Source organism: Colossoma macropomum, unplaced genomic scaffold (assembly GCF_904425465.1).
Source record: "Colossoma macropomum unplaced genomic scaffold, Colossoma_macropomum, whole genome shotgun sequence".
Lineage (NCBI taxonomy): Eukaryota > Metazoa > Chordata > Actinopteri > Characiformes > Serrasalmidae > Colossoma > Colossoma macropomum.
Genome location: NW_023494799.1, coordinates 23,420,136 through 23,708,493, shown reverse-complemented (window position 1 = coordinate 23,708,493; position 288,358 = coordinate 23,420,136). Strand labels below are relative to the sequence as shown.

At 39.5% G+C, this 288,358-nt stretch overlaps 4 protein-coding genes across 6 annotated transcripts; 3 read left to right on the top strand and 1 right to left on the bottom strand.

Annotated features, from left to right (window-relative positions):
* The first annotated feature begins 902 nt into the window (after window positions 1–902).
* abhd17c (abhydrolase domain containing 17C, depalmitoylase) lies at window positions 903–56,315 on the top strand. 2 transcript variants are annotated; one of them, XM_036586551.1, is made up of 4 exons: window positions 903–1,928; window positions 36,957–37,136; window positions 45,830–45,930; window positions 55,804–56,315. In XM_036586551.1, the coding sequence occupies exons 1-4, from the start codon at window positions 1,444–1,446 to the stop codon at window positions 55,986–55,988; spliced, it is 951 nt and encodes a 316-aa protein (XP_036442444.1). In that variant the 5' UTR covers window positions 903–1,443; the 3' UTR covers window positions 55,989–56,315. The 2 variants fall into 2 exon arrangements, with proteins under 2 accessions (XP_036442444.1, XP_036442445.1); XM_036586552.1 differs by lacking the exon at window positions 45,830–45,930.
* Window positions 56,316–81,263: 24,948 nt separating this feature from the next.
* LOC118819056 (cell migration inducing hyaluronidase 1) lies at window positions 81,264–254,664 on the top strand. Of its 2 annotated transcripts, none has more exons than XM_036586670.1 (29): window positions 81,264–81,444; window positions 164,542–164,646; window positions 171,300–171,437; window positions 172,308–172,446; window positions 172,877–173,113; window positions 173,507–173,686; window positions 180,105–180,175; window positions 180,983–181,078; window positions 182,809–182,930; window positions 185,152–185,299; window positions 195,092–195,283; window positions 215,935–216,104; window positions 221,412–221,621; window positions 227,052–227,257; window positions 232,533–232,602; window positions 234,213–234,341; window positions 235,926–236,011; window positions 237,026–237,157; window positions 238,391–238,426; window positions 239,661–239,816; window positions 242,490–242,670; window positions 244,035–244,250; window positions 244,751–244,962; window positions 246,641–246,826; window positions 247,684–247,888; window positions 248,771–248,860; window positions 249,362–249,519; window positions 250,251–250,351; window positions 253,777–253,904. In XM_036586670.1, the coding sequence occupies exons 2-29, from the start codon at window positions 164,589–164,591 to the stop codon at window positions 253,902–253,904; spliced, it is 4,053 nt and encodes a 1,350-aa protein (XP_036442563.1). In that variant the 5' UTR covers window positions 81,264–81,444; window positions 164,542–164,588. The 2 variants fall into 2 exon arrangements, with proteins under 2 accessions (XP_036442563.1, XP_036442564.1); XM_036586671.1 differs by having other exon boundaries at window positions 81,265–81,444; window positions 164,539–164,646; window positions 253,777–254,664.
* Window positions 254,665–262,589: 7,925 nt separating this feature from the next.
* On the bottom strand, window positions 262,590–278,288 carry mesd (mesoderm development LRP chaperone). Its single transcript, XM_036586617.1, has 4 exons — window positions 278,231–278,288; window positions 266,065–266,309; window positions 264,703–264,935; window positions 262,590–263,358 (listed from the first exon to the last, which is right to left on the bottom strand). The coding sequence occupies exons 1-4, from the start codon at window positions 278,271–278,273 to the stop codon at window positions 263,124–263,126; spliced, it is 756 nt and encodes a 251-aa protein (XP_036442510.1). The 5' UTR covers window positions 278,274–278,288; the 3' UTR covers window positions 262,590–263,123.
* On the top strand, window positions 270,381–273,731 carry tlnrd1 (talin rod domain containing 1). The gene is made up of 2 exons (XM_036586616.1): window positions 270,381–270,814; window positions 270,897–273,731. The coding sequence occupies exon 2, from the start codon at window positions 272,108–272,110 to the stop codon at window positions 273,170–273,172; it is 1,065 nt and encodes a 354-aa protein (XP_036442509.1). The 5' UTR covers window positions 270,381–270,814; window positions 270,897–272,107; the 3' UTR covers window positions 273,173–273,731.
* Window positions 278,289–288,358: the final 10,070 nt, after the last annotated feature.

Sequence of the window (288,358 nt, the reverse complement as noted above, 5' to 3'; positions counted from 1 at the left end):
TACTGGATGGTAACTATAACTGCTGGACTTCCTTGAGGAAAGCTTTGGAAATGGTTAATTTAACAAACAGGGTGGCACGGTGGCGCAGTGGGTAGTGCTGTCGCCTCACAGCAAGAAGGGCCTGGGTTCGATTCCCAGCCGGGCGACCAGGGTCCTTTCTGTGTGGATTGGACATGCTGAATTGCCCCTAGGTATGAATGTGTGTGGGTGTATGTCTGTCTGTTTGCCCTGCGATGGACTGGTGAGCTGTCCAGGGTGTATCTTGCCTTCCACTCAATGACAGCTGGGATAGGCTCCAGCAATCCACCATGACCCAGAAGGATATGCGGTTTAGATGGTGTGTGTTTCTCTTTAAATTGTATGTACGTTTCATGATGAATGGACTGAAAGAATTGGCCCAAAATTGCTTGGAAAAAAGTCTGGTTCCATTGACTTACATTAAAAGTAGAGTATGTTTTTTCCTTCTCCTGTAAAGTTATCATTTTGGAGATACAAGGTTTTGTTCCAACAGCAGCGTTTTGTTTATTAGTATTTATTTTAATGTTAGGGGTTTTCATAACCATTGTTTATTGAGTTGAAGAGCCATCTGTTCACTCTGATTTTTAACTTTCCTTAGAAACATACACATATACACCCACACACATACACATACAAGAGGAAAAGCCAGTTAATCAAGTTTCTCTCCATAAAGCTGGTCATAGTAATTCAAACATCTATTACTTTTCTTTGTTTCTTCAAAATGTAAGGAGTGGAAAAGTGATGGAAATTCCCTCGAGAAGACGGACAGGGTTGGCTGAGAATTTGAAAACCTCTGTTTGTGAGTAAAGAATGATTTAACACCATCATATTTAATGTTTTCACCACAGTCGTGACGTAGTCGTCTTCATCCGCTTTGACCGGAAGCTCTGAGTGTGGCGTCGGGAATGGCTGCTCACATTAAACAGCGTTAGCTAAGGCTTTAAATGAGGAAAAACACGGCATTGTTTGCTTTAATTCTCCAAACTATCGACCGGCAGCTGCTGGGAGCGCATGAGGAGGACTTAACAGATTTAGTGTGATTTACAAACCGTTGCCAACCGAGCAGGTTGATGAATGAAGCCATAAAGCGGGAGAGGGAAGCTGGGCAGCTAACTGCTAAGCGCTAGCTAACGCTATCAGTCTCAGTAACGTCTGCTCAGCCTGTTTGTTTGCGGTTTTCGTTCATTTGTTTGTGGTTTTTGTTTATTTGTTTGTTTACACGTCTACAGTCGTTCCTCTGTGACTGTATGTGCGCCGAGCTGCTCAGTTTGCTGTTGTGAACTCGTAAAGGAAAGCTAGTCAGCTGTCGTTAGCGCCGCAGCCTCGCTGTCTTGTTTATTTGTCCGTCTCTGTGCCTGAGAGTGTAACCGAGCTGCTCGGCTCCCTTTCCGTGATTATACCCGTTAGCGGCTCTCCGCGACCCCGATGCCCGAGCGCGGCCCCAGGATGAGCGGCTTCTCCCTCGGCGAGCTGTGCTGGCTCTTCTGCTGCCCGCCGTGTCCGAGCCGCATCGCGGCCAAGCTCGCCTTTCTGCCGCCCCAGCCCACCTACTCGGTGCGCGCGGCCGCGGACGGCTCATGCAGCCTACACCTCACCGAGCGCGCGGACTGGCAGTACACGCAGCGCGAGCTGGACGCCGTGGAGGTGTTCAGCACGCGCACCAGCCGGGGGAACCGCGTGGGCTGCATGTTCGTGCGTTGCGCACCGGGCAGCCGGTACACGGTGCTGTTCTCGCACGGAAACGCCGTGGACCTCGGCCAAATGTGCAGCTTCTACATCGGCCTGGGCTCGCGCATCAACTGCAACGTCTTCTCCTACGACTACTCTGGTTACGGAGTGAGCACCGGGAAGCCCAGCGAGAAGAACCTGTACGCGGACATCGAGGCGGCCTGGCAGGTCCTCAGGACGAAGTGAGTCATATCTTTATTCTGCACCCTTAAAGGTGGTTCTTCAAGGGTTCTTTAGTAGAGGAAATTCTGTTTAGAACCATGCGTCCTGTGTTCTTCAGACTGATGGAGAATGTGTTGTATATGGTTCTATAGATAACCATTTTATCCTTAAATGGCTCTTTGCATGGTGCAATTGTTCTTCAGATTGATGGAGAATGTGTTGTGTATGGTTTTATGTAGAACTATCAATTCTGTTTTGAGCCTTTTCATGCTTAAATGGTTCTTTGCATGGTCCACTTCTGTGTATTGTGTAGTTCCCCTCGCTCTCTTTTATTCATGAACAAATTACATCTGAAAACAGTATTTAAGTGTCACTAACAATGTTGTAATTCAGCGTGTACAGAACTGCAGGAACCCACAGCACTATTACCATTTCACGCTAATATTTGTCTTAGTGTAAAAGTCTGACTGGTTAGCTTTCTTCATTCTGAGGTGAAAAGTTTGCTGCCATGGTAACTAGTGTCACATATACAGAGTAGGGATGCCCACAGAGGACAAACTTAATCTCCTTGTAAACACAATTCGCTGTTTGAAACAGGAAGGTGAGCTACGGAAAACCTAAAGTGACCGGTGTTGGCCGATATTGGGGGACGGCCATCAATCTAGAGTGCAAGTCATATCACAATTGCAAAGTGTAACAGAATAATCACATCTGACATCATAGGCCCTAATGAGTTAATGGCTAGCGTTACAACACCTGCCGTCATGGCTGGATATGGAAATTCAATACTCAAATGTGTTAAGTCACCCCATTTTTGCCTGAAATATTATACCCACAGTACAATGAGCATCTTTCCCACATTAAAAAGCATAATTATTGAAAAAAACATTGGATGTTAGTTTACACACATCTATCCTGAAGACCATTCATTTGGATGAGTGAAGTGTCTTCATTTATTTACAATAAACTTAGATTACCAGTTTTTTTGTTTTGAAGTGGCTGGTAGGTGGGGTCTCTATGCTAACTGACTCAGATTTCTTTACAGTGGTGGTGATAGGAACCAGGGGTCTCACTGTCTAAAACACAAATATAGCCATTTTATTTACTATCAAAACCACTAGTGAACCCAAATATGTTTTCTGAGGTTTTATGTGTAGCAGTGATGGTAAAATAGTGAAAAGTTTTCACCTTTTACCACCCTGCGTCTACCTCCCTCGGTTCATAATCGTTATCACAGTGTTGGGATGCCATGCTTTAAATAGTTTAGGCTTTGTATTTTAATTAAGTCTTCATGATATTGTTAGGGTTGCCATATTATGCCGAGTCTTCTTACCAGTCAGTGCTATGTGCTCTGAACATTTGGGCCAATCTAAGACAAATTGTGAGTCAAGGTATTTGTGTGACCCACTAAATATGATTTTTAACCGCAATAGTGCAGGTTAGTCTTTTAAGGCATGTTCACTAATGTGCATGTCATATCACAATTGCAAAGTGTAGCAGAGTAATCACATCTGATATCATAGGCCCTAATGAGTTAATGCCTAGCATTGCAGCACCTGCCACCACGGCTGGGTATGGAAATTCAATACTTTAATGTGTTAAGTCTCCCCATTTTTGCCTGCAATATTATACCTAAAGTAAAAGGAGCACCTTTCCCGCATACTACAGTCATGATCTTAATCTCATTTGAAAGGTAACGAGCAAGTGTTTTTCATAGCCATGAGAATAACTGTATGAATAACTGACGCAGAGTAACGGAGGCTAGAACGCAGCAGGTTATTTCCGTCTCACTCATAGATCTCTAAACTGATCTCTAACTCTTGTCATGTTATCAAGGCCACATTTTGGATTATGAAGTCTCTGGAGAGCTGCGAGGCTTTGATTGTAAGGACCTACAGATTTGCTAGTGTTTGCACATTTGGTGCTTGTGTTGCGAAAGAGACAATTGTTACTGCTGTGAATAACAGATCATAAAATAGTGGCAATAAAATCCTGAGATGTCAAGCTTTCTTATGGTGTATTGCATCACTGTGTTGCTGGATGGTTTGATGTATAAACAACCAGAAGTGAATGCATTGACAGAAGTGTGCTGGTGCTGGTACAGTGATCTACATAAGGCTAATGATATCAACAGAATTACTGCCCTGTTTAAAAGACATTTAGGATCATATTTCGGGATGTTATGCTATTTCCTCTTTGTTAAGCTTTTTATGTTTATTTAAAAGCAAAATAAAATTTGTATTTTTTTTTTCTATTGTAAATGTTGAAAAGAGTTTAGGAAGCTGTATAGAGGTCAGGGTAGATCTGTATTGGTGTGGCTAACAGTGGATTCATGCTGTTTTCTGAGATGCAGGGCAGGAAGTTAAACATTAAATTACAAGAGTGCCTCTGAGAGGATGTCTAGACTGAATACTGAGCTTCATGACACTTCCAGTATGATATGAGAACAGTCCTTTTATGCCAGGTTATTGTTATTAAATAATGCGATTGTGCTACGTTTACAGATGCTTGACTGGAAGTTTTGCGGAAATGTTTTAATGTGGTGTCTTCTTCACTCCCAACATTTCTCCCATGTAAAGGGAGATTTCACAGGCTGTGCTTTTACACAGAACTCATAAAATATTCATACAACAAGATGCCTCAACCTTTCGGGACAACTAATTGCAATAAATGTCACTCTGTGGGGCATCAGAAATCTACACGCAGTGTGACTAATCCACTTCGGTTTGGTCACATAACTTTTTTTTAACAGTGCGGTTATGAAAACATAAGTTAGATTGTGTTGGATTTTGTTTGTGTTGGGTGCTAATTGTTGTCTTGGTCTCACTTAGTGATACTGTGGTGTTGCATGATGGGGAGACATTTTACTCACAGTGTTGCAGCTAAAGTTCAAACTTATGTTTATACTGAAGCAGTCTAATCCATTTTACATATTCTTACTATTTAAAGTCAGCATAAATGCATAAATCATAAAGCATTTTCATTCCATACTGCAACGTATGTGTGAGTGAAACGTGTTATCAGGGAGGGTCTTTGAACTAAGCATTTTCTCTCCGTGATATGTCGTTGGTAGGATGGTGAGATAAAACAGGAAATTATCTGGGACGTGCTCGGATACATAAGTGCTCTGTTAACTTTTAGTGGTGCCAGCATTTGAGAACTGAAATCAGTATTCAAGTATTACGTTTTATCATAGGAAGACAAAGAAAATGTACAGACCAACATTTCAGAGACATGCTGACTGTGTTTTAATAAAGCTATAAAGTGTGAAAGTTTAGGTCATATCTGCAAGCAAGTTAGATTGTGCTTATGTACGCTGCTATCAGAACAAGACCTTGTATCTCCATGCCCTTTATATTGTGTGTAAATTTCATGAGGAATGGCCCAAAAGAAACTAAAATGACTTGGAAGAAAGTGTGGTTCCATTGACTTATGTTAAAAGTAGAGTATGTTTTTTCCTTCTCCTGTAAAGTTATCATTTTGGAGATACGAGGTTTTGTTCCGAAACAGCAACATGCCAGTGATGTGGTGTGTGTTACCAAAGATGTGTCCTTAAGGATGTGACTAAAGGCAGAGCTGTAGTTGAAGTGCAGCTTTTATCGCCAAATAGACTAGACCTTTTTTCCCCCAGTTTTCTCCCCAATTTAGTCGTCTCCAATTCCACCCACTAGTTAGGACTCCCCCAATCACACAATACCACCAGCACTAGGAGGCTGAAAGCTAGCGCAGTGAAGCACCGCTGTGTCTTTGCGAATGACCACTAACGCGAGGTCATTGGACAGCTCAACGCGTTTGGAGGAAAACGCCAGTTTTGTTGTGTCAGCTAACAGGGGCAGTCGTGGTCTGGAGAACCAGCCTTGTGACTGGAAGTTTGCTGGTTCGATTCCCTGAGCCGTCAAGACATGACTGAAGTGCCCTTGAGCAAGGCACCTAACCCCCAATGGACTTTCTGGGTACCGTAGATAGGGCTGCCCCCCACCCCAGGCAGGTGTACTCACTGCCCTCTAGTGTGTGTGTGCGCGTGTCTGTTCTAGTGTGCATGTATGTGGGTGTTTCACTGCACTGATGGGTTAAATGCAGAGGTCAATGGTTTGGAATAACAGACGCCTGCGCCGTCTAGCATCGTGCTGGTTGATGGGGGCCATCCTGCCCACCCTGAGAGTGAAGCCAGTTGTGCTCTCTTGGACTCCCGGGCACAAATGGCCATAGCATCACCAGAGATTGAACTTGCGATCTGCTGATGATGGGGCCATCAAACTCAATGAGTAAAAGAGCCATGTAAGAACATCTCAACCAATCTGTGGGCCATTCATTTTTAATTAATGCTGTAACTGAACTGGCCATTGTTTATTCAAAACACACAAAAACTTCAGCAGTAAAATATAGGCACATGTAGTGGACCTTGAAATATTGCTTGAGTGCTTAAAATATTTAAAATTTAAATGTCTCCAGGAGCTCAGTTCTTTAAACCTACCTATCTGCTTGAGCTAGATACTTGACATCCTTTCTTTGCTGCAAGTTCATTAAGACTGCTGAGCTGATATGAAGTGTTTGTTTGTTAAACTGCAGCTGAAATGCAGCTAGTGTGTGGTGATGTGGTATGACTGGTAGGGAACTGTGTAGAATTGTGTAGAGCCAAAGTGTCACTGCTGTCTTATAGGTTGTTGTTGGGGTTGGAGAGTCAGAGTGCACGTAACATTGCAGGGAACTGTAGTGCAGCACATTGTGAAACAGGCCAATATTAATAGAAAATTAAAATGCTTCTGCGGGCCAGTGAGAATTGTGTCCTTGTGTTTGTCACATGGGGCTTAGATGGTTGCGCCACTCAGGAGCCCCCAGACTACAGTAATGTTAGCATTAATTCCAGAAACAGTTATAACATTCCTCTGACAAACTACCATGTTGGTACATCATCCGCTGATGGAGAGAAACACCTGTAGAAGATGACGAGTCCTCATCAGCATCCAGTGTTAGTGCTTAGCTCATTAACTCATGAGGCTCTGTTATGCTACTCATCCGACTTGAAAACCTACTGGTTTCCCTCAGCTGTTCTTCTGTTCATCTGTTTTTCTCTGTGTGATGCTAAATTCTTGTGCGACACCTGAAAATGTGAACCACAGCTCTACACTCATTTCAGCCAGAATCTGATTATTATTGGTTATTATTGTTAGAGGCGGTGCAAAAGTTGTCACATATTGATGGAAGATTTTGGGGGAATACAAGAATTTTGCCATTAATATATGATCTGAATTATGCTTAATATGACTGGCCACATAAACAATTAAACTAATTAAACCTCTGACAGTTTGTGCTTTACACACTGATCTTGACCTGGCCGGTTAATAAAGATCTGAGAATTAAATGGACCGCTGTGTTATACGAGAAGCTGCTGTAAGTTATTTTTCTAATGAAATAAAAAAGATTTTTAATCTTTAGACTGCTTACCTAATAACATTTTCTGATGTTTAGATTAATTCGATTTATAGTATTCTCATAAAGTTATTTTAAATAAAATAAACTGCAAAAATTCCTCCTTAAATACGTTATTTCCTACCCTGTTGTAAAATTCATCCCGGCCTATTATTTCATTATATAATCATTATATTTGTCACATAGCCCAAATTGCTTGTAATCTGTTACCTAAATGTGATTATGCAGCTCTTGCTGCTGTGTAACTTTAAATGCAGAGCACCAGTGCATCAAATAATCCTCAGTATGAAAATAGAATGAAAGTACGTGTGGCCTTTCCGTAATCCCAGACTGGTTGGGCTGCAAGTGGATCCCTTCCTTGAAAGCCCGTTTATCTGTTGAATAATACTCAGTAATTAATAACTCCCTTTTTAGTAGGTGCATTAGAGTGAATTAGCTTGTTAAGATTAATAGCATTTTCCATTTACGTCTTATGGCTGGGAGGATTTAGTGTGATGGTCTGTACCATTTCTTCCCAGTTTGCTCCCAATTTAACTGCTTTAAGGGCACCCATTGCTGACACAGCTTGTATAATCTCCATAGAAAAGCACTGACCAATAGAATGGGACATTCTGGAGCAACATAAGGTCACCATGCCCAATGCCAAGTGTGGGCTAGAGGGCTGTGGAGCAGTGGAACTGTGTTCTCTAGAGTGATGGAGCTCCATCCAGCACCTTTGGGATGAGTTGGAGTGATCCGGAACTGACCATCCAACATCAGTACCTGACCTTACTAACACTCTTGTGGCTGAATGCAATCAAATCCTTTCAAAAGTGTGAAGTCTTTCCAGAAGAGTAGAGGCTGTTACTGCAGTAAAGGGGGACAAACTCTGTATTAATACCGTTGATTTCAGAAGAAAGACTGGTGTCTACAAAACTTTTGGACATATAGTTGTGTTCAGAACAAAGGCTGAAAACCTTTGAGTCACATTTGAATAAATTAACTCAGGCGCTGCATTTAGCTCAAAGTAGAGTTTCATGCTAATCTGTTTTTAAGCATTACCATATCGCCACCTGACACCTTTTCAAAATCGTTTCGCTTTCTATGAAAATGTGCCAGGTTTGCTGACAGCATGTTCATTTGCTGTGAAGTTTAAGCCCACCCCTAGGAAATTGAGTTTGAGTGGATTTAGGTCTGCTCAGTCTGTTACGTTAATGATTGTTTATTAGTTCCCCTGCAGACCTATTGCACATCCAGTGACCACTGGAGCAGCATGAATTAGCCAGCTCGAGAGCTTGTAATATTTGTTGATCTTTAAATAATATATATTTATGTAATTTGTCATAGTAACAATGACTCATCATATTGCCCACCCCTATTTAGGAATATGCACACCGATCAGGCATAAGATTATGATCACCTCCTTGTTTCTACGCTCATTGTCCATTTTATCAGCTCCACTTACTATATAGGCGAACTTTGTAGTTCTACAATTACAGACTGTAGTCCATCTGTTTTTCTGCATACTTTGTTAGTTCCCTTTTACCCTGTTCTTCAGTGGTCAGGCCCCCCCATGGCCCCTCACAGAGCAGGTACTGTTTGGATGGTGGATCATTCTCAGCGCTGCAGTAACACTGATGTGGTGGTGGTGTGTTGGTGTGTGTTGTGCTGGTATGAGTGGATCAGACACAGCAGTGCTGCTGGAGTTTTTAAACACCTCAGTGTCACTGCTGGACTGAGAATAGTCCACCAACCAAAAATATCCAGCCAACAGCCTCCTGTGACCACTGATGAAGGACCAGAGGATGATTAGCTCATACTGTACAGCAAGAGATGAGCTATCGTCTCTGGCTTTACATCTACAGGGTGGACCAACAATGCAGGTGCGTCTAATAGAGTGGACAGTGAGTGGGCTCCAGCAGCACTGCTGTGTCTGATCCACCTGCACCAGCACAGCACACACTAACACACCACCACCACATCAGTGTTACTGCAGTGCTGAGAATGATCCACCGCCCAAATAATACCTGCTCTGTGAGGGTCTATGGGGGTCCTGACCACTGAAGAACAGGGTGCAAGGGGCTAACAAAGTATGCAGAGAGTAGGAAAACACTCTGTCCATGCCACATGAAACGCAGCCCCTATAGTTCTGTCCATAAACAATTTTATGTAAAGCTGTTTTATTTGAAGCTATACGATGTGCGCCAAGTGCTGAGCTGACATGCTGAGCGCACCGCTGCTAGCACTGTGCACCGAAGCTAAAATCCAGGCAGTGACGTACATGGTAGGACAACATGGTGTGTCTACAGTTTAAAATAATCAACGTGTATACTTCGCAATTCTACTCATTCAAACAGAGTAAAGTCAGCATGGATGGACTTCGGTTGCAAATGTCAGCCACCCGTGTTGCAGAAGCGGTTGCAATTGTGTGTGTTTAAAAATGGGCTAAAATCGCACAGTGTGTTCCTGCTGGGAATTAGCCATGGCAGAGTGTTCAAAGCGGGGGTGTCCAGTCTTTTTCTCAAAGGGCCGGTGTGGCTGCAGGTTTTTACTCAAAACGAGCTGGAGCACACCTGACTCCACTTGTTTAATCTAGTTTCTGTCTTCAAACTGCTGATCATGTGATCTTCTTCTGTTTTGCTGGAATGAAAACCTGCAGCCACACCGGCTCATTGTGGATAAGATTGGACACTCCTGGTTTAAAGTGACCAGCGACTTTGTGTCCGACCTCCACTGAGTGAGTAACACTTCTCTGTGTGAGCAGAGCTTCCTTCACTGGCTGTGTTTACATGCATAGATTTTTGCCAATCCGATCGAACACATCCTGATTACAGATTAAGACTGAGGTGTTTATAAGCTCACTCTACTCAACAATCTGATCCTTGATTACATGCACACTACAAGTAATCCGATCCAAAATTACACTCATGCATAAAGAACTACTTTGTGTAGACGTTACCATGACAACGAGCATCACGTGAGTCCAGTCAGAGTGAGACGAGCAGCAGTGAGCAGCGCTTGTTTTTTTTAATAACTTTAAAATGATGTTAGATTCAGGAAAACATACTTCACATGTGCTTGTTAAAGAAGGTTGAGAGGAAGACGTCGTGTTCTGAGACACATAAGCTGAATGTCTGTCCCACCGCCGTCTTTTAAAGATCAGAGCATAAACTTGGTCTCCTCTGCAGACCAGTTTCTGCTCCTGCCATGTTGAATGTTATAAGCCATCACTATGATGTGACACACATGCAGCACGTACTTACGCTTTCAGAATGGAAATGTAATCGGATACAGGCATTTACACGGTTATTATTCTTCTATTTAACAAATTATTTACAGTGTTACCCACCTCGTTCAACTGGACAAATTTTATTACGGGTAGTCAGATTGAGGTATATGGACTACATGTATATACCTCAATACACTGTATCAGCGGGTGTCAGAATGTTGGCATTGGTGGATTTTTATGAGTACGATAAAGGAGCGCGGTATTAACCTGTTACCACTGTTGGTATCGATGCTTCCCAAAAATTACGGAAAGAGAAGTGGAGAAAAAAAAACTTAGAGATTGTCTTTAATTCAAGCTGTGTTGAGTTAATGAGAATTTGCTCACTTAAATTGGGAAACATTGCTAAAAATTTATTTAAAGTCAATTCAGATTTATGTTTATTCAACCAGTCATAATTTGTTTATCAAAAAAAACAAAGTTTGTCATTTAGAATTTTTCATGTTGGGTCCCACTATTTGTCATGTTCGTGAGAATAACCTATCCAGGTTGAAGAGAACAGTGTAGCTAATAGCGCAGTGATGCTCACCTTAGGTAACCTTAACCTCGAGAGGGAGGTTTTAGAGAAAGTGTGAGATACTTATTGTGAGTGCACCCCTCCCTGCAGTTGAGTGCTTGAGTACTTTGTCCTTTTTTCTGTACAAATGACCCAAATGTACATCCCTAATGCAGTTACGGCAGTTTTTTTTGATATTTCGCCTGATTTCACGTCAGAGCGCCTGCATCCCGCAGATGTCCCTTTACGCTCTCTACTCTCTTTGAAAGCCACTTGAGCACCCACAATCCACCTTTCATTTACCCCGTGTTTGTCTAGCTCTCAGAATCGGAACTTGCAGCACTTAGAGTGTAATTACAGAGCGGAGTGCTGCAGCTCTGCTGGCAGGCTTTCCTAATTCATCCACCCGCTTCTAGTTCTTCCTTGCTGTGGGATGATCTACATGTATGGCTAATAATACGGCATGTGTGGGAGACATGGACTTAGATGGCAAATATGAGTGGCTGATACAAATTTAAATGCATGTTTCTGTTTTCCAGTATTTGGGCATTAACAATTTCATGAATACAATATACCGATCAAATAAATTCGTAAGCTGGTTGTTTTCTTCTTTAACTACTGCTGCACAAAAATCTTATTGCGGTAAAGTTTTGTTCAATAGTGATGATAAGCTTAGGGCATTAAATGTCCAAATTTTTATCATTTACAGAACTGTAGACGCTTGGAGCCTATCATGCAGCATGTAGGATGAGTTTAAAGACGAAACAGCAGCCAATCAAAACGTTCCACTGATTTTTAAAAAGTTTTCCATATCATAATGTAAACAGTCATTCGGAGTGGTTTGGTGTGAAATGCTTCATTCTAGAGATGTTGTTCACAGTGGTGGTGATAGGAACCAGACGTCCAAAGAGTTTAATGCCTCTAAAATCTCCCCCTACATATAAAAACTCATTAGACACTTGTAGGTTCACTACGACAGCGTTTTAGTGCCACTGTTAAAAAAAAATAAAAATAGTAGACTTCAAGAAAAAAGTCGCACTGTTTGGAGAAAAAAAAAGTTGCACTGTTTGGAGGAAAAAGTAGTAATATTTGGAGAATAAAGTGGGCTAACTGTAGGGGGCTGCCATAACGCGTTGGGGTCTCGGTTGCTGTACTGGCGCCGGAGCTCCACACACTTCTGTCTCTTTGTGGATCAATCATTTTGATTATCATTCTCACTGTCTGTGAAACTTCATGCCGTCTTTGAATGGCGTGGAGATGTAGCCACCGATAGCTGCGTAGACGACCCTGCCTGCGATTTTCCTCTCAGTCTGTCTGGTTATTTCTTCTAAATAAACAGTTTCCTGCACAGCCATTTGAGCCATGTCACCTGTTTCTTATACTAATAACAGTTTGGTGCTGATGTGCCAGGAGAGACAGGGAGACTGAATATTTCTTTATGGGTGAAATCGATATGAAAGTGTAACTCCACCACCTCCTCACCGCCCCTCATTTTAACACTAGGAGGTGCTGCCTTCCTTTTGCAAAGCCTTTGGCCACAATATGGCGAACTTTCCTGTTATTAATGCCACTTTGTCGTAGTTCTATGACTTTCTTTTCTTGAAACAGTACAACTTTTTTCTCGAAGTCTAATATTAACAGTGGCACCGTCTTAGGTTCCAATCGTCACCACCACTGTAAAGAAATGAGTCTATAAGTTCCTCTACAATTAACCATTTTACATCACACAACTCTGAATGATGTTTACATCTCAATGCCAAAATCTTGAAAAATCTGTCCCGTTCCCCTTTAATCACTATTGTGAAGTAATAATCTGTGCCAGTACTGTAGATAATGTTTAGTTTATCAGCCTATCTCTACCTCATTCATACTCATTTATTCGGTTTTTAAGCACTGTGTACAGTTAGTGGCCACCTTTTGATGCACTAACCTTTGTAGAAGCCATAGATCAATTTGCTTCACTTTAGTGGTATCAAATTACCAGTGAGCCGAGGGGAAAATGGAGCCAATTTCTAATAGAAAATATTGGGCCCAGTTATGCTGTCTGCTCCTCTTTGCCCACTTTTACCCTGCTAGGATGGACCCAGATGTCTCGTTTTGATCACTGACCATGGTCTCCACAAAAGAGAGCAAATTAGAGACAGATAAGGGGTGAATTGATGATGCAGTTTTCCTTTTTCATACACTTGTTTCAAAAGGAATGCACTGATTTAGGAGTTATGGGCCATCAGAACTAGTTAGTGTTACTAATACTAATTACTAGTTACTAATTAGTGTTACAGAGAAATATAACATTTATTTCTGTAGAGTTACAAATGCAGTAAAATTAATGAATTTCGATATTTTAGTGCAGCAGCCCAGCATCGTCCACTGCTGTTCTAGAGGACAAGTGTGTCATCAAATATCAGTTTGAAATATGAGTCAAACGAGACGTCTGCCCAGTGCTGATCATTTTTAAGCAGATTTTTGTCAGTGCTGATTTGATTCTGACATCATGCATCTCTATTTTCAAACGTTAATTTTTCCTGTTTTTCAGTACTGCGTTAAAATCGTCATACCCTTATAAAGCAGCCCGTTGCACTAATGTGAATGAGACACACAATTCATGTTTTGTTGGTGGGATTCATGTTGTGGAGGAGACATGCTGACCTTTACTATGCCAGATTAGTGGTGCTGCCGTGTGGTCGGCGAGTGATGCTCAGCCTATTTGATTCATATCATAGTGCAGGCATTATGACTAGGCGCAACATTTTATATTAAAAACTGGCTCCCTCTGCCCGCTGGGATTTTGATACCGCTTAACTGAAACTGATTGCTCTGGCTAGTGGGCAACAGTGCTCATTCAATGAGGGCTTCTGTCTTCAGCTCTGATGTTCTTGTACTTTTCGTAAGATGATTCAGGACACATGTTCTGATTATCGATTTTGCGCTCTGCAGTGAGGCACGATTTGCCGTGTTTTATCAGTGATGCGTGTCTGTTTCATACAAAGCAACTATCCTAATTCCTAAATGTTAAATAAGCAGTTACGTATCGACCATATAGTGAGAAGAAAACAGGCTGAGCCTGTTAATGATGTGTGGAAATTAAAATCATTTTGCTCCCTTTGAAACGAGTCGAGATGAGTTCCCAGAAAATTGATTTTACTTTGCGAGAGAGGGTGTTTTAAATTGATTGGCATCTTCAGGAGTTGTTTACCAAACTCCAAGGCGATTGGTTTTTCTAAGCCTTTTCCCAGGTGTTGCTTCTGCTTGGGACGTGGCGGATTCGAGACTATATCCCACGCCCTTCGGTGAGGGATTTCACAGTGTTTATCCTCCGCCGCTGTTCTTTGAACGCTTCAGCAGAGAACCCCGAGTTATGGGCCTGTTTACTGGGCCGTGTGTATCCATCCCTGCCGGTTAATCTCGCTCCGCAGCGGTTGCCTCTCTTATCCTTGTGCGGTCGGTGGGAGGAAGGAGTGAGCCGGGTTTAATCAGTGCGCATTCGCAGGTACGATTCGCCGGATGAGCTCGAGCCTGCGACTTACACGCTTCGCAGCTCCGACACCCCACTTCCCTATATGGGCTTAGCTTCGCATTTTAGTGCGTGTGGAAGACGTGCAGAGCTCTCTGAGGCAGGTAAAGTACAGCAAATCCTGATCAACTAGCCAGAAGCTAGTTGAATGATGACTGGAGTTCACGGGTGCATCAGTCATGAATACCCAATTTTAGTTTCTTTAGTGCCTTATCGGCTGTATTGTTTAAAAAAATAAATAAATAAAAAATTACTATTTAAATTGGCCCTGCAAAAAAGGCTTTGTTCACACAGCAGGTAAAAGTGGCCCGAATACAATCTTTTTCTTCATATGTGACGCAGAAGTGTTGCAACTTTTACATCAATCCAACTCCACAGTTGTCATACTTTCGCGCTGCTGAGATCTCAAAAACATTTGGGGTGATGTTTCTTTACAAAAAATTATTAGAGACTTATCCAAACCCCTCTGTGTTTAAAGAGATTTCAAAAGAAATAGCCGAATGCGGCCGTAGGAGAACGACTGCAGCGTCAAAGAACAGTTAAAGTCTGAAAGCAAAGAGTGATCTGTTCAGACTGATAGATCACTTTTAAAAGATATTGTGAACAGCCATACGAAAAAATCAGATATGGTGAAAAAAAAAATCAGATTTGGACCACTTTTACCTGCAGTGTGAATATAGTCTAAGACTTAATGGAATGGACTTTAAACTGACAGCTTTCTTGGTGTAAATTTTACCATTTTAGATGCTACCTGTTACTAGTATTACATGTGCTTTCGCTTTTTAATAAGAACAGTTTTTAACAGCCAAAAAAACTGTAAAAAAAAACTGAACTCTGAACAATATATAGACAAACCTGTGTTAATATTGCTTTCTAGCATAAATAGTGCTAAATGTTGAATTTCTACAAAGCTGAAGTTGGCATTTTATTTGGCAGCTTTTTGTTTTTAAAAGAGGACACACAAAGCTCAAATAAACAAACCTTACTTACTGCTGCCCTCTAAAGGTTGTTGTGAGCAGCTCAAATAATTGCAGTCAGGTCATCAAGCAGTAATTGTTATTCTTTTGCTGTTATGGACCAAGAATTGTAAGTGATGTAGTATTTTTTTTTTTTTTTAAACCAGGAAAATGGTGTCATTAGAACTGGCAAGATCTAAAACAGAATAATCAGTTTGCATAGGCAGCTTAAAGCAGTAGGACTTTTCCAAGACGCGCAGAAATAAAACACAACTCTCAGTTCAATTCAGTTTTGTCGACTGGTCTGAGTTGCAGTGGAAAACAGGAGACAATGTCATTGTCTGCTCCAGTGAAGTGTAGCCTAATTTATACCCACTCATAGACACGATTACAGGCTAGCCTTCAAGTTTGGTCTGATATAACCGTCCTAGCAAACATAATATTTCTGTCTACTCTTTCCTACCCATCCATCCCTCCCCCTGTTTCGCTGTCACACCTCCGCATTGATTTCCTGATGTCTCTGTTGTTTTCTGTCTGCCTCACTTTCCTGATCCTTTTATTTCTTTATCATCCTCTAGATTAGATCAACTTTATTGTCCTTCATAGTGGAAATACAGTGCTGTACAAAAGTTTCAGGCACCTGGGAAAATCTTTAAAAGCTGTTTGTCAGGGCAGTAAGTGTTTATTTGCTGTGAAAAACACTAATATTATCATAAATGCAAATGTACTTAAACTTTCAGATTGGGAATAATAATATACAGCAGTTTACATGGTTATTATTCGTCTGTTTAACTGGTTATTTACAGGATTACCTCATTCAGTCGGCTAGAAATTGTATTCCGAATGGCCTCAATCGGACTAGCCTATTCCGTTGCAGTTGTATACATGGACATATTCTCTCCGATTGAGCCATTAGTCAGATTAACAGATTATTAGGCTGCATGTAGACGTGGCTAGTGAAACATTTAAGAGTACAGAATGCCCTCCTGCTCCCTCTATCTTAAATAAACAGTCGATACTGCTAAACTCTTTTCTGGTAATCGTCTGTTTTTTGCCAGTAACACTGTCACCATGGCAGCATTTTCATGGCTGCCATCGATGCCTCCAGCTTCTCATCCTCATCACGAACATGTCCAGCGTCACAGTGGTTCTGCGCCCGTAGGCAGCGCAGGTGTCTTTTCTGTGCGGTGATTAGCGCTTACAGCGCTGCTGGAGTAGGAGAGATTGGGCTAATCTTAGTGTGGGTCACCTCTCATTAGACCTGCAGAGGCTACGCTGGACTTCCTGCACGACTCCAGCCACCTGCGCCTCAACCCGAGTGGAGGAGGAAGATTCTGTGCTTTCTGACTGATTCTGTAGAAAAGTCTGCAAAAGAGAATAACCTGCCCACAAACAGGAGCAGACATGGTGGGTAGCATTTTGATGAAGACACAGTGGAAGTGCCCAGATGACCCTGGCAGCACCGCTGACACACCGATGTGGCTTCTCTGTCCGCTCTGTTCTGCTCATGCTGGTTTGAGGAGTCATAAAAATGTATGAATTATTTCAGTGACAAGTTTACACATCCTTTTCCACCTTACCTCGAATGTAAGGGATAAGGCACACATCTGAGGCTTGCTTCTTTGTTTTAGCACTGGAGCTACAAAGCTAATGTAGCTAACGGATAATGTACATTTACTCTAGAGCTTAAAATATTTGTCTGAACCAGGCAGACTTGAATGCTCATGTTCGGTTTGGTTGGGTAAAGACGAGTTTTTTTTTTTTTTTAAACTTGCATTTCGCCTCTTTAGTTTTACTCCTTAAATTATTCTTTTACTTTCATTACATTCAAACAGTTTTTATTCTGGCATGCTTGAGTCACCCTCTTGCATTGTTGACAGAATTTGGCACTGAGCTCGACGAGGCCCACGTTCGTAAGAAAAATGAGAAATAAACAGTAAATTGGTGCAGGAAATTACAGTTTAGTTCAGCCAAAAGAATGTCTAATTGTTTGGCCAAAAGTATTTTCATAGGTGGGCGTTATGGCAAAAATACAGTATCATGACACTTTGCAAAGTTTTTACGATAAACTGTCAGTGTTCATTTTTCTGACCTAAGTTCTAACAAAGTAGTGCCACATAAAAAAGAAATGTATAAAATAAACACTATTGAAAACTACAAATACAATGATTGCATATACCAAACTGCACTAAATCCTATTAGACAGGACACTCTTTGTAGTCAAGCTTGCAACTGGGAAGTGTTTTAAGTGCTGACGATAGAAAAAGTATGTTGTGGCTCATTGTGATGTAATTTATCACAACAATCAATATTGTAACATAATCCTAAAATAACGTAAGCCTTATATTCAATATAAAATGTATTTTATGTGCAGTAAATCGAGTTCAATGTCTCGTTATATTAGCAGCGAACAATGTAAGAACAGCGCATATGAAAATTGACTGATGTTGTTCGAGAGCTTTGTTTGAATGAATTTGTGGGATGTAAACTTATTTTTGGACAGCTGGTTATGTTATTCTAGCATGTTGTATATATCACTGCTGTCAGAGCAAAACCTTGTGTCTCAATCATTTTTGTCGTTTTTCAGTTTAATTTGAAAGTACCTGTGGTGCTATACATTGTGTGTAAATTTCATAATGAATGGACCAACAGAAATGATTCAGAATTACTTGGGGTGGAAAAGGTCTGGTTACGTTGACTTGCAATAAAAGTAGAGTATGTTTTTTCCTTCTCATGTAAAGTCCTCATTTTGGAGATTTGAGGTTTTGTGATATATATGTAATCTAATGACTGCTGTTATAGTCTCTACACAGTAACTGATGCTGTCCTGTCAGGTTTTTTTGGCACTTTGGTTGATGTGCTGTTTTAGCCACGCTTTATTTTTGCTGTATTGAAAATTGCATCCAATTGAGACACCACTGTATCGCATCGAACAAAACTGATGTTAGTGAATGGTTATACTTCTACTTTTTAGCAGCATTAGACTTGTGTCAAAAGAAACCTATTGTATTTAGGGAAAATTGTGCAAGTTTGATTTTTCGCTAAACCATTCTTTTAAACCACCTTAAAACTGCATGACCCCTACGGCTGTGTTCTTAGGCTTAGTTCTGAATACACTCTGATCTTCTAGCTTTTCACGTGTGTAAGTGACCCATATCTGTCTTATGAACAAATCTGTGCCCTGAAATGACCCGCACATGCACATCATAAACAACACCACATGAATGGCACACATGCGTCATGAACAACTACAACAATAATGAATGAACTGGCAGTGCAAGCCTTCATTGCAGAGATCATTACCTCTAAACAGCTCTCAGCTGTTCATGATTAGACTATAAAGGACCAATGATATTAAAGGGGAATTCCACAGATTTTTCAAAATTCCTGTGTGGTTAAATGTTTAAAACAGAAACAAAGTCATTCAGAGTGGTTTGATGTGAAATGCCCCATTCTGGAGAAATATGCAGAGAATCATTCAGTGGTGGTGATGGGAACCAGACGTCTGAAGAGTCCAATGTCTCTAAAAGCTCCCTCACTGAAAGTTATTACATGAAATGGTTATGAATATGCTGCCTAAAGCCTCAGACATTGTTCTGTGATAGTTTTTGGCCTGAAATGTATTTTCTAAGCCCCATTTGTGGCACAGAGGTACATGCAGGGTATTCTAAGGCAAACTAATCCCCAAAGAAACTTAATTTTTCCTTTATTAACATTACATATAAAAATTTAGACGCATTTCTGTTCACTGGTGGTTTTGTATAGTAAATACAATGGCTGAATTTGTGTTATAGATGTCACATCCTCTGGTTCCTATCACCACCACTGTAGAGAGTCTGAGGCTCTACAAGTTTCACCATTTCACACCAAACCACTCTGAATGACTTTGAATCTCAAACATTGATTTATACCACAATTTTGAAAAATCTTCTGATTTAAGTTTAACGCTATTGCAGCGTTTACTGATATATCAGCACAGAAGTCAGGTTATACCGACTCTTGTGTAGTGTCCTGCTTTGCTTTTATCCTGTCTGGGTTCATTTTTGTCTCTTACAAAGCAATAATAGTGTCGCTTGCAGCCTTAACGGTTTGCAGTCTGCTCAGATTGACGTGACCTGTGGTCTTTACTGAAGTTCAGTAAAGATGGATGTACAGCAGCTTTAAGAGCTTGTCTTTCTGCAGTAAATCAAAGCCTCCTAAAGGTTTACATATGAAGGAGCTCTTTAAAGAGGCATGTGTGGTCAGAGGTTGTCCTCTTAAATCAAGCATTCTTGACACAGGCATGTGATGATTTTACCAGCATTCATTCACCTGCCCAAACACCACTGTGATGAAACTCGAGGCTTTTTGCTTTTTGGACTTCATAAAGGACAGCATCTAAAAGGAGGTTGAGGTTTTTTAGCTTTTTGTTTTTTTTGTTTTTTTTTTTGTCAATGTGCCAAAGGCTATTTCCACTTTCTCTGTTGTTATGATAATGTGATAACAAACCCAATAACTTGCTTTCGAAAATATTCAGTAGACATACCTTTTTGGTGAATCGGCAGTGATTAGTTGGCATGTTGCATGATGTAAGAATCTGCCTAGTGGGCACTCAGTTATATGCATTTATTGAGTTCACTCTCTATTTAATTTGCTGTCCAAATGACTTAAAAGCATCAGGAAAAGACATGAAGCATACATTTAACAGAAAATTGCACAGAACTAAATGTCTGATTTTTCAGGATTTGTGTCTGCTCTTTACCTTTATTACTTCCATTCTTTTCATGAGACTCACTTTCAGTTTCTCAAAGAAATCTGCGGACACACCTCCAAAGGTTCAGTCTTAGAAGTTGGTTGATCATTTTCTGAAGTAATCAAACACATTCAGTGATGTTGAGGTCTGGACTCTGGGGTGGTCAGTCCATTGTTCAGTTTCTTTATTTGATGTGTCTGTCTCCTTTTCTCAGTGAGGCTTCTTGACAGCTACACATCCTTTCAGACCCATAGCGCAGAGTTGTCTTCCCACAGTGGAAGGATGGACAGAAACACCTGTGGATGTTTTCAGATCTGAAGCAGCTTGATTTTCTCCTCTCTCTCAAAGATGAAAGCTTTAAGTGCTGTTTATCTGATGGGGGCAGTTTTGGTGTCTACCGGGTCTTCCAGGTGGTTGTTAGGAGTCCCATTTTTTTCATATAATTTAATTACTAATTAACTTCAGTTTTGGAAACTCCTGCTTTTTCTTTGATTTTCTCTTTCCTTATAGAAGTGGATTATCCGATCTAAGCTCATCAGAAATATCTTCTGAAAAATGAGTAACTTGCAATTAATGGTCGTTTTGACTGGACGTTAAATAAATGAAGGGTGGTCTCTGACTTCTGCACAGTACTGTGTGTATAATCATTAGTTTGTTTATTGGCTTTTGTTGTTTATTGGCCTGATAACTCGATTAACCAGTAGTTTATTGCTAATGTAGTAGAGTATAATAGAGTAATTGATAGGCTCTTGATGACCCTGAAGCCTTAACCTTTCAGTATGTAAGCTTTGTAAAAGTACTGTGAGATGCCTAAAGACTAAACTGATGGGTTAAAATTTTAAGCACACTTATTATGAAGCGGATTTGACACCTTCAGCCATGTATGTGGCTTCGTGTTTGTTTATGTGAGGGTAGCTAATGAATAGTTGGGTTAGGAATGAGTTGTAGAAAAGTTATTATCAGTCATATGGGCTTAATTAAAATGCCCTTTCCACCCGTAGTCCTGCACATTGAACCATATCTGTAAGGGGATTCATTTATTCTTGAAAAATAATTGTGTGAATTAAGAGCTGAATGTACGTGGTGCATACTACTAATCCCGCACAGCTGGAGCGACATGTTAAGAAGGATTTGGCCGGTGAAGACAAATTAACGCTTGCACTGACTTGTCAGGCTCATGCATTGTCATCGTTTTTTGATGGCACCTGCTGTCGCTGTTGGTGGCGTTGTGTTAGGACTTTCTCTGCATAGACAGCTTTTTTCCCCTCTTTCTTTCTTGAGGAAGATGTAATTTGAGGTAAAGTCCAAAGGTCAAGTGTTTACTGTGTTGGTTTACTGCTGTGGAGTCCATAAACTGTGATGGTCTTCCAATCCCCAGGCTGTGTGCTTTTGACTGCTTGAACTTTGGTGGTATTACCACTATTATAATTATTAATAATAAGAATTATAATAGAAGTGGGTAATGTATCATTCTGATCAATTTTGTGATACAGTATGCTTTTTTTGAGCAAATTGTGGCTATTGTTAGTTTTAAAGAACGCTGACTGGTTTTGGTGCAGTACAGTATGTATAATGTTGAATTATTGCTATTTTTAAACGTGACTCTGCTAGTGCATCCTGAAACTGTATTGTCATATAATATTTTTGTCATATCACCCATTTCTAAATAGTAGCATTAGTAAGATGATTGGCCAACAAAGAAGCAGCACTGTGTGCCAAGCTTGTACTATAGCACTCTGGTGACTGAGTGATCAATGTTGGTTTTTATACAGTTCTAACAAAGACATGGTTAGATGTGATGTCAGAACCCAGACAATCCAGATGAGCTGACAGTGATTGTTGATTGGCTGTAGACAAGGCGCTATGAGGTGTTGACAAATGGCTGATGAGATTGTTAGAACTGCTATATAGCAGGCTTCCTGTGACCAGATATTCTCAGTTTAAATAACTTAAGAAATATAAAATACTGGGTCTACCGTAAGCCCAGAAATACAGAATCTTAACACTGTGCCTCATGAAATCACAAATTTCTTTTCAATTCAATGTGGTGCTATTTAGAATTATAATAGGTTAATCGAATACTAATTCAAAATCACTGCAGTTGAGTCACCTCCATGAGATAAATGCATTTTCACATTCAAAGGATGGTTGAATTTATGACCTTCGTGAATGTACGTGGAGCTGTGTCTTGGGTCATCCAATCTTGAGTGGACAGTGTTAAGTACAGGCCTGAACAGGATCTGATTGCATATGCAACCAGTCAGGGATCTATATGACCACATAACATTTGTTTTGTGAACACCAGCGCGTCCTGATGTCACCAACATCCAAGCTGCGTAGCTTCTTTCTTCTCCTTTCCAGTTTGTTTATAAATTGCTTTAGCAGTTCATGCAGTCTGAACATATGTGAAAGTCTTTAGCTTGGCTTTACAAAGTGAAGCTTTCATGCAACTTTTCTTAAACCAAAATTTCACTTTAGTTGCATAATGTAAAGGGTCCTGCAACTCATTTGAAACCCAGCCTCAACAGCTGCAACAGTCTCAACTTCATGAAGCAAACGTCAACAATGCATCATGTGATCATGTCGAGTGACATACTTCAAAAAGACTAATTTCACCAGATCAGTGCACAAGAAAATGAAGCAGAAAATGTTTTTTGGGGCAGATGAAAAGGAGAAAACTCAAATACCATAAATTCAACCATTAAAACAGATACATAGATATAGAAAAAGAATGGCAGTGACAGCGGAAAAATATGTGAAGATAATACTGCTGCAAATATGTAAATACCTCCATGTGAATTACTTAATAGCAAGAATGTGTAGAGTATCAAAAACCAAGCTCCTAAGGCTATGTTCACACAGCAGGTAAAAGTGGCACAAATCCTTTTCTTCATATGTTACACAGATGAGGTTGTCTGTGTGTCAGTGTGAACAGCAAAAAACACATTGAATATGTTGCATGCAACTCACAAGTTCACTGTGTAAAGGCAGCCTGACATTTACACCAACAAAAACTCATGGCACATTTTTGTCTGACAACACAGCGAGAGGCTGACAAGAAAATATGTGTGGCGCCCTTTCTCCAGTCACGAAGTCTGATCATTAGTGGTGACCCAAGATGAATTGGAGACTCATGGAAATGCCAGGTGTAAACAACTATACGTCTTTCTGTCCGCTTGATCACAGATGTAAATACCATGTATGAACTGGACCTCAGTCTCTGTCCTGCTGACCCTGTGTTCTGCATGTTCTTGTGTTTTTGCTGCTCTAATGCTCCTGTTTTACACCATAATGGGCTTTATAATTACCCACTGATCTGAATCAGGTGTGTTAGAGCGTGGAAGACACACAAATGTGCATAGCATCTGGTCTCCAGGGCTTTGGGTTAGTAGGAAGGCTTATCCTGAGCTGTAAAATGGGCTTTTCTGTGTTGTGCTGTTTGCATGTGACACCGAATATGACAAGGGAAGTAAATATAGCAGTTCTTAGTTGAAGGAAGAAAAGAGCATAGACAAACCCAAGCCTTTTTTTTTTATATAAATATGACTAACTTTGAAGAACTATGTGCTGTTTGACGTGGTTGGTGACAGCCCCAAAAATTATTTGTTAAGTAAGTTTATTTTGAAGATTGAGTAATCATTTTTCAAAAATCCAAGAAATAAAAGTAGACTTAACTAAACAATAACAAGCAGGCAGAGCTTTTCAATACTTTCCAGTACTTCACTAGAAAAAGATAAACCTGGAAGATGTACATACCCCTATATTCATATAGTGTATATAATAAATAGCTTTTCTAATTATTTAAAATGCTGAAAGTTGAATCCTTCAGAGAATAAGTTGACAGCTAAACTTTCTGCTGGCAGTAGTTTGGTTAGATGCTCTCTGGACATTTTCACTCCCTCTTATGCTTTGCTGTTATTGTCCTGGGTCACTGAAGATGACTGGTTTGTCCATCACTCATTGCTTTTTTCTGTCCAAACAAACACATCGGAACAATTTGTACATCTGTAAAGTGTCTGAAAACAGATGCCCTAACAAAGTGCTGGAAAAAGGATATTTCTCTTTATGCTGGCAAAACCACAGCTTTCCTTTCTCCTTGCATAGACATTGATTTTTGTCCCAATTACAGTGTTTCCAGTTTTATCCTCCACTGTTAGCCAAATGTTCAATAATTTTGTTTCTGAAAGACTATTCATGAAAATGGACCACAGTGCCAGAAAAACACAAGTCATCTTATCAGCTATCCTTATGCATTAATGTGATTGGTTATTTGATGACATGTTTTCATGTGTGCTGTGTCGTTTTTGGTAATGCAGCTGGATAACGAGGTTTGCCATATGAGGGTCGTCCAGGGCGTTCGGTTGGCTGATATTGACCGTTCGTGAGAATATGCAGATAATGCAGTAATAATTACTGAGTTTTTTGGTCATGGTGTCTCTTATTTGAACTTGTAATTCCCTGATGATAAGGCAGACCTTTTAAACAGTTATGCATATGGGAGGTTAATGTGGGTCACCCACGTGTAACTGTAGCCTTGTTTACATCCGATCTGATCAGACTCTGAATGTGCAGCTAGCATAGCTAGATCAGAAAACATTCCTCTCACAAACGTTTTTACACTTGGCTTTAAAGTCCAGATATAGTCCAGATATAGGATACGTTTAAATGCCAAAAAAAATGTCAGGTGCATCATCAGCAAGCAAACTACCGAGCAGAATGAGCCTTCGCTGTGACGATAATTAACTCTGATCAGCTCTCAGCTGTTCATTATTAGAGGGAGACGAAGGCAGAAAAGGTGAGATGTGTTGCTTTTCCATCATTTACAGGCTTTAACTTCTGTTTGGGGCTGCTGCCATGGCAACGCTGAATGATGGCGCACGCGCAGTGGAAAAAAAGCACACGAATTCCAATCTGAGTGTTCACAGTAAGGTCGCATGGCCATGAATCGGATACGTATCCGATCTAGGACCACACATAAAAGTGGCTCAGGTCGGATTTGAAAAGGTCAGATTTGCTTGTCCACACAGCCCTGAAAACATCAGATTTAAATCACATTAGGGCAAAAAATCGGATTTGTGCCACTTCAGCCTGGTAATGTAGCCTCCATGACAGCAATACAGACTGAACTACTGAATATGAACCCAAAACACCTTGGCTGAAATAAAATAACATGCAAAATTAATTCAAACCTAAAGGGCTCATATCCTACATTTTTCTTGTATTTAATTTTTTCCCTTGAGGTCCACTCGTAGCAGTTGTGTGCTTTTATATACCGAAAACGGTCGTAAGTCATTTTTTACATGACCGTTTTCCAGCCTCTCTGATAATCCCTTTAATAATTAAACAGGCTGTTTTTATTACTGTCCCTATAAGACTGATGTAAGATAAATAAGCTGCGTGCTGATCGGCTGTCCTGTATTGTGCTTCATTCAGAACACAGTCTGAGCTGAACCACTTCCCAGTAATTCAGTGTAGATGGGCAGAACTAAACTATTGTAGACAGAATAGGTAGATATATGTATGCAGAAAATCAGATTTTGTCCATCTGATCAAAGCGCTTGCGTGCACTTGAGTAATCAGATAATGGGGAAACTGGGTCTACATGAATCAGGCAGTAATGAGATTTCTGCTTTGCAACCAGCCAATAAACTCACAGAAGAAGACGTGATGTAAACGTAATATAAAACTCAAATTTCATGCTGCGCCTTTTTTAAAAAAAAAACAACAAAAAAAAACAACAAAAAAAAACTGTCCACTTTACTTGAAAATATGAACATAAATCATCTAGAAGATTAAGAATATTTAAATCCTTTTTTTCATGTAGAATGTAGTTGTTTCAGCGTCGCTGAAAGTGTTTTGCTGAGTCTCCCTGCAATGTTGCTCGCTTATTTCTGGTACCACTGTCTGTTTCGCACGTGCACAAATTGAGAAATCCAAAAGAAATCAGAGTAAGAGTTTACTTGCACAGAGAAATCTGATTACTGAGCTAAAATCCAGCCTCTATCGGATTTCTTAATTGGATTTCTAGACCCTAGTCTGATCTAAGAAATTGGAGTGTGCTGTTTATATGACCATTTGAATAATCAGATAACGGCAGAAATCTGATTATGATAAGATTATTGAGTGCATGTAAATGCAGTCAATTTGTGGCAAACAGGTAAAACAGTTACAGCAACTCTAACACCTGAGGAAGAACACCAGACGAACCAGTGAATTGACCACTACTAGCTGAGTTTTACACCCCTAATATCAGCCCATATTATCGGTCATGGGAATTTTAAGCCTCTTAAATTGGATATCGACTGCACAGTTTTCATATCGGTCAAGCCCTAGTTTTGTCCTGGATTTTGTCAGATCCCATTAAAATACAGCTCAGATGCTGTCATCCAGTCATGGCCTGTCTTGTTGCTCCAAAAACACCACTCAGTCAGACTGCCATCAAACATTGCTTACATGGGATAAAAATCAACAAAATAATTCCATCCATCTTGTTCCTTCTGTTGGTTTTCCAAAGGCACCGTTTGATGTTCAGCTTGATTTGTTGTGGGACTACCTGTCCTTGAAAGATCACTGGAACATTCTGTGGCACTTCAGTAATTTACTGTGTTGTAATTTATAGATTGGAGGTTTTAACACGGTGCATGTGTTCCTATGTTAGTGTTAACAACTCTTGTGACAAGCCTTTGCTGCAGATGCGTGTGTTCTGCTTCCAAGCTCTCAGCTGGTGGCAGGTCTTGCTGGAAAGAACTTCTGCACACTTTCTTTTCTGCTTTTCAGCCTTTCCTCCATCTCCCGGAAGCCTTTTACCTTCCCTCTATTAAAGGCTGCCTGGGTGTATTTGACTAAGTGCCTCTTTAATGTGTTCTAGGCCTGTCTGAGAAATTTCTTGCTGATACAGCCCGAAATGTCAGAAGCATTTCATATAAAATGTCACGAGAAGTTCAGCAGAATCCAGGAGATTACATCTTGTTAAATGTAGGGAGGCCATAACCTTGGACTCAAGATGCATTCTCAATGAGTGCTTTGAACTTGGCTTCTCTCTTTTGGGCTTATTGCCATCTTTCAGGTGTATGAGCAGGCTTTCTGGATTGCTCTAGATCTTCAGAATTAAGCGTTCTGCTTAGAGATGACACGATATCTGGGGTTTAATATTAAACAGTAGTTGTTAACTGACAATTGTTCGACTAATACTGCGATGTTAATTTAATTGTATATAATAAAGCTATAAGCCATGACAGGCCGTGCATTACTGTGATTTTATCACAGGGAAGGGTGTTCTTAGGCACAATGTGAAGTGGAGTGCCTAAAACTCCCTAGCTGCTGATATGTGGATCATGTCTGTAGCTTAAACTGTTCTGAAGTTATGAAGACTCGAAGTCAACTTTGGGTTCTAAGTGTTAAACAAAACCATGTTCTTACATAGGCTATGTTTAATACGAGTTTTTTGTTTATTTCATAGGCACGCTGATGCCTAACCTAACTTATTTAACCTCTTATGCTAGTGGGTATATTTTGGTTTTTCCATTTGAATTCACGTGACCAAATCGTAAGGCAAATTATTCAGTAACTGCATGAAATAAATGTAATTTTTTATTTGATTTATTTTTTTGTAAAAGTTCCCCTCAGATTAACGGAAGAGTTCATAAAGTTTAAAAATTACATTACCCATCTATTTGACTGGAAAGAAGACAGTTACAGCTCTCATACAACACCCACCTTTTGAATGTAGCTTATGAAAAATGAAAGTTATGAAGAATATGATGAAGTGCGTTTTGGAACCACCGGTGGTTGCAAGGAGTTTAAAAGGATAATGACCGAAGCTGTCCATCTCTGCCTTCTCAGGTCCCATATGCATAATACTTCTTTGGCCACATTAAAGTAATTGCATTTGAGTAGCATAATGCGCTTACTCACAAGCAAGACTTTCAAATTTTACAGTTCTTCTGAAATGTAAAATCAGTATTTTGCTGAGTTGTTGGTCTGTTTTTTTTTCGTCTTGCTGTAGTAAATGATTACCCAAAAAGTGATTTCAGTATTAGAATACTGGCACCTAGGATGGTGAACAGAGTATTTGAGATCCTGTATACATCTCTGACTAGCACTGGGTATCAGACAAGTTTTGATCCTTCTTCGTAGACATCAGTGTGTTCTGAAAGCTGAGAGTGGCCTTCTTGTCTTCAAGGCTGAGGAACTAGTGCCGTTCCAAAGAACCCGTGGTAAACACTCGGTCTGTATTCATTGATAATCCAGAAGGATGTTCACTCCGAGCCACAGAGAGAGGCCTCACTTTCAGGGTAAACCTTAAGCACTGGCAACACTGTGCAGGTTTTGGCCCTAAAAGTATCTACACATGTTTGCTTTGGCAAAAAGGACTGTTTCAGAGAACAGAGACTACCGTGTGTGCCGTTCATCGCGCTGAGCCAGACGTCAACCTACTTCTCTGCTGAAAAACACTCCTCCTTAGCACATGTATGCATGTGCTGTTCCTCACATTGTTGTTTTGAAGAATATGGTAATTCATACTAGCATAGTGGTTTGCGCTACGCTGTCAATGCGCTCTAGCCTGACTTTTTTCGTGCTAGTTTGAGTTGTTCGATAAACGTTGTTTGGACAAACCATCTCTCATTGCCTGAACTGAGGCTATGGAAAACACTGCATCTTCCCCTGGCATATGTATGTGTGCATACTTTCAGTAGCTTTCCGCTCAGGAAAAACAACTTTGGGCAAATGATCTGCGCTAAACATCGGCTGTTTGCCCTTCCCCAGAGGAATGGCATTTTCCAAATTTGTTTTGTGGTCAATTCCCGATTAGCAGATGTGGAAATAGACTTTTGTTGACCGCCGCATAAGAGATTTACATCGCCGCATGCAACTGACCCCCTGCCCGTCCAGTGTCGGGCATGAAAATGGTTTCAGCGTGTTGTTTACATCAGGTCCTCATCAGAAATTGTTACAGGCTTGATAAGAATTGGATAATAGATAAAGACAGCCTCTATGTTCTCTCTCTCTCTCTCTCTCTCTCTCTCTCTCTCTCTCTCTCTCTCTCTCTCTCTCTCTCTCTCTCTCTCTCTCTCTCTCTCTCTCTGTCCTGTCTCTCCCTCTCTCTCTCATTCAGTTTGATAAAAGTTCATGTTCAGTATTGCTCTATAGTTCTGTGCAAAAGAGTGCACCTAGTTTCATAATTTGTAGACTTTTGGGAAAAGATTTAAACACAACTTCTTACATAAAAATGTTACTTTTTTGCTGCAGTATTAATTCAGTAAATCTATATACTATATCTTTTACTTTGACACCTTACTAAGTCAGTTCATAGTAACACCCCCTTTGGCAGGTATCACAGCTCATAAATGTTTTTTGTAGCTAACTAGGAGTCTTTCTATTCTTGTTTAAGGAATTTCCACCCACTCTTCATTGCAGAACGCTTCTAGTTCTCTAATCCTTGCATGCGTGGCATGTTTCAGGCATACCAACAGATTTTTTAAATGATGTTCAAAGCAGGGCCATTCCAGATGCTTAATCTTGCACTTCGTTAAGTCGTTCATGGTGAATTAAGGAGTTTTGGGTCATTGTCCTGTTGTAGAAGTCAGGATCTTTTTAGCTTTAGTTTCCTGACTGTGTCACATTTGCTAATATCTAGGCATAGTAAATTCATCCCCATACTTAACAGTTGGCAAGGTGTTCTTTTCATCAAATCCTGCTTTTTTTCCCCCTCCAAACATACCTTTGGTGATTGTGGACAGTTCACATTTAATAGTGTCAGCACATTTAATAGTGTCAGCTAAACCTTCCTGAAGGTCGTTGGCTGCCGTATGGGGGTTTTGCTTAGTCTTCCAGATCTTTTGTCGACGTACACAGATCCCCTTTACTGCCATTGCTTAATGACATTTCAGACAGTTGAAACTGAAAGATAGATGTGCTTAGATATACTTTTACGGCCTTCTCTTTCTTTGTGTACATCAGTTAGCCTTGTAGGCTAATTAGAGGAGTTTATGATTGTCAATGTATTACGCTCTGGAATTGCCTTCAGCTTACAACCCTGAATGAACATTTTTGACCAGCCTACCCAGTCCTAAAGAGCAAACTAACAAAAACAGCCTCAGAGTGGCGCTCCAGTTCCCCTCGAGAGCCTCCACTGCAACAAGAATACGTGAAAAGTATGATCATGAGTGAGAGGCTACAATTAGAGATGGAACGATCAATCGGCTATGCGTCAGTATCGGCCGATTTTCATCCCAAATACACAATATTTTTCTGACTTGAGAGCTGATCAGTGCCATAAAACAAATGAGCCATATTTAAGTATTGCTGCAGCTCTGCACGAGATTCATTGGTCACAGAACTCTGCAGTTCCTCATTGACTTGCTAGATGGAAATACAGACCTTTTGACAACAGGACTAAAGGCCAATTTGCAGTCTGATTTTTACGGACGTGAAGTTTTGAAAATGAGTACACGTGTACTAATGCTGTCTTTCATGCAGAGTCTGAAACTGATAGATGACACTCCGTTTTTATCGAAGCCTGCTTGGTTTCCTGCATTGTATGGATGAATTAAAATCAGGCTCAGTTTTCATGGTTGAAACAAGCAAACGCTGACTTAAAAAATGAAAAGGTTAAAGACAGTATACGGCAGACGAAAACTGAAAGGCTGTGAATGATGGTGAGTACGTTACAGTGACTGTATTTAACTGTAGTTTATTCACTCATTTTTGATGAGAGAAGCAAAAAGCAGAAGCAGAGCCTCGAATTCCCCCACTGACGTGTGGAAATACTTGCAGAATCGCTCATCAGGCAGCTTCAGCTAGCTTCTGTAAGAGGTGGCGGCACTCCCTGTGTTGTCTTTTTGTAGAACGGGATGTACCCAGTCTATGCACCACTTAGTTGCAGTGCTTAAAAGAAACAGTTTTCAGATTTTTAGACAGAAAAGTGCTTCGGACTTGTTGTGAAGGTCCCACTACTTTTAAAACCGTATCCGTTTTTTCGTCCAAAAAAATGTACTTGGTGTGAATAGGCCCTCGATCAGTAGTGGCTATCGGCCTATTGTGCTGAAAGGCGATTGGTGATCAGTATCAGCCCCAAAAACAGTGATGGATCCTTCTTTAGTTATGGCCATGGAGGAGTTGAGCCATTGACTCTCTGTGTGTGTGTGTGTGTGTGTGTGTGTGTGTGTGTGTGTGTGTGTGTATATATGTGTTTATATATACGTATGTGTGTGTGTGTATGTATATATATGTATGTATATATGTATGTATGTATGTATATATATGTATATATATATATATATATATATATATATATATATATATATATGTGTATGTGTGTGTGTGTATATATATATATATATATATTTTTTTTTGCACTCATTGGTTGGAACATGCAGCCACTGTTGCTCTCACTGGAGGTTGGTGATAAAGACTGGAACTCTGTGGAACTCACATGATGTTCATATTCCGGTTAATGTGAACCCTGTGTACACAAAAACAAATATAGAGGGAATAAACAAATTAGGATGACATTAGAACAGCATAGCTAATCCAGATGCACCATAGATGACCCTGGGGCAGTTTGAGGAGAATTTGTTTTCACTGTTCTGTCTCTCTGACTCTGAGATCACACCAGCACATTTTACTGCAGAAATAACAACAGAGTCCCAAAACTGTACTTACTCATCTGTTAATTGGAGGAAAATGTATGTTGCTCATGGAAGATCTTTCTCGTCTCTTCCTTTCTCTCTCTCCCAATTTTTTTCTCTTTTCTTGCTTCTCTCTCTCTCTCTTTCACACAGGTAGAAGATAGAGATCATATTTACTGTCTCTGAATGTTCTGAACAAAAGGACTTGTCCCCTGGGATCTTATAAAGAAACCGAACTTGCTCTAAAATAGTGTCTTGGCCTCTGGTGCACATTACTGCAGATAATGCCACGCTGATGTGTGGGATTTGGGGGATAAATGTTTTCCTGCTTGGGTTGTGTATGTCATTTTGCCATTTAGCAAATTCACATTTGGCTGCCTTCATTACACATTGGCTCTGTGAAGTTCATGAAGTTCAGGGTTCCATTGATGTTTTTGTGCATTGCGTGATGCTGTATTCTTCAGAACTGCTTTTCGAGCTTTGCCCAGCATTGAGTTGCCGTTCCCGCTCTCTGTCTCCAGAGAGGACTGATCATCTGTGAGCAATGTCTGAATGTCATGATTTATCGGCTGGATTAGTCACGTGTTCCTCGGTTTGTTTGTCTGGGCCATTCCCACATCCTTGATCACCTCAGTGTGTCTGGGTTTGTTTTTGTACATTTTTAGGACTACAATGTCTTGACCTTTTAGGAAACACAAAAAGACGGGGTTAACCAGCCTTTTCTGGACCAGCAAAGTGGTTATGACCTGTAACTGGCTTTTTATACAAGCTCGGTTTCATTTTTTTTAAAAACTGAAAGAAAAAAATAAACATTTCTTATTGCTTTGTGAGATCAAATTTAGCATTAGCTTTAAGAAAATGCCTATTGCATATAGATACTTGCATAAATTATGTATATAGGACATGTATTTAAGTCCCAATATGTAATGTTACAAACCTACTCACACTATGTCCCATTAAAGGGCCAATATCCTACATTTTTATTTATTTATTTTCACTGACGTCCACTTATAACATTTGTATGATTTTGTATGTACAGAAATTAGTTGTAATTCACTTTTACCTGACCGTTTTCCTTCCTCTCTTTATCGTTTAGGATTAAACAGGCTGCTTTTGTTACTGCGCCTGTAAGACTGATATATGTAAATGGGCTCTATTCTTATTTTGGCCTGTTCTGTGTTGTACCTAAGTCAAAAAGCAGTCCAGGCTAAAACACTCCTTTTAACTTTAGCATGAATGACCAGGTCAAAGCCATTATAGGCTGGATGGGTATACAACTTAGTTTACATAAATAGACTGAATTAAGTGGCAGGTGAATAGTGCGTTTTGAAACAACAAAATATTTACATGCATCAATCTCTTGTTAATATAAAAGTAAATTTAATTTTCCATCATATGGGCCATTGAAAGTATATATGAGTAGTGAGTAAACTGTGCGCTGTCCTCTAGTGGATCTAATTTAATTCTATTCTGATTTATGAACATTTTAACTGTTCTAATTCTAATTAACAGGGCATTTGCCCCCCTTTGCTGCAGTAACAGCCTCTGCTCTTCTGGGAAGGCTTTACACTAGATGTTGGGACATTGCTGTGAGAATTTGATTGAGCATTAGTGAGTTCAGGTACTGATGTTGGATGGTCAGTTCTGGATCACTCCAAATGTTAGGCTCATGAGCAGCTGCGGAGCGCTCAGTGCTTTTCTCTGGAGTTTTTACAAGCTGGGAAAAGCAGCTGAATTCACTGGAAGGACTGTCTAGATACTTTTGAACAACCCACATCCTGACAATGTACAAAAACAAACCTCTATGTTTGTGAGATCTGTCTGAGAGGGAGGGGAGGGAGAGAGAGAGACGCTGAGGTTTGAGAGACTGCCTGCATTCAGATACCTGATAAAGCTGTTGTTGTGGTTTGTTGAGTTCAGAAATTTGGACAGACTCACCAGTACATTCCATGCTGAGCGTGTGTGTATGTGTGAGTGGTTGTGGCTGTTTTGTTCCCCAGCTGGTTTCGCCTTGCATGGGGTTAGCCCTGAGTAAAGCAGAGCCAGCGCGTGGGTCAGATATCGAACACCATTCCCGCCCCGCGTGTGACCCAAGCATAAACCCGACCACCGCCGTCTGCTTGATCAGGTAGCAGTGCCACAACCTCAGCGCACAGCCTGCCAACAGGGGGGAAAAGAACACTACAGAACAGAACAGCTGAAATATAGCCTCTGCTAGGGCTGGAATTATTATTCAGCAATGCTGATACTGGGAAAAATGTCTTGTTTTATTGTCTATTGTTTTCAGCAGAGTTTGGGAGATTATATCTTCTTAAAGGTCACATAACCTTGAACTTGAGATACGTATTTGATGAGTGCTTTAAGTTCTCAGGCCAACCTTCTGTTTCACTTTGCATTAAGACAGTCATGATTGCTTGACTAAAATGGATTACTTTAAGACAACATGAATTAAAACATTACTTTTTTCACGAATCAGGAAAGATAATCATTCAATTTCAAATCTCCTGCAGTTCTATTGTACCATAATAAAAAGAGCCTGTTGGACACTGATTTAGGGATGAACTGGTATGGAAATGGTCTGAGGCCAATATCTGCTATTTTCATGCACTTATCTGCAGCTGATACAGATGTTTATAAAATGTAAATCTAGCTGGATTAGCATTACAGAAAAATATATGTAGGCTGACAAATGCAGTATAATTTATGAATTGTGGATGTTTTAGTACTGTAACCCAGCATCACCTAAATATTCTGCTCTTTCAGAGTACAAAACCTTTATCATTACATTATCTCAGTCAAATCGAATCATCTGTTGAATGCTGGATTTTTTAAGCAGATATGAATATGATTCTGTTATCATGCATCTCTGCATTTTTTATAAATGTTTTTAGCTTTAAACCCTTTACACAGTAGCCATTTCCATCTGTTTTGAAGCTCCCTCCATTGAACTAGACCTAAACATGTTTTTCTTCAGTAATGTCTATATAATATATTATTGAACTAATTTATTTCTGTTTGTAAGCAAGCAAGTCAGTAGTTAAAAGTGTATTGCATTTAAATGCTGTTATTTTGGCAGTTGTGCATAATTTTTTTTTCTATATCAAGAAAGCTGCAGTTTTGCTGACCATTTTATCTCAGCACGACCATCTTTTGTGGAGAGATGAGGACAGTTTTCACAGCAGAGGGGTCTTACCCCTCCCCTTTCATGTCTCATTGCTCGCTAGCAGCTCAACACTCATGCACAGAGAGTAAACAGTGTCCTGGTTAATCTGATAAGACAAGACAAGACTAATAAGACAAGAGAAAGATGTTGTGTATATAATTATATTAGTTAAAAATATCAGAGCTCGTTTCCATTGTGACAGAGGAATGGCCATTAGGTGCCTGCAGAAAGAGGTTAATGTAGTCTTATTAAAGACTTCCTAGGTTTTTTTAATTAAGGGCTATCTTTGAAATAATGTACATTGTTTATTTTGGTTTATATTTGTTTATTAATAATCAGAGAATTTACTTGTTAATTATTATTAATGTAATTTATGGTGACAGCCCTACTCTGAAGCTACAAAATTAATTTCTTCATGAACATCAGTGAAATCCTGAAAGCTTTAAAAGCTTGCCAATGAGGAGAGAAAATTACACAAGTACATACAGCTAAATATAGGTTGATACACTGTTAGAAATAAAGGTTCTGTGCTGGTACATGTTTCGTTCATCAAGGTACAAACCAGGTAAATGTTCCCTCAAAGGTACAACAGTGGTTTAAGGTCCAATTATGTACCTTAAATAAGTTTTTCCAGGTTAAAAGTACATATTTGTACCTTTTCATAACCTAATGTTCTAAAACAGAACAATAAAATAAAAAGCCTGGAGACGAGACGGGGAGCCAATACAACTTAGAAAATATGATTTCAATGGATTATGGTACAATTATGTTCCCTGACTAAAGGTACTGAGATGTACCATTGAGGGTACCACCCCAGTGACAGATTCGTAGCTTATATTCCTGAGAGTGTAGGGCTACAACTATTAGTCAACAAAATGACTAGTAGTCATGGCACTGATTATGAAAATTATTTTATTGCTGCCTGTATGATGTGCTGTTTCCCTAAAGTGCTCTATAATGTTTACATAATAAACACAGCAGTTCTGATGAACTGCAGTACAGTTCAGGAAGTTTAGGGGGTGATACCTATTTTTTTGTTGCAATATGAAAGAAGAAATTGCTTGTAAACCAGAATGATGCATAAGGCAAAGGGAGAGTAACTGAAGCAGATATAATATTTATATTAGTGGATTAATCTAGTATTAGTCACTAGGTTTATCAATTGTAGAAATAATCTATGATCTTTCATTTCTATTCTACTCTGCATAAAAGGTAGTGTATGTAAATGCTGTTGCCTCAAGCCCATAAAGTTACATATAAACCTACTTTTCTGTATAGTGGCCCTGAAGCAGGGGCTTTAAGATACGCGTTCATGACATTTGTTGACATTTCTTACACGTTGTATTAGAGATGGCAAAATGCCACTTTTTCTTTTCCAATACTCATAATAAAACCTTAATTATAGGCTGATACAAATCCAGTATTTTTTCTGTTAAAGGTTACAGGGCTATTTTTTAACTGAAGCACTTCTCTGAAGATGAGCATTTAAATGTTGGCCATGTATATGCTATCTATGCAATATTCCAATCCAGCATTTTCTGCTGATATCTGCCTGATACCAGTACCTGGTACCATACCCAGTACCTGCTATTGGTTTGCTGCCATCTCTACTTTCTATTGAACATAAATGGATGTCCAGGCAATTAATTAGTGGTTGGATTATTCATATTAGTCTAAGATAACCTGCCTTTGATACTGTCTTAAAATGTTGTTATTCTTTTTCAGATCAAATGAACATTTTAAAATGCTGCTTTATTGCTATCATTACTATTTCATCTGATGACATAGCAGATGGTATTACCATAGATTTACTTTCAAAGGTTAAAGAGACTTAACCATATTTTCCTCCTCTTGCTCTGCAGGTATGGCATGACCCCAGAGAATATTATCCTGTATGGGCAGAGCATTGGCACGGTGCCCACAGTGGACCTGGCCGCCCGGTATGAGTGTGCAGCGGTCATCCTGCACTCTCCCCTCATGTCTGGCCTGCGCGTGGCCTTCCCTGACACGCGCAAGACCTACTGCTTCGACGCCTTCCCCAGGTGGGTCATTCAGCCATTCAGTGAGACCACATGGAGCCCTGACCAGTACTACGCATTCAGAATTTACTTAAGAGGTTCTTCATCCTGGAGAGCCCTCTTTTACACTTTTTTGTGTTTTTGCTGCTTTAACACCCCTGATACAACTCATCAGCCCATTAACTGTTCTGTTCTGAGTTTAAGTGGTAGAGCAGGGCTGCATGTGTTGTTTGTTAAACGGAATCTTGCCACTGCAAACAATCACAATGGCTTTAACTGTGTGCTGTGAGCCACTTCACCAGTCACAGTTACAGGTGAGTGTTTCTGTGGGTGTTCTGATGAGGGTATTCACATAATGCAACGAACAAAGTTATTTTCATCAAAGTAATGCAGGCTTTAATCTGTAGCTAACCAAAAAGCATAAAAAAGGCATCTCCAAAATTGTAACTTTATGGGAGAAGGCAAAAACTATCTAACTAAATTATAAATGAATGTTAACATTGACATTTTATTCCAAGTGTCTATTGGTCCATGTATCATGAAATCTGGCTGCTGTGTGTAGTTTGTGTGTGTGTGTATATATATAAAAAAAATATGTATATATACAAAAAAAAATATATATATATATATATATATATATATATATATATATATATATATATATATATATATATATATATATATATACACACACACACACACACACATATATATATGTTTGTGTGTGTGTATTTTATAGATGCTAAGATATATAGGGCATGACTGGTTGAAAGCTGCTGATTACCCAGATTGGCTGTGATTTGAAATGCAAGTAATGGTTTCAGAACAGAATGAGCTTTTTTTTTTTATATATATATAGTATGTTATAAAACATAGTGAAGCGGTGTGGCATCCTTGAGTGGGTGAAAAATCAAATTTGTACTTGCACAAATTTGCTTTATTTATTTTATAGACCTTGTGTCAACTTTGTTCCTGGCTCATTGTGAATCTGACAGTGGAAGCAGCCATAGTTGACGTCAGCACTGCAGCAAACAAATAGATTTCCCCATTTTTCATCACCATGTACCATTCTGCACCTGTGGCCATTAAATAAGGCCTTTTCTTAATGGTGCTTCATTTTTATGTGCAGTTCTGTTGACTGCTCCTGCAAATAGCCACACACACAGTCGTGTACAGACCACCCGGCTTGTCTTCCATCAGCAGAGTTGATCACATTGCTGTTTTGTACTAGTGGATGTATGTAAAGGGCTAATTAGGAAGATTGCTGCACTGTCGGAATTAAAGGATGCTATGCACACAGGCTAAATGTGTGAAGTTGAAATGAGCATGGTTATTTCAGGATGTAAGGACATCCAAACTTATCTTAGTATATGTGTACTTATTCAGGTATTAGAATAAGGTTGTAGTATAATATAGTTTGGTTGGGAAAACGTTGGTCAACATTAGAGATATATGGAAGAAACAACCAGTCTCTTGGGATAGCAGTGGATTTTTGGCCTGGGGTTAGATTCCACCATAGCAGCCCACTAGCGGCGCTACTGTTTTGTCTTCTAGTGTCACCGTTGTGGCTCTGTCTGCCTGGTCTTTATATCAAGCCAAGAATCCACAGCTCAACAGCTGCTGCTGATAGCTTGAATGACTGTAGTATTTACTAAGCTCCAGCAGTGGCTGACTTGTAGATGTAAATATGAGTGAACAGGATACATATGTGATACAAATAACTTGAGAAATTTGGCCATTAAATATTTAGCATCATTTTTATGGGGCCAGAGATGATGCTGCGTGCCAGTGTGTATGCAGAGGGATCTACTTCTGTTCCAGCAGCCTCAACAGCTACACATGGACAGTAGAGGACAGTGACCTGCTTTACCTCTTCTCTTAGAATGGAAAGGCGATAATGTATCATTTTTTTTATGTTTATGTAAGCCATCTTTGCGTGAGACTTAAATGCTCGTCTGCTATGGCAGCTGAGAAAGCACACTTGGACAGGCTTGGTGTCGTTATAGCGGCCCATGCAGTAACGCTTTAAATTGCAGCGTGCGTTGCATTAAGAAATGCGTTGTGACACATTTTTGAACGCAACTACATGCGAAACCCCATCTGTGTAGCTCAAAGTGTTTGCGTTCGCATCCCTGCCTGAAGTATGTTTCGGGCCTTATAAACCATTGTTAACATACAGAAATGTAGTCACAGATCCATCAGTGCCCCCATACTGACCCTTGTCTACCATCGAAAGAGCCTGCAATGGACACATGAGCGCCAGAACTGGACATTGGAGCAATGGAAGAAGGTCACCCGGTCCGATGAGCCCCATTTTCCTTTAAAATCACATTGATGGCCTGGCCTCCAAATTCCCCAGTCCAATCAAGCATCTGTGGCAGGTGCTAGAACAGGGGTCGGCAAAACATAATTTTTTTTTAGCCTAAACTAGGACATTAGCACACACTGAGACATATTTACAGGCAAGATGGTAAAACGTTACTTAAATAAATTAACATATACTGTTATGGCTCCCAAGGCAGATTGATTTTTGTTGAAAGGAAGAAAAATGGCTCTTCTTAACATTTGGGTTACCAACCCCTCTGCTAGAACACGTGTTATATACAAACACACAGAACAGTTTTTACTAAAATATTTAAAGTGGAAATGTATAAATATAAGGATTTATGGACATCTGTTGAGTAGGTAAGTGTTGCATGGACTAGCCACATGCTGCAATCATATCTAGACTGCCCGGCTCTTCTTCCCCCTCTTCTATCAGCAGAATTTATTAAATTGCTGTTCTGCGCTTGTGGAGGTGTGTGTAATAGGCTAATTCAGGAACTGGCTTATACTTGCTGCACTGAGTTAAATCGCACCATACCCACAGGCTGTACGTACAAGGATGCTTTCCATACCTCTGATGCAGTCATTTCATTCTGTCAGATCTCTCATTTCATTCCGCCTGATCCGTTCTGCCTTTTGAAAGTCTTGAAATGCCAAGGAGCCTTAAAACTGTAGCTTAAATGTGGAACAATAACATCAGCACTTGCACATTTGTGTCTGCTTGAGAGAAACCAAGGTGTAAATTGGGCTGTAATGGTTTCTTTCTGCTGCTACTCATCATGTAAGGTTTGTGATTGTGAGAAGAGGGTGTAGAGCAGCTGTTCATCGTGGTCTTCTATGCTATTCCAAGCGTTGAGAGGAATCTTTGGTGAAGGTTCTTTCACATGCCAGCTCTGTCTGGGTATCACAAGTACGTAATTAACAGCTTCACTTGTGAGTATTTGGCTTGTGAGACTGCAGTGCACACACTCAGTATTGCAGCACGATGGCAGCATGTCAGGGCTGTCGGATTTTAGGGCTTAACATTGACCCGCTTCTCTGATACTGATACGGCATTACAGTTCAGATCGCCCAGGCTTTAAGCCTGGTTTGTTTGGTCTTGTTGTCAAGCATGTGCACAAAAAAGCTAGCCCACAAATAGGCCTTTGTACTTTCATCAGATTGCATTACGTTCAGTATATAAATAAACTTTACTATATAGTGAAAACAGAAGTTAACAATTAGCTAGTTGGCTAACAGTGGCAATTTACTTTGTTTTGATTGATAGGTATTGTCTCTGGTAAATAAATAAACCAATAAATTAGTGTAGTGTTATCGTTGGTGTTTTTTCAGGCCGCTTCCACAAGATTTCATACCACTCCTGCTTCCATGCGCAACTGAAATGTTTTGACCTGCTCCCACCCATGCATCCAAAATTTGACATAGTCTATTCACAAATACATTATTCTCTGCTGAAATAACACGCCAGTCATGGTCATCAGGCTTACTGTGAAGTAACTTCACCATACACCATTTATTCCCAGTCAACACAATCGACTTTTGGTATTTTACTGAGCTGAGCAGCATCATCATTTAGTTTAATTGTTACTGTTATGATTTTATATTTTTACACATATATATGGTTTTGTGATCATTATACTTTATTTAGGCTGTTCATTAATTTGCGAGATTTCATGCGTAGTTCATCCCACTCCCACCAACAGTGGGCTGGTTACTGCCCACTCCCACGCACAATACTGAAAATTAGTCCCACGTTGCAAGATGTGGTGGGTTCCTGCTGGACCCGTGGCAGTGCAGACCTCTAGTGGGTGGTTTACCAGTTCATCCAGTATAGTATCTTTATTCTACCTTTGTAATGGAAACATCAGTCCAGTTTGTTGTCAAAAGAGAGAGAGAGACAGACAGAAGGAACAGCCAGTCTCTTGGGGTTTGCCAGACCTGCTTCTGTTTTGTGTTGCGAGTCCTCCACGGGACAGTGACACTCTCGACCCTGGCAATGTGAACAACATAATATTTACCAAAATCCAGCCAAGGCTGTTATAGATGTGAGGTGAATGGGAAGCATGTATGAGACAAATGACTTTAGAAATTCAGACATAAAACAGTATTTAGCAACATTTTTGTCAGGCCTAGAAAAGCTGCTGTGTGCTTACGTGTACCGTAGGTATAGTCTGTATATTTACTTTGGTGTAGTTCTGTTTTGTACTGTTTTGCATGATAAAAATATTTTAAATTAAGTTGTTAAATGTGGTTCTTATCAAACGTAAAGGGGAAAAGAAACAAGAATGAGCTATTGTTAACCAACAAAAATAAAGCATCTAAAATAGTTTTATTGATTATAAATACACTTCCATGATATACGATGTTCAGCATGTATGAACCACTGCAACAGACAGACCAAGTTTGGCCTGCACAATATTAGGATTTATTGATTAGACTGACATTAAAACTTGGTATGAATTGGAAAATACTGTTTTTAAATAATGAATATCTGTAGATAATATGATAATTTCATGCCAGTTTATTGATTTTATCCTATACGTTGTGCTGTTTGTTGATTGCTATTGTGACATTTTAAAAAAAATGGATATCACAGAAGACTGAAGTGAGCGCTCGAACCAGTCACAACTGGTTATTGTTTTTTATCAAACAAGACACTAATGTAATCTGTACAACAAATTGTGTTGCAGCATATTGTGACTAGAATGTTAGCATGTGGTTGATGTTTTAGCTTGGGTCATATTAGCTGGAATGTAAGATCGGGATACTATAAAGCACAGCTTTTGTTTCATATTCTGTGCTTGTATGAAGTTGAATGCTGTAATGAACTGAAAATAGAAAAATCATTGTAAGGCACATTTTCAACCACTGTATTTTTGCTGTGTCGAAAGCTGTATTGAGACAACACTATCATATCATTGTGATTAATGAATTTTGGAAATTGTTGTTACACCCCTTGACACTACATATCAGTGGGATTTTTACTGACACAAATAAACATGCAAAACCTCGGTACTGCCCACTGATATTGGTCATCCTATATTTTGGTGAAGCCCTATTGTGTATAGGTTAGTTGTGTGAGGCACCTGTCTGAGTAACCAGATGATTATTTGAAATTTATTGTCCAAACAATGATGATAAATTTTTATTTCTAAGAGTTCTTTTGAGCTCCTTTTGCATGTTCATGTGGAGCTTTGTTCATTAGCGGTGTGGAGAGAGAAACAGGTGTGAAGTATATTCTCAGTGATGCTTTAAGCCGGGTGCACTTTACAGGAGATTTTATCTAATTTGAGCCCCGATTTTCCAACAAATCTTGACAAAATTTTCAAGATCAGAATGAAAATTGCTCCTCAGAGGCTCAGCTGGGCTGACAGTCGGAACACATTATCTTGTAGTTTGAGACCTTTGATGAGTCAGTATAAAGCTTTGCAAATTGCAGACAGATTGGCTGCGTGCTGCTGCTGCCATGGTGGAAGTCAGTTTGTATTCTACAGTGTTAGGCAGTCAGCGACACATCCTCTGATCTTTTCTGCAAAATAAAATCTGCTCATGTAGTGAGGGGGTTTCCATCCATTTACAAGGTGTAGATATGGATATGTGGAGGGAGAAAAAGTCGGATTTAGCTTTTTATCTGAATAAAGCTGAGGTCTAGCCTACAGCTTATTTAATACACAAATCCTGAGTTTATCAGGCTGTTTCATAAACTTTCAAACTGTGTGTAACCTTTCCTCACACAGCTAAGCTTTGTATTAGTGAAGTAAACACTATTGCAGTTCATTAAACTACCAAAAAATGCAAATACATTTATACATGTATTTTTAGAATATATTCTAATGGATATGTTGATGTTGACAATCTCCTAAAGCCTGCCATCCTTTATTGGAGTACGTTCATATGAGTAATATTTCAAAGAAATTATTGATATTTAAATGATATTATTGATATTTAAATACGTAGATAATAAAACTCACTGTCCAACTGCATGTATCGTTTCAAAGAGCATTTTAGTCCTGTTTAATTGTATTTAGTGCAGCATAGCATGTGAAACATTTGAATAAAAATCATTGTTCTCACTTCTGTTCTTCACTGTGCTCGTGCATTCAGGCTATACCAATTTATCAAACCAAAAAAAAAATAAATATCCCATATCCCACTGCGCTTGTTTTTCAGGGTGGGTTTTGAGAACTAGTACTAAAAATAATCTATCGTGATAATGCGTTTTGATATTTTTGCCAACTCTGGTGCTGGTGAATTTTATGCCTTCCATTAAGGATTCACGATAATATCAGAATGATGTCGGTATCGGCAGATACTTCCAAAGATCGGGATTTAAAATGAACATTGATAATTTGGAGACAAATGCACTTATTTTCACTTATAAATACTCAGCTGGTTTCCTGATACCTTTAATCTACAGCGAGACACTGTCAAACACTAAAAAGTCATGAAGCTCAAGTCAACATCTCATTCGCCAGTTTCTTGTTCGAATTTTCCCGTTCCACATTAAATGGTGCAGCAGTTGCATTCTGGCACCTCAGGCACCATTTAAGGTGGAACGGGAAAATTAGAACAAGACACTGGTAAATGAGAAGCTGAATTCAGCCTCGTAAAAAATTGAACATTGAGACATTTTACAAGAAATTATTTCACTTTTGCGGAAAGGTTTTCTGCCGGAGATGTGAGAAATGCGGCTATGGCAGAACTAAAGCTTATAGCAGAGCAAAGTAAGTCTATTATGTTATTAAGTTTATATTATATTTTTAGCCTATACTAGCACACTAGCTCATTAACAAATATAGACACATTTACAGCCAAGATGGTCAAATGGACATAAAATGCTGTGGCTCCCAAGGTGGTTTGATTTTTGTTGAAAGGACAAAATGGCTCTTCTTAGCATTTGGGTTGCCAATCCCTGGTTTAGAGGATGCTGGGTTACTGCGCTAAAATTATGGCACTTTATTTATTTTCCTACATACCTTATACTAGATCTGGGCAATATGGCCAAAAATGTTATCACGATAAACAAAATTCATATCGTTCGATATCGATACATACCGCGATAGTTTGAAGGCTGTTTTTTTGGTCCTGGGTGGTTAATTGCTGTTTTAAACTATCCTTTATGGTCGGAACACGACAAACCCTCGCCAAACAGAGGAACATTTCACAAATCTGTCATGGGAGAGTGGGAGAATGTATCTGGTAAGCTGTTTTTACCAGCTGAAAAAAATTTTGTAATATTTATAATTTAAGAAAGAAAACAGATTATTTTTAGCTGGTGACGAGCGCTCGGCTACCCTGTTACAAATGACATCACAGTATTCACAACACCAGCTAGCGACAGCTGGATTTCTCTGTACTATCGTAGTAGTTTAAGGGGTGAACCGCAAAATATCAACACCAGACAGAGTCCTCCTTTTAGGCACGTTTAAACTGAAAGCGGTGCTTTTGTGTCTTGTTTGATCTACAGTATCATCAATTCTCCGTGTTGTGCGAGTGACAGCGCTGCTTCAAGTTAGCCAGCTGCTAAAAACAGCTAGCCTGGAAAGATCTCTCCAATGCCTCACAGCTTCCTCAGTTTACTTTCGTTCAAATCAGGGCTGTATTTTACATGAACCCACTTCTTTCTTTCACTTTTGTTGCTCGGGAATACACTAATACTAAAAATATGTACCGCTGCTAAAGCTTGTTAGGATATGAGGAAAGAGGTGAGTTCATTTTGGTTTATTATTGAATGACTGTTTCATTTGAAGAGCCTGTACTTTAGCTCTGCTTATTTATATGATTATGGCATTTCAGTGTAGCATTACAGTAACCCTTCATGAATGAGGGCACTGCACTGTCCAGTTAAATAGCCACCCTCATGGTGCTACTTTAGGCTGCTCTCTAGGGCTGCAACTGTGTGCAGATCACAGGGCTTCCCCTCTCCTCTCAGAAACCTTTCAACCGCTAACTGATGAAAGATTTTTTCCTTCTTTCTGTGACGTGACCAACTTCCCGACACTGATAAAAATAGCCGGCTTTTCTAGGGCGCTGGACGTGGACCTTGGCAAAGTGGTTTCATTACAGCGCCATTCTTATATGATTTCCTGAACGCTCTGATTAGATTTTAGGATTTAGGATACATTGCAAAGCTGATCTGGAATACGCTTAATCACTCACATCTTGATCTATACTAGGGGTAGGAGTCAGAATTTGTGAAAGTAAAAGCTAAATCGAGGCTCTGTGGTTCAAAATCCAATTGGGGAAATTGAAGTGTTGAGGGAGAGAGGGGAAACATGCAGCATAAATAGACTAAATAAAAGTTGAGTGCATCATATAAAGTTACAGTGTAGTTCTTTCTCTTTCTGGGTATTGGAAGTCCAATACAATGCATTTCTGCTATTTTCCTTAAGGTCCAGTCACACTTGGATTTGGCAGCAAAGTTTCATCAGCAAAATGACATTTGTTTCAGTGGAATTCACAGCACTGGGCAGTTTTGCACCACAGACGTCCGGTGAGAAAAAGTTTTACAAATGCAAATTTACATGTACTATCAAACTACTGCTTTGGCTGTGTTGACCTCTGAAGGGATGACCCTTCATCTCACAGACTCTCCAAAACAAAGGAAACATTAATTTAACCAGAGACTAAGCAAAAACCTTTTACCATTTCTTCCCCACTGGCTATAAATAAACATAAAGGGAGGCTGTATCATTCGCAGTCAGTCGGGAGACTGGGAGTCGGGAGTGTTATTTTTACTTTTGTGGTTTTACTTTTTGCTTTAGACGAGTTGGCCAGGTTGCTAACTGCGGTGTGAGCTTCATGGTTAAGTCACCCCACTGCTGCCAAACCGCACCGGTTATCAGTAATTTTTTGGCATGACTTTTATATAACAGGAACAAAATACATTAACCCTTTAGAACCGGTCATCTCGCCGGCTAGACAGCATACCATGATGCTGTGTTTAGAGCATCGCTGCTCCTCAGTAGTGAGAGATACAGAGATGGTGCTAAAATGCAAGCCCAAGTTTGTCGTTGTGGGTTGTTTACTTCCTGTGTAAACCTACACCATAAATTTATAGAAAACATTTGTTTTGCCACGATGCTTGTTTAACTGTTTTGTTATATAGATTAGTCTTTGTTTGTGACATGTCATGCGATGTATATTCAGCATTTCATTGGCTCTGGATAGTGAGCCACAGCCAATCGGAGTACGTGATTCGAAGATTGAAAGTCGAGGTGGGAGTGTCCATAGGCATTACCCGGAAAACGGCTGCACAGATTGGCTTGGGTTAGGTTGCATCACTCAGAGGTTTTGACCCAATCTGTTTAAAGGGTCCAAAAGAAGACTAAAATTTTGGTTAAAGTTTGGTTATAATATGTAAACATTGCTAAAGTTTTAAAACATACCATTACTGTGTCTGTGATGTCATGAAATCCAACACATACAACACATCCATCATTTCCATATATCCACCTATTCAGCTGACAGCAGTTTAGCCCCGCCCACTCACTCTGAAGTTATAAGCAGTGTTTCAGCCCGACTTCTTTTTGAATGGAGCTCAGGGCAGGGCAGCCAATCAGAACAGAGCTCATTTCTGTTTATCAGTCTTAAAGGCACAGTAACAACAACAACAGCCTGTTTAGTTGTAAGGGATAAAGAGAGTTTAGAAAATGGTCATATAAAAATGAATCTTAATTCATCTTTTTGCTACATAAAACCACACAAATGTTATAAGTGGACCTGAGGGACAAAATAAAATATGAAACATAAAATAAGAAAAGCTAGCATAGTCTGTGCAAAGATTGTAATCTGTACCTCTCAACTTCCAATGTTTTTAAACCTGAAATAATGTAAAATATTGTTGACAGTGCTTGTGACTGGTGCTGGTCGGTACTGAGAAATATTAATATCACTGTTTCCCAAATATCACTCTCACAGTTTCACATGATATTAAAGTTTGCATTAATAAAGTAGTGACAGTTTGCAGTGTGATTCCTTAATTAATGCATAAATATTCATTAACTTGACAATAATGCTTCTTTCATGCTGGTATTTTGTGCTAAACATTACAAACATTTTTTGACATTTTAATGTTTATTGAGGTTTTATTTCAAGGTGTGTGAAGAGCCATACACAACCAGACCTACATCAAAGGGGAAACAGAGAAGAGAAAAAGACAGTAGAAATGAGAAACACATTAAAAGGTTGCCTATGGTTACAAAGGTCTATTATAATGATTTGGTATCTTTTATTCATATGAGAACTACTCCACATGTGTTTCCATGGTGGTGGAGGTCATCCATTTGTCCTACCTATTATAAGAATTTTTTTTCTCTCCCACAAAGCTGGTAAATCATTTATATTCATATAATCGTTTATAAACTGCTCTTTTAAGACAGAAGACAAATGACAGTTATACTGCTTGACAACAGATGCACTGATACTTTATGGAATAGAATGTGTACCAGTATGACGTCTCATTATTTTATCTATTTATTTATAAAATTGGCTAACCACACGCCGTCCCTAAGACATACTGAACATAAGCGTGAACAGCATAAATAATTCTTATGAACTCAACAAAATAGTACTTTAGATCTGAAGTGGTACCTGCACCATTAAGTCTTGGTTGCAGTTGCTCCTACATTAATCAGTGTGGCATTTTATATCTGACGTGTGCAACAGCGTGACCGAGATGTGTGCACAAAGTCTGTTTTTTGCTGCTTGCCGCGTGTAGCGTGCCACTAGAAAAATTCTTGTAAAAGCAAAAACTATTGTGGCCGAGAACATCCTACAAACTGCAAATAAAAACAAGCTGCAAACGCAGAAAACACTCATCAAAATGACAGTAAGGACACTGCAAATTGGTAGACACTCTGCAACTCAGAAAGCACTTTAATCCAAATGAAGACATGGCGCTACATTTCACAAACGGGCTGCAAATACAGAAAACACGCACAACTTCAGAAACTCTGATATACCAGTCATGACGCAACTTTCTGGAGGACACTCAAAGAGGAGGGAGCCATTCAGACCTTTATATTCTATGCAGCACAAACATTCACCGGTAAAAGTAAATTGAGCAGATTTTTTCGATTACTTTATCGTAATGGGAATTAGCTGTAGAGTGTAACTGTAAAAGTTTAATTAGTAACACAAGATAAACTACCACAGCACAGCTACATGTCAGATGGCAAACTAGCCAGCCAGGTTAAGCATGAACTCAGGATGTGTGTGTCCAGGTGTCTGTGGTCTTCTCTACTTCTGTCAGTGGTTTTTCCATTTGAAGAGTCTTAAGCAGTCCTAACCAGGCATTTAAGGCCTAACGAGTTAAGATCTATAGTTTATTTTTGCTATTACTATTTTTTTTTTAATTTTGAAGTTCATAAAATATAAAGTAACTGCATTAACATTTGCAGAAAAAACGTTAATAGTTGTCATCCTGGTTCCTTTGTAATACTGTGATGTACATTTGAACCCAAAACGCCCACACCTACTGTTAGTCATGATTACTACACAATTAACATGATCATTTTGCATGGAATGCAGGGCATGTTGTCACTATAACTAAACTGTGCACCTATGCTGTTTTTAAAAACAGGAAAAAAGCATTGAACTTCCCCATAATCCATATTCACAATTGGGTCAAATTAAAGTACACTTAAAACTTAAAAGGAGTGTAATATCTTGCATTTGTGTCATGCTTTGCCGGATGGTGTTTAGCACTCCAGCTGTGATCAGACGCTGAGAGCGAATCAAAAACTAGCTGACAGAATTCATTTTTCTCTCTCGCTGCCACTCTTCTCCTCTTTTATTCTCACTCTAGTTCAGACTGCACGGAAGTGAAAATTAATGATTGCTATGGACCCGCTCTCTTGTTATAGAAGTGTTTTTCACACATGCTGTCTCTCTGGTTCCGTCTCTCTTTTGGTGGATGAATAGGCCCGAGTCTTCTGCTCACTTCAGTGTCTGTGTTAGTGCCTCATTATAGTAGCTTCATTATGTTAGCCTCAGTAAGATAGTACTGGTTGTTTTAAGGTGGTGTGCAAACCTTCCATTCATTACAGAGAAGGTTTTGTGATTGGCACTGAGCTGCTTTTCAACTCAAAATAAAACCTCGAGTGCTAGAATGCACATTGTTTTGGTGCAGCTACAGGTTGGTCAGTAGGTTTAGATGTTGATTTCATTGAAGGAATAGTACAGCGAAAAAATCTAATTTGCACAATATTTCCACACTATGTATATAAATGCTAGTTGTTGGTTTTTTTTTTTTTTTTTTTAAGCTAGAAGAGACATTTTTTTTCCATGTTTTATAGATATTGTATGCCATACAGTGGCAGATCATAAGCAAGTCCAGTAGAAATAACTAAGCTACTCACACAAATAGGCACAGATAAAAGAACGTACAAACACAACATGCTGACGTTAGCTTGTTTAGTGAATGGCTGAGTCAGGGATGTTTTAGTCATGTTTCAAATTAATGTACAGCACAGAAAGCAGGCGGAGGTCCATGCAAGCGCATGTATGAGATTAATATGAAAGGCACGGCCGGTCTTTGGAGATTAGCCTTCAGCCTAGCACAGACCCCAGCTCACTTGCAACGTTTCCTCTCACACAACCTGTCGTACATCTGTAGTATATGTATGTGCTGTTTAATTTATGAAGGTTTGTCTATTATTGTGCATGCTGGATCATTTCTCAAATTTTTATGATGCGTGTTAATATTGTATTTTTAAAATAAGGTAGCAAAATATATAACCACTTCAGAACACGAGAGCAAATGCGAAAAGCCTTTTTACACAGGATGTGAAGGTTCCATACTTACTAAAGGGTTTTCCTAGGACTGGTGCTGATAGACCTAAGCAAATTATGATCTGTCAGATGGGATCGTAAATCAAATAAAAATATATATATATATATATATATGCGCATAGGCGTGTGTGCGTTTTTTATTTTCTGTATTATATGCCTTGCTTATTTTACATTTTTCAGTGATTAATTGCTAACAATTTACCATTTTTGCATCCCTTGTCCCAGTATTTGAAGTGTGAGAATAAACCGTATTTTCTCCAGCCATCGCCCCGATGCTGAGACTGGGTATCCGGTTGTAGTCATGTCTGGTTCCGTCACATGCCTGTCCCCCACAGCACACTGCTGGATTTAAGCTCAGACGCACTCTGATGGATTCTGAAACGCGAATGACATTCCACTACACCATCCCTGTCTGTGTGTGTGGAACTCCAGGCAGCTGGCTGTGGATTTCGGTTCCAGCCACTGACTCTCAGCGCCTCCGCTTTGCCAAATCCGACACTCAGAGCGGTGTGTGTGTGTGTGGTGGGGGAGTGCCGTGAATGGACAGTCAGGCTGTATGAAAGTTTAATGACTAGGCCGTCTCTGTGGATTTTTGGGCTGCAGTGTGGCGTGGTTTGGAATATTAAAACTGCATCCAGAATGGCAGGGCCAGAGAGAGGGGGAAGTCGGGAGGACTTGGCGTAAAAAGTTAAGGTCGTTTGGAAAGAAATGGGGACATTTATTCTGTTTTTGTTCTGTTGGCAAACTGCAGTCGCATGATTTGTTTCATTTTTCAAGCAGACCAGACTGGACCACCTTGGCTGAACTTTGAAAGATGTTAGCGCTGGCCGATATTGTGTACACTCAGAAAAAAAGCTGCCCAAAAAAAAGCATTCTTTGGAGCAGTGCCAATAGAAGGACCACTTTAGTTTCCCCTAAAAAAATTTCTATGGATCGCTCTGAAAGTGGGTTATTATAGCAGGGTGGGTAATTCCGCTGTCCTCCACATATCAGTCTGGGGTTTAATTTACCATCTGGCCAAGCGCACTATGAAGGACCATCTGCTGTTGCACGAGTCCTTGGGCAAGACTCCTAATGCTACGTTCACCTCCATCTGTAATGTGAGTCTGTAAGAGCAACTGTAAGTGTAAATAACCTTTTTTCTATAGGTGATGTAAGCGTAAAGAACCTTTTGCAAAGTTGAAAGAACCCCCGCATAACTCATAGGTTCTATAACCTACCAATTAAAGTTTATGTCAAAGCCACAAACCATTTTCAAGAGTATATATCAATATTGGTATTGGACATATTGAGTTTTAGTTTTGGCAGTATTGATAGTTAACAAACTCTGCTAACCACTGTATGTGTCATTTGCTGGCTGCTTGAGACTGTTTTGAAAGTGCCGTTGGTGTACAGAATAACACAGTCAAGTCAGATGAACTGCATCAGGTTTGTAAGGTATTCTTTTAGCATAGGGTAGCGTTACTCAGGAAGCATAAGTTAGGTATCTTTATTAAGGATAATTAACGACACACCCCTTGTTTCACATAATTTTAACCACAGATCACCTTTGAGAAATGCTCAGAAATGGTAAGGACACTTCAGACTATTCAGGTGAGGAAAGCAGTGGGTGCTACAACGGCGAAAAGAAAACTGGAAAAAAAAATACTGACACCTTAAATGTGCAGCCTGGTAGCATGATTACAGTGATGCTGATGAAACGCATGCTTGCCTTTACAAAATATTTCATCTTATCTTACCAGCCTGAAAAGAGAGACAGAATGGGTGCAAATATCTGAGCATACAGATATACTGGAGCCCAGTCCCAAATGCATCTTAAGCCCTGCAAGCTTCCTCAAAGTCCACACATTGATGTCCACAATGTTACTAAAACTATAAGGCAAAAGATCTGGAGGATGCTTGGTTTAAGCGTGTGCATTTGGGTTAGGATTAGGCACTGATTTGTGTGAAGTGCAGGCTCTGAGCTTTATGAGCTAATTTGCTTATCCTGCAGTATCTGAACTCAGATTATAAGCATAATGAAGCTCAATGACAAGTTAAATTATCAAACTAATGCTCTTCTATACATTTCAATATGTGAAAGAAACTCATCTTGTGTTTAAGCAGGACATATTAAACCTGGTGTGGAAAAGTGAACATTCATGATCATTAACTTGATGGTAATATGTGACACCTCGTAGAAAGGCAAGCAGAAATTAGCCTTATTTAAGATGATTTCTGATACAACAGGTAAAAAAAAGGTGAAAGTGTGTTTTATATAAATGGATTTACTCTTAAATCTTTACTTTACAGCCAGCAAGTGCCGTTTCCGCTTAGCTGTTTCAAAAGTCACTGGTAGAATGTTGCCTTTGTTGTTTTTTTTTCTTCTATAAAATTTATACATTTACAAAACCAGAAGCAAATTGGATTTTTCTGAGCAAGCAAATTAGTATCATTTGAGTGTTTTTATTTAAATTAATTTTTGTCTTTGTGGTGAGCAGACAAGTACACATTTATAAGTGTTTTATTGCTATTTTTATAACAGTTGTGCAGGATTGTTTGATTTGAAGAGAGCTGCACTTGTCTTATCTTGGTACAGTCGTCTTTGAGGAAAGTTGTGAATAGTTTTTCACAGATGGGGGATTTCATTCCTCCCTGTTCACCCCTCATTGCTCACTGGCAGTTCAACACAGTCACAACATTTCACACACAGAGAGACAACAACGTCCAATTATATCTGATAAGAGGGGAACACATTTTCATTTGATTACATTAATTAATTTTTAATTAAAAGTATTCAAGTCAGTTTCCTCTCTGCTAGTGAAATGGCCACTGGGGGTCTGCAGAAAGACGTTAATTAACATAAGGGAGGAGAGTCTCAGTCCATTTCTTATATTGCACACTCATTTGTTTGGGGGGTGGTAACGATGGTTAGATGATATGCATATTGTGACTAGAGTAATTCATCTAGTTCTGATCAACATCATGCTCACCTACAGCAGGGTTGCTCCCGAGGGGCGCTGCCAAAGCTTTACTGACCACAATAATGATTTGGACAGTTTAAAAAATAAGTGTTAACATTTAAGCAAGACTGATGTCATTTATTATTGCAAAGCAGCATATTTAAAGGACCTGTATTCTCCATTTTCTTTTATTTTTTCCTCCTGTGGTCCACTTGTAACATTTTGTTTGCTTTATGTGCCAAAAATGGTCATAATTCCTTGTTGCATGACCATTTTCCAAACTCTCTAGCCATTGTAATTAAACAGGCTTTTTGTTACAGTGCATTTAAGATTAATTGGTGTAAATGAGCTCAGTTTTGATTGACTGTCTTGTACTGTGATTCATTCAAAAAGCAGTCAGAGCTGAAACACCCCTCGGAACTTAGGTGTGAATGGGTGGAACTAAGCTGCAGTAGGTTGAATAGGTTATATGGATATATGAAAATGAGTTCTTGTGGCATCACAGAAACAGTGGGTTCAAAATGGACTGTTTATATGCAACGGCAAGGAGGTTGAAAGACATTTTACAAGAAACTCTATTTTCTTGGAAAAGTATCCTGCGAGAGAAGTGAGAAAAGCAGCTATAGCTGAGCTAAAGGTTAAAGCAAAGTAGGTCTGCATTTTTGTCATTTTGTATTTTTTAGCCTTTACTAGTATATTAGCACATGCTGACATATTTACAGCCAAGTTGGTAAAACAGACATAAAATGTTGTGGCTCCCAAGGTGGTTTCATTTTTGTTTACTTCATACTCATCTCTGTAAAATAAGCAAGTAAAGTTCAGTTTTCCATGATATGGACCTTTTAAGTTTAAGTTAATGAATAAATGGGATTTAAGGTGTAATTACTCTATAAAACCAAAAGTATCATCTGATTGCTTAATACTTTGATGTAAATCTTGATTTTGAATTTTATCAGCATCACTGAGCACTAAAAGAAGATGACTCTCAGACTTTACCCGTTCTGGATATTCAACTTTTTGAGTTTTGCCTGAATGGATGAAAGTCATATTTAGGAAGCATGTTCTGGAATTACAGTGAGTGACAGCAAGGAAGGGATGAATCACCCTCTACTGTGGGGAGGAATATAAGAGCAAAAATACATCAACGCCAAGTGGAGAGCTGACCGGGCCAGTAATGAGGTTTTAAAAGGTAAAGATGGATTAGCATAGCTGGTTTCTCACATAGAATCTGCTCTCCAGTACTGAATCTGGATGGAAAAGAGCAGAAAATAGGGTGGGAGAAAAAACGGTGAGCAAAACAGTCCTGTGTGAGAGCTAATCTGCCCCTAAATGACCTCCTGGCCCTACATATTGAAAATAAAATAAGCATGCTGTTTACGAATTTGAGTTTAATTGAGGGAATCCAGACTGAATGGTTTGTTTTAGCCGTGTGTAGACAGTGCTCTCATTCTGTCTAGAATGTAATTGCCCCATTAGACTGCTCCATACATTAATCTTTCAGCTAACCTCAGTCGGGATGCCTGCGCTTTAATGAGAATGCTAAACAATAATTAGTCATGTGGAGTGCTGGATTAATTAGAATGCCTAATTGATAAGATGCAACATGAAATACTTCGCACAGCCAGTTTCCTCAAACACCTCTAGCCTTGACAGGTGGTTCTTACAGAACACTGAGATGGTTATTTGTTGGACATTAAAGGTTCTGAACTCTTGCTTTATGCTGTGTTTGTGATCACATTGCTGATGCCTTATTATAATGTGTTTAACCAGCTGAAGCCTGGCAGCATCTCTGCTGTGGTTTGGAATGGAATAGCCATTATTCTGATTATTTTTTTGTTGTTCTTCATTGTTGTCTTCACTCTGGATACAAAATGTTTGTTATGAAGTAGGAATATTTGTCTGATTAAGGACTTTTTTTTCAGCAGTAATCTGTGAATACTAATGTGATTCTGATATTGTGCATCTCTTATTAGTATATTATTAAAGATGTCATTTGTACAGTAAGTTTGTGCCTCTGTTTCTTGTACAGCCTTAAAAAGCTATAAATAGTGGATGGGTTGTACTGACAGTAATTGTGGAACGATTTTAATCCATTATGAATCTGCAGTGTGTGTGTGGGGGTAGTTTTTACAGTCTGACAGTAATAATTGTGGAGTGTTTTTAATCCATTATGAATCTGCAGTGTGTGTAGTTTTTATAGTCTGACGGTAATAATTGTGGAGTGGTTTTAATTCAGTATGCATCTTTAAGCATTAGGATGGTTTCTGCTATTGTCTAGCTACACTACATACTTTTGTCCATTTTAATAGATAACTGTCTTAGGCTGTGTTCACGTTACCAGGCTGAAGTGGCACAAATCTGATTTTTTTTGCCTTAATGTGAGAGTTTTTTTTTTTTGTTTGTTTTTGTTTTTTTTTACTGTTCCAGAGCTCTGGGGACACACAAATTGAATCTTTTCAGATCAGATCTGAGTCACTTTAGTATGTGGTTCTAGATTGGATACATACCATGCAACATTCTATGCCAGCTAAATTTGCACAGCCAAGCCAAAAAACACTGAGACATCTTTAGTTTTAACCATATAGACATGAGTTGGTCTAATCTGGCGACTCTTTCTTCTTGTGTTCCAGCATCGACAAAGTCTCGAAGGTGGCCTCCCCAGTTCTGGTCATTCACGGCACGGAGGACGAGGTCATCGATTTCTCCCACGGTTTGGCCATCTACGAGCGCTGCCCACGCGCTGTGGAGCCGCTGTGGGTGGAGGGCGCCGGGCACAACGACATCGAGCTGTACGCTCAGTATCTGGAGAGACTGAAGCAGTTCATCTCCTTTGAGCTGGCTACCTCCTGAGCTGCACCATCAAGACCAAGGCACATGTTCTGATGAGCTTCTCTGTAACCAGGGCTGAGGAGCACCATCAAGTATTTGCACTTGCTGAGACAAAACCATCTGAACTCTTCTTCTCTTCAAGGCTCTGCGGTGGTATTATTAAAGAACGGGGCCTTTCCATCTCTACAGGGGGGAGAATGTTTTACAGTTTTGCTGATTTTGATTAACCTTGTATTCTTTTCTACCTGATGAAAATTTCAAGTTTTTTGCACCACAGACTTTATGTATTTTGTGTTTTGAATTGTTTAGCTGATTTTTTTTTTTCTCCTAAAGTTTTGTAAATACCCAACCTTGTTGGGTAAATTAATGGATGCACTTTTATCGTGCGGATGTTTTCAGGTGACCACTACTTTTATTTTTATGCTCTGATGATTTGAATTGTTTTCGTGGCATTCCGTTTAATTCTCTTCGGCTGAGAACGCTCTGAGTTTTTACAAGGCCAGTCTGTGTGCGCGGCTGTATGTCTTTGTTTGTCTGGTGAAAGAATACTGCCCAGGGAAAATACTGCTCAGTCGCAACTGAACTGGAAAAACCTGCCTTATTGAAGGAGATCCACTATGAACTGTGCAGGATTTCTGGTTCGCAGTCTGTCTGGCTCTGGAGCATGGTGCTTTGTGTTACTACATAAATCAGGGCGTTGTTTCTGCATAGACACTACACTATACCACGTCGGTTTCTTAAATAGGGTATTAAAAATGTGAAATTTTACGCTTTTTCTTTGTTTTAGCGCCAACACTATATAGCAAGCCTTACGCCCTCAATACGTTTTGCTCCACCTTTTCGGTTCTCTCTGGGTTAATGCTAGCTGCTACTCTTCGGATGAGGAAAACAAACTCAGTTATTTCTTGGGCGTGGGCTTTTCTTGGGGTTAATGCTAGCTGCTACTCTTTTTAAATGAGAAATAATCACTGTGAAACTGAACTTTGGCAAAACAACAGTAAGGTACAAAGTGAAACACTGATCGCATTGAGCCATTTCTCCAACCTTTTGCAGCTCCTTCTCCATTCCAGACATCTACTCCACCGCAAAGGACACACACCCCTGAAAACAAAGACGAAGTAGCTAGATGAAGAACAATAAGGATGCTTGAAGGGTTTACTTTTCATTTGTAGTAAGAAAGCGGCTCTGCAAATGTTAATGTATTCAGACGTTTCAGGGGTAGCACTAGACGTTAGGAGGCTAGGACATGTTTTGACTTCCTGCGTGGTAACAAAGGAACTCCATTGTTTAATTGGAGCATCTGCAATTACCGTGTGATTGTCAGCGTGATGAAGCAACTTTTGGACTGTTGATGGCATTTTTGGGCAGGTGGGGTGACTTTTTTCTGGGTTTGAATCTGTGTATTGCTGTAAGGTGAAGCAGTGGCGGTTTGTGTGTGTGTGTGCGTAAACAGGATGTCGTCTTGTTTTTTCATGTCATTGCTAAGGGTCCTGAGGGGGTCCTAAGACCCTTCTTTCAACCTCCTTGGTCTTTTTGATCGAGACTCTTTTTAAAGAATGACTGAACACACCCCTAACTGAGCCCCGTCATTGTTTTTGATACTGACGTTTTTACAATGTTTTTTCCAGTACTTATTAATATTATCTTTACACCTCTTTTACTGCTGGTTTGTAAGATAATCTGTACTGTACACACCTATCTCCTCTCTATAGATATGTAAAACAGGAAATAAATGGTATTTAGCCTTTTTAATGAGTTTGACACTGGAATCACTGAATGCAAGTATAATACAGAAAAAAGAAGAAAAACTAGTTGGTACAAACAGTGCTAGTGTAATTTTTTTTTTTTTTCCTCAGATTAAATGATAAAGCCTTAAATGTGCCGTGAGACAGATTATTACTCTCTTTATGTTGGCTGTTGCTACAGGGCAACACACTGGATGTTGTATTGCTATGTAAAGGAATAAAGGATGCATGGAATCTTAAACGTGTGTTTTTTTTGTTTTTTTTTTATTATAAAGCTTGTGATGTGTGTTTATAACCCTGATGGAGCTGGACTGGTTTTACCTGGGGGCTAAATGACCAGGGGCAACATTTTAATCCAGTATGAATCTGCAGTGTGTGTTCACACTCTGACAGTAATAACTGGATTAATTTTGTACAGTATGACCATGATAACTGTGGAGTGATTTTAATCCACTGTAAATATTCAGCATGTGTAGTTTTTAAAGTCTGACGGTAATAAATGTGAAGCGATTTTAATCCAGTATGAATTTGCAGTGCATGCTCACACTCTGACAGTAATAACTAGGTTCATTTTAATCCAGTATGAATCTGCAGTAGTGTGTTTATGCTCTGACAGTAATAACTAGATTCATTTTAATCCAGTATGAATCTGCAGTGCACACTCACACTCTGACGGCAATAACTGGATTAATTTTAATCCAGTATGAATCTGCAGCGTATGTAGTTTTTACAGTCTCACAATAATTGTGGACTGATTTTAATCCTGTATGAGTCTGCACTGTGTGTTCACACTGACGGTAATAACTAGAGTAATTTTAATCCAATATGAATCAGCAGTGTGTTCACACTCATAGTAATAAACATTCATTTCAATCCAGTATGAATCTGCAGTGTGTTTACAGTCTGACCATAATAACTGGATTCATTTTAATCCAGTATGAATTTGCAGTAGTGTGTTTATGCTCTGACAGTAATAACTAGATTCATTTTTATCCAATATGAATCTGCAGTGTGTTACAGTCTGACCCGGTGTTGACCAGAGGAGGATGGGTTCCCCTTTTGAATCTGGTTCCTCTCGAGGTTTCTTCCTCCTGTTGAGGGAGTTTTTCCTTGGCACTGTCGCCAAGGCTTGCTCACTGGGGGTGTGGACCCGGATTCTCTGTAAAGCTGCTTTGTGACAACATCTGTTGTAAAAGGCGCTATATAAATAAATTTGACTTGACCAAAATAATTGGATAAATTTTAAACCAGTATGAATCTGCAGTGTGTTCACACTCAGACAGTAATAACCAGATTCATTTTAATCCAGTATGAATCTGCAGTGTGTTCACACTCAGACAGTAATAACCAGATTCATTTTAATCCAGTATGAATCTGCAGTGTATGCTACAGTCTGACCGAAATAATTAGATTCATTTTAATCCAGTATGAATGTACAGTTTGTTCACACTCAGACAGTAATAACTAGATTCATTTTACTCCAGTATGAATCTGCACTGTGTTCACACTCTCACAGTAATAACTAGATTCATTTTAATCCAGTATGATTCTGCAGTGTGTTCACACTCTCACAGTAATAACTAGATTCATTTTAATCCAATATGAATCTGCAGTGTTTGTAGTTTTTACAGTCTGACAGTAATAACTGTCGAGCGAATTTGGAGCTCCCTCAGTAATAGTACTTTTTCAGTCCACATCATACTAGGGGAATAACAGAACCTGCTAGTAGACACAGCTGTGTGGTGTGTTATTATTTAATGTGTCCTGACATGAACAACCGGGCTATGGCCTGTTAGCCCCTGCTGTCTGTTGGGAAATGGTACAGACACTTTAATCACATCAAACCCGCATTACAAAACTTCAAGTGGTAAAACTAATCCAGCTCCAGAAATGTTAATGCCTCACCTGGAATTCAGTTGTCCATGTGCTCACTTCACATGATCCTATGTGAAAATGATGAAATGCATGTAAAGATGCTATTCCATGATTCAGGGTTTCCCACTTAGCCTTGAATCTGTTTACTGATGGTATTTCTCTGAGCCCTGTCTGTTTACATGACATCGACACCTAGTAGATGACTTGGACAATTGATTTGATATGGATCTCAGTTTAATCAAAAGGCGCCATTTGAAGTTTCACAAGGGCCTGCTCAGTCCTACATTATTTTGGTTGTACATTTTTTTCTGTTTTACTACCAAAACATACCCACTTCGACTCAGAAAGGGCTTGTTAATTAGTGGATTAGTTGGATCAGGGCTGTTGAGAGCAGGGCAAACACTAAAATGTGTGGGTGCAGGGGGTCCTCCAGGACCAGGGTTGGAAACAGCTGCCTTATAGCTTATCTACAAATGCTCAAACTGCTAACAAACAATCTGGTGGAACTTAGTTGATGATAAAAAGTGTTAGGATTAGGTTTGGAGTGAAGGTTAGTGTGAGTTTATGGTTAGAGGAAATATAAGGCAACACAATTTCTGCCTTACTTCAGATCTCAAATAGACTTGCTAATGACACTGTATGCCATACTGTTGTCTATAAACATGGGTGAAATTGAGTTTCTATTACTGTTTAGCTGCACTACATACTTCTGTCCATTTTCATAGATAACTGTCATAGGCTACGTTCACATTACCAGGCTGAAGTGGCACAAATTTTTTGCCTTAATGTGACACAGATCTGATTTGCCTGTATTTTGGAGAGAAATATATACAAATATATACAAATTAGATTATCTTTTAACCAAACTATCGTTTAAAAGATGAGCATCTACAGAGCACCTACAGTGCACAATCAAAATGTACAGATTCTCTCTTTAGTACTGCTTAACACTCCCTGTGTTTTCCCCTTTGTGTACTGAATACCACTGGTCAGTCCATCGAGCATAGTTGCAAATCACTTCTGCTACAGCCTCCTGGAAGAACCTGCTGAATGAATGTGCTGGTTGGTGGGGCACTGAGCCTTTTCCTTTAGGGGCCAGTAGAGATGTAGTCTGGCTGTGGGCCAGGAGTGCCATCGGAGTGAGGAGCCCAAGGAGCCTCATGCCAAAATCCTGCTTTACTCTACAGCTCTACATGCCTCGGAAAAGAACAGCAAGAGGAGTGAAGAAAGTCACCTTCTTTCAATGGATTTACCTGCTACATCCTCCCATGGTGCAAACACCATGAAACAGCTCTTCAGTTTTCTGTTATTATTTCTGATTCGTAGCTTATTTGAAACAACTCAAAAGTGTAGATTCTAAACTTTATATCATTACCACATTTGTAAGTAGAAGAGGAGATATTTTATTATGATTTAAATTTGATGAAAAGTTCTTGTTCACTGTACTTATTTACACTTAACATAATGATGTAGAAGTTATGTAATGTGAGTTGAATATATAGCAAAATGACAATTTCTCTAGACTTTAAAAGGCATTTTGTTTGCATTTCAGAGGCTCTAAGCTGTAATTCCACTGATTTTTTAAAAAAGGTACTGGGTTTTGATTTGAAATGCTCCATTCTAACAGCTTAGTGGCTGGCAAATTGGAAGAGTTCAATTTATATCCCAAAACCAAAGGAAGAAAAGAAGAAAGTGTGCACAAATTAGCACACATCTTCCCTAATATAACACGCCGGTGAAATTATGCTCAACATCGTGCAACGCAGATTGGAGCTTTACATTGCAAGAGAACTGCCAGATGTGCAAGTAGGATTCAGGAAAAGCTGAGAAACCAGAGATATCATTGCTGGTATATGCTGAATTATTGAAAAAGCCAAGGAGTTCAAGAAAGAAGTCAACATGTTTCATTGACCAGAGCAGGGTTTCTCAACCTGTGGTCCGTGGACCACTAGTGGGCTGCAAAGCACCCTGTAGGGACTCATAGGCCTGAACTCTGGGGAGGCGGTGGTTGGTATTGGGTAGCTAACGGCACTGTGAGTCATAAAAACATAAGTGGAAAAAAAGATTAACTTCATAATCAAGAATTGAGAAACTAACGCTTTCAAATTCTAATCTACATACATACAAATAAAAACATTACACGTCACCAGTTTGAGAAAACGCAGCCGTGGGTGCGCGATGCAGACAGTAAGTCAGAGATGAAGAAGTTTCTCAGTGTGCTTTCACACCCACCTTGTTTGGTGTGGACATATCGGACTTTTTCTTCAGTTCGCTCCGTTTTGACATCTGTGACAACTCCACCCATATTCGGGTCTGCAACAAACAGCTGAACAGGTCCAACAAAAACCACAGGTGTTGGTCCACTTCCAAGCGAACGCTGGCTGCTGGTGGGGAGCAGTCTATGACAAAACGAGGGAATTTATCAACAGAGCTCGCTTTCCTCTTCTAGTAGCATGTAAGCGCTGTACCATCAGCATAACCTGCCTGTTTTAACATCTCACTCTTTACAGACCCTCATTTGCATCTTGTTTATGCACCGCAAGTTTCTGTAAAATAAAATAATAGTGAAGATATGTGTTTGATGTTGGCTTATGGATAGGAATGTATTATTGCCAAGCATCAGGGACGTGAGGGGTTAACCTCAAACTGATGAACCTATCCTAAAGAAGCAGACGTAAAGTAAGGTTTATTATTATTGAGTGAGTGGAGTGTGGCTTGGTTATTTCAAATTAATCACAAATACCCTCAAAACTAAAGAGAAATCTCGAGACCAAAGGCAGTGGAATATTTTCAGTGAAAATGCAATGTAGCTATTGCAGCTCCAAATCACAGTCCACATCCACCTCGTACGTTTCTATTCTTTTTGCTTTTGTCCTCTTTTTTTTTACATCTCTGCAAATATATTCTTTCAACATACACTATATTGCCAAAAGTATTCACTCACCCATCCAAATCATTGAATTCAGGTGTTCCAATCACTTCCATGGCCACTGGTGTATAAAACCAAGCACCTAGGCATGCAGACCGCTTCTACAAACATTTGTGAAAGATTGGGTCGCTCTCAGGAGCTCAGTGAATTCCAGCGTGGTACCATGATAGGATGCCACCTGTGCAGCAAGTCCAGTCGTGAAATTTCCTCACTACTAAATATTCCACAGTCGACTGTCAGTGGTATTATAACAAAGTGGAAGCGATTGGGAACGACAGCAACTCAGCCACAAAGTGGTAGGCCACGTAAAATGACAGAGTGGGGTCAGCGGATGCTGAGGCTCATAGTGCGCAGAGGTCGCCAACTTTCTGCAGAGTCAGTTGCTACAGACCTCCAAACTTCACGTGGCCTTCAGATTAGCTCAAGAACAGTGTAGAGAGCTTCATGGAATGGGTTTCCATGGCCGAGCAGCTGCATCTAAACCTTACATTACCAAGCGCAATGCAAAGTGTCGAATGCAGTGGTGTAAAGCGCCACCACTGGACTCTAGAGCAGTGGAGACGTGTTCTCTGGAGTGATGAATCACACTTCTCTGTCTGGAAATCCGATGGACGAGTCTGGGTTTGGCGGTTGCCAGGAGAACGGTACTTGTCTGACTGCATTGTGCCCAGTGTAAAGTTTGGTGGAGGGGGGATTATGGTGTGGGGTTGTTTTTCAGGAGTTGGGCTCGGCCCCTTAGTTCCAGTGAAAGGAACTCTTAATGCTTCAGCAGACCAAGAGATTTTGGACAATTTCATGCTCCCAACTTTGTGGGAACAGTTTGGGGATGGCCCCTTCCTGTTCCAACATGACTGCGCACCAGTGCACAAAGCAAGGTCCATAAAGACATGGATGAGCGAGTTTGGTGTGGAAGAACTTGACTAGCCTTCACAGAGTCCTGACCTCAACCCGATAGAACACCTTTGGGTGAATTAGAGCGGAGACTGCGAGCCAGGCCTTCTTGTCCAACATCAGTGTCTGACCTCACAAATGTGCTTCTGGCAGAATGGTCAAAAATTCCTATAAACACTCTCCTAAACCTTGTGGAAAGCCTTCCCAGAAGAGTTGAAGCTGTTATAGCTGCAAAGGATGGGCCGACATCATATTAAACCCTATGGATTAAGAATGGGATGTCACTCAAGTTCATATGCGTGAGAAGGCAGACGAGCAAAAACTTTTGGCAATATAGTGTAACTGCAAATTTTGGGACCTGTGATTGACCCAAAATGGATGATCTGATCCTTTTTAGGCACTGATTCTCAGGTTTTCAGTGTCAGCACTCAAGAAAAGAAAAAGAAAATTATATTTAAAAAGTTGATTTTAGTCTTTCTGTGGGCTGCTATACTTTGTAGTTATAAACAGGTGAGCCTTGGGGTGGAAAAGGTTGAGAACCCCTGGATCAGAGCATCTCATTGTTCTCTACCCTGATCAAGCCACAGTCATGACAGAAAATCAAAAAACAGGCTCGTTCCACATTGGCAAAGGAGCAAGACAAGGCTGCCCACTAACCCTATGTATGTTAAACCTATATGCAGAACATATAATAAGAAAAGCAGGACTGGTGGACGAGAATTGAGGGAAAAAGCATCAAGAACTTTCAATATGCGGGTGATAGCAGAGAGTCTGGAAGGCCTAAAGGCCCTTATAAGGAAAGTTAAAGAACAAAGTGAAATGATGAGACTAAGGTTATAGCAACAGGAAAGACCACTCACTTTACTCCTGATGGAGAAGATGTGGAAATGGTGGACAGCTTTTGCCCACTTGGATAAAATATTAACAACTAAGGATCCAGCACTCAGGAAATATGACACAGTTCGGCACTTGGCAGAACAAGGATGATGGATCTTGGAAAGATCTTCAAATGCAACTGTTTGTCTCAACAGACAAAGTTTAGAACTGTCCAGGCTGTGATCTTCTGTGTGGTTCCTTAAAGATGTGAAAGTGAAATAGTGAGACAGGAAAAATATAGATGCCTTTGGACTTTGGTGATGGCAAAGAGTTTTGAGAAAACCTTGGGCATAAAGAAAACAAATGGATCCTTTACTGAATCAAGCCAAACAATCAATAAGCAAACTGAAGCTCTTATTTTGGACATATTCTGAGAAGAACGGGTTTACTGGAAAAGACCATAATGCTTGACAGTTGAATGTAAAAGAGGAAGAGGATGTCCATCTACAAAAAGAGGAATCATGAACCAAATATTAAGAAGTCTAAAGACCCAAACAGAAGACTGGACATTCTGGAGAAACACTATCTATATGGTCACCAGGAGTCAGAATCCCCAAAAGAAAATGTAATCATTCAGATTCACAACTATTTTACCATCATTATGTATAACACTCCGAAGGCACATGTAGGTTCACTGGTGGTTTCAGATAATGAATAAAATGCCTATATTTGGCTGGTTCCTATCACCACCACTGAAAAGAAGTCAGTCTATAAGTTTCCCTACAATGAACCATTTCACATCAAACCACGCTGAATGACTTTGCGTACATCTCAACAATCAAATAATGAAGAGCGTCTGTAAAATCAGTGGAATTCCACATTGATGTGGAAGTGTTTAAGCTGGGCGGCAGGCACTGGTTGCTGATAGAGAAGCAGTTTCTGTGTTTGTCTTTGGTGAAGATACACCCTCATTTAAAAAACAGTCATGCATACATTTCGCATATGTTGAAGTCCTCACTGGAGTAGTGATGTGTGAATTTTGAATGTGATGTGAAATTGTGCTTAGCCAGGTGTGAGCCTGTGGTTTATCCCTGGTTTATCCTTCGGGATTTTACCTACACATCATGAGCCCTAAACGCCCCTGAAAAGCATCTTGAATAGCTGAATACTCCAAAAGTCAGAGAACACAAATTAGGTGGTTTTGATCCAAACATTAACACAAAACAGATCTTCTCAGTGACCGACTTTAGGCTTTTGTTTGAATATATGGAAATGTCTGATGTCATGTGATACTCTGCAGTAAGATATAGAACATGATCACAAATAAACAAAAACGTCAATGTGATAAAAGACGACAGCCTTTACATAAACAGTACAGTCTGTATCTGTTCAAACAACTGATTAGAAGAATGAACAGTGCAGCTGCCATGTGCTTGCTGTTTTGAAGAAAGCACACCGTGTAAGGAAGCAGGCAGATTTGCACAGGAGAACGAATGACTGGGTTTGAAGCAGCATTCTCCACATTCATAGTCCAGATTGAGGTGTTTGTTGGGTCGACTTGGTCAGCCTGTTCACATATTAGACATGACTGTGTATTTATAAATGAGGTAGTTCATGAAATGTTTCCCAAATCTTGCATAGGCATGGCAACGATACTTTTTATCTTGGTTTATGGTTTCATGGACATAAATGCTACTTATACAATGTACAGTTGTACACAAAGATTGAATACCCCCTGTCAAATGACATGTTGTTGATTTTGCTGAGTGAAAATAAGTTAACACATTCTTTACAAAGAACACTGTGATTTGCTGAATTTTTAAATATATGAAAAACAAAATCAAAATTAGAAAACGTGCCATAACTTTTGCACAGGCCAAATTTTGTTTTATTTTTCCTCAATATGTTAAATTCAGCAAATAAACAGCAACTGTGGATTAAAATGTGAAGGAATATGTTCTCTGTAGAGGATGTGTTAATTTATTAAATTAACAAAGCATGTCATTTGACCAGGGGTGCCAACTCTTGCATATGACTATGTTCAAAATTTTTATTATTATTATTATTATTATTATTATTATTTCTTCTGAATTAAGGGTATTAATAGGGAGTTTGTCCCCCTTTGCTGCAGTAACAGCCTCTACTCTTCTAAGAAGGCTTTACACTAGATGTTGGAAAAACAGCCTCAGCCCATTATCCCTCCTCAGCCTAACTTTAGATTCATCATACTGTGAGATTCATCTGTGATTCATCGCTCCACAGAAAGTTTCCACTACTCCAGAGTCCAATGGCAGTGTGCTTCACACCACTTTACTGGCAATGCTTTGTCAAAGTATTCCCAAGCCCATGTGGCGATATAAATCACAGATGAAATTGGATTTACAAATGACTTTGTAAATTGCTTTCTGTTTTTATCTGCATTCCACATACTGTCAGAACTGTTTTGGAACTGTCTATAAGATTGTCAGAAAAGGTATGCATATGTGTTGAAATGCATTTTTAGCTTTTTAGCATACAGTAAGTTGCTGAGAATATAAACATTTAATAAAGGAGCAAATCTCTGGTTTCCTGTGTTGTATGTATGGAGCCTAGAAAGCAGAGTGAATTTCAAGCAGAATGACTAAAGTTTGGACACAGACCCTGAGGAGGTTGTATGCCACTTTATCCACTGTCCTAATTCCATTGGGACTGACTGCAGTTCACACACTCCACTGCACAGCCTGCCATCCACACAAAACCATCCACATCCTAACCTAATACTGCAGGAAGATGGGATGCTTACATTTCCATAAGCACTTCTTTGTCTTTGTCTCGTGTCTTTGAGAGAGCTGATAACTGAAGTGAAAATGAGTTGTCTAGACCTGATGTATCAGCTTCACTCCTGACAGTGACACCTAAACATATTGCAGTCTTTCAAGTCATTAGTATCACAAATTAACCTTAGTTGTATCTGTTAAAGGATAAGTTGTGTTTTTATCTGCAGCATGTTTGATTGCCTCAGACAATAGGTTTCCTATACATACAAAAAGAAGCCTGTTGGTTACTTGTACATTAGCTTCTATTATAGATAAGTTTCCAGTCAGCGGTTTTTCTGAAAAAACCTGTTAATTGTAATCAATCATACAGTCATATGCAAAAGTTTCAACACCCTGGTCAAATTACATGTTTTGTTGCTTTTTTAAGTGAAAATAAGTTAATAACACATCGTCTACAGAGAACACACTTAACTCTTGCATTTTTCTGCTAATTTCAGTGCACAATTTCTATTTATTTGCTGAGATTAAAATAAAACATAAAATATTTAACACAAAATAAAATGTTCCATAACTTTTGCACAGTCCACATTCTGTTTTATTTTTTCCTCAATGTGTTAAATTCAGCAAATAAACAATAACTGTTAAATGGCAGTGAGCTTTACACCACTTCAATCAACCTACATGTTCCCACTGAGCATCACATCAGTTTACATTAACACGAACCCAGAGAAGTCGGCGGCGTTGCTTGACATTGTTGAAAGAAGGCTTCCACTGGGCATAGTACAGTCTTAACTTGCATTTGTGGATGCAGAGACAGAAAAAATGTGCAAATGAGGTGTGTTCTCTGAGGCTGTGTTAACTTATTTTCACTTAGAAAATCAACAAAACATGTCTATTTGACCAGGGTGCCAAACTTTTGCATACGACCAAGGATGTAGGAGTTTGACACTGGAAGTGGGAACACATTTGCTACTATGAATCTGCCACTTAAGTCAAAGAGCTAAATATCTGCTTGAAAACAATTATGAATGGGACTCAAGATCCACATGAGAAACTATTATTTCTGTTTATTAATCTGAGAAACTGGCATTGAAAAGTAAGAAGACACCCAAAGAAGCATGTTCTCTGATGAAGCTAAAGTCAGCTTCTTATTCGCCAGCTTCTTGTTTGAACTTTCCTGTTCCACCTTAAATGGTGCAGCAGTTATTAGTGCCGGAATGTAACTGCTGCACCGTTTAAGGTGGAATGAACATTCGAACAAGAAGCTGGCGATCAGGCCGACATGTAACATTACTGTCCTATCTCACGTGTGCAACTCAGAACATGTAAAAATTACAGACAAAAGTTTGACAAATGTCTACTTTGATGACCTAATTTTCTGGCCATCGTGGTCATAAAAAAGCATAACTTCAAAGTATTTTTTCCACTTTTTATTTTTTACAAAATGAAAAATGTAACTATGACTACATCTGTGGGGCGGCACGGTGGCACAGTGGGATTCCTGGCTGGGCAACCAGGGTCCTTTCTGTGTGGAGTTTGCATGTTCTCCCTGTGTCTGGGTGGGTTTCCTCCCACAGTCCAAAGACATGCAGTCAGACCAATTGGACATGCTAAATTGCACCTAGGTGTGAATGTGTATGTCTGTCTGTCTGTCTGTTTGCCCTGCGATGGACTGGCGACCTGTCCAAGGTATAGCCTGCCTTCCGCCCAATGACAGCTGGGATAGGCTCCAGCACCCCACCCAGGATAAGCGGTTTAGATGATGTGTGTGTGTGACTACATCGAAGATATGCTTTTCCCACATCAATGTGCTTTTCTGAGCTGTAATTTCTCCTTTTCTCCTTTTCACTAAGTTTGGCGCTAGCTTCCTGAGGCTTGCTGCTATGATAACCTACGCCTGTCTCCTTTCATACAGAAACATTTTTCACAACTGCTCCTGGAGCCACTGAATTTGGTAATAAGCTCCAGGCTACTGATCCGTAGTGTGTTTCTATTTTTCAGTCTGATAGCCCACTTTCTGTTCTTTTCCATCTCTTGCTATTTGATTGGAAACTCCTACTACAGTTCAGTGATACTAACATCTTTTTTTTTTCCAATCCTCTGCTTTTCTCTTTCTCTTACTCTCATTTTTGCCCACCAATGTCAAAAAACTTGAGAAAGTTTTTTTCAACAAACTCAAAACTGTTTTGATCAGGTTTCTGACCCAAACACAGAACTGAAATACTAAAAGTATAAATAATACACAGCTGAATATTGATTCTGGTATCAGTTCTATTAGCACTGGATCTTAATGCTGCTTTTGACATCGTAGATCATAGAATACTTCTAGACAGGTTGGAAAATTAGGTAGGGCTTTCTGGAACAGTCCTTAATTGGTTCAGGCTTTATTCCGAAGGCCAGAGTTGACACATTATTGACAGCTATGAATCTGATAGGGTTACTATTAATGTGCGGAGTTCCCCAGGGCTCAGTTCTCTGCCCTCTTTTGTTCGATCTTTATATGCTACCTTTGGGTCAAATTCTACAAATTCTACCATAGTTATACAAATGACAAACAGATGCACCTGGCTGTCTTAGATGATTACAGTCTAATAATAACTCTTTCTTTTTTTTCTTTCTTGTCTCTCATTAAAAAAACGCCTAAACGTTGTATTAATGGGCCCATGTCCTATATATTTTGTATTTTATTTTAAGGTCTGCTTACAACATTTGTGTGTTTTATGTATCAAAAATAGTCATAATTCATTTTTGCATTTTCCAACTTCTTGTTATCCCCTTGTTTTCATTACTGTGCCTTTAAGACTGATATAGTTGTATGTGAAAGTATGAACACCCCTAGTAAAATTCTAATGTTTTGCTATTTTTTTAAGTGAAAACAAGACCACACCCTGTTAAAAATAAAAAGGGGAATAAGAGATGTGCCATAACGTTTGCACAGACCACATTTTGTTTTATTTTTATCCCTCGATATGTTAAATTCAGCAAATGAACAGTAATCATGCATCAAAATGTCCCGAAGTGTGTTCTTTGAAGAGGATGTTTACTTCAAGAATCAACAAAATGTGTAATTTGATCAGGGGTGCATAAACTTTTGTTTATAACTGTATATGTAAATGATCTTGTGAAAAGCAGGCCAGGCTGAAACACTCTTCGTAACTTCAATGCCAAAAAAAGGCAGGGCTAAACTGCTGTAGACTGAATATGAGGATACATGCAAATGTGTTATTTTTTGTGACATCACAAAAACAGTGAAAATCAGAACAGGCTGTTTTGGCAGCTTTTGTTTTCATAAAAGTTCTGAAGAATAAAAAAGGTATGTTGTGAAACTTTAGCAATGTATACATGTTGAAAAACATGTTAAAACTGAGGTGAGGAGAATGTGGTTGAGAATGTGGTTCCCCATGATATGCACACTTTAATGTCCTGGGTATGGCTGTTTAGGCTGTTTACGTTTCACGTACTGGAAGCTCAGTCATTCCTGCCCTATTTTATCCCTCGTGTTTTTCTGTTACTTCTTACTCGTAGCACTTTTGCAGTTTTTTTTTTTCTTGAAGTTTTTAAGCACAGTGCTAACTCATTGTGTCTCTACTTTACGAACCCATTGTGTTTGTGACCTACTGTAGGAATAATTCACTAGGAGGGGACATTTCCTCTAGTCTATCATTTGCGGTATCATTGTGTGTGGCTCTTCTGTTCCATGATCATTCAGCAGGATGAATAAGCAGAAGAACAGGACAATAGACCAGCGAAAGTCCATTCACTTGGTCAGAGGAGTTGGGGCTGCTGGTTTCTTTTGAATGTCTGAATTCCCCACATTTTTTTTCTTCTCATTGAGAGACACTTGTCTCTTTTATCCTTGCACAAAAAAATGCTCACTGTCGGTGGAGCAGCAGGGTGTGGAGAGGACTTTAAGCCCAGATTCAATTAAAAGTATTGTTTTTGCATTGAAATAGAGGTAAAAGTAGCCTAGTAAACAATTCTCAGATTCATCACTATTAGCATCTAGCACCTGGCCAAATGTATGTGGACAGCTGACCATCACACCTATATGAGCTTGTTGGACTTGCCATTCCAAACCCATGGAAATTAAGATGGAATTACCCCACCTTTGCAGCTATAACAGCCTCCACTCTTCTGGGAAGCTTTCCACAAGATTTTGGAGTGTGTCTGAGGGAATTTGTGCCCATTCAGTCAAAAGAGTGTTTGTGAGGTCTGACAATGATGTTGAATGAGAAGGCATGGCTCATGTTCCAATTCCCAAAGGTGTTTAGTGGGGTTGAGGTCAGGGCTCTGTGCAGGCCACTGAAGTTCCTCCACACCAAACCTGTCAAACCATGTCTTTATATAGCTCGCTAGTCATGCTGGAACAGGAATAAATCTTCCCCAAACTGCCACAAAGTTGGAAGCATACAATCATCTAAAATGTCTTTGTGTGCTGAAGCAATAACATCATCCTTCACTAGAACTAACCCTTCACAGTCCCAGCTCATTATCCCTCCTCTACCAAACTTTACTGTTGGCACTATGCTTTCCGGTAGGTAGCGTTCTCCTGATATCCCCCAAACTCAGATTTGTCTGTCAGACTGCCAGATAGTGAGATTCATCACTCCAGATTCAGCACTCCACAGAACATGTCTCCACTGTTCGAGAGTCCAGTGGTGATGTGCTATACACCAGCTGACACTTGGCATTGCGCATAATGATCTTAAGCTTGTGTGCAGATATTCAGCCATGGCAACCCATTTCCCAGCCCTCCCAATGCACAGGTCTTGTGCTGACATTGCTTCTAGAAGCAGTTTGGAGCTCTGTAGTGTGTGATACAAGAGAGGATTTTTACGTGCTATGCACTTCAGCACTTAGCATCTCTCTCTGTGAGTTTGCATGGTCTACTGCTTTGTGGCTGAGCTGTTATTGCCACTAGATGCTACCATTCCACAATAATGACACTTACGGTTGAGTGGGGCAGATCTTGCAGGGCAGAAATTTCACAAATTGACTTTGTGGCATCCAGTGTGTGAAATACTCCCGGTATTTGCGGGTTCCCTGGCTATTAAATCACTTGCCATAGTGATGCTACAATGGCAATAAAATGTTTGGTTTAATAATTCTTCTTTTGGACGTGCTCTTTTCTGAGATCTTACATATCTTGTCTTCTGTCTTCAGTTTGAGAAATGAGTAATAATTAATTCTTTGCATCAATCTCTTGGGAAATTCAGATTGACTAATATGCTATGGCATATTATAAAGGTTTTCAGAGGTATCCCAGGCATAGTTACAGTTGCTAGGCTACGAAGGACCACCTAGGCTATAAAGGACCACCTGCTACAGCGCCACCCTAAGGCAGACCAGTGCTTCATCTCTAGTTAGTTAAGAATGCTAAACACAGAAGTTGACCAATTGTGGATGAAGCAGCTGAACAATGTGCTTTCCCTGAATTTATATTTGAGCGTCATTTTTTTCCTAACAGACAGCATAAGGTCAAAATAAGTTCATTTTTAGGGAGCCCCCGAATTTTGATTTTGAGATATTGAGGGGGTCCAAGAGGTTAATTAAGGGTTCCCAGACCCCCCCAATACCCCCTGTATTTTGCACCTTGGTGGCATCCTATAACAGCGCCACGTTTAAAGTCACTGAGTTCTTCAGTACAACCTATTCTACTACCGGTGTTTGTCTATGGAGATTGCATGGCTATGTGCTTGATTTTATACACCTATTAGCAATGGATGTGGCTACAACACCTGAACTCAACAATTAGGAGGGGTGTCCATGTACTTGTGGCCATATAGTGTTTCAGCATAGGAACTGAAGGATGTTGCACACTGTTCATCTCTTTTTGGATTCTTTTGGTCTAAAATGAAATGCTACAACACTCCTTTATTGTCAGATAGACTTAAAAGAATAATCAATTAAAAATACTCAGAGAAGCACAAATCCAATCAGAATTCTCTTTAATTTTTCTACTCAATTTAGTTGTGTCCAGTTCCACCTGTTAGCTAGATTTCCCCCTATGCTATGAAGCTGGAAGAGTGAAGGCTAGTACATGCTTCCTCCAGGACACATGAAGCTCCACAATGTTTTTAAACTGCCTCTAATGCAACGTTATTGGACAGCTCAATTTGCTTAGACAAGAATGCTAACTGCTAATTCTTTTACATCAGCTAACAGACCAGTTGTGGGCTAGCATCCTGCTGAGGGACGGGGGGCCATCCTACCTACCCAGACACAGATGGCTAGACCTCCAGACACGGATGGCTGTGACATCACTGGGTATTGAATTATGCCCTCCTGATGATAGGACCATTGCTTAGACAGTTTTGCCTATTTTATTCAGTTGTTTTTAACATTTCTTTGAATATTATAATTGATATCTGACAGCTCTTTTGGAACTTAGCTGTGTACTTTTCTTGACAACCATCCCACCTCCCGCAAAATATCTTGAAAAAGTGGGCAGAACATGCCTCCCCCCCCAAAATTTGTACCAGTGTCATGATATTTTTGCCAAGTTTCCCACCCTTTGATGGATCACTTACATTGTTTGGGTTGTGCAAACTCTGCATAGAACCAGTTTATGCTTTATGTAACTAGAACTTGTTTATTATTATGGCTTAATCATTCAGAACTATTGTTTTCGGCGTAGTGACAATTCCAAAAAAAGAAAGAGGGTCACTAAAGAGCAAAGCAGACAATGCAACAACCACAAATTTTAAAGCACTTAGGCTATATGAAAGGTTTCTATAGTGGACTCCACCCTAACCACACAGGCTCAGTTTAAATCTCCAGTAACAGTTCAACCATTCAACCATTCAGCTCCGAGTCCGTCTCGACCCGTAGCCACAAGACCTGGTCGGTTTGGCCGATTGAACTTAGGTGTCCTTTTGTGAGGAAAGAGGAAAAAAGCATTTAGGCCTACTTACCTTACTGGCACAGCCAGCATCTCTGCTGGAATAATCTTCTTTCAGGAAAAACAATGTGCATTCCAATTTTCAACACTTTGTGTAATGAGCCCTGGGGTTACATTTCTATCTGTGATCTGAGGCTGCACACAGCCTTTTTTGCTAATTCAAATTATGCTGTTTTAGAGATGGCTCTTTTTTAGAGATCATTTGAATTGTGAAGCACGCCTGGGCAACTCTCACGTAAATAGTCAAAACCTGCCCTGCTATGATCAATGGTCATAATTTAAAAACACTGCTGAAATTTATTTTAGATGTCTGCAAATATGACTGTGTCATTCATAGCGACGACACGGTCGCTGGTGAAATGAAAGCCGCGGCACACAGCTTGAATGCCAAACGCGGCTCAGGCCGAGGCCGCCGGTAGAGGAAAGCCACTCGTTTTTATGCAAAGCGACGTTTTGGCATGCATGGCATTTCTCACAGTTAATCAACTTATTGCGTGCCATTTCCCCCAACATCCTCGTTTATTAAGTAAACACGAGCCAGCTGCTTAACTCCTGTGATAATTTCTGAAGCACAGAGCCCGGCTGGGGGATGGAGAGGAGTGGCTCCTCTGACGGGTCTGTCTGAGCACCACTGTTACCATCTCAAGTCCTGGGGAGCCACTGTGCTGCACAGGTGTGAGTATTTCGTCATCAGTTCCTTCAGGGGCAGGCAACTTAAGTAAGTAAGGATACGATCAATCCTGACATTTGGCTTTGAGAATCGATTCTTGGACAAAAATTCAGATGCCCTGGCCAACGCAGGCGTCTGTTAGCTGATGCAACAGAACTGGAAGTTAGTATCCTCCTCCAAGCGTGTTGAGCTGTGGCATCCCAGCCTTCATCCTCCCAGCTTTGTAGCGTTGTGTGATTAGGGGAAACCTAGCTAGTCGGTGGAACTGGACATAACTGAAAAACACATTACATTTATGGCATTTGGCAGATGATCGACTTGCATTTAGATCATTTTTACACAGGTAGGTAAAGGCAGTGTTAGGAGTCTTGCCCAAGGACTCTTATTGGTACACTGTTAGAAATAAAGGTTCTGTGCAGGTACATTTTTTGTTCATCAAGGTATGAACAATGTAAATGTTCCCTCAAAGGTACAACAGTGGGTTTAAGGTCCAACTGTGCACCTTAAATAAGTTTTTCCCCGAGAAAAGGTACATATTTGTACCTTTTCATAACCTATCATTTTAAAACAGAACAATAAAATAAGAAGACTGGATGCAAGATGGGGTGTGTGGAGTCAATACAACTTAGAAAATATGCTTTTATAATGGTTTATGGTACAGTTATGTTCCCTGACTAAAAGTACTGAGATGTACTCTTGAGGGTACCACCCCAGTGACAAGAGACAAGTGACAGTTTCATACCTTTATTTCTGAGAGTGTATAGTGTAGGGTACTTGCCCTGGCAGGGGATTGAACCCTGGTGTACAGTAAAGAAGTCCGAGGTGTTCCCCACTACACTATACCAACCAAAAAGCAATTTATACAAAGTGTGTAATTGTGATGCTTATTTCCTGCAGTGCTTCTGTACATGGTTTAGAATTGCAACATAATCAGTTCACTCAGATTGATACAGTGCTGGTATTCTAACGTTTTCTTTCTTCCAGCCCCAATATAGTGTTCCTACAGAGCCCTGCTGGTGACATCCCATATAAATAAAAATAATGCATAATGTAATTAATGTGTGGGAACGAGATCTTAATTCACAACTTAGTAAGGCGTGGGAATGAGATAATTAGGTCATGGCCACGACTTAGTAAGGTGTGAGAAAGAGATACTTGAGTCTTGGCCATGCATCATTATTCCGTTTCCACGCCTTACTAAATCATGGCCTTGACTTCATTTTCTTGTTCCCATGATTTACTAAGTCATGGCCATGCATTAGGATTTCATTCCCATGCCTTACTAGGTCATGGCCACGACTTAATTATCTTGCTCTGTCTTGTCACCAGTGGGGCTCCATATGTTCCCAAACAGGTTAGAACAAAATGAAAAAGGTTCATTTGGTTCCTTTTGCACAGAGCCCCGCAGGTGACATCCTGTAGAAATAAAAATAATGCAAGGCCACGACTTCGTAAGGCATGGGAACAAGACAATTAAATTGTGGCCATGACTTAGTATGGTGTGGGAACAAGATAATTGAGTCGTAGCCACGACTTAGTAAGGCATGGGAACGAGATCCTAATGCATGGCCACAACTTAGTAAGGCATGGGAACGAGATCCTAATGCGTGGCCACGACTTAGTAATGCATGATATTGTTTCTATACCTTACTAAGTCGTGGCCACCAGTTAATTATCTCATTCCCGCACCTTACTAAGTCGTGGTCGTGCATTAGGATCTCATTCCCACGCGTTAATAAGGCGTGGCCACACATTATTTTTATTTATATGGGATGTCACCAGCAGGTCTCCGTACTTTTGCATAGGCTGTATGTTGTCATTATTGGAACAAAACCTTTCTCTCCATTTTTATTATTTATTTTAAAGCAAAATAAGTTCAAATGCAATGTTGCTTGCTGTCAACAGTGTTCACAAAATCCCTCTTTAAAAGCTGTACAGTGAGCGTAAAATTATACACAGTGAAAAGACGTAAATAATGAGCAAGTGGGCTAACAGCAATTTCAATTTCTGTTTTGCAACAAACGCTTACGGATGATTGTTTTCAGTTGCATATCGTTCATTGCTGATTGCTTGAAACAAACAGTGTAAGCATTCACTTATGGCCCCTGAACCACAACGGGCATGTATTTATTTATTTTTTTAAAAGCAATAATGATCCTGGTAGAAAAAAATCATCAGACATCACTGATGGCTTTGCTTCCAAAATAAAACCTGTGCACTTTATTATCCACTGAAGCACACATAATTCATTTGTATTCATTGATTGTGTTTATTATTTATTTAGTGTATTTATTATTTATTTGTTTGCAAGAATTATTATTTTATCAAGAACACGCTCATTGTGGTTCAGGGGCCATAAGTGGCTTATTAAACCATTTGGCATTTTGCTTCTAAACAGTTAAATATTGTTTTATTGTGTTTATAAATAGAGCAATCATTAAACGTTTCTCCTGACTAATCAAGTAGTCATTCTGTCTCATTGTTGCATACAAAATAATATGTAGAGTGTGGAATTGGGGCCCCCAAATAGAATGGGGCTTAGAGCCCCCCAGTGTTCAGAAATGATCCTTGTTCCTCAAACCATTTCAGAGCTTTGCTTCTACAGTACAAGCCTTTGCATACAGCCCATGTGTCAAACACAAGGCCCGCCGACGAGATCAGGCCTGCCACACAATCCTGTCCCGCCCGCAAAAGTATTTTAATTTTCTATTAATATTAGCTCATTTCACAATGGGCTGCACTACAGTCCCCAGCATGCACTGCAACGTAGTGTGCTCCGACTCTTCTACCGCAACAACAGTCTACGGGACAGCGGTTACACCTCAATTCTACACAATTCTGCGCAATGCCACACCAGTCATATCACCAAAATACATTTCAGCCGCGGCTCAACTGACATAAACAGTTAATGTGAGCTCAGCATCTCAGAAACTGAGCCCAAGTTTTAAAGAACTTGCAGCAAAGAAAGGATGCCAGGTGTCTAGTACAAGCATTTAGGTAGGTTTAAAAGACTGAGCTCCTGGGTCATTTAGATTTTGAATATTTCAAGTGTCCATGTAATATTTCAAGGTCGTGTGATCATCCAATACCTGCTCTGGCTAATCAGTACTTCATTATGATAAATTACATGTGCTGATGGAATTTATGGAACCACCTGGAAATCTGGAACCAAATTTGTTCTTCAAAGTACCTACATAAAAGAGTTCATCAAGGGCTCTTTAGTAAAATAAATGGTTCTATTTAGAACTATGAGTTCTTTTTAGAACCTTTTCCATGCTTAAATTGTTCTTTGCATGTTGAAACGGTTGACATCGTAACAAAAGCAGTGCTATACCATATTCAAAAAGGTTCTATATAGAGTCATATGCAACGTACTCTTCACTGATCTGAAGAACAATTTCACCATGTGAAGAACCATTTAAGCCTGAAAGAGTTCTATATAGAACTCATGGTACTAAATAGAACCATGAGTTCTATTTAGAACCTTTTCCATGCTTAAATAATTCTTTGCATTGTGAAATGTTCTTCAGATTGATGGAGAATGTGTTGTACATGATTTTATATGGCACCCAATTGGTTCTTCTATTGTTACAAGCTTGACATTGTAACAATAGCAGGGCCCTTTCTGGTGCTATATAGTACCATTTTCAAAAAAGGTTCTATATAGAGTTATATGCAACACGCTCTCCATTGATCTAAAGAACAATTTCACCATGTAAAGAACCATTTAAGCATGAAATAGTTCTATGTAGAACTTATGGAACCTTTTCCATGCTTAAATAATTCTTTGCACAGTGAGATGGATCTTCAGATTGATGGAGAATGTGTTGTATATGGTTCTGTTTCTTAAGGATGAACCCTTTGGGTGCTATATAGAACCATATTCAAAAATGCTGTATATAGAACCATCTGCAACACATTCTCTACTGATCTGAAGAACATTTTCACCATGGGACCATCCATTTAAGCATAAAATAGTTCTATATAGAACTCATGGTTCTAAACAGAGCAGGTCCCTTTACTAAAGAACCCTTAACCATCTATTTTAAGTGTATAGCTTTGAAAATAAGAAGTTACTGTTACTTTTTACAGCATTTCTGTATATTTATTCTAGCATTTTATGTTGTGTTTACAAGCATGAACATACTTTTATCCAGAAAATCGTTTTAAATTATGCCTAAAAATTTTACACAGTAGTTTGTGTTGGTGTTTTCAGACCTGGCCAAACGTATTAGCTACTTAAGAAGCTCCTCCTGATGTGACATGGAGGTGTTAGAGCACTAAAATGTGCTGACGAGGGGTTCTTAGACTTGGAAACCACTGCTACCAGGTAAAGCAGTGCTAGTAAATATATCACCCCATTGCATTTTGGATGCTTACAACACTAAACAACACTGTGCCCACAGAACTTATAACTGCAGTGTAATACAATGAGAACCTGTGTGATCAACTTTATTGGCTTTCTCAGAACAGAGTAGCAGATCAGTTACAGTAGTGATAACAGCGACCTCTGCAGGCGGCGAGGGCGTACATGATGGCAGGATCATGTTATCGTGTGAGTGTTTCAGACTGAGATGCATGGCTGTAAATAATCTATAATAGTGAAACTGTTATTCCAGAGAAACACCAGTGGGGTTCCTCTAAAGAGTGCTGATGGGGGGCCGGAGAAGAAATAGAAAAAGGAAGAAGAACTAGAAGTCTTCACGGAAAGCAGCGTTTCTCGATCACTCCACCTTACATTTCACATTTTAGTGCTTTCCTGATGATGATTTGCATATTGCTTCATGAAGAGTGAGTTAGAGCATAATAATGCTTGCAGGAATTTGATTGAGAAACACATACCAACCTTTCATTAGAGGCACCTACCTTGTCACTCACCTTTTAGTTCAGTTTCTGACCAGAGAGGCGCTCTCGGCTGGATATTTTTGGGTGGTGGACCACTGTCAACTTAGCAGCGATGGCATTCACCTGAAGAAACTCCAGCTATGCTCGATACACTCATACCAGGACCAAGCTCGTCTACCATGTCAGGGTCACTGCTGTGCTGAGAATGGTCCACTACCCATCGGTCCTGTGGTGGTCACTTTCCATTGATGAATGGGGCAGAAGGAGGCAGCAACAGATACATTCTGTAACAGTATACCTACAAAGTGCACCTAAATGCTGGGTGTTTCTGATAAAATGGCCAGTGAGTGTTGGTAGAAGGTAGAGGTTTCTGATAAACTGGCCACCCCAATCATTAACACTTCACTCCAGACCTTGATAGATCCCACAATCTGGTTGTGTTTTGCTACCTGCCACACCTGTTGGATAGCATCTACAGACCAGGGTGGTCATTTGCAAAGCAGGATTTCTCAGTTTAGCCAGATAAATTAAGCCCAAAGTCAAGCCTGTCCAATAGGAAAAGAGCTGAGGGGCATTCTTCTTGGACATTGTTCATCTTTGGGCTTAAGTTATGTGGCTAACTGAGAAATCCTGTTTTAAGAAATACCTCCCCGGGCTGGGTTTCCTGAAAGCATCTTAGTGCAGCATTATTAAGTGGTAGAGTGAGCATAATATTAAACACTCTCTCTACTAGTGAAGCTTATCTTAAAGGGAAATTTAAGCACCCACCGATTTAAGCACAATTCAATGATTACGAATGGTTAAATGATTCAGACTGGTTTGGTGTGAAATGCTCCATTCTGGAGAAACTTACTGAGTCAGAGTTGTTAACAGTGGTGGTGGTAGGAACCAGACGTCCACCTCTAAAAGCTCCCTCACAGAAAGTTATTACATGAAATGGTTATGAATATGTTGCCTGATGTCTGAGACATTGTTTTAAGACGGTTTTGAGGCCTTAAACGGTACCTGAGGAAACTTTTTCAGATTTATGGCAATTTTACCATCATCAGCGTTGCATATAAGACGTGTAGGTGGTTTTAGACAGTAAATAAAGTGGCTATATTTGTGTTGTAGACATGGTGACCCCTGGTTCCTGTCACCACCACTGTAAAGTAAGTCAGTAAGTGTGTCTACAATGAACCATTTCACATCACTCCACTCTGACTTCGCTCACATCTCAATGACTAAAATTATTAAGAAATTTTACAAATTTGGTGGAATTGCCTTTTAATAGTGTGACACTTTTGATAAACTGGTTTCAGGATGATAATTTCACAAAGCAGGAATTCTCAGTTTAGCCAGAAAGCTTCCTATTGGTCAATCCACAGCTTTGGGCTTAAACTATCTAGCTAACTCAGAGAACTACCTGGTTCAGGTGAGTCAGTATGAAAACATGGAATGGCTCTGACTGGACTGGAATGACCACCTGTAGATATCCCCCTGTTTTGAAGCAGGATGTGTCATTTCTATTAGAGTAATGTCTCTGAAAGGCTTCACCACGTCATCCTCCTCTTTATTAATGCTGAGGATTGCATTAACAGAGCGCAGCGACCCGTTACTGTAAATGAAATCCAAGCAGACGCACAGCGATTCAGCCTGTTGGCTGCTGGTGGGCGTGGTCAAGGGATTTCCCCAGCCCACTCCAATCAGCGCGCAGCTCCTGAAGCAGGGCGAGCCAGTCAGCTGTCAGCAGGCGTGGCCGTTCCACTTGACCCCACCCCTCATTCCTCCACCCCTCCCACCCTTCCAGCACGCTGTAAACAGCGCTCGGGCGCTCACTATAAATACCGGCTCGTGCAGAAGCCGCTTTTGGGTTGCTTTTGCGTTTTCCTCCGCGAAGCGCACAGAGAGTTTTCCGCCTTGGTGCTGCTCTGGACTTCTTTATTCTTCTTGTTTGTGGACGTTCAGAGAGGAAGCGACACGTCCACAGGTGCGGGTCCCGCTCATCCGTTCTCGACGCGTGCACAGGACGCAGGTGAGTGTTTCTGGAAAGCAGCATTTGGTGGGTAAACACTGAGGGACGATCGTGCATGTGTAGGCAGGCTGTGCTGAGTTTGGAAGCTGTAACATTTGCATTGCTTCAAAGGCTTCAGCTGAGCGTGCGCGAGCGCGAGCGCGAGCGCGACTCATCTCCAAACGCGCAGAACATCGTGTCTCTCAGCGCGTGCATTGTCTCCAACGCGCATCCATGCGCTCGAACGCAAGGCTGTGTCCACGAGAGTGGCTCCCTTACACGGGCAAATGAAGCAAATACCCCACTGCCACCCCCACCCACCCAAACCTGCATCAGCGGAGGGCAAGATGAGGTAACCCTGGGCACTGCTGGCTAATGCTGTCACCCCTCAGCGCAGAAGGCACACAGTGTTTTGATGTGTGTAGAGGGATGGAGATGGTTTGGCCCTCCAAATTCACTCTTCACCAGATGGACCCTCCTGTGCTGTGATGCTGAAGAACATCTGTTGCTGCATGTTTCATCATGAAGCCCACAGGTAAGACCACAGTTCATCTCATTTCTCTGCGAGATTCGTGTTGTGATAGAGTTTTGTCCCACATGCATGTAGTGCTTTTTGAATCATTAACTGGCCACTTTATGAGAAACACCTGCCTTGTACTTCCACTAACTGGCCACTTTATTAGAAACACCTACCTTGTATGTCCACTACACAGGTGTACGCTCACTCACTGTAGACCATCTGTCATGCACAATTTGCCCGCTGCCCTCTACCTCATTCATCCATGGTCAGTTTCTGACCACTGAGCATTCTGCACAAGCTATTGATGAAGGGCTGGAGGATAGCAGTGCTCCAGCAAGATGGACTTTGAGGTGGGAAAGGTAAGTGTTTCTTATAAAGTGGCCAGGGAGTAAAAGCACAAGGTTGGTGTTTCTATTGAAGCAGTCAGAGGAAGTATAAGGTAGGTGTTTCTAATAAAGTGGCCATTTAATCCAAGTTTTTTTATTAAATGGCCAGTTAGAGGTCAGTTTGGGGTAGCACAAGGTTTGTGTTTCTAATAAAGTGGTCAGTTTGAGGAAGCACAAGGTGGGTGTTTCTAATAAAGTGTCCAGTTAGAGAAAGTACAACGTTGGTGTTTCTAATAAAGAGACCAGTTAGAGAAAGCACAAGCTAGGTGTTTTTAATAAAGTGACCTCTTTCTAATAAAGTGGCCAGTTAATGGAAGCACAAGGTTGGTATTTCTAATAAAGTGGCCAGTTAGGGGAAGCACAAGTTTGGTGTTTCTAATAAAGTGGCCAGTTAGGGGAAGCACAAGGTTGGTGTTTCTAATAAAGTGGCCAGTGAGTGTAGAAGAATATCAAAAATGGCCAAAAATTTAACACATATCTTCCTGAGGAACATCAGTGAGAAGCACTTTCATTATTTGGAAAGTGATGCTTACTGCGTAGTATCGGTCACTGACTGTTCAAGGTCTCCCGACTGTAAGTGGTGCTGATCTTAAGCATCACCACAGTGTGATCTGTGTGAAATGTGCGTTCACTGGTCAGGGCTTTAATCCTGCAGCTGGTCTACAACGCTGATCTCCAGCTACTGACAGCCACGAAAGAAGCTGGCTGCATGTGTGTGCTGCAGGCCGATTTGGCATGCACTGGCTTCACATGCAAAAGAATGCACTTGAACTAGCCTGTTGCATTTGGATCCTCAGCCTTTTTCGTAATCATCGCTGGAGTTGGAGGCTGGCCAGCAGCCCTCAGCTGTTTAGCTCTCTCTGTACTGGCCTGTTTCTTCTCTTACTGAAGCATGGGGATTCTCCAGCAGTGGAGAATGCCTCTGCTGTGCCTGTGGCACACTGGCGTCACTGTGCCAGCATGATAAATCAGCCAAGACATGTTGGATTGTCTGAAGTTTTGCACTGGAGCTACACAGTCAATATAACTAACTAATGGAAGTTTATTGAGCTTAAATCATCGAATCCTTGCCACAAACTGTGTTGAGTTGTGAAGCAGTCTCAACTAGACGTGCTTATGTGGTTTCTGAGACTGTTAAAATGGACAGAAGTGGCTGAAAACAGCAACAGCATCCACCCTGAAACTCTTAGCAGCAGCAGCAGCAGCGGAAGGAAAGCGCATGGCAGCCACATTGCATTGTTCGTTCAAAGCCCATTGGCATTGACTTGGGTTTTTTCTTTTCCCTCCTTTGTTTTGCCGCAGTGAAATTGCAGCGTTCTCATATTGTGGCTTGCACAAACAAGTAGTTCTTCAATCTTGTCCATCAGCCACTAAATGGCTGGTGAAATCACGGAGAGCGGCCACTCTTCAGGCGCTGGTGTCTGGAGACTCTCTCTGACCCTTCGCTGTCAATGAGTTGTTAATTAATGGCGGAGAAGCTGCGAGGCGTCTGCAGAATGAGGGTTTTTAATGAAATTAGTGACATCGTGCACTCAGTGCCCAACTTGTACTTGGTTCTGATGGGGTGCTGGAGTGCACGAGATAAGAAAGCATGTATGTATCTGCTTCAGGGGCTGTTAGAAGGATTGAGGTTCAGTGGAAGTTCACTTAAGACAGAATTCGCTATGTTTAATGCTTTTCAAAGGCCTATTCATGATCCTTATAAGGCACCTGCAGCTCATGATATTCACATGCTGATCATGCATTATGCTGGTCATTGTAAAATACAGTTGGCTAGCACTTGCTCTTAAAGCTACAAGGATTAGCTTTAAAGTTGTTAAATTTGTTAAAATTGCTGTTAAAATTGAAAGAAATAGCATTACTGAGTTAAGAGAAAACACAAAAATATGGTGAGAGCGCGCTGCTGTGAGTCACCCTGTAAAGCCCGAAATAACCATTTAAAGTCAGAGATGTCGGGTCGGGAGTTTTTCTGACTACGTCATACGTTTTTACATGTGAACGTCACACGCACTGCCTTGAAAAGAAGGTCCAGATCAATGTTTAGGTCTCAAATGATCTCAAAATCAACATTATACTGAGGAAGATATGATGACAATAGTAGATAATTCACTCACATCCTCAGAAAACACGCCTTTCACCAAAGTTTGACTGAGTTCTCTTTGAATTCTCTTTCAATCATCAGATTCATCCGCTTGGGGAAGGGGACTAAAGCACAACCCACTTTGCATGCAATTACACATTTTCACCAGAGAGATCTCCGAATCCCCAGATCTTACATAGTGTAGTCTGAGTCAGCATTCTTCCAGGGATGCACAGTACAGACAAAAATTATATCATATATTGTTACGTGTCAACATTGCTAATGATGTTGTTTTTGGATATAAAAAGACATTAATTTGTATAAACCTTTTCGGTAGCACTTCACTTAAACCCTGCTAGCCAACATTGACTTCAACATGTCATATCTGTTGACATATACTATCATGAGTTGTTTATTTTGTTCAGTAATATAACAGTGTGATGTTACCATTAATGATAACTGTCTCAACAGATGCTTTATTGTTTGATGTGTGACAGATTATGTCACATGCTAATTTCTGCTGTCTACTCTAGTTAGCAATCATGACATCTGTCATGACAGGTACCAGTAATGTAACATAAGACTCTTGTGTGAGGGAACAAAATCATAACAGTTCATCACAGCATCTGCAATGGCATATTTATAGCATGGTTATGCCTTTGCTGTGTAGCAGGGTGCTAGTAAAGTGTTACCATAGCAATGTGGACTCCTAAAACTGTATGTACTTTGTTGATAAAGAGGGGCAAAAGTAAATAGCAAAAGCTGAATCTTGGAAGAAAATAGGGCTGCGACAGTAAATGCACTGTAGCAGTGTTATTTGGCACCATTAGTCAATGCTGCTATAGCTAATTAGCCTTACTTAGCAACTGTTTTCTAGCTAAGGCTAAAGCTTTAGCCTCAAGGTTCTCGAGAGCACTCTATGTAAACAAGCATATTATGTTGTGTTTTTGGGCTGATGAAGTAAGTTACACGCTTCATACAGTTCACTGATCAGCCATAACATTATGAACACCTCCTCTTTGTCCCTTGTATTAGCTTCACTGACCATATAGGTCACTCTGTAGTTCTACAGTTACAGACTGTAGTCCATCTGTTTCTCGACATACCTTGTTCACCCTGTCCTTCAATGGTCAGGACCCCCACAGGACCCCCGCAGAGCGGTGGATCATTCTCAGCAGTGACACTGAGGTGTGTTGGTGTGTGTTGCACTGGTGCAAGTGGATCAGACGCAGCAGTGCAGCTGGAGTTTTTAAACACCTCAGTGTCACTGCTGGACTGACAATAGTGGGCAGCGTCCTGTGACCACTGATGAAGGACAGGAGGATGACCAACACAAACTGTGTACCAGCGGATGAGCTGTCATCTCTGACTTTACATCTACAAGGTGGAGCAACAAGGCAGGAGTGTCTAATAGAGTAGACAGTCAGTGGACACAGTGTTTCAAAACTCCAGCAGCACTGCTGTGTCTGATCCACTTGTGCCAGCACAACACACAATATGTGTCACTGTGTCACTGCAGTCCTGGTATTGACCCACATCCCAAATATTACCTGCTCTGTGGGGGTCCTGTGGGGGTCCTGACCATCGTAAAACAGGGTAACAAAGTATGCAGAGAAACAGATGGACTACAGTCTGTAACTGTAGAACTACAAAGTGCTCCTATATGGTAAGGAGAGGTGATAACATGGACAGAGTGTAGAAACAAGTAGGTGGTTCGCTGGCTGAGCTCTGTTCAGGTCTCAGGGCATCATGAGGGCAGGAAACTGTCTGGTCTGAGGCTGAGATGCCATCGTGGCTGAGATTCACTGGGATACAGCCGGACCTCGGGGCCAGTGGTAATTGGTTTATTGTAGGGTGGAAGGGACGTGAGCGCTGGGGTATAATCCTGCTTTTCCTGAGTGAAGGTTATTTTGGGCTGTACATTAAACACCTCTGAGCCAAAATGGCTGGCTTCAGTCTGACCTACTTACAGACAGGTGGAGGCTGACAGATGTCCTGTTACTGCAACCCCCCTTCACCACCACCCCCCCTCCACCCCGGCCCTGTCCCTGTCCCTCGCATCCGCTCACTCTCTTTTGCATGCTTGATCCCCTCATCACCTCCTCCCTTCATCCCTGCTTTATTTTTTCTTTCTTTAGATCCTTATCTGTCATAGTTGCGGGATCAGGGGGTTGATAGATGCTCTCTCTCCTCTTTCTTTCTCTTCCTCTCTCTGTCTTTCTCACTCTTCCTGACTCTTTCTTTCTTGCTTTCTCATTTTCATTTGTCTTTCTCACGTTCTCTCCCCTTTCCTCTCTCTTTGCCTCTCTCTCTTTTGTCTTTCTCTTTATCTCTCATTTCTCTTTGTCTCCTTCTCCTTTTTCTCCTTCTCTTTCATCTCTCCCACACATTTCTCCCTTTTCTTTCTATCCCTCTTTCTCTCTTTTAATTCTGTCTCCTCTCTCACTCTCTCCTTTTCCTTCTCCTTTTACTTTTTCTTTATTCTTCTTTCTCTCTCCTGTCTCTCTCCTTTCCTCTATCTGTTCTTCCCTCTCTCTCTCTCCCTCTCTCTCTCTCTCTCTCTCTCGCTCTCTCTCTCATCTCTTTTTCTCTCTCTCCTCTCTTCTGGTTTCTCCCTTGTCTCTCTTCTTTCCTCTGTCTATTCCTCCCTCTCTCTTTCTCTCTCTCCTTTTCCCGCTCTCTTCTTTTCTCTCTCTCTTCTGCCCTCTTTATAGTCCTCCCCCTCATCTCTCTCTCATCGCCTTTCTATCTCTCCTCTCTGTTTATGCTTTTCCTCCCTCTCCTTCTCTCTCTCCCTTTTTTCAGTCTTTTCTTTCCCTTCCTCCCTCTATTTCTCTTCTCTCTTTCCCCTTTTCCCGCTCTCTCTCCTCTCTCTATTTCTCTCCTTTCTCTCTTCTTTCCTCTGTCTATTCTTCCCCCCTCACCTCTTTCTCGTCGTCTCTCTGTTCATCCTTTTCCTCTCTCTCCTTCTCTCTCTCCTTTTCTTTCAATCACCCCCCCTCTGAGGTCTGCTGCAGTGGGGTTAAGTCAGGTTTGTGTGATAAAGATAGCTCGGTGTGAAGGTGATAAGCAGGTGTAATGAAAGTTAATACTGTTGTAAAGATCTTACAGCAGTGAAAACACAGAAGTACTTAGTTCTTGTGCGATTGGGCTGAATATTAATTCACCTGACAGTCAGGTGAGCTGAGTGACTCAGGAGGTTTGAATGTCCTCTGGAGGCTTCGTGTACAGCATGTAACACCAGCCTGATAAAATCATCTCTGATAATGAGTGACTCACGCCGAGCATGCAGGTTCTCATAGTTTCTCAACAGACCACATTAAACAGAGGCTGTTACATCACACAGCCACAATGTCACTCAACCTCACCTCAAAACAGTCAACACGCCACTGAAGCAAGTTGCTTGTTATTTATCAGCCACATAAGACAGAATGGACAGGTACAGTGTACTTTGTGCTCGGTGGACCGCACGGTAGATATTTACCGAAGTCCAGAGAGGCCATGAGCTGTTGCTGTGATTTTCTGGATTGTTATCTTGAGATGACAAGATAATTAACTTGTTATTTTGAGATAACAGTTTTATCATAAGATAACAAGATAAGTAACTCATTATTTCAAGATAACAACTTTTGTTATTTCAAGATAACATGATAATTAACTTGTTGTCTCAAAATAACAACCCAGAAAATTATAACTACCTCATGGCCTCTCTGGACTTCCGCAGATATTCCTCACCCTTGTTTTCTTGTTATGGAAGGCCGGAGAGGCCATGAGGTAGTTATAATTTTCTGGGTTGTTATTTTGAGATAACAAGATAAGTAACTCATTATTTCAAGATAACAAATTTGTCATCTTGAGATAACAAGATAAGTAACTTGTTATTTCAAGATAATAATTTGTTATGTTTAGATAACAAGATAAGTAACTGGTTATCTCAAAATAACAACTTTGTTATCTTGAGATCACAAGACAAATATCTCATTATCTCAAGATAACAGTTGTTATTTTGAGATAACGAGTTATTAATATTGTTATTTCAAGATAACAAAATTGCAAAATCACAAGATGATTAATTTGTTGTCTTGAGATAACAAGATAACTAACTTGTTATTTCAAGATTTTTTTCAATTTTTCTCAAAATAACAATCCAGAAAATCATACCTACCTTATGGCCACTCTGGACTTCCGAATCAACTAGATTCATTTAACAGTGCATTTTCAATGCTTGTAGTGCTTGTAGTGCCAGTAGTATTTGCCAGGGTTAATTTGGGATTTTGGATCATAAACAGGTCTTGGATCAGTCAGGTCATGTGATGGAGGTGGACCCCTCTGTTCCTTTTCAGGTCAGTTTCTTTTCCTTTTAAATGTGTAGCACCTGAAGGAGTGGCTTGTAATTCAATACATTGAGTTCAATCAATTGAAGAAATGATTGTTAACAGAGAAAGTTGTTGAAGGTTGTCATAAAATTCCTGACTAAGGCACATTCAGGGTTCCTGACCAAGTTTCATCTCCATAAAACCTAACAATTGCAGGTTTTATGGAGATGAAACTCACTCAGGAACCCTGAATGTGCTTCGTGAGACACTTCCTGTGCATTGTCACTCCTAATATTTGAACATAGCATTTGAATGAGCCTATAACTAATGTTTACAAGCCCACACTCAGGGCTGGGAGTGGCATCAGGAATGGGAAAGCCAAAGTTTGCCTGCACACCTTTTCTTAACGTTATACTTCACATTTTAAAATAGAAAAATAAAGTAAAGTCAAGACGAGGTCTATGGAGTCAATGTAACTTGTAAAACAGTGTAATGTTTTCTGATTTGGGATTTTTTTCTTAGGTAAGAACAGAATCTATACACACTCAAGAGCACAAAGGTGCGATTTTGAGGTATAAGAACATAAATTTGATGTAGACTTTATCTTAGGACTTTTCTCAAGAATAAACTTAGGAAGAATGAAGCCCATTGTGTCTTTATGTAACTCTCACATCGATAGACTGGCTGTATTTTGCTTTGGACAAAGCCAAAACAGTAAAATGTGAAGTTAGTAATAAATATGTGGCTTACAATCAACTTTGCCAGTGCTGAAACATCTACGCAACCGAAGGAGTTGACAGAGGAGACTCAAGTGCAGTTTATCCAGTTATTTTAGTCAGCTAAGTTCATTTAGCCAACATTAACTCTCGCTAAGTTCACTTATAATTAATATAGTGTTCTTAATGTTTGCCAGATGTCTTTGTTTTCGGAATTGGGTTTATTGCGCTGTTGGTTGGGGGGCACTGCTGCCAGCAAGATGGGCCTGGGTTCGGTTCCCCAGCCGGGTGATCAGGGTGCTCTGATTTCCTCCCACAAGCCAAAGACATGCGGTCAGGCTAACTGGACATGCTAAATTTCTCCTTGGTGTGAATGTATATGTTTGTGTGTCTGCCATGCGATGGACTGGTGACCTGTCCAGGGTGGTTCCTGCCTTCTGCCCAATGACTGCTGGGATAGGCTCCAGCACATGACCCAGAAGGATAAGTGGTTTAGAAGATGTTTGTATATGTTGTCTGTTACTTGGAATTGGGATTGGAGTTGACTCCAAAATTTCTGAAATGGAACAACCCTACCATTAACCATTTTTATCTGATATTAGGAAGTTATGGTGCGCCATGAACTACTGTGTAGGCCTAACTGACTAGACTAACTCATTGACTTTTTTCTAGCTAATGCTAAAGGTATCAAAAACACTGTTATCTTGTTTCTGAAAGTTTTGGGTTGCATAATTGGTTTTAATTGACCATATTCACTGAATGTTTGCCAAGTTTTATAAAAATATATTCATTTTTCACCATATTCCACAGGGATGACAAGCATGTCACTGTTACCAAATTGCCCACATGCACGTGCTTTCGGACCCCTGCCTTTGCCAGTTCAGTCTCAATCTTGGCTGTGCGGATGGATGAGATTTTTCTATTCCAGTCCACGCTCAGCGCTGTGACTCGCCTTCATCCGCACAGTGTCACGACACTCACTGTTCCCCACCTCGGCTCATTTCCATGTAAATGAATACGTTTGTGGGTTCAGGAATATTGGCATGAATATTGAAATCAGGGGAGAAAATCATGAGTGAATGTAGTGATTAATATCCGCAGGGGGACTGCCTCCATTTGTCGTCTAGTTAGGCTTCGTTTGAGTGCTTAAATGATTTTTGGGGGGGTATTTTTCCCTGTATAAGAATGTTATTATTGTAAATCTCAGCTGGAAATGAATTATAAAGGGATAAAGTGAGCTGTTAATGTTGCTACCTTGCAAAGATTTCTGAAATATGATAATAACATAGTGTCATTGTCAGTGGGGTGGCTTGCTACACTTTCCTGTTACATTGTCTATTAAATTAATTATGTAAATCTGTAAACCTGTGTGATGTTAGGCTCCTAAAAGAATAGTTTAGCACAAAATCTAATTTGCAGTCCCCCCCACCTCAAATATAGCTCAGCCAAGACATATTTGGTGTTAAAGTTTGCCTCTTTAACACACTTTAATACACTTGCTTGTGTTGTGTAACACCATATGTTATATGGTTATCTATAGACTTAAAGTACATTTTCTGTCCATTTTTATAGACAACCGTATGTCATACAGTGTCAGAAACCATATTAATAAGTCTGTTTGAGTTTACTTAACAGCTTAGCATGATTTGAAGCTAGTGTGTGATTATTTAAGTGTGCGGTTTGCACCACGCTAATAAGCTAATAAGCTTTATTTGCTGCCTACATTAGCTTTGTAGATCCAGTGCTAAAACAAAAGAAGCAAACTTCTGACACCAAACAAACTGAACTTTTGAGATTATGGCTTATAGAGAGGAAACTAACATTGCTAGCAACTGCTGTTAGCTTTATCTTTAGCATTAGGCTTCCAGAGGGCCATTAGCCCGGGGCGTTTGAGGCCAGTTAGCATGTTTAAGTGTGTATTTGCGTCATGGTTGTGGCCATTTTTATACAGTACCAGTCAAAAGTGTGGTAACACCTACGTACAGCAAAGGTCTTCATTATCTTTGCAGTGTTTCACATTTTAGAATAATAGTAAAGACGTAAAACCTGTTAAGTAGCATATTGTCGCTGTCATGACAAAATGTGTTTTAACTTTTTTACAGAATTTGAAAACTTATAGATTGTGTTAAAATTTTATGATCAGACCAACAGAAATCATCCAAGAATATTTACATTATAAGTTAAGAATATTTTTTATGGGAATACAGTGTTTTGCTCTGACAGCAACACTACGTGGAATTATTTAGTGACCAAAAATTGTTAAATAAATCCCAACTATCCTATATTTCAGATTCTCAAAGTTCTAAGTAGCTACCTTTGGCCAAATCTGAATACTGAAATCACAGTTTTATGCATATGAGAAGATGGAGAACTTATACAAGCTACAGAAGCAAACTTCAGACTTCAAACATTTCTTGGCTGACTACATTTGTGATAAACTGTAGATTTGATTTTTTCATTAAGACACATCAAAGCAGTGAAATGGCCTACAATTTGAACCCACTCTGCACAACTGCCAGTGCCCAGAACTGTGAGGAGTGCAACTGGTCTCTACATGGTATGGAAGTGTTATACTGACCAAGCGCCATCCATATTTGGAATCAGAAGTTGTGCAGTCAGTGCTATTCTCTGAGAGCATTAAGACATTTGACAGAGCCACATGTCTGGCTGTGTTATTAAATGCAGCAGTGGACAGAACACACCCCCGAGAAGACATCCAGAGACTTTGCACTTCCAGATTGGCAATGCAGAGAGATATTTATTAGGGAATTGGAAATGGCTGTGTTTGGCGGCAGGCAACATACATAATAAATGGCTCCATTTCTCATGGTTGTTCTCCCTCGAGCAACAGAGGCATTCCTTCAAAGTGTAAGACAAATCACTGGCCCTTCAGGAACATATGACCTGGCATGTCTCTTCAGCGTCTGACCCTGGCATTCCCTTCAGACGCTGGCCACTACTAAAGACAGGGCCTGCTCCAATTACTGTGCCCACATGATAGGCCCGCCTTGACCCCCTTTTTTAATTGCGAGGGATTCGAAAAGGACCTAGGGTTCAGGGAGAAGTCCCCGCTGTTTGTTTAGACTTTAGTCCAACGTGCCAAGATATGTGTTATGACAGGCGTGGCTCATTATCTGCATATGGAAGGCGTGGATGCCGTTAACGTGATGATACAGACTGGCAGGACAGCTTAGGGCTAATGGAGGGGAAATGTAGCGTTGCTAGCAGCCACTGTCAGCCTTTTCTTTAGCATTAGCCTTCCTGAGGGCCTTTAGCGAGGTCGTTTGGGGCCGATTAGTGTGTTTGTTTGGTATTTGTGTCAGGATTGCTGCTGTTTTCATATAGTACATGCCTACTCATAGCAAGGCCTTCCTTATTTTGCTGTTTTCCACATTTTAGAATAATAGTAAATATGTCAAAACTAAGAAATAGCACACATGCTAGGACATAAAGTTATGTGCAAAGGTCAGAGATCACCTTTCATCTACTTAGTTTCCAGTCAAAAGTATAAATTAAGTACAAGTCATTCATTTTTCAGGAGATATTTCTGAGGAGATTAGATATGAGATAATCCAGCTGCATAAGAAAGAGGAAAGTAGGAGTAAACTAAGTGGAAAAACAGGAAATGCGATACTGGAATCTGGAAACTTCATTGAAGGTGTTTGGAGTTAGAAAATGCAACTGACTTCTAAGACTGAACTTTGGAGGTGTGTCTGCAGATTTCTTTGAGAAACTGAAAGTGAGTCACCTGAAAAGCTGTAATAAAGGTAAAGAGTGATACTATATAGATATATAGTATATATATACTATATAGATAAGATATTATATTTAGTTGTTGAGGCTTCTGCATAATTCAAATATTTTCTTTTTTCCACCTGAAGCTGAAAAATGAATAACATTTTCTTAACGGCCTTTTTGACTGGAAATTAAGTAAATCAAAGGTGGTCTCTGAATTTTGCACAATACTGAATGCTAAGAACTTACTGGATGCTTGTCCAAATTTTTAGTTTTGGAAATCAATTTGTATCTGGACGTCAACTTCACTTTTTATATTAGTCTTGTAAACAAATTTCAAGCATAAGCATAAGCCATTAGATCAAAATATCTTTAAAGTTAGGAAAAATGCATTGAATCAGGTGTGTCCAAACTTTTGACCGGTACTGTGTATGTGTGTGAGTTTGTGTGTGGGGGGTTGTATCTATGCATACATACATGTGTACACTGTTACATGACCAGTGCAAATTACCCCCATGGAACTCCAGAGACTGGTAATAAAGTGAGCCCTGCTGCTTGGCTAGCTTACACGTCTGTCCATCACTTGCAACCAAGGCGCAAAACGCAGCGCCAGAGGCCCTGAGGTTATGAATTTGCAGGTGGATGCTGACAGAGCCATCTCTCTCTGCCTGTGCATAATCCCTCAGCCCACAAACAGCAACTCCGTCAGGCCCCGCATCCGTCAGAGCTGAAGTAATTCATCCTCTGTCAGGCAGCAGCCGCAGACTAGCGCTCTATCAGATGTTACTGATGAAAACCTGAAAATTGGAGAGGCTGACGGTGGAATGCTACGACATGTCTTTTTAGCAATGGGAGAAGAATTGCAGCTGATGTGGGAGCTCGGCTGAGGTGTTACACTGATAGTTCAGCCAAAAGTAAAAAACCTAGCCCATCAGCCGAGACAAGTTTGGGGTCTGAAGTTTGCTTCTTTAGTTTTAAACTCGAGCTACGAGGCTATTGAAGCTAACAAGTAATGAAAACTTATTAGCACTTATTGCATAATGCAAACTGCATGCCTGAATCATCATCAAGTAAACGGTGATAGAGTTGCTTATGTGGTTTCTGACATTGCATAGAAGAAATGGACAAGAGTACCGTGCATAGCTAAAAACAGTCGTAGCAGCCATCTTGAAGCCTGAATTATGTGCAGAGTTTTGTGCATTATTGTGGATAATAGTATAATTTAAGGATATAACAACAAAGCAAACTGTATTGAATTGATCTGTATCACAACATCCCTGCTATAAAAACTAGCATATACCAACCAGTATCCATAGCCACCAGCAATACTAGCATATGTTGCCCTTTGGATGCTGGAATGCTGGTCAACTAGCACGATCATGCTCGGTGACATGCACAGCTTTTCTAATTTTCTACTTTTATAATGTTGACTGCTCTAATAAACTGGGTATAGAAAAAAAACATATTAATGTAAGGGCATATTTTCAGCCAAATCTTATTTTGCCATATCAAAAATGTACCAAATAGAGACACCACTGTATTGTATGGAATCCAATTATGATTTTTGTGAATACTTAAAACAGTTTATAATGCACAGTTTGCATGATTTCAGAAAATTGTTAGCTACATTAGCCTTGTAGTTCCAGAGCAAAAGTAGCAAACTTCAGATACCAAAAATGTCCTGATTAACTACATTTAAATTAAAAGGAAAATTGATATTGTTTTCACAAAACTATTGTTTAAAAGCTCAGTTCTAAAAGTAGTCAATCAGCCCAGCCTAAATCATCACAATCTTGCCTCAATTATGTGGAGTTGTGAAATAATTTTGATAGACTTGCTTATGTGGTTTCTGACACTGTATAACACATTGTTATCTATTAACAAGGACAAAATATGTTAGCATAGTTAAAAACTGTACTAGCAGCAGCACTGTAGCTGTTACTTTTGTCATTTTGATACAAAACTGTAGAAAACAAATAAAAAAAAATCAAATTTATACTTTGCTTAGTGAGCCTGTTTAGTTGTTTCTTATGAAAGTATAACCTTGTGATTAGCTTGTGGTTACAGTGTTAGATCAGGGCACTATAAAGCTTTTGTTTCAGATATTGTATTTTCATAATGTAACTGAATAAACTGGAAATAGAAACATTAATATATTTGTTCAGCCTCTCCTTATTTTGCTGTATTGCAAAATGTATCAAATAGAGACACAAATCTTGAACCAAACATGCCTTGGCTGATCAACTGCATAGTTTATTTGTTACTTTTTAAAACCTCTGCTCTATGTTATCTCGGAGAAAGTTGTAAAAACAACTGCCAATTTTTATGAGCTGATAAAGTGGATTGGAATGAAGGACGAGCTGAAATATGCATAGAGAATGAGTGATTCATGACTAGAACACCTGTTTTGGCCCTGAGGAGAGCCAGGTTAGGGTAGAAACCTGTAATCATGGTGTACGCTGTAGTCCCTCAGGGTGCTTATTAGCGGGTATGTACATTGGGACTGTGCTGAATGCTTCCTGCTGAAAGATGGGCTTTACCCCTCAGGAGTGGAGAATTATTACTTTTGTTTTTTTTACTATACTATTTAAAGGTAATTATGTAATTAGGTGCTAAGTTACTAAATTCCTGGTGAGTTACATTAATATTTGATTTATGAACAGGTTTGAGTCTGCACTTGAGACACACGTACACACGTTGTGGGTTCGTGGGGGGGAGCTGGAGCCTATCCCAGCGGTCATTGGGCGGAAGGCAGGAAACGCCCTGGACAGGTCACCAGTCCATCACAGGGCAGACACATACGTTCACACCTAGGGGCAATTTAGCATCTCTGACAATGTATGACACATACAATGTATGCCTAAATCATCACATTCTTGCCTCAATTATGTAGAGTGGTCAAATAATCTCAGATAGACTTGCTTATGTGGTTTCTGACACTGTATGACAGACTGTTCTCTTTAAACATGACCAAAAGTATGTTAGCATTGCTAAAACCATCTTGATGCCTGTACCTCTGTGCTTTTTTCTAGATAACAGTATAGCAGTTTAAGAATAACATGCAGTTTGCATGATGGTAATTGGTAGGATATAAGCTTCAAGTACTTGTTAGCTATTAGCCTTGTAACTCCAGTGCAAAAGAAAGAAGCAAACTTAAGATACTAAACATGCCTTGGCTGAACAACTACATTTAGGGGAAGGCAAGATTGATGTAAGGGGTAAATCTGATCTAGCATCTCCAATTCACCTGATTGCATGGACTGCACCCGGAGGAAACCCTCACAGATAGGACTCTGGTTGCCCGGCCGGGGAATCAAACCCAGCCCCTTCTTGCTATGAGGCAACAGCGCTACCCACTGCTTGTTTCCAAAAAACAGGACTGTACACACAACAACTTTATTACATTTAAATCAGAATCAAATAACATTCTCTTCTACTTACAAAACAAATGTGCTATGAATTTTTAGAAAGTTTAGAATTCTTTACACAGAATGTCTCTACTTGTTTCCATAAAGTGGCCACCAGAGAACTGAATCTTCTAAGGGTTAAATTTCTCCTGTGGCTTCCCCTGCATGACCGGGCCGCTGGTTTTTGGAACAGTGGAGATGGTGCCGGTCACTCCCTCACGGGAAAGCAGTGTAATGGGGCAACACACACTTATCTCTCCCCTCATCTGTGGTGAAGGCTGGAGCAGGGCCACCTGCTGACAGGCAGAAATGAAGCCATATGTCTCAACACGGGCTGAATGCTCAGAAAAAAAGAAATCACAGACACAACCTGTTACTGCTTTACCACAGTGGAATGCAGTATTTTTAGCAAACAGGGGGTTCAAGAAAGTTGCAGCTCATCCCTGCTGAAAAAAACAGCACAGACCAACATGCAGCCCGCCAGATCACCTAGCATGATCTTCCATACATCCAAAACACAGTATTTCTTGATTGTGCCGGTGAACAGCTACGCTAGTGTAAGCTGTATACTCTTTTTACCCATCTCACCCCAAATGTAGTTGATTAGTCAAGACATTGTGGTGTCTGGACTATGCTTCTTTAGTTTTGTAGCTAACAAGTGAATGGAAGCTTACTAGCTTCAATGCTAATTAGCACTGTGCAAATTGCATGTCTAAATCATACCATACTTGCCTTAAACCATGTTAAGTAATCTCAGACTTGCTTATGTGGTTTCTGGCACTGTATGACACACTGTTCTCTTTAAACATGAGCAAAAGTGTGTTAGCATTGCTAGAACCATCTTGAAGCCTGTACTTCTGTGCATTTTTCTAGATAACAGTATAGCAGTTTAAGAATAACGCAGTTTGCATGATGGTAATTGGTGAGATATAAGCTTCAAGTACTTGTTAGCTATTAGCCTCGTAGCTCCAGTGCACGAGTAAAAAAGCAAACTTAAGATAGTAAGCATGCCTTTGCAGGATTAACTACATTAATATAAGGCAAAATTGGTGTAAGGGGTACATTTGTGCTTAGTTTACCTCATGTTTAGTCATGTTTGGCATCTTAGGTTAGCTTTTTTAGGGTTTTGAGGCTAATGTAGCTAACAAACAATGCTTAGCCCTTTGATTAGCATTGTTGAAACTGCGTGACTTATTTATCACACCATGTGGAGTTGTTAGGAAATCTCAAATAGACTTATTTATGTTGTTTCTAACACTGTATGACAGACTATTATCTATTAACAAGGACAAAAGTATGTTAGCATTGCTAAAAAGTAGGAGCACCAGCCTTGAAGCTGGATTTTTTTTCCATACTTTTGACGTTTTGATACATAACTGTAGATAACTGCTGAAAAATCAAATGTATACATATCTTTCACGCTTTAAAGGTGCTTAGTGAGCCTCTTTAGTAGTTTCTTGTCAAAAGACACTCACAAAACAAGTGTGAAAGCCCCATTTCTGCTTTATCTTGCATGTGTGTGTGTGTGTGTGTGTGTGTGTGAGTGTGTGTGTGTGTGTGTGTGTGTGTGTGTGCATGTGGTGGTTTGCTGGCGCCGTCGTCCGCTTAAATTATTAATGAGGGGAAGAGAGAAAACAACATCCGTTGTGAAATTTATAGAATGCGAGATGCCACTCAGGACGTCCCTCATGCGGATCTGTTTGGTTCTGAAGCCATGCTGCGTTTGTCTACATGTAGCTATTCTGCTGAGAGCTTCGTGCGGGAAGAATATTTGATCTGTAATCTCGTTTTGTATGCCGATAAACAAACTAGCAGCAGGCAGCTGCTCTGATTGAGAATCGCAGCGGTGGCAGGGATGATAAAATGCAAAACAGCATTGATTGTAGCCAGAATGTTTCGAGATTTTTCAGATATTTTGGACTCTTGTGCTCTAATAGCTTTGGCGATTCCTCCGAGGGAGCTCAGGACAAGCCCAGATTACATTCGGTTTATGGGACGTATGTAACTCAACCCTGTGAAAACAATCAATGTCCTTCGCTTACTGGAACCACACCTTGTTCTAGTGAAGTCCTTGTTTTTCCTCAGAAAGGTGCATTCTAGAAACACACATACTTCCTCATGGTGCACCTTGAGTCTGACTTTCTGTTCAGCGGGATGCAGCAGTGCGATTCATTTTTCAGCTGGTGACCTTCTGACCTGTAGGCCGTGTGTATGGATGCCACTGATAATTTGCAGACTGAGCAAGTCTAAATATAGCCGCAGAACATCTACAGCACAGTTATTACAATTGTTTAGGTCCTTTCTTTCTTTTTTTATATATACAGTCGTGTGCAAAAGTTTGTGCACCCCTGGTCAAATGACATGTAAGTAAAAATAAGTTTTTACTTACAAGTCTGTACAGAGAATGCACACTGTAGTGCACAGTTGCTCTGCATTTGCTGAATTCAACATATTGGGGAAAAAATGAAAGGTATAATGTGGCTTGTGCAAAAGTTATGGCATATTTTATGTTTTAGTTTTTTCCAATATATTAAACACAAATAAATACAAAATGTTTCAAAATTGCAGAAAAATGTCAAATTTAAGTGTGTTCTCTGTAGAAGATGTGTTATTTTATCTTGTTGTATTATTGTTGTTATTCTATATCTTCTTTTTTTGTCAGAAAATCAACAAAACATGGAATTTGACCAGGGATGTACACACTTCTGTGTATGAGTGTGTGCTGTATTTTGTCTAAAACTTATTTTGTAACTTGGATTTTACCTTTCTTCCCGATCCATCCATCTGCTATTGCTTTGACAGGGTTCCATTTAAATACTATGCCATGTGCTCAGTCTACCACATACAACTATCCACCTCTCTAGAGGCTCCACCTTGCTGGTGTGTTAGAGACTGTAAATCCTGTGCTGATGCATAGTTTAGAATCATCTAGTCCTTCATCAGTGGTCAGTTTCTGACCAGAGAGCTGCTCTCGGCTGGTTATTTTTAGGCGGTAGTCCACTCTCAACCCAACAGTGATGCTGATGTGTGTAAAAACTTCACCAACACCACTGTGCCTGATACACTTGTACTAGCACCACACACACTTTCATGTCCGTGTCACTGCTGTGCTGAGAATGGACTACCACACAAATAATATCTAGACAGCAGTGGCCCTGTGGTTCACAAACTGACCAATAATGAATGGGGTAGACTGTATAGCGACAGGTGGACTACAGACTGTACACCAAAATAGTGGAGCTATAAAAGGGTGAAGCTCATAAAGTGACCAGTGAGTGGAAATACAAGGTAGACGTTTCTAGTAAGGTGGACTGAAACTATACTTTAGCCAGAAGACTAGCCAGAAAAAAACATATTTATTTATTTAGTGTCTGCTCACTTATTCAACACAGTTAACAATGCATGCACACAACATGGTGAATCCAGTTCACAATACAGCATATGGCACCACCTATCTGTCATCACACAAAGTGGGCCTTCAGTGGTCTTGAAGAAGTCTGATGGGACTGTGCTGAAGTTGTGTTACTTGGAATGAACGAAATTCATTCCAGTCTTGTCTCTATTCATCTGTCCCCAGCCTCAATCATCATTAAGGAAAGCTCTGCACAGGAATGCGGATGTGCGGATTTGATGGCCCATTGGAGAATTAGCAGTCATTTGCTAATGGCAATAATTTGCCATTTACACGTTTAAGCGTGACTCTGTGTCTCTTTGTAATGTAACTTAAGCAACATGCGCTGCGCTCAGAGATAATTGTCTCTCAGCGGAGGCAGCGGGGTTTGTTTTCCATTAACAGCGAATAAAATCTCCAGGATGTCCGCTTTTTTCGAGCGTGTCGCCTTGTTTTTTTTATTTGCTGTCACTATTTTGCAGCATGCAGAGTACCCAGCAGTCAAAATTAAAGCCATGTCATGTCAAAACAACATGACAAATACCCGAAGCATGCACAGAATTCTGGGATGTCCTTTCAAATTTAATAGGACTGACATTAACAACTGAAGTAAATCCTAAGTATTTTTATTGGCTGAAATAGTAATAAACAGAAATAAACAATATATAGACTGATGTCAATATTTCTTTATAACCCTAATGAGATAAAAGAGAGTGCATCTAAAGCACACAGCAGCTTCTCTGATCCTGCCGAAAAAGGTGCTAAATGGCGTTTTATGTCCGAAAGTCATTTGTCTAATATGTGCATCTCTTACATTCAAGCTTTAATCTATGGCTGTCAGATGCTGCTGAAATTTGGGAAATATTACAAACCATTCACACTATCAGTATTAGCTGAGAAGCTGAAGCAGCTGGCAGAGCGAAGGGTGCCGTAGGTGGTGCACATGGAGAGCAGGCCAGTCTCCATGTTAGGCTGATAGCTAACGGCTAACCCCAAGAGAATGGCTTTTCTTTCCACTCTTTTTTAATCATTAGCTCATTAACTCTTTATATTCTGTTCTAATTTACCTCCGACTGCAACTCACTGCAAGAGAGGTAAGGAAATTTGTGTGCTTTGCACTGTATGTACAATGTGTTATTTGTATTCCGCTGTTGTCAGAACAAAATGTGTCTTCAAAATGGTTACCTTACAGGAGAAGAAAAAAGCCTACTTTACTTTTAATGTAAGTCAATGGAACCAGACTTTTTTCCAAGTCGTTTTGGGCTGTTTCTTTTGGTCCATTCATCATGAAATTTACACACAATGTTAAGGACAACAGGCATTTTCAAATTATGTCAAAAAATGAAAAAAGAGAGATACGAGGTTTTGTCCCAACACCAGCGATTTATTTGTTGCATGCCAGTATAACTATAAAGACAAAGCTCATACCTTCAGAAGATGAATCAATATTTCACCCACTACTAGGATAAAGCTCCATCCAATACCTTTGGGACGAATCATAGTTGCGTTTGTGATCCAGAACTAATCAGCCAACATCATTGCTGACCTTAGCAATGCTTGATTTCCTTCATTTCATTCATGATTTCACAGATGGATGAAATCAAATCCCAGCGGTAACGTTCCAACATCTAGTGTAAAACCTTCCCAGAAGAGTAGAGCAGCAAAGGGGGGACAAGCTGCCCCCTATTAATAAGCTTAGCTGTCTAGAGAAGTGTATCTTATATGTTCATGGTCCTGTCAGGACACATTTGATTGGATAGATTCCCCCCAATACAACAAATACTGCATATCAGTGTATCAGCATGTACAATGGAATATTCCAGCAAAGTACTCTTGAAATATGAGACTAGGGAATGAGTCGAGACACCTAAAAAAGATCAGAAATGCGAGACCATCCTGGAAATATGCGACGTCTGGCCACCCTATTCATAGTACTCACCCCTGAAGCCCACTGGGACATGTTATGTGCTACTGTATGCAAGGACCTCACCCTAGCCAGTGAGTTTCTCAAGAACATTCCTCTCCACAGTCCAGAGAGAGCGTCTGTTCCTCTTGGATGTTATTACAGACGGGGCTAAAGGCCACCTGCTTTGTGTCTACACGCAGATTTCTGACACTAAACCCTTCACAGTCTGATAGCCCTTCAGAACAATGCACACAGAAGATTGGGCAAAGGAGATGATGTCACCATTGAAGGCCATGGGTGAACTCCTCACTTAGTTTTCTCAGCATCTCGAGCAAGGAATCATGCACGGTCATTGGCTGTGTGTATTCCATAAGATTGATTATGGTAATGACAGTAGGGCTATTAAGAATCTCAAGGTTGTGCGACTGAAGTGTTTTTATGTGGTGCACGAAACAGCAGGGAGTTACCGAAAGCGTGAGTCAAGCTGTGGCTCACAGAGGGAGTTGATGAGTTGATCTATGACTTTAATTCGCTCAATGCAGCTTGGAGTGTAAAATTTAAGCTTGATTTCGAACACGTGTTTCGCTTGGGGTGAGTGTTTAGTGCTTGGAGAATCCCAATTGTGTCTGGGCGGGTCACTTGTTAGCTTGCTAACTGTGTTGCGTAACTTGCAACTCGTCTTTTTAACTGGGAACATTAGAAACAGAGGCTGCATTCCGCTTTTACTTCTTCCCAAGGCACCTTTGGTCCTTGTATTGAAAGGGGACTTTGAAAAAGGGAGGATTTGTGACCTAATCTGTCATCTTAGATGACAGCCTTGCATATTTCGGACAAATCTTGAATCCTCAGATGTTCGGTAGGTCCCAGCCCCACTTTGTCTGACCACTTCAGGAAGCTTAAGCAGATTTTTCATTAGAGAAATGGACATCCGTTCATGGAATTGCTAAAGGAGCATCAAATTAAAGAGTGCTTCTGTCTACAGTGATTAAAGTGTGAGGGAAAGAAGCTTAAATGGTAATGTGAGCAAGAGGGTCGCTGCAGATCCTCAGGGGAATTAGCAAATCATTAGCGTCCTTTAATTGTATTTTTTTCTCTTTTTGTTAGATAATACTTCATTTACTCATTCTTTTATTATACAAGCCTACTAGATTCTCAGGTTTCTTAATAAGATTTGCCTTTAGATTATGCCGCCGGTGACTGGAGGACAGGGTATTCACCCAAGGGCTTAGAGAGGAAGGACAATGGGGTAGTATTTTAATAGATAAGAGGTGTGCAGCTTATTTCAGACACTGCCGTGTTATTAATTAAGCCTAATTAAACTTGAATAGATGTCCGGCTTGTGTTTCTTGCATTCTTGGAAGAGCTGTTCTTTTCATTCCAGCAGTTTAAGGTCCTCAGGTGGCACAAATGGAGAAAAGGTCACCTGAAGTTTTTTTATGCATATATTTTGTGAACTTTTTTGTGCTGAACTTATAATTAATATGTACGTCTTGTTGTATGAACGCTCCAGTGTGTTTCCACACCAGGTCTTGGTTTGCTTCAGCAGTTGTCTTTGTTAATTTTGATAATTACCGCATCTGATTATCTTTGAAGAGCAGATGATTCATAATTAAATAGAATGAAAGGGAAAGTTGTTCTTTGTGTTTTGTGGGTGTTTGACATCGAAGATTGGCCTAAAGCCTCTGGAACTGCACTGATTTAACACAGAGGTTTGCTTTGCAGGTTGAGTCATACAACTACTTACGTTCAGGCTTTGTGTGAGTGTGTTTCCTGCTGGTTCATCACATCTCACTCGCTCGCTCTCTCTCTCTCTCTCTTTACGTCCCCCTTTTTTGGTTCATCTGTCACCCCTTGTTGCCCTAACGTTACTGCATCCTTACATTTTGCACCTAGTGATGATGTTTAACCTCTGGGTCAAGTCCAGTCTACTTAAACACTTCACATACAGTTTAGAGCTGGGGTGTCAAACTCAACCACTAAAAGGGCCATAATAAAAAATCTCAACAATTCGGAGGGACAGATGTGTTTTTATTTTATTTTTACATATCATTTTGTCATGATCCCAACTGGCCATTGTTTGTTCAAAATATGCCAAAATAACAGGAAATAATAATAATAATAATAATAATAATAATAATTTTCATTTATATAGCACTTCTAATGCTGGCGGCAGCTCAAAGTGCTCAAAGTACAGACTAATAAAACATTGATACAAAAAATTATAAGTATTAATTTAGAACCATATAAGAAAACAACACATCAAATTAAAGGGTGGAAGCACACATTATGTTGCAGTGCATGCTGGGAACTGTAGTGCAGCTCATAGTAAAATGGGCTAATATTGATAGAAAATGAAAATATTTTGCAGGCCGAAAAAGGATTGTACCACAGGCCTGGCTTGGCCTGCGGGCCTTGTATTTGACACATGGGGTTTAGAGAAAGAGGCAGCTGAAAAGGCCCTTCCATGTCATTTGTATAGTATATCTGTATGGTAGGCCTGTGCCCACTGACACACATTGCCCACCTTTTGTTCACATGTCACAACACTGTCAGTTACATTTTTGTTCACCAAGGTACAATGTAAATATACCCTCGAAGGTACAGCAGTGATCCTTCAGGATCAATAGTGTAATCTTAAAGAGATACAACATTCACTAATCCTGGATTTAGATCATGAAAAGCTTTGGTAGGTGATGTGGCTTGAAATTTACACTGAGAAGCTAATGTTGTCTAGTCGCATCACACATAACCTTTAATCTCAAAGACAGTAAGTTTTTGAAGAGGTAGTTGGCTAATACCCCCACCCTTATAGCTGTAGCAGGACTCATGAAGGACTCATGAAGGAACAGAGAGAAGATTGGGTGGCAGTGGGGATTGCAAATGCTTCATCACAGGAGTGGAAAGTGAGGATTTTAATTTAGATGGTTTCAGGCATGTTCCTCCCCCAAACTTCAGTTATAGCATAACTACATAATGTTTTATTCCATTAAATCTATATGTGTAGAGTGTAAAATGAAGTTGAGCCTGATTCTTACTGTGTGTATAACTAGCCTTTGGACTGTCTGCTGTGCAACACTGCATGGCACGGTGCATCCATTATGTGGTAGCCTTTTTATGACATCATTTGATATTTGCATGCAAACCTCCATTACAATTACCCCTAAATATGAGTATGACAGCCTGCTGTGTGGTCACTGTAATTCACCTTTTCTACATTGTTAAATAATAAGAAAGATTTTAAGTCTCTAAGTCACATGACTGACAAAGCAAAGCGAACCTGTTTTGCTGGAGGAATAACACAACTTGGCGAGCATACATGCCTTTGTAAGGAGTGCAAATCTATTACATGTACATTTAGCAGACTGATTCAGAACAACTTAAATGCTATTTTACACTATTTTAAGTCTCAGTGTTAGCCATAGTGTGGTACAGAACATGTAATTTTGAGGTTAGGGAAAGCTGGAGTCAGAACTGCGACAAGTTGAGCTGGGTCTTGGGGAGTTTTACTGGCTTAGTGCTAGTGTTCAAAGCATTTAGGCTCAACATCATAACCAAAACTATGTATTTTAATAACTCAACATAGATCTCGGCCTGTCTTGGAAGAATAATTCTTACCATAGCATTAAACTTTGTTAACCATTATATTACCCATCATATTTCTCTTCCACATCATTCTGTCTACCAGAAACCAAAGCATCTTTAACTTATGACTTTAAAAATGCCTGAGCTCACCATTTAAAATGCAACAAGACAGCAAATTTTTATGAAATCTAGCAATAATTTGATTCTGAGAAACCCTACAACAAAACACAGGCAGAGTCTTCCTGTTCAATCCTGCTGACCTTAAACTTGCACACACAGAAAGTGAAAGATGGAAAGTCTGCTGTGATATATATGTCAGGGAAATAGGAGGAGAGACATAAGGGGCCACTGCAGGTGGCAATAATAAATGGAGAGAGAAAGAAAAACCTTCCAAATCGTACTGTCCTTGTCCCTGTCATTTCCATTTGTTCTCTCTATCGCTCTCGCCCTCTCTTTTCTTCTCTCTTCAACGTATTTAATGCAGTTGACACATTTTCTCGGCTAGTATTGCGACTCCTATTGAGCCGGCATAAATATTTGCTCTGTCTTATTGCTACAGAGCCATGCGAACATCATGAGGAAAGAATATTTATGAAACGATGAGGGCTGGTGGAATTTCCACCTTTCACTTTCTCTATGTGCCAGTTTAAGGTCAGGAATGCTTTAACAGGGGAACTGTGCGTTTCTCAATATCAAATTATCTCTGAAACTGCAACAGTTTCTTAAGGTTGCTGTCTTGTGAGGTATTACATGGCGAGTGCATGGCCTTTCAGCACAAAAGGTCAGGCAGTTTTAGAACATATTTGTGAATTTTGCTAGCCAGGAAAAGCTGTTTCAGCCATGGCACAAGTGCACCAGTGTCAGTTCCTGAGTTCTGATGTGGCCCAACTACTATTTCTATAACAATTACTCTTTTGGTTATTATTAATGATTATTAATTTAGTAGTCAAACTATTATGCCTTCTAGCTCACTTTGCCAACACCATCATTCAAAGTTAAATCTAGTAATTACTTCTTTTAAACAAAGGAAGCGGTGTTGCCGCCTGTGCTTCCTGTAGTGTATTACAGTCTGTCAGAATGACTGTGTGGATCATATGAACATTATAGTGCATTTTAAAATAAAACAATAGGAGCCATATCGCCCCCTACACTTCTTGTAGGGCATTACAATGTCACAATTACTGTGTGGATCATATGAACATTTTAGAGCACTTTTTATATGAAACAATGAAAGCTATATCACCCCCTACACTTCCTGTAGTGTATTACAGTCTGTCAGAGGGACTGCAGATCATATGAACATTATACAGCACTTAGTATATGAAACAATAGAAGCTATATCGCCCCCTACACTTCCTGTAGTGTATTACAGTCTGTCAGAATGACTTTGTGGATCATATGAACATTATAGAGCACTTTGTAAATGAAACAATGGAAGCCATGTCACCCCCTACACTTCAGAATTACACTGTGGATCATATAAACGGTAAACAGCACTTTTATTTTTAAAATAAATGTCAGACGTTTTTTTCCATAATCTAAGTGCAAAAATGAATCAGTTTCATTGCAGCCCCATTTGAGACCAAGCTTGAGCCATACTCGGAATGAGCCTGTGCTTTCATGCGGTATAATTATAAGGAATTGTGAACCCAGTAGAAAAACGTACACATTTTCAACTTGGCTCGTGATGAGCTTGTAACCTCGCTTGCTTCTGATCTGTGAAGGTTCTGGATCTGGTTGCGGTAATTATCGCGAGTGATTTGCGTTGCTCGTTGTGCCTTTTTTGGAGTCGCTCCGCCACTTCTCCAGCTCATAATTAGGAGTCTACAGGTGCCACAATAGAAGCAGTGGACTGCTGGGGGAAATGAGTGACACTAATGAATTTGGCACAATGGGAGTGTGTGTGTGTGTGTGTGTGTGTGTGTGTGTGTGTGTGTGTGTTGTCCCTGAGTTCTTTTATTTAGTGTGAATTCTCTCTGTCTGCTGGGACGCCATCTCTGCAGTGGTATCAGCCAGCTTCATGCCTTACTCACTCTCAGAAAGCCAGCTTGCTCACTCTCGCCCATTCTCTCTCCTTTCATTTCTTTTCCTCTCTTGTTCCTCTGCTCTCTGTACTGTCCTTGTTATTCCTTCTGTTTTTAAATTATTTTTTAATTAAATTCATTCTTCTTTTCTCCTTTGCTCTCTTCTCTTCTCTTCTCTTCTCTTCTCTTCTCTTCTCTTCTCTTCTCTTCTCTTCTCTTCTCTTCTCTTCTCTTTCATCTCCTAACTTAGACATTTAAAAAAAATGAATCTGTTATCCTCTTCTCTTCTCTTCTCTTCTCTTCTCTTCTCTTCTCTTTCATCTCCTAACTTAGACATTTAAAAAAAATGAATCTGTTATCCTCTTCTCTTCTCTTCTCTTCTCTTCTCTTCTCTTCTCTTCTCTTCTCTTCTCTTCTCTTCTCTCCTCTCCTCTCCCCTCATTCTCTTCTTTGTATGTCAGTCCTCATCTGCAGTCTGGATGTGGTATTGTGTAAGAGAGAGATGTGACAGTAAAGGACAGCTCCTGTGCGCTGGCGGGTCCAGAATGATATCCATCTCTGCCTCTTCAGCAGAGGTCCAGTCATCTAGGGGCCCAGCCCTGTTCCTGCTGGACTGCAGTGTAAGCTTTTAAACAGCAGATAAGTAGCTGAATACAGCAGAGTGAAGGGCCCTCCACTGAACTATTATTATTATCATTAGGCCTCTTGTTCCCCAGGCCTTTATAATAACATTAGAACCGTACACAGTAAGGGTAGTTTGTTTGATTTATGATTACCCGAAATCTCCGCTGGCTGAGTTCAGGTGCATTTCACCCTCTCTGTGCCTTTTAGCCGGCCACTGACCCAACCCTTGGCTGCAGTCTTGGTTAGATTGGATTTCTCTTGGGAAAACACCACAATCCAGCACTCTGCGGCCACTGAAGAGTCTAATTCAGGCTCTTCTGGTTTTTCCTCTGAGTCCTCCAGACCAAAGTGGATTGGACCGACATTGTGCCGTTTTAAACTGCACATCAAAAGTTTGTGAACACTGTGAAATTTGATATGTAAATAGTGATTTGAATGCTTTCTTCTCCAAACTACTGTTAAAAGCAATTATTAAAACTCTCTTGGCCTAAATGTGCTTTAATCACCTGAGTGCTGACATCACAACAAGGGGATAAAAAGAATGTGGCCTTTGACTTTATTTCCAAAGCAGCACTGTCAATAATATTAGCAGAAATATCTATGCTGCATTAGACCAAAGCTTGTAACTCAGAATTTCGAACCTCAGACTAGCACAGGGGTCGGCAACATGCTGCACCGGAGCCACATGTGACTCTTTTACTGTCCTGATGCAGCTCCACCGCAGAATTAGATTTTCAGGTAAGAAAAAAAAATAATCCTCCTTTTCAGTAAAATAAAGCTCTGCTGATTGTTCAAATACAGTTTTAACAATAAATGATCTTAAATGCTGGAGTTAATGTAGAACTGCTAATTCACCCTTTAACCCTGAAGATTGGCATGCAGACTGCTGGTTACCGTAGCAACGCAGACTAAATGTGTTGGTTTTCATGACATCACAAAAACAATACTTGGGAGTGAACTGTACATTTAAAACAGTGCGTTTACATGCACTCAATAATCCAATCATATTATCCGATTATTCAAATGGTCACGTAAACACCACATTCTGATGTAGAAATCTGATCAAGAAATCCAATAAAGAGAGCTGGATTTTAGCTCAGTAATCAGATTTCTCTGTGCATGTAAACTCTTACTCTGATTTCTTTCAGATTTCTCAGTCTGTGTATGTGCAAAGGCTGCATTACATTACATTTACGTCACGTCTCCTTCTGTGAGTTTATCAGCTGGTTGCAAATCAGAAATCCTGTTACTGCCTGACTCGTGTAGACCTAGAGTTTCCACATTATCTGATTACTCAAGTGCAAACGCGTTGATCGGATTACTGGCAAAATCTTTCTGCAGTTATTGGTTTATTTAGTACATGTAAACGCACTCAATATTTACATACTGCAGTGTTTACATACTACATCAAAACATTCCGTTTTCCATAAAATAAAGCCCTTTAGAACAAAAGAACACAAGACAAATGTAAGATGCGGGCCCTTAAAGTTGAATACATTTCCTCTAAAGAAACCCGCTTAGGCTTTAATATGTTAAACAAGGCAAACAAGGCAAATAAAACATGCTCATTTATGTTGAAAAAGTGTGTGAAAAGTCACAGGATGCTTACTGTATTTGTATTGTAGAGATAATTTATTCTATTTGTGCGCATTTATATCTAATTGCACTGTATAGGACACTGCACCCCTGATGTGCTGTTATTATGTGCTTGGCAGAAGTTTAACAACTGCACTGAAGCTCTTTCATGAAACGTCCTGTTTTTCCTCTCCCACACTTTTAAGAGGAGAGGTTATAATCACTATAATCACCGCTGCCGTACTTCAAAATCACACATTGTAACGTAGGCCTGCGTGTGGAGAATGACATTGTCTCTGCTTTTGAACATGCTCAGCGTTGGAGGCTGTGTGTTTTGGAGGGCATTACAGCGGCCACGTTCTTCCAGCGGCTGCAGCAGAGCTCTGATCTCTGAGGCCTGGCGTGTGTGGGGATGTTTTTTCACTCCGTGTTTGTGCCATCCTACACGTTTGTATCTTTCTGCTTGACACAGCGGGGCGTCATGAGGAGCGAAGCCAGGAAGGAGTGCCATCGCTATTGTATAGGCTTGTTTTTGTTTGTGGCATCGTGGGAGTTGCATATTGTTTAGTGGCGCCTCTCTCTTGTGTGCATTTGGGAGGGGGTGTCGGTTAAGTAGTGCTGAAAGGAGTGCTCATCTGTGTGTGAGTGAGTGTGGCAGAGGTGCAGTCGACATAATATACAGGTACGTACTGTATGCTCACTAGGAAACCACTTATATATATATATATATACAAAAATGACACCAAGGAGATTATATTTTTAGCGATAATAGCATATTATTTTAAGTGACAAGAAAAGGAAGGAATTAAAGAGCCTATTATCTGCATTTTTCTTGTAAATGAGCCTCACTTATGATGCCTGTGCGATTTTTTTTTTTTTTGTTACCAAAAACAGTCTTTTTCCAGTCTCTCTTTATTCCACAGAGTAAACTAGGCTGTTTTTCTTGCTGTGCCTTTAAGACTGATATATGTAAATGAGCTCTGTTATGATTGGCTGCCTTGTATTTAAAAAGCAGTCCAGGCTGAGACACTCCTTATGACTTCAGTGTGAACTGACAGTGCTGAACTGCTGCATACTAAACAGATGGATATATTTAAATGTGTTTTTGTGACATCACAAAAGCAGTGAATTAAAAAGTGATCTGGTTAGTTTCCACAGATGGACTGGGGAGGGAGTGTGACATTTTGAAACATTTAACAATGTTTACATCCTAAATCAAACCCTTTCATTTCATAAAGATGAAGACAATTCAGTTTTCAAATATATGGGCCCTTTAATACTGAATCTAATTCTGACCAGCCCTGTAATAACCCCACTACCACTAGTCATCAAGCTGCTGATCAGCGGAAAATGAAAGCTTAATATGTTCTACAGTGAATCACGTTAATACGGCACAACAAATTAATCCTGGAAACAATTTCTACCTTAAAAAGTGCTGGTTGTGGCCAGGCTGGTTCCCAGGGGCAGGAAAATATCAGTGCCGCTTTATCATGATCATGAGTATCCTCGCAATATCAGTGTTTGGCGGAAAATTCATACGACCACAGTAGTGAATGTTAAAGTTATATACTAATAGCTATGTTAGACCATGACTATTTTTTGAGGGGGGGTGGTATTTAGTTATGAGGGGGGTGAGATTATTGGGGGTTATTTAGTTACACCTGGTGTTCCAATACTTTTCTTAACATGACCTCATGACCTTCACAACTTCATCTTATGACTCTGGGCGTGTAAAACCTACATTGCATGAGTGGCCACTCACCAGATGCATAAAGGAGGATGTCCTGTCCTTCACCTCTGCACTCCTAAAACCAAAAGTGCTAAAAAGTGTTCTACTTTTCGTTCACTTGGTTGTCAGTTAGCAAAATTTGTAGTTCGACCTGATTTGGACTACATTCATTAGTTCTACTCACTCTACAGTGTGTGGGCTGGATCTGGGGTGAGGATCCAGCCGTATCCTGGGCCAGAACAAACACAAGGATGTGGACCTCAGGATGGCCAGACAAATTTTGCTAACTGACAACCATTCATTCAGCCAGATGCCATGCAGATGTATGGCATCTGGCCCTTTTCTAGCCCACATGCCTAACACCTGCTTTGTGGTCAGCGATTCTTGTAAATGAAGTGAAGAACTTTGTAAAGGGTCTAGGGAGAACCCTTTGATTGGTGTAGAACCTTTACATTACGTATATCTTTAAACCTATAAAAGACTCCTTATGCCTACGAATGTTTTTTCCCAAATGGTTCCTTAATAAACCAAAAGTGGTTCTTCTGTGGCATCACTTAAAGAATCCTTTATGGTATTTGGTTTTAAAAGAGTCTAGACTAGCTTCAGTGAGCTAATTAGATAGCTAAGCAAGTGTTTTTTTTTGTTTTTGGTAAAAATGTTCTAAAATGCTCTATAATGTTCATATATACGAAGTGTAGCAGGGCGACATGGCTTCTACTGGTTACTTAATAAACCACAAGTGGTTGTTCACCTTTTTTTGAGTTTGAAAAGTGTACGATCTGTTTCGATACTTCTTTTTAAGATGCCCTCACCAACTTCAACTCAGTACTCTGAAGTGCATCACACAAGTTGCCACTCACAGCACAAGCAGGAGTAAATCATCACTCAGAACACAGTTACCCTCAGCTAGGTTAGCCTAGAGCTAATTATCTAGTGATGTAATCTTTGTTTGATTATAAGCTCTGCTTTAAACCAGGCATGTCAAATCAGGGACATTCCAGGCCAATGTGCTGCAGAGATCAGCATTTACCCTCATTTAACGCTCTGAATTCAGTTCATAGAGGCCTTGCTAATTAGCTCATGAGCTAAATCAGGTGTGTTTAATGAGGTAACAAAGTCTGCAGTGTTTTGGCCCACCAGGACTGGAGGTTGACACATGTGCTTTAAATCGTGATATATTGCCTGTCTTTTTGTTGTTGCTAGCTGTGTAGCCTTTTGCTTGCTAACTAGCAAGCTTGCAGAGTAAAGTAATGAAGCAGTCAGGTGCAGCAGATGGAGTAGTTTGCTTCATGAATCCCAGTTTGTACATCTCAGACAACGTAGAGCAAAAAGATAGCAGGGTGCTGTTGGCGCAGGGATGGCAAAAGGGAGGGAGATGTACAAACCCATTGGCTTTTTTGCTCACCATTTTTTGGACTGTCCAAATTACTTATTTTTCCTTCAATTCTTTCTCTCATTATCCTTTGTAAATTAGTTTACTAAATAATTTTAACAGTATCATAAATAAAGCTGATTATACAGCTGTAACAAATTGAGCACCAATCTAGTGTCAGCACGAACATTTTCAACGAAATCATTTTCTATTAGGCCTAGTCTTTCATTATTTCTCTTAATTATTTGTAATGATTGTCTTAATTCACTTTCCAAATGCACATTTAAAACCTGTTTAAAGAGATTGTAAAAATAGATAGACCTTGTATACAGGGCAACAGTCTGGGTGGTCCAAGGGTGCACCGGCAGTGGCAAACAGTCACTGAGGTACTGACCTTATCAAGCCAACAGACTGATACATGCTTGCTGTCTGGGATAGCAAACTGAATGTTACAGATTTGAAATATGAAGTATTTTAAAGTATTTTATTGCTGTTGCTTTTGGGGGGCTTGAAAATGGAATTGCGTCAGATTGCAGTGACTTCTGGGCAAGTTCTGCACTTCTGTTCACTCCATTCCTCGCACCTCCAAGTGCTCATCTAACACACTTCACTTGAGCTAATAAATAAATGAAATGGCTCTTAAGATGGCATTGAGGACTCCCTTAAGGGGAAACAGTTTGGGCTATTCAATGATAGCACATAAAAAATGATATTAAAGTAAGCCAGGAATAATATTCCCACTTCATCAGACTAAACTGCACCACAGGAGTGTAGGATGTGCATATCATGGGCACTTCTGCATGATAAAGCGCTGAGCGGAAGCTGGGGTGAAGTTTGGCATGTGCCTGGTCTCAGGAGAGACGGAGAGGGTGGCACTGCAGAGATAAACCCTCTGAGACTGACAGAGTGTGGGAAAGGAGAGATGGGTGGAGGAGGGTGAAGAGCGAGAGGAAGGATGGGAGGAACTGTTGGGTGGAGAGAGAGAGAGAGCTCGACAGGATGGAAGGAAAAAAACGTTTATAATAGACCACTTTATGCTCTGCATTATGTGACATGAATCAAAATGTGAATCTCTTCAAAAATGAATCAGCTGCTAATTAGGACTGCAATAATAAATAAACAATGTCCATTAGTCATCAACAGTGTCAGTTATGTAAAAACATGTTGACATGTTTACCTTAAAATAATGGCGTTTTATTATGTCTATATAATCCGCACAGTCATTCAAATACACTGTAGGAAGTGTAGGCTGTTATATACATTCTATTGTTTTATTTAAACAGTGCTCTGTAATGCTCTATAATGTTTGTATGATATGCATGGTCATTCTCATAGACTGCAATGCACTGCAGGAAGTGTAGGGGGCGATATGGCTTCTATTGATTCATTTAGAAAGTGCTCTATAATGTTTATGTGTTCCATATGGTCATTCTGACAGATTATAATACACTATAGGAAGTGTAGGGGCAACATGGCTTCTTTCCTTAATATTGCACTGTATAATGCTCTATAACGCTCATATGATCCATGTGGTCATTCTGACAAGTTGTAATACTCTACACAAAGCATAAGAGGTGATATGGCTTCTATTGTTTCATATAAAAAGTGTTCTATAATGCTCTATAATGTTTATATGTTCTAAATGGTCATTCAGACAGATATACTACAGGCAGTGTAGGGGGCGATAGGGCTTCTATTGTTTCAAATATAAACCACTCTATAATGATTTGCAATGTTCGTATGATACATGTGGTCATTCTGACAGACTGCAGTACACTACAGGAAGTGTAGTAGGCAGTATGGCTTCAAGTGTTTTGCTGCAATATAGCAGCTTGTTACACAGGTAGAACTGTGCGGCAGAGTGCAGAATGGTTTGATTGGTCAATCATTGTCAATTAAAGAAATAATCATTACTTGTAGCTTTATTACTAATCGCAGTCTATGCTGACATTGAAATGACCCCAGACTTTTGCTCTTCAATAACATAGACGCCTCTTTTACATGCTAAAAATGATATGCGGGATTCTTTAGCAGAGGTGGTAAGGCACGGGGGGAACATGAGAAGAGGAACGGAGATGCAAATGATTTCCTGGAACAGACGAATCGATCATCATGAAAGTCTAATGCCACAGCAACGGCCATGATACTGTCAGGATCAATAGTGGCCACCATGCAGAAAATAGCAGCCCATTGAACTCGGCACTTAACATGACTGGTGGGAAGCTGCGGGTGATGACAGAGAACCTAAACAGAGGCGTCTTCTGGAGGTTACGTAGTAATGTGGATCTGCAACATGAAATCAATTCTTTTCTGTCCAGTAAAAAATCCTGCAATATCAATACACACAAGGTCCAGAGAAGCTGAAACTTTGAAAAATAACAAAGAAACTAAAGGCAGAACACCACGTCCATAAAAAAACACAGTAATACGTGCAATTTGAAACATACAATATTGTCACTGTCACTCATTTCTTTGATTAGGCCATTTCTTTGAGCAACATTTATTAACATATTATTAAAGTTTATTTATGATAAATATTGCAAGAAATATTTGTAACAAAAATTTCCAGATAATTTGATTGCAAATCATTCAAGCAATGCAAAAGGTGCATTTAAAGTGGCAATCAGGGCAATATTCCCATTAATTTAGTATAACAATTATACTCTGTTGATACTTTCTAGGACTAAATGATAGACATAAAGTACAAAATGTTGTTGAATATTGTGATGACAATGTGATAAGCAATAAATAATCATTAAAATAGTCTCTAACTGAGTGTGCAACAAGTCTTCTTTTCCCTGTAGGCCTACAGAAGCAATAAAATATATATTACCTTCCTTAAAAAGCTCCTTTTGGTGATGCACGTTTGTTGTGACAGTAGCCATTACTTCACACATTTTGCACACAGCTCTGGAAGTGAGTTAGTCATCATATTTGAAGTATTTTTACAGGTTAGCTAAGGACAGAGTAGTTTTTGAGCTGTGCACATGTGTAATGGACTGATTAGCCGAGTGGTTAAATCCCCACTCTATGGAAAAGCGGGATTCAAGCCCAGCTTAGGGGAGTTTATCACAGCTCTGATAATAGTTGCTACATTCTCACCAATCTAATTATGTCACGTGACCAATTCTGTTGGAGCTCTAGTATTTAAGAAATACAGTGTTGTTTTATTATGCACTGTAATTCAGGGGGTTACATACAATTATTGAGCACGTAGCATCGGTGCTATGAAAGTTGCAAGGGTTGTAGCACAAATTAACACTTTTTAAAACTACACCAAATGTTTTTAAGAAGTATTAATCTCAAAGAGTGGAAGAAATTCTCAGTTTAACTGTAAAAAAAAACATGTTTTAACGTTAATTTTGTGAAATGTTCAAAGAATTCATTTTCTCTCGAATAATTCAGATTCCTCACAAGGGGGCATGAGGAGATCCACACCAGCAGTCATGCACAAATAGTTGAAAATTCAAAAGATTAGAACCAAAATGTCTATTACTTAAAGGTAATTTAAATATGTGATTTTTAATTAAGTGAGCTTATTCTTAAGAAACAGGCTAAAGATAGTAAAAGCAGGGGGTGCCACAGCTCCCGATTCCAGAGAAGCCTTTGAGAAGACTTGCTGGCTTTAAATATGACATATAGCTCCCAGCTAAACAACTGCAGGGTGTTTTGTACATCACAAGGTGCAATCTTTGTTTGCAAACATCTGGATTTGTACTCTGCTGTTCAAAGTACCTGACGGACTACAACTACCATAAACTGCAGAACTGAATTATACACACCATGTAGTTAATACAACTCACAAGTAATTAGCTGTGAATAATTGAGCACTTGAACTTGACAAAATATGTACATTAAGTCATACACAAGCACACACAAAGGACTATGTCAGTCATGCAACTGTGATCTTTTGTGTATTTACACAGGATTAATCAGCATGTGCAACAATATTGTCGCATTGTACAGCCTTGCAATATAAAATACACATCCGGTGAACATCTAACGCTGTGCTTAAAGATCGTCCTGCATTAGTTTAACCAAAATTATTTACATTTGTTGAATCATGTGAGTGCTTTCACACATTTAACAACCACCTGGAACATCTGAGGTTGGTCATAATGCCTATGGCACATTAATAAAACCTGTAAGCACATTTGCATATCACAGCCTACATCAGTAATACAAAATAACATCACAGTAACAATGAAGAGACAATATGTTATGCAGCCCTAGTTATTGATTGCTGTTTGGGATGTCTGTTATGAAATAATTCACACTTGAATCCCAACATGGCTACTTTGTTGTTGGATCAGGATAGCATGAAGCCTTGTTTTGTGAGTGTAGACAATGCTAGATAAAGTCCAGAGGCTTTTTGTGAGTGCCGCCTTCAGCATTCGCTTCCAGAGAGCCTCTTTGTATGCTGGCCAAAACGTTATTGACTTGAGTCCCATTGTTATGGCATTTCTGTCAATTTGAAGTAACCAATTGTCGCTTGTAAAAGCAGCTTGTTCCTATTCTGCTCTCATTCTTCTTCCATTTAGATAACGTAAAGGTTATTTCTTTATTTCCGAGGTGTTAGCGTCCCACTCTTCCCCTCGCTCCGAGACCCACTTTAAAGCGAGACACGCCAGCGCAGAATGCCCAGTGGTAACAAATCTTGTTTATCTTGATGTGCTACTGTCAGATGGAAATGCCGGCTGCTGTTTTGTTTGGTTTTCTAGATGTGCACGGAAAAAAAGGAACCCATGTTTGGGTCCGTCTTGCCATGTTCCTTCCCTGGAGATGATTAATTATGTAATATATTTTGCAGGTTGAAGTGTAGCACTTACAGACAGAGGCACGGTCTGAGAAAGCTTGGCTGCGTGTGCAGGCTTGCTGAAGGAATAAGGTATAGATGAGAAAATATGACAGCAATGCAGGGAGAATTCTGAAACATAAGCACTTTGTTTACTCTGTGCATATTTGCATTGCTCAGACGCTTGTTATGCTGCCACTGTAACAAAACCTTGTATGTCTGAAATGGTACACAATAAACTCATGTAATTCAGCAGAACTCAAAATAATGGAGGTATTTTTTATGATATTTTTAAGCTGATAAAATAAAAAAATCAGACGTTTGTAGAACATACAGGTTTAGAGATAGTTACACATCTGTGACCCTTCTATTGAATCAGTCCAAATAAAAAAATAAATAGAAAAATTAGAAACAATTAAATATTCAGACTTTAGATATTTACAAGGACATTAAAAGAGATAGTAATAAGCTATTTACAAAACCGTCATTAGAGTACTTTCTGTTGGAAGGTGTCTGTCCCAAACCCTGACCCCTAAATTTGCACTTGTGAAAATAATACTCACTTTTTTCATTTTTAATTTCGTTCTTTACAATTTTTTTTCCTTATTTTAAAGTGAAGTTGAAAGATTTGTTTTTACATCATTACCAACACAGTTTCACAAAGAGTCACGCAGAGTTTTTGTCCTTGGGCGGAGCCTTATTTTAGCCACACCCCTGCATTTTAGAGCAGGAATTGAGGCTGCATCCCTGTCCCTCATGGCCACATGGTGAGCAGTTTGATCCCGTTATTTTAAAATAAGTGTTCGCAAGTCTGAAAATCAGTGTGAAGCATTAAGAATTATTATATGTAAAGCACACGTATTCTTCAATAAGGTAAACTTTTTCGTGTTTTAATGAAAAAAATATTATGATGTTATGTGTGTACAACTGTTCAAAGCTGTGGTTGCTAGTCATGTACTGGCTGTCATTTTTGAGTTCTGCACAAAAAATTAGCTAAAATTGTCACTAAAGAAACACTTGGTAAAGTTTCTGTAGTGTTATGATTGGTTTGTTAGTGACAAAATGGAATGTATAATCAATTGTATTAATAAAATAAACATAAATAAGCTGTAGAGTCATTCAAAGCAAAAGGATCCAAAAAAGAACAAGTCAGTTAAAAGTCTGAAATGTGTTTTTAAACTTTACTTGCATAATAATTAAATTATTATAAAAGGTGACAAAGTTAATGGAACTCAAAGTGTTTATTTCTAACACTCAGTGTGATGGAATCAATGCAATTAAATGTTTAAATGAAATTACATCTCAAAATTACATGACTGACTAAAACTAAATACAGAAAATACATGTGGCTCACTCAAGACAGTTAAGCTGATTTGTGTTTTGCTCTGCTGATGATTTCATACATGAGCACTACATAAATACTGGTATCAAAGAACACTAATTATTGAACTATTATATAAGTAATAAACAATTACATAATCTCCTGAACTTTGAGATTATATTGGTTTTGTGTACTTGTGCCAGTCTAGTCCTCAGGTGTGAGGATAACATACTATAATGCAAAATTAACTTTAATTGGGAAACTGATAAAAAAGTTAACAAGAGCCAACAAAACTGCTAAGAATTCTGGGAAAACTCCACTTAATCAGAATTGGCTCATTTTATGTCTACTTTGGTATTTAGTAGTAAGTGTTGGTGGCTATTTTATGTCACCTTTAGTATTTAGTAGTTTAAGTTTTCTTTACTTAAATCAATTAATTTGTTTGGAATTTAAAATGTAACTTTACATGAAAAAGAAAGTAGTCTTTAAGTTTTAATGTAACAATTTTGTTTGGAGCATTGGATTACTAATGAGTACGTGCTGAAGGAACACTGACTAAGTGGAGCAGATTCAAGTCTGTGGAAAGATGAGAAGGATAAGGAATGAAACAGAGAACTATCAAGTAATCAAAAGCATAGCATCTGTGAAACATGGTGGAGGTAGTTTCAATGGAAATAAGTAGCTACTTTATGTCTACTTTAGTATTTAGTAGTAAGTGTTGGGTATGTTTGAAGATTTTTTTACTTAATTAATTTACTTAATTACTTAATTTTTTACTTAATTAATTTGTCTGGAATTTACAGTGTAACTTTACAGGAAAAGAAAGTTGTTATTAACTTTGAATGTAACAATTTTGCCTGGAGCATTTCTATTGGTCCATTCATTATGAAATGTTCATATAATATAAAAGGCAGTTAAAATCCTGTACAAAATAAATAACAACAATAGAGCTAAGGTTTTGTTAAAAGTGTGATCACATGGAATTTTCAAAGTGTTTTTGTCCTGGATTTTTTTTTAATTAGTGTGAGAGAACCTCAAAACGAGCCATAATAATTTCTTTCAGCTTCACCACCCCATGTCTTTTTTAATACTTATATTTCATAATTAGTTCACAGAGGTTGACTCTTAATTGGTCTTCAGGCAGTTGGCTCTACACTGAAATCCATAGTGGAACATACCACCTGCTTTGAGCCAGTGTGTCGACCTAATTACCCACATTTCTAATAAATGAGCTTCTTCCTACACAAAGAGGAACACGCAGTTTGGTCCAGTGCTTCTCAAAATGGTGCACTTTACAAATTCTCATTGGGTTTGTTTTGGAAACGATGTTGGCAAGAGATACACTGAAAACCAGCAATGCACTGGGTTTACTTCATTGGAATATGTACATCATTTTCACATTGATTAAATTTATTACACCAACAGAGTGATGACTTTCAGTTTACTTACTTTTGGCAGCAATTTTAATGATGTAATATGCTTTAATTGTGTAAACGATGTCAACATTTTACTCAAGTGAATTCATTGCATTACTTTTTCTGTGCACAAATAGTGTGAATATATATGTGTGACCAAAATGAAAAAATTAACCATTGCTGTTGTAAACATGCCAACTCATGCCCTTCAGTGGTGTTGCAGTAGCTCCTGAAAGACTTTAAAGACTAAAAAATGTTTAGTTTAAAGATTAGGAAAATCCCCTTGTAATGATATATTTTGAAGGTGGGGTGACCTTTTTTTAAACCTACATCTGCTTAATGGTGGCTGTTTTGAAAGAGTTAGATGGTGAATGTAGATGGATATACATTAGCAGAGAGCTAACACTATCGCTTCCAAGCTAAATAGCTTATCACAGCCACATAACTGTAGTAATTGTTTTCAAACCATCATTACAATGGAAAGAATGGATTACTTAAGCGACAGAAATGTCTTGTCATATGAGAAGGACAAGCAAAAAGCTAAAGTTAATAAGAAAGCTACCTAGATATCTAGATCGCTTACTTCAGTTTGGCTTCTTTTCTCTTGCTGAAAGTCTCTGGTGCCTATGTTGTGCTGAATAAAGAAAGAATCACTGTCTTTTCACGATTTTGTTCTACAACTGAAGTCAGAGTTATACTAATGCTAGCTTGGTTGCATTAATTAGCCAATAGATCAGTGCCTTGGCTAGTAGTCAGGATTGGTTGGCACCACAGGGATCCCCAGTGGTTGTATGATGTATTTGCATGTAGGGTAAGAAAAGTGTTGAAAAAAAAAAAAAAACATGAAAATAAATTGGATGAGGGACATACTGCCTATGACAAACAACATTTTAAACTCTAGGTTTAGGCGAGAATGTTATTTTTAATATAGACCATACTGACCTTATTACTTGCATTGTTTTTATGAGCCTACTGTGTGTGTGTGGGGACGGGGGGAGGTGGGGGTGTTGCTTTCAAGGGATCTGGACAACACATATAAATCAAAGTGAGCAACTGAACCCTTAAAAAGCAAATAAAGAAAGACAGACGAGTGAGCGTGGTTTCCTCTCCATGGCCGGTGCTCTTATTTGGGTCACACCGCTGACCGCCTCCATCCCTCTTTTTTGTTGAATGCGGGATGCTCATGAAAGGCTCTTCAAATGAAGTGGCAACAGTCTGACTCATTTTATATTTCTGCAAGACAAGCACACCAAGATATATTGAGTCTGGGCAATAAACAAAACATTAGGCTTTCTAAAGGCAACTGTTTTGGGTGCATCATTAAGAAAAATGAAGCCATGGATGAGCTCAGCAACAGCAAGTCAATTGGCAGGCCTGAGGGAGACCACGGTAGTGGATTACTGATGAGTATATGCTGCAAGAACCCTGACTAAATGGGGCACATCCATTCAAAAATGAAGTTGAGATGGTAAGGAATGAAACAGAAAACAAAAGCATAGCATCTGTGAAACATGGTGGAGGTAGTTTCAATGGAAATAAGGTGATCATATGTTCTAGAATAAAGTGATGGATTGAATTTACTTGATTAAAATTTGTGCATTATTTCCTCACAGAAAAAAATTATTACATCAACATATCATTGCTGTTCAAGGAAAAACATGTAACTCCAAAATAGTGAACTTACATGAAAAGGCAAAAACTTTCTTAACTTTAATATATATTAATGTGAAGAGATTTTATTCCAAGTGATTTTGGAGCACTTCTGTTGGTCCATTCATGATGAAATTTGCACACAGTGTAAAGAACAACTGCTGAGTTCCAATGATGTAGAAAAGTAAACATCAGCAAAAAATAGAGATACATGTTTTTCTCTAGATATGTTCAGTTACTTTTTGAAATAATGTCATTTTGAATTCATGTGGGAGTGGTTTTGAATCTAGTAAATTGAATTAATTGAATTCATAATTCAGATGAATTATTTAATAGAAATCTGCCAAATATGTGCTAAAGTCATGCAGACCGAATAGTCACCAAAACACGGTCTGGCATCCAAGGAAGGTTTCAGGGCCAAAAAAGGGAAAATTCTTGACTTGGCCAAGTCAATCATCCGATCCAAATCCAATTGAGCATGTGGTTCACATGCTGAGGCAAAACTGGATTGTAACACATTCCTGAAAAGTCAGTTCAGGGCCAGTGGAGCTTCACCAGTGAAGATACTCCTCACCTGCTGGTATCTATACATTCTCGTAATGGAATTATAAAGGATACTTTCACTATCACATCAAAAATGTGCAACTACAGCTGCTCTTTGCATTGTGTGAATATTTTGTGATGATTAAAACAACGAGAATGTTTTTCTTCCTTTATAACATTACCGTTAGAGAGATACATGGATTTGCTATGATAGCTACAATATTATTACAACAAGATTAAATCAGTGTTTTATATAGAATAATAAATATTTCGTCTATTAACAGTGAAGTGGGAGTTCTCTAAAGAACCTTTCAGTCGATGGCTCTTTAAAGAACCATGTTTGTAAATAAGATGCATGATTGTGAAGAACTTTGTGATGTATAGGTTCTATACCAAATAGGATGTGTGAGAACCATATGTCCAGGCCAGGTAACATTTAGGAACTTTACATTTCAAGAGTGAACATTACTGCTAATATTTTGCAAAGATATTCAGAAACACAACCGTTTCTTGCAGGTGCAAACAAGAAAATGAGCTTTGTGCGATCAGAGTAACACAGATGGCATCAAACTGATGCTCGTCTGGGACAAACTGTAAACAGCTTCATAAAGAAACAGGTGCAACAAAGAGGAAAATCTAGGACAGCCTGGGACAGTTTCATCATTCTTATGTTTCCTGACTGCTTGCGCTTTTGAATGCTTCAATTGGCTGAACAAGTGGTCAGTGTTTCTTTAAATTGCCTTTTCTTAGCAGAGGTTGACCATTATTTCTTGGTGGGGGTCCTTCATGATGTGCTGGACCCTCATTGGTGTGATGTCTGATTACGGAACCCCAGATTGCTCCTTTTTCTTTCTTTCAAGGTAGAATATCACAGCATTTCAGCAGGTGTGAAGTAATCACAGGCAATCATAATTACAAATTTTAAAACTGAACACCAGGAGAATTCCTTTTTATTATTCCTTTTTATTTAAGACCTTTTTATTAAATAATGATTTGGTGGTCTAAAACGGGGGGGAATGTACAAACCATGTAATAGTTAGTAAAGCCATGTGAAAATGTAGCTAACTTACTGCTGACGTCGACCCCAATCAACGTCATTTGGAAATCGAAGTGCTGCAGTATAGAACCAAAAAGACGAGAAAAAGCGCCACCGTCCGAATACTTTTGGATCTCACGGCATGTGGGCAGCAGTGCAGCATATGGAGGCTGTCAGTCTGAAGATAATTACAAACCATATATGGATATAAATGTCTTATATATTTCTTTCTCTTATGCTCGAAGAATATTAATATCTAGCAGATGATCTTGTGGAGTTGATGAGCCCTTGGCTGGCTGTAGTCCACATTGCCATATATAGAGTATAGAGATATAGAGTTCCCTTCTGTTGCCTTTTTGCCTGTATATTGTGCTTAAAAGTTATGTCTATACTTAAAAGTTAATTGCTTGAATTCAATTGAATAGTCAGACTTAGTTTTGTTTGAGTATAGTTAAGGCCTCCGCGATCTGTTGTGCGTTAGTCGATATTGCAATAGTGACCTTATTGACCTCCCAATGCTGTGAACATCCTGAACAATCACAGACCTTCTCATGAGTTTGTCTAGGTATTTGGATGGCTTCAGGCATTTACGTAACCCAATAAGAAAAAATGATAGATAGATAGATAGATAGATAGATAGATCACTTTATTAATCCCAGAGGGAAAGTCATCTATTACAGCAGCACAAAGTACAGTAAAGAGCAAAACAAGCGTAAAAGTATTGCCGTGCACTATATATAGAAAATGCATAAATAGAAGGTTATGCATAAATGATGCATAAATAGAAGAAGTAAAAATATTTAATAAAATATACTGAAACAACCACAAAATATAATGTGCAGTACAAAAATAAGTAAGTAAAATCTCATAAATATTATGCAGGTGACAACACTGTAAACGGTAACATATGTTAATAGTTGTGCAACATGCCCGAGTGTATAAACATGTGGCAGTGTAATATGCAATATGTATGGACATATAAACAATGTAGCAGTACATTATGCAAATAATGAAGCATAAATAGTGCAGGCCACCAACATATGTCCCACTATCATAAAATGCAATTGCAATTAATGTTCACATATTTTCAGCTTGTGAATCAAACAGTCTTCTGGGTTTAGGTTTCTGACTGTAGATAAAGGCTGGACTCTTTGCATTAGTGAGCAACTTATTGATAATTATCAGTAAAAAACATAAAATCAATTTTTTTCTCTTTACATTTAGTATGCAAGAGCATTCTATGGCCTGATTAGTTATCTGCTAGTCTAGGACTGGTTTTACGTCATTTACAAACAAGATAGTAAGTTGCAGAAATGCATCCAAAGCAGTATTTTTCATGGATAACTGTAGTTCAACATTGAGTCATTATGAGGCCTTTATAGTTTTACAGCTTTAATGCACTGAAACCTTCACATCAGATGGGACAGATGTGCTTTTTTTAACAATGAAAATGCAGGAAAGAAGGCACAGAGGAAGAAGAAATTTATTGAGTCGTAACAGCAACAAAGCTGTCCTTTAGTCAATGTGACTCAAAGTCACAGACACTGAGTAACAGCCCGTTCTGCTAAACAGATTCTCAGAAGCTGATGCTCTGCTTTTAGTGTTAGGTTGGAGATTGAGGCACTGCGTCAGTTCAGAGCTCCAAGCATTAAAGCTGTACTATGGAAGATTTTTGTTGGAAAAATGGAAAGAAGTGTTAATCCTGAATCAGGAGGAATAAAATATGCTAAAATATGGTGAGCAAATGCAAAATGCTAATGAAAATCATACTGATGAAGATATGATGACAATAGTAAAAAATTCACTCACATCCTCAGAAGACACGTCCTTCACCAAGTTTTGATTGAATTCTCTTTCAATCATCAGATTCATCCGCTCAGGGAAGGGGAACGAAGCACAGTCCACATTACAGTTCTTACGCATGTTGTGTGCAATTACACATTTCCACCAGAGAGGTCTCCAAATCCCCAAAACACACATATTACAGCTTGAAAAAGCATTGTTTTATCTTTATAAAAAGGTCTTTGGTGCCCCCTCTGGTGCAAATGTGTATATATAGATATATAGAATATGTAACTGGATAATACATGTGGTTTTAATTGGTGAAACAGTTATTATTTTTCTGTAATTTTGTCCCTTCTTACTGATTTTTTAAATTGCTTGTCATCCCAGCCCTGTTATCATTTGCTAATCAATACTTTGTATTTTGGCTTGAATTTTTAATATATAGGATATACTGCAATTGCAATATCTAACTATATTATTGCAATGTGTTTTTGTTCATATCATCCAGCCTTCATTTATATAAACTCTTGCCAGATCAACACAATAGGCTTCTGACTTGTTGAAAAGCCTTGGCTTTAGATGTGAACATTCAACTATTAGAATAGACTATAGTGTCCACATCCAAGAATTAGGAACAGGTGCTTGGCAAGTAGAGAAATAAGAGGGAAAAATACGCCCAAGGCGTTTCATTCAACACTGCGCTTCGGCTGAGCTGAGGTTTTATCAGATTTGGTTGTATAACAAAGCCAAGTGTTAAAATAATTTGCTTTCGAAAAGGGCTGCGCACACTTTTTTTCCCCCTGCATATTCAAATATTTCTGTGTGAGATGGCAGGTCCTCCAATGGGCACCCACTGTGCTGCTCCGGTTCATGCAGTTTGACAGAATTGAAAGGAACGTTGGCCGGGCTCTCTGCTTGCATGTCTTCTAAATGTCCAAAGCCATTCCTGTCAGAGGAAAAACGACAGAAAGGAAAAAAAAAACAGCAGCCCTAAAAAAAGCATTAGTCGTCTTGTGTCACACTGGCTTTTATTCCACTCAATTGGAAAGTGCATTCTGTCTTAGTGGCGGTAATAACGGGTCCAGAGGATGCACAAATAAGTGATTAAGCTTTTGTGTCGCAGCATGTGCTTCAATGTGAAAGGGACACAAACAGTGCTGTCTAGGAAAGTTGGCATTAGAGGATGTGTATTCTATGCAAATAATCAGCGAATGAATATTCTATGCAAATAGCATCCATGAGCGGGAGCTCTGCCAAAGTAGGCCTGTCATTTACCGCTGCTCTGTGTGGGTGGGCGTCCTTATTGAAAGAGACGAGCGACAATAATGAAGCAAATGTGCCAACAGTTGAATCCTCAGCGAGCTAAGATTAGATTGCTCCATGATTGTGTGTGTGACAATGTGTTAACATCAACTTAAATAATCTACAAGTGCTGTTGGCAGAAAGCTGTGGGTGAGATTAGGGGATGAGAGAATTGTGACGACGGTAGAAGCAGCTGCTTTTTTCCACTGCTTTGGGTGTTGCCTCATTATACCGAAGGTTGGGATTTGGGTCGGATCTTTAATGCTGGCCTTAAGTCAGAGCTGACGACAAGCACTACTGACCCCACAGCCCCATTCAGTATACTTAAAGTGGAGTTCCACCAATTTTCCAAAATTTCTGCATGATTAAATGGTTAAGATGTAAACAAAGTCATTCAGAGCGGTTTTTGTGTGAAATGCTCCGTTCTAGAGAAACTTACAGTCAGAATGGTTCACAGTGGTGATGATAGGAACCAGACGTTCACCTCTAAAAGCTCCTTCACAGAAAGTTATTGCATGAAATGGTTATGAATGTGCTGCCTTAGACATTAACTGTAAAAAAAAATGATTAAATGCTTTATTTATTAAAAGTAAGAAGTAAGAAATTCTGTAGGTGCGAAATTTTAGGGTAAACAGGTTACTTTTTAAGTTAAACATTGAATCATTTGTGTCATTTTATGACAGTTTTGATCTAAAACATATTTTTTAAATACATTCATGGTGGAGGGGTCAGGCATAATAGACCCCAAAACTAATAACTCAAAACCTAGATTTATCACTTTTTTTAACATCTTAAACATTCCAAAAAACTCAGAAGACAAATATAGGCTCACTGATTATTTTGAATTGTAAACAAAATGCCTATTATATTTGCTTAGCAAGTCTCATGACCCCGGTTCCTAACACCACCACTGTAAAGAGATCTGAGTTGGCAAGTTTCTTTACAATTGACCATTTAACACCAAACCACTCTGAATGACTTTGTTTATGTCACAAAAATTGAATTATACAGAAATAAAAAAAACCAAAAAACAGATGGAATTCCCCTTTAACCCTTAGAAGTTGTTGTTATTGTAGGCAATAACAAAAGCAGGGTGTAATTGTGGAAAAGTGGAAGATCATTAATTATTGTTGTATGTACAGTCTTGTTTTGCAATCTTTTACATTTTGCCATGTTTTTTGTTACTTTTTAAAAAATTGGACAAAGAAAAGTCCTCAAACTAGTCAATACAGAGTATAAATTAAAAATAGTTCATCATCATTATGTTATTGATTATGTAATTACAACAGTATAGCAAAACGACAGACCTCCAAGGGTTAATGAGTGTGAGACTGAAATGTTGACCCTTCAGACAGGGTGTGAGAGAATGAGCTGAAAAAACAGCTAATGAGTCCAATCCTGCCAGGCCCACTGCCTTGGGAATACGACCGTCTGTGTATATGTCAGAAAGAGCAGGAGGCAGGTTGTACGATTTCTCCTGAGTGATAAAACACACAGATAGACAAACATTCCCAGTCAGTCAGAGAAAGAGAGAGACGCTTGGAGGGGTTGGGTCATTCTTTCCCTCTTCAGCGATTAACAGAATTGACCGTCACTTGAGCAATTAGAGCACAGCAGATAAGCTCTCGAGAGTGGTCAATAACACACCAGCTGAATAACTGAGGGTTTAAACATCAACACAAAGCACTCTCTAATCAATTAGACAAAACAAATCCCTTTTTAATCAATTACACACTTGCGTAATGCCAATACTTCACTTCATCCCCTGCATTCTTGCTGAGAGCAGAGCAAACAGGCACTCACACTTTACTAAGTGTCCTCTGAACACAATAAAACAAAAGTTTTGCTTTATGGTGTTGTTTCTGTCAATCAAGGGTTGGAATATTTAGCATCATTCAACAATATTTTCCTAGGTTTCTTCTTAAATGTGTTCTTGAGAAAGGTCCTAAGAAGAAGTCCACATCAGATTCATGATGTGTTCTTAAACAGCAGAACTGTTCTTACCTAAGAAGTGTCTTATAGATATTGCATATTAAGCTGGCCCCTATCAGGATTTTTTTCCAGTTGCATTCTGATTGGCTACTTGCAATGAATGAAATGCGTGAATGCGTTTCCGTGCAGTGGATTTTATCAGTCAGACAGTGAACAAACTTTTCAAGCAGTTGCCCACTCTGCGTGCCGTGACTGAGCCTTTCAAAGAAAGATATAGTCAAAAACTTCTTGGCCTTGTGTTGGTAAAAGATTGTCAAGTTTTCTTGGAAGCATTTAATAGCTTTTAAGAAAGATATCCATGCATGTTTGCCTTATTCATGTGTCTGCCCTACACATCAAACTTCAACAACGGTCTGTGGTTGGTTATTTTGCATGTCAGTCAAGCAGCCTTTTCCTGTCAAAGCAGGCGATTCTTGTCCATGTTAAGGAATCAAATGCACCAGAATCCTTGATGACGGGCTCTTTCTCCTTCTATGACTCGATGCTACCAAGCTGGCAAGGTAAAGTCTCCAAGACAAGTAAAGCATCACCACATGCATCTGAAACTGACATGCAAAATAATCAACCATATATGCCAGCTTCTGTACCAGCAGGGGGCAACAGGAAGAGGCCTCAAGTCACCACATACAGCATGTCCATTTCCGAAGTGTAGCATCTTAAAGTTGGCCACAGTGTCAATGATTTGACACAAATCATCAAATACATTTCTTTTTGTGGGATCTGAACTTTAAGATTTGACCCTGTTTTATATTCAACAACCTGAGAGACAGCAGAACAGAACAGAACATTAACTGACAATTCGGTGGCACATTGGCTAGCATTGTGCTGAAGGATAGGGTGGATCCAACCTTCCCAAAGAGAGACAGGCCATAGATGTCTTGGACACCCAGCCATAGAGGAACTCACAATCTCCCAAAAATATGGCCAACGCTTAGTTGCACCACTCCGGAGCCCATATTTTTCCACTTTTGTTAAGCTTAGGCTAAAGTATCTACCTTTGGATAAAGGTTTTCCAAGTTGTTGAACATAAACCGGCTTTAAATCTCAAACCAAGTTCAGATGTCACAAAAAGAAATGTAAACCTTTGTGACCAATCCTGAGATACAACATTTGAAATGGAGCAACAATACTACCAGAGATGTAGCTTTACAATGCTTGCTAAAGATAAGGCTTCTGGTAACTTTGTGCATGTCAGTGGACAAAAACAATACTGAGAGAAAAAGGAAAAACAATAAGTCTTTTTTTGATTACTGCTACAAATCCTTTTGCATGCGCGACTAGTATCTCCTAATCCAGGCTTTTTCATTTTGGTTTACGTATTCATGCCAGTGGTTAGCTACTCAGTCACTCAGCCGTCATTCAAGATCCAGCCTCATTCCAAACGAGGTTAACTGAAATCCGTCAGGATTTTACAGCACATAAATCCACCCACTTGCCCTCTCAGGGACATGCGACTTCCCAGGAACTCTTTCCAGTGCCTGAAAATGAAGTACTTCATTTGAGAAATGCCACATTCTTAGTTAAATTAAAGATTGAGTGGAAATATATTGCGTCCCCAAATTGAATCCTTCGGCCAACTCCCTCAGTCCACTACCCAGGCCTTCTTTTCATAAAGGAACCTTTCAGGTCGTGGAGGGGGAAAAAAGCTGATTTAATTCCCATGGGCAGGCATGATAAATACAGAGTCTTCTATGAGAGACTGCACCGCCTCAGGTTTTTTTCTAATCACATTTCCACAGGCAGAACCTCGTCCTTGAATGCAAGGGAAAAAAAAAATACACCAGCTCTCTGTCTTCATGAATCTGATATAATAGAGAATTGAACAGATGTAGCGGAGCATAAATGGAGGTCCATTTAGTGGCTTTTGTGTGTGAACAGGACGGACAATTAAGGCACCTTAATGTCGAACTGATTGACTCCTGAAAGAAGCCTGATTGGCGGTTGAAAAGCATTGACTGATTATTCGTCCTGTCCCCTTTCTCCGTCTGTATCGTCATGGGGAGTGAATGAATGGGGCAGCTTGCCTGGAGAGCATTTGGCCAGCATGCTTGTAAGTGTGCTGGATGCAGATTTGACTAACTGGATTGTTTCCAGTTTGACTCATACTTAGAGGGTGGCCGATATGACAAAAATGTTATATTGTGATACCTGACATTTTCATGATCCTGACTGTCACTGGTTATAATCAATGCGTCATTAGTTCAGAGACATCACTCTGACTGTCAGGGGTTCTAATTTCCTTGTCATTAGTTCTTTGACCTCCCCGATTGTGATTGGTCCTAATCACTGCGCCATTAGTTCTGAGACCTCCCCCTTACTGTCATCGGTTCTAATCGCCATGTCATTAGTTCTGAGATCTCCCCCTGACTGTCCATGGTTCTAGTCACCATGTCATTAGTTCTAAGACCTACCCTTACTGTCATAGATTCTAATCACCACATGATTAGTTCTGAGACCTGCCCCTGACTGTCACTGGTTCTTATCACCACACCAGTAGTTCTGAGAACTTGTCCTGACTGTCATTAGTTCTAAACCCTACATCATTAGTTCTGAGGCCACCCTTGATGGTCTTTGTTTGAATTCTTCCCACCATTAGTTCTAAGACCTATTTCTGACTGTCATTGATTCTAATCACCACATCACCAGTTCAGAGACCTCCCCCTGACTGTAGTTTGTTCTAATCACCATATGATTAGTTCTGAGACCTCCCCCTGATTGTCACTGGTCCTAATCACTGCATCATTAGTTCTGAGACCTCTCCCTGACTGTCACTGGTTATAATCACAGCATTATCATTAAATCTGAGAACTCTCCCTGACTGTCATTGATCAGCTCTAATCACTGTCTTGTTTGTTCTGAGACCTCACCCTGACTGTCATTGGTTCTAATCATCATATCACTAGTTCAGAGACATCTCCCTGTCTGTCATTGGTTATAATCACCACATCACTAGTTTAGAGACCTTCCCCTGACTGTCACTGGTTCTAATCACTGCATCATTAGTTCTGAGACCTCTCCCTGGCTGTGATCAGCTCTAATCACTGCCTAGTTTGTTCTGAGACCTCACCCTGCCTGTCATTGGTTCTAAGCATCACATCATTAGTTCTATGACTTCCCCCTACCTGTCATTGGTTCTACTCAGTGCATCATTAGTTTTGAGACCACCCTGACTGTCATTGGTTCTAATCATCACATCATTGGTTCTGAGACCTCCACCCGACTAGGATTGATCCTAATCACTGCATCTTTAGTTCTAAGACCTCCCCATGACTGTGATTGGCCCAAACCTCTACTTTGTTCCTTTATACAGTGTAACTTTAACAGTGTGACACCACTGGATGTTGTTTACAGCCTCACTACAATTGTCAAAACTATATCTCTATTTTTTTTGGAGGATGCAACTGACCAATGTTACAGAAACACTAACAATACCTGCAAGTCATTTAGTGCAATAAAAATAAGCTGTCATCGTATTACCCACCCTCACTTTCACAACCCACTGCACAAGATTCCCTTCAAACCCTTGACCAACCTCCCAGAAAATGTCTGATTGGAAAGATTTCACCTTTTCTTTGGTAGAACATGAGAAGTCATTCTTGAGAGAAGTGAGAAGAGAAATTCTGTCTGCATTTTGAGTGTCCTCACTTGCTCTGTTACTGGAGTTATTACAGTCACCTTCATTCTCAAGGATAAGAATTAAGTTAACACCAATCACCATTAGGTTCTTGGCATTTCAAGCCCAAACTGAGCAGGTCTTGGAGAAGCAATTACAGACTATCAAAGATAAGCACTGCTGTCAGGCTATTCATGTCTTCCTGCTGTCAACCAAAAACACGAGCAGCTCCATTTTACAGACATTTTCTGCCCAATAATGTGCCTCTGTGCTCTGAAGGAACCTTTGACAGTTTTGCTAAGGAATGACTTAAGTAGAGTAGAGGGGAGTGAGTAGCCTTTGTTTAAAGGATTAACCGTCAAACTCCTGCCAGTCCTCAGTTTTTCAGAGCTTTAATGTGCCATGGTGCTTTTTTGCACACCCCTCATTAATGAGAGAACGGGCACAGTGACCAAGGACAAGCACAGAAAGGTGTATGTAATGAGGAGGAAGTGGAGGCCTGTCGCTGCTCTGCTAAAAACCACCCTCCACACGGGGTGTCCTCTCTTCTGCCTCCTTTTAACGGCTCTAACAGCTCGAATGGTGTGAAAACAAGGACAGCGCCTCTTGTGCAAGATGGAAACCCAACAAGCAACATGGATTATGTTCACTTTACAGGGTTGAAGTGGCACAAATGTGCTTCTAAATTGGTCATAAAAATGCTGGGAATTCATCACACTTCACTGTCACTGTGGTCATCATCCAGTGAGGCCAGTGGATCAGCAGAGGCTTTACTGTGAAAAGGAATGGAGAACAGCAGCAGTGACTAAAGGCAGTTGAGGTACAATGATGTAGCTGATTTGACTGGAAAGAACCTACCGAAGCCCACCAACTGAAATAACTAAAATGTGGACCACACCTGAAGCTCCTCCTCCTTCCAATTTAATGTTCTTGAAGTTTTCATCTCCACCTCCTGTTTTCAGTCATAAAGTCTTACACCCCACCACCTTCCCATCTCCTTCATGTTCCTCAGTCTTATCTCTTAGTCCTACCTCTGTTCTTCAAAGTGCCCAAAATGGACCTCAGTCTTCTGGCTTAACTCCTTTTCACTGTAGCTATAAAATACATTTTTGGCTTGATTTAGAGGTCCATCAATTGAACTATGCATTTTTTCATCAATTGATGGAATATATTTTGATTAAAATGTTTAACCTTTTTTGGCCCTTATTGCTCACTAGCAGCTCAACACAGTCACATTTCATACACAGATTGCCAACAGTGAGGTAATTAGACCTTACCATAGATGTTATTGATTTTAATCAGCATATCATTTGTTCTGAGACCTCCCCCTTACTATGATCGATGCTAATTGCAGCATCTATGGTTCTGAGACCTCCCCTGACTCTAATCACTGCCCCATTTGTTCTAAGACCACTAAAATATATTTTGATTGAAATGTTTAACCCTTTTCTGTACTTATTGCTCACTAGCAGCTCAACACAGCCACATTTCATACATAGATTGCCAACAGTGTGGTAATTAATTTTAAAACAGTTTGTTTGTGTTTAACAATTAATCTGAGTTATGATCAAAAATTTATAAAGTTTATTATATAAATTCAAAATACCCCAGTTGATTTCCATTCTGCTGGTGGAATGGGCCACTAAGCCTTCAGGAAGAGTCTGTAGCAGAATTCGCCCAGAAATTCAGACAAAGTTCTCAGAGTTCTCTCCCCTCCTACAGTCATATAGTCTTTTCTTAAACCATATGTTGAAGGTATAAACTTGCAAATAGTGTTAAAATGTTTTTCGGTTTTGCACATGACAACATTTCCACTGCTGACAGATCACTTCTGACAGTCTCTTACGAACATGAATGTGAACCATCAAAACAAGACCAGCGTTGAGCACAATAGTACTTCAAGTTTTAGGACTATGATAGAGGAGAGGATATTTGCTATTGGAAGATATTGGCAGCAATTTAAGTTTTAGGAGGGCTGTGTTTCTCCTCTTTCTGCATCTTCATATCATATCTCTTCATCCCTCCTAGTTCTTTTCCTTTTCTTGAGTGAGGCCTGAGGGTAATTCTTATTTTATCACCTTACTTTGAGCATCTGTTTCTTTGAGGCAGCAGTCTGCTCCAGCTTTGATTCTCTTGATGGCATGGAGGCACTGGTGGAAGGCGTGCTTTGAAAAGGGATTCTTAAAATAAATAATATGTCAGTCTTTTCTCTTAGCGGATGATTTATCCTCTGAGCTGCAGACTGTCCCACCCGTTCCAATAAAGCGCACTTCGACGTCAGCCAGCAAGTCAAAGCATTCAAAGGAATGACAAATGAAGCCTTAATTTCTTGTTCGCAGGAGAAAAGATGTTGATCTAATGAAATGCAGAAAAGTGCGTTTTCATCCTATACCTGCTATCTCCCTCATCTGACTGATTGAATGCGAGGAGAGATTGTCTTGGCTGAAATGAAGGAAAAGAAGAGAACCGGAGAGGGAAACAGAGAGACTAAAACTGAAGTAAGAAGCTATTCAAGGCTCAGAGGAATGATTGGGAGAGGAATGAATAATTAAATAATGAGTGCATAATTTGTGTTAGCCATCTTCTAGGCCTTCATCAGTGGTCAGTTTCTGACCACAGGTCTGCTCTTGGCTGGATATTTTTGGGTGGTGGATCACGATCAACTTAGCAGTGACACTGATGTGTGTAAAAGACCCAGCAACACTACTGTGTCTGATAATATCTGGGCAACAGCAGTCCTGTGGTCAGAAACTGGCCAGTGATGAATGGGGTACAGGGCAGCTGACAACAGCTGGACTATATTCTGCAACTGTACCCTTGTATAGTGGACCTATAAGGTAGGTGGAGCTCATCGAATAGCTAGTCAATATTGAAGTGGTCAGTGTGGCATTGAAGGTCAAAACATGCATTGTGTTGAGAATATGCCACCATCCAAATAATATCTGGTCAACAGCGGTTCTGACTCAGTCCTGGGTCAGATGTACGTATAAGCACATGTGCATCATGAAAGTACTTTAATGCGACTGCACCTTATGCCCACAATGCGCTTGAATGTAAGGCTTGCAGCTTATCAACATGCAAACTGCATGTAGCCCCACCTACTGATAGTTGAAAGAGGGTGTTATTCTACTCCAGATAAGGAACAGTTATTGAAACGTAAAAGCCTTGGATACACCACACGACTTTTAAAGTCTTAACAGATTATAAAAGACTGGGCATCCCACACTTTCCGACTGGTTTTTGCAGATATTTTTGGGTGACTACAACATTGGGGATCACACACTAAACGATCACACACTACTCAACTTTTAAGCTGTTGCCGAACCGAACCAAACTCACTGAAACCACGCAAACTCATGCGAACTCACGCATTCTCCCGTTACTAGGAGATGCAAATAAACAAAGGTGGAGCATCTCACTGCTGCTGCTATTTTCTCTGCCGTTTGCACTGACACAGTAAAGAAGCAGCAGGTAAACATGTTTAAGTGAGGATCATGGATTTTAAAATGTGATCAGTTTGGAATTTTTTAGAGTTTTAAATGTACATAAACTGGATTATGCTTGTGCCTTAAACTCAGCTCTTTAAAAAGCTTCACTCCACATGAGTGACTTTTTGACATTTTTCTTTGTTTACTTGCTGTATTTTCTTCTTTCATGCTCTCAGTTTTCATTGGCTGTCACAGGAGTCCATTCAGATTGAGTCATTGATCTGTTTACACTAGGTTACACTGAGAGTCGGGTCGAAAAAATTAAACATTTGATAAACTCCGACTCTGAAATGTGATTGGGAGGCCAAAAATCTGAGTCTGCGCCCCTCACACACTACTCGATTCTCTCTCCTACTGTCGAATCCGACTGACCCAAAAATGTGAAGACTAGAGCCGTCTAGCACAGACTCAGCCAGATTGAGAATTGGGGGTAAAATAGGGGTAAAAGTCATGAAGTCAAACCCCAGCTTAACATGGGCTGCGTATGCATATTGTGGCCACATCACGGCACATTTTGCGCCGCATCTTTTTACACAAGCATCTGGTCCTGAGAGTTAAAAGTGTTATTCTGATGGTAAACAGTCTTTGAGCTCATGTTCAGCCTCGGTCCAACTGTTGTTGTTAATTGATGTCTCCAAACAGCACATCTCTTTGGACCACAATGCAAATTTACGCCAAATTTTAAAAAGAGGTGCAAAAATGGCTGCTGCAAGCTGCACAAACTATAATAAATCGAGCCGGAATATGTAATCATTTGCATATGTAAAATCTCCACTTTTGGCATGTAACTCCCTCAAATGCATACACGCTTTATGGATTTTTCCATGCACATGGCCCATAAACTATGTATTTATGCTCATACACCAGTTTTGTACATAACAAGCTGGCAGAATGTGTTCAATTGAAACTGCCGGAAAAAGCCTCAGTACATCAGGTCCTCTTTCTTTTAGAAACAAAACTGAGGCACAGAATCATGCTATTCAAGGCAGGAGCAGAAGGCACTGGAGGAGTATGTAGAATAGAGCGCTCTCGGTTAAGTCGCCTATGCATCGCAGAGGAGAAAAGGAGCTGTAGAGAACAGGCAGGTGTGACTGGCTTCAATCAGAGTGCGAACTTCAGCTCTTTTTCAGCCTAAAGTTCTGTGCCCCCCATTGTTGAACCGCCTGCCTGTCTCTCTCTCTCTGCACTTTCATGTCTGCCTGGGGACTCTTCTCCAGCGTAAGCTGCATGCTTTTGGGAGAGCTGCTGCTGACGGCTGCTCAATCAGAGCTTCTGTAAACTCAGTAGGAGATTGAGGGATGAAGCTGGGCACGTACCATCGGCTAGGGACTTAGTGCAATAATTGCACAGCACGGAAATGTCAAGTTATGGTATTGATAGAAGATCCTCTTCTCTGAAGCTAGCTGAAATCTAAATTTGCAGAATTACCTCTTAGGCCAAGTTTACACAGCAGGTAAAAGTGGACCAAATCTGATTTTCTCACCAAATACGATTTTTTGTTTGGCTCTTTACAGTATCTTTTAAATGTGACCTATATGCGATATTAGTCTGAACATATCTCCCTCCTAAATTGACCTGCATGAGCAAAAGAACAGTGCTTTACATTGCTTCACGTCGCTCATCCAGAGATAAACAATCATGACTGCCAACGAACGGCAGTTGCATTACAGGAGCGATCATGAAGCTTCACTGATTGACAGCTGGGCTCATCACCCAGAGTGTCTTCGAGCTCACCATAAAAAGTGCGTGGTAATATTGCAATGTAAGCCCTTTATGAGCAAGATCCTTTTACAAGAGGAGGTCCAATATGTGAGTGATTTGACTGGGTGATTTGCATGGCTTAATGAGACACACTTCTGAACAATAACAACCTGCTGTCCGGCATGTAGTCTGGCATTAGGCTAGTAAAGGGGGTTCATTCTGCTTACCAAATGTCACCCAACAAGACAGAACACACTGAGGAAATTAATCAAGATATTTCAATATCCGTCTTGTAATTTGGCCATTACAAAAAATGTAGATTTCAGTAGTCTTGTCATAAAGTAGGAGTCAAATTGAGCTTCATTGAAGCTGATGGCCTTGTCTTCATACCATTTTTTTCAAGCTGAAGTTGGCTTCGTATTCGCCAGTTTTTTGTGTTAAATGGTGCAGCAGTTACTGAATTGGAAGAAGAAGCTTGCGGATATGAAACTGGTGCGAATAACAAACTGATATGCCATTTAAGGTGGAAAGGGAAAATTCAAACAAGAAGCTGACAAATAGGAAGCCAACTTCAGCCTCATCCATCCAATTATTACATTGCTGAGATGTAGATTCCAGCAGAACTGCTATTGCTGAGGAGCTCTGAGGTTTGCAAATTATAGGAGGTAATTCACTCCTGATGGAATTATTATAGCAGACTTGTAAAAACTGTGGACATGGCAGATTCCTACTGGATTAAAATCACAGAGCTTGTCAGTAGTCACTCATATTACAGCACATCCCCAGGTGATACTAATCCAGCTCCAATGGGGCTTCAGATACCAAACATGTCTTGGCATTTGAGGTAATTTGAGGTAAGGGGTGGGACACAAAAAAAAATATGTTGTGCTGATCTGTAGTTGTGATGTTGGTAAGAGTTTCCTATCTCATAATCTTCTGTTTGAACTCTGAAGTTACAAGCATAAACCTATTAGAAGTCATACGCGGCATCGTAATGGTTTCAGAGAGGATTGCCTGCCAAACCTTGTCAGTCTCTGAGCCTGTGAGAAAGGCCTTCAGGGAATGAAGAGAATCCTTTTAACATTGAACTTTCAAAATCTGTTAAATATCACTCACTCATTTTCACCCTCTCTTTGCCGATGCGTCTGGTCGTCCGCCCAACATAGGCCAACCTCAAGCATGTCCTTGTAGATGCCTTCACTTCTTCTTTATCACATTATGCCACCTTCGACGTGCTCTGCTGTCCGGATGGATAATACATCATGCATGCCTGCTCTCCGTGCCTTGCTGCATTTCCAAGCGTACAGATCAGCAAGCCTGTCAGTGCGGTATTAGATTAATGGGAAAAGCTCAGAATTTCCATCTTCTGCATGCAGTGGGACGGCGAGCTAACCAAGCGTTTAATGCTTCGCATCGGATTTGCAAATGGGAGACGATTTCGGAGGTTCGGAGAAAAGGCCTTCCGTGCACCGCCTGTCTCACGTGGAGATGAGGTGGGCTTGTTAGGACGGCCGAGTTTGCCTGAAAAGTTATCAGCGCTGCAAATCAGTTTCTGCCGGCCTGATTGTCAGGAGCAATTCATCAGATGCTAGCCTGAGTTATTTGTTAGCTTGTCACGCCGCATTTGAAGCATGTGGAGCCCCGAGTTTGGCTGTGGGTTCCGTGAACTGGATGAGAAAGTATTTAACCCCTTGAACTCTAAGGAACTTTTGGCAGGGCTAAGCTGAAAACAAAACAAACAAACAAACAAACAAGCAAAGAAATTAAATTTGATAAAAATGTATAATATTTCCACATTAAAATACATTTCAGGAATAAAGGTTTGCCTTGCCATTTACTTACTTTTGACAGTTATGATTTGATGCTTTTAGATAAATCCTCACTATCATAACTGCATAACTATAGCAGTTATGTAATAATTACTATGTAATTAATCATAATTGCTTGATAATAAACCTTAAGATGAACATCTTAAGCTCCTTTTTACATCAAGCTATAGTAATTGCTTATTGTAATAAGCTACGACTTATTACTCATTACTTATTTATAATACCACAAGGCTTATTATCCAGCTATTCTGTGAAAAAATAACAAAATGTTATTATTATGTTATAACAGGTCCATGAAGTTTAAAAGGGGTTAAAAACTGAATAATATGCTTAATCTGAAGGAGTTAAAGCATCAAGAGTATTTCTGCCTGGCTTGGCTTTGCTAGACCTGCCACGATTTTGAACATTCCCCCCCCCCCATTTCTTCCATTATGCATAACCAGATTCAGTTATGATATGTGAATATTCAGTAATAGCTCAATCATGTTCAGCTCTCCAGCTCGGTTGAAGGCCAGACGAATAAAGGACACAGTTTCAGTGATTGCGTGTCTCTGGTGCTGTGAATGCGGGCCTCCCTTTAATTTGATTGCAGGCGGTCATGGTGGAAGCGGTGGCAGGATGTCTGATTGCGACAGGCTTGACTCCTTTCTGTGTTTATATGTGTGGTTTTGTGTGTGCGAAGACTGTCACTTCGTTAAAAAAAGAGGCAGTACATTCTTTGCATTCTTAACTCCTTAAACCCTAAGGGTCTGTACATGGGCCCACATTTAGTTCCTCATTCTAATAACTACAGAAGTTTGGCCCATTCTTGAGAACTTGGGCTGATATTCTGAAAGAAAAAGCCTGCAGGAAATGAGAGGTAAAGATGGAAGTTCATCAGAAGTTAGCTTAGAAGGAAGAGGTGTGGTCCTCCTCCAAAACATATTTTTCCTAATGCCATTTAAGGGTGTTAAAATCTGCCCTCACAGTGATTCAATTCAGTTAAAAGTCTTTAGGAAACAAATGAGCTCATCAAAAAATCTCTCAACAGATTTCTTTTTCAGAGTTGATTTGATTTGATTCAGCTATTTTGGTGTGATCAGAACTCATGATCAGAATCAGAATGATTGTTGAAAACGCTTGTCTGGAAGAGCTCTTAACACAGCACACTGTTAGAAATAAAGGTTCTGTGCTGGTACATTTGTTGTTCATCAAGGTACAAACCATGTAAATGTTCCCTCAAAGATACAGCACTGGTTTTAAGGTCCAATTGTGCACCTTAAATAAGTTTTTCCAAGTGAAAAGTAAGTTTTTTGTACATTTTCATAACCTTATGTTTTAAAACAGAACAATAAAATAAAAAAGCCTGGAGATGAGACGGGGTGTGTGGAGTCAATACAGCTTAGAAAATATAATATTTTAATGTATTATAGTACAATTTGTTCTCTGACTAAAGGTACTGAGATGTACCCTTGAGGGTACCATCCCAGTGATGGGAGGTGCACTGCCACAGTGACAGTTTCGGACCCTTTTTGTACTGTTAAGTAGCATCTAAAAACAATACACCATTTTTTTTTGTTATTTTTACATATGAAATGGTCAGAGGCTAAAATATGGGTGCAAATGTTCAACACCCAAAAGTTTGCTTAGGATTTGTTGTCACTCTTCTTCAGAATTTGATCAAACAGGTTAAAAATGATCTTTCAAAAGTTGTCTAATGTGTCAGTGTTCTGTTTTTGTATGTGCTAAAGTAGACACTCAAGCTGCAGTGTAAAGCAAGTCATTGCTCAATGGAATGATAAAGTTAGTGTGAAAAAAACATGCCATTATTTGCATGCCTGTCAGTGCTTCTCATCATGCAGTCACAACTAACTGGTGCATAATCAATTATAACTCTCCAAAGTTGATGCAGTTGAATCAGCATCTTCAAACCGAATCTTCTTGATGCGTCTTCTTAAGATTCATAATGGATTAAAAAGCTTGCAGTTAAAGATTTAAATGTGTGAAAGAGGGACAGGGAAAGGGAAGAGGCAAACAGGATTCAGATGGAAGGAGATTTGGGAAAAGAGGTTGAAGGTGCATGTTCACATTCACTCGCTCAGACAGCTATTCCTCAGCCAGTGAGGATTCCTCTTCCCAGACCTTCATCCTGCTGACTTCAGAGCAAATAATTACCCTGATGTATTCCACCTCCGGGAGAGGAGACTTCAGCACCTGTTGAAGGAATGAGCTTTCACAAAGCTCTGCTGTCACTTGTAGTAATGCTCAGCTAAGTGTCAGGCGTCACTCCCCATGACGAGTGTGGGGATGATGGAGAAGCGTTTGCAATAACAAAGAGATTCACAGAGAACTGAGGCTGTAAATCTCAAATTAAAATGCATTTAGTGGTGGAGTTGAAAAATAAAGTGTTCAGTTAGTAGAAGTAGAAGGTACATGTTTCCAGTTAAGTGGGCAGTGAGTGGAAGCGCAAGATAGGTGTTTCTAATAAAGTGGCCAGTGAGTGGAAGTAGAATATAGGTGTTTCTAATAAAGTGGCCAGTGAGTGGAACTGCAAGATAGGTGTTTCTAATAAAGTGGCCAGTGAGTGGAAGTGCAAAGGGTTTCCAATAAAGTGGCCAATGAGTGGAAGTATAATATAAGTGTTTCTAATAAAGTGGCCAGTGAGTGGAAGTGCAAAGGGTTTCCAATAAAGTGGCCAATGAGTGGAAGTATAATATAGGTGTTTCCAATAAAGTGGCCAGTGAGTGGAAGTGCAAGATAGGTTTTTCCAATAAAATGGCCAGTAAGTGGAAGTACAAGGTAGGTGTTTCTAATAAAGTGGCCAGTGAATGGAAGTGCAAGGTAGGTGTTTCCAATACAGTGGCCATTGAGGGAAAATACAAGGTAAGGGTTTCTCGTGGCCAGTGAGTTAATTCCTCTTGAAATATGTCCTTATGGCAAATTTAATCAGTTTAAGCAGCGTTTGCAGTATAATCTGTTAAAAAGTGCAATTAAAGTGAAAATCGGGATTTTCCTTAACATTCTGGCCAGGATCTCTTTTTGTTATTCTGCTCTGCCCTCTTTCTCTCTCGCTCTCTCTCTTTCCCATCAGGATGTTCATATATCCGCTTAAACCCCACACTGGAGACTGAAACAGCAGCTACACGGAAACTTCTTAGAATTCTACTTTGCTCTATTTTCTCTTTCACTTGTGATTTTTCACTTTCATTCAGATTTTCACTCTTTCTAGCCACTAGCTAGTACGTGTCCACAGAATCCATGTAAAACTTTCTAAAGCCAATCCAGTAGTTTCCAAAGTATGCTAACTGCTAACCCATGGCATGCACCAAAAGAGAAATAAAAACAAATAGAAAACATAGATTCCCAGACTCGTTACATCATAAGGCTTATTATTCACCAATTACATGGAAACTGGCAGCATTATTCTTTTAATTTGCAGGAGTGAGTAAGAGTCTGGACCTGCTGGCGGCTCCTGGCTGTTTACAGGGTTAAAGTGATAGCAAAACTGTGTATCTCCAAAACTTTACAGGAAAAGGAAAAAAAAAAACATTGATAACTTTAATTGTAAGTTAACTTCAAAAGTTTTTATTCCAAGTAATTTTGGAAAAACTTCATCAGGTTATTCATTATGAACAATTTTTCACACAATTTAACATTGTGATATTTTGATTGTGTCAAAACTACACCTTTATAAATGATGCTTTAGTGCATAAAATGGTTCGAAATAGAACCATGAACACACAAAGACCCCTTTGCATGTTTAAAGGGTTCTTTGCATCAAAAAAGTGTTTTTCAAATTGATGGAGAATGTGCTGTAGATGGTTCTGTAGAGCACCAAAAAGGGTTCTGCTATTGTTATGATGTCAAGCTTGTACCAGTAGAAGAACCCTTTTTGGTGATTTATAGAACCCTTTTCAATTAAAACCACTGTTGTACCTTTGAGGGAACATTTACATTGTTTGTACCTTGATGAACGTAAAATGTACCTGCACAGAACCTTTATTTCTAACAGTGTACAAACATGAACACCATGCTTAAGTGGTTCTTTGCATGGTGAAATGGTTCTTCAGACTGATGGAGAAGGTATTGTATGTGGAACCCTTTTGAAAATGTTTCTGTATAGCTATTGTTATGATGTCAAGCTTATATACAATAGAAAAACCCTTTTTGGTGCTACATAGAACCATATACAACACATTCTCCATCAATCCGAAAGAACCATTTCGCCATGCAAAGAACCCTTCCAACATGAAATGGCTTTTTAAGTGTTCATGGTTCAATATAGGACCATTGTCTTTACTATAGAACCCTGGAAGAACCATCTTTTTTTTGAAGAGTGTGCATTAGCCTCTGTTAGCCTCTACATTAGGCTATATTAGCCTCGTAGCTCCAGCGCAAATCTAAAGAAGCAAACTTCAGACACCATGTCTTGTCTAATGGGCTACATTTTGGGTAAGGAAGCAAACTGGGCAGATTTTGTAGGGTATCTATCACTTTAAAACTCCTTTTCGTAGCCTAGATTCAGCTGACGGGGTTACAAAGTGGAGAAAAGGATTAACTGAAGCATTTGGTGAACAGAGGTGGAACATTTTGGTTTATGATTTCGCAGAATTTATGACATCTGTCAAATCGGATTCATCAGGGCCTCTTAAGCCATCTGAACAGAATCTGCCTCAATTACACGCACTCCTCAGCTTCATTAGTGCGCTAGTTAGCTTTCATTAGCTCTGCAGTTGTTATGCTAATGCAGGAGTCCCATCTTCTGCACTCGCATTCATTTTTGTTTCATATTTTTTCACACTTCTTAAATATTTTGTGGCAGCGACACATTCTCCTGATTTTGGACCTAGTGAGATTTCATCATCCTCCCCTTTTGAGTTTCATCATTCTTTAATTTCTCTTCTTTTTTCTTCCTCGACTTTGAGACCGCACTTTCGTAGCTTGAGGGACTATCAGGGTTTTTTTTTTTTCTGTATCTCATAATGAGAGCATTTTTGTGTCAGTTTTCTCGGCTCGCTCGCTCCGTCTGTCTGTCGGTTTCATCACTGGGAGAGATTAAAGAAAGGAAAAGGTGGATTCCTTCCTTCCTCTCCCAGATAAACTGATAGCCTCTTTATTCTATGTCTTATCTACAAAGAGAAAGAGCTTTTTCGCTGTCTTCTCGACAGTGGCAGAAATAAAAGAGGCTGCCTTCAGGCCGGGCTGACAGGTGGAAGCCTTTGCTCTCCTGCAGAAAATATCTCACTCTAGCACGCGGACGAGAAAGTGAGAAAGTCTAAATGCCAAAAAGACTGAGGATGTCTGCATCTACAGTATGTGCTTATTATAGGTTACTGCGGTTAAGGTTATGATTAGGATAAGCAAATGGTTATTACATATATATAGACACTTAGCATATATACTCACTGAGTGCTTTATTAAGTCCACCTCCTTGTTTATACACACATCAGTGCAGCTGGAGTTTTTCAACACTGTCCACTCAGTGTCCACTCTATTCGACACTCCTACCTTGTTGGTCCACCTTGTAGATGTAAAGTCAGAGACGATAGCTCATCTGCTGCTGCAGTTTGTGTTGGTCCTCATCCTCTAGTCCTTCCTCAGTGGTCACAGGACGCTGCCCACAGGAAGCACCAGCACAGCACACACTAACACACCACCACCACGTCAGTGTCACTGCTGATAATGACCCACCACCCAAATAATAGCTGCTCTGTGGGGGTCCTGTGGGGGTCCTGACCATTGAAGAACAGGGTAACAAATGCAAAGAAACAGATGGACAGTCTATATCTGTAGAGCTACAAAGTGCTCATATATGGTCAGTGGAGCTGCTAATCTGATAATGTGGACAGAGTGTATAAACAAGGAGGTGGTTTTAATAAAGTTCTCGTGAGTGTGTGTATATGTATATATGTATATATATATATATATATATATATATATATATATATATATATATATATATATATATATTTGCAGGAATATTCTTCCACACCTCTAAAGTTCAGTCTTAGAAGTTGGTTGATCATTTTCTGAAGTAATCAAACACATTTTGTGATGTTGAGGTCTGGACTCAGTTCAGTGGTCAGTTCATTGTTCAGTTTCTTTGTTTGTTATGTCATATTTAGACTGTTGACTTTTGCATATCTTATCATATTGAATTACATATGTAGGACCCCTCACACTGAATTCAGATAACTGTGTTTGTGTGTGATTAAGGTGGTTGGAGTGTCAGTCGCTGCTGATTTGTTTGCCCTCAGGCTGTGTACGTAACGGTTGGCTGGTTGAGTGCTTGTACTGAATGTACCTGTATTGGTGGTCCTGCGGGCTGCACTGGCTGAGGACAGTCTGTACAGAATGTGTCTGTATTTGTGTGTATGTATATATGATGGTGTTTATTTTTGTGCAACCTAATCTGGCTTGTTTCTCTTCTACACATCAGCCTGTCAGGCCAGAAGAGAGGGAAAGTGCTTCTTTCCATGAATACATGTGTATTCTTCATTTTTCATTCCTTTTGTTTGATTAGAAAGTTCAGAGAAGTCTTTTTAATACATTGCACTCCCATAATCTGACATGATGTACTGTGCATATCCACGCAAATATATCAAAGTGGCAGAAATGGCCTTAGGTGCCTCATCAGTGTGTGATGGATATTCGAAATCATTTGTATGAAAGTATATATTAGGTTTTTTTGTAATTATTGTTCTTTGAAGTTTCTATGATTGCCTTCGCTGTGTAAGAGCGAAGCCTTCAGGTTGGGCCGTAAATTTCCAAACCCAGTCAAAAATGAAAGAAAAAACACCTGTATGATGATTCGTTTTTCCACTAGTGCCCCTAAGGGGTTTCTAACAGTTGAAGCTTGTAACTGACATGACACATTTTTCAGCTTGCAGTATCACAGTGACTCTTTCAAAAAAAGAGTTCTGACATAGAGCTGCTGCTGCTGTTTTCTTTCCTAACAACTAACCTGGTTAGATGTATCTAGAACTTCCAGAAGGCCTAGAGTGACATTATTTTCTACAAAATTTATCCCATTGTTAATCACAACATGATTCCTCTGTCAGTTTCTGATTACTTTGGTAATTAATCTAACATGCAAGGCCTTCAATCCAGCTCCTGAAGTCTTAACCAATGGCAGAGCTCGGTTGGCTGTATTTACCTAGATACCACAATAAAAGAAATCCTGATTGGACAGTTTTCTTTTGGATGTTTCAAGACTTTTCAACCAACATTGAAGGTGGAGTAGCCACCTGTTTTGTTATATTTCCTGAAATACTCTTTACATCCTGATAGGAATTGCTAAGTCAAATGCTCTGACAATAAAAAGAATAATAATTGTTATCTGTGGAGGCCACAGGACTGTAAAAACACAGTCCAGCCATTTCATTTGGGCCGAATGAAGTGATTGGATGGCCTACCTGCCTGTCTACCTACCTACCTCACGACTGGCCCACTCTGCATGTATACTCATTTGTGCATGTGCAGAGTTTGTGATATGGCTCTATAGACACACACGAAAGTTACACAGGTATCTACAACAGCTTGCACTGCTAAAGAAACAAAGAAAAGAAAGACAGAAGTAGAAAAGACTTCAAACAAAAAGAGGTTGGATGAAGCAAAAGGTCAATCCAGAGTGACGATTGGTATAGCTGGTGAAGGGAACTGAAAGGCCTGTTATGCGATGCCAATGTTGCTATTTTTCTGTTGGACTGGTAATTATCTGGTTTGTTTTGTTTATGGGAGAATTTTTTATTTTCCTGGACTATGTTGCAAACATAGCTAGCTACTAATGTAGCAACATTATGTATTAATCCAGAGCGAATGTTAGCTAAGCTGTAGGTGTAAGCTAGCTATACTTATCTTTCATGCAACCGTAGTGTGTATAAGTTTGTAGGCCTTGTGAGTGGCTTTGGAGGGAGGGCTGAAAGTAGGAGTAGGATTGTTTTCAGTTGGATTTTTTCAAAAACTAGCTTGCACTTCCTTGTTTCTACAAAATCACCTACTCCAGCTTTAACAATGAAATAAGTATCACTACAATACATCCAGAGTTTAAATGCTACAAGCATTATTACTCTATTAAATAAAAACTAAACATTACAAAGTATATTTTCAGCTCTCAGGCCTTTGAAGGCCTAGAAGGCCCTGAGGGTTCCCCACTGCTGTGATACGTGTTTGAAATCATCTGTGTGGAAGGACTTGTTAGTTTGACTCTTTTGTTAGAATTGCTTAGACCCCATTAGAGTCCATTATCCTATCTTCTCTATTTTGGGGGTCTTTTCCCTCTATTAATCTTTTTATTACATTTGACATAGTACGGCTTGATAGACAGTAGGTTAAATGCTTTTGCTTTAAAGAGACACATATGTTTTTGTGAATCCAGGTGTTCGGGAAGGCGCAGGTGGTCTTATACTCAGCAGAAAAACACTGCAGGCTGATTGACAAACTATTTAAAAACCTTGTTTGAAAAGCAGAAACCTGGATGGAAAGAAAACAACAGCGTTTGAACTTCTTTCCTTCTTTTCATTAATTAAATAGCTGATAATGAAGTTTCCTGATCTGTTGCTGGATTTGTTCAGTGGGCTTAGCGGATTTATTATTGTGCTTTCTATAGGAAAAGTGCTTTATGATAAACAAGCACAGCCAACAATGCTTCGCACATACAGAATGGAGGCTTATGCTGCTAGCTTTATGTCCTCAAAGAGCTTGAAAGTTATAACATTTTGAATTTCATTGTGCATTTACTGGCCAACAGAAAGCTCGTCTTTAATCCACTAACACTGGCCCCTATCCATATCTTTGCAAGCACCACCTGTTGCTTTTAGGATAAAAAATTAATTTTCTTGGCAGGCCTACTGCTTGGTATTAGTTCATAGATGAGCTGATGCAGCGTGCGTGGAATTTCTAACCACCCGCTCCTTTCCTCCCTTTCTTGTAGACATTGTTGTTCCCCAAAATGCTGGAACACGAAAAGGCCGTAAGCCAAAACTCTTTTGAGCGTCGGCAACATCTGCACGACTCTTGTGTGTGAAAACCAGTGCTGATAGGAAATCTGTACAGAATCGCTGATCTGTCTGGGTGTTGTTGTTGCCTCCGTTGAGCTTTAATCTTTGTGCAATAGCCAGAAAACCACACACACGCGGCACTTTCTCAACTTCTCTTATCTTCTCCAATCAACTCTGCAGAAGCCCTGTCAAAGTCCTGTCTTTGTTATTCATGCCTGGTTGAAAAGGTATCTGAAGTATTTTGCACCTGGCTGACATGCATGTTTAGAATATTTACCCTCATGACATATACTTACCTGTACACTCATGTGTTGTACTTATATGGTCATTTTTCAACACCTGTTGAAGCCTGAGTGGAAATTCTCTTGCATGGCCACTATATTGGAAACCATACACTGTAGTCCATCTGCTACACAGTTTGCGTTAGCCATCCTCTAGTCCTGCATCAGAGGTCAGTATCTGACACAGGGTCACTTTTGAATGGATATTTTTTGGTGATGGACCACTCTCAACCTTGTAGTGACAAGTGATGCCTGTGTAGTGGAAATTTAAGATGGGTGTTTCTGATAAAGTGGCCAGTGAGTGAAAGTACAAGCTGGGTGTTTCTAATAAAGTGACCAGTGCGTGGAAGTGCAAGGTAGGTGTTTCTCATAAAGTGGCCAGTGAGTGGAAGTACAAGGTGGGTGTTTCTCATAAAGTGGCCAGTGAGTAAACGTATAAGGTTGGTGTTTCTATTAAAGCGGCCAGTGAGTGGAAGTACAAGGTGGGTGTTTCTAATAAAGCGGCTAGTGAGTGGAAGTACAAGCTGGGTGTTTCTAATAAAGTGGCCAGTGAGTGGAAGTAAAAGGTGGGTGTTTCTAATAAAGTGGCCTTTGAGTGGAAGTAAAAGGTGGGTGTTTCTAATAAAGTGGCCTTTGAGTGAAGGTACAAGATGGGTGTTTCTGATAAAGTGGCCAGTGAGTGGAAGTGCAAGGTAGGTATTTCTAATAAAGTGGCCAGTGAGTGGAAGTACAAAGTGGGTGTTTCTAATAAAGTGGCCTTTGAGTGGAAGTACAAGGTAGGTATTTCTAATAAAGTGGCCAGTGAGTGGAAGTACAAGCTGGGTGTTTCTGATAAAGTGGCCAGTGAGTATATGACATAATGTTTTAAATACATCATTATAGTCCAGACTGAAATAGTCACTGGGGCTTTGGAGGCCAATATCTGCAGCCTTTCATCATTTTTACTCCAAAGTGAAGGAAAGCTCTGTGGGCTTAGCTCCCTCCATGACCTCTGTAGATATTTGAGGTTGAAGGTGATGTGCTGTGTTAGCAGTGTATTAGCGGAGTGTTAGCAGTGTTAGCTTTCTCGTACTGCCTCGGTCAGCACTCTGCTGTGTCCCAGTCTTGACCGGATTAGCTCTGTCTGTTGGGAGCTGCAAAAATAGCTGTTTCAACACCGGCACTGTCTGAAAGCTCCGGTTCCCCTCCGGCCTCCGGAGAGCATGTCTCACCTTTCTCTCCCAGAACACATACACTTATCTCTCTGATGAATAATCATGGCCTTTCAGTCTCAGCTCTCGCACGTATAAACGTGGCGCCACATGCTCCTCGGTGTCACTGAGCTTTGAGCAGGAGGATGAAGTGGGTAGAGGTCACACTCTGCCTTTTCTCCAGCTGACGCTGCTGTTGTGCTTGCCACAGAATCACCTGGAGGCTGTTAAAGTTATAGTTCACCAAAAAAATTATCTCAAATGTGGTCCATTAGCCGAGACATGTTTGCTGTCTCAAGTTTGCTTCTTTAGTTTTGCACTAGAGTTATGAGGCTAATGTAACTAACAAGCAATGGAAGCTTTACCCCACCAATTAGCAAACTGCATGCCTCCATCATCATGCTTGTCTCACACCTTGTTATAACAAGTCATGTGAGCAGGCGACAATTACAAAACTGAAATGCTTCCATTATAATTAACAAGCTGTCTACACCAGCTGCAGGTGTAGGAGCGTGATGATGGACGGAGGCCGAGTCTGATGGACGCTCTGTTTCTATTTCTGATATGTCACATTGTGCTGGTGTAAGATGCTTCTTACATCTTTTATACAGTGATATGAAACGCAGTAGCATACAGGCAGCTCCCTGTAAGCCCCTTTCTACTTGTGCGGTGTACACTGGCCAACATGGCTGTAACTCCTCTGCTAGTGGATTAAAACATCTTTAAGGAGCCACTTCCACAGTCTCAGAGAGGATTGCAAGACCTTCTGTTAACTGATATGAGATCAAATGGTCAAATTAACTCATAAATTAACACATCGTCTACAAAGAACACACTTCTTCACATTATACTGCATTTTTTACACATTTCTGTACACTTATTGTTTATATGGCAAACCTTGATGTTCTTTAGCCACAAAGCAAAATGTCTGGAGCCACTTGAATTTCACAAATCAGTCAGACCACAAAACAATTAACTACTCTCAGTCCACTTCCAAATGCATTTTTTCTTTCTATCTATATGCAGAGTTTAACATATTGGAAAAAAAATCCAAAAAAGTGTCATAACTTTTGCACAGTCTACATTTTATGTTTTATTTCTCCCCAGTATGTTTAAATTAAGCAAATAAATAAAAATTGTGCATTAAAATTTGCAGAAAAATGCCATATGTCAAATGTTTAGAGCTGTCCTCTGTGAAGGATGTGTTAACTTCTTTTCATCTAGAAAATCAACAAGACGTAATTTGCCTGAGGGCCTTCACACTTCTGCATATGACTGTAAATGTGTTATGCAAATGTGATATCCTAAAAAGAGGATTTTTACTGAAGATAAGACACATCGTGTCCAAGCTTATAGAAAACTGAAAAATGATGATTTTTCAGGGGTTCTTTAGTAAAGAAAATGGGTCTATATAGAACCATGAACACACAAAGTACCCTTTGCATGAATAAAGTGTTCTTCAGATTGATTGAATGTGTTTTATATGGTTCTATATAGAACCTTTTTGAAGAGGGTTCTATATAGCACCAAAAACGGTTCTTCTACAGTTACAGGTTTGACATTGTAACTGAAGAAGATCCCTTTTTGGTGCCATATAGAGTCCTTTTCAAAAGGGTTCGACATAGAACAATCTACAGCATATTCTCCTTCAATCTGAAGAACATTTTATTCATGCAAAGGGTACTTTTAGTTTTCTTGGTTCTATATAAAGCCATTTTCTTCACTATGGAACACTTGAAGAACCATCATTTTTAACTGTAAACAGTGTCAGAAACCACATAATCGAGTCTATTAGAGATACTGAACTTCCATTACTTGTTAGCAACATTAGCCTCGTAGCTCCAATGCAAAGGTAAAGAAGCAAACTGCAGGTTCCAGATGTGTCTTTGCTGACTGATGTCTGGAGTAAAGAGAAGAAAACTGTGTAATTTTGACTTTTCGCTGAACTGTTGCTTTAAGAGCAGCTCCGTCGCATCAGCAACTTTCTCCTCAGCAGCTTTCCTCAGTGCTTTTTGACATATGGAACATTCCAGAGGCTACTGTTTTTCTTCCTCTCTCCCATCACGCGCCTCAGACCCACGCCCTCCGCTGGATCCTCTCTTGCGTTGAGGGAAGTGGGTTATAATCTGCTGAGCCGTTCATCAGCCCTGCTCTTTTATAGCTGTCTGTAATGACATGGTGCAGTAGGCCCGCTCTTTATTTATACATTAATGGCGTTTTTTCTCTCAGCGTGGCTTCAGGTTTCCAGGTCTCCTACTTCTGATGTCGTCACGGCCGCTGCAGTCAGGCTGAGGTCAGACGAGGAACTGGATACAATAAAAACTGCTTCTGAGGAGGAAAAGAATCCAGAAAAAAAGTAAAGTTTCCCTTTCAGAAATTCTGTTTCGGCAAATTTCGTCAGGAAGCGCAGAGGCTCCCTGAGCTTTTACAGGCCTGCCAAGCTCGTAAAGCTGCTTGTAACCACTAGCCGAGGTCACTCTCACTCTTGTAAAACACAAGAGCGTGTGCTCAAAACGGAGACTTTCCCTGTAAATGAGCTGAGGAAGAGAGTATTCAAGAAATGTATTCAGACTCAGAATGCATAGACGGAGAAGCTGATTTCCAGCAGCTGAGCAGAGCAAAATGAGAACAGTTTAAATGGTCCAAACTCAGGTCTTATGAAGCAAACTTGAAAAGGAAACAAACTGCAACTGACCTCTGGGCTTTTTTTGTTCACAATGTCAGCAAACTTTTAAGGGAACTTAGTTCTTTTTGGCATTGATAAGATTTTAAGTCACATGAACTGAATTGAAAGTCAGAGCTGAAAACACATTTCAGACTTTCAACTGGCTTTGACTTTAGACTAAAACTGTTTGCTTTGAGTGACTCTGTACCTTAATTATGTTTATTGAATTAAAACAAATGACTGAACATTTCTATTTTTCACTAACGAAACAATCATAACACTACCAAAATTTCTCTGAGCTTAACAGGAACTAGAGTCCTCAAGATCAACTAAATCCTGCAAAGTAAAAATATTCCCAGCTCGTGTACGGCTAGGCCGCTAGGTCATTCCTACCCATTTTTCTCTACTTGAGGAGCCTCTGTTTGTACTCTCATTGACATTTGATTGAGCTGGACAGATAGAGTGGAGTCAGCTTCAATGGAGGATGTGGAAATGTGGCTATCAGGCTGGATAGGGGAAAGCAGCGAGGGTCAATGGTTTCTCTTGAGAAGATACCCAACCATGCTGGAGATATTCAGGCAAAAGTGAGATAGCATAGCATAGCAAAGGCGAATCCCAGGAGCCTGAGGGTTTTATCACGCTTCTGCTGCTCTCAGGGTGATGTAATGCTGTGGGAGAATCTTTCAGGGCGCTTTTTGCACTCATCTCTGACGGGGCACATTCAGTGATGCGTCGGCTTGGCTATCTGGAATGAGGGAACGTGACAGAAGTGTTTTTTTTTTTTTTTTGGCTGGATGTCTAGCATAAAGATATGTGCAGAATCAACACGCACTCATGCTGTCTTTTGGTCTTTTTCATTATAGTTATGTCATTAAAAGGAAAAAAAAATGATGTAGCTCAGCAACCAAGACTTCTTTAAATAATAGACTTCTTTAAGTAATGGAAGCTTATAGCTACTTTATTACTTGCTCAAAATAGACTTGCTTATGTGGTTTTTGAGACTTTTCAGGCATGCTTAATCATTTGTATAGAATATATCATGTCACATTTAGGGGGGAAAAGAATAATTTTGACAGTTTCACTGCTTCATCATTTTAATTTTCTCCAGTTTTCACAGCTGTCTTCATGTGAATGAGCTTCTAGTTTGGTATGATAATGGATTACATCGGGCTGGAGCAAAACTCTGGCACCTTTGGGTCATGTGAATGGCAAATGGAGTTAAGCGGTACTGTAATTTGACAGAAATGTAAATCATTTCTAATACAGTCTTTGTGAACTTCATGTAACTATTCAGAAACAGCTTTGCCTAAGAGCACACACAGGATAGGGTCAATCCTGGGATTTGAACCCTCTGCTTTGTAACTGCTGGCCACTTCAGAAAAGGGCAGGAAGGATTCTTGACCTCAGATGGGTGGCATATTTGTTTGAGACAGTTCTATTTGCTAGTTTAAACTATTATCTTTAGTATTTTGATGCAAAACAAGGAAAACTAAAAAAGTCTTTAAGACCTAATTAAGCCTTTAAGAAACAAGTTTTCGTTTTGATCACCTTTTCATTTCATCAGTGCTGAAATCTCTGCAAAGAAGAAACAATATTAGCTTCTCACGATGTTGACATCCATGTAAAAAATAGGGCTCCCCCACCTCTGAAATCCCATTGAAACCCCTGGGTATCATGCAGGCTGCACGTACTTCCTCTGAATTAGCTGGAGCTTTTTAATGACCCTAGCAGACTGTCAGTACAGTCACACCACAGGGGATAGTGTGTGACCCCTACTGTCCACTCCCTGCCGAATGAGAAAGTGGATAGTTTTATCCCTTGTGGATTTCCACAACTCAGCTGTAGTCTGACATCATAGGTTTGGCAGTGCATCACTCACTTCCGCTAACTGGCCACTTTATTAGAAATGCCAACCTTGTGCTTCCACCCACTGGCCACTTTATTAGAAACACCAACCTTGTGCTTCCACTAACTGGCCGTTTTATTAGAAACACCTTCCTTGTGCTTCTGCTAACTGGACACTTTATTAGAAACATCTACCTTGTGCTTTCACTAACTGGCCATTTTAGTAGAAACACCTACCTTGTACTTTCAGTTACCGGCCATTTTATTAGAAATACCTACATTATGCTTCCACTACTTTGTACCTTTACACAACAGCACTTACCTTGTACTTCCACTAACTGGCCACCTTATTAGAAACCCCTACCTTGTTCTTCCACTAACTGGCCACTTTATTAGAAACACCTACATTGTGCTTTCACTCACTGGCCACTTTATTAGAAACACCCAGCCTTGTACTTTCACTAACTGGCCACTTTATTAGAAACATGCACCTTATACTTCCAATAACTGGCCACATTATTAGAAACAGCAACGTTACAGGTTCACTATATCAGTGTAAAGTTACAGACTGCAGCCCATCTATCGCAGCACAACATATAAGCCCTCTTCTGCTTGTGCTGTTTACACTCCAGCTAAGCATACTACTTTAGCACATACAAAACAGAAAATAAACACATTAGGTAGCTTTGATAAGCTAATGTTTGACCTGCAGCCTGTTTTGTCAGATTCGGTAGTATCAAATTCTGAACCCATTGCTGATCATAAGCGAGCGAACTAAACAAACTAGAATCATCTAGAAACCAACAGAATACAGTTAACCAAACATGATCAGATGCAAAATGATTTACAGACTGACTGGAACAAAATAGCTTTCAGCTTCATCTGACAAATACTGAAAAAACTGAGCTGAATCTGATCTTGTGGCAGTTTTATGCTTCTATCTGTAATGCAGAAGGGCACTACTTATCTGGCAGAAGGGATGGCCGATATCAAAGCACATTTGATGCAATTTCTGGGCCTTTCTTTGCTTTAATTTTTCCTTGTTTTGCAGAACTGTTGTTTGAAAGCAATAGAATGAGAGAGGGAGTGTGTTATTGCGGATAACATTATGGCTGTGATTTGCAGGCACAAGCCAAAATTAAGAAAAAAAAAAGAAAGCAAAGAAGCCTTGAACGTTGCATGAATAAGTAAATAAGTACATGGATGAGTATACTACGCACAGACTGTGTTTTCACATGTAGCTTGGTCTACTGTAATCAAACAAACCGATTACAGACTGTAACAAATGAGCTACAAATCATCAGTAATGCACCTGTTTTGCATGTTTGATCTACTGATAAACCATGTGCCTGCTCTTCAGAGATTCTGTGCTATTTGGCTCTAGGGAAATCTCGTCTGTGCATTAGTAAACCCAATAAGGGGATTTTCGCTCCATTTTCTCAGAATTCCATCACGCTATTCTGCAGGAGTAAATGAGGCTGGCTAGGAGCTCATCTGATGGGCTCTTTTACACTTGAACAGGGAGAGAGAGGAGAAGAGCTATTAGTAGCATTATTTTCACCGAGCTCGCCCGCCCGTGTTGCGCAAAGACCACATCATCAATTCACCTGTGAAACAGCTGGCCTTATTTACTGCGCCTGCTGCTGTATGTAAATGTGTTTTTGCTGCTTGTTGATTTGTTTTCTCTCGTTCTGTCTGCACGCCTGGCCAGAGATGTGTTCTCTGAGCTGCACAGTCAGGGCTTTCCAGCGCAATCTAAGCAACATGTGATGCGATTCACATGCTTTTGGAATGGCATCTGTGCGTGCGAGAGGGAGAGTGAGTGTACTTGTTTTTGTATGTTTCCAGGACTCAAGTGCTCCTAACTTTTTAGAGTGCTTTTATAAACTAGGAGAAACAAAAACAATATTTATGGTGGTTAAAATTAGGGATTGGAGATATTATTTCATATAAATATTTACATCTGCACTCACAGAACCCTTTGCATAATTAAAGAGTTCTTTACATCGTGCAAAGGTTGATGGAAAATGCGCTGTAGGTGGTTTTTGAAAAGGCTTCTATACAGTACCAAAAATGTTTCTTCTACTCTTATGATGTTAAGCTTGTAATATATATATATATATATATATATATATATATATATATATATATATATATATATATATATATATATATATATATATATATATTCCAAAATATAACTACAATATATTGATATGATATACTTTAGAAATATTTTTTTTTTTTTATAAGGCTGTGAATGATGTCACATCCTGTCTTGTATAAAACCAAATCTGCTGTTTGTTGATTTGTTTTCTCTGCTTTCTATTCTGCAGGATAGCCGCTCCTCACAGTTGTGATCTGGGAGGGTTGAAGACTGTGTGTGGGTGTGTGTGTGTATGTGTGTGTGTGTGTGTGTGTGTGTATGTGTGTATTTGTTTGTGTGTCTGTGTGTGTGTGTGTGTGTGTGCGTGTGTGTGTGTGTGTGTGTGTGTGTGTGTGTGTCACTCCTCAGGGCAGAGGTTGTTTTTCTGACCCAAACAGCTCTGCCCAGAGGAAGCTGTCTGCACCTGCTCCTCTGCTAAATGGCCACATACATCTGTGTGTGTTTGTGAGTCTTGTCTTCAGAGAATTCTTGGAGGTGCGCAGCGATCTTAAATAAACTCTCTATTCAATCATCCCAATTATCCGCCTCTACTTACTGACATCTGCACACACACGGTAGTGAATATTATAGATATTCTGCTGTAGATTTATGGTTAAAAGTAAATGTTCCACAGTCCTCTCCTAAACCCCTTTGAAGGCCTGCCAGTGAATCCAAAGTTTTTTTTACACACTTCTATAACCTAAGAATAGCTCAGACAGTTTGCTTTGGAGTGCCTGCACTTACGGAATAATAGGCCTTAAAATGTAAAACTGGGATTTTAAGGGGTTAAACCAAATTTATTCAACCAGCCAAGACATGTTTATTATCTGAAGTTTGTATTAGAACTATAAAGAAAATGTAGCAAACATGCTAATTGGTGCCTCCATAGTAGTTGCATTAGCCTCATAAGTCCAGTGCAAAACTAAAGAAGCAAATTTTGGACACTAAACATGTCCTGGCCGATCAACATTTAGGGATAGAAGGCAGACATTATGTAAAGTTTTTTTTACTTTGAACCATCTAAACTCTAGCTGCATTTACATTAGGACCACAGACGAAAGTCTCCCAGTATCAGTAGCTATGTCAGCATACTGCGATGGCCAGCAATTTAACAAGAGTTTTCCCAAATTATGCCATCAGCCAAAATAGTTGAATAAGTTAGCTACTGATTTGTCTCAAAACATGGAAACTGAAAGCTCACAGGTGAAGTTCAAGCATACTCAGTCAAGCACAACATGAATTTGAATGAAAATGCTTTTGCTGTATTGAGAAACATTTGCATGCATTCAAAACAAGGATAGCATGGTGGATAACACCAATGCCCCATACACGCGCAAGAACACGAGTCATACCAGTCTTGCTGTTACCATGGCAACATTTACATGACATGCACGTCACCACGGAGTTTTCACCAATTATGATGAGATACAGAAAAACAATTCTTTATCATTCTTTAATATTTCTTTATTGATAGCAACATACAGACACAGCTTAAGGGTCCTCGTAACGTCTACACATTTACTAAATATTGAAACTTTTACAGTAATTACTAAATGATTTATGGTAGTTACTGAATCATTTATAGTAGTTACTGAATCGTTTAAAGTAGTTACTGAACTATTTATAGTAGTCACTGAATAATTCATTCAATACCGAATAATGTTCACTACTCACTGAACAATTCATGGTATATACTGAATAATTCAGTTTATAGTAGCTATGGAATAGTTTTTGAATAATAAGTCTTCAGATTAATAATGGAAATAAGTCAGCATTTTACGGGGTTAATTAAGCTCTTGTATCCACACATGTTCTCTAACTGAAAATAATGATTTACCTTCTTGGACCTATAGAAAAAACTATTTAACCTAGCAGCTGCAGTCTCAGATAGTCCAACTGAGCGTGTTATTGATTGAGATATTGATTTAAAATGACAGACCGATCAATCTGTGCAGTTATCAGTTTGTTCAGCAATATTTGCACCTTGTGACACAATACAAAGGTCGTTTCTGCCCTAAAATGGTAATGGTGCAATTCTCAACATCTGAACCTCAAACACAAATAAAAACATCATTTTTAGGACTGTGGGACACTCTGTGTGTCCTAAAGTGTCTGGTTCTTGTGTGAGTAACAGAGGAATTGATAAATATGAATAAGCAGAATTGATAGATAAGAATAAGTTGAAAGAGTCGAGTCAAAAAGACCTTTTTATACAACTATACAGTAGACCAGCTGTAATTTCATTTCATAAGTTTATTTGTGATAAGTGTTCTATTGCTTGTACACAACGGTTGCACAATTAGACCAATTTGATTTTAGTTAAGCTCACTGAAAAAAATTAGTTACAATGATAAATGCCATCCTATAAAACGAGCTGGTGGTTGTTCTTCTAACACATAGCGCACTCTGGACCCTAAATACATTTTCTCACAAAAGCCGTTCATTGTCAAGGTGTTGCAAGTTCACATTTTTCAGCAGAAACGATCAAACACCAGCGCTGTTGTCGAGCAGAACCTGATAAATCCGGTCAGCCAATCAGCGCGCAGTATTCGGGTCAGGTGATGCAGCACTGCCACCAACTGTTTTAGGCCAAATCTCAAACGGCTCCATTCTCCCTACAAAGGGCAGCATGCAGGTCTCAATAACAGCTACTGCATCTAAACAGAGCTCAGTGTGTCTAAAAGAGAACCACTTTGGATTCAGTCATGTGAGCACAATTCATACTGGACATAAAGCTCAATATTTGGGGAGAAAAGCCAAAATTTCATAACTATAATTTAGTTATGTATAATAATAGTGCATTATGTAGGAAGCGTGAGGTATTTGAAATTCAGTCTTAGGATTTTCCAGTATATGATATTAGATGTTGAATATTGACCATTAATGGGCTGTTTGTGTTGCAGTTTTCAGCTCTTTACCTGCTTGCTTTATGTAAAGAATGTTAAATATTGCACTTAAAGAAATGTGTATCCATTAAATGGAAACATAAAAATTCAATTTTGTAAGTTGCCTATATTTTGTTGTTTTTCCTCAATCAAAACAACCCAACTGCAGTTTGACTGATATTACCTAGAATGCACAATAAAAAAAAACATTTATTAAAAATCAAGATATCTGTTTTTGCTAATGAACGCTAATGAATTAATTACTTCTTAAGTACACTTTTACGTGTCTTACCTACTCTTGTCTTAATAACAGCATCAGTCCTTTTGGATAAGCATAACACCAGTCGCATGAGATTGGTGAGAGGGTTCCTGTCCATTTTATCCCACAAAATGCACATTTCAGCCAGAGTTTGAGTTTGCCTGTTTTACCTGCTGCTCCTAATGGAGATTTGGGATGGAGGTCTGGTGATTTTAGTCAGCCCCAGTGTTCCACTGCTTGGGGAAACTATCTAATCATTCCAATAACCAATCTTACTCACTGACACCCACATTCATACACATATATTTGGACCTGAAGTTGTATGGGCACCCCTGGTCAAATGACATGTTTTGTTAATTTTTCTGAGTGAAAATAAGTTAACACAACCTCTATAGAATGCACACTTCTGTACGTTTGAATGCAAAACATGTAATTCGACCAGGGGCATTCAAACTTTTACAAAAGACTGTATGCACCCTACAGTTGTCACCCTGGAAGGTGGGAGTATCAGTGTTGTGTTCTGCTCAGACCTGAAGCACAAAGGTAGTGAGATAGTGGGTTAAAATGGACAGGAAGGGACTCATAACCAAGTATTAGAGAAGAATGTATGCATGTGACTTTGCATTTATGCATGTGAGCTTGTACACTTTTAATATTGGCAGCTGGGCCACAAAGTGATTCCAATAATAAAATGTGAAGTCTGGTAACAGAAATTTGCATCACTGTACAGCTTAGTGATAAACCAAACCGTGTCTGTCTTTCCTAATACATTCATTTTTCTACTTTTGCCTTTTTTAAAGAAGCTAATGGTAGTTAATGGCAGCAGCTTAGCGTAAAGTTGTTAAATTGTTACTTGGCAACTGTGGAATGATACAGTTACCACTTTTCAACCAATCAGGTTGTGTGGTTGGAACAAGCTGTTGTGGAGTGAAATAATGTTTCTCTAGTGCAACATACAAGACAGGGCCAACAATATTTCCTGGACCACATAGTGACCAAGGTATAGACTACAGGCCCACAATTAAAAGACAGTGTAATACAATGGTGAATTACTGTACAATAATACACCACAGTGCAAAACTGGACTCAAAGCCCAACAATAAATACCGTACAATAGATAAACAAGACAAGACATTATGAGACAGACAGGAACGTGTATAAAAATATCTTCTATGAGAGTGCAGACCTGAGTAAATAGACAGTGCAAATTATATGTTAACTGTAACAGCATAGCATTACAAATGATAGGCAGTCTATTACAGATAGCAGTGCTCTGGCAACCTAATGAATGGTCCTCGAGTGGTGGACGTGGACAGTCCAGAGAATAGGAGAGACTTCCAGCACAGCAAAGAGGAACTGAAGCCATTAGACAGGACACAATACAACAAATGGTGTCTGGACAGCAAGCCCAAATAGCCAGAGGTTGTTATGCACAGCAGATGAATACTTCAGAACAGCAATTTTATTGGAAAATATCACATAGCAAAGGCTGAAAAGTGAAAACAGTCCCAGGAGTTGGAAGGAATTGGATTGTGAGCAGGAGAAAATGACCCAGGCTGTTGGAAACAGGAGCTTTAAAAGCATTAAGCTTGTCTTTGCGTTGCAATGCGACTGCAGATTTTTTATCTAATTGCCACCTGCTGCACTGGCTACTTTTCTTCAGCTTTTTAATTTGTCCTTCGAAGCAGCCGACAAAATGGAGGGCTTTCTGACTTTTCAACCTGTAATTTCCTCATGCGGTCCCCTGGCCCTCGCTCCATTTTTACTGAAGATATTGGAGCCACTGATCAAAAAAAGGGAGGTACCCTCCTGTGCGGCCTTCACTACACTTTAAGCAGGCATTAATATAAGTGAAATATTAACTTATGCAGTGAAGTTCAGTATGGTTTAATTTAATTCTGTTTGAACATTGATCCCATAGACAGTTTTGTTCACTTTTCTTTCTCGCACTTCAGTTCTCTTCTATACCGGTTCTTTTAATTCTTTAATGCTGAGGCAGCATCTATTTCTGCCTTTTAATCAGTTTTTCTCCTTTAATAACGTGATTTGTCAGTGCTGTTGTCACATTTATATTCATATGTGAAGAATGTGATCCATCACAGATGAGAATTCATAGATTTTTATTCTGCTTATACCACAAACTGCTATTTTGTGCAAGCAAATTAATCCCTATCTAGGCCCCTAGTGGCAGCTCAGTGGAATGAAAATGGCCAAGGAGATTTTTGTGCATTAACTATGTGTAACTGTGATATAAATGTGTATTCAGATTAACTAGGACACTGTTGATGAGGGACGTATCCAACAATAAAGGCAGCATGGATCTTCTTTTATACAGTGATGGGAAACACATAGAAAGCTCCAATTCCACATGCCGACCCATTTTACTGACCACCGTGGACATACAGCTCACTCACTACTCTGGAGGCAGATCTGAACCAGTCAAAGGGGTCTCTATATGGATCACTGACCACACATTAGCTAATAGAGGTGCCTGGGATGGTTAAACCAGGGTAGATTTTACTTCGGCCTTGCCTATGGGGCTTACATAACATCTTTATATAACCATAGTTAAACAAGCACTATTATTAGCTTGGTCTCCTCTACTCTCCTCCCTGTTGAATTCTTTGATCCTTTTAGGATGTTGAAAATCATACTGGAGGTGCTCCTGTAATCTCTTTGAAGATTTGCATATACCTCCCCGTTCCTCTGAGCTCAAAGAAGTTTCAGGGAAAAGAATGAAAACTCAGCTGAACCAATGGTGGTATTTGATAATGAGTTTGTGTGTTAATAATCAGACCAATATATATAGGTATGTTTAACCCATCAAACCCATTACTACATTGAAAATAAAGCAAACCGGCTGAGATATTAAGTAATAAGAGAAAGGAATGAAAGTCTAGACCCATAAGTGGTTCCTGGCCATTCATCAGGTTAACAGTATATTGTAAATAGGATTTGGCTGATGTTAAGGGTCCACAGATTTAGCAGCATCTGTGGAAATGCCACATTCAAAAACAACAACTGACCCAAAAGTGAACTGAACTTCCATTTCTAATTGTAGTTCATTCTCCACCTGCTTGACAGACAGCTGGGCCCACCATCATAACTGTGATTATTTCACAGTTTGGTAATTTTATACCACTCTTAAACATCTAAATTGGTTAATTAGCAACTGTGCTTGCTAGTTAGCTTAACTTAGTAGCTGTCATAAAACAATACCTGCACCCCTCACAAAAAGTCTACATTTACACTGAATCGTGTGCAGAGACAAGTAAAGCGTCCTTTTTTCCTCTTGACACTGTGAACTGACACGTTAGCTTTCTTGCTTACTATAGCTTAAAGCTACTAACCTAATATAGTGCGCTTTCACACGTGCATCTACAATCACACTTGCGTCAAGCAAAGCGTAGATTTTCTATGTTGAGTTTGAAATGAGTAAAACTACTCATTCTGCGGAGGCTAGCATAGTGTTAGCTTATAGTGTTAGCATTAGCTTCCTTAACTAATCTCCTCAGTGAACTCTTTACAAAGTAATAATTCTAAAAATAGCAATGGGCCCATCAATGTACCATTCTAGTGAACTTATGAAAGAATGCTTAGTGACTTTGGCTTCAATGGGAGTGAAGTATTCACTAAATTGTTCTTGGTGTCAGCCACAGAGAAGATGCTTGAATATCCTAGTAGCACCATTGTTGAGCATGTACCAAAAACATCTGTTGTGAGATTGACTCATTTCTAAGGATTTTAATGGTTTCATCATATTAACCCCTTAAAATCTCAGGCTTATTGTTCAGTAACTACAGGGATGTCAATACAAACTGGCTGAGCTATTCTTAAGTCATAGAAGTATATAAAAACTTTAGGCTGGTGAGCTCTGGCAATTTAGGGGGTTAATGACTAACCACATACTTATGGCCATGTAGGATATCGTCGCAGTGTCTATTTATTTTTACATAATTTAAAAACTCCAGGTATCTATTGCATTGTGTTAAAATGTGTAAGAATGGAACAAAAAAAGTCCAAAATTGCTTGGAAAAATGTTTACATTAACATGTAAAATATGTTTCCTCCGTTACAGCCATATGCAAAAGTTTGAAAACCCTTGTGGAAACTATATATGTCTATATATTTGTTAAATTTAAACGTACTATATTAAACATAACAGTATGTAACTTCAATACAGCTGTTCAAAACATCCATTGCAAAAATTTTTTTTGTGTTTGTATTTTGCATACAGTGCATACTTCTAGGCAAAAAAATAAATAAATAAATACATATCAAGGAAAAAGGGCCAGGCCCAAAATGGCAAAACATTAAGCTTTTATTGATCTTAATAATAAATCATTAGAAAAATAGATGAAGTAACTTAATGTGGGAGAGTTTTCCCTTTGATTTATTTAGATGTTAAAGTTTTATATGTACATTTGCAGACAGTCTTTTAGAGTCAGTCTTTTCCCACTCAGCATAGATGGCTTCAAACAGCTGAAAAACATTGCCAAGCTAGTTTGTGTTTAATATGAGACCACATGTTCTCTATAGAGTTTAAATCTGGACTCCCATCAGTAAAAAAACATTATCATATATACTTTTTTTTGCCCAGAAGTGAATTTATCTTTGACACATTTTCACAGCAGTGTGTTTATTTGACATCTACACCAAGAGAAATGTCTTGTGTTTGGTGAAAAAAAGTATTATATTTCTGATTATGCTAATCTTTTCAGAAGCAATACAGGTTGAACTGGTAAACTTGATCAACTTGTATTATCAGTTTATTTAAATTTTTATCCCCTTGACATCAGTGCAGCAGCAATATTCTCCTGTCCGTTGGGCCTTAGTTAATAGTTTGTGTTCTGAGTAAAGTGCTGGTTTCATTCAGCAGTCTGGGTGCTCTCAGACTGCAATGAAAGCCTGTGAGCTTAAACACAGCCCACGGTGCTCAAACACACACCCAGACAGGCCAGCGTACAGTGTGTGCTGAACTGACTCTGTGTGGCCCGCTGCTCCTTCAGATTATTTATTGATGTTTCTTTCAGCAGGTGCCTTGAAACTCAGTCTGGCTGAAATCTACCGACAGCGCTGAAAAATGAGGACCTGTGTTGCACTTCTCGGAGCTGTTCTCGTTCTGCCCATTATTCAGGCTGGTAGGTCCATGGTTTTTGTACTGAATCTCTCTCTCTCTCTCTCTCGCTCTCTCTCTCTCTCTCATTTGCTTTGCTCAGTTAGGGTTTTGTTGTCCAGTTTATTAGAAACATCTACTTTGTACTTTGGCCATTTTATCAGAAACCCCTGCCATATGGGTGCACTTTGTACATTTACATTCACAGACTGTAGTCTATCTGTTGATTTATTTATCAGCCTCATCCATAACTGGTCAATTTCTGACCACAGAGCCACTCCCGACCAGATATTGTAATATCTTGTCAGTTGGGTCCTATGATGGTATCTTTCCATTAACAACTGAGGTAAGAGATGGAATTCAGTCAGTAATTGTGAACGTATATAGTGGACATATAAGGTAGGTGTATCTGATAAAATGTTCAGTCAGAACAAACCTAAATATTTTTATTACCATTATGTGTCAGACAAGTGTAACTATGATGTTACCACACCCCTCTGTAATATTGAAAGCTTCCCTCTGACAGTAGAATATTAGGCATCTTACAGATATTTGGGTGACTTTAAATTCATCTTGCATATGCTTATTTATATCGCAGCAATGGTTTATACAACATGAAATGAAATGAAAAGATTGAACACTATGGAAGTTTTGGAGATTTGGTGGAAATGTGTAACTGCATAAAACATGTTGAAGAACATTTTGTAGCATGGCTTGTGCTTTAGACACCTTCTTCGAGTAGATGAATCTGCTCATTAAAAGAAAATTCAAAAAGAACTCAGTGAAAACTTGGTGAAGCGGATAAGAAGCAAAGCTTCCAGTGTAACTTTAATAAACATTCTGTCTTCACTCCGGCACCAATTACTCAAATTCGCTTGCTCAGATTTGAGTCTTTATTCCCTAAACCTACCTCAGTGGGGCTTCGCTGAGCTGGGATGTACCTGCGTGTTTGCATGTAAAGCTGTTGAAGCCTTCTTGCTGAGCTAATACTAACTTACAGTGCTAACAAGGATGTTGAAGCTGCCTGTGGTGGTGTGAATCTGTAGCTTGCTAAGAATAGAATGCAATAGAATGCTACATGCTATTAGAAAAAACAGGTCCACACACCATATTTGACAGCTTATTAGACAGATGTGGACTATAAATTTGACACTGTTCTGATTTGAAATATTAATATAATTAATCAGTTTTAGCTATTAGCTTACTGCACGGGCCAAACATTTAAAACAAGTAAGCTACGTTAGCTCAGGTATGTTTTGTAGGTGAAGTCCCCTGCTGCCACCTCATAATCCTCTTGTTAGCATGCTTTACTATTTAATAACCGAACGTGCAAAGTGGAGTTGCTACGTAGCGCCACATGAATCACTTTTTCCAAATGTGCTAAGAACGCCGGAGGTTTCATTTGGATAAAAGGGAACTCTTCACAATAGCAACACAGTTTATATAATAGTAATGTCAGTCAATATAATCGTAACAACACATTAAAAACCACATTTTTGAGTGCAGGGGGTCTTTAAATATTGCAGTGTCTCTCTCTCTCTGTCTCTCTCTCTCTGGGCCTCTTGCCCACACTAACGTATGCTGCGCTGCTAATTTGTGCTGCGGCAATCTCCCAGCAGGAATATGGTTATCATGTGCCACGGCATGAGATGAATAAACACAAAACCTCCTTTATGTGCCAAACCAGGAGCTATTACACCGTGGAAATCAGCTCACTTGTTACCCAGCAGAATGTAATCAAATTTCGGGCAGCATATGCATGTTCATCAGTGCAGCTCAGCTGTTACTGGCTCAACACTTCTTTTCAAGCATCCCTTTCATACCTAATGTTAAAAAGGGATGAGTAAAAAGGGTGAACGAGGGCTTTTCGCAAGGTCGAGAAATTTGCCTGGTGACCAAATGAGTCGTCCAAGCTGAATGACCCTAGTAACAGAAACCACCCAGTAATTCCACTGAATCAGTTGTAGCAGATTGCAGTAATTAACCATTTAAACTGCAGGCGTATTATGTAGTTATTAATCTTAATGGGGCCGTCCAATAAACTCAGTCTGTTTATTGGAACTGAGCTGCAATAACAGCCTAGTTTTGTCATCGTAGTTGTGATATCACAGCTATGAAACTTACTTATAACCATGGTTGAAGCCTACAGCACATTAGCCCCACCCATTCCCACTGAAGTGTTGTTCCTGCAGGCAGTCTGTAGCAGAGATATTGGAGTGGAACGTGTGAGAAAAACATTAAACGTCATGCTGTTCATGTCTGTCAGGAAGCAAATAGATCATTGCAGGCTTCCAATGGATCCACACAACTGAATTTTTGTTTTTCCCACATTTCTAAAGATTTCAGTCCAAACATAACAGTTTCTTCCATGTATTTTCATGTATATTCCATATATTTTAGCCTGGACTGCTTTGTGAAAGAAGTGAAATGAAGGGAAGCCAACATACATATACCCTATTTGCCATACATATACATATATGAGCTTGTTGGACATCCTTTTCCAAACCATGGGCACTGATATGGACTTAAACCCCCCAACCACTGCCCACCCCCACTTTGCGGCTATAACAGGCCTTCCACAATATTTTGGAGTGTGTTTGTGGGAATTTGCACCAATTCAGTTAAAAGATCATTTGTGAGGTCAGACACTGGTGGACGAGAAGGCTTGGCTCACAATCAACGTTCCAGTTCATCCCAAAGGTGCTCAGTGGGGTTGAGGTCAGGGCTCTGTGCAGGCCACTGGAGTTCCTCCATGCCAAACTCCTCAACTCAGTATGGAGCTCATTTTGTGCACAGGGGCTCAGTCATGCTGGAACAGGAAATGGTCTTCCCCAAATTGCTGCTACAAAGTTGGAAGCATATGATTGTCTAAAATACTTCTGTATGCTGTAGCGTTAACATCACCCTACACTGGGACTAAGGGATCTGAAAAACAGGCCCAGCCCATTATCCCTCCTCCACCAAACTTTACTGGTGGCACTCAGCATTCCGGGAGGGATCATTCTCCTGGCATCCACCAATCCCAGATTCGTCCATTAGACTGCTAGATAGTGAAATGTGATTCATCACTCCAGAGAACACATTTCCACTGCTTCAAAGTCCAGTTGCAGTGTGCTTCACACTACTACTATAGTGATCTTATGCTTCTTAGCTGCTTGGCCATAGAAATCCATTTCATGCATCTCCCAACACACAAACCTTGTGCTGGTGTTGCTTCCAAAGGCATCTCTGTAGTCAGTGACACAATGAAGGATAGGTGAATTTTACTTGCAGCACACTTCAGTTTGTGTGGTCTCCTGCTTCATGGCTAAGCCGAGACACTTCCATTTTTCAATAATAGCACTTACAGTTGACTAGGGCAGATCTAGCAGGGCAGAAGTTCCAGGAACCAGCTTATGGCACAGGTGGCTTCTTAAGACATATTTAAAGTCACTGAACTGTTCAGTATGACCCCTTCTACTGCCAGTGTTTGTCTATAGAGATTGCATGGCTATATGCTTGATTCTGTTCACCTGTTAGCAATGGGAGTGGCTGAAACACCTGAACTCAATCAGTATGTTCGCATACGCTTGGCAATATTGTGTACATTTGAAAGGCAGAGCAACAAAAACAGGCTGCTCCATGGAGAAATGAATGACTGTTTTTGACTCAAAGATGTACCCAAGTCTTATAAGTGGAAAGGGAAAAATAAAAGAAAAAGAAAAATGCAGAATGTGGCCCCATAAGACTCGTTTTTCAGTTACTGTCATAAATTATCCAGCATGTATTAGGAAACTAATGTAGCTGTGAGAGGAATGGATGCATTGAAGTAGAATTGACCCTTGCAATTTAGGGGGTTAAATAGGTCTCTGAAGTCTTGAGCTGGTCCTGATTTGCTGTAGAGAGGAATCATACAGTCATATGACAGTTTGCACAGTTCAAGCTTCAGTGTTTACTCGCTGTTCTGATTATCCAGTTATTAGTAACAGTAGGGTGGAGAGCATTCAGAGCCACATAATGTGCAGGCACGTTCCAAATCTCCAAAGAGTTGCTGGATGTCTCTGAGAGAGAGAGAAACAGTGATAGAGAGACATAGAGAGCATATGAGTTCTTTGCATTGGCCAGGGCACACCTCCAGCTCCTGTGGCTTTGTCCTCTCTTGTTTTGTTGTGGTCTGGTCGGGCATAGCCACCCTGGCATGGACAGGCCCAGTGGCACTATTTTCATCTTTATAGGGGAATAAATATAGTCTTGTCTTCTGTTCTTTGACCCAAAGTCAGTTTATTGTAATTGCAAACAGAAGTCATTTGTTGGCTCGCAATAATTACAAACATGAGCGCTCTCCTTTTGCCCACGGAGAAACGATTCTCCACCCCAATTCAAACGACAGAAGGGAAAAACATATCGATAGCGCCATCATTTCCCATCAATAACAAAGATGGTGGGGTTTTATACAACACAATGCACAAATGCTTTGTTTTAACTGAGCGTGCAGAAATATCATTGGCTTTCCTTCTACGTTGGGTGTAATTAGAGCAGTGCTCATCCGCTTTTAAGGAAGATATGGCCTTCCTAGGAACTGTCAGTCCATTAACGTCTTTTTCAGCAGCTTTTTAGAGCTTAATGAGGTTTTCAAGGTTTTTGTTGTGGTGAGAATTCCTTTTGGTTGCAACACTTCTTGTATAAATTAGCTCTTACAGTGCCTAAGAACTGCCTGTGGTCAGCCGGAGTGTTTTGATATTCAGCTTTAGTCACTACAGCAGTTAGCAAACCACGAGCCTGGCACAGAAGGCGTTTTTTTTCTCTTTGTGTTGCTGATCTGCTCTTCTGTGCTGAAAGGACAGGTGATAAATGAGTCAATAAAGCACGTTTAATCCAAAGCCCTTTAAAGAAATTATTTGGTTATTGTCTTTTCATGACAATGCAGCAGAGTTGAGCTTTTCTCTGTGTCGAGCCTGAGGAGGGCAGAGCAGCACACAGACCTGCAGTTCAAGAAAAAACACTTATATCTGTGTTTGTGTGTGTTTGTGTGTGTGTGTGTGTGTGTGTGTGTGTGTGTGTGTGCTTGCTTTAGTGTGTTTTCAGGGTAAAATGGTCCTGACTTTTTACAAGAGGTTAAAATTGCATATAGATGCTTTCCTATTTATATAATACAGATGGGACATTGTATCTATGGTCTAATATATACTTATATAAATATGTACTTTTTCCATATATGTATGGGACAAGTATGTATGTATGTATGTATGTATTATTACATATAAGTACTATGTATGAGAGAGAGAACAAGAAGGACATTGGTCGATATGTGTGAGTATTTTTGAAGGATGATAAAACGTCAGTATGTGTGTGTGTGTGTGTGTATATAGCCTCCCTCACTAGGGTCCTCCACCCTGCTTGGTTTAGGTCACCATTCCAATGAAAGGTCCACCAAAAGCCATCATGGCTCAAATAGCTGGAATGCTTTTAACTTATGAGTTTAATCGCTGTAATAACTCTAATCTTAATCGCTTATATATTAAAACTCACTGTTTCTTTATCCAGTCCAGCACAACAGGCTCTGTGACCCTGAAACTAATAAATATTTTTGAAGACAAAATAAAAGTGTTGATTTGGTCTTCATGTGACGAGGCAGATAAGAGACTTTATCGATTTTATTTTGGTTCAGGCTCATTTTGGCTGAACCTTATTAAATCACTCACAGAATATTTATCCAGTGACTAATTTGGTGTGTTTGTGTATGCGCTCTGAACTACATGAGTTGACTCCTGCTCTATTAAGCATTTTGAACTAACTTGTTTTGCTTGTGTAGTTATAATTGTATTTGTTAAGCAGCGATGAGGGACATGGGGGTTCTGAGGGGGTCGCAGCATTCCCAGATTTCAGGACTGTTTAACTGCAACTACTAAAAGGAATATATAGAAGAACTGAACATTTATATAAAGTCTAGTAAAGACTTATGTGCACTTGTTTTAGGGTGGAGTTGTTTTTATTTTAACAGTCATTTGACTGCTTTTGGGCATGTCGCTAAAATACCACCAGCTTAAACGTTTTTTTTTAAGTGCACCACAAACAGTCGTATGCAAAAGTTTGGGCGTCCCTTGTCAAGTTACATGCTTTTGTTGATTTTCTAAGTAAAAATAAGTGAACACATCCTCTACAGAGAAAACACTTCTGCATATTTTAAAGCACAATAACTGTTTATTTGCTGAATTTAACATATTGGGGAAAAAAAAATATCATAATCATAAAATGTGGCTCATGCAAAAGTAATGCCAAATTTATACTTTTTTTTAAATATATTAAACGGAGTAAGGTAATAGCAATTGTGCACTAAAATTGTCAGGTAAATGCCATATTTAAGTTCCCTGCAGAGGACTGTATATTAACTTTACTTAGAAAATCAACAAAACCTGTCATTTGATTGGTCGCCACACAGCTCTTTTGCATAAACTAGTCCAGAAGGAGAGTGAGCAGGATGTATATCATAGTTTTGACTTGTAAGTTATGTGTATATATTATTGTCTCCCCTACTTTGTAACATGCTATGATACATTCTGTTTGATGTGAAGTATCCAAAAATGTGAATGAACAAAAACTGGTAAATATTTTGCCTGATGTCACTTTATAAATTCAGCACCCTTGACTGAAAACACCTAACTGCTCCCTGTTAATACATTTGTGTGTGTGTTTGTGTAGTTTGTCCAGATAAGGTACCCGGCCTGCAGCCCTGGACCCCCGGCTTTAGTGAAGCCCACCATGTCACCATCGGTTATGGCCGCAAAGTGCTCCTGACCTCCTCTGCCACTGTCCACTCCATTGAAATCCTGCATGGAGGTACAGCACCACCAGCAGCATCAGTATCATCACTGATATACCTATTCTCTGATATTAAGAAAGAACCTATACTTCAGTCATAATTCATGGTCCTCCTCCAACAACAGCAAGACTCATAACATATAAGAAATAAATTATACATCAAAATGATGTGAAAGGTGAGCTTAAACAATAGTTCACATTTGTCTTCATTTTAATGCAATAACAAAATTACAGTATAAAACAACAACAATATAAAAAAGTAACAATATAAAAATTGAGGGACCAGAGAAGATTTATTCATGTATTTCATGTGTTTATTCATTTATTAATTACTCATTTACCTAATGTTTACCTGCATAGTACACTGTCCCAAGTGTTTAAGGTCTCTTGGGTCTTGGGTCTGTTCTGAGGCCCCTCCCAGGCCCCTGGCAGTCAGAGGCACCTGGGCACTGGCTCCACTGGCCTTGTCAGTTATCCAACACTGTTCATTTTTATGTTGTCATTTTCTTTATTTTTGCAGAATTAAAAAAAAAAACCCTCCCTTTACAGTGTGTTAAAATTTAGCGAAGATTGGTACAATATAAATGCTCCAAAATTACTTGCAAAAAAAAAAAAAATTCTAAGTGAAAGTAAGTTAATACATCCTCTACAGAGAATAAACTTAAATATGTAATTTTTCTGCAAAAAAATAAGCACTGTGTTTTGCAGTGTATATGTATGCTATCCCTCCCAAATACCATATTTGTACTGTACTACTGTAATGCACAATATACAGCTTTACAAATCATCAGCACTGTAATTAGAAAAAAGTCTGGTTTCCTCAATTAAGGAAAGGAATTATTTCAAAAGACCTACAACTTCTCTTTGTGTGTTCTTTGCTCTTGGTAGGAAAGCTGGTTATTGCTGATACGAATCTGCCCATCTTGCTGCGAGCCAAACACATTCTGATAGGCAACAAAGGGGAGCTTCACATTGGGAGTGCAGACTGTCCATATAAAGGAAACCTCACCATCTCCCTCTATGGCAGGTAACCAAGTAGCTTTGTAGCAAAAGCTCTGTGTATTTGAGTAACAGTCATCATCGGATAGTCATATTTCACACATGCAAACATCTAATTATCAAGTCAATCCTAGCCACGTCTGTTTGGTAAATGCTAGCAAGCTAACCTGATCTGTTGTTTTACGTCCTACCATTTCCTAATTAATGCAAACATGTGCTTATATTCACATCCAACAGTTATGGGTGTTAACAAAATGTCTATGGTATAATAGGTGATTACCTAAAAGTAAGTTGCATTTAGAAAAATAGAGAATTATGAGCCACTGACCAGCAAAACAGGCAACTTTTAGATCTGAGACTATTTATAACTGCTATTGAACACTTCTGCACAAACATTGTTACATTGATTGAATAATTGTGAGATTTCATGAGATCCTCATTTTATGATACCCAAACAGGTCTGACGACAGCGACGAAGAGCACAGTTACTTCGGGCGTAAGTACATTGGCGTAGGAACCGGAGGAACTCTGGAGATTCACGGCCAGAAGAAGCTGTCGTGGACATTCCTTAACGAAACTCTACATCCTGGAGAAGGCAATGAGAACAGTTACCACTTTGAGCGAAGCTGGGGCAACAGGGGCATCATCGTCCACATCATTGACCCAAAAACTGGAGAGGTGCTTCACAATGATAGGTCGGTGTAAATTCTCTCTGGTTAAAACTGAACCATTTGTTTGGCCTTGATTTGTTATGGATGGTTTTGCTTTATAATAGATTACATTACGTTATTTCTGCATTTTATTTGAAATAAGTAATGATTTATTATGTGGTTGTAATTAAAACAGGAAATGGAAATTATACAATAACTGTCAAAGCAAAGATATCATCCCAACTGGCAACACCACACGTGATTGATGTGGAATTATTTTCATGAGAGAGAAAAGAGTGACTTGACCTTTGGATGTCCTCAAAACAGTTCTTTATGCTCAGACCCGTCTGGAATGTTTGTTGGCTTCCAGACGTGTCTGTGGTCAGATGATGATTTATCTCTCTGACTCACTTTGTATGTGTGTGTGTGTGTTTGTAGGTTTGACACATACCGCAGTAAAGACGAAAGCAGACGACTGGCACAGTATGTAGAGGGAGTGGAGAATGGCCAGATTTTGGCCATGGTGGTGAACGATGAAGGATCCAACAACCTGGAGGATACAGCCAGGAAGGCTCTGTCCAAGCTGGGCAGCCGTCACTTTCACCGGCTTGGTTTCAGGTGCGGTATGCATTAGTGGGTACTGAAAGATGGTAGGAACTATAAAGAGTCTCAGAGTGAGAGATTAGACCCTTTTCCATGTGCCAACTGCAAAAAAAACACTCTAAAATCCTTTAAGCAGTTTCGGAGCTAGGTTAGTGTTTTCAGCATTATGGCACAGGACACACTCAATGACAATAACAACAGGGCACACGACCAGCAGGTTTTATTATTATTTTAGTATGAGGTGGATTGGAACAGGACTACAATTACCGAATGTGCTTCGAGTTCAACGAATTACAGAAGACCATTAACTCCACAGTTATTGCTGTGATACTGTAAAACACTGCATACATTGCAAATTCATACTGGATTAAAATCACTCCACAATTATTACTGTCAGACTGTAAAAAACTACACACACTGCAGATTCATACTGGATTAAAATCACTTAATTATTACTGTCAGACTATAAAATCTACACACTATAGATTCCTACTGGATTGAATTTTAGTGCTTAAGCACGTACAAGCAGCTCATTACAATTTTTTATAAAATCATTAAATCATTAAAATCATTTGGCTAATCCAAGTTCTTTAACTTTGTACTGGAGCTACAAGGCTAATGAAGCTAACAAGTCATGGAAGCTTATACTACACCAATTAGCACTGCACAACACTGCATGCCTGAATTATCACATTAGCCTCAAACTGCATGAGGTGGAGGATGCTTTAGTTTTGGAACTGTCTTAGTCCCAGAGTAGATCAGGTGAAAGAATTTCCTTGTTTTTGTTCAAATTTGGCCAGAGCCGATTGCCGCTGTCACAAACCCAATTTTTTTTTTTGAATTCTTCGTCCTGGCTTCCAAGAGGTTCCTCCTTTACCAGGTGTTGCAATAAGCCCCCCGTAACTGTTGATTTGAAAACGGCTCTCCATTTCCCCCAGTAATCACTAATGGCATGATTGGGCTTGGAGAAGATATTCCAAGTCCAGCATGCAAAATCTCAGAGCAGCTGCTTCTCAATCAGCAACAAATCCATTCGAACGTGCATTAAAAATTGGAGCAGATGGTTTTCAGGCTGATCCAGACTGATCCTGGGCCTCCACTTCTCCACTCAAGAACCACTAGACCTCATTTATCTCGTGCCGAAAGAGGCTTCCTCGCGCTCACTAGCTCTTCTGCCAGAAATGCCCCCTCTTGATTTGTATTATGTTGGGTTTTGACAGAGCAAATCCCAGCGTGTTTTTGCAGCTCCGTCGACAACGACAGCCTCACAAAAGTGGCGGAAACAAGGCTGGCAGGAGGAATTTGCAATCGAGTAATTTCAGGAATCGCGCACTAAAGTGAGAAGTGCCGTGACAGTAAGCAGAAAACAGAGTGGCGGTACAGAGCAGACTGGCAGGCTGAATGCAGACTTTCGGGTTTCCTAGTCGAGCTGAAGACTTTGTTCCGGCTTGCAGAACATTGTCAGTGGAACAGAGTCGAATATGAATCAGTGTTCTGCTGTTATCCGAATGCTCTGCCAGGTCAAAACAGGAACAGCTGCTTATATAACGATGCCTACTAGTGCTGTAGTATTAGCATCTCTCTGACAGGTGCTGTTAGCCATCTTGATGAAACTCCAGACTGCAAACCAGAAGTCACTTGTGGAAAACCACTAAGTGCTCTGACCAGCGCAAAAAGTTTACAAACACTTCTCATTAAGATGGAGTAGAGAAGCAGGGGAACGTATTTAGGTTCCCAGGGCCCTATATTCCCTCAACACTTTATATGATAGATCATGCATAAATATGGTTTAGGAAAATGGTTTCTAAAGTCATGGTTAGGGTCTTATGCTCTCTGAAGGTGATACAGGAACAAGAAGAAGCCAAATTTTCAGTTGGAATGCACTTTGCCTCAGCTAAGCTAGCCTCAGCGAGCAAAGGCAAACTTTGTAATGCAAAGCCTTATTTATACATATACTTTTTGAATAATTGTTTTATGTGTTTTAAATATGCTTCATTCTCCTTCCATTTTATTGTAATTATTTGTGTAGCACTTAGTTAGGGCTGTGAGAATATTGGTCCCTGGAGAATATAGGACTCTGGGAATACAGGGCCCTGAGGCCATATTACAGAAACTTCCTATATTTTCATCTTAACTTAAGATCTGATGGGTCAAGAGTTTTTTTTACAAATTCATCTTACAGAAGCAAGTCTTACCTTAATTTAGAAATCTTATCTTACAGCATCTTAAGTTAGGAAATCTTAACTTGCTCGATTAAAGTCAACAATCAACTGTTATGTCTGTTACCTAGAAACCAACCACAGCTGAAATGTAAACACGTAATCAAAACAATCTAGCTAGTTAGCCAGACAGCTAGCTATTGTTACTGATTTGTTTTAAAAATGTCAAACAAAACTAAAGCTGGATAAATTTGAAGTTAAGAATATTGTATAAGCGCTTTGTGCAGTGTATCAGAGCGCTATTGCTCCCCGGTTTCAGTTTCAGTTTCCCAAAATCTTTAGCCGAGCGTTCTAACGTTATTCCTCCTAATAAACAGAAACATGTGCAGCTCAGTCTCCTCATTATTCACCACATCACTGTAATATTTCATCATCAACATTAACACAGGAAGGTAATAAGAGGGGACGATGGAAAAACCCTCAAGCATCGTTTTCAGTGTAGATAAATGTAACGTTGTTATGCCAGTAATAGTGAACTATGCTGCCTGATACTTCATAAAAGATAGAAACAGGTGGTTAAACAGACGTTAAGACAGCTTTTCTCAAAGTTAGGATGGAATTTAGGAGATTTAGTCTAGTTAGGATGTTTGTGTAATACTGTTTTCTTTTCTGGAGTTAATGATAAGATTATAAACTTAGGAACTGTTGTTCTGTAATAGCTTCTGTCCTAAATTCAGTCCCAACTAAGTTGTCATGGTGACTAAACAGATAAGATAAGATTTCAGACATTACAGAAGTTTCTATAGTACGGCCCCAGATGGGAATATAGAACATTTAGAATGTAGATACTTGGAAATGTATGAAGTTGGGGATATAGGACACTGGAAAGGTAGGGTTCTTAGAATACAGGGCCCTAGTAGGAATAAAGAATGCTGGGAATGTAGGGCTGTGAAAATATGGGACCCTGGTGAGAACATAGAACACTGAGCATATAGGGACTTGGAAATATACGACTCTTGGAATATATAGGACCATGGTCTGTTTTCAAAATTGCAAAGAGAGAACTAAGGGCCTGAAGAATACAACACTAGGATGACCATTCATCCTTTTTTTCAGGACATGGACAGATTTGGCTTTGCTTTCATGTTGACATTCTACAGTCTGCCCTGTGCTGCCCTCCTTCCCCTAGTGTCCTCTTTTTTAAAAACCAAAATATGGTCACCATACATAGGAATGTTCCCTAGACATTTCAATGAAAGAATAAAGAACATAAAGAAAAATAGGAAACTGCGAATGCAGAACCCCGGGAAAAGAGAGCTGACTCATTTCCATGTGTTTCTGTAGTGAAATCCTGCTGTGCTTCTTTTGATCCAACTCTAAGTGATGATTTAGCCAAACTTAGCCTACAATTTGTCAAGAAAAAGCTCAGACAAAAATCACTTTCACACTTCTTCCCCAAATGTAGACAATCACCCAAGAAATGTGTAGTGTCTGCATCCGAGCTACAAGTTAATGTAGCTGTGTAATGTTAGCATTGTGCATTGCCTATGTAAGTCATACAGTGTCAGAAAATACATAATCAAGTCTAGTAAAGATTTCTTAACAACTCCACATGATTTGAGGCAAAGTGTGACTGGTGGCTATTAGCTTACTGGCTACATTAGCCTTCTATCTCTAGGGCAAAACTAAAGCAAACTTAAGATACTTTATCAAGCTTGTTTGGTGTAAGGAAGATTGTATGGCTGAACCTCTAAAAGCTCCCTCACAGAAAGTTATTAAAGGAAATGGTTATGAATACACAGCCTGATGTGTGAGACACTGTTTTATGACAATTTTACAAGATGATTTGGGCCTAAAATGTGTTTTTTAAAGTCTATTCATGGTGAAAAAGTACATGCAGGGTATTTATAAGGCAGAACAGTCCCCCCCAAAAAAACATACTTTTTGATTTACCGTCATTCTAACTATTTTGCATCATTAACATTACATATAAAAACTCAGAAAACACACACAGTTTCACTGGTGGTTTTGGATAGTAAATAAAATGTCTATGTTTGTGTTGTAGTCATGGTGTCCCCTGGTTCCTATCACCACCACTGTAAAGAAATCTGAATCTTTACAATCAAGCATTTTACATCAAACCACTCTGATTGATTTCGTTTTCATCATAGCTATTGAATTATGCAGGAATTCTGAAAAATCCATGGATTTCCCCTTCAACTACAGCATTTAAAAGCAACTCTTTGGCCTCTTTTACTTTTTCCTTCAAACATATGCACAAATACCACCACCACAAACACTAATACGAGTTTTTAAGGTGGGGCACTATTTGCAGTGTGACAGAGACCATGTTAATATGCAATAATTTTGCAGTAACAAAAAATATTGCCATAGCTCTTACTGCCATCCAATTTCACGAAACCAATTTACATATGTTTACCAGCGCCTTTCTCTATAGCGCCAGAGACGCAGGTACTGGGGGGAAGCAGGAACGGGCAAGAGAAAAGAGAAAAAAATCTCCCTATTCTCTCTTTCTTTCTTCCTCCTATGTGTCTCTCTCACATGGATTTACCATCTCAGAAGACGTGTAGGTTCACTGGAGTTTCTCCACAATAACCTATTTCATAAGAAAAGTTAATTATTTAATAAAAAGTGTTGTTTGGCAGTACAGAATGTTGATAATGCTGGATTTCTCTTTCTAGCAGTAAATTTGGCTTTGCCTCACTGACCATACTTTAGGATATCGGGCAGGTTTTCTCTTTTTTTCTTGCTCTCTCTCTCTCTCTCTGCTGATGGCAGTTGGATTGGCCTTGCAGTGCTGCTTCTCAGTCTGGCTCGGCTGAAGAGCTGAGCTGTGCTGATGCCAGCGCTGTCCTGTCCGTCTCTCTGAGGACGGGCCGTTTGCAGCAGAGTCTTGATGGAAACTGTCCGACTGTAATTACCCCGTGTGTCTGTCCAGAAGGAGCGGTGGGCCGCCTGTCACGTCTTATGTCAACATCGATTACAGAGCAGCGCATCAGAATGTTTGTCCAGACAAGACATCTCACTCACCGCTACCTTTTCTTCCTGAATAACTGGCCGTCCGGCCGTCTCTCCTCTGCCTTCTCTGCCGTCTGATCTTGTTGTTCTTATTTGATCTCTCTACTTCTGTTTAGTTTGGTGGGTCCCCTTTTAATCAGATGAAAAATACCTCGTGGACCTGGTTTGTAATTAACTGGCTGACTAACTAACTAACAAACTCTCAAATAAACTAGCTAGTTAACTAGCTAAATAGCTAACTAACTAAATCCCTCTCTATCTAGGCAAGCTAACTAGCTAACTAGTCTTTAGTCTAATGAGCTTATAATGTACATTGATTATCTAACAAATTAACTAAAAAGCTAACAAATTCAGTGACAAGCTATCAAACAATAATCCAACTTGCTAACTAATTAGCAAGTTAGCTAGCTTACCTGCTCCCTCACTAGCAAACTATACTGTTAAATATATATAAATATATATTAAACATTTAGATAAAAAGCTAACGTTCACTAACAAGATATATCAAACTATCTAACTAGCAAACTAACAAGCTATCAAACGTACACATTAACCAATGAAATATCCTCCTGACTAACTGATTGAATGATTAACAAACCAACAAAGTAAATGAATAACAAACTCCCTTATTATCCATACAAAATAACTTGCTAGCTTGCTAGTTAGCCTCCTAGCTAACTGAAAATGACAAGCAAACTTTATTAGATTGTTAGTTAAAACGTACTGTCTAGCAAATTAGCTAATAAGCAATTCTCTAATAAACAAACAAATTGCCCAACATACTAACTAATATAGCCAGTTAGCCAGCTAGCCTGCTCACTAATATCACTTTTGGCCTGTTAGTGTAATGAGCTGTGGCTATCTAATATATTTTTAAAAAATGAGTTAAGAAGCTAACAAATTCACTAACAACCCACCAAATTAACAGTTTACTTATCTTCCTAACTAACTAACTAGAAAGATAGCTCTCACAAACTGCACCCTGCGTAGAAATGTGTATGTAGGCTACATTTGATGCTGCTGACATTGCAGTGTGACCACAAACGTTCACTGAAATGGCAAACTTTCACTCGATTAGAGAAACAGCTTCAGCTGAACATGACAAGGCAAAAAAAGTGGAAAAATGGTGGTGCTCCGGACCGTTGAGTCTTTGTGTCCATGTTATTCACCCATCTACTCTCTCTTCTATCCACCCATCTCTCTCTCTCTCTGACTGTCTGTCTGTCTATCTGCAGGCATCCATGGAGTTTCATTACAGTGAAAGGAGACACAGCCTCAGCAGTGGAGGATCACGCCATTTATCAAGGTGAAGTTCTGCCCGAAAAAACAAAAACAGCAAAATATGAGACATAGCACCTGCACAGTACATTTTCACCTTTTAGCTAATAATGCAAATGAATGTTTTCACAGTTAGAAGTTAAATACATTCACTAGAAACACCCACCTTGTACTTCCACATATTGGCCACTTTATTAGAAACCCCAACCTTGTACTTCTACTCACTGGCCACTTTATCAAAAACACCTACCTTGAACTTCCACTCACTGGCCACTTTATTAGGAACACCTACTTGGTACTTTTACTCACTGGCCACTTTATCAGAAACACCTACCGTGTACTTCCACTAACTGGCCACTTTATTAGAAACACTTATCTTGTACTTCCACTCACTGGCCACTTTATTAGAAATGTGTGATGACCTACCTTGTACTTCCACAAATACAAGGTAGGTCTCTGTGATGACCTACCTTGTACTTCCACTAACTGGCCACTTTATTAGGAACACCTACCTTGTCCTTCCACTCACTGGCTACTTTATTAGAAACACCTACCTTGTACTTCCACTCACTGGCCACTTTATTAGAAACACCTACCTTGTACTTCCACTCATTGGCCACGTTCCTTATGGTTCCACTATATTAGTGTACAATTACAGATTGTCACCCATCTGTTGCTGCCCAATTCCCCTCTACTTCATTCTTCATTGGTCAGTTTCTGACCAAAGGAAGGATTTGTTATAAAGTGGGCAGTTAATGTATATCAATTAACCATACAACAAATGAGATGTAGGCCTTAATTTCAAAAACTTGCTTCCTCTGTATTTGTAATGCAGGAACTAAAGCATCATCTGAGGCCAGAAGTGTCCAGGCCTTCCACTCCGGCTATGGAGAACGTTTCACCATCACCACTGTCAGCCAGTGGGTCCAGGGTAAAAACAAACCTCTCCATTCTCCTTTAGCACATACTCTACCCCTCTGTTATCTACACTGTCCTCTATATTCTTCTCCTCTCCTACACCTTACCACCCCAGCACATCCATCGTCCAACCCTGCAGCCCACTTTACCCTCTAGAATCTTTTGATGCTGCCAGTCTCTGTGATAATTACTGGTATATACAGCAGTTTTCTTTTTCATCTTAGATGTGGCAGAATAATTAACAGACATCCTAGTAATTAAAGGCAGCAAAAAAAAGAAAAAGGACAACTGAGACATAGCCTGTTTTAAGACTGAATGTTCTGAATGTGCTGGTAAAAGAAGGGCAGGTGAAATGTGCTTCACTAAAAATATTTCCATGCATCAAAAGTGCACTTCTAAGTAGAGTTTTATGAATTATGAACTATATGTTATGAATATATTATGAATGATATATAATGAATATTTGAATTTAATGAAAAGATATTGTTGTGCATACATTTTTGGGCATTGCAGATTTCAACCCCTCGATACAGATTGTAATTAAATGTAAATACAATTGATTATATAAATTACTATGTAATCAGTGATTGCACAATGACTGAATGCTCAACATTCTGAAATGGATCATTCTTCTTTAAAAAAAAAACTATTATTATACGAGGTACACAATAGGGGATGAGGGATACCTTAACAACCACCAAGCAACAACCTAGCAACCACTTGAAACATCCTAGCAACCACCCAGTAACACCCTAGCAACCACTTTGGACACCTTAGCAACCCCTTAGCAACACCCTAACAACCACTTAGCAACCAAACAGCAATACCATGCTACCTACCTGAAATACCATACCAACTGCCTAGCTACCACCTGGAATACCATATCAACCACATAGCAACGCTCTAGCATCCACCTGGAACACTATGTAAAATACCTAGTGACTGCCTGAGATATGTTAGCAACCACCTACTAACACCCTAGCAACCACTTGCAACATCACAGCAACCACTCAGCAACAACCAAGCAACCACCCAGAATACCATAGTAACCACGTACCAATCCCCTGGCAACCACCTGGAACACCACTGAAACCATCTAGCAAAACCCCAGCAATACCAAGCAAAATGCTTAAGTTGCGCATTCAGTCTGCATTTTCTTCAGGAAAGTCACTTTTCTAGCTAATGATATAAGTATGTAGTTACACATAGACAGAATAGCAAACAATAATAACTTTAAGAGTTATAAATAAGTTATAACTCTATAATTATAACTATAATTATCACTCTAAAGTATTCTAATATACACAAACACTACTTCCCTCCATAAAACACTTGAAGACTAACACTTTAATCCGCTAAAGCATCCTTTTTTCACCCCACAATATTTGCCAAAACCCGTAATCATAATCAAGTGCCCCTCTCCCCGTACAGACCCCTGATCAGAGAGAAGTTAAAGAGATTGTGTTTTGATTGAGCAGCTGCTTCTGCCGATGCGGTTTTATTGTGCTGGTTTGAATGCAGAATTCCCTGTAGGTATGTGCACTGTGTGCAGGTTGTAATGCACTCAGGGAGCCTTTTAATTATCTCCACACAAAAGCTATTAGACAGGCAGAGTGGTAAAGCAGAGAGATTGCAAATGTAAATGAGACTAATATCTGCACACACCTTGTTGGCTAGTCTGGAGGGGCAATAGCGTCTGGAGCCTGGCTTTAGCATGTATCTGTGCTTGTGTGTTGTTTGCAGAGGCTGAGTGGACCGAGTGGTTTGACCGTGATGACGAAAGAGGCTCAGGAGACTGGGAGAAGCTTTCAGACCTCCATAAGGCGTTTCCTGAGCGACTGTGCAGCAACCCCTTGGATATTGAGGTAGATACACTTTGAAATGCGCCCCAAGCCCTCACAGAAACCTCACCAGCTACATATCGCTGCTGTTGGAAGAAAACCTCGTATCTCCATTTTTGTCGTTTTTCAGTTTTTGACCTTTACATTGTGTGTAAAGTTCATGACGAATGGACCAAATAAAACAGACCAACATGACTTGGAAAAAAGTCTGATTCCATTGACTTACATTAAAAGTAAAGTAGGCTTTTTCCTTCTCCTGTAAAGTTGTCATTTTGGAGATATGAGGTTTTCTTCCGACAACAGAGTGGCACCTCTTCACTTTTACTACAGCTTCCGTTCTATTCTCAGGAGACTTTCAGTTTCTCAAATTAATCTGTAGCCACACCTCCAAAGTGTGGCTACACCTCCCAAACACATTTAACAGTGTTGAGGTCTGGGCTTTGCGGTGGTCGGTCCATTGTGTATTTATGTTTTCATCTATTTACTTTTCTCAGTGAGGGCTTCTTGACAGATACACATTCTTTGAACACCTACAAAATATACCTACATAGTAAATAGGCTGAGACAGGTTTAAGGTAGGGGTTTCTAATAAACTGTCAACACGGTAACACTTTATATTAGCTTTGTTGAATAAACCATTACCTGACAATTAATTACATTAATGGTAAACAGATCATCAGTTCATTAGAATTTGAATATATATGTCCATTATTTAGTTTTAGACCTTTTGCAGTACATGCTTAAAAAAGATGGTTCTTCAAGGGTTCTTTAGTAAAGAAAATGTTTCTATATACCATGGACACTCAAAGAACCCTTTGCATGATTAAAGGGTTCTTTGCATCACAACAGGGTTTTTCATACTGATTAAGAATGTGCTGTAGATGGTTCTATATAGAACCTTTTTAAAGGGTTCTATGTAGCACCAACAAGGGTTCTTCTATTGTAACAAGCTTGACATCGTAACAATAGACGAACCTTTTGGGTGCTATATAGAACCTTTTTCATCTACAGCACATTCTTCATCAATCTGAAGAAGCTTTCACGATGCAAAGAACCCTTTAATCATGCAAAGGCTTCTCTGAGTGTTCATTGTTCTATATAGAACTATTTTCTTTACATAGAAAGCCTTGAAGAACCATCTTTTTAAGAGTGTAGTTAAAGTAAAGTGAAAACTACATGCAACAATTTACATGGTTTCCTTTGTCTTGTACAGAATTATAATGCTACAATGCTACAGCAGTGTCTCTTAGAGTAAGTTAGAATTAGAAATCCCAAAATCACTGAAATCTGACTACTTGTTGACCTAACAGTACACACATTACACAGTCCAGCACAGATGAGGCTCACCTCAGCCATGTGGTATTAAAATGTGCACAGATTTTCACACATTACATCTTTCACATGAAGGGATCTAAAGCACGCTCGATTCCCAAATCACGCTGTCATGTGAAAATATATACACAAAGTGCCTGTCATGTGAAATAGAGCAAAGTGCTGTTGTAGTTTCTGCCCTTTGCAGTGTCTCTCGACCCAGTTGTGATACTCTGTGCAATTATAGCCCCAATTTGTCTTAAAACAAGTTTTTGAATATGTGATTAACTCAAAAGATCAGCTGGAGAGGCAGTGTGTTGCCCAGGCATCATTTTGGAAAAGACACTCTTCTTGCCTTTATTTCAGAAACATGAACTAATTAGAATCAGTGTAGGTTACAAAAGGAAAACGCAAAAATGACACTACACGAACTGGCTACCGATAAGTGAAAACTTTCTAGATTGCTTGAGAGGCAAACTCACAGCAGTGCTTTAGACGGGCTGCGTGTATCTACGGTAACAAGCAGTAAATAGTGGCCACATTTTCACTCAATCACGTTAACCTGCAGCAAAGTGTTGAAATTTGATAGCCCGTTTGAATGAGGTGCGATCTACCAACATGCACTGTGCGATCGACTGGTCAATCGCGATCAGCCTATTGCGCATCCCTGGCTTATGTCATTATTAGAAAGTTATGCATTTCAGTAATTTGCTGATGATTTGTATGCATGTACTGATGTACAACTCATTGTTTATTAGTGAAAGGGTTTGTTGTAAATGTATAGAAAAACACCACGTACAGCATTTATAAACATAAATACAAATACGTTTTGTGAATATATCATGCCGTGCCAAATGTCTCACAACAAACATGACCATCCTGTTTCTCTGGTGCCTCAGTATTTACACCAAGCATTCATTTCCTCTGACCTCAGGCTGAAACCCTGGACGGCATCCCTGCCAACATGACGGGCGAAGTGTTCTCCAAGTTTGACAAAAACTATGGCTTTGTGTGCCTCAACAAGGACCAGCCACAAGGAATCTGCCACAACTACCGTGTCCGCTTTCTCTGTGGCAAACTTGGTATGTGAAGAATGCATTGTACCCTTTACAGAGAGGGCTGTGTCCCAGGGCAGCGTGTCTGAATCTCGCATGCATGCGTTGTGAAATGTTTGTATGTGTGTGCATGCATGTTTGCAGCATTAAAGTGATAATTTGGCAAAAGATCTAATTCAGTTTTCCTCTTACCTCAAATGTAGCCAGTCAGCCAAGATGTGTGTCCAAAGTTTGACTGTTTTGTTTTGCACTGGAGCTATGAGGCTAATGTGGCTAAGTAATGGAAGCTTATAGCCAAAAATGCATTGCTTCAAACCGCATCAAGTAGACTTGCTTATGTGATCTCTAATATTGTATAACAGAGGGACATAGCTATGGGGTCAGATTTCTGACTACTCAAAAGAGAAAACAACTCCAAAGCCAATAAATGGTGTTTTATGCTCTCATAATCTAATATGAACCCAAACACACCGAGGTCTTGTATCCTTATCATAATTTCAGTATTTCTATTTTAAATAAATAAAATGAATCTCCACTCATAATCATCAGTTTTCGGCAGCCGCTATTACCGTGACAACATTTACATGGCGTGTGCTACCATCGATCAAGTAGCCTAGCATCACTAGTTTTAAACTAGTTCTGCATGGAACCGCACCAAACTTCATAAAAGTTCAATACTGTGGAAAAACAATGAGAAAATCGCAGTCTTTCACCATTATGCTCCTAGACAGCTACACATAGTGCTGTTGAAGGTAGGAGGTTAATTAGCCTTTACCCGCTGTATTCCGTCAGTTGTTATAGTGACAAGGCAGATAAATGTGAGGTCAGCAATCATATGTTGTATTTAAAATTACTTTTATTTCTCCTCTGGTGATGTTAACAGGGGGTATCTTTCTGAAAAAAAAAGACTTTGCTGTAGTGAAGTAAACTAGTTGGCTAGTTGGTAGTTGTCAACCACACTATAGTGATGTCTCTGGGTCAATATAGATAAAACTAACCCCCTTATCCTGTATTAGAAGCTCTTGCCAAACAAAAATGTAATGGAATTGCATACTGTACACATGTTCCTATATAAATGGCCAGCAGCACAAACAAAATTGAGGCCTTAATGGCTACTGCTACTATTTTTAGCTATGCAATGTACTTGTGTCCATTTTTTAGCGCAGTGCTAATTGGTTGGGTATAAGCTTCCATTATTTGGTAGCTATTTGGTAGATTACCCTGCTAGAATAACTAGCATAGACCAGCATGGCCAATCACCAGCAAAACCAGCACATATTGATATTGATGTTTTGGATACTGGTATGCTAGTCATCAGCAAAGCAAGTTAGTATGCTAGTAACCAGCAAAACTAGCATATGTTGTGTTTTAGATGCAGATATGCTGGTCATCCAGCATGTTCATGTAAACCAGCACCAGACCAGCAAAACCAGCTCAGACCAGCATAGAAGTCATGCTGGTCTGTGCTGCTCTTTTCAGCAGTGTAGCTTTGTAGCTCCAAATCTAAAGAATCAAACACTTTACATGTCTCGGCTGATCAACTACATCGCTGTAATATTTGGAAAGCTGGTAGCACTCTAGTGTTCTTTGCGTGTTGGGGCTGGTCTGTTTGTGTCGCTGCATGGCACGCAGCCTCTCGTATCCAGCACAAAAAGAACACAGGGGTTTGGGAGTTCCTGGCACACGCAGGCAGTCAGAAGTTCAGGGCTACCCGTGCAACCGGATCACATCAGCGTGTTTATACGGTGCCCAGTACCGCAGAGATAGAGATAAGGGTACCTGCAATGGAGACTTGAACAAATTACCTCAGGTTGAGCATGAATCTGGAATGACTCATTGGGTTTTAAACAATGCTGCCTTCATGTGCTTGTTGAATGGTCACATTTTAGTACTTGCATAATTACAAGTCATAATTACAAAATCTGTGTTCAAGTACTTTATAGTCAGAGACAGGGAGGATATCATAAAGCTGGAAAACATACTGGGTTTGGAATGTTATTGTTTACCACAGTGCTGGCAGTGATTTCTGAAAGCACTTTTCATTTTTCTGAAAAAACACCTTAGATCTGGCGGTAGTAACATGTTATATGACACTAATACACTAATATACTAGCATGCCGCCGGCTATAGAATGATGACAAGACTCACGAGGTCTATTACAGAAAAGCCTGATGAACATCAATGAAGTGCTACATTCAGTAAAACTGTGTTAAACAAATAGGCAAAACAACTGGAAAGGTGGGCTAGTCAGTTGTTTGTTTTGCAAGTATTTTAGGTAGCACAGTAGCTAATTTAGCTAAAGGTGTCGGTCCCTTAATGTTGCAGGGATTACAGAGTAAACTGTTAAAAAAAAATATTTTTTTAACAGCAGCTGTGGGGGCATGGCTAATGAACAGCTTGATTGACAGCTTTCTGTCACTCCTAGACTGCTCCGCCCCTCATACAGAGCTAAAATCATTATCCAGCTTTTATGTGACGCTAACTGGACACAAAAAGCCACCGATGAAGATATATGCAGACGTATGGATGGACAAACAAATGGATGGACAAAGCAATGCATGAATGAAGGAATGGAGAAACAAATAATGTTGGTGTTGGAGCTGGTGGTCCAACTTGCTAGCTTTAGGTTATGTTGGGTTAGCTTTAGTTCGCTAAGTGCTTCTGAATCTGAAACTGTTTTGTGTGGGCGGGGCAAAAGACGCAGTACTATGATTGGTCAGGAATGCTTACGGAAGCGTTAGCCAAGATTAGGACCGCCCTGTTTACATCAAGAGGAGAGAAATATGGTAAAATATACTGGTCATTTATCGGTCAATGGAACATTATTCAGAGGGTAAGCGTAGCACCTGTTTACTGTTTACCTGGAAGAACAAGATTAACCTAATTAGAAAGACAGATTTAGGTTCCCTGTGTCTTTAAAGATCCAGTACATTACAGATCATATTCTTTTAAAACTTATTATAAATTAAGATGGATTAACATACTTGCTACACAAACTACAGACCAACCAGCGATTTGAAGTTGTTTGGCCTCTTTCCTTTAAATACTGCATGTATACGTGTAGCACTTCAGTTCTGTACTTCACACTAGATGTTTTTTATAAATGAAAGATTTGAAGCGTCTCCACCCTGACAGGTTTGTAGCAAGTTTTGCTAATGCCGTCTTTTTAGATATAGCACTTTTTACAAGGTTGGCACCCTGGCTATTATCTCTTAGCATCTTAAAAAATTAAACATGTGTACACTCTCAGACATAAAAGCACTAAACTGTCACTTGGGCAGTACCCCTCTTGTCACTGGGGTGGTACCCTCAAGGGTACGTCTCAGTACCTTTAGTCATTGAATTTTTTTGTTCTAAATTGTATTGACTCCACACACCCCATCTCGTCTCCAGACTTTTTATTTCATTCTTCTGTTTTAAAACATTAGATCATAAAAAGGTACAAATATGTACTTTTCATCTGGAAAAACTTATTCAAGCAACACAAATGGACTATTGTACCTTTCAGGGAACAATTTACATTGTTGGCACCTTGATGGGTGAAAAACATACCTTTATTTCTAACAGTGTATACTGCAACCATTTAGTTATCCTGATCTATTTTGGTGGCTTACTGACATTATAAAAATGTATATATTGGATGTAAGCCGTTGTGGCCTAATTGGTGACTACTAAAAGTAAGTTTTTAGAAAAGTAAAGAAGAATTATCTGGCATCAACCACTGAAACCGTCCTTTTTTCCACCATGATAAAAGGCTAAGGGTCAGCACCACGTCAACTACTCAGTAAATTGCTCCTACGGCTGTAAATTGTGACTTGGAATGACCTTCATGTGGCTAATTTGCCCAAACATCTTTGCAGTTTGCACAGCCTTGAAACTTCAGACATCAATTTTGTCTTGGCTGATTGAGTGAATCAGTAAAAGGAACATTGTGTAATTCAGATTTTTGATTCCAATAGCACATGAAGGCAGCACAAGTTCTTGACCTCCAGAGCAGAGTGTAGCACCTGAGGATGAGCTAAAGATCAGGTCAAACAGTGCCAAAGCTGGCACACACTGACACGGCACGCTTTCCTCCACCCTCCACTGAGACATTGTCTTGCTGTGATTTCAGATTTAAGGAGGGAATTGAAAATCATAAAGCTGGCGATGTATCGTTTGCCATGTTTTGATGCTGATTGAAGCTCAAACTGACCACTGGAATCTTGGTTTCAAAGCGCTTGTGGGCTGTCAAGCTGACAATACATTTTCACTCAAATGAAATTGTGCTCGGAGGTTATGAAAGCTCTGTGGAATCGGCAGAGTACGAGCACTTTCACCATCCCCAGCTGATTTAGATGAATGGGAAGGAGTCCAAGGTCAGTTCTGACGGATGTTAGCTGTTCTCCAACTGCTTGAGCACTTAGCCGTGTGTTCTTTGTCGCTATAGACTTGGTTAAAAATGAATGTGAAAGCTTTTTGGAAATCACTAAAATACACTATGCAGTCCATTTCTTCGCTCTGTGTATGTGCTAAAGCTTCCTCAAACTCCCTGACATTTCGAATCAAACTGAAGTCGTCTCCATGACAGCACATCATAACACATAATAAAAGTGTTAGATACTGTTGATGATGCTGTTGATTTCCAACCTTGCACAAAGCGTTTGGAGCAAAGGGAGCCGGCCCAAGGTCAGCTTCATTTGACATCACAACACTTTGGACATCACAGCACTTTTGCAGCATTGCTGAAAGTTGTAGTAATCTTACTTTGAATGCTAATGAATGCTAATGAATAGCATGTTTCAAAGCCAGCGTGGCGAGTACATCAAATGCTCCGCAGGATTGAACACACACAACCACGATGACCAATTGATCACAACATGTGAATGATATACTAGGCTGCTTTTGGAGAAAGGAGGGCGTAGATTTATGCTTTTTAACGGACAAATTAGCCACATAAAAGACCAACGTAATGGCTACTACTGAAGAAAGAGTGACTGGTGGTCTTGGCCTTTAAGTATTGTAACTTACTTTGAATGTGCTGATGAATATTATCGCATTTCAAAGCTGGAACCATCAGCATGGGTGCAATTACGTCAAAATACCACAGTTCATAACCGCATGCATCACTTTTTCCCACAGTAAGAATGCTGATCTGGGACCAGCTTCAGCCTTTTATCTCCTGCTGAGTGTTATTTGGTGTGCATGACGAAAATTGAACTTGGATCTGTAACTAAGCTTGAATTCAGTATAAAGGCTCATTCCATTAAGGCAGAACATGCTGACAGTGATCAAAAAATGGTCTTTAGGTGCTAAATTGCTCTGCAGGAGTTGACGTGTGCTTTTTTGATGAATAAATGCGTGTAATTGATCACACTGTGAGTGAATTATACTGCATGGGACCTTTAGAGAAAAGGAGAGGGTGGCAAGATGTAGATTTCCGCATTTTCTAGTGGATAATACGTGATGCTATCGATGTTTTCAGATGTAAGCAAATGTCTGTGGCCCAGTTGATGAGTCCAACAAAAAGTAAGCTGCATTTAGAATAAAGAATTTGCTGCCATTGTCCTTGCAATCAAAACGTGTGTTCAAATACTTCGCAATCAGAAACATGAAGGATAACAGGAAGTTGTTGTGGATGTTTCACAAAACTAACATTAGCTAGTTAGCGAGACTGATCTATTTTGGCATCGTCCTTACATTATAAAAATGCACATATAACAACCTGTTACACATGTAAGCAAATACCAATGACCTAATCACAAACTGCCTTTAGAAAGATAAAGAATTACCACCATCCTTTCATCCACCATGATGAAAGAGTAAAAGAAATGGTCAGAAATGTACTTTAACCGCTAACATTAGCTAACTCTCAAATATAAAGATGCCAAAAAGGGTTCTATATGTGATACCATGCAAGAACCACTTTTAGTTCTCTCAAGAACCGTCCAGTGAATGGTTCTTTAGAGAACCATCATTGTAAATGCGATCTGTGAGTGTGAAGCACCCTTTTAAAGTTGAAACTTCCCACAGGAAGAGTCCTTAAATTGCTACTGACCCTATATGTTGTGAAGGTTCTTTAAACCTTTTACCGACTATTTGCACCCACACATCTGTTTTTCAAACATGGTTCTTATTTTGTGGTCTTCTGAATGTTTCCTCTATGTAATGCAACTGGTTATAGATTTAAGCAAATCAATGCCTGTCGGCTAATCAGCGACTACTAATAGTAAGCTACCATATCCTTTCCTCCAACACGAGGAAGTTGTAAAGGTCAGTAACAGGGGCTCCTGAGAGGCACAATTGTCAGGTGAAAGCAAGGTCAATCCATGGCGATGCTGTAGTCTTGTAATGAGGTATGTAAATCCCGGACAAGGCCCCTTTGGCATGCGCCCGTCCCCTGGGCCCCGTCGATGGCTGCAAGAGCTGGCAGGAAGGCAGGGCCTGAACTCCGAGCCCAGACGAAACCCTGCAAAGACAGTGGGGAAAGGATGAAATCCACAAGTGAGTGGGGAACAGCACACGAGTCCCGAGCCCTGCCTCCTGGGCACTGCCTCCGGTCCCACCATGAGGTGGGTGCTCACGCTGCGCTTAATGAAAGTGAGCTGATGCTAATCTGCTGTTGCTAGCATGAGAGCCTTTTAAAAAGAGCAGAGAGGGAACAGATACAGGGGAAATGGGTTCATTGCTCCACCTCCCTGTTACCGTATCTTAGTCTTAGTCAAACGTGAGGCAAATTAAAGTGGCCTCATGGCGGGACCAGAAGCATGCCCAAAAAGCAGAGCTCGGGACTCGCGTGCCATTCCCCACTCCCTCGTGGATTTCATCCTCTTCCCACTGTCTTTGTGGGGCTTCCTCTGGGCTCAGAGTTCAGGCCCCGCCTTGCTGCCGGCTCTCATGGCTGTCATCTGGGCCCAGGGGATGAGCGCATGCCACACCCCCATTTTATTACATCCTGTACGACAGTGGTCACCAACCCTACTTCTGGAGATCTACCTCCCAGCAGGTTTCACTTTCAACAAAAACCTAGCACACCTCATTCAGCTAATTAACTACTTCTGAAGACAAGAATTAGATGGATCAGGTAGGGTGGATCAGGGTTGGAGCTTAAGTCTGCAGGAAGGTAGATCATTTCGAGGAGGAGTTGGTGACCACTGCTTTAGAGGCAGCAGGAATCGAACAAAAAGGCAGGAAAACAAGACTAGCAGGATTGTTTTATAACCGGTGCCTTCAGAAACAACCAATTCCCATGGAAAGGTGGAGGGGCCAATTATCCAATTAGCACCAACCTGAAACACTTACAAACAAAAACCAACAGCGAGAGAAAAACAAGATGTCAGAATGTAACAGTGGCCAGAAGAGATCATAATTGTCCACTCTCTTTGTGGGAGGACAGGACGATCCTCCATTTCCCTCATCAATCAGCGCAAATTGCTGTTTTGAAAACATGCGTTACGTGTCTTGGAGAAACATGTGCCAGCCTTCCCCCCTTCCAGCTTCGTAGCATTGTGTGACTTGGGGGGACCCAGCTAGTGGGTTTTGGAGTTGGACATGACCAAATTGGGGAATAAATTGAGTAAACGTAGGCAAGACAAGTTTATTTGTGTAGCACCTTTCATACACTGATGTCATTCATAGTGCTTTACAAATATAGAGTGAGAAAATACAAAGTTGTTTTAAAAAAGTAAACGAGAATAGAAATTAAAACATGATTAAACCATGAATAAAACAAGATTTAAAAAAAAGAAAATCATTAAATTAAAAATCAAATTTGAAAATAAATTAGGATAGTTAAAAATTAAAAATTGAAAGTTAGATTCGGATTAAAAAAAGTGCCGTTACAGAGGAAAAGAGGCTAGAAATGCTAACTGTGCTTTAAACTGAGCTGAAATCTGCTAAAATTGGAACATTTCGAGCCTGAATTTAAAAATGTCTAGTATCAGGGCTCTTCTAATGCCATTATTCCATTATACAAATGTAATTAATACAACCCATTACAGATTTAAGTTCAAGTCTATATCTTAGTCTTTTCATCCAGCATAATAAAAGAGTAAAAGTCAGTAAAGTCAGTAAGTCAGAAACCTCCCACTTGTAATTATGACCTGACGTTCATGTGCATCTTTTAGCTCCTATTTCCAACAATTCGACAAATGGTCTTCAGGTGCTGAATGGCTCTGTGGGGTTGGACGTGTGCTTTCTCGATGACTAAATGTGATAATTGACCACACTGAGCATGAACGATACCGCGTGGGATGTTTGGAGAAAGGAGAAGACTGCAGGGTGTAGATTTCTGCATTTTCTAATGAAGAAGTCAGTCAAACAAAAGCTCAAATAATGGCTGCCTCCGGAGAGAGAAAGGGAAGGGAAGGGCAGTAATTATAGAAAGGAGCTTTCCTCAGCTCACTCGTCTCAGCCCCGGAAAAAACCGGACCTGAACCAGCTGTATATTGTAGATCATTCTGCCACCGCTTCAGCTTGTGATATAATACCATATAATACCACTCCAGTCTCATTCAGCTCCAGCATCGCGCCTCACTTTTACTTGACAAATTCAATCTTGGTGATTAAGGTCTATGATTTTCTCAGCAGAACAACACTCTTTGCCCTCCCGCCCTCTCATTCATTTCCCATCGTGGTTTTCAAATGTCAGCGCGAGTACACATAACTGATGCGTGTATCATCAGTTATATGTGGTTTTATTATCTGCGCTCGAACCTGATGACCTAATTGCGGGCTGTGCTCACAAGCCAGCCTGACTGAAAGTGCCTGAGCAAGGATTTGTTGTGATTTATATCAAGAATTTTTTTAATATATTATGGAAAACATAATTTTTTATTAATGAAGGTTTTGCCACTTCACACTTTTAGGCAATCTTAAGTGTACACAAGCTTAGTCGCTGATCTAATGCAACATCCACCCTCAGTGGTGAGACATCCATCATATTTATTGCCCTTTAGAATTAATTTGCTAATTACTCTTGGTAAAGACGAGCAAATAGGCTTGTTTGTCTTTTTGATCTTCACCTAAAATATAGATAGATAGATAGATATTAGTGAGGACATTAGTATGGAGTTCTCTTTGCAGCTATAAAAGCCTTCACTCTTCTGGGTAGCTTTCCACATGATTTTGGAGAGTGTCTGTAGGAATTTGTGCCCATTTAGTCAGAAGAGCATTTGTGAGGTCAAACAGTGATGTTGGACAAGAGGGCCTGGCTCTCGTTGACTCTCCTGACTGTCGTTCTACTTCATCCGAAAATTGTTCAGTGGGGTTGAGGTCAGGGCTCTGTGCAGGTCACTGGAGTTCCTCCACACCAAACTCATCACACCATGTCTTTGTGCCCAGGGGCTCAGTCATGCTGGAACAGGAAAGGGTCTTCCCCAAACTGCTGCCACAAAGTTGGCAGCATATAATTGTCTGTAATGTCTTTGTGTGCTGTAGCATTAACATCACGCTTCACTGGAAGTAAGGGGCCTGAAAAACAGCCCTAGCCCATTATCCCTCCTCCACCAAACTTTACTGGTACTATGCATTCTAGATGGTGGCATTCTCCTGGTATTCATAAAACCCAGATGTTTAAAGACACTGAGCTCTTCAGTACGACCCATTCTACTGCCATTATTTGTTTCAGATTACATCTGCATGATTTTATACACCTGTTAGCAAAGAGTGTGGCTGAAACACTTAAACTCATTAAACACTCCACATACTTTTGGCCTTATAGTGTATATAATAAGCTCCATTTACAATGACAATTTACAAGACAAGCATGCAGAACTGCATGACATAGGTATAAAATGTAAAGGAATAACAAAAATCCATGTGTGTGTTTGTGTTGTGTAGTCCGTCCACAGGCTTCCATCTCCATAGACACCCACTCCAACTGTAGTATCCTGGAACTAGCAGATGAAGCTCAAGGCTGGCAGCCAGGCGACAGGCTGGTGGTGGCCAGCACTGATTATTCAATGCACCAGGCTGAAGAATTCAGCGTTCTGCCCTGTCCCACCTGCACCAGCAACCAGGTCAAAGTAGAAGGTCAGTCTCTGGCATTTATAGCCTTTTTACTTGTGTTCAGTTGGGGCTGCTGTGAAGAGAATTATCGCTTCAATAAATTTCTTAGCTAAAGAGGAGTTCAAAGCACCATATTCTGCATTTTTCTTGCATTTTATTTTTCACCCTGGACTCAGATTCTGACATTTTTATGATATTATGCACCCACTACAGTCATAACTCATTCTTACATGACCATTTTCCAACCTCCCTTTACCCCTTAGAACTAAGCAGGCTGTTCTTGTTACTGTGCCTTTAAGACATGATGTACAGTCAGATGCAAAAGTTTGAAGACTCCCAGTTGTTGATTTTCTAACTGAAACCCCCTAAAATCCCAGGCCTATTACATACTAAGGCTTATTTTTCAGTAATTACAGGGACTTCTGTGCAAACTGGCTGAGCTGTTCTTAGGTTATAAAAGTGTGTAATAAAACTTTGGCCGTTTAAAAGATTAACACATTCTCTACAGATAGCACACTTAGGTATGGCATAGCGTATAAAAATCTATAATGTGCCATTGCTTTTTCATATGCCACATTTTATGTTTACTTATTATTCCATCATGTTAAATTCAGCAAATAAATAATATTTTAAAATTGAAATATACTTTGTAGAGGAAAAAAACATCAACAAAACATCTTTTGACCAGGGTGTGCAAACTTTTGCATACAAATGCATATAAATGATTTCTGTTCTAATTGGCTTGCCTCAATAAAAATGCAGTCTAGCCTGAAACACGCCTCATAATATCAGCAGCAATGGGTGGGGCTAAGCTTCTGTAAGCTGAGTAGGTGGATATATGTGAAGGTGTTGTTTTTTTTGTGACATCACAAAAATAGTGAATTAAAAACAAGTTGTTTTTGCAGCTAAGCTTATGCAAATGTCTTAGAGAGCAGACAATATGTTTTGAAACATTTATATACCACTTTAAACTTTTTAAAAAAGAATGTGAAAAAAGACATTTTTCAATGAAATCAACCTTTTAAATAAACTGTAAAAGTGTAGTTTCAAATTAATTAAATTGGTATTTGTGCATTTGGATATTCAAGTAAGCTCAAACTCTTTTTACGTACTAAAGCCTGCTCAGTGAATAAAACATAAACTTAGACTTAGACTTAAACCTGCATTTTTTAAAAGCAGAGTTGGGACAACTGAGAGATTTGTATGCTGGGCTTTTATTTTGAAGTTGTTTTTGACAGTTCCTTAAAAAATGACAAAATTACAGTCTTTTATTTGGTGAGGGCCTCCTCTAGACTCCAGCAAGAGATGTTTTCTTTAGATGTATAGATGCCTTCATACCATTCCAAGTTTTTAAAATATGACTTTATTGATTTATTTGTGATAGTAATCAGTTCCCTCTGGCTATAATGCACCCCTCTTACATTTATAGCCTGCCACCATTTATAAAGAGAAAATGAAATATCTGACATGAGCACTGTCGTTATTCATATCACTGAAAAGTCCATGCACAAAAAACATGTATTAACAAGTTTGATGATTATGAATCCTAGAGAAATAAAGCAGACAGATTTGCTCATTTTCCTCATTGTTATGAGGAACTGATGAAAATCTGACATGTAAACCATGTGCGGTGAGCCATGGCTCAGTCATTTAAGTAAAGAAGAGTATACTATAGTATCTGGTGGCCAAAGAAATAACCTCAGATTATATTAATCCCATGCTATAAAATAAACCATAGAAATAATCTCATATTATACTAATACCATGCTATAAAAGAAATGATAGAAATAACCCCAAGATTATGTTAGTCCTGTGCTGTAAAACAAACCATAGAAATAACCCCAGAGTTCATTAATCCTGTGCTGTAAAACAAGCCGTAGAAATAGCCCCGGATTATAATAATTCCATGCTATAAAACAAACCATAGAAATAACCCCAGATTATTTTAATCCTATGCGATAAAACCATAGAAAAAAACCCAGATTAAAGAAATAACTACAGATTATATTAATTCCATGCAATAAAACAAACAATAGAAATAACCATATGTTATATTACCCCTGTGCTATAAAACAAATGACAGAAGTATAACCTCAGATTATGTTAATCCTGTTCTGTAAAACAAACAACTCCAGGATACATTAATCCAATGCAAATGAACTGTGGAAATAACCCCAGGTTATATTAATCCTCAAACCATACAAATAATCTCAAATTATATTAATCCTGTGCTGTAAAACAAACAAAAGAAATAACCCCAGATTATATTAAACCCATACTATAAAATAAACCATAGAATAACCCCAGATTATTTAAAACCCATGCTTTAAAACAAATTATAGAAATCACCCCAGATTATATTAATCCTGTACTGTAAAACAAACAACTCCAGGATATATTAATCCAATGCAATAAATAAATAAATAAACCATAGAAATAACCCCGGGTTATATTAATTCTCTGCTATTAAAAAACCATACAAATAATCCCAGGTTATATTAATCCTGTACTATAAAACAAGCCATAGAAATAACCACAGTGTTTATCAATCCTATACTATGAAATAAACCGTAGATATAATTCCAGGTTATAAAAATGGAGGAACGGAAGCCCAAACTTTTTTACATTTAAAAATAACCTGAGAATGTTATACTGTATCTAACATGATTAAAATTGATAAGATTCCAAAAATGACACAGTTTCAGATTAAGACATCATCACACCCCAAAAACAAAAAAAACATTTTTACAAAATTGCCATTTTGTCACTGGTAAAATGTTCCAAACAACAACAACAACAACAACAAAAAAAAAGAGTTGAGGAATACTGCAAAGGCGGGGCCAAGCTGAAAAAATGGACGAGGTAGTTAAAGGAAATGAGGTCACTATCGAGCTGAGCTATTTAAGAGTTTTAATGGAATAAATGTCAGTGGGAGTGCTGTATGTTTCAGCTTTGCCAATCGCACCCTGTCTGTCACTGAGATGTCGTCATGGTGACCCGGAGGGAATGGGTGGGAAGTACGATTGCAGTTGCATGGAGAAAATGATGATCGCAGTAATTATTTATAAAAAAATATCCTTCTTTGACCTAAATTTTGGGTTTGTCTCGCTCTCAGACTGAGCTCTCTTTGTGGAATCTCCTCCCTCTAGCCTTCAAGAAGGAAATTGTTTTCTGTTTTGGATCGCCTCATATCAGATTAGGGTAGAAAAGCACAGCGTGCTTATGTGAAAATATAAACAGAGGTGTCAGACCACTGTGTGAAATTCTCGCCCTTGTGTTTGAGCTTGTTGTCTTTCCCTGACTGACTTTTACAGCAATTGGAAGCTACAGGGATACAGTGGTGCCAAAAACTATCAAAGCCAAAAAATGTCAAATAACTTTCAGCACTTTGGTGACATAAGCTATTATTATGTAGAAGATGGACACAGTTATGTGTGGAGGAATCTGTTTGCTTGCATATTTTGGAAAAGTTCCACTATGACCTCTAGTTCACTCTCCACTGGGGGCTGGAGGATGTGGGAAAGTGCTGTCAACACTTTTTCCATGTTGCATAAAAAGCAACAAAATATTCTTTCAGCCAGTCAGTGTAAGCATGTTGGCCACTTTGTTAGAAACCCCAGAGTCGCTCTTGGCTGGATGAAAGTGGCCAGTGAGTGAAATGCAAGGTGGGTGTTTCTTATAATATGGCCAGTTAGTGGAAGTACAAGGTGGGTGTTTCTAATAAAGTGGCCAGTTAGTGGAAGTACAAGGTAGGTGTGTCTAATAAAGTGGCAGACAGAGATCAGATTAAGATTTTTATGTAAAAATAAAAATTTGTTTGTTGTCCATTGTAAGTTCTTTATAATTCATTATCACAGTCTATTTGGTAAAAAAAATAAAATTAAATAACATATACCATAAAAATATTAATTATTATTATTTTGCAATGTAAATCAAATTTAGTTCACACTCATTCAAGTGCATCTAAGTGGATTTGTTTTTTTAAATCTGTTAATTTCTTAATTATGACATTCTGTATGTACTGCTGTTTCTAAGTTCCCAATTTCCAAGACCACCTTACCCTGAGACCAAGACCAGACCGAGTCAAACTGAAACAAGACTGAAACTGTTAATTGACAGTTTCAAGACTGAGTTAGTGATATTACTTGCTAAATGCTGAAATGAATGTTGTCATATCATTTAGCTTAAACAAGAATACAGATAAACTTTTTTTGTATGTGTGTCTGTTTGATTGTGGTGAACTGTCTGTCTGATTAAACTGCAGTACACTTACATACACATAGCTACATTATATGATCCTGTGTGACTCTGATTGCAGTCTTTCTATCTGCTTGAGATGCTTTTCCAGTCGCCCACACTGCTGAGAGCGGCGCTCCTTCTTGTGTTTTTTGCCATCTAAGAGGATTAGAATTCTTCAGGTTTCAAAAGGTTAGAGAAGCACTGAAAACAAACACGCGTCTGCTGTCATCAGCCGAAGATCATCTGTCAGGATGGAGCTGTTTGGAAAAACGACGCCCATAATTGCTCTCCCCTCCAGGCGCCTGGGTCAAAAACACTGCTCTCACTTTACCTGCCTTTCATTAAGCACGCAAATCCTCGCTAGCGTGTTTCCACGCCATCTCTGAAAACCACAAACCATCCCTTCCCCTTGCGCAGAGAACAGCCCAGATCATGTTTCATAACCCATGTTGTTTTCCAGCATTGAGACTACAGTCTGCACAATATATCATTTGTAATATATCATTATCGCAATATTAACTTTTGCAATACTGAAAAGGTTCTTAAACCACTCAGAATATGTTACTGTGTGCTGTGAACATCCTGACCAGTCACAGTTCCAGGTTTGGGTTGATCCCAATGATGCCAACCAATGATGATAATAATAATAATAATAATAATAATAATAATAATAATAATAATAATAGGTTTTAATGAAGAACATCTTTTACATACTATGCACTTCAAAAATGTTCTTCACTCATTTGTGGTTCTCTAAAGAAAGGTTCTTATATGGCATCGTGCAAAGAAGACTTTCAGTCACCTTTTTAAAATGCGAAGCATCTCGTAGACCTGGGTTATAACTCCCTTGCTCGCTCACTCACTCACTCACTACTCACTCACTTATTCATTCACTAACTCACTCACTCATTCACTCACGCTCATTAACTCACTTATTCGCTCACTAACTCACTACTCATTCACTTACTCATTCACTAATTCACTCATTCACTCACGCTCATTAACTCACTTATTCGCTCACTAACTCACTACTCATTCACTTACTCATTCACTAATTCACTCATTCACTCACTAACTCACTCACTCACTATTCATTCACTTATTCATTCACTAAGTCACTCATTCACCCACTAACTCACTCACTCATTGCTCACTAACTTACTCACTACTCACACTTATTCATTCACTAAGTCACTCATTCACTCACTAACTCACTGACTCTCACTAACTGACTCACTCACTGACTCTCACTCATTCACTTATTCACTAAATAACTCACTCACTCACTCATTCAGCTACCAGCTCACTCATTAAATCACTCACTGACCCCTTCACTTTCTCACTCAATGCTCACTCACTCATTCACTAACTCACTCCTTTATTCACTCACTAACTCACTTACTGACTCACTTATTCACTAACACACTCTCTTGTTCACTTACTCACTCACTGACTCCCATTCACTGACTCTGTTATTCACTCACTCACTCCACCCACCAGTTCACTCACTCACTCACTGACTCACTTATTCACTAACACACTCTTGTTCACTTACTCACTCACTGACTCCCAGTCACTGACTCATTTACTTCTTCACCCGCCCGTTCACTCACTCACTCATTCATCTTTAGCTGAAGACTCTCCACAAGGTGAACATTAGATATTAGCTTTTGCTGTTTCACATCAATGACACTGTATACATTTTTAGTATATTGTGAGACATATATCGATATGTAAGAATAACAATATATGTAACAAAATATGTAACAATATAATCATAATACTAGTATTTCCTCCATATCGTGTAGCCCTAATGCCAGCTGTGGGCTTCGTTTTTCTTCCTTTCTTTATCTTTCCGAGTCTGTACGCACGCAGTGACTCAGAGCTGCTGACAAAACCCATCAGCACAAAGCCTGCTTCCCCATCAGTCCTAACAAGTTTTCCTGCATTCATTACTTTTCCTCCTGCATTCTTATTGCTGCAAGCCTGCCTTTGAATATAAGCTTCAATTTCTTTCCCCTGGACAGTGTGGAGAGTAATTGACTGAGTGAATGGGAGCTGGAATCAGGACAACAAGGCGCGTTTACCTTCTGCTACCTTGTAGTGAAGCCCAAACACAGCATTTCTGTCAGACTTATTCGTTCCTGTTCAACATCAGCAGCTGTTTACACACTCAGTAAAGTCTGGAATCACTCACCATGTTTATAACTGTTGTTAATATATTTAATAAAAACAGATAAAGTGTTGACTGAAATATAATAATCTAATATAATAGTCTAATCATCAGAAAGTATAGTGTTATATAGTTACTTGCCTTTTGACCACCACTTCTGCATCCTGGATTTTAATTTTAATATCTATCTATCTATCTATCTATCTATCTATCTATCTATCTATCTATCTATCTATCTATCTATCTATCTATCTATCTATCTATCTATCTATCTATCTGTCTATCTATCTATCTGTCTGTCTGTCTGTGTGTGTGTGTGTGTCTGTCTGTCTGTCTATCTGTCTATCTAGCTAGTTAGCTGGCTAGCTAGCCAATTAGCAATCTCACTAACTAAATTGCCAGCAATTAATCTATCTGTCTGTCTGTCTGCCTGCCTGTCTGTCTGCCTGGAAAACTAGCTATTCATCAATCTAAATTACTAACTAACTAGCTCGCTAGCAACCTATCTATCTATCTATCTATCTATCTATCTATCTATCTATCTAACTATCTATCTATCTATCTGTCTGTCTGTCTGTCTGTCTGTCTGTCTGTCTGTATGTCTGTCTGTCTATCTGCCTGTCTGTCTGTCTGTCTGTCTGTCTGTCTATCTATCTATCTGTCTGTCTGTCTGTCTGTCAGTCTGTCTGTCTGTCTATCTAGCTAGTTAGCTGGCTAGCTAGCCAATTAGCAATCTCACTAACTAAATTGCCAGCAATTAATCTATCTGTCTGTCTGTCTGCCTGGCAAACTAGCTAATCATCAATCTAAATAACTAACTAACTAGCTCACTAGCAACCTATCTTTCTATCTATCTATCTATCTATCTATCTATCTGTCTGTCTGTCTGTCTGTCTGTCTGTCTGTCTGTCTATTTTATGTGCAGGCCTGTGTCCCCTTGTTTTGTCTTTTGTCTTTCCAACTTGTCTCTCCATCCTTCCCTCTATCTTCCTCTCCTCCTCCACCGTGTTGTAATCTAAAACATGACATATCCAGTTTCATTCCCAGATTCTTCAGGCTTCCCCGTAACTCCTTGTGACGTCTCTGTCAAACTCATCAAACAACAATTCCAAACTTTTGAATGGTAGAGTAACATTGATTTAGCTTAATGGAATGTGAACATTTGCTGCTCGCTCTTTGTTTCTGAGACGCCTTCTCCGTATCTCAGAGCCATCCTGTCACAGCCTCTGATCTCTAACAGCACTCTCCACATCAAAACCCTCCATGCCTTTGGCTTTTAACAGCTGTAATTGCTTATTTTTACTCCCCTGGGGTGCGTCTCAGTTCGCCTCGAAAAGCACATCTGCGTGAAAACTGAAAACAAAAGAAAGCAGAGAATGCCTTGTTTTGTAAAAAACAAAAAAAAAACAGTCTTAAATCAGGGAGGGACTGCTTGGCTATGGGAAATGGAAAGAATTTCAGGGGGCACCGTTAGAAGGTAATCTGATTAGAAAGTGACCGTAGAGTCTTTACAGCCACATCTGCAGGTGAAGAGAAATGTCTTCTAATCTGAATGATTTCCATGCAGAGGGGATCACTGCTGGGTTCAGATTTGGGTGTAGTCTGAATTACAATTGATGTAGATCTGATTTCCGGTTCAGAAAATATGACCTTACATTATTTGTAATATCTTGGAGATATTGATAATTATATGCCTATGAAGAGAGATTCATGCACACACACATATATATAAATTAGACATGTTCACAACTCTAGTTAGATTTCATCAATATGAAACCAGTTGTGCTGAAGATACAAAGTGATTGAAATATGAAGTTTTAATATAATTAACATCAAAACACAAGTCCTAATAAAATTCCAGAATTAAGTTCTAATAAAAGCAGTAAATAGTGGTGATCTGCTGATTAATACAGATAACTCAAATAACGTATTTAATGAGATAATTACAGTATATCATTTATTATTTGATAACTTATTGTGACTAAAAGATTTGAAATTTTAAATAAAACTAAAAATATCTTCAGGTGACTCATTTACAATATTTAAATCTAAACTGTACAAATTATTATTGATTAAAATAGCAGTTATTATTATATTAAGTGGTTCCAAACTTTAAAACAGTGTGTATCTCATCCCACCCCCCCACACACACACTCTTTTGAGGCAGGTTTGCCTTGTGTGAGTGAAGTAGAAGGAATGCGGGGGGGTCATCAGGAGGTAATGTGATTAGAAATTGGCCGTAGCCTGTGTGGTGTGTGAGTGGCGTTTGGCTGCAGGGGGTGCATGTGCACCTTACAGGGCGGAAAAAAACAGCCAGAACTTTTGTCCCAGCGAAAAAGGAGGAAGAAAGTGAGTGGTTTCAGGCCAAGGGAAAAGAATGCTCTCAGTGCGTCTCTCAGAAACCCAGCTTAGTCCCACCTGCAGGGGAGACGGTGGTCTGTCCAGCTGGCACTCGCTTCACTAAAAGCACTCTGCAGTGCTGTATCAGTGGGAGAGGCTTTCAGAGGTAATATGGACACTGGCCGACCTTTGGTGAAGCCTACATTTTTTTCATCCCTGATGGACACCGAGCCCAGCTTTGTTGTTTTCCCCCTTTTCATCTTCAGTATGTGTAAATATGCGTATGTTTATTATGCGTGCACAAGGTCAGAGTTTTTGTCCTGCCAAACCCAAAATTCCCTTGGAGGACCAATAAAAACTGTCTGTCTGTCTGTCTGTCTGTCTGTCTGTCTATCTATCTATCTATCTATCTATCTATCTATCAGTGCTGCTTAAAAGTTTTTGAACCCTGAATTTCTTCATAAATGTGACCTAAAATATGATCAGGTCTTCATTTAAGTCAGAAGTCATAACAATAGACAAAGAGAGCCCAATAATCAACCAATTATGTGTTTGGTTGATAATTAGGGTCAGGAGGTTCAATCAATTAAATGACAATCAGGTGTGAGTATTGCTGATCCTTCAGCGTCAAAGTCTGGTCTTTACCATGCATGTTTTCTAGTGCATGCCATGTCTCAGTTAAACGAGATTTCTGAGGACCTCATCAAGGAAATTCAACACCACTGTTACCCTTCCAGGAGTGGTCATCCAACAAAAATGACTCCAACACCAAGGCTTAGAATATGCTGTGAGATCACAAAGAACCCCAGGGTATCAACCAAAGATCTGCAGGCCTCTCTTGTACTGGTTAATGTCAGTGTTCATGAGTCCACAATCAGGCAAACACTGAACAAGAATAGTGCGTGTGGAATGATAGCATGGAGAAAGCCATTACTCTTCAAGAAGAACATTTCTGCCTGTTTAAAAAAACCTGGATGATCCAGAAGACTACTTAATAATAGTAAAGATAAGGTAAAAATGGAACTGTATGGCTTAAACGAGAGATGTTATGTTGGTCATCCCAACTTTGAAACATGGTGGTGGCAGTATCACAGGTTGAGGCTTGTTTTACTGCTGTTGGAGCAGGACAGTTTGCCACCAGAAGGTTGTCCTGTAGAAAGGCAACAACCCTAAAGATACCAGTTAGTCTACAAAGAACGGTTAAAGCAGAAGAAATGGTGCATTTTGAAGTCCTTAATCCAATAAAAATGTTATGGCAGAACCTAAGGTGTGGCGTTCATGCAAGAAAGCCCACAAACATAACAGAGCTGAAGCATTTTTGTAAGGGGGAACAAGCCAAGATTCTACCAATTCAATTTGCTGGACTGATCAACACTCACAGGAATTGTTTGGTTGAAGTCATTGTGGCGTAAGGGGGTCACACCAGTTCCTGAAAGCAAAAGTTTACATATTTTCGCAAACAAAAAAATGTAATGTTATATTACTTAGTTCAGTAGATGAATGATAAACAATATACGTTTGTGTTATTTGTTTAATTGCATTCTCTTTATCTATCTAAATGAAGATCTGATCATATTTTAGGTCACATTTATGTAGAAATGTACAAAATGATATCTGTCTATCTATTTATTCATTTTCCATCCTTCCATCTGTCTCTGTCTCCTCCTCCGTCTTGTCGGAATTTCCAACATGAAATCCCTTGTCTCATTCCCAGAGCCTCCAGACTTCCCCGTAACTCCAAGTGACATTTCTCCGCTCGGCCTGTCGTGTGGCTCTATTTAAAGCTCAGAAGGCTCCTTCTATCCTCCAAATCTCCTCTGCAGTGATTCATCACTTATAAACGACACACACATACACACACACACACACACACACACACACACGCTCAAGCTGTTGATTATTAAAACCTAATCATGTCTATTCCTGCCTCTGAAGAGTGCTGTAATTAGGAACACTTGTTGTCCTTGGCTTTGCCAGGCTGTGTGCAGGTGAACGGAGGCTGGCTTTGATTAGTTAGGCTGTGCGCTGTCTAACGCCTGCTCATTTGAGCTCTACCTCTGATAGACATGTTCAAAACAGGAGAAAAGACCATGCTGTTGAAATTTTAAATTTGGTTCACTGCGCAATCTTCTCAGCAGATTTGATGAAGTCTTTCAGTGACATTAATGCAAATGTACAGTACCAGTCAGAAATTTAGAATAACAGTAACAAAGTCAAATCTGTGAAATAATACATATTGAATCAATATAATCATTGATGTTGGGCTTGTGAAAAATCTGATTGACACATCACAGTTTAAAGAGGCAAAAACAGTAACTGGTATAATTTATTGACATTGGTTCAACATTTCGCAACTGTAAGTTACACTGAAGTTCTAAACTTCTCATTGGGTGGGGCATTTTTTAAAGTAATAGGCATTAACTTTTCTGGATTTTTTTCTCTTTGGTATCTAGGTAGATACAGCCAAGTGTGTGCTCATTGGTTAGGACTTCAGGAGTTGAACTGAAGGACTCAGGCCTGGGACAAACTGTTGTTGCTGTTCTGTTGGTCATCAGATGCTGTCAGGCTGTTGGTGAGCGTCGGAGGCTGTATATAGTCAGTGCGGTGTGTATGGCACTGTTGGCTCTAGTTGGTTCTTTGTGGTCAGCTGTGAGAGAGGGCGAATGAGGAGAGGAATGAAAGCAAGAAAGAAAGCAAAACAAGTAAATAGCACAACAGCACACACAGAGAATAACTAAACACAAGTTTTAGAAGGGCCTGGGTTCGATTCCCCGGCCGGGCGACCAGGGTCCTTTCTGTGTAGAGTTTGCGTGTTCTCCCCGTGTCAGTGTAGGTTTCCTCCCACAGTCCAAAGACTTGCAGTTAGGCGAACTGGAGATGCTAAATTGCCCCTAGGTTTGAATGTGATGGACTGGCGACCTGTCCAGGGTGTTTCCTGCCTTCTGCCCAATGACTGCTGGGATAGGCTCCAGCACCCCTGTGACCCAGGAAGAGAAATTACTTAGATAACGGGTGTGTGTGTGTTCCTAGGTTTAGGTGTAGCTTTCCTTAGTCAGAGAAAGCCCTTATAAAGTGTCTGTGTAATCATCAGCACACTGCTCCCTTTGCTCTGTTGTGCTTACAAAATAAGAGCATGCAGGTCAAGGTCTCACCACACATGCACAGAGAGAGAGAGAGACTACCACACCTACTCATTAAGCATTAACAGGTTCACTCTGAATTGAAATACTAATCACGTAAGCGCTACTAGCACCCACGACTGTCTTATCTGCCTGCTCCTTGGTATGTGTTTGTCCTCTAGTGATGTCCGGAGTCTCAGACATGTTTTAGTTTGAAAAGCTCTAATGACATGGGTTGTATTTGTCAGAGCCTGTGTGCACGCACACACACATAGACACACACACACCTGTGAGCCTACGTGCATGCTCGAGTGTAAACCCCTCAGCAATAAAGTCTTTTCTCTGCAGCAAAGGTCAGAGGTCACACTCTCATTACCTCTTGGCTGTAATTTGTTTTGAGTCTTGTCCAGACCAGGGAAGATCGTGTTGTTGTGCTCAGGGGATGCCAAAAAATGGCAAAAACATCCCAAACTTGAGCTGTGTCTCAAATCGAGTAAATCTGTAGAATGTTTGCCATTTTTAGTGTGAGTATTGTGTTCACAATGGCTCAAACTGAACACTAACGTTTCGTACTAAGCCAGGCACTATACAGTGAAGTACATAGTATTTAGTGAAGAAAATAGTGAATAGTGTAGAGTGTAAGCATATAATGTATTACATAAGAATGTAGTGCAAAGTGTAGTGATGTAGTGCATAGTGTATAGGATAGTAATATATTGCACATTGTACGGTGTAGGAATGTAGTAATTATCATATAGTATAAGAATGTAGTGCATAGTGTATAGGATAGTAATATAATGCAGAGTGTAAGATGTAAGAATATAATAAATTAGTGCATAGTGTAGCATGGTAGTGCACAATCTACAGTGTAAGGAAATAGTGCACAATGTAGTGTGCAGTGCAGCGATATAGTGCATAATGTAGCAATGTAGTGCATAGTCTGTAGTGAACATAGCGTACAGTCTATAGTGTAAGAATACAGCGTATATAGAGTTAGAACATAGGGCATAGTGTTGCAATGTATTGCATAGTATATAGTGTAAAAACAGTATATTGTGTAAGAATGTAATGCATAGTGTAGTGTATAGTGTCAGCATATAGTGCATAGTGTGTCGCTTATAATTTAAAGTGTACTGCATAGTGTAACAATGCAGTCCATAATCTATAGTGTAAGAATATATTGCATAGTGTAAAAATGTAGGGCATAGTCTATAGTGTAAGAATATAGCATATAGTTTATAGTGTAAGAATGTAGTACATAGTGTGAAGGTATGAAATACAGGGGATCCTGCGGGATGAAGGTAATATGAGGGAGGCGCTGTAGTAGACTGGTTCACCCAGTTGGTCATTCATGGCCTAGCAACTGTAACCATGCCTGGGATACCTCTGAAAAACGTTACAATATGCCATAGCATATTGTTAAACATGAAAACTTGCCAGATTTTCTGAGAGATTCATGAAAAGTGAATTGTTACTCATTTCTCAAACTGAAAACAAAAGAGATGTGGAAGATCTGAGTTAATGTGCATTACCAGACTAGAAAGAGTAATTCCAGAAGAAGAGCTGTTAAACCAAACATCAGCGCCGCAATGTAGCAATGTGGTGCATAAAGTATGGTGTGAAAACAGTGAAAAAAGTGCATTGTGTATGATGTTAGAATGCTGTGTGTAGTGTAAGAATATAATGCATTGTGTGGCAATGTAGTTCATAGTGCTGTATTAGAAAGCAGTGCATAGTGTAATGCAATGCATATAATGTTAGAATGTGGTGTATAGTGTAAGAATATAGCATACAATGTAGAAAAGTAGTGCGTCATGTGCAGCTTATAGTGTTTAGTGTTCAATGTAGTACATTAGGTAGCAATGTAGCGCAAAGTCTATAGTGTGAGAATGTAGTGCATAGTGTATAATGTAAGAATGCAGTGTATAGTGTAATAATATAGTGCATCATGTGTAGCTTATAAAGTGTAGTGTTTGCATGTTGTGCATAGTGTATAATGTAAGAATGTAATATACAGTGCATAGTGTAAGAATGTAGCGTATAGTGAAAGAATACAAGCCACAGTATAGCAATGTAGTGATTAGTGTAGACATATAATCCACAGTGCAAGACTATAGTGTATAGAGTAAGAATGTAGTATATAGCATATAGTGCAAGAACTCAGTGCACTGTATATTGTAATAATAGCGTACTGCAACAATATAGTGCAAAATGTATGCTGTAATATAGTGCACATTGTAAAAATCTAGTGCAAAGTGCCTGACTGGCGACACTGCTGTGTTGTTTATTATCATCTTGCTCTGCTTTACTCAGAGAGGTGTGTGTCTGTGCATCTGTGGTATGGATATTATCCCACTGAGGATTTATGCCATCTGCCTGTCTGTCTGTCTGTCTGTCTGTCTGTCTGTCTGTCTGCAGCTGTGGTTGATATCCGAATGACAGCGGCGTTTTGTGTTTTGCTCCATAGCTTCATGTTGTTGTTGTCGTTGTTGTTATTTTAGCATTTTCTTTTCATCACATTAAAAAAACACTGTAGTTGTAATGAGAGTCATTAGATGTTTCTAAGCAAGCCTGAAGCAACTCATTTTACACTCTCTGTTTTCAGGACGCGGAAATAACAGCAGCGTCTGTCACATACACAAACACACATAAACAGGTGCCATGCTAACATTAGAAACACGCTAACATTCTTGACAATGGCAATACATGTATACCAGGAGATGGTCTGAGGTGTTCATATAACTTTGTTCTATAAATTTTCTATGGATTTGTGTGAATGCAGGTTTGTATAATGTTGATGTCAGAAAAAGAACTTGTATCTGCAAAATGGTAACTTTACATGAGATAGAAAAAACCTTTTTAATTTTTAATGGCAGTTATTGCAAAAAGATTTCACTCCAAGTAATTTTGGATCACTTAAATTTGTCTGAAAAAAATACAATGTTTAGTCCCCACAAATTACTTTCTCAACATCAGGAAAAGCAGCCTCAACAACTAAATATAATATCAGAGTATTATATTTATTTTGGAGCAGCAGAAGAAGAAGAAAAAGAAACACAAGGGAGACCATGATTCTGCTGCGAGAAGCACTGTTTATTGAACACACTGGCAGAAAAGGCACATACAGAGCACTGAAACCATGGGGGAGGTCATTAATAGCCACTTCACCCTGATGGTGACCAAACCCCAACACAAAACGCTGAACTAAATCCACACCCCCAACACAAAACAACACAAGTAAGATATACACATAACTTAAACTAAGAACAACCAACACTAAACAGCACAATAAGTCCCTTAAGGCGCACACATACCATGAGCCTTTGCGTGGAGTCCTCTGCATAGCCACGCCTCCAGACTCTCTCGATGCCAGCACCAGCCAGTAGCAGGACACTATACAGCCCCCCTTCAAAGGTCAGCTGGTCTCCAGCTTGAGCCAAGTCCTTGGTTGCACACACAGTCTCACCAAAACAAACACCACGGAGCACTTGGTCTTCAGCAGAGAGCACCCCCCAGTCCTCACCCATGGCCACGTCCCTGCTGCCACAGCTCCTCTGGTGGCATAGTGCAAAGCTTCCCACAGCACATCACAGCTAGGGGTGAGGCAGCAACAATGGCTCTTGTCCCGGCCCTTCATGTCTCACCGCCACCCATCGCACCAGCGACACTGTCCTGAATGCCTCTATTGTTGATGACTGACTTAAGCTGGACGATGGTCACCTTCCAGCCATGTGATGTGCCCCTCTCAGTAAGTGAGCAGTAGAGATAATCAATAGAGATATCAGTGAGATTGTGGTGGCAAGCATGATAAGCCATCTGTAGTCCACACCGCATTTTGCCCACCACCTGTGGCCACCACCGAACCCCTTCTTCTGGCATCTGTCTACTTGCTGGACCAGGCTTGCGTCCTCCTTATCTCAGTGCTGATTCACAAATTGCTCCGCTGCTTGCCTTGACGCTCCCGCATTCTCCTCCAGGTCACCGGCAGGGGGTGGGGGGGGTGCTATCCCACTTTTGACACCAGTATAATATCAGCAGTAGTAACACAGGGGAGGCAATGATTGTGCTGTAGGAAGTGCTCGTTATTGAATACACTGGCAGAATACACTGGTATAAGCCATACACTTCACCCTGATGATGACCAACCCCCAACAAAAAACTCTCAACTAATATACTATATCAGTATTTAGTGTGTCCACCCTTTAGCCTTTATTAAAGCTTAAATTCTTTTCAGGAAAATCTCTTTTTAAGTTTTTCAAAGAAATTTGAGTTCAAAGTTCAGTCTTAGAAGCTGGTTGATCATTTTCTGAAGTAATCAAACACAATCAGTGATGTTGAGGTCTGGACTCTGGGGTGGCAGGTCTACTTATCTATTCAATATTCTTTATATATGTATATGTGTATACAGATGTATGCAAAAGATTGAGCAACCCTGGTCAAATTACATTTATTAATTTTGAAAATATGCTGACTGCATGCATCCACTACCGAGAGCACACTTCTGCACATAACATATATTAACATATAAAAAAAGTAAACATAAAATGTGGCCCTTGCAAAAGTTATGGCACATTTTATGTTTTCTGTTTTAAATCTGTTTCCATATTACTTCATACCTCTTCTTTTTCACCACATATATCGACTTAGAGTATAAACAATAAAACACTGTCATGGAATTGATTCTTTCGTGGCTTTCCGTCTTTGATAGCCTTCATATTTCTGAAGACGAATGACTTCATCAACATGGTTATTTTTCATCATTTTCAATCTTTCTTTTTCCCATAGTACACCTGTTGTACAATATACATCACACACTGCAAATTCAGTAAGGTGGCACCAACAATTAATTAGCTATTTATATCTTTGTCAAAGCTTTTGAGGTTTCTGAGTTGCCACATGTTCCTGAGTAGCAACCCGCTGGTTGCTAGTGCCACCTGTTGTGTCTCATTTTATTCAGCAGGTATCATATTGGTTTTGCCGTGTCTGTATGTGTGTGCCAGATGCAGAAGCTCCAGCATTAGTGCGACAGAAGTCAGACACAGTAAGCGCTGCTGTCTGGTGACCCCAGTCTGTCAGAACCTCATTCAAACACACCCCCCCACCCTCCACACCAACACAGACGTGCCAGAACACCTGTTTGCCACCCAACCATCAGCTAATTTGGCTGATGCAGCCGGAGCTGTGAGATTGAAAGCAGAACCGTGCTACGCTAATCTCCTCACATCTAAATTGCTGCACACAATCAGTCTAAATACACTCCATTAGCGCAACTGAGCAGATAGACTGTCCAAAAGTTTGCAGACATCTGCTCATCCAGAGTTTCTTTTGAAATGACAGGCGCTAATAGAGAGTTTGTCCTCCTTTGCTGCAGTAACAGCCTCTAGTCTTCTGAGAAGGCTTTATACTAGATGTTGGAACATTGCCATGAGGATTTGATTGCATTTAGACATGAGCATTAGTGAGGTCAGGTACTGATGTTGGATGGTCATCCCAAAGGTACTGGATGGAGCTCCATCACTCCAGGAATGCAGTTCTAATGATTGGCATTGGGCATGATGAGCATAGGTTTATGTGAAATACTTGCTGACATTTAATTGCCACATGAATCATTACAATTGACTGTGATCTTTTTTGTTCATATCAATCAATCAATCAATCAATCTATTAACCTTTAAATAATCTCAGAGAACATTGAGGGTGACCCTCATTTACAATGTTGCTGAGTTGATACAGAAAAAAAGGATTAATAATGTGTAAGAACATATCAAATAATAAAATTAATTTAATAATAAAAACAACACAAAAATATAAAAACAATAATTAAAGTGTAGTTAACAGGTAAAAATTAATAAAATCAAAAGAAGATAAAAAAACAAAAGGAGGATAAGATCAAAAAAGGGAACTAAAATTAATTAAAATGACTGAAATAATAATAAAATAATCATAATTAAAACAAGAATAAGAATATGAATAATAATAAATAAACAAATAAATGTAAAAAAATATGTATATGTATGCAACTATTGATGTAAAAAAACCAGCTAAATATGTAAAAATTGCTGAGTACCAGATGCCATATTTGGTGAAAATAAGACAACATTTGATCAGATGAATCTTAAAGCAACTGTAAAGCATGGTGGTGGATGCATTATGGTTTGGGGCTACTTTTCTGTCTCAAGGTCTAGCCAACTAAGCATAGAATTGATTGTCAATTGTCTTTCATACTAGAGCATACTTGAGGAGAATGTGGGAAAGTTTGAAGCAAAAAAAGTGGACCTTACAGCAGGATAATGATCCCAAACACACAAGTAAATCCACCAAGAAATGGCTCAAAAGGAAGATTTAGCAATGGAACTGACCACCCCCCCCACCCCGCCCCACTTACCCAAAATGAGGTGCATCAGCCAAGACATGTTTTATGTCTGAAGTTTGCTTCTTTTGTTTAGCACCGGAGCTATGAGGCTAACGAGTTATGTACTTACATTTACATTTGTTCATTTAGCAGATGCACAAGATCTGCAAGGTGTGGAAGCTGAGCTGAAACAAAGTACCTAGAATTGCATTAGCCTCAAACTTCAGTGTGAAACCAAAGTAGGAAACTTTGAAAGCCACACATGTCTTGGCTGATCGACTATGTTTAGGATAAGGGTGAAACTATTCTTACATTTCGGGCAAGCGATTTGTATCAGCCTGGTCCTCCCACCAACACGGACTACTACAAACCGAGTCTCTAACATTCTCATCCACCCACTGCCAGTATATTTAGTTTTTACCCCAGCATGTTGTGCTTCTGACCGTGCCTTTCAGCTCAGGCTCAGGCCAAACATTTTATAAACAGAACTGAATAAACAAACAGGTGATCAGGTGCATTTTCGTATGTCAGAAACAATCTGTCGGTCACTGTGCTTTGCAGATGCTGCGGTTTTCTTATGTGTGATTGGTAAGCCACAGCAGGGTCTACTGACCAGCAACTGGGTCAGACAGTCAGAGGAGATGTATTCTCGTACTTCTCTCTCTCTCCCAGTCTGACTATCTGCTCTCTCTACCACTCATTCATTCTCTCCTCACACATTTCCTCGCTCTCTTTCAATCCCTCATTCTCTTTACCTCTCATTCTTTTTCTCTTTGCTCATTTTTTCTTTTGATATGCTGCATACTCTCCATCTCTTTTTCTCTCTTATTATCTCCCTCTTGTCTCTCTACCTCTTTCTCACTACCTCTCTCTCTTGTCTCTCTCTCTTTCTCTCTTTCTCTATCCCCTTCCCTCTTGTCCATCCCCCCTTCACTCTCTCTCTCTCTCTCTCTCATACTTTCTTTGTTCATGTATTCTCACACTTCTCTTTCTCTCCCAGTCTGACTCTCTCTACCACTCATTCTTTCTCTCCTCACACATTATCTCTCTCTCTTTCAATCCCTCATTCTCTTTACCTCTCATTTGTTTTCTCTTTGCTCATTTTTCTCTTTAATTCATACTGTCCTGTTCTTTTTTTCTCTCTATACTGTCTCTCTACCTCTCTCTCCCCCCTCTTCTCTCTCTCTCTCTCATTCTCTGTCTTTCTCTCTCTCTCATTCTCTTTACCTCTCATTCTTTTTCTCGTTGCTCATTTGTCTCTTTACATGCTTCATGCTGTCCTTCTCTTTTTCTCTCTTATACTGTCTCCTTCTTGTCTCTCTACCTCTCTCTTTCCCCCTCCTTCTTGTCTCTCTCTCCCTCTCTCTCTCTCTCTCTCTTTCTCATGCTTTTCTTGTTCATGTATTCTCATACTTCTCTGTACTCTCCCAGTCTGACTGTCTTGTTCTCTGTACCACTCATTCATTATTTCCTCACACATTCTCTCTTTCTCTTTCAATTTCTCATTCTGTTTACCTCTTATTCTTTTTTCTCTTTGCTCATGTTTTCTCTTTATTTGCTTTATACTGTCCTCTTTTTCTCTCATATTCTCCCCCTCTTGTCTCGACCTCTCTCCTTCCCATCCCTCCTTCCCAACAATTTTTCTTTAGTTTTTAGTCATTACTGTGGGCATGGATGAGGACCTCCAAACACACTTGTGCCCAGAAGCTTCACAAGATCATGATCCATCCCTATTTCAACTGAGAGACCTCCAAAATGGATAGACATTGCATTTCATGGCTACTGTGGAAAGGGGTCAACCAAAATATCAACCACTTTTATTTTTCTCGCTTTTGTGGAAATAAAGCACTTTTCCTCGTAGACAGCAGTCCCCACAACTGAAAAATGTTCCTGATTTGGTCCCGACAAAGAGCTGAATACACTCACAACACCCACCCTGTACCAGAGTTTATGCTGTCAGGTTGTATCGGCGTGTGAGCAGACGCTGAGTGGCAGCAGGTGTCATGTGTACGTTGTGTGGTTGTGTGGGAGAAAGTTTTTAATGGTTATGAGATGTCATTCGCTTTCCTCACTTTCTGATGGCTGGGAGACGGCTGGGGACGGCAGCGTTGGTGGATGATTGATTATACTGCACGTCTGCGGAGGGTGAGGATGCAGAGGGAACACGTGTGCCTGTATCTGCAGAAACAAGTCTTTAGTGATCATATCGTTGAGCTCAACCTTTCCTCACAACCTCGAGTCTCTCACATCACGATCACGCTCATCAGATGCATCTTATTATAGAGCAGTAAGAGTGGTTCAAACGTAGAACGTGAGAAATGTTTTCAGTTCTGTAAATGAGAGCGTCTGAGGTGCTAACAGTGTGAGTGCACCTGCTTGATGGCAGCTAACTGTGATTAATGGCTGTAATGCACTGAGGCAGGTGTGAACCAGCTGTTTGTGCATTTTGTAGGTAAGCCTCAGTTCCTCCACATGGGAGAAATGGTGGATGGGGTGGACATGAGGGCCGAGGTCGGGCTCCTGAGCCGGAACATCCTGATCCGAGGAGAGATGGAGGCCGGTTGCTATGGCAGCGAAGCCTGCAAGTTCTTCAGCTTCGACACGTTTGGGGGACACCTGAAGGTACGACACTCCATCACTGTCCTAAGTGCAAGACAGTAATGTACTCTATACTGAAGTCATGCTAGACGAGGAAAACATTTTCAGTATGTGTAAATATAATGGGTTGTGAAATACACAATATACACACATGTATGACCGCCTCACAGCAACTGAACTCTGTATCACTCCGCCACAAAAAAACCTTGTGCTGTTAATGGAATAATCTTTGGCTTTCATGCTGCTCGCAGGGACCACCGAGTGTATTGATGAAGTAAGAACCCGTTCGTTTTTGTTTAAACTGAGGGGCTGGTGACCTCTATTCTTAACTAGAAATAGGCTGGTCAGCAAGCTAACAGGCTAAAAGATAGCTAACAGCCTAAACAACTCCATCATTAATATCACAGGCTTGATTTAAAGTACTTATGGTATGATTGACTGTAAAACGGTGGTATAAATGTGTAAAAATGTCACTTGAATGGATTAAACGCTTCAAATGTCCATGTTTCAGACAAAAGTAGCATCAAATCCAGGCTGGATCCCAAATGGCTCTGTATTCCCTAAATAATGTGCTATGTAAGTTTTGAAATACTAGTGCACTATTTGTCGAGTACTGATGTGGCTGAATCCCAAATGACTTTTTGTTAGCCATATTATGCACCGTTGGGTTGCAGGAGTCACCTTCCAGCTATAAAACGTCCAGAGACACTGTAGGTAAGTAAAAAGAAAAAAATTTACTCCATTAAAAATGTAAGAGTGGAACCGAAAATACGAGTGAAAGTCAGAAAGTCTCGCCAATCCAACATACTCAGTGTGTATATTATAAAGGGAGATTCACTCAAAAGAGGCCCCGAATATTCTGTAATAACTCTCGCTAGGATGAAGCGATCTGAACAAAACAATGTGCAATGTGCTCCTCAGTATATGGAGCTTCAAACAAGCCAGGATGCCCCTGCATTGGAGCGATGAGGTAGGTGGCGGACACGCATCACAACGTTTAACCTCCGTTTGCAACTTTCGGGTGCATACCCCCCGCACCCCTTCATGTGTCTGGCAGAAAACGGAGATCACTTTAAGCATTGCATGTAATGCAATTAATTACACATACATCAAGGTATGTAGCATATTTTTTTGGTTCAGATTGCTTCATCCTAATGGGAGATACAACAGAATATTCAGGGCACTTCCGAGTGAATCTCCCTGTAGTATATTTAAATACTTAGTACTGACTATGTATACTTAGTACTAAGTATGTACAAGTAAAAAGCAAATGAGCTAACATATACATTTACAGACATTTTTCAGACCCCCAGAAATCAACTCTGATATTTTTATATATAATCCAATAAAACACAACTCTATCATCAGATGAATTAGGACTCTGTTGTCTCTCTCTATGAGTGAAATGTTGTGACTCTGTGTTGAGCTGCCAGTGAGCAATGAGGGGTACAATGGAATGAATGAAAACCCCCTACTGTGAAAAAAGTAAAATAACAATAGCAACTAAACCCTGTAAAATACTTTTGGAAATGTTGCAGCTTGCTTGGATTAATTCAGTATTATGTAAGATTTGTCTTTTGCCCTAGGCTATATTAATATTGTGCTATTTAAATGAAACTATAGAAATAATCCCAGTTTATAGTAATCTCATGCTGTAAAACAAACTGTAGAAATAAACTCAGGTTATGTTTATCTCATGCTATAAAATGAAACATAGAAATAACCCCAGGTTATATTAATCCCATGCTTTAAAATGAAACATTTCAATAACATCTGATTATGTTAATCCCATACTATAAAATGAACCATAGACAAAACCCCGGGTTATATTAATCCCATGCCATAAAATTAATAATAGAAATGAATCAGGTTATCTTAATCCTGTACTAATCAATAATCCCTTCCTGAGTTGGATTGAGCAGAAGAATTCTCAACCGTGCAGGACAGGTGTACTAGAGGATCAGGATTGGTGCTGCCATAGACCGCACCCCTGCTCCTCTTTAAACGCTGTCCTTGCTTAACTTGGGGGACAAAAAAAGAATATCTAGTGTGTGAACTTGGCTTTTGGAGTGAGGGCTCCTGAAGGTGGTTCCTCCAGCTCAGCGTTACCGTGCCGTCACACACACCAAGCAGAACAACGGCAGCCTTCAGTGGGTTCTCCTGCAAACCGGGGCTGCACACAGAGCCTGTCAGCATGTGTGTGTGTGTGTGTGTTTGTGTAAGGGTCACGGAGGCAGCTGACTTCCTCCATAATTGCTCCATATCTAGCTGCTTCTGTTCCCTCCTCACCTTAGCTGTCACGGGGAAGGTTGGCATGCTTCTCCTGGTGGAGAGAAAAAAAAAAAAACAACATCGTGCTATGCACCATAACTAGGCCACTCCACCTTGTAACGACCCAAAGGCCTGATGAAAGTAGGCTAGTTAAAGGAATAGTTTGGCAAAAAAATAAGTAATAAATAAATAATTCCCCAGATATGGTTAGTCAGCCACATGTTTGGTGTCTGATGTTTGCTTCTTTAGGTTTGAGATAGCTTATGTAGCTAACGAGTAATGGAAGCTTATAGCTAGTGATTAGCATTGTAGTTCATTTCGCATTGGCTTCAAACTGCACTGTTGGAGCAGCATTCTGGCCTTAATCTAGCATTTAAGATGTTATTTGTTGTGTTGTGTAGAATTCTGTAGCACAGCATTGTGTCTCTCAACCTTGTTGGTTTGACAGAATTCACAATTTTGAACTTTTTTAATTTCTTTCCTTCAATGTTCAACTCACTACAGTACCCAGTATGCATTGCACAAATATGTCAAACAACTGCTGGAAAGACAGTAAAGAAATATGCTGTTGTAGCAGCTAATTAATACAGATGTGATGTCAGTGGCTTAGATCCAGGTTCCTTCTGCATTAGCTTTCAAATATCTGTCCCAAAACACTTGTAGTTTTTCAAAAACTTCTCCAGCTTTGAGGTACATCATTTTTGTTGTCTTTAAACTGGAAAACCTTGCTGTAGAGACTGCTGTGGTACCACTGTAGGAGGTGAGTAGGCATGTTTACAACAGAGGTAGCGATGGTTAAATGTTACGTTTGTGGTTGGAATGTGACTTTAATGAATCTTAAATATATTTAAGTGGTTTTCTTTTATCTTAAAAATGTTTACGCATTTATAAACTGTGATTTTGCTCAAATGCTCCATCTTAACCCATTCATTTTGGACTCGCTCGAGAGCGCCCTGTAGCATTTGAGAAACCTGGCAGACATTACAGAGTGGTAATTCTCCTCTACAAGGATGTGGCATGTAAAATATCACTAAAGTTCAGCGTTTTCTATCTCAGAGCGACACAGAAAAACTTGCTCATGCATTTGTTAAAAGCAGAGTTGATCACTGTAATGATCTTCTTACTGGACTTCCTAAGAAAATCCATCCTTTACAACTCGTACAAAATGCAGCAGCATCCTAACAAAAAAAACACAGAGAGATCGTATCACTCCTGTTTTAAAAGAACTGCATTGGCTACCTGTATCATTCAGGATAGATTTTAAAGTTCTGCTACTAGTTTTTAAGGCTCTAAATGACCTTAAAGCACCGCTTACATCACAGAGTGTCTGTCCGTTCATGTTCCAGCACGTGATCTTAGATCTGCAGATACTGACCTTCTACACCTTCTGTAAAATACAGAAAACATGGAGAGACTCGTTCAGTTATTCTGCTTCTAAACTGTGGAACTCAATTCACCTTTCATTAGACAGTCAAGCTCAGTGCTCACTTTTAAGAAGCATCTAAAACGTATCTGTTTAACTTAGCATTTAATTAAGCTTTTTAGTTCGTTGTTTACTGAACTTTTCCTATAAAGAATATCAACAACAGTCGTTACTTTATGGACAGAAAGCTGCCACTTAGGCCGTTGTTAGGTCATCTTTACGGCTACAAATGGTGCAGTTATACAAGTATAATTTTTGGATGCAGATTTATTTGTGATCATCGCTACAGAATGTTCATCAGTACTTGTCAGCTGAGATGAAATACGACTGTAATGCTCTGTAGACACATCCACACTCTGAGGGCCTGGCACACTGACCCTGTTCCGAACATCTGACTGGATGATTTCCTGGTTTACAGGGCCGACATTATTGACAACAGCAACCACAAGTGAGTTTTGGAACGAGAGCGCATTTCCTCATCCATTAGAGAAGACTTCTTACCCGCCGCCGCCTGTCGTGCTTTATTTAATGAAGCGGCGTTGAAACAATTACAGAAATGTGAGATCTAGGTCACACCATAGCATCGGCTGTGGAGAGAAACTCACAGAGAGAGATCCATCTGTCTTCCCCTAGGAAGCATCAGGCCACCTAATGCATCCTGATTTGCCCCGTGTTTTATTATTTTTTTTCCCTGTCCAGCAAAAAGATGTATACTTTATTTGCGTTGACATGAAAACTCTCATCTAAGGCCCCCAGAGGCAGAAACCTCGTCATGAAATATGAGCAATGAAAGAGGTGGGAAACGGGTCTAACCTTAAAATCTCTAAATCTAGTTTTCTGTCTATTTTTTATATGCATATATTCTCACGCCCCATTATACAGCCACTTTACCGTCCACACTGATGAAAGATGGAGGATTTGTTTCTGTCTCTCATTTGTTTTTGGTGCATTCACTGAATTCCTGCTGCTCTGTTGGACCAAATTCATCCTTTAAAGCCAGCGTTTGTTAGTCTAAAATATAATCACTCATGATCTCTTCATCTCTCTCTCTCTCTCATTTTCTTCTCTTTTTCTCTCCTCACTCTTTACTCTTCCTTATGCTTTCCCCCTCATCTGTCTTATTCTTTTTCTTTATCTCTCTTGCTCTATTGCTTTTCTCTCTCTCATTCTTCTCTTTTACTGTCTCTCTCTCTTTCTTCCTTTTATCTTCTCTTTTACTCTCTCTCACTCTTTCTTCCTCTTTATCTTCTCTTTTACTCTCTCTCTCTCTCTCATTTTTCTCTTCTACTGCCTTTCTCTCTCTCATGCTCTCATTCTTTTCTCTCTCTTTCTATCTCTCTCTCTCACTCTGCTCTCTGTAACTCTTTCACTTTTCTCCCTTATTCTCTCTCTTTCTCTTTTATCTTTTCCCTTGTTTTCTCTCTCTCTTTCGTCCTCTTTATTTTTTACTCCCTCTCTCTCTCACTCTCTGTCTCTCTCACTCTCTCTTGCCTTTCTCTCCCTCGTTATTCTTCTTTTTTCTTACTCCCTTTGTCTCTCTTTTTTCTCTTTAATTTTTCTTTTACTCCTCTCTCTCTCTCTCTCTCTCTCTCTCTCTCTCTCTCTCTCTCTCTTTCTTTTATCTCTCTCCCTCTCAGGTGGAGCATGGTTTCAGAGCAGTTCACATTCAGGGTGTTGAGCTTGTGCACATGGGTCAGCAGTCTATGGGCCACTACCCCGTCCACTTCCACATGAACGGAGACGTTGACCAGCGTGGGGGTTACGACCCACCCACCTACGTCAAGGACCTGTCTATCCACCACACCTTCTCTCGCTGTGTCACTATCCACGGCTCCAATGGCCTGCTGGTGAGTGCCTGCCTTCTACTACTACTGCTACTGCTGCACAACTTTTCTCATAATACTTCAATTTAGAGATCAAGTTAGAGCTCAACTGTGCAAGTGGTATAAGTGCAATAGTCATCAATTTTGGAGATAATATTTGGACTCAAACTTGTCTTGGTCTCAATAGCATTTGCAATATTTTAATATAATAGTATAGCGTGTTGTCATGTATAATTTCTCTTAAAGAGTACAGCAAAATTATCATCCTAATTCTGTTGTCCTGAGTGAATCTGTAGGGAGTAGTTTACTTTTAAATGACTCATCAAACAATTTTAATAGAAAAAATCCATTAGTTAAGGCTTGGTGCCAAAGAAGGCTCTGTGTTTTGTGGTCTCGATCTCAAGCTCACTGCCATTTTGACTTAGTCTTGACTAGGTCTCAGCCCCCTTTTCAGTCTTTACTTGATCTCAATTCATCATAGTCTTAGGCCTAAGAGTTAGGCTCAGTCCCATTTCACCCCTTGCCCCCACCACTTAGCGCTACCCCTCTGTTTTACATGTTGACGTCTAGGGGTAGGGTGTCCTGATTTTTGTTGAGATAGAGGGTAGGGTGAAACAGAGGTTTTTCAGAGGCACACTCCAAACAGAGTGTTATGAGAAAAAAGAAAAACCAGCAAGGTGGCTGCACAAGCGACCAAAGAAGATAGATAGATAGATAGATAGATAGACAGACAGACAGACAGACAGACAGACAGATAGATACTTTATTGAACCCGAAGGAAATGTAGCAGCCAGTAGCAGTCACACAATACAGGACAGTTATAATAATAATAATAATAATAATAATAATAAGGGTGATAATAATAAGCGTAAGGGTAAAGAAACCCACAAATGTGAGTAATTTCTCATAAAGAATTATGATAACCATTGTATTATCTTAGTTTAATGTTGTTTCAATGTATTATGGCCCTTTTCTTCATAAAAAGCATAAAAAATCACTAGTAGTATGCTGAAGTCTTGGTAGCTAGCTAGTTACATTTCCCGTTCCACCTTAAATGGTGCAGAAAGTACATTCTGGTGCCTCAGGCATCAGAACTGCTGCCAACCCCCACCCCTGCCCCTCCCCTGAAGGCATATGATTCCCTAAATGTAACTAAAGCTAAAACTTTACCCTCCTCTGCTATCACTGCAGACTGGCAGGGTCACCTACAGACCACCGCTAGTAGCATGTTAATGAAGTGATGTTCTTTTTATTTGAGGGTCGTCCCATTTCGTAGGGGAAGATTTCAACCACCCAAGGGACAAGGTGACACTCGAAAACAAGGGGTGGGGTAGAAATAGGAAGTGGGATTGGGTCTTAGACTTGTCTCGGACTCAACAGAGGAGGTCTTGACTCTCCTGATTTAATTAACCTAATTAAGAAGTCCTTTCTGAGTTGAATCGGGTGCGCTAGAGTAGGGAAAACACTAAAATGTGCCGGGTTGGATCACTGCTAAAGATGACAGTCTGCTCTGGCGTCAGGCACTGTGAAAATTAATGAAATTTAAGAAGGTTTATAACCACCTGACACTTTCCAAAAGCTCCAGCCAAAGTTAATAACCAGCAGTCCCAATATTGTGCATCTGTATCAGTAAACTGTATTGTGAGCAGATGAACATAAAGCAGCACAGAGAGAGAGAGAGAGAGAGTAATAGAGTCTGTGCTGTGGGGAATCTCAGCCTTTTTTATCATCCCAAGCCTGCTTACCCAGGCAGGGTTGAAAAGTTCACAGAGTTCCTCAGACATTTCTTTTTCTCTGAAAGTCGGGTTTCGCTGCAGTTTGGTTAAAGTGGCGCTTTGCGGCCTGCCGCTCCGCCACGTTACTGCACAATCACTCCGCCATCTGTCGCCTCCCAGCTGCCTTCCTAACGAGCCTCCAAACAGCCGCTGGAGCACCCAGCACGGGCACACTTTACCTACCAGCGACAATCACTCTGCATGGAAGTCCTCTTATCATAGCGTGACCCTGAGGAAAAGAGCTAGCGCTGGCTAATATCTAAGCTTTCACCTTCCTCTTAGTGCGCTGTAGCCCTACATTTACCATGACCAATTAAACACCAGCTGCCTTTTACACTGTGTAAACATTTCATAGTGAATGTTTTTCCTACTTTTATAAAGTTACTATTATAAAGATGTGAGTCAGCAGCTATATGTGTGTCATAGTCATGTGCAAAAGTTTTAACATCCTTGGTCAAATGACATGTTTTGTTGAGTTTCTGAGTATAAAAATTAGTTAGCACATCTTGCACAGAGAACAAATGTAAATATTATCTGAAAATTTTCTATTTTTTGCTGAGGTTAACATAAAAAATAAAACATAAAATATAAAAATATGCCATAACATTTGTACAGGCCACATTTTATGTAAAAAAAATTTCCCCAGTATGTTAAACCGAGCAAATAAACAGTAGATGTGCTTTAAAAGGTGCAGAAAACATTGTCTGTAGAAAATGTGTTAAAAACACTTATTTTTACCTGGAAAAGCAGCAAAACATGTAAAAACATTGACATTTTACCGGGGGGCACAAACTTTTAAACATGACTGTACGTATATACATACATATACATGTATTGAAGGAGCTATATATATTGTTGGCAGGGGGCAAACCTCAGTAGTGGTAGGGTCGGTAGGGTCTTATCAGTGCAAAACACATACACACAGAAACTCGTAACAGTTGACCAAACCTATTAATAACAAATAAAAACCGTTAATTGGCTGGTGAGCTGACCGGCTCATTGGCTGAGTGAAACTGTTCATGCTCACTCTTCTGTGTTCTTAAAATGACTTCATTTTTGTATATAAAAATGAAGCATTTACAATCTAGGATTTTGTGCAAAAGCTCCATACGAACCCATTCATTTTGGACTTGCTCCTGAGCGCCCTCTAGTGTCTGGCAAACCCAGAAGAGCAGCAGTTCTCCTCACCACACATTCTCTGGTTGTGGTTGGGTTGTAAACGTACAATGCATGTGGGTATTTTGTTGTTTCTGATTGTTCAAACTCATCTTATGTTTTTTTTTATTAAAATAAATTATTGAGCATTCTATTTTGTCACTACCAATACAATCATAACCCTACCAAAACTTTACCAAATATTTCATCATATTTTTCACTGAAACACAAAAAGATTTACTTAATTGCAGACAATATGTGTTTCAGTAGTGGCAATTCTTAATGTTACACATTGATTTTCAGACTTTGGGATACATTTACTTCAAAACAATGAGATCTAACTGCTCACCATGTGGCCGTGGTGCAGGAACAGGGATACAGTCTCTAAAGTGCAGGAACTGGGCTAAAATAAGGCTCTGCCTACGGACTGAAACTTTGTGAAAATGAAAATGTGGGACAGCATTTTTTCAATAAATCCTTTTTATTTTAAAGTTAGACTCACAATAAATCTAAATCTTTCAATTTCACTTTAAAAGCAATCAAAAAGTATTTTAAATCAAATGATCAGTCTAGAGAATAGCAAGCCATTTGACGTTTTGCCATAGTTTTCTTGGATAAGATGTGCTGTGCCATCCTGCTAGCAGTGTAGCACTACTTGCTATCGTTCTTTGGTTTCATAGACCACTGTGAAAAACAAAAAAGTGACAAGGTGTAAAGTGATAACCAGTTAAATCAAAGAAAGCTGTTGACAAATTATTTCAATGAAATTCAAGTTGAAGTAAGCAATATGTGTATCTGCTGTGAAACAAAAGAATGATGCTAAACGATATCTTTAAATCAAGGCGAGTCAAACTCTTAAAGTACTTAAGGTCTTAAGTCATAAGTTAAAAGTTAAAGAAAGCATTGTGTATTAGTTGTTGGTGGGGGCCACCTGTCAAAAAAGAAGTTCCGCCATCCAGAGCTGTGCTTACGCATTGTGTGCTGAGTTTTGTGCTAGCCGCAGGTGGCTTCGACTGAATTCCATCATTCTGACGGGAGTAGCTCTGTGACGAGGCCTCCTGGTAATGTGCCTAACAAGGCTAAGTATTCTTTTGCCTGGCGGTTGTTGTATCATACACAGGGCTAGCGCAGCACTCACCTACTTTCTTAAAAGGCTTAATGGAATCGCTGTCAGCCCAAACAATCAAGTCTCAGTATGCCAACTCACACTGGGCAGATAATAGCCTGGCCAGCTTTGTGCGCGATGCTGGGAGAGTGGGCTGAGCATTCACAATCCGCCGGCCCCACCGTGGCTTAGCAGAAATTCACAGTAATGTGTTTTAACCGCAGAAGCCTCACTCAGTGGAATGGAAAATGAGGGCGATAGTGTTCATGAAATGCGGTCAGCTCTGCTGATAGCCGGAACTGGCTTAAACACGATAAGCAGTTTTTTGGAATTCAACATAGAAAGTAAGTTTGCAGTTAAAAATGTTATCTATAAGTATCTCCAAGGCCCCACAGACATTTATTACTAAAATTTCAATTCAGTTTAGTTTAATTATATTTCTACAGTGCTGTCTACAATAGTTTGTCCAGAAATGCGGTCGTAGCCCCCTAAAATAAATATATATAATAAAGTTTCTATATAACATATATATTAGATCTTTTTTCATTGTGGCTGGCCTTATAGCATGCTACTTTCAAGGTGAACTCCATTTTTTCAAAATGTCTACATAATTAAATTAAAGAGATGTAAAAAATTTTACTCAGAGTGGTTTGCTGTGAATTGTAGAAACTTGGATTTCTCTACAGTGGTGGTGATAGGAACCAGGGGTTGTCATGACTACAACACAAATATAGCCATTTTATTCACTTTCCAAAACCACCAGTGGCCCTAGACATGTCTTTTGAGTGTTTATATGCCATGAAATTTATGGAAAATAGTGGTAAATCTCAAAATTAAGTCCCTCTCCTGACCACAAACAGATAAAAAAATAATTTTAAACCAAAACCTTCTCAAAATGATTGTAATACAGTGTTTCAGACAGTGTATTCATAATCATTTATGTAAAAAAAAACATTCTGTGAGGGAGCTTTTAGAGGTGGACATCTGGTTCCTATCACCACAACTGTGAAAAATTCTAATTCGGCAGGTTTCTGTGGAACAGAGCATTTCACACCAAATCTATATAAATGACTTTTTTTTTTTTTTTACATCTTAACCATTTAATTGTGCTGAAATTGTGCTTTGAAAAATCTGTGGATTTCCTCTTTAACTAACTCAGCGATTTGTTTCTAGCTAATGCTAATGTTCAGGCTTGAGGTTCTTAAGCACACTGTACATAAAGGGATGTGTTACCTTGTCATAGCAGATTTAGGTGCTCCATTATTGGTATTTATTTAAAATATTAACCAAATATTTGATTGCTAAAAAAAGAAACTCATTTAATTATTCATTAATTATACAAGCAAAATGCTGGTGTACATGGACCACAAACACAACCTAAAAACCTCCTTCTAATACTGAGCTTGTTCCTCTATGCAGGTGAAGGACGTTGTAGGTTACAATGCTCTGGGTCACTGTTTCTTCACGGAGGATGGCCCTGAGGAGAGGAACACGTTCGAGCACTGCCTCGGTCTGATGGTGAAGGCCGGCACTCTGCTGCCCTCTGACCGCGACAGCAAGATGTGTCGGGACATCACAGACGGCGCTTACCCTGGCTACGTGGCCAAACCGCGACAAGACTGCAGGTGAGGGGTCAGACAGAGTGAGGCTGTTTATGATAATGTACCTTTAAGACTAATATGCAAATGACCTCTATTCTGATTGGCTGCTCTATGACTGGGCCTCATTCGAGGGCTAAAACACCTTTTATAGCTTCAGTGTGAATGGCCTGGGCTAAACTGCTGTAGGCTGAATAGGTGACTATATGTAAATATGTTGGGTTTTGTGACATCATTCATGTTTCCATGTATAGACTTTATGGACAATTTTAAAATGACAACTCTTTTATTTCTAACAAAGAAATGAGGTTTTGCTTGAATGAAAGGCTGGTTTTCCATGATCAAGACCCATTAACATAAGCAGATTGTCACTGCCATATGATTCCGAGGCTGACATTGCCTAATAATAATTTTATCATTAATTTAAATTGATTATTAATTGAATATCCTAGCTGATATTGTCAAAGTAGCATACGCATTAACAAATAACTGGCTTCAGTGCCTCCACTGATAGTAACTAAGTAATGTTATATCAGGCAGAAAAGGTGTGGTGTAGGTGTGGTGATAATAGTGGTCAAGATGGATTATTAAGAGATCAATAAAATTAAACTGAAGCTTTTTTGAGGTTATTTTTTTCTATGGTGGCTTTACTCTTAGCTCTTTTTAGTACTTCTTAACTGCCATCATTTTAAGCGTCAATCAACTATGCAGGCTACTGTTTTGATATGTACAGGCAGAAAGCTCTTTTGCATCTGTGGCCATCACTGAAGGCCCACCTTCCTTTATCTGTTGGGTCAGCACTGAATAAACACTCTTGATGTGGGCTACTTCAGGGGTTCTCAACTTTTTCCAACCCAAGGCCCACCTGTGTATAACTACAAAGCACATTGGCCCAGTGGCGCAGTGGGTAGCTAGGCTCCAGCACTCCCCCACCCCCACCCCCCGCAACCGAGAAGAATAAGTGGTTCAGAAAATCTGTGTGTGTGTGTGTGTGTGTGTTGACATTGAAAACCTGAGAATCAGGGCCTGAGTTCAGATAGTCCACTCGATTCAATCACAATGACCAAAATCTGCAGTTAGGTTCAAAAACATAACATAATGTTTAAAAACATGTATATAAGATGTTGAAAAAGGTGGGAAAAAAGAAAAAGAATAGAAATGTTCGAGGTAAATGTGGACTGTGATTTGAAGCTGCAATAGCTACATCGCTTTTTACCTGAAAATAATCCAAAGCCTTTGGTCTATAGAGTGTTTTTGATTCATTTGAAATAGCTAAACCTCACTCCACTGACCAGGCTTTTGGATTAGCATCATCACGATCAACAATAATAATAAACCTTACTTTATATTTGCTTCTTTAGGATTAGTTCATCAATTTGAGTTTAACCACTCAGGCCACTGATACTCGGCCAAAAATACATTCCTGTCCATGAGCCGAAATCAAACACATATCTTCACTATTATTTTATGCTCGTGCTGCGGAAATGAAATGAGAGCAAATGAAAGTCTGTAAAGAGTGAGACATTGAAATGGGCAGATCACGCTCAGTGTGTCCCAATTCAGGGGCTGCAACAGCACCACTGTTCCCACCCTTACTGCTACATCATGAAACACCTCTCCTGTCAAGTTCTTTTAAAGTTCTTTAAAGATGGAGCCAGAATTTTTTTCCCTTTATTAGAGCTGGAGAAGTTTCACCACCGGCGACAGATCAGATTGGGTTTTTTTTATCATTTGTATCATTAGCTGTTCGCCTCAGTTTAAACACAATACTTACATTTAAAGTGTCTCCTCAGCTGCCGTTCACTCCTCTGCTGTCCCAAGCTGAGTTGTCTCGTTTATTTAGGTTACTCTTTCAGTGCTTTTATTCGTACATGTATTGGTTATAATTAGATTTTTTAATTATTAGGTTAATCTTTTTTCCACTTATGTTTTTAGAACTTATTTTTTTATGACTTTATGAAAGTGACATTAGTGGCCCACTATGGCCTTCTTTCTTCACCTGAGAACTGGCCTGCAGACCACTACAGGGTGCTTCATGGCCCACTGGTGGTCCATGGCCCAAAGGTGGAGAAACCTTCATTTTTTTGACCATTTCAAGCGACTTTTGCACACAACAACAGTGACCCAAATGTGTCTCTTCCATTGAAAATAATTTTTAAAAAGGGGCCCTCAAAAACATACAGATCGTATTAGATGTTTACAGTCATGTGAAATACTCTGGTTCAGTCTGAGTGACCATGAAAGAACGCAGAATCCTCTTCACTACCCCCCCCCCTCCACAGTGAGGCTGTAGCTTTTATGTCATTTGCACATACAGCAAAATTCCAGCGGCATTATTGAAACAGGAAAGGCTTGAGGCCTGGAAGTTTAAGCAGCGAGAAAACTAATTAAAACTTGTCAGTCAAGTCTGGAAATTAAATTGTAATTCTCAAGCCAGTGTATGCTGCACATCTTGAGTCATTACACTAATCAGACCTATTAGCATGGCCCCATTCTACCTGCCATTACCCTTCCTCTCCACCCAAGCACAGTATGTCATATTAACCAGCTCTTTTTCATGCCATTATTACTCCGTAATGATGTTTTATTCTCAGTTGCACTTCGCTCTGCATGTTTTATGACCTTGGTTAAACCTCTCTAATTAAACTAATCAGATCACCACATAATAAGACTGTGGTTGCCTATAAAGAGTAATTCATACAATAATTCATAATATCTGCTGAATGGAGAGTCTCAAAGGGGAGCTCCGCCAATTGCAGCATTTTACATTTTTGAGATATAACAGAGTCATTCAGAGTGGTTTGCAGTGTAGAGAGTGTACCATCAGAATGTTGATGATGGTAAAATAGGGATATATCTGAAAAAAATAAGTTTTATTTTGCCTCACAACATCCTGCATGCACGTTTCTGCTGTGAATATGTTTTAAAAATGATGTATTTTAGTGAAATAACCTTAACTGCCATCAAACAATGTCTCAGACACCAGGCAGCATATTTGCAACCATTTCATATAAAAACTTTCTATGAGGGAGCTTTTAGAGGTGGCTGTCTGGTTCCTATCACCACCACTGTGAACAATTCTGACTCAGTAAATTTCTCTAGAACGGATCATTTCATAGAAAACCACTCTGAATGACTCTGTTTACATCTCAATGATCTAATTATGCTGAATTCTTTCAAAATTTGGTGGAATTTCCCTTTAAGTGACAAAACCACGCCAGACTCTCTGACGACAGACAGAAGTTGTTTGGCTCTCTAGAATACAGGCGGTACTGAAACAGCACTCCTAGCCTACAAACGCTTCATAAAGCCAAACAAAGTTAGAATCGACTGTCTGATGCTTTAGCAGAGCATGTTTATTATGTTTGCTGCTGAAGACGAGCTGCGTGATGAATGAGCGTAGGCTGCACAGATCGATCATCCGAGCTACTAAAGCCCTGGAGAGGCAGAGCTGCTATTGCCTGATATATGCTTGATGTGCAACATTTATTTGAAATCATGACCAAGTCATAAAAAAAGAGAAGTTGGCCAGTCCATATTAAAATCCATATTAAAGCAATAGTTTGGCAAGAAATCAAAGTTATGCAGTTTTCCAACTTGTTTGTAACTGATCAGCCAGGACATGTTTGGTATCTGAAGTTTGCTTCTTTAGTTGTTTTGCATTGGAGGTACAAGGCTAATGTGGCTAACAAGTAATGGGAGCTTATGTACACCAATTAGCATCATGTCTAAATCCTCACGCACTGGCCTTAAACTGTGTGGAGTTGCTCAGTAATCACCAATAGACTTACTTATGTGGTTTCTGACACTGTAAAACATACTGTTATCTATAAAAATGGTTAAAAGTACAGACAAAATTCAGACTTCATGATGGCTACCACTGTTTTTAGCTATACAGTGTCCATTTTTGTCCAGTAGTCATGTTTTGGCTGCTCTTAGCTGTCAATTTGATTTATTTCAGAACTATTGCTTTAAATGAATCGATTAAAGCACCTATTATCACACATTTTTCCCTGATGGGCCAAAAACAGTCAAAATGTACTTTTATTGTGCCTTTAAAACTGATTTATGTAAATGATCTCTGTTCTCTATTCGGATTGGCTGCTCTCTTATTCCGCCTCAATCAAAAAGCAGTACAGGCTGAATCCTCAACTTCTGCAGGCTGAATAGATGGATGTAAAGGTGCTGATTTTTGTGACATCTCAAAAACAATTAATTCAAAATACAGTGGACTGGTAGGTGATGGGTACATTTGAAACTCTACCAATGTTTTCAAACTACAGCAAACAAAAGTGGAAGAAAGTGAGGAAAATTCAGTTTTCCATGATATCAGCTGTTTAATACGATTAGAATGACTCAAATTAGAGTCTCACATTAATTAATGAGCATGTTTATAGGACAATGTGCGGGAGCTGATATGTATTAAGGCTGTAGATGTGTGCAGTGTGCGATTAGCGAGGGCTAAACTGCTGTGTAGGATAGAGATAAACAGGCTGTTTAAATTCGGAGTGGAGTCACAGGTTTGTGTGCGTGCGAGTGTGTGAAGTTACGGAGCTGTAATTAGTTTGATGATGCTCACACACTCCAAAAACTGCAAAATCTAATGCCATACATACGAACAGAGAGTGTGCTGTAACAGTAAAGACAATGCATTAATTAGAGAGTGTGTGTGTGTGTGTGTGTGTGTGTGTGTGTGTGTGTGTGTGTGTGTGTGTGTGCGCTCTCGGTCTGTGTACACTCACAATCTACCTAAACCTGCGATCATTTGAAGCAGCACAAGCAGTAACAATTTGTCATGCTTGAAACAATAGAAGAACCATTTTGGTGCTATAGAGAACCATTTAAAGCAAATTCTATATAGAACCATATACAGCACATTCTCCAACAATCTGAAGAATTGTTTTGCACCAAAAAGGGTTCTTCTGTTGTTACAAGTTTGGTGTCGAAACAATAGAAGAATCCTTTTGGTGCTATAAAGAACCCTTTTCAAAAAGGTTCTATTTAGAAACATCTGCAGCACATTCACCATCAATCTGAAGAACCCATTCATGATGCAAAGAACCCTTTAATCATGTAAAGGGTTCATTGAGGGTTCATGGTTCTATATGGAACCATTTCCTTAACTGAAGAACCTTTGAACAACCATCTTTACACCAAGAGTGTATAGAACCATATACAACACATCCTCCCTCGATGTGATGAACCATTTCACCCTGCAAAGATACAAGAAGACAGAAAAGGACAAAAGCTTGGAAATCACATTTCATGCCTCTCTCTCTCGCTCTCTCTCTCTCGCTCTCAGTGCCACCTCCACCTTCTGGATCGCTAACCCCAATAATAACCTGATTGACTGTGCGGCTGCAGGCTCAGAGGTGAGTAGCTTTAGCGCGTTAATGAGTCTGTTTCTGTCTCAGCGCTGTGTTATTTTAATACAGACGTTGCAGCTAACAGGGTTAGAGCCGTGCTGGGCCAATATTGGCTGTTCAGTATGTTGTTTGTTAATTGTTATTGCTATATTGACTTTTGTAATATTCATATTGCCAATGGCTGCAATATGCAAATGAGCCCTTCGTTAATAAATCACTGAAGTTTTCATTATTATTTCATTGTGCGCCTCCTGAACAACTTCAGATGCTCCAGCTCTGTTTCTGTGGGTGTTTAAATGAATCAGGTTAATCATGTAACCCAACAAATGCAAGTTATTTTGCATGAACTTTAAGTTGGCTTGACAGACCTGTTGCTGTGAAAACTCTAAGTGGTTGCTAAAGTGTTGCTAGGCTGTTGCTGTTATTCCAGGTGGTTGCTATGTCATTGCTATGGAATCTCAGATGGTTGCTAAGGTGTTACTAGGCTGTTGCTATGGAATCTCAGGTGGTTGCTAAGGTGTTGCTAAGCCATTGTGATGGAATCCCAGTTGGTTTGCTTAGGTGATGCTAGGCCATTGCTATACTATTCCAGGTGATTGCTAAGGTGTTGCTAGGCCATTCCTATGGAATCTCAGGTGTTTGCTAAGGTGTTGCTAGGCCATTCCTATGGAATCTCAGGTGTTTGCTAAGGTGTTGCTAGACCATTGCTATGGAATCTCAGGTGGTTGCTAAGGTGTTGCTAGGCCATTGCTATGGAATCTCAGGTGTTTGCTAAGGTGTTGCTAGACCATTGTGACGGAATCCCAGTTGGGTCTTTTAGGTGATGCTATGCTGTTGCTAGGTTATCCCGGATGGTTGCTAAGGGGTTGCCAGGTGGTTGCATCCCTAATACATACAGTCCAGATAACGAGGTTAAAGAGGAATAAAAATGTCTGCATAATTCACTCGTTGAGATGTAAATAATCATTCAGAGTGCTCTGATGTGAATTCTTCATTGTAGAGAAATTTACTGACTTTCTTTACAGTGGTGGTGATAGGAACCAGGGGTCACAATGTCTACAACACAAATATAGACATTTTAATTACTATCCAAAACCACCCAAAAATGCAAAAGCTTCTCATTTCATGACATTACAAAAACAGGGGAGCAAATTATGCATTTTCAAACTTCAATAATGTCTATATACTACACCAAACCTTTTAATCAAAAGAAATAGTTTTCCATGATATGATTCTTTTGAATATACTTTAAGGCTTGTACATATTGCAATATGTGGCAACAGAATTGCAATTCTATTATTTAGACCACACTGTGCAGCCCGTATACACACAGTGCAGCTTGCAGGGTGTGATCTTTGCAGGGCAAAGGAATACTAATATTTACATGCGAGAGTGACACTTGTGCATATTTATATGAAAGAGAGAGAGAATGTTTAAAGAGGTATGTTTGTGTGGAAGAGTGAAGGAGACAGGGGGGTTGTTTGGTAAGCTGAGGGCGTTTTTATGTCCGCTGCTGTGTGTTCTCTCTCAGTGCCCTTGGTATCATTATGCAGTGCCATTAGTGCCGATTCACACGTCCCCACCACTCAACACATACTGTGCATGTGCTCCCCCAGGAAACCGGATTCTGGTTCATTTTCCACCACGTCCCCACGGGTCCATCAGAGGGCATGTACTCTCCCGGCAAGACAGAGCACACTCCTATGGGGCACTTCATCAACAACAGAGCACACTCAAACTACAGGGTGAGTGTGTGTGTGTGTGTGTGTGTGTGTGAGAGAGAGTGTGTGTGTGTGTGTGTGCTTGTTTTTCTACATTTTTGGGACAAATATGAGAAAATTAAGGCTAATATATAAAACCAACAATTATATAATTCTTTATATTAGTTAAATTACTAAACAAAATCTGTTATGACAACTCATGACTGTATATAGCATCTGCCATGACATGTTATGGCATTTCACCGCAACCCAGTCGAATGCAAAAGTTTGGGCGCTCACAGTCAAATTATGTTTAAGTTGAGTTGTAAGTGAAAGTAAGTCAACACATCCTCTATCGAGGACATACTTCTTCACATTTCAATGCACGATTACTGTTTATTTGCTATATTTAACATATTGGGGACAAATAAAACACATAATTTATCTTGTGCAAAAATTATGGCACATTTTATGTTCTGTAACATTTTATTTATTTTTTTAATGTTAAACTAGAAATTGTGCACATTGTGATGGAATCCCAGTTGAGTTGCTTAGAATTATGCACATTGTGATGGAATCTAAAATTTACAGCAAGATACCATAGTATAAGTGTGTTCTCTGCAGAGCCCAAACATTTATATACGCTACCATTAAAAAATTTGGAATGATAAATATTAATAACTGTTGTCATATTGTCACTATTGACACTATTGTCAGTGTCAAATTAATAACTATTGTTATTTTATACAAGAGCAACTTGTATACTAGTATAGTGAAATCTTATAAATCAGGAATAAGAAGGTGTTTTTGGATGTTTTTATTTAACATTTTATGCTTTTAAGGAACAATAAGATTAATAATATAAAAAATATGCTATGATTATGTATTCATATCTATCTGCCCTGAAGTTTTGATCACCACTTTTACAGTTATGAGCAATTCGGCCATCAATTTTAATATTCTTTCTTTCTCATTCTAGATATTGAACTAATGAGTCATTTTAGAATCATCTGCAGCTGTTCTTCATTCTGGACAACATTTCTGCCTATTAGTGATTTGAATTGATTGTAGCCTGCCAACTTCATATTATGCATTTATCTGCATCACAGTTAAATTTCATATTACTGAAAAATAGTGATTCCAAACCTTTGGTTGGTAAACATATAAATTGTCCTGTAATCCGCTCATATGAACACATCTCTTCACCGCCTCTCAGTTTTGAAATATAATTTATCTTTAGCTGTCAGACATTCCTAAAGCAGGCACTGGAGTCAATGTCTGCTTTAAAGCACAATGTCCTTGGGTTGCTATGCAGGCAATTATGTGGTCACCAAGGGCAACTTCACTTCACAACGGTCCGCCGCTTGGTGGGAATTAGTAAGAAAGTGCTGTAGTGTGATTTCTTTTTTTTTTTTAATCCCGTGTCATTAAATTTGAATGCGAGGCAAAGTTTAGCGTCACTCTGGGTAATCAAGTAGCCTTGAGGATTAGCAACAGCCAAGCGAGCGTGGATGGCTTTTTTAAACTTAAGTGACTCAATCAATGAAAAAAAGGACTAAACAAAACAAAAAAACAAGGCCTTTGTGGGGCTCAGGGCATTCACAGATTCTTTCTGGGGGTTTTCGGCAGGCAGGGATGATCCTTGACAATGGGGTAAAAACCACCCAGGCTAACGCCAAGGACAAGAGACCCTTCCTCTCACTCGTAGGGGCCAGGTTAGTCACATGCACGTATACGCACATATATACAAACACAGTCCTCTTTATTTCCTTTAAAGTGCCTATATCCTATATTTTTCTCTGATTTTATTTGCGTCCACTTATAACATCTATGTGGTTTTATGTATGAAAATTCATGGTTATATGACCAGTTCTTTACAGTTAAAGATTCAGTTTTTGTGACTGTACCTTTAAAACTGAAATATGATACAAATATATTGGTACAAATGCTCAATTTTTGTCATAATTTGTTTTGACATAATTTGGAAATGCCTGTTACTCTTAACATTTGGTGTAAATTTCATGATGAATGGACCAACAGAAACGTCTGGTTCCATTGACCTACATTAAAAGTAAAGTATGTTTTTTACTTCTCCTGTAAAGTTACCATTTTGGAGATATGAGGTTTCGTTTCAACAGCTATGATATCGATATATATAACATTGACACACTATATAAATATTTTAAGCAGTTTAGCCCTGCCCATTCCTGCTGAAGTGATATGGAGTGTTGTTCCTGCAGACAATCAGAGTTAAAGATGTGGGAAAACAATTAAACATGCTTTTCCTGGCTGTTGGGAAGCAAATGGATCATTGCAGCCTTCCACATGTCCGAAAGGAGCGGCTGAAGTGTATTTTTTTCTACATTCCTGAATGTTTTAGTCCTAACTTAACAGTTTCTTTCACATTTCAGCCTGGGCTGCTTCTTTAATTAGGCACAGTGCAGGGCAGCCAATCAGAATGTTCTACTTTTACATATATAAATCTTCAAGGCACAGTAACAATTACAGCCTGTTTAATTGTAAGGGATAAAAAGAGGATGCAAAATTAATTATTGTTGTACATAAAACCACATAAGTGTTATAAATGAGCTTCAGGGAAAAGAAACAAAACAAGAAAAATGTAAATATGGGACCTTTAAGCCACATTCTGTTTTAGCTGCTTTCACCTGTTGATCAGTCTTATTCTCACTGTCTCCACCATCTGAGCATGTTTCACTGATGTTTGACAGGTATGGCCCCCACCAGGACGCTGACCCCTTCAAGCCCAGGGTACCTGCCCTCATCCACCACTTTGTGGCGTATAAGAACCAGGACCATGGAGCCTGGCTCAGAGGAGGAGATGTCTGGCTGGACGACTGCCAGTGAGTTCACGCAGATGGTCTTCAGCTGGTCACTAGAACAGTTCAGGATCCCTCAGTCCACATTTTTGCAAAATTCTTGCTTTCAATACAATTGAACCAGAAAAAAAGTCAGTATGTTGGAATAGCAGAAATACATCCTGGCTACTTTATTAGAAACCCCTCACTTGCAGCTCCACTTGCTGGTGTACAGTTAGAAACTAGGTAGCTCATCACAAACTATGGGTAGATCTGCTTCAACCCATTAGACACTGTGGCTGGCTACCCAACTTAAACCATATAAAGTCACTTTCTGTTGATGCTTATGTTGTTAACAGTTAAAACAGAGCTCTGAATGCTGCACACTGAGCAGGCATGACTGTAATTTAGCTACAACAAATTATTGGCCATTATTCTAATTTAGATTAGATTTAGATTAGTTTTAAATCAGCCTTTGTGGATTCATTCAAGACACAGTGATAGATTAACTCATAACATCAATTAAATACTATCTATGTTGTAGTATACTACTACTACTACTATAATTTATTAATTGATTATTTATTTAATTTATTTAATCTTTATTATTAGGTTATAGAAGTGTGTAACAAGTGAGTGAGTGGAAGTACAGTGTAGGTGTTTCTAATAAAGTGGCCAGTGAGTGGAAGCACAAGGTAGCTGTTTCTAATAAAGTGGTCAGTTAGTGGAAGCACAAGGTAGGTGTTTCTGATAAAGTAGCCAGTAAGTGGAAGTACAAGGTACATGTTTCTAATAACAGACAGTACACTAGCAGCTTTCACCTAAACCTTTAATATAACACTCAAACATGTCATTGTTGTGGTAAGAAAACCTTGAACATCTGAAGCAGTAACTTTACTGGAGAAGGAAAAAATTATTTTAAACTTTAATGTAACCTAAAGCCTATTGGTTCATTCATAATGGAATGTGCACACAGTATAAGGAGCATTTAAAAAAACAAAAAAAAAAACAAAAACAAGAACGAAATGTCCATAGGTAATCATTTTGACAGCAACAGTTCATAACTGCTGTGCCTTCAATGCAATGCCGCAACAAGTTTCAGCACTGACTCAACTTACCCTTGGAGCAATGCACTGGCCATTTGCCTCAGTTTTGTGGAATCACACGATCGTATCAGTTGGTGCAGGTCGACTGTGTGTTGTAATTTGTACAGAATGGACTCATTGTGAATGTGCACAGCATGTGGCCTTCGTTGACTCTGTATGTCTTTTTTGGTAGGTTTGCTGATAATGGAATTGGCCTTACTCTTGCCAGGTAGGTCTGCTAATCACTCCCATTTTTTTTCGCTCACACACATTTCGCAGTCGAAAAAAAATTGATGTGTTTATGTTTGCTGAATGCATTATAGGCCCCTATGCTGGGGCTGTAATTGGAAAACGCCATATATGGGAGGCTTCTTGAGATGCACTGGGGAAATCAGGGGGCTTTGAGAGAGTGTGAAAGTAATTCAGTGGTGTGAAGGGAGCAGCTCTGGGGGAACTGATGTGTATGCACGACGGGGTCCGTCTACGTTTAGCCCACCATTACTCTCAATCTATGTCTGTGTGTAAATGCATGTACGTGCCTGTTTTCATACATTTTCAGGACAAGAAAGTCCTGACTTCATAGCAAAACCATAGACCATATATGACCAACAATATGGCCCAGACTAAAGTGCTTTTTAAAAGTACTGTGCAAAAGTGAGACACCTTTCATTTAATTGATTTCCAGTCAAAACAGCCTCTAAGATCAAGTTATTTATTTATTTTTTTTTTTTGGGGGGGAGGGTATTTCTGAAGATATTAGATATAAAACGATCCACTTGCATGAGATAGAACAAAGTCAAAGTGAAAAAAAAGAGTTAAAAAATGGGGCTCCTAACAACCACCTGGAAGACCTGTTAGACACCAAAACTGCCCCCATCAGATAAACAGCACTTAAAGCTTTCATCTTTGAGAGAGAGGAGGAAATCAAGCTGCTTCAGATCTAAAAACATCCACAGGTGTTTCTGTCCATCCTTCCATTGTGAGAAGACAACTCAGCGTTGTGGGTCTGAAAGGATGTGTATCTGTCAAGAAGCCTCACTGAGAAAAGGAGACACATCAAACAAAGAAGCTGAATAACGGACTGACCACCCCAGAGTCCAGACCTCAACACCATTGAATGTGTTTTATTACTTCAGAAAATGATCAACCAACTTCCAAGACTGAACTTTGGAGGTGTGTCTGCAGATTTCTTTGAGGAACTGAAAGTGAGTCTCCTGAAAAGAACAGAAGAGTGGACACACTAAATACAGAAACAAATATATTTAGTTGCTGAGGCTTCTGTGTAATTTCCCTTTAATTAAGTTTTCTGTTTTTTCCTGATGTTGAAAAATGAATAACTTGTACTTTAATGGCTTTTCACTGGAAATAAACAAAGGGCGGTCTCTGACTTGCGCAGCAGTGTAAATAGCTTTACTTTATTTTCCGACATTGAATAAATAAGAGCTGTGTGTGTGTGTGTGTAGTGGAGGTACCTTCCCAGATGATGATGGCTCCAGGCAGGAAGTGAAGAACTCTCTGTTTGTGGGAGAGAGTGAGAACAAAGGGATGCCAACACCGGACAGCCGCACCTGGGGGCCTGGGGGCTTAGACCACATTGGCCGGACCCTCCCCAGAGGAGTGTAAGTAATAGCAAATCCAAAATCCTGTTTTTTCTGCTGTTATTTATATTTAATTCTTTGCAGAGACACGTCAACCATTAGACTACTAGCTGTTATAGTTGTTTTGAGATACAATTTACATAAAATTACATAACTGCATGAAGAATTAGAGGAGAGCAGAACACACTAATGCGAGGTTAATTTTTTGGTTACTGATTTGTGTGTATCAGTCACAGAATTCACTCCTATATTACTTTAATCTCTCTGTTGGTGGCTTTAACATAGTATGAATTTAAAGCATATCGCTGCTGTTGGAATAAAACCTTGTATCTCCAAAAAGGTAACTTTACAGGATGAAAAAAATGTTCCTGACTTTTAATGGAAGTAAAGGGATAAATAATTTTGTTACAAGTAATTTTGGACCATTTCTGTTGCTCCGTTATCATGATGACATATTATAAAAAAAAAAAATGGGCCTATTCAAATTACATCAACAAATGAAAACACCAAAAACTGAAATACAAGGTTTTGTCCCAACATTAATCTATTAAAACTAAAGAGCAGCCTCCTCATGGTGGAGGTAGTTTTACCACAGTGCTGCAATAAAACCCCCTGAAATAAAAAATGATTGCGTTTACATTCATTTAATAATCCAATAACTGCAGAAAATCAGATTTTGTCAGTAATCCGAACACCCCGTTTACATGCACTTGAGTAATCAGATGCTGGGGAACTCCAGGTCTACATGAGTCAGGTAGTAATCAGATTTCTGCTTTGCAGCCAGCCAATAAACAGAAGACGATGTGAAATAAACAGAAGACGATGTGACGTAAACGTAACATAGAACTCAAACTTCATGCCAGGGCTTTTTTTAAAAAAGACATCGCACCCTTTTACCTGAAAATATGAACATACGTCATCTAGAAGATGAAGAATATTTTAATCCTTTATTTCGTCAGGCATGTATTTGGTTTCAGCGTCACTCCAAAAGTGTTTTGCTGCCATCTTGCGACAACACTGCTTGCTTATTTCCGATACCGCAGTCTGTTTTTGCACATTCACAGACTGAGAAATCCAAAAGAAATCAGAGTAAGAGTTTACATGCACTGAGAAATCTGATTACTGAGCTAAAATCCAGCTCTCTTTATTGGATTTATTAATAGGATTTTTAGACCTTTCTCCGATCTAAGAAATCAGAGTGTGCTGTTTACGTGACTATTTGAATAATCAGATAACTGCAGAAATTAGATTATGATTGGATTATTGAGTGCGTGTAAGCGAACTCACTGAGAGAAGTCCATATCCCTGCAGTTCAGTTTTTGGAGCTTTTTATGCACATATCTTTCAGACACATGCTGTTGACACAGCCACATTTGACACCGCCTTTTTTTGCTAGTCACATTTATTTTGATGCTTACAATTTTATGCAGTTAGGTTGAGATGCTTGTCTGGTCCAAACAGCATAGAACGGTATTGAATTCATTTTGCTTGCATCGATTTAATAAAGATTTCAGTGAATGTTAAAGCTAACCCTTCAGTTGTTTACAATTAGCTCCACCTATCGGGAAGTTGTAATAAAACTTTAACTGTTTTCAGCTAAATTATTCATTAACAGTAGGTGCTGAAAACAAAGTAGGTTTTCATTTGTAGCAAAGATGTGTAGGTTGCTTGTTTGGAAAAATTATTAATCTTGCTCCAACACTTTTAAAATTATTTAGCAAAAAAACATAATGTGTTTAGTTGAGCCTCGCTGTCCTCTACAAAATTTTGTAAGTAGTTACATTTTGGTTTCATTTGCATTCTTTACTGATAGGTTTAAATCTGCATTTTGTCTTTTTGTTGTGATGTCAAGAAATAATAAAAACAAGGCAAATTGTAAATTTAATTTATTTTTTTCACAAATCGACACAACTTTTATCAAATTCAAATCTCTCCTCTATGTACAAACATAATCTGCAGTCTGTACTTTTCTCTCAGTTTCTCCACTTCAGCAGTGATAAGTTAGAAACAATTCATATAAAATTACATGCTTAAAAAAGATGAAAGGTTCTTTAGTAAAGGCAGTGGTTCTGATTAGAACTTTGAGTTCTATATAGAACCATTTCATGCTTAAATGGCTCGTTGCATGGTGAGATGGTTCTTCAGATTGATGTAGAATGCGTTTTTTATGGTTCCAGATAGCACCAAAAAGGGTTCTGCTATCGTGTACAAGCTTGACATCGTAACAACAGAGGACCTTTGTGGTGCCACGTAGAACATTTTCAAAAACGTTCTATATAGAACTATATACAGCACATTCTCCATCAATCTAAAGAACCATTTAACCATGCGAAGAACAATTTAAGCATGAAATGGTTCTATGTAGAACTCAAAGCTCTAATTAGAACTACTGCCTTTACTCAAGAACCACCTTTGAAGAACCATGTTTTTAAGTGTGGAATTTTATATTAATTGTTTCTGACTCATAGCTGCTGAAGTGAGAAACTGTGAGAAATGGTTCTAAATGGGACCACTGAATTTACTAAAGAACCCTTGAAGAACCATCTTTTTAAAAGTGTATGCATACTTTTATTCTTTTATTTTTTTAATGACTGGTGAAAACTGGGAGCTGTGAGGGTCTGAAAGGGTTCTAAATGACACATTTGACCCTAATTTCATTAGCTAGAACTTAACAAACTGTGGCTTTTCACACAGGGATTTCCCCATTCGTGGCATGCAGATCTACGATGGTCCCATCAACGTCCAGAACTGCACCTTTCGCAAATACGTGGCTCTGAATCGACGGCACACAAGTGCTTTCGGGTTCCGTCTGAACAACTCGTGGCAGAGCTGTCCCAACAACAACGTCACTGACATCACCTTCGACAGCGTCCCGGTGAGATCCGCCCCTCCGGCCACATTCCAGCCTGAGCTTATCACACCTCTGCGTCTGGCCTCTGCGAAATGTGTGGGAACGTTTTATGTGTCGCTTAAAACTAATGGACAGGGTCAGCGGCTCTGAGCTACGAGGAAGCGGTGTGATTGAGTTGGTGGAGGATATGTCACGGTAGATTATGATGAAACAGAGGGAAAACTAGCCACACGCTAAAGCTCTGACAGAGGTGTGAGAGAGATGCGCGGACTGATAAACCTTTTTTTTTTTTTAACATTTTTAATAAATCAGTTTGTTTTCTTTGTCAATTTACAGTAACTTACATGTTAAATCACATGCTTGCTAATGAAGAAGCTTGCTAGCTAACTTTACTTTTGCCCCTCTCTCCCTCTCTCACCTCTCTCTCTCTCTCTCTCTCTCTCACTCTTTCTATTTTTCTCTTCTCTTTACCACTGTTTCTCACATTCTCTCTCTCCTCTTTTTCTCTATCTCTCTCACTCTTTCTGCCGTTCTCTCTCTTCTTACACTTTCTTTCTCTCTCTCACACATTTTCTATTTCTTTCCTCTATCTGTTTTTCTCTTTCTCTTTATCTCCATCTCTCCTATCTCTATTTATCTCACTTTCTTTCTGTCACTTTCTCTCCTCTTCTCTCTCTCTCTGTCTCTTTCTCACTCTCCTTCTCTCTCTCCTTTTCTCTCCTTCTCCTGTCTTTTCAGTCTCTCTCCTCTTGCTCTCCGTCTACTCTCTCTTCTCTTACTCTCTATATTTCTCTCGCCCTCTCTTTTTCTCTCCCTTTCCTTCTATCTTTCACCTTCTCACTTGCTCTGACTCTGTCACCTCCTGTCAATCTCCTCATGCAACTCTATCCTCTTACTTCATCTCTCTCTCTCTCTCTCGATCTCTCTCTCTTTCTCCTCTTACTCCACCCCTCTCTCTTCTCTTACTTTGTCTCTCCCCCTTTTCTCTTTCTCTTCTCCTACTTGGTCTCTATCTGTCTCTCTCTCTTATCTTATGTAATCTTTTTACCTCACTCAGTCTTTTTCTTCTCTTACTCTGTCTCTTGTCTTACCTCGTCTCTCTTCTCTTTCTCTTCTATTTCTCTCTCTCTCTCTCTCTCTCTCTCTCTCCTCTCTCTCTCTCTCTCTCTCTCTCTCTCTCTCTCTCTCTCTCTCTCTCTCCATCTCTCTCTCTCTTTCCCTCTCTCTGTTTGCTGCAGTCATTCAGTGAACTCCACTCAGTTCTAACATCAGTCTGAATTCCTTATATTGCTTTGTATCTCTACAGTATAAGCCGGTCACACTTTCCATTATTGTGAGTATTAAAGGTCAGACTGTTGTCCCTCTCTCATCTCTGCCCCGTATTTCAGATCACCTCCCGCGTGTTTTTCGGAGAGCCGGGTCCGTGGTTCAATGAGATGCAGATGGACGGCGACAAGACCACCATATTCCACGATGTGGACGGCTCAGTCAGCGAGTACCCCGGTGCCTTTCTGGTCAAGGAGGACAACTGGCTCCTGCGCCACCCAGACTGCATTGACGTTCCTGACTGGAGGGCAGCCATCTGCAGCGGGCGATTTGCCCAGGTAAGTGCCACCCTTGGGCTGCCAAAGCACCAACACCCACACGCACGCCTTCCTGCTACTACAAACATGACTTTCTTTGGTGCCAACCAAGGTTTGTTTGGGCACACGCTCTCCCTGCATGAGCAAGAACATAAACATGCGGTCCTCATCCAAAACACAACCTTGTTTGGTGCAGTTGAGCATGCTGTGATCTTTAATTTACTCGTGCTGGGCCGTCAGGCACCTGCTTTCTTCCCTTTTCCAAATATCTGTTTGTAAAGAGGAGAGCTCTTCAGTTTGAGGCACTTAATTCCAATCATGCACAAATAAACAAACCCACATATGCACACCTAACGCTTAGCCCCCTTAAAATCTGAATGGGGGTCTTACGCTCAATAACTAAACAACCTGTGATGATTCTCTGTTGAGAAGCCTTTTTTAGTCTAGATTTACACTAAATCTTAGGTTTAAAAACTGGCCCTAAAAGGTTCACCCCTTTCCATCCCTCTTATTCGCTCCAGATTTACATCCAGGCACGGAACCCAGCCAACCTGAACATGAAGATGGTGAAGGATGAGTATTCAGAGCATCCACTTGAGCTGGTGGGAGCGCTGGGGAAGAGGAACCACTACCAGCAGTACCAGCCTGTGGTCACACTGGCAAAGAGCTATACTGTTCACTGGGACAGGGCAGCACCTGCCGAGCTGACCGTCTGGCTCATTAACTTCAACAGGTCAGTGACACTGCATTACACCATATATTATATTGTGCACTCACTGGCCACAAACACCTGCCCTGTGCTTCCACTCACAAACACTTTAGTAGAAGCACCTACCTTGTACTTCCACTGACTGGCCACTTTATTAGAAACACCCAGCAATGGCTTCCACTCACTGCCCACTTTATTAGAAACACCCATCTTGTACTTCTGCTCACTGGCCACTTTATTAAAAACACCCAATGTGTGCTTCTGCTCATTGGTCACTTTCTTAGAAACACCTACCTTGTGCTCCACTAACTGGCCACTTTATTAGAAACACCCACCTTGTGCTTTCGCTCGCCGGCCACTTAATTAAAAACACCCACCTTATTAGTATGACTGCTCTTAAGTCTTAAATATGTTGTTGCACGGTTTATCAGCCCCCCTTTACACCATCCGTCATTGGTCATTTTCTGACCAGAGGACTGCTGTTGTCCAGATATTGTTTGGGTGGTGGTCCATTCTCAGCCCAGCAGTGATACTGACATGGTAGTGGTAGTGTTTGTGGTGCTGGTGTGTCCAGCCAAGAGCAGCTCCGTGGTCTGAAACTGACCATTGATGAAGGGCTACAGGATGATGAACTCCACAACAACAGTCTGTAACTGAACATCAGCAGAGTTAAGCTCCAGGGAAGATGTTTCTAATAAAGTGGCCGGTCAGCTCTTTATAATGCAGGCTTGTGTTGCTGTGATGCTTTTATGTGTGATGCAGATTGCAGTGGTGGAGACTCCTCCCAACCACAGCCACTGCTGTGGTTCTTAAATGTGTTTGTCAGTAGCTAACTTGCTGTAGGCTGAAAACATAACTTGCCAGGAAATGAAATATCATTGCAGTTTAGTCCATATTTCTTTACACTCAGGACTCATTTTGAGTGTCAGTAATGATCGGAAATGCTTGTCATATTAATAGTGTTTAAATTACCATTGTTTGTCTTTTAAAACCAGATTTAGACTGAGATTAATCCTGTACAATTACTCATGGCAACCTGTAATGTACAGCAACAAACAGCTCTCTTCCGCCACCTAGTGTTCATGACGAGCCACTGCATGGCACTTTTTACTGCAGGTCATCATTTCTCCAAGCGTATTAAAGATGGGACTGATACATGTTTTAAAGATAAACCACAGGATAAAAAACAGTGATAATCCTACTGTTTCAAATGTTAAAATCCAAACTCATTTACAATTACTGACTTTTAAAAAACACAGTTATAAACCCCACCCCTCCCTCTCCACTTTACGCTGAAAGAGTGCACCCAAATATCTAAATTTGACCACTGACACTGTTTTCTACTAAAGACGGCAAATAAGAGATGCGTGTAAGAGACCAATAAAAATGTATAAAATTTTTCAAAACTTCTTTGAAATTGTTTAGTAGGTGAGACATTCAGTGAAAAGGGTGCCGTCTGATGCAGTGAATAAGAAGCAAAATATTCTAAAACGTGTTTTAAATATCATCGCTGTCCAAAGAAAAGCATGCATCTCCATTTTTGTCGATTTTCATTTTTCTACATCATTTGAACTCGGCAGCTGTCCTTTAGATTGTGTATTTTAGTAATACGGCCGTAATACTGAACCATACTTATTAGATTTGATGATAGGAAATATTCATATCGTCTCATCTCTACACTGTATCTGCTTTTGCTTGACAGAAATGACTGGATAACCGTCGGCTTCTGCTACCCGAAAGGCACGAACTTCACCATCATCTCTGACCTTCACAACCGGCTCACGAAGGAGACGAGGAAGACCGGCGTGTTCATGAGAACCCTTCAGAGAGAGAAGATGAGCCACACGCACCAGGCGCGAGGTTATTATTACTGGGACGAGGACACTGGGTAAGAGCTGGTCAGCTCAGGGAGCCTGCTGCATGGAGATTGATGATGGCCAGTCTGTCAGTGCCATGTTGAAGAGTCAATTAATAAATCACAGTTAGGATCTTTTAAACACAACATAAAACAGTCAGGAACTTAATAATCATCTAGTACTGGTCAACAGTTTGGACACATCTGAATGAATGCATGTTTTGCATAGCTTTAAAGGGCCCATATTATGGCAAACTAGAATTTCCTCATTTTTTTAAATAAAAAAGTTTGTTAGAATTTCCCAGTCCATACAGTCCATACACGGAAATTAAGCTGCAAAAGCAGAATTCGTTGTTTTTGTGATGTCACAACTTTTTATAACACCCATATCCACACTCACTTTTGAATTCATCCTGGCTCTGATGTCACAACCATGAACACATATGCAGCAATTTAGCTCCACCTGTTCCTATTTTCAATGAGTTGTTTTTGTGATGTCACAAAACATTTAGCTCCATCCATTCATGTTTAAGTTATAAGGAGTGCCTCGGCTCAGGCTGCTTTTTGAATATAAACACAGTACATAGCAGCCAATCAGAACAGAACTCATTTACATGTATCAGTCTTAATGTAAGAAAAACAGCTAATTCTAGGGGAAGGAAAATGGTCGTGTAAAAATGAATTGCGGCTGTTGGTACATAAATCCACATAAACAATAGATGTGAACCTCAGAAATACAACGAGAATGATACTGGCCCTTTAAAGACATTTTGATCTAAAGGTTTATGTGCAAATGGTTGAAATTTGTTTTTAAGATGAATATAAACAGTGATGCGTATGCATTAATACATTTTTTCTCTGTTGTCTGATCTCTGGCTTTGTTTGTATAGGCTGCTCTTCCTCAGGGTCCAGGCACACAATGATAAGGATGATTTTGCCTTCTGCTCAGTGAAGGGCTGTGAAAGGATCAAGATTACGGCCAAAATCCCAAAAGGCAGCGGCCCCAGCGACTGCATGGAAGTGGCGTACCCCAAATATGCTGAAATGCCTGTGGTGGATGTGCCCATGCCCAAGAAACTGCCCCGCTCCAGATTGGTAAGAGGGTTTTAAGTATTGCTGTAGTATTTGCATATTATTACATAATAACATACAGAGCTGGGTGTTATTTTTGCTTGGTGGCCTAAATGTAAGATCATGATGCTTCAGATTTCACTATACAGAGTATGACACAGCATTTATTTTTTCTGGCATCTGATAGGTTGGAACAAACAGCGTAGTGCCACATACTGTAAAAAATGTAAATACTGGCCACTTTATTAGAAACACCTACCTTGTGCTTCCACTCACTGGCCACTTTATTAGAAACATCTACCTTGTACTTCCACTCACTGGCCACGTTATTAGAATCACCTACCTTGTAGGTATTGTAGGACATATTTTCTAAGTGAAAATACATTAACACATTCTCTACAGAATACACACTTAAATATGACATTAACTTTAATCTGACAAATATGACACATTTTAGTGCACAATTCCTATTTATTTGTTGAATTTTACATAATGGGAAAAAATTAAATATAACACATAGAATGTGCCAAGACTTTTGCACAGGATGAATGTTATGTTTTTATTTTTTTCCTCTACTATATTAAATTCAGCAAATAAACAGCTGTTGTGCATTAAAATGTGCAGAAGTGTGCTCGTTGAGGATGTGTTAACTTACTTTCACCGCCGTTTGACAATGGGTGCCCAAATTTTTGCATACAGTTGTAACTACAACTTCAGTGTTAAAAGCATTTTATGGATTTTCTGCTACTTTTCCCAGTTTCTCCCACATTTACTGCCTGCTTTTCCCTCATCGTGTGCACTTTTCAGACCAATGATAGTTATTGTAAAGTTGCTGTTTTAGTAGGAAATTTCTATTCAAATGTGACTCTCAGGAAATTCCTGAAACTATTCTCATTTCTCCTGCAGCCTCAAGCATCTGAGCACTTTCTGGAAATCAAGCTAGAGTCCTACAACACTCGCTTCTTCCACATAAAAGAGGACTTTGCCTATACAGAGGTACAAGGCACCACACTGTTATACTCACTGTTATAGTTGTGTAATGGAGTTCTGTATTAGCACAGCAAGTTATTAAAACCAGAGCCAGAGTTACCATTACTGCTACGGAGTGCTGATTGGGTGCCATTACTGCTACTGAGTGCTGATTGGTTAGCATTACTGCTACTGAGTGCTGATTGGTTGGCATTACTGCTACCGAGTGCTGATTGGTTTGACTTACTGTATTGATTGCTGATTGCATTACTGAGACTTAGTGCTGACTGGTTAAGAAAAGCAAGTATAAATATCTATTAATAAGGAGAATATTCTTCATACATCATCATCATCATTCATTAGTAAGCACCAGTTATTCTAATCAATTGTTTTTCATGAATTATTATTAATGCTGGGTTTTATGACTGTGTGGACCTTGACCCAAATGCATGCAGTGTTCAGCATCTATTGATTTTCATTAATCACAGTGGGTAAAAAAAGACGATTGCCTGTTGGTTGGTCCTGCAGGTCAATGGTAAGAAGATCTACCAATCAGAAGACGGCGTGCATGTGACAGTCCTGGATGGCCATACTGGCAAAGTGCTGGACACGAAAGGTTTCAGGAACGCTGTGCTGATGGGCATCCCGGCTCAGATCGAGAACTACATCAACAGCCTAAAAGACGAGTGAGCACAAGACCTAGCTTACTGCCATGGTTAATAGAGAAAAGGACTTAAATAAGAGGAACACACACATTTTGCGTTCTTTGTCTCTCACTCTGTTGAATGGTACAGTGGTAAATAATTCTGTATCATGTATTATTGTTTTAAACACATTAGAAACATTTTGATCTGTACTCAGTTCAAATCTGAATTTCAATATATGTTTAATACATTTCATATATCGTCACTGGTCAGGACAAAACCTTGTATCTCCATGTTTTTTTCTGAATGGACTACTGATCCATAGATTACTTGCTCCAAAATTACTTAGAAACAGTGTGGTTTCATTGTCACCCATTCAAAGTTAACAAGGTTTTTCCTTGTCCTGTAAAGTCACCTTTTTGGAGATACATCCTGTTAAACATATATATCACCGCTTTCATGACAAAACCTTGCCGTTTTTGCCATTTTTTAGTTTTTGACATAATTTGAAAATGTCTGTTGGCCTTTATTATGTATAAATTTCATCATGAATAGACCAGAAAAATGGCCAAAAATGACTTGGAAAAAAGTCTGGTTCCACTGACTTACATTAAAATTAAAGCAAGTTTTTCCTTCTCCTGTAAAGTTACTATTTCAGAGATATGAGGTTTTGCTCCGTCAACATTGCGTAGAATGAAATGTTATGTTTTGATATATATTATATAATAACTGACAGCAACCTCTTTGTCATTCTTTGCCACTTGCACTTTCAGGTCAATAGTGATGATCACCTCCAAGGGCAAGCTGGTCACAAGGGGGCCTTGGACCAAAATACTTGAAAAACTGGGTGCAGAGCAGAATGTGAAATTGAAAGGTAACGAACAGCACAAGACTGTTGTTCTATTGTTCTGTATTATTTTCTAAGAACAAGCAATATAAGTGGACATAGCACACTAAATTAGTTTCTCAGTGCATTATCAGGAGTGCTGATATAGCTCTTATCAGTTATTTAAAATAAGCATACAATCACCAAAACAAGCACTGTAAACTGTTCTGATTGACTGTGCATACTGACAAAATACTAATCATTTTAAGTCAACTCAGGATTTCACTCAAAAATATAGCTTATCAATGATCCAGCAAAAACTCATCAGAAAATCTGACTTGCACATTATACATTTTGTTTGTTGTTTAGAATGATGTAAACGTATTGGATTTCTTTAAGCCATGTTTGTCCAGAACACTTTGCATGATTAAATAGTTCTTTGCATTGTGAAAATGCTCTTCAAATTGTTGGAGAATGTCCTGTAGATGTTGTGAAAAGAGTTCTATATAGCACCAAAAAGTGTTCTTCTATTGTAACAAGCCTGACATCTTAACAATAAAACAACACCTTTTGGTGCTATATAGACCTACAGCACATTCTCCACCAATTTGAAGAACCTTTTCATGATGCAAAGAACCCTTTAACCAGGCAACCATTATTTTTACTGAAGAACTCATGAAGAACCATCATTTGTAATTGTGTAATGTTAAAAATAGCACTTAACAGGTCTGCTGCATGTGACCAGTGTAGACAATAGGGGGCAGAAAAGCTTTACTTTTTTTGATCATTTGTGTTTTGATTGAGGCCGTTAGCACAGTACTAAACCTGATCTCAAGTAAACATATTACTTCAGTGAAATAATGTCTTTTGTGTAAGTAAAAGAACCGTTTCAAAAACACTGAGTAAATTTGTTAGATCCAAAAACTCATGTAGTACTGAGTAAGTAATAGAAGTGCACTGGAACTTCCAGCATCTGCCAGCACTGGAAGTGTAGTTTGTATGACTCACTTTTTGGATCCTTTTGGTGTAAAATAAAATGCTAAAGCTCCAAAGTGAGAGGAGTGATCAGCAGTAAAGCAGAACAGGAGCTGAACCAACACAACAGAATGACATTAAACACTGAAAAAAAGAGAACTAGGAACTCAATGTGAAGCACTAAACTACTGGAACCCTTGTCTATTCTACTCATGAATATACTCGAGTAGAAGTGAAAGTCTCACAATTTGAGAATACAGTAGTATAAGCCTATCAAAACTGTACTTAAGTAAGCATAAATGACTAATTAGATTAAGAGTGTTATCCTTATGGCCTTACTATTAACATTATTACTGCTAATCTTAGTGCCTTTATAAATAGCCATTGTACTGCTTTTGTATCACTTTACTGAACATTAATTACACATAGCACGATCACTGGTGTGCACAGTGTAGGAGATGCACTACTCTCTGTGATACTTACGGAGGTTGTTTTGTAGAATAGCTGTGATAAATATCACATAAAACTTTGGAATTTTTCATCATAAACTCTCCCTCTTGGACAGCTGAGCGGTCAGTACGTGAAGGAAAAATGCCGCACATGTGTGCGAAAGGGAGGAATGCGCATATGCATACACACATGCCGGAGCAGCAGGGTCCTTCCTCCGGCCCCTCCCTTCACATACTATTTTCACATATTACTGTCATTCCCCACGGCCACTTTAGAGAGAAAGTCTTCTCACAATTCAGACTCCTACATGCCGGTAAATGTGATCTGATCTACATTTATGGCATAGAAAAAATTATTTCAATTCAATTAAATAATGTCTTATACTGCTACACATTGCAACTGCAGTACGCCTTTTAAAAGTGCATTGGCCCTTATTCATCAGAGTGGAATAAAAAAGAGTTATTGGTGCCACAGAGCATGATAGATAGAAAACCTTGGTCCGTGTACATTTTTAGCATGTCTGCCTCAGATCACGTCTCAGCAGTGCAGTGAGGTTGAGGTCAGGACTCTGTAACTGACTGCCTTAGAGAGAATGAAGCCTTCAATTCAAGACGTTCTGGGACATCATGCACACAGCTGGATCAAACGCCGTCTCACCGCACAGCAAAGCTCACTTTAGCTCTTTAAGACACAAGAAACCACACACAGGAAGAAGCAAACTGAATCAACGGTTTGTCTTAACATACACACAAAGGTGCCACATAATTTCAGCGTCTTTGTGGCGCTGCAGGTGTTTTTATTTCTTGTTATTAATATTATTAATTTGTTTATTCAGTGTACTTTTAACTAGTAAACAATGTAATAGAACCTTTTCAAATTATATGATGCACTGAAACTTGGCGCAATGTTGATTTTCCACTAGGTAGTACAGGGTGCATGGTCCAGTATGGTGTGCTTCCAAATCCAAAATGAGAACTATCCGTACCCTGCTTGGGTGCCTGTGTTCGTTTCCCAGCACATAACAGAACTGTGAACTTCCCTTTAGCTTGTGTGGTTGTGATTTCTTACGCAAACCTAGCATTAACAGTAAACACAAACAACATCTGCATTACTAAAAGTAATTACTGTAAGTAATAAATACATTCTGAAAAACTCATTTTGTCCACTCCCACAGCTATAACAAAATGCACTGCTTTTAAAATGAACCTAAGGCCCAATCCCATTTCCTACTTCTACCCCGACCCCTTGTTTTCGAGTGTTGCCCCTTGCCCCTTGGAACTGAGTTAGAAGGTAGTGGTTGATATCTTCCCGTATGAAATAGAACAACCTTCAAATAAAAAAGAACATTACTTCATTAACAGGCTACTAGCGCTGCTCTGTAGCCCTGCCAGTCTGCAGTGATAGCAGAGGAGGGTAAAGTTCAGCAACCCCACTGCTGGGGGGGCAATTATTTATTATTGCCCACCTCTAATTCTTCAGTGATATCAAGCATAAGTCAGCTATTCGCCAGCTTTTTGTTCAAATTTTCCTGTTCCATCTTAAGCAGCAGTTACATTCTGGTGCTTCAGGCATCAGAACTGCTGAACTATTTAGCTTAATTTAGGGAAATTTAGCTAGCTAGCTACTGAGACATTAGCATACTATTAGTGATTTTTATGCTTTTTATGAAGAAAAGGACCATAATACATTGAAATGATTGGTTATCATAATTTTTAAAGAAAATTCTCTCATTTGTGGGTTTCTTTGGTCACTTGTGCAGCCATCTTGCCGGTTTTTCTTTTATTCTCATAACACTCTGTTTGGAGTGTGTCTCTGAAAAACCTCCATTTAGAGGGCCATGTAGCCCTAACACTTCACCCTACCCCTCTATCTCAACAAAAACCTAGACAGCCTACCCCTAGATGTGAACGCGCAAAACAGAGGGCTAAAGGCTAAGTGTTGGGGACGAGGGGTGAAACAGGATTGGGCCTAAATCTTTCAAAAAAGTATAAAAATAATGCAATTAATTGTTCAGCCGTGCTCATCTTCTCTTCTGTTTTTTTCTCCAGATAAACTGGCCTTCGTGGGCTTCAAAGGCAGTTTCCGGCCCGACTGGGTTCGACTGGCTGTGGATGAGGAGCGAGCGAAGCTGCACCAGGTGCTGCCCATGCCCATAGTGAGGGTGATGAAGCTCTGAGAGAGACGAAGCTCGTCCCTGGACTTTCTCTCTTTCTCTCGCGGACTCTCACTAAAGCATCACTGCCCACTGCCGGAGCGGAGCGGAGGCGCTCGGGCCCCGGCCGCGCCCGCACAGCCACACAGCAGAATCTACAGCGTTACATGAACACCTACAGGGTTCGTTTAAAGGGATACTCCAGCATTTGTCAATGTCGTTTCTACTTGCTGCATCTGTATGTAAAATGGACAATAATAACTTAAAAGCACCAAAAAACACAGAAAACTGAAAACGTATAGTAGACGTCATTGTGCAGTTTGTGCTTTTAGAACATCTTCATGAATTCTAGTTAAAGGTGTTGGTAAAGTAGGCTGTAATCTGTATGATATATAGAGATGCAACGATATGGGAATTCCAGGCCAATGCCAATATCCGATATTTTTCATGCATACCTGCCGATACTAATGCTGATACATAAACATTAATAAAAGGCAGAAGTTTTTAGTATAGTAACCCAGCGTCACCTAAGTGTTCTGCTCTTACGGAGTACAATAATGACATCAAATATCGGCTTGAAACATCAATCAAATTTAAACATCTGTACAGAAGTCCAGAGAGGCCGTAAGCTCTTGCTATAATTTTCTGGTGTGTTATCTTGTGATAACAAGTTAAATTTCTTAAGTTAACAACTTTGTTATCTTGAGATCACAGTATAATTAACTCATATAAAGATAACAACTTTGTTATCTTGCGCTCTAACAACTTTGTTATCTTGAGATCACAAGATACTTAACTCATTACCTCAAGATAACAATTTTTGTTATCTTGAGATCTTACAACTTTGTTATTTTGAGATCACAAGATAATTAACTTGTCTCAAGATAGCAACTTTGTTATCTTGAGATCGTGAGATCTAATAACTTTGTTAACTTGAGATCACAAGATAATTAACTCGTCTCAAGATAACAACTTTGTTATCTTGAGATCGTGAGATCTAACAACTTTTTATTTTGAGATCACAAGATAATTAACTCGTTTACTCAAGAAAACAATCCGGAAAATTACAACTACCTCATGACCTCTCTGGACTTCTGTACATCTGCCCAATTCTGATATCTTTTTAAAAGCAATATGATTGTGATATCATCGTGCATCCCTGATGACATCATCTGTTACTTCCTGATATGGGAGTTTTCCAGAGGGGAAAGTTTTGAGGTAATTTGTTATCACTTTAGCAGTTAGGCGGGGTTTTCACAAGTTCCGTCTGATCACCATGGAGACGGATGCAAAAGTATGAATCAGATTACATGTTTTGTTGATTTTCTTAGTGAAAATAAGCCATCATTTACAGGGACCAGATGTAAATATGACATATTTCTGCAAATTGTAGTGCGCAATTTCTATTTATTTGCTGAGTTTGAGGTATTAGTGCAATTAAAAAACTTTTGCAGAGGCCACATTTTATGTTTTATTTTTTCCCGCAATATGTTAAATTCAGCACATAAACAGTAACTTTGCATTAAAATGTGTGTACGTTGTAGAGGATGTGTACTTATTTAAATCAAAAACATGTCAGTTGGCCCTAACATTTGCATATATATGCATAGCTTCAAATTCGCATTATATGGTCATGGATTGGAAACATTTGTAAATTTAGTAACTGGCCATAGCCTTCTATTGTAAGTGAATATGAGTGAGCAGTTTTTTTGTTCTTTTCTGAGTACAGGGAGCCACATTGAAATTATTGTCTGTGGTAATCAATGCTATGAGACAGATGTGGCAGATAGAGATCAATTTGAAAAATACTGAAGTGTCCCTTTAAGTTCAGCTGGACCCAAATAAGTTAACTGAGTACTGGAGGTTTTGCTGTGTAAGGACTACTGAACTCCAACCTGCCTATTCAAACCCAAGCATGCGTTCGTGTCGCCTTTTCTTCAGCTCCCTTTCCCACCCGGATCGATGTACAATGTCAGTGTACGTGATAATGTGGATGTTACGTGATTTTTCTTTTTTTTCCCCTTTTTTTTCTGTGTCGTCAGTGTGAATATACATTCTACTGCTTTGGAGAGAGAAAAAAAAAAAACAAAGAAGAAAACCCAACGTGCAACATTCCCTGTTTTATCCTCCCCTCTCTGTGCTATTTGCCTCCTCGTCATTCCAAAAAATGTATGTAATTTCTTTTTCTATCCTGTAAAAAAAAAAGTTTGTAAAGATTGTAAATGTTGTGCGGTTTCGCCATTTAATTATCGCATACCAGAATTTGTGGTCAGTTTGTTTGTGTTGTAGCATACAAGAGAACCAGCAGGGGAAGAGAAAAAAAGGCCTTCGGGCTCAAAATGAACAGTTGCAAAGAGAAAAAAGGAGCTTGTAGGAGAGCTTATGCAACCTCAGTGCCCCCAAAACTACATGAGACGAAACAGCTACAGTAAACGTGGGTTTAAACCGGTGAAAGGATCTGGCAACCTGTATTCCATCCGGCAAGGAGCACAAACATGCCGAAATAGCTGGTCTTTTTTCGGAGATTGTACTTTGTTAGTGATTTGTATGTTTTATGTGTTTCTAAAATCCTCAGATTGATAACAGAGATATATTTTATACTTATTTATTGTACAGGCACTATTGAAACAAATCTAGAAGGGACGTCCTTTTAAGTTGTAATGTATTTCTGTCCTATCTGTAAAAAAAAAAACAATGATCTGTTATAAAGTTTTAAGTTCCAACTTTTCTTGTATCATTGCAAATTTACATACATTAACCTTTGAGTTGTACATTGATGTGATGTAAATGTGACGGATTTTAAAGTAATGGAAACGTATTGCTTTTGATCAAAACTTTTTGTACAGAAATAAATGACGAAGATACACGTCCTGTTTCTGTTTCGTATTATTTTGTTCTGTTGACAGTTTCAGTGACCAACTGCCCAAATTTCATGGCTTAGTATGAGTATATGGACTTCTGAGAAGTCAAATATTTTATATTGAGGCTCAGTAATATAAAATACCATTATTAGATGTCATATTTCTGCCTTATGGTCTGTGAAGCCTAAAAAATTTGCCTGTTTAAAAGTCCAGATGGATGGACAGATGGAGACAAATAGATGGACGGATAGAAAGAGACAGATTGATGGACAGATGATCTCTTGATGGACGGACAGACAGACAGAGATGGATACAGACAAGCAGACAGACAGACAGACGGACGGACGGACGGACGGATAGATGGATGGATGGATGGACAGACAGATACAGATAGCTAGCTAGCTAGATAGACAGACAGACAGACAGAAGGAGACAGATAGATAGATAGATAGATAGATAGATAGACAGGCAGATGGATATAGATACAGACAGACATGCAGACACATATATAGATAGATATATAGATAGATAGATAGACAGACAGTCAGACAGGTAGATAGCTAGATAGACAGACAGACAGATAGATAGACAGACAGACAGACAGGTAGATAGATGGTCAGAAACTGACAAATGATGGATGTTGTAGAGAGGAATAATACATATATAGATAGATAGATAGATAGATAGATAGATGGTCGGACGGATAGACAGACAGACAGCTATAGATACAGACAGACATTCAGACAGATAGATAGATAGATAGATAGATAGATAGATATATAGATAGATAGATAGATAGATAGATAGACAGACAGACAGACAGACAGACAGACAGGTAGAATAACAGGCAGGATGTTTACTGACCCAGTTCCCACCACGCTAAACCATTGCATTACATTACATTACACATGCAGTGAGACGTCAAAGCAGTTAAGCTTCAGGACACTATCACTTTTGAAATGAGGCAGAAATTGGAGGTGATTTAGTAAACTGGCCGTTACACTGAGAGCATGTTTCTGTTTCTGTACTGTGGGTGTGGTTCCTCTGCCCGTTAGAAATCTTTGTGGAATGTTGTACTCCCTGACACAAGTAGCGGAAGCGAGCTTAGTCCTGACCATGAACCAGGCTATAGCTTTTGTGGCGCCAGTGCTGCAGCCAGGCCAGAGACACTGACAGTGTTGCACATGTAAAACCAGGTGGTGGTTATTTTAAGTGAGAAGTATTTTAATTATAATGTAGGTGAAGAAGAAAGATTCTTGGACATTTGAGGAACCCATATTCTACATTTTTCTTGCATTTTATTTTTTCCCCAGTGGTCAACCTATGATGCAATATTCACTTTGACATGTCAAATTCCCTTAGAAACAAACTTTTGTTGATGTTAAGACTGATTTATGTAAATGAGCTCTGCTCTGATAGGCTGCCCTGTATTATGCTTCATGTAAATACAACTAACAACGACATGAAATAATAACAACTGTTAAACTCGGGATTCTAGATAATACACAAGTTTACAAGATGTGATGTATAATGCAAACTTTCACCTCTTCTGTCATTAAAAAAGTTATAAACTTGGCGGTGAGATCACTTAAAGGGGTCATTCTGACCCTCAAACTACTGCTGAATATGTTATTTGTTGAGTTATGTAGTATTCTATAGCGCAGCATTGCATCCCTCAGCCTCATCAGATTGACAGAATTCACAGTTTTGTACTGTTCGCATGTTTTCATACATCAATGTTCTCGCACTACAATACCCAGTATGCATTACACAAATATATCATACAACTGATCTGTGGTGTCAACCAATTCAATTATAAGCTTAGATACCATAGATATACATACCTAGATGCCGCATTGCCTGTTGTTCTCTATGTGAGGCGATATGTCTGTGCGTCCGTCATGTTGGAGCGGTCAAGAGCTGCTTGTGAACAAAATCAATTGTATTGAGAGATGATGAGTCTCAGGATTAAATCGGCCTCAACTTCCTTATTACTCAACCGATTTTCACCAAATTTGTTTTGCTATCATCCTCAGACATAGATTTATCTAGGCTGCATGGACTGCTATCGGTAGCTTATATTTCTTTAATAACTGATCATGCTAATTAGCAGGAAAGTATTCAGTCTGCACCTGACGTTAACAAGACGTAAACCGAGTTTAGCGCTCCAGTAGAAACACAATCTCACACACATCAGCAAATCCAAAAATGTGTGAATCACTTCTAATCTTAATGCACATCAAAATAAAATAAACCCCCCAATACACAACAAGAAGGATAAAGCTGAATTTGGCTTTCTATTTGCCAGCTTCTTGCTCGAATTTTCTAGTTCCACCTTAAATGGTGCAGCAGTCACTTTCTGGTGCCTGAAGTTGCACCATTCAAGGGGGAACGGGAAAATTTAAACAAGAAGCTGGCAAATAAGAAGTTGACTTCAACTTCATGTGAGAAGGTGCTGACGTAAATCTATCATGAATATCTACACGGATTAAGGAATGCTATAACTTACCTAGCTATAAAGCATTACCCATCATTGTACTTAAATAACTACTACATCAAGTTTAGATCCCCTGAATAGACTATTAAATGAAATAGGCTTAATATAAAACCAGAGGAAAAACAATCACATCAACAGGTTCTCTGTGCATCACCAACCACACAGTCATATCTACACATAAACATCACACAAACGTCCCGCCCCTATCCCGTTTTCTGAGTACAATCTTCTTGAAATAGTATAATTTTGGGCAATATCTTTCTTAAACTGCCACTCTTTAATGGTACTGAATGCAGTCCAGCTGTGACGTTGACCGCCCCAAAATGGCAGTGCCGGTGACGTGCCTGAAAGGACTCAACGCGCCATCTAGTATGTATATCTATGGCTAATACATACAACCAAACTAGCATTAGTGTAGTGTATGTACCTCAGTTATTAGACAAAATTGTAAAGAAAACAGTTTAGAAAGAAAGATAGATGTGAGTAATGCATTCTGTCCATTTAAGTTATTATACAGCTACACTTACATAGTCGTTAGCTATCTGCCTTCCTTCTGTGTTCACCTGAAAAATAAAAAATTCAAAACATCCCACCACAAAAACCCAAAGCTGTCATATGTACCTCCCACTTTTAACATGCATAATCAGGGGGAGATTTGGCCAGTCTTTAAAATCAGAAACTCTCATTCTATCGACTACTGTCTAAGCATGTAAGCATGTTTGCAACAGCTAGAAAAAACGGCATAGTCTAGCATGGTTGATCACCAGCAAAAGCAGCATATGTTGTGTTTTGGATGCTGGTATGCTGGTCAACCAGAATAACCATGCTAAGTAACCACTAAACCAGCACCACACCAGCTTAGACCAGCATGGAATTCATATCAACAGGGCAGATAAAAACATATTTCTTTAGCCTAGCATATGCATAGACGTGTTGTAGCCCATGTTCTGCTGTTTGTAACTGAGCTTGGAATTAAAGACCATTTAAATAACAATTTATGTAACATTACATTATGTAGTGAAGGTTACATTTCTGGCCAGAGTGTGCTTTTAACACAAATGTAAGTAGTTTGCACAATGCTAATGTTAGCTACACTAGCCTCATACCTCCAGCGCAACACTAAAGGGTGAAATGTGATTGTTTTGATTTAATATCCCCAAGGAAGGCAGAAAGTAACAGATGATGGATGAATCCATTAGTTTCTCTCGTTGTTGTGACAGGCCTCTCTCTGTTGAGTCCTTCACTCTGTCTGGCTCTTCTGAGCTCATTCCTCCGCAGCATCCAGGTGGATTTCGGCCACATTCGTAATGTTTGGATTTAATCTCTTTTGAGCCCGTATTTCAGGTCTCCAACAACCTTTTACTTACAACATTGTTTAAGCAAAGCTCCAAGTTTCATTCTGGCCTTCACATCCTTCTTGATCCCCAAAGCCTCCCTGCATCTCAAAACATGTCAGAGTGGGTCTCCCGCCACAGATTAAACATGATAGCGGTGAACGCTATCGTCAATACAGATAAAGTATGGCTGCCTTTTTATATACACACCACTGTAGGTATCAGATAACGTTTATTCCTTCGCAGCTTTCAAGCTGGAAGAGTTCTCACACCAGGTAGGGAGTAGGGAGACATTTTATGTATAGCAATACTGAGGAAAGAGCATTAGCTTCTCCACAGAGTATTTTTCTCTGAAGTTCAAACTGTGTAATGCAATGGTTCAGCCAAAAATCAAATTTATATAGGTCCCTCTTTAACCAAAATACAGTCAGTCATCCAAGACATATTTGGGGAGTGAGGTTTACTCTCTTCTTTTTGGTTTTGCACTGGAGCTACAAAGCTAATGAGCTAGGTAATGGAGGCTACACCACAAATTAGCATTGTTCAAACTGCCAGCCTGACTTTGAGTTTGTCTTGGCTCGAACGTGGAAAGTCAGAGCTTGCAATTGTTTTCAATTTTTACACATACGGGCTACAAAGTGTGAAAAACAGGGACACTACATGAAGTGAGCATTTCTAGCAACAAGCTAGCCAGCTAACATTAATGTTGAGTGACAAGTAACAAGCCACCAGCACGTCAGCGTCACTGCAGTGCTGAGAATGACCCACCACCTGAATAACACCTGCTCTGTGGGGATCCTGACCACTGAAGCACAGGGTGAAAGGAGGCTAACAGTCTGTAACTGTCTACAAAGTGCTCCTGTATGGTAAGTCGAGCTGATAAAATGGACAATGAGTGTAGAAACAGGAAGGTGGCTTTAATGTTATGGTCGATCGGTGTAAGTAATCTCAGTAGACTTGCTTAGGTGGTTTCTGAAACGAAAACGGTTGCTATAGCTGCCAACACAAGTAGCTATATTCTCTGTGTAGCAGCAGTGCAAATGTTGATTCTTGGCCCAACCTTTACCAATCTACAGCCTCCCCTGACCTAATGCTTTCACTGAAACTTTCATAGTAATGTGTTATATAGTTGCTCTGAATATTCCAGTCACTTTTCAGGCCACATTTTCATATATCAGCAGGCTGCTGATGCACAAAATTACATGAACATGAAATGCAAAAACACGCAGCTTTACTGTAATATCCACAGGCCCTTTCAAAACGTGGAGATATCAGTGAACCATGTAATTGCTAGCTGGCAGACACGTGTACCAAACGACGTCTATTACACTTGAACCACAGAGGAACTTTGGGTCAATGTAGAGCTCAGATCAGCACACCGAGGGCAAAAGCTGTGTAGTGTTCTATCTGAAGCAAAGTATCTAATTTTACTTAGAGAAATGATTCTGGGCCAAAGATAAAAATGTATGGAAGCACAATTCCTTTGGGTAGAGGAGGTTTTTTTTTAATAGGCCCACATGTTTTTCTCTCTTTTTTTCCACCTACTTTGTTTCTGGCAGCTATATGTCAAATTTCTGACTTATTATTTTGAAAAAAATGACTTATTTTCTGAAAAAAGCAACTTATCTCAAAATTACTTCTTCTTCAAACATACTGAATACTTAGTACCTTGGAAATATATCTGGAAATATTTTATTACCTGGAAATTACTTATTTTCTCAAAATATTGATGTAGCATGTCAAAATAATGAATTTGTATACTGAAATTATTGCTTACTTCCCTTAGAAGTTAATTGGCTAATTATTTTGTCATAGTGTCTCGAGATTTGAAGAAATCCACATTGTTATTTCAAGACACTAGATCAATATTTTGAGCAAGTGTGCCACTATTTAGAGATATTAGGTCAATATTTTGAGAAAATAAGACGTTTTAGATGAGGATGTTTTAGAGGCGGGGCAAAAGTCATTATTGAGTTACATTCCATGCAAATGTAAAGTAAACTAAAGAAAGCCTGAATGAGTTAATTACAAAATTGTTTTATTCTTCTCACTCCAAAGGCAATACTGTGAGGAAATTAAACATTTTACAGTTGCAAGTTGAGTGATATATATAAAAAAAAAAAAGAAAAAGATTGTGAAGGCCTTAATTGTAATTTCCTTAATCTTGATTGACTATGTACCATTTATGTGAGTAAAATATCAAAGAAACTTTGATTTTAATGACATTTTTCCTTTTTTAATTAATCAAGCTGTGTAATGCTTGAGTGAGGATTGGCAATCGTGGAACAAAAATAACATGACTAAAGAGTAACCTGACTACTCCATTCTAGGATTTTGAAGCGAACACCTTCTGGAACGAAAGAAAATGACTCATAAAGCAGTACCCTGGTAACAGTGGCTCATACTAGAGTCGAAAACAAAACACTAAACCTCTGAAGTTAGTGTCAAACACCTTGGCTGGATACTTCTTCTCTCCATGTAGTCTCTGATTAGGGCTTTCTCCTGCCCCTCTCCAGCTCCTGCTCCAGAAACCTCGCTAAAGTCAGGTGTCTTATAGCTCCTGTTTGCTTTTACTTGCTCGGTTGGCTGCTTTCTTGTCTTTCTTCTTCTTGGTGTCATTCTGTTCTTTTTCCTTGCTGTCCTTTTTGGCCGCTTTCCCGGGATACACTTGCCCCTCCACGGTGACGTCCTCACAGCGGTCCTGGTTGATAAGGAAGTCTTTAATCTCCCACGCGTAACTGCCATCACGCAGCATGAAGATGACGCGGTTGGAGCCCACCACAAACCTGCACAGAGGAGGGGAAAGGCAATAAAGTCAACCTAAAATCTAAATTGACCTTTTTTACCTCGTTAGTTCAGGAACTTTCTCACGATCCATCATATCAGACCCTCCCTGATTCCAGATGTATGGCATGGTATGGAAGGAAAATGCGGTTCCGATTCCTGTTCAAGGAACTGTTAAGCCAGTCAGCGTTATGGAAATGACATCATGACTATTAACTTCTGGCCACATTAGCATGTTTGGTCAAGCTATTTTTTCCCCTTAATAGAATCACAAATAACTGCAAAAAGATTCAGAGTCTGTTATGGGACTGTAAATATTTTCATACCACATTTATTTTTGTCTAAGCCATGTTTTATTTTTCTTGTAATTCTTCTTTGCCTTGCTAATAATGACAATATTAATATTAATATTAATTTACTGTGAATTAATATTGGGTTTTTTTTATCTGGAAATCTAGCTAATTTCTATGTCAAATTATTGAACATTTGTGAAGAGATTCAGATTTCATCATCAGTCACACGGAGCATTATCATTTAATTTACTGCAACGCAGGAGTGTATAAAAAAAACATTTTTCTGAGGTCAACGTTCAATTTTCTCGATTTTTGCAATTATCTTTTAAAGGCTCTTGCATAAAACATGATCCCCTTATGTTTTATATTAAAATGCCCCGTTATCTTCACCACTACTTTCCAAAACGGCTGCAGCAACTTCAGCAGCTCTAAACTCTCTGCACGCCATTTCACATGTGTCTCCGATGTGGACTGAATGAAGAATGAAGGGTTTCTGGCGTGACAGGACAGACCTTAGTGATTTCCTGAGTGTCCATCGGTAAGTTTCACACAAAATGTAGATGGACACACAAATCCACCAGTTCCACACAGTGAGAGGCAGATGACATGTACCGCTCTTTATAGCCTCATAACTCCGGATGTGAGTCACATATGATCTCGTGATAAGATGGAATGGAAAGGGTGACTCTACAGACTGAACCATATTTCTGCGCTGGATTATCATAAAGATACATGAACAAACATAGAAACATCAAATTGGACCCTAGAGGGATAATGGGTAAAAACATGCCGGTTCTAATTACATACTCAGCAAAATACAATTCCAAAAATAGGATGCACCCAGATGCCTTGCTTAGATCACTGAAAGCAGTTTCCAAAAAAAATATATCAGTAAATAAAATTATAACGATAATATTTATGTGAAAGTTTGGAATAACTAAAGATCAGCCCACGTCTCAAGAGGAGAACAAACGCGTGAATACTAGTCCAATAAGTCTTACACTAAAAGTTAAATTAAGTCAGTGAAAGCTGAACTGAACTGTAAAATGGCACCTCTGAACATCAAAGTTGGCGTTGAAGAGGCTTCCTTGCCACAGGCTGGTAATCTCTTCCGTCTCCTTCTCCGTAGGATTTCCAGACACGGATGCAAACACCATCAAGGTCCTCCCTTTCTTGGACATCTTCAGGAGCTCCTCAGGTTTGGACGGGTCCACTTTAGAGAAGTCAATTGGAGGTGGGGATCTTTTATGCTCCGGCAGATCGCCCTCCTCAATCTCATCATCCTTCTGTAAACGGAAAGTGTGCAAACAAACAAGAGACAATAGAGATAAACAATTACAGTTAACACTTCTTTACAGCCTTTAGGGTCATGTTCCTAATACTGAGAACTATAGAAAATGACCAGCAAATGGTGACTGGCCACCTTTGGGTGCTATATAGAACTCTTTTCAAAAAGGTTTTATATAGAACCATAGAACATTCGTGCACATTTTGCAGCAATCTAAAGAACCCTTTAATGACGCAAAGAACCCTTTAATCATGCAAAGGGTTTATTGAGTGTTCATGGTCCTTTATACAACCATTTTCTTTACTAAAGAACCCTTGGCTGGCCATCTTTTTAAAGAGTGATCGTAACAATAGAAGAATCTTTTTTGGTGCTATATGGAACCATTTTCAGAAAGATCCTATACAGAACCATATACAACACATTTGCATCAAGCTGAAGAACGATTTCACCATGCAAAGAACCATTTAAGTGTGAAATGGTTACATACAAAACTCATGGTTCTCAACAGAAGCCTTGAAGAACCATCTTTTTTAAGAGTGACCTTTAAAGAAGGTTATTTTTGAAAGATATAATTCTACACAATTCCCCCTCAAATGGTAAAAACCAATACCTTTATTTATAGGGCTACATAATGTGCTGCTTGCATGGAGGCACACAAACCATTACTGCAGCTCAGTCTAAAAATAGGCTGGTATTTTAATCAGACATGTAAAGGCCAATGGATAAGACTGTTATGTGGGTTGAAAAACAAACATATAAACTTACAAAGAGATTTATAAAGATAAATTGAAAGGCAGACAAACAGATAGACAGGCACCAGCTTCTTATTCGAATTTCCGGTTCCACCTTAAATGGTGCAGCAGTTACATGTTACATGAATGTAATTGCTGCACCATTTAAGGTGGAACGGAAAATTCGAATAAAAAGCTGGTGAATAATTAGTCAACGTCAGCTTAACACAAGTAAAACACATGGTACGCTCACTAAAACTTTACATTACTGTAACAAGTAAGCTATAACTAACCGCTGAACACTAGCAATTGTAAAAAAATAGGTTTTATCTGGACCTTTACGCTATCTGTTTGCTGAAGTTAACGTTTTAAAAACGCGGCTTGCTGTTTGCTCACCTCCCACTCCTCCAGCAGTCTGGCCATGTCTGCATCATTATAATCCCGAATATCTTTCTTCTTTTTAGGTTTGGTGTCTGTACAGTCCGTTACTGTAACAAACACTGAAATAATACAAACAGAAATAAACAGAAACAACGCAGTCTTCCTCCAGCCGCTGGGAGCCGCCATGATTCTACCTGGAGCTTTCTGATTGGCGGAGGGCTTCACGACGTCAGAGCTTAGGAAAAGGGCCCTGACGTCACCTTGCAAAAATAAATATATAAATGATTTAAAAATAAGTTGTATTTAAATATGAAATATGAAATGAATAAGAAGTAAGCATTTTTAATAATCTTACATTTTAATAATTTAAATGTGAACGTGACGTCACATCATAGATAAAAAATGCAACATAAAAAGATTTTTGTCATTTATATTGAATGACTTAAATGTGATTGTTATAAAGAGGAAGAAAGAAAAAGACTTTTAATGTAGATTTTTTGTTCTTCTGTGAGAAAATCAAAATTTAAAATAAAAAATAAAAAATAACGACATAAAAGTAGACAGCTTAATTATGTGAATGGAAATGCAAAATAATAATAATAATAATAATAATAATAATAATAATAATAATAATTATTATTATTATTATTATTATTATTATTATTATTGTTGTTGTTGTTATTATTATTATTATTATTATTATTATATGTTATGGACATTACACATAGGTCCTTCTCTGTGGAAGAAGGGTGCTTTTCTCATATTTAATATTTCCCTTTTGAAACATTTGTGAGTATCTATGCACCAAAAACAGTCATAATTCATTTTTACTTCAATATTTTCCAATATTTTTTACCTCTCAGAAGTAAACAGGGTATTTCTCTTCAGGCTAGTTTTTTTATATTGGCTAAATGGACTGGGCAGTGAGTGATATGGTTAGATACGATGTCAAACTCTTATTTCAGAAATGTGAGAACAGTTTGGTTTAACGTGATATCGACCCTTTAAGTTAAAACTGAAAAGACAGCCTCGCTTTTACAACCTCACCCCAACACTAAGGCCATTACACCTGTACTCTCTGAGCATGAATACTGTTCAGTACAGTTCTATAAGGGTGCTGAATTATTTTGGGCTCTCTCAGCTTCACTTCAGTGAACGCCCCCTCCCTCCCAAAGTGCCTCTGCCTGCATGGGAAGCGCACAAAGTGTGAGGCTCATTCAACAGAATCGGAACTGTTTCCTCTCAGGACACTCCACCCAAATGGCACCGTGCCCTGCACAGCTGTACAACTGACAAAGCAGAACTTGTGGCCCCGACGCACACTGCAGAAAGCCCCCCCCCCACTCTCCCTACACTCAGGCCCAGCCCAGTTTATAACTGTTTGCAAGTGTTTAGACTAATCCAGTGACTGTATTTTTTAAACTGTACTGTTCCGTTAACTGTCGGATCCCATTAAAACTGCATCTCTTGTGAAAATCATTTAGAGGAATTTCTGCAGGATTCCTGCAGTCATATGCAAAAGTTATAAAGTTAAAATAATGTGTTTCTTTATGTCTAAGTGTGAATAAGTTAACACCTTCACCACAGAGAACACACTTCTGCATATTTTAAAGTACAATTACTGCTTACTTGCTGAATTTAACATAGCAAAAAATGTAAGAAGTATCATACAGCACTGAAAAGAAATCTCACAGTTTCAAACTTGTTCAGTAACTGTACTTTTCCATGCTTAACCCATTACTGTCCATATAGAAATGTTTAGTTTCCTTTGGTCTATTTGTTACTTGAACACAAATCTGGAGAAAATTCTCAAATCAGTCAAATAATATGGTTTAAAAATAAATAATGAGTTTTTATCATCCAGTATTTTGGTCGCATCGAAATCCCATTTAAAAAAAAAATAAATAAATAAAAAATACAAACAAAGAAATGCATTTCCTGAAGAAAATGCAGAGTAATTGCACAGCTTAAGTTTGCTAGGTGGTTGCTGTGGTATCCCAGATGGTTGTTAGGGTGTTGCTAGATGGTATCCTAAATGGTCGCTAGGGTGCAGCTAGGCAGTTGCTATAGGACCCCAAGTGGTTGCTAGGGAGTTGCTAGGTGGTTGTTAGGGTGTTACTAGTTGGTTATCATGGTATTCTAGGTGGTTGTTAGGGTGTCACCAAATGGTTATCATGGTATCCTAGGTGGTTGTTAGGGTGTTGCTAGATGGTTATTATGGTATCCTAGGCTAGGTGGTTGCTAGGATGTTGCTAGGTGGTTGCTATGGTATCCCAGATGGTTGTTGGGGTGTTGCTAGATGGTTATTATGGTATCCCAGGTTTTCACAAGGGTGTTGCTAGGCAGTTGCTATAGTATCTCAAGTGGTTGCTATGTGGTTGCTAGGTGGTTGCTATGACATCCCACTTGGTTAATTTGGTGTTTCTAATGGACTTAGCTGGATGCACAAACTTTTGCAACCTATTCATTTAAATGGGGAAAACATTGTTATTTAATAATAATTGTACGAAAAACCTACATCCAGTCAAAAAGCTGTATACAAGCACACCATTCCTGATCAAACCAAACATTCCGGAGTTGGAATGGTGTTGACATCTTGAAAACTGCGGGACGACTTAGCGGACAAAATCCGGCAGAGAAAGAAGATGAAGATGATGATGATGATGATCATACCGTTGAATAACAACAGTTTTGCATATTGAATATTGTATCATGGTATGGAAACCTATTGGTGAAACATAAAAAATAAACTGTTATGTGTCATAAACCAGGCTAGTGGGACATAAACATCCTCAACTGAAGAACGTAGTCTTTTTACATTTTTAGAAAAACAGCTTTAGAACTCTTACTCACTTAATAAAAAAAATGATTAAATATACCATAAAACGGGCTATTTTTATTATTATTACTGCGCTTTTAAGATTGATATATATAAATTAGCTCTGTTCTGATTAAGTTTAAGATAAAAAAATAAGAATGACATAAAAGTAGATCTCAGCTTAATTAAAAGAAAAGGAACGCAAAAAAAGAGATCTTTATAATATATTATGGACATTATAAATGTAAGAAGCGTGCTAGCAAAGTTACCTACTACTTTTAAAAAGCCCATCTTATGTTTTTCTTTTATTTAATTCGTTCCCTTTTAAAAAATTGTGAGTATTTATGCACCAAAAACAGTCATAATTAATTTTTACATGAGTATTTTCCATCTCCTCTTTACCTTTCAGAATTAAAGAGGCTATTTTTATCATTATTACTGCATCTTTAAGACTGACATATTTAAATTAGCTCTGTTATGACTGGTTGCCCTGTATCATGACTCAAAAAGCAATTTGGGCTGAAACACTCCTTATAACTTCAGAACAAACTACTTCAGACAGAGAATGCAGATATATGTAAATGTGCTGACATCAAAAACAATCCTATTCAAAACGAGCTGATTTTGCAGCTTACTTGTTATGTTTCGGCTGTATGGACTGGACAGTGGGTGATATGTTTACATACTACATGAAACTGAATGCGATAGAGGGGCTGATAAACAGCTGAGCTACAGTCTGTAACTGCACATCAATGTACAGTAGGTGTTTCCAATAAAGTGGCCAGGCAGTGGAAGCACAAGGTAGCGCTTTCTAATAAAGTGTGTGGAGAGCGTATATACCGAAATGTTTCATGTAGCCACGCCCCCTGCCCCTGGATTGGCTTCCTGCCGTTCTTAGCGTTTATTTTCGTCCAATGAAAAGTGAACTAAAGTACGACGTCACATTCCTTTCCCTCAGCGCTCAGAATCCGATTTCAGCCGCCGCGAGTAGATCTGCTGGTTTGCAGACACGTTTCCAGTTTCCAGAAGCGGAAGGGCGAAAGAAAATGCATCGTTTAAAACGAAAGCTAAGACGGAGAGACGTCGTGTACATAAACATCAGCCAAAACTTGGGACATTTGCTGTGTTAACAGACCCGTTTGAGCGAGTAACATGAGGAGAATTTAAGAAATATGAGAGAAATTAAATCTCACCACAGTTAGTGTCAGCAACACAGAGCGAACTGAGACTCTGAAGATCATTTTTAAGGATATATGATGTAAAACAGGATTACAAAATACATTTTAATAAATACATTTTAAGCCAAAACCTTATCACAAAACTACCATAAAACAATGTCTCAGGCATCAGACAGCGTATTCATAACCATTTCATGTAATATATTTCTGTGAGGAAGCTTTTAGAGGTCGGCGTCTGGTTCCTATCACCACCACCGTGAACAATTCTGACTCTACAGCTTTCTCCTGAACGGATCATTTGACACCAAAGCGCTCCGAATGGCCCCGTTTACATTTGTGAAGAAATTCTGAAAGGTCGGTGGAGCTGCCCTTTAAGGGTGTGTTGGAAACGTTCAACACAAATCCAGCGCCGGCGGGAGCACGAAACAGAAACGTTAGCGAGCTAGCCGAGGCTAGGCTAGCTAAACTAAAGATTAACCAGCCTGTGAAGGTGAAGATAGTGAAAGCAGCTGGCAGAAACGAGCCGAAAACACGTCGGCGAGTCTGAAAAGGGAATAAACAGGCGAAGCGAGGACGGAGGGCGACGACAGGCAGCTTTTCCGGACTTGTTTTTGAGCAGTATTTTCTCTCGTACCGGCTACAGGCCTCTGGAACCGATGGAGGGGGTGAAGCAACTTTTCATGTGAAAACTAAAAGGTTTTTAATGTGTAGGAGCGCCGGGGAAGGAGTGGAAGTGGATTGTTTTGGCTCAGAGGACCGCTGGCTTGAGGTAACAAGGCTTTGTTTTGAAGAAAAAGCCCTTTTTGAAGGAGATAAAAGTCCCTCATGCCTTGCTGTTTCCCTCCATGCAGTGAAGCAGTGAAGCAGCCACACCCTCCAGAGCTTCCTGATAGCAAGATGTACAACTAAAAGCTCAGTGTCTCCCAACAAGCTCACTGAGCTGCTCAGGCCTGAGGATTTCTCCATTTAAACAGACTTTGGAGCGTGAGAGAGATGGCCAGCCAGAGCAAAGACCTTGGCTCTGCGTGCCGGACGAGGCTGTTCCCTGCTTTTGGCTGAGGAGGGCCTATGGAACGGTAGATATGCCTGGTAAGGAACTGAGCCTTCACAAGCGACTGGTCTACATCACGGGTTTGTGTGCGAAGAAGAAGAAGAGGTTGAAAACCGAGGAAGGTGTGGGAAGCCCCCCCGCTGTAGCAGAGTCTTTTATTTTGGAGGTCTCATGGGATGATGGTGCTGAAGCGGCGGAGCCGTACCTGGCAGGCTGATCCAAACTGCCTCCTCTGCATTAAAACAGGCATGACACTCACCCCTGCTTTAAACGGGTGGGCTACACTGGACAGGTCGTTCGTGCTCAGCAATACGTTGGATCCACATCCTGCGACCGCGACAAGGAGAGCAGGACCTTTAAAAACCCCTTGGCTTGGCACGAATTAAGAAAATGGACACGAGTGTAATTGGATGTCTGTTATCATCTTGCACTTTGCCTTGATTTGGGCTCTGTTGTGGCACTGCAGCAAGTGTTTGTTTTTTTGTTTGTTTGTTTGTTGTTTTTGTGTGTTGTTGGACCAAGATTGGCAACGTACAACCTGTGAAACTGTTCAGGTTACCTTAAGCATGATAGATGTGATTTCGCATAAAGTGCCGGCACATTTAAGGTCAAATTACAGAAATACCGAGCAGTTTAGAGTCATTCGGTTGAAGGGATTTTTGATTCATAGCCTTGATTTTCACCTCAATTGCTCAGACTATTCCCAACTGTTTTTTGTTCATATCACAACTATGCCAGAACATGAGTGAAGTTGCATTATACTATATTTTCTGATTTTCTTACAAACGTTTACTAAAATTCTGAACAATTTAATAGTGGATATTAGCATATTTTCTGAAGGACATTACAGAAGACTCTTTTAAGGCCAGTTTCAGGTTTTCTCAGAGAAGGTGTGCTGAAGAAAAAGAAAAGAAATACATCTAAGTTATGAGTTTATACTATGGAATGTGTGGTGTAACCTGTATTTTGTACAAAAAAGAAAATTCCGGACAGTAGCTCGACCACCCTACTATGGCTAGTAGTGGCTCGGGAAAGTCAGATAGCGAGGTTCCGACCAACATCCTGAGTGGCAGCTTGCAGCAAAGGAAAAGACTTTCATCCATCTGTGACTCGTGCAAAAGCAAGATGCAGCTGGTGGCGGACCTGCTTCTGCTGTCCAGTGAGACCAGGCCGGTGGTGACGGCGGACGGTCAGCAGGTGGCAGAGACTTTCGACAAATGCCGGGATACGGTGATCGCCCGGACGAAAGAGCTATCCATCATCACTCATGACATCCAGAGCCAGCTCAACATGGGCAAGTTTGTGGAGGTTGGGGACAGGCTGGTGGAGATGGGCGACCTGGTGGTGTCTCTGACGGAGTTCTCGGCTCATGCGGCGTATTTGGCCGCTGTGGAGACTCCGGGTTCGCAGCCTGCTGTGCCGGGGCTCGTGGACCGCTACAAAGTGACCCGCTGCCGGCATGAGGTGGAGCAGACCTGCAGCGTCCTCCGGTTGACGCCATTGGCCGACCTGACCCCACAGCTTCTCCTGGAGGTGTCGCAGAACATCCTGAGGAACCTCACCACCCTCACCGATGCTTCTTCTCTGGCCAGTGAAAAATCCAAGGACAGATTCGCCAAGGAGCAGTTCAAGGCCAGTGTCAAGTGCATGAGCACCAGTGCCACGGCCTTGCTCGCCTGCGTGAAAGAGGTAAAAACCTGCCCTAGCGAACTTTCACGGAACCGTTGCGTACTCTTCAGCGGACCGCTGGTGCAGGCCGTCCACGCGCTGGTGGGGTTTGCGACGGAGCCGCAGTTTCTGGGCAAGCCGGCTGCGCTCAGTCCGGAAGGCAAAGCAGTGCAGACGGCCGTGCTAGGGGGCGCTATGAGCGTGGTTTCGGCCTGTGTCCTTCTCACCCAGGGCCTCAGGGATATATCCCAGCACCCCGAAAACAGCGCCCAGATGCCGGGGTACCGGGAGCGCCTTCGGAACTCGGCCTGTGCCGTCTCGGACGGCTGCACGCTGCTTTCGCAGGCGCTAAGGGAACGATCCTCACCCAGAACTCTACCGCCAGTCAACTCTCATTCTGTGAATTAACGGATACACAAGTAGCCCTATTTGTTTATTTTTTTATGTACCAAAGAGACTAATCAGGTTTTAATCAATACACCCGTATTGTGTGATCCTATTGAGTGAATGTAGGGGGATGTGTCTGAATTTAGCCTGTCAAACGAGAGCTAGGCTGTATTTCATAATTTCCACCGAGGTTCCGAGGGAGGAGGCAGGTTTTTCTTGCGCTGGATGTAATAAAAACCCTAGCCGAAACTGACAGACATCATTTCTAACTCATGCTCACTCACTGGTAGCTGCAGACTTTGTAAAATTAGATCTCCCAAACTTAACGGAAACTAGCAGAAAAGTTTACCTCAGTTTTAGGCGTCTGAAGGCCTCAGACGGAGTGACGGTTGTAGCTTTTGACGTGTGTGATGGATGTCGTTGTGTGACTTTTTCTGATGGGTTAAAGCTGCTGTGAGTGCGTGCCATAGGTTTTACACTATTTACCAGACTTACAATAGCATTTTAATGTCTTTTTTTTGATCATGCATGTACTGGAGTATTTATTTCAACTTATTAAAGTGTTGTTTCTCATATGTGAGAGTTGTTCACGTCTCCCTCATTAGAGTGGGGTTTTAATACAGATTGTGTGGAGCGCACAGTAATTAAATAACGCTTTCTTAACAAAACCTTGAACGGATAAGTTTACAAGGAGAACCATAAAACTTTACTACATTACATTGACATAAGCATGTCGTGTGTTGTTATGAGCTGTCATGATAGATTATATCTAGTGATATAACACTATCATATTACCATTTCTGGTGATGTCAGATGCCATAATGTTTGATGTCACGACAGATAACTAGAGCACGCTTGGCAAAAATTAGTTTCATGGCAGTTACCAATAATGGTCACATGACACTCTTATATTACTGATCAAAATCCGTCATGACAACTCATTACAGCATATGACGTTTAGGGCATGTTCAGTCAATAATGATAAAACATTCAAATCTTTAATTTCCCTTTAATGTAAATAATTTGTTGCTGGTAACATAAAGGAGAAAGGAAAAAATGTTACTAACTTTCATGCATGTTAATGTAACAAATTTTTGTTCCAAGTAATTTTGGGCCATGTCTTTTGATCTATTTGTCATAAAACGTCCGCACAATGTAAAGGACAGCTGGTGTTTCCAGATTGTGTAAAAAAAATACATAAAAATGAAAACAATGAAGGTTACAATGTTTTGATATGACATTGACGATATATAAGACACAGGACCTGCAATATAGCCAACAGTGTGACATTTGTCTTTAGTATACTTGTTGCAGAGAATTTGTTTGATTTGTTTGTCCGTTACAGTCGTGTGCAAAAGTTTGGGTGCCCCTCGTTTTCTAAGTGAACGCATTTCTGCACATTTTAATGCACAATTACTGTTTATTTGCTGAATTTAACATTCAGGGAGAAACAAATGTGACCTTTGCAAAAGTTATGGCACGTTTTATGTTTTTTTTCCAATATGTTAAACTCAAATAGATAGCAGCTAAAATTTGTAGAAAAATGCCTTACAGTTCTGTTACCTTATTTTCATTTAGAAAATCAACAAAATGACATTTGAGGGGTCTTAAAATGTTTGTATGTGACTGTACTTTACCTGAACAAAGGACATATATGCTATGAAAATGACTGGATTTCATTCAGTTTATTCAATTTAGTTTCTATTGCAGCACCATTGAATAATGTCGTCAAAGTCAGAGCAAAACTTTGTGTATGCATTTTTGTAGTTTTTATGTATTTATTTATTTTTGGACAGAATTTTTAAAGCTCCAGCATCCATTCACATTCTTTGACCATATACGATGAATGGACGAGTAGAATCGTACCAAAACTACTTCCCAGTACAGTAACTTATGGTTAAGTAAAGTTACCCTTTTGCGTATTTTGTTCCCACACTAGGGACATATAATAGCATTCATCTTGTTTTTAGCTGCTACTGAGTACTAGGATCCATGAGTTTATGTGTGTTGAGAGTGTGCCACCTTCAGCCTGTCACTGTCAATTGTAAAAGGCCTTTTGGAAAATGCCTCTCAAATTCCTTCCATTTTCTTTGAATATAAACATTGGTCTGAAATTGGCTAACAGCTGCAGCGCAGTGAATTGAATGGTTAAAGTTAAGCCAGATATTTGGCTTTCTTTTAATGGATGAAAGTTTTTTTTCTTTCCTTGCGGTGGGAAAGGAAAAAAAAAACTCGCTTTTCCAGGAGGGCATATGAATCTGTATTATCAGTTTTTTCATGAGGCGTGGATCAGCATGGTTAACCCCAATAATGTGTCGGCCTTTGAAGAGCTCTTGAGCACATATCCCACCTAAAGTGGATCCTGATATGTTCCATTTGTTATCACAGGCTGCGATAAGCCTCCCTCTGCCCTCAGCTCTGGCAGGCCCGTGTTTGAAGTCTGAAATCTTGACTTTGTTAGCCCCCACAAATGGAATAGGGTGCGCTGACTGGGTCACACGGAGAGCAGTTTTCTTGCTGCACTGGTTTTAGTGATGTTCTTAGGCCTTGTATGTTTTAATTAATAGTTTTCTTCAGAAATTAGGTCATGAAACTGCAGTGTTATTATTCAGCTATTAATCTTAAACTAAAAGGCCACCTATTTGGGCCCACACTAGTTTCTCTCTCTCTCATAACTTCTTGCATTTTTTTGTAGTACTTATTGAACTAGTTTTAGAAATCACTGACTTATCAGTGTTTATTATTCATTTTTTATTCATAATCTTAGCATTTTTGAAGATAAAAAATGATAAATCTCAGGGTCAAGGGGTTAAGTCTTATTAGCTACTATCAATTATATTTAGAATTGAGTGATTATCAAGTGATTATTTTGAGTAGTCATAACATGCACAATTTATAACAGCTAACATTTAATTTTACTTCACTTACATGACATTTCTGACTATAAATGTGCATTCATGAGATCCTTCTGGTTTGGGTTTCCTCTATTTCAGTGATGCACACAAAAATGATAACAGCATCACCTTGTGTAGCATGTTCAGACTGCTGAACACTGCTTTATAATGAGGTATGGATTCCCTGTTTATCGATCAGCTTGCAAATTAATCACTAAGCTGATTCATTGAGAAGATTTTAAACAATTATTTTTTATTTAAGAAATCATGACAACCCTGTTAACTACTGTACCATTATTATTATTAGGTTATTTGCTATTCTAAATGTATAATTAGCTACTATATTAGAAACTACTATGAATTGTTCAGTATGAAACTAACATGCATGGTATGTGTGAGGAATACTTTCATCTCTGAAATAAGGTTACCATGAGTAACGCCTTTCAACTGCAGGCTTATTACTCAGTTATTAACTTTAAAGGGGAAATCCACCAATTTTATTAAATGTCTAGGATGTAAACAGAGTCATTCAGATTGGTTTAGTGTGAAATGCTCCGTCCTAGAGAAACTCCCCGAGTCACAATTGTTCACAGTGGTGGTGATAGGAACCAGACGTCCACCTCTAAAAGCTCCCTCACAGAAAGTTATTATGTGAGATGGTTATGAATACACTGCCTGATGGCTGAGACTTTTTTTTTGTATTGTAAAGCAAAATAGTCCCCAAAGAAAACTCTTCATTTTACCATCATCAACATTCCATATAAAACTCAGAAGACTCAAGTAGGTTCACTGGTAGTTTTGGATGAATAAACTGGCTATATTTGTGCTGTACCACAACAGTGAATCATTTCGCACTTTGTTTACTCAACCACTGGAGTATGCAGAAATAAAAAAGAAATGGAATTTCCCTTTAAGTCTTATTATTAACTACTATTACTATGTGCTCAGCCTTTCTAGACCTATTTTTAACTACTATATAAGCATCCATCAAAGGGTGGACAACAAGGCAAAAATATAACATCACAATAATTAAAGACACGATATGTGACTTTTTTTTTGATATATTTAGTTTTCCTGAGGTTTGTTAAGTTGGAACCGGCAAAAAAAATGCAGTTTTTAAAAATGCTATCAAAAACTATGAATAGTCATTTTTATTCAACATTCAGTGTACTGTGCTGTACTGAATCTAATTAAACAGGACTAATTATACTGTTTGTAATGAAACCTACAGTCGCTGTACTTTAAGTGCCAACGATATTCATTTGATCAGGAAAGCATATTCTAATGTGATGTGATAAATTATATAATAATAATTACATGTATTGTCGTATTACCCACCCCAAGTAGCAACTAATTTCAGTAATTCAGTAACTTCTATGGAACTAATAAGCATTTAGACCAAAAGGATCCACAAAGAGAAGAATAGAGTCTAACAAACTTTAGGTTCTTATGCTGATGGATGCTGGATGGACTAAGAAGTTCCATTGTAGTTCTTAAAGTTACTCTGTACTTTGATATTTTAAAAAAAAATCTGCATAATTCAGCACTGGAGATGAAAACACAGTGATTCAGAGTGGTTTAGTGTGAAATGGTTGATTATAGAGACTTTTTTTTTTTTACAGTGGTAGTGATAGGAACCAGGGGTCACCATGACTACAACACAAATATAGAAATATACTTTATTTGAGGACTATGCATGCGCCTCTCCACCATGAATGTATTTTGAACAAAATGTTTTAGGTCAAAACCTTCTTAAAACTATTGTAAAACAGTGTCTCAGACATCAGGCATGGTATTCACCATTTCATGTAATAACTATGGATCTATTGGGTAAGCTAAGTAACATATACGGGCCTGGTTTTAGGGACTAATTATCAACACATTTTTGTTTTATTTTTTATCAGTTTACAAGAATACAGCAGAATTCTGACAGTGAGTTAAAAATCTGGGTGGATGTATTGTTTCTTTTTGTATATGACCCACAGAAGTGGGTGATAGTTTTATTGCTATATTAAGTTCATTTATAAGTTTGTGGTGGTAAATGATTTTCCATTTTGTGGTGGTAAATGATTTTCCATTTTAAACCCTTCCGAACATGCTTTTGATGCTTTTGGACCAGGCCCTTCAGATCTGTCTGGCATTCTGAGTCCACCTACATGCCCCTGACTGCTTTTTCATTACTCACTCAACAATGACCCGGGATCCTTTTGTCCTCTTCCTCCCCACATGGTAAAAGCCAAAACTGTTAGTGCACAACAGGAAACCAAACGGCCTCTGCTATCAGGAGGCGCTTCCTTCACAGCACAAAATGTCGGAGTAATAATTTCAACCATGGTTTCGCCCATTTCCTGCTAAAAAGGAGGGACGTTAAGAGCCCATCCCTGACCAACAATGCTACTGGTTACCAGCCTCCTCCGGTGCGGTTGGTGTAAACATGTGTAGGGTTGCTAACAAGCGGCCTCATTCTGATCTGAGATCAGTTTGCAGTTTGTTTTATAGTAAGAAAAGCGATGAAGTGGGGTCTGCCACAAAATAGCTCTGAGTTTGCTTACAAAGAGGAAGGGGAATGTACAGTAATGTGCAAGTGCAAAGCTGTTTATTCAGTCACTAAGCAGTCATTTGTTACAAAGAGCACTAACGTTAGAATAAATACAATAAACAAATAAACCACAATGTTATTTGATGTGAGCGAGTTACTTTAACTAATTCCAGAGCTCTGTCACGCAAGATAAATAGTTATAATCAATATAATCAATTCGTAAAAATACATCGATGCCTCAATCTGAATGTAGTGATTCAACATAGATCACAGATTTTGTAATGTTATAATTGACTAGTTAGACAAAAACAAAACACAAATATACTTGAGAAGAAGTAAAGGTGTTATTATAAAATGGATAGTTCTGGTCCTAAAACTTGATTGGCTGAGCCACATTTGGAGCCATTGTAAATTCCACGATACACGCACACCTATGACCACCTTACAACACCTATATTGTATATTACTGCGCCACGGCACGAAAAAACCCTTGTGCTGTTAATGGAATAATCTTTGACTCTCATGCTGCTCGCATGGATCACCGAGTATATTGATTAAGTAAGATTTTTGTTTCAACTGAGGGGCTGGCAACTTATTTTCTTAACTAGAACTAGGCTGGTCAGCTAGCTAACAGGCTAAAAGACAGCTAACAGCCTAAACGACTCCATCATTAATATCTTAGACTTGAATTAAAATACATACAGTATGATTAACTGTAAAACGGCAGTGTAAAAGTGTAAAAATGTCACTCAAATGGATTACACACTTCAAATGTTTGTGTTTTAGTCAGACGTCGTGTCAAACCCAGTCTTAAACGAATCTGTATTTCCTAAACAGTGTGCTAGCTTTAAGTTTAGAAATTCTAGCCTCTACAGTCAAATAGTGCATTTATCTAGTATGGATGAGTCCCAAATGAGTATTCCTTAGCTATATTTTGCACCATTGGACTTCAGGATCCAGTATTTAAATTCCTAGGTAGTGCACTATGTAGGGAGCAGGGAGCCGTTTGAGATTCAGCCCCAGCACAAGAAGAGAGGCACCGCTGGATTGGTGCTAAATGAGACTTGCGGTGGTAATTTGGTGACCAAAAAGTACTTATAAAGTGAAATATTTTGCATTAAACAGTGCTGTGTTATCATATGTCCATTGTTATATGACAAAAGAAGAACACCCTTCCCATGATAAAATCGCAGTAACGCACAGCCTCTTGTGGCTTATTGCTTTACTATAACTGTACCAAAACTGCAACAAGGTTTCAACTTTCAGTGTCAGTTTCAGGCTTATCATGTGAGGGCCTTTCTCAACAGTGTGAAAATTCAGGGTCAACCAGTCTAGAACATCTTTTGTGGGGGCCAAAGTTCCTGTTCAGGAGCCAAATAACTACCTTCAAAATCATAATAAAATCTCTGTATGCACCTGTTATAAAGATAATGCTCTATGAAGCACTATTAATCGACCACACTACTAATATAGCATACTCCATATAATCAGAGTTGTGTAGTAACTAGTCTCATTTACACAGTCTCATCTACAGAGGTACAATACTAACCCCTTATGTGGCCAGGACCCACCAGCAGGCCCAAACTTTTATTCCACACTTCTATAATCTAAGAATAGCTCAGCCAGTTTGCATTGAAGTCACTGTAGTTACTGAATGATAAGCCTTAGTATGTAATAAGCCTGGGATGGATGTATACTTTCCTGAGTATTTTTAAATGATAATAGTTTTACTAGTGGAATATATTGGTGAGGAAAGTACTCTAGTTTTTACTCAGCTGCATTTTGGCCAATAACATTGAGTTACTGATTCTGTTTTTGTGTTCAATTATGTTACGAACATGACAGCATCTGTACTGCTTTGCGATTAGTCATGATATCCAGCTTTTGAGGTTTATTGTTTTATTTTAGACCAAAAGGATCCAAAAAGAGAAGAATAGAATCTAAGAAATGTCAGGTTTCTATGCTGATAGATGCTGGATGGACTAAGTTCCACTGTAGTTCGAAAAGTTACTCTGTATGATTTGTAAAATGTTCTGCATAATTCAGCGCTTGAGATGTAAAAAAGAGTCATTCAGAGTGGTTTGGTGTGAAATGGTTGATTGTAGAGACTCAGATGTCTTTATAGTGGTGGTGATAGGAACCAGGGGTCGCCATGACTACAACACAAATATAGACATTTTATTTACTATCCAAAACCGCCAGTATACCTACATGTGTCTTCTGAGTTTTATATGGAATGTTGATGTGGTAAAAATGTATTTTCTTCGGGGACTGTGCATGCAAATCCCAGCCATAAATGTATTTTTAAATTTTGTTTTAGGTCAAAACCTTATTAAAACTATGGTATAACAGTGTCTCAGTCATCAAGCAGTGTATTCATAAACATTTCATGTAATAACTTTCTGTGAGGGAGCTTTTAGAGGTGGCCATCTCGTTCCTATCACCACCACTGTGAACAGTTCTGACTTGGTAAGTTTCTCTAGAGCGGAGTATTTCACATCAAACCACTCTGAATGATTTTATTTACATCTTAACCATTTAATGATGGAGAATTTTTGAGCTGCTGCTGTTTGAGCTGTACTTCTACTCAAGTCCTTCTTGGAAAACATTTATTTCACAGATTTAACAGTATTTTTATGAGTGTGGGTTTAGGCTGTTCTACCCACTCTGTTTATTATGCAGAGCAGAGTGTGTTTTACATTTAGTTGCAGATATGATTAAATATCTGAGTACAAAACTATATGTTCGAAGTCTTTTTTTGCCATCTAGTCCAGCGATATTGATTTTTAATCAGGCTAGTGGTGTTAATGTCATCTATGTGAAGAGATCTCAGTCAACACCTATTCAGGTGGTCCCATGTTGGCTGGCTACTCCAGCGTTGGTGGCTGCTAACTCACTCACCATAGCGGTGCTGATGCTAGCTGCTATGGCAACAGAATATGGTTTAACAATTCTTCTTTTAGAAATGCTCTTTTCTAGTTCGGGAATGCACTCTTCCACACATTCACCGAGATCATACACATCTCCTCTTCTGTCTTCAGTTTGAGAAATGAGGAACGATTCACTCTTTCCACCAAACTCTTGGGCAAGTTTTCAGATTTAAAAATATACTACAACATATTATAAAGTTTTTCAGAGGTGTCTCAGGCTTAGTTACAGTTTCTAGGCTACGAATTTTGAGACATTCAGGGGGTCCAAGAGGTTAATTAGGAAATCCCGACCTCCTGTTTGACGCACCCCAATCTGCTTTGAATGGCTTGAATTGCTTTAGTATAACATACAACTATCCACAAGTCACTTTCTCCAGTGTAATTATGTTTATATTTGGTTATTTTCTGTCATTTTGTTTTTATGGTGCAGATGGACCCAGAATTATTCACCCCGGTCACAGTCTTTATCACCGTATGCCAGCAAATGTCACTCATGCGAGAGGTAACAAGACACTGGAGCAAAGAATAAGGTGACACTACAGTCATTATTTATGGACAAACCTGATCAAATAACAGGGAGGAGCACGGACTGGCCGTTACCCGTAGTTGCATCGCTGTAGTAGACTCTTAAAGATAAAGATGGTTCTCGATTATATGGCTCTAGGAAAAATCTTTAAATGTAAAATATGTGGAAGCTCCTAAAAGTCACAAACAATTCTACACACAGAACATGGACCCTATTTGGACCATTATCTTTTGCTTAAGGGTAATAGTCATTTTAATCCATACCTTTATGTGAGGTAGATTTTTTTTTATCAGTGTGAAGAACTGAAAAGGGTGAAACCAGGACATATGGTGCGATTATTGAAAGAACAGCCGGGCTCTAGGAGGACCCTTAGCAACCTCTGGCAGTATCCAGGGATGAATGTCAGCCTTGTGAGATCTGATACCCAAAGCCTGTCAGACATGCTTCTGTTCCCATAGCGACCACACCCAGGTCAGCATGCTAGCATTTGGTGCCCTCATGTTCTCAGGTCAGCGCAGTAATCCAGAGCAGCTCAACCTTGAAATTGCATTGAAAATTGCTGCAGATGCAGGGTTGCACTGTAAAACAACACTGTTAGAAATAAAGGTTCTGTGCAGGTGCATTTTTTGCTCATAAAGGTACAAACAATGTAAACATTCCCTCAAAGGTACAACAGTGGTTTTAAGGTCCAATTGTATACCTTAAATAAGGTTTTTCCAGTGGAAAATTACAAATTTGTACCTTTTCATAACCTAATGTTTTAAAATAGAACAATAAAATAAAAAGCCTGGAGACGAGGCGGGGCATGTGGAGTCTACAACTTTAAAATAAATATAATTAATATAATATCAATGGATTATGGTACAATTAGAGTTTAGTACCTTTAATTCTGAGAGTGTAGTTAATGTGGGAGCATATTTGCTGCTGTAGCTAATATCAGGTCTTTCTTCAGCCAGTGCATCTGTTCAGCCATGAGTAGTTGATGCTCAGAACAATTTGCTGGTGTCAAGAAAAACTCATAACTTTCTCTTTTTTTCACTTTGTGTGGACATGCCAGGAAATGGACCAATAGAAATGATCCAAAATTAGTTGGAATAAATGGTTGTTACATTAAAATTACACTAAATTCAAGAACTTTTTCCTTATTCCTTAAAGAACGTATATTTTGGATATACAGTGACAATTTCTTCTTAGAGGGCCATGTTCTACATGTTTCTGCATATTTTTAAATGAATTATGAGTGTTGTGGTGCAAAAACCACACAAACTTTTCGCTGCTGTCGGAAACAAACCTTGTATCTCCATTTTTGTTGTTTTTCAGTTTTTTTTTACATAATTTGAAAATGCCTGATGCCCTTTACTGTGTGTGTAAATTTTACAGTGAATGGACCCAAAGAAACGGCCCAAAAGTGACTGGAAAAAAGTCTGGTTTCATTTACTTACATTAAAAGGAAAGTATGTTTTTGCCTTTTTGGAGATACAAGGTTTTGTTCCAACAGCAGAGTTATGATGTTTGTGTGGTTTTATGTACCACAACATTCATAATAAATTTTTTAAATGACCATTTTCTAAGGTTCATTCTCTAGCCCCCTTTTCACAGTTAACATAAAATGCAATTTCTGCCCATTTTGGGGGTCCCTTTAAGACTGAAATGTAAACGAGCTCTGTTTTGATTGCACTGTATTAAGCCTCACTCATAAGCAGTCTAGGCTAAAACACTCCTTATAAACTGGGCAGGCTGAATAAGCAGATATGTGTAAATAGGTTTGTGTTTGTGACATCACACATTCAAAAGAGCTTAGTTTCCACACATGGACTGTATGGACTTGAGAGAACGGTATGTTCTGAAACTTCTAACAGTGTCTACATCTACATCTATAACATCAAACTTGGTTTTCCTTGATTTGGTTTTTTGCAACAAAAAATGTGTTTTTAGGTCAGCCGCTGGGAGGATGCACAGCCCTGTGCCAGTTGTCGGCCTTGACATCTGTCCCGTATATTCAACTCCAATCACCCGTGATTCCTCCCAGCCTAAAAGGCAAGAATAGCTGGCGGCGGTTCAAGCTCAGCTGAAATTCCTCATCCTTCTCCTTTGGCTGACACTTCTAGCAGGACCTGCGGCGTGTTTGCCCTCCTTCACCTCTTGCGCCATATCTGGCTTTGTCTGTGGCTATTCTTATTTCTCAATAAGAGTTTCTCTGGCATGTTCTACAGTAGCTTCTTTGTGTGGCTCACGCCCAAAAGGCCTGAAAGCTTCAAAATCGACCATGTGGCCTCATGTTTGGACAGAAAGCTCGGTGGAAGAGCTCGGCCAGCCCTTTTCCCACCCCACCCTGCGTCCTGCTCCGTCTGCAGAAACCCATCTCCGTACTGGGTGGACCTCATCCAGGGCTTTCTATTGTCTCTCTGGGCCCCAGGGAAGGTCAGAGGTCAAGTGGGACACACCACGTCAGTGCTGGAACTATTGTTTTCTCATATTAATCGTCTGAAAAAAAGCTCCACCTGTGGAGATGACTGTACCGGATGAGTCTGCTATCGCCGTCCAAACACAGCTGTTATCTAATCAAGCCTGAAAACAAAACACTGACTTGATTTTTATTGATTATATGTATTGATTATAATTGTATTGAGGCCATATTTTTTTATTCATGTGGAAATGATGTACACATTCACTTTAAAGAAGATTTGTTGTTTTAACTTGCAAAAGTAAGCAAGCTGGCTGCTTTAAAACTGTGAATTCATTGAATTTCTATGCATAAGTTAACAGAAGAATAATAATATAGAAAAACCCTCAGTATTATGAACAGAACGGAAGTGCTACATGCAGTAAATGTGGTATTCAAATCAAAAAAGGCTAAACAACTAGAACTGATTATGTAGTTTATATACACTATATTGCCAAAAGTATGTGGACAACTGGCTATCATACTTACATGGGCTTGTTGGAACATCCATCCATCATCTAAACCGCTTATCCTTCTGGGTCGCGGTGGGGTGCTGGAGCCTATCCCAGCTGTCATTGGGCGGAAGGCAGGATACACCCTGGACAGGTCGCCAGCCCATCACAGGGCAGACAAACAGACATATACATCCACACACTCACACCTAGGGGCAATTTAGCATGTCCAATCAGCCTGACTGCATGTTTTTGGACTGTGGGAGGAAACCCACACAGACACGGGGAGAACATGCAAACTCCACACAGAAATGACCCTGGTCACCCGGCCGGGAATCGAACCCAGGCCCTTCTTGCTGTGAGGCGACAGCGCTACCCACTGCGCCACCGTGCCGCCCTTGTTGGAACATCCCATTCCAAAATTATAGGCATTAATATGGAGTTGCCTTTGTGGCTGTAACAGCCTCCACTCTTGTCTTCAACTTTCCACAACAATTTGTTGAGTCAAAAGAGCATTTGTGAGGTCAGACACTGATGATGGACAAGAAGGCATGGCTCTCGATGTTCCAGTTCATCCCAAAGATGTTCAGTGGGGTTGAGGTCAGGCCTCTGTGCAGGCCACTTGAGCTCCTCCACACCAAACTCCTCAAACCATGTCTTTATGGTTCTAATTTATTCAGCATTATTTGTGTGTTTTTCTTAGGCTGAAATTTCCAAGTCTTAAACCTCTAGTCCAAGTCAAGTCATGAGTTGTTGACGGAAGTATTCAACTGCAGTTGTTTAATCTCCATAGAAAGGCACTGACCAGTAGAATTGGATGTTCTGGAGCAGCTGCGTATGAGCCTAAGGTCGCCATGCCTAATGGCAAGCATGGGCTAGAGGGGTAGAAATCACCCCAGCATTGGGCTGTGGAGCACTGGAACTGTGTTCTCTGGAGTGATGGAGCTCCATCCAACACCTTTGGGATGAGTAGAAGTGATCCAGAACTGACCCTCCAACATCAGTACCTGACCTTACTAATGTTCTCATGGCTGAATGCAATACATTCTCACAGCAGTGTTGTAAAATCTAGTCTAAAACCTTCCCAGAAGAGTACAGGCTGTTTCTGCAGCAAAGACTTAAATGAATATTAGCATTATTAACATTTAATATCCTTGATTTCAGAAGAAACGCTGGATGAGCAGGCGTCTACAAACTTTTAGATGTACTTTTTTTTAAGTTAAATCATCAAATCAGTTAGTCAAATAAATTCAGTGCAGCACTTTTTCAGTAATAGAGGCCAGGCAGATGGTGAGCTGCCAAATGCAGACTCATTATGAGGTGTGTTCTCTTGGAGCTTTTTTGTCTGCGAGAAGGAAACATGATCCAAGAAGCAGCTTTGTGAGAGCAGAGGCCTCTGTCAGCAACCCAATCTGAAAGGATCAGCCCTTCCTGACCGGGGTTAGGCAGCAGGTTCCCTCATTAATGACCAAGAGCTGAAGGAAACATGAGCCTGGTTAACCCTTAGAAGCCTAGAGTTATTACTAACTACACTATTCTATTTAAATCGCATAATAACATAGTTAATTACGAAATGAGTTAAATTTACCTTTTATTTTCTGTATTGACAGGTTATTTTCTGTTTGTTTCTGTAATGTAAATAATGCTTTTTCTTTCTTCAAAACAAGACTGTACACACAATAACACCTTCTCATCAAATTAAAATTGTAATAACATATATCCTCCTCTACTTACAAACACTAATATGGTATAAATTAAAAGTTTAGAATCTGCACTTCCAATATATGAGTGAGAAATAGTTCACATAAAATTAACAGCAGGCTTTTGTTGCCACAATTTCTAAGCATAAGCAATGTGTAATGCTGGGAAGTATCCTGTGATTAATTGAATTGGTTTGATTCAAATATATACATCATGTCCTCATATCCACACATCTGAATATCAGGCATGAACCGTGAACTTTTAGAGCGAGGCCTTCAGTTAAAAAAAAACAGCTCTACGATAATGCTAATTTTGATAGCAACCCTATTGGATTTCTAATAGTATGTTAGCATTAAGCTACTGCTGGTGGACATTAACATTTTTTGGCTGGGCGTTTAAAGCTTATAAAAGACATTCCAAATGATTTATGTAACAGACATTAACATATATTTGAGCTTGTATGTATCAGTTTTACAGTGACTGAGTAAAGAGCTCTGCTGCTGCTGTTTTCCATTCCTAACAACTAACCAAAACACATCCTCTACAGAGAACTCATTTCTGCACACTTCAATGCAAAATTGCTTTTTAATTGATGAATTTAACATATTGGGGAAAAAATAAAGCATAAATCATGGCTTGTGAAAAAGTTTTGGAACATTTGTTTGGTGTACTTTGCTTTATTTTTTTCCAATATGTCAAACTGAGCAAATAAAAAGAAATTGGGCAGCAAACATATTTAAGTGTGTTCTCTGTAGAGGATGTGTTAACTTGTTTTCACTTACATAATCAACAAAATATGCCATTTAACCAGAGGTGTTCAAACTTTTTTATAAGACTGTATGTGGAAATGATGTACACATTTGAATCAAGAAAAAAAATGTTTCTGTTTTACAGCAGGTACAAATGCAGATGAACAACTTTTTTCTTACTTTTTTCCCCCCAGTTTTTTCACTAGAAGCATAATGCAATTAAAGCTGCATTAATATATTTTTAGTTAAGAGAATTTATGCTTACAAGTTTTTTTTATTGACAGTAAACGGCAGAATTAATTAACCCTTAGAACCCCAGGGTAATTTGGGGTAATTGTTTGGTATTTGGGTCAATTACAATTACAATTATAAAGTATTAAAGTATTTCAGTCACACATGCCATATGTTTTCAGAAGACCCTGAGCTACTCACATATGCCATTGTTTGACATGTAAATACAACAGAAATTTAATATCTTTATTAATTTGGCTAATTTTTGATCAAAAATTTACCTAGCGCCTGCAAAATTTGTGTAAATTTTTGCCCTTGAAAAATTTGAAAACAAGTGGCACCTCTGGAAGGTCTGTGAGCTTAAAGTGCAAGAACTTTGATGGTGATTCATTCTATTGGTCATTATTGAGTAAAAATGAACAATTAGCATAAGGCGGCCATGTTTTTTACTGATTTTCTGTCCTCTGGGATTCATGCTGAGTGCTAGAACTGTCATACAAAACAAGACAAGCTTTATTGTTAATTGCAAATTGCATATTTAACATCAGATAATTTTAATACTCAAAATCAATGTAAACTGAAAGACAGAGCTAAATATCATAAATTTTATTTTAATGTATCATATTTATTGTTATTTATCTATTAAGAATCAATAATTAAATGCTGCAGTAAATTCAGATTTCTCTTTTAGCTTTAATATGCTTCTCTGTTATCCTGTCATTCTCTGTGTGCCTGGGTGAAG

What these genes read in the sequence shown, in the direction of transcription:
- mesd (XM_036586617.1), bottom strand. Translation starts at nt 278,273, where the DNA reads ATGTGGGGAGGAAGAGGACAAAAGGATCCCGGGTCATTGTTGA. An exon ending in GACTGCTGGAGGAGTGGGAG is followed by an intron (nt 264,936 to 266,064) that starts GTGAGCAAACAG and finishes TTCCGTTTACAG; the next exon opens with AAGGATGATGAGATTGAGGA. An exon ending in GCCAACTTTGATGTTCAGAG is followed by an intron (nt 263,359 to 264,702) that starts GTGCCATTTTAC and finishes TCCTCTGTGCAG; the next exon opens with GTTTGTGGTGGGCTCCAACC.
- tlnrd1 (XM_036586616.1), top strand. Translation starts at nt 272,108, where the DNA reads ATGGCTAGTAGTGGCTCGGGAAAGTCAGATAGCGAGGTTCCGACCAAC.
- abhd17c (XM_036586551.1), top strand. Translation starts at nt 1,444, where the DNA reads ATGCCCGAGCGCGGCCCCAGGATGAGCGGCTTCTCCCTCGGCGAGCTG. An exon ending in TGGCAGGTCCTCAGGACGAA is followed by an intron (nt 1,929 to 36,956) that starts GTGAGTCATATC and finishes CTTGCTCTGCAG; the next exon opens with GTATGGCATGACCCCAGAGA. An exon ending in TTTTGCACCACAGACGTCCG is followed by an intron (nt 45,931 to 55,803) that starts GTGAGAAAAAGT and finishes CTTGTGTTCCAG; the next exon opens with CATCGACAAAGTCTCGAAGG.
- LOC118819056 (XM_036586671.1), top strand. Translation starts at nt 164,589, where the DNA reads ATGAGGACCTGTGTTGCACTTCTCGGAGCTGTTCTCGTTCTGCCCATT. An exon ending in TGGCTCATTAACTTCAACAG is followed by an intron (nt 244,963 to 246,640) that starts GTCAGTGACACT and finishes TTTGCTTGACAG; the next exon opens with AAATGACTGGATAACCGTCG. An exon ending in AACTGCCCCGCTCCAGATTG is followed by an intron (nt 247,889 to 248,770) that starts GTAAGAGGGTTT and finishes TTTCTCCTGCAG; the next exon opens with CCTCAAGCATCTGAGCACTT.